Source organism: Helicoverpa armigera, chromosome 1 (assembly GCF_030705265.1).
Source record: "Helicoverpa armigera isolate CAAS_96S chromosome 1, ASM3070526v1, whole genome shotgun sequence".
NCBI classification, from domain to species: domain Eukaryota; kingdom Metazoa; phylum Arthropoda; class Insecta; order Lepidoptera; family Noctuidae; genus Helicoverpa; species Helicoverpa armigera.
The window spans coordinates 4083077-4355488 of NC_087120.1; the positions used below are offsets into that span (position 1 = coordinate 4083077).

Genomic DNA, 272412 nt, shown 5'->3' on the forward strand with positions numbered 1-272412 from the left:
TGCCCATAAAAACGCTTTATAAAATTTAATGAACTACTGATTAATAATGTACATAGTTATTGAGGTTAATTTTAATTTTGTTTACAAACTGACCATGTCCTGCAGATGAAGAGCACCGCATTCTGCAAATGACACTGTTTATAATTTTATTGCTGCTGAATCATCTACATCAAAAGTTTTAAGAACAACATTGTCATAGCCATTATATTCATAGAACAGAGAAAACGGTTTTTCTCTGTTCTTTGATTGTGCTAATGACAGCATCCGTAATTAAGATTTTTCAGCGAGTATTCAAATTGAATATTTTAACTAAAATCATAAACAGTTTGGTCGATAGTACAAATTAGATAAATAAGTAGAATTTACTCTAGTTAACTCTAGTGTCTAATGTAGTTTATTTATAATGTATAGATACTTGTCTACCTTAAATAAATCGTACGGTCCTTCCTGTAGATATTTAGAACTCCTGTAATATGATCGAAAAGTTTAAGTGTAAGATATAAATTGTTAGGGTAAGTATGCATTTTAGAGTGTATGGGCTATTTAAAGGTAACTATAACAAATGTAAGTTTCACTTTTATTCTTATTTTTATTCTAGTTTGTAGGTAAGTTGTAGGGAATAATTTACTTTGTAAATATAGTATTAGAAGTAAAATTCTGTAAAATAGTACGTTTGTACCTCTATATAAATGTATTGCAATAACGTATGTTCGTAAATAGAAACATAAATGTAAGTATAATAAAATATTCAAAGTTGAGAGTAAGTAAGGTGTAAATGTCAGTTTAATTATAAATGTGTATAATAAACGAATTAAAGTAAAAACTATGTTATTTTATTGCAATAATGAACCTGCTGCTATAGAGCGACTCTGATAAGCCGCTGTCCAGAATACCTATCACAAAACTCACAAAATTGAGGCAGTTGTATCTGTCTCTTCGTTCAATTTTATCTCAGAAAGAAAAGCAAATACAAGATTAAAAAAACTTTTCCTTCATACAAAATCTTTCATGTTTAACTCAGTTTTTACTCAGTTTCAGTTTTACTCAGTTTCAGTTCCACTGAAGTTTAGATGTACCTAAAGAAAGAAATATTCCAGGTCTTTTCATTTCACATTACCCCTGACTGGCAGTATTAACTGGCAGTTACTAAAGTAGCACCACTTAGAAACCTCAAGTAATTACATACCGGATACGGGGGCGAACATAGGAGAGCTCATTAGGGAGAACTAAGGAAAGTAATGATGATTTCCTTCTAGCCGATCATCAGCTACGGCGGCTATTCTCATGTAAGCAGATTAGCTAACTGCGACAAGCATTTGCGCAGACGCAGGTGCTCTCACTATTCCTTTACTCTCATAGCCCGATGGGACGACAATCCGACAAGACCGGAAAGAGATCAGGCGCAAGACCAAGATATATGTACGTGCTCTCAGACGAGCGAGTGTATCAATCACCAACTTCCAGGCTCCGGGCTGCTTTATTTACAAAGCTATTTCGGACCGACTCGGGAATCGAACCCGAAACCCTGTGCTCAGCAGCGGCTTGCGACAGCTAGACCAAAGACGCAGTTGGAAGTTTCAGGAAGCAAGTACGTAAGGAGTAACAAAAGGGTTGCATATAACGGAGTGCATGAAGGCGTTCGCAGGAGAGTAGGTATAAAACGGAGTAAATCAGGTAGAACATAAGTAAATACATAAGGAATTCTGTAACACTGCCTTATGAAAATTTCACTTGAACATTTCAATATCAATATCAGAATTCAAAAATTAAAGACACGAAGGCAGAATACTTCCTGAATCGAAAACCTAGCCATTTTACCGAGAAAAAGGTAACACCTAACTTTAGCTTGGACTGTGCGGCTACACACAAGTTCAGCCTCTACACTTAGTTCTAACCGTAGATAAGAAGATAAAGCATATCTTAATAAAGAACTGCTTGCAGTAACAATCTGCCTTACGGAATCGCACGAAGTCGGTTATACCGATTGAGATGAAAGGCATTGAGTTAGGAGTCAGGGTAGCAAACTGTAGACATAAACATAGGCATATATTTAAGAGAGACTCTCATTTGAAAAAATATTTTGTGTAAGTATATTACGCCACATTGAAAGTGAATCTGACGTATTGTATGTTAAAAACTGTCTGTCATCATCATCATCCCCCAAGCCTTTTCCCAACTATGTTGGATTCAGCTGAGTACCAGTGCTTTACAAGGAGCGACTGACTGCCTATCTGACCTCCCCAACCTTACCCGGGCAACCCAATACCCCTTGGTTAGACTGGTCTGTACCTACAGCATTTGATAAAAAATTACTAAAAAGCAATATAATGCAGTGTGATCATTGAATACAAACGGAATAAAATGTTGTCTGCAATGTACACAACATGGCGCAGTTCCCAAGCGACGCGCTGTAATTCTAACAATATTTGTTCAGAAAACAAAATAGCAACAAGTTGTTTTGCTTAAAACGCTCCGGGCGGAAACACGGCCCTGCCTGTAACTACAAGATTTACGTCTCGCTGAGCACCGAGAAACTACTGAACTTTTGTACGAGTGAGAGTTCTACGCTTGACTTAGATAAGTCGTGTCGAGAGCACCTTCTGCCTCAGAAAGTCGTACTAATTAAAATCAAAAGTAAATCGGATATGTGACTTCTACCACAGCTGAGCCATGACTAAGTGAACAATTGTCTTGCTCCCTCTCCAGGCAACGGGATATTGCTTATTCATGCTACATGTACTAGGGGAGATCAGACTATTTGGATCATTTGACTAGTTTGTTTTTAATTCACAATCTGATTTCTGCTGCACAATGAGCTTTGCTCTCGCGCTTGTCCTTTCTTATCTGCCAAATAGAAAACAAATGGAAAACATAAGTAACTCAACCTCATCTGGATCACAGGTTCCTTCTTGTTCTTAGCTTATCTAAACTAACTTCTGCCAGCCACTTCATCCGCATTCGGACTTTGTGTAAAGATAGAATTAATAAACAATAGCCATTATGTATCTATCCAATTATCTAAATCTATGCGTACCTGCTACTTCTTCACCTAAAAAGAAATAAAATGTAAACTAAGTTACTACCTATAAGAATAAGTGTAAGCACTAAGTATAATAAGTGTATCTAATAAGTGCATAGTTATTTACGACGTTATATTTTCCACCCGATATTAGCACACCTAAATCCAGAGGCTTAACTCAAAAAAATCACTTTTTCAGAAAAACTGATTCCGCCATCCTTGTGCATTGTAGAACTTCTCTGTTTAGCAAAATGCTCACAGCTCACGAAAAAATTTACCAATATTATTATATTCATAACCTATGGAGAGTATTCCTACATTTTTTATGATATATTTTCTAGCATTTACATGCAATCTCCGTAAGTGAAAATGGTACTTCAAATTGATAAGTTTGAATACTTAGTGGATCTTATTATCGGAATAATTTTCATCAGACGTTAATACCAGCCTGCGAGACTACCTCCACGTTTGGAGTCTCGCGGCAGACTGACAAGGTCAGAGCCCTCTGATCAAATCTCACGCTTCATAAAATTAAGGGTGTGAGAGACATGTCTGGCTGAGGTGAGGGGGTGGGGGTAGAATGTACCTGTGTTGCTGTCTCGGGGTTCATTCATTCGCTTCATTATTTTTGAACTCAATTAGCAGCTGTTGGAGTTAAATATAGGAACTGTTGTGGTGGACAAGTAAACAAAACAAGTCTGAAAAACTTTCCATTGGCGCGAGGTGCCTTTGCTCTTAGGCACATCGCGCACTAGACGACTACGACCACGAGCAGTGGCTGCAACGATCGGATTTACTAAAGATGGTCGGTTTTGGTCGTGGTAGTCTAGTCCGCGAGGTTCCTTGGCTATATACTCGTAACATAGGTACTAACAGGTCAATTAATCAAAGGTTTAGTAACACTCAGAGCGCTGGGTACGTGGATGGTGTCCAGTCCTTCGGTGTTTCGAAAGGCAGGTTAAATTGTGGATCCTATCCCACCATGAAGGTCAGATGCAGTCAGTGCTAGATTCAGAAGCATTTATTATTCTACCGATACCGATTATGTTTTAATAGTTGATTGGCGCTATCACATAGGTACTATTAACGATTATTTTTGTAAACAAAACTGCAATGTGAAAGCTGATTACTATTACCAGGTGAACTATAACCAGACAATTTCAATTATACATACCTACATATAAGTACAATATAACGCCTAGTAACACCGCAACGGGGATGAGATGAGAGGAGAGGACGCGACCGTGGCTGGCAGTGGAACGTCATCGAACACCCAATATTTAAAGTGACCACGGCGACTCTCTCTCTCTTTCCAGCTATTTATCCCACATGGTGGTGGGGTCAGCTTTCCTTATTTGTCTTCTCCACTTCGCTCTATCTACGACATCGTTCTCGGACACCTGGCATTCCTTCATATCTTTAGAAACCACGTTCCGCCATCTGGTCTTAGGGCGGCTTCGTGATCTTTGACCGGGGACGGAAATTGAACTCGGTTATTATTCTACTTATTCAGCCTTCTATATATAAATAGGCTGTGTCTTTAAACTATTTGTTCTATTTTCTTCTTGTCTGTGTTCTTTGAGTAACTGTGTACCTACATAAACTAGACAGGTGGTTTTACTTGTCTTACAAGTGTGAAGGGAAAATTGATCCTTTGAAGTCGGTTCTCGGACTACTTAAGTTTGTAAATATGATACAAACTTAAGTAGCAAGTGAATGTTTACATGCACTTCCAAACAAATATACTAAAAAGGAAACTTTTTTGTATGTTTGTATCCTAAAGGCTCTAGTGAAATTCAAAGCATTTGAAAAATTCTTTCCCTGCTGGAAAGTTACATTATCCCCGCTACCGTTACGAGTAATATACGCTATATTTCATCCAGGTACGAACAGTAGTTCCAAAGCCGCTGGTTGTTAATAAACATAGATATATAAAAAAGAGTTTGGCTATTTGATTGCTTTACAGTTGCAGATTTATTTACTGTGTGACAATTTGATACAATACGTATGTACCTATAGTTATAATTTTGAAGAACGTGCAACGTAGCATTCTTCAAGATACAGGATAGCACAGGATTGCTTAATTGTTATTATATCTACAGCGCGTGTTATTATGAATTAAATTACAACCCGGTTTACTTACTTATTAGTGTATAAAGAGAAAAAAAAACAAAACACCATAGACAGGTTTTACATTTCACCATGTTTTTATCTTCTAATTTGCTCTCATTTAATTAAATAACACAAAATACAGTTTCTGACATCACTGAAATTTGTCTAAACTTCTTGGCTTATGTTGAGCTTTGTATTGTAACTCTGCATCATGATACTCCTTAGTGCACAGAATTCCAGGACTCCTAATATTCAAGTCTTCGATGTTTTTCAATACAGTGCGTAGTTCCGCAAAACTCGGAATACTTCGTGCGAAGATTTGAACGGAATTAGCGTCCATTTTAGTATAGGTTGCGTTTAGTTGTAACTCGTAGAGGACGAAGTAGTCACTGCTGACAATTTTCGCGACCTTTCGGCTGCGGAACTCCAGGTCGCCACATCTGCAGGAGACATTAAGAGCGGAGCCCACGTCACCGTTATCTCCTATGTGCACAGGTAACAATTGTACTTCGTCCCGCAGCAGTGCGCCGGTGAACTCCAGCGCCGTTGTATTCTTCCCGTCGGCACACGTACATTGCACATCTTTAGAGTCTTTAGCGAATGACACTTGGAAGCACGCAGGAATGTACGTAGTTACAGGATAAAACGCGACCGGGAACCAGCGCCCGTACAAGTCCTCAACACTCCCACTATGAACAACAACTAGACATGACAACAAAACGAATATTCTCATGTTGAACATTTCTCGAGATCCGTCTTCTCGATAAAACTGATTTGCACAGATGTATTACAAGACTTTATGTAGACTACTATCAAATTATAAAGCTAACCTTTGGCTTTTTGGAGATAAGTCATTTTGCATTGTTATATTGTTACCGTTGCAGTAAAAACCCCGATGATTTTGATTTTCAGCGGTTAACATGCTGTTTTACGGACAAGCTGATACTTAGAAGTCAAAGGAGGCTTATATTTATGTGGAATTCCTGTTCCTGACGGATAAAACGGATGATACAAAATATTTTTATCTAATTAGGTAGGTAATTAAAATTTCTTAAGGACATCTTGATACAAAAAATGAAACGTGTATAAGTAAAGCGGTCATGGTAACATTTATCACCGTACACGTGCTGTGTCAGAAACTTATATCTCATCGTGCTCCAAATAAATAATTATGAAAATATTCTTTTTTTTAATCCGCGACCCCGTCGCTGTTGATGCAATCATTTAGGTAATCCCGAACCATTATGATTCATGAGGCAGCTACGTCATTTCACTTTGACATTATATCATAATACTTAATTAATATTAATCATTTCAAAACAACTGATAAAAAAACTTAGGCGTTTTATTTTAAACTAGCTTTTCACCGTGGTTTCACTTGCGTCCCGAGAGAACTACTTCCAGAACCCGGATCAAAAGCAGCCCATCTCATTGTAATGTAATGTGCTATGATATGCGCCGAAGCCTACGTATTTATGACTCCCACATTGCTGAAATCGTTGCCAATTGGAAGTAAGACAGTAATCTGTGGTAAGACAGCGAAAGAAGCTCGAGGTCTCGTGTTCGATGTCTGGAATAGATTGAAATCATTTTAAGGATTTTACTAGCTCTCTAAGCATAAAGGCTCATTTCCATTATAGCTGACGCCAGCTTTCCGACCTTATTATTTTTTTATGTTTTATTATAATCGTTACGGAGATTAAAACTCATCTAAGTATTCTATTTCGATATTATCGATATTTTTTTTCTCTACTTGTTAAAGAGACGAATTAATTAGGGTCATATCAGTTTACTTAGCTACATCATTAATTATAACCAGATAAATATTAACTTAATTATGTCAGTTTATAATAGCCTTCATTTATGAACGATTGATGACAAAGGTCTGTTGCTAAGTGTTATAGTTTCAAAGCCCGTATTCACTTACCCATTAAGTACATTTAAATTACAAAAATAATACTATTAAACGAGAAAACTAATCTGCTTACCTATAGGTACCTACTACTTAATTTTACCCCGTCTGACTTACCGCCCTAACAAATCAACTAAATATCAATTTGTACCTGTCTATCCCCTAGGTTTCAATCCGTCTCGATAGCATAACAGCCAAAATCGATTCAGCCACTTTATTGTGCAAGCGAAACAAACACAGGCGGGTCTATAGGTAGGCACCTGAGCTCAGTGTAGTCCTTAAATGTATTGGCATAGGATTCAAAATTTTGACCGACGGAAAGCTGTAACCTAGAGATTAAAAACTAAAATTTCATATTATTGGACCTTACAGAATCCTTTATGAACGGTTCAATGTAAGCGTTACTACGACAATTAAGTAGATACCTATATGTAATCACAAGGAGAAGGTATATCTAAACTGTATTTTTGATCAAACAAAAACCCCTTAGTCTGAAAACGTATCCGTATCTGTTTCAATTAAGAACTATAATAAAAATAAATTGGTTAAACGACTTTTTAATGGTAAATATCACATTTACCATTAAAAAGTCGGTTTACCTATCTTTCAATATCATCATCATCAGGACTAGGTCTGAACATGGAAAGCCTGAAAAATCAGGGACAAGTTTCGAAAATTGTAGACACACATCGGATAAAAACTTGAAACTCAGCGGTAAACGTCCTAGGACACTATAAAACAGAAAAGTCTTCGAGCAGACAGACAGCCTACAGGAAATTCTTCGACGCGACGGTTTGTACCAATTTCCTCGTGTTTCAGCTATTTTTAACCAACTTCCCAATAAGATTTCCCGATTCCCTGAATGTTTCGGTTCTGAATTCCGATGTCTGTAGGTGGTATTTATTTATGTTTATTCGCGCTTTTCTCCGCTTTACTAACCGATTGACACATTTTCTAAAGTGTATACCTACTTTCCAAATTGTCCCATCGCAATTAGATGGGACAATGATGATGAGGAATGACAGGATACAATGATCTAAAAATAAAAACTTCGCAAAAAAAAAAAGACTTCTAAAAAGTTAAATGTCGGTGGCGAAGTAAATATAGCTGCATCCATTAAACGCTGACTTCTAGACCGATGTACCTAAAACTGTACCATTTTAGATTTTTTTGAAGTCTTGAAGTGGGATTGACCGTCATTGCGGGCTATTTTATCGCCATATACCTATTATTACGAACAGAAATAAACCCTAAAGCCTTTGTCATGATAAGTACAAACGTAACGATAAGGTTGTAAGCGTGTTATATCGTAAGTACATCCCACAAGTATCTAATGCCTACAGAGCTCTTGAAAACCCTGCCTGTCTACATGTGTGAAAGAAAATGACAAGGTTTATAATAAAGAAATGCAGGCCTGATTTTATACAGTAGCGTCCCCTTTTGGTAGTTACTTAGAACTCGGTGGAATTGAGTGAAAGCAAAGGTGAGGCGTGGCGTTGTCGTTTTAGTTGATGAAGCAGCTAACAGATGGCGTTGTACCAAGCTAATGAAGAAAAAATTAGCCTAGACAAGTTATTGTTAGTCCATGGCGTAGGTAGCAGATGGCGCTGCACAAAAATTAACGAAGAAAACAAATAACATTCAGAAGTTGTTAAATATTATTCGTTTGAATGTGTTATTAATTAACAAAAAGGTATTGCTATATTTTAATCTATGCAGTCTAGAAAACTTGATGGCGCAAAAGCGTTTTATCACAGAGACAAGGAAAATTTACGTTGTGAAGTAATTCAAGCCAATCCATTAGAGATATTTCGAACATTCGCAAAAGCATGCCAGCCATCATTTCTTTAGCAGAGCCATTAGTAACGCTTAACAAGTAGGTATAAGGAAGGGGCAATAAAACATCGAACCAGAATGCACGTTTATTTATTCATTTCCAGAAAAAAAAACAATCACAAATTGTAAAAGCTGTCATAAAGTTCCAAATAATGTCTTTGGCGACTGTGGTACAAAAATTCGAAGGAACAGTAGAAAAAAACGGGTTATAAAGTTACCAAAAATTAGTTTCGAATTTTTGTGCGCAATAAAAGTTTTACAAAAATGTTAAATGGTAAGTATACAATGGGGACAATGCGTGTGCGGTTAGTGTGCCGCCCGCGGGCGTCAGTGCTTACGAGACTACTACCAGACTCACAAACATGCTTACACAATCAAGGATTATAATTAACAAACGTTTGTTCATAAAACTGAGTTTAATCTACTTGTATACTTATTTATTTAATGACTACATTTTTTTAAATCGTAAATTATAACTTCATAAATGTAACTAAAGGAATATTCTGAACTATTTTCTATACGTACATGAATTCATTGATCGAAACAATTTTTGATTCCTAATCAATTAATTATATGAATGAAATCTTCAATGCCTCATAAAATAACATTTATAAGCTAAATAAGGAAATCATTTAACGTAAAATTAAATAACAAAAATATATGTACAATTTAGCAATAAATAATTACAAAATAATAATAGTAAATAATGGAATCTAATAAAGACGAACATACTTTTTCTTTTATTATTTTATGTAATAATCGTTCTGAACGCATACTGGAATGGAATATAAGAGACAATAATTTTTATGAAATCTGTTGAAAGGTTTAACAACACGCCATTGATATCGTACATAGAATGTATTATTAATTATTACTATTTCTTATTCATTGAGATCTAACATTGAATAGACACGAAACAGATGTGTTGAGTAAGCATTATATTTGCTTTACACTGAGAATATACGAAGAATGAACAACGAAATTACTGTCCTATGTGACAAGCTTGCTAGACATCCATATTGATTGAAATATCTGAAAAATTCCAATAGACAACAAGATTTCAAAAACTTCCGTATTGGTTGACATTTACTTCAGTATTATAAAACGTTGCTCAAGCGTACATACGAGGGGGGATTGAAATCCACACTAACTTAAGGATCTGTTTAATTGATTCGAATCAAAGCGAGATCCATATGCTTGAGTATCGTCCTACAACACAGGTCTTAGTAAAACATTGATACTAGCAAAAATCACGGCTATTTCTATGATTAATCGTATAATTGAATACAGAAAACTATTACGAATAACTTAAATGTCCTAACTTCTAGGAGATTTTAAGTAAAACAAAAATATTGTTTCAACGTTTTAGAAATGTAAAAAAACCACTTCAACAGATCAAAATCGCCAGCGAGAACATTTAGCGCCAAATTATAGTCAACGATCAAAATAACTGAAAATCTAACGTTAACACTTTAAATGCAATACATTTTACTTGCAATAATCGCTAATACTAAGTATATTATCGTAATACATAATTTAACATACACACTAGCATTAGAAATCATCTGATTCACAATAAACACAACAATATAATTGTGTTTCGGAAAAGTCACGAGCGTATCGTCTGTCGTTTATTATTTCCTACTAACAAGTCTAAAATCCAACTAGATGAACTTGTGCCACTTTTTGATTCTACAAGACTTCCATCTCCACTCATACATTTTAGATAAGCAGTCATTATTGAAGTGGCCACGGTTTTGTCAGAAATGCCTGACAGGTTTGTAGCACACAGTTATGTTGCCGGTTTGTGTCGCTATAAAGATTATAGAAACATTCATTTAATTTTTTTGTGCGACGAGTACAATCATTGTCAATAATATACAATTTAATGGTACTTTAGAAATTGAGATATTAACCAAGATGTGGCCTTCGAGGGCCACTTTGCTTCTTCGTTTTACGATGTGTGCACACTGCTACGGTCTGTATGTTATCTATTCGAAATTCTTTTAGATTCCTTACTAAATATGGCAAAACAGGATACTATTTATCTAACTTAACTACCCTTTCGAAGGCCTGCTTTAAATCGAAGTACACAACAATAACAAAGTCTATGTACGACTTATCGAAATAACATAAATAATGTCAATTTAAGGATTCATTATAATTATTATTATCTAATATTGCAATTCATTAATAATATTTTAATTTATTAATTGTAGTTGAGAGTCATCACGCGGTTAGTTGTTGAAGCTTTATGTATGCAATATGAGTTGCAGTTTTCATGCACCGTTCGGGTGGCGCTGCTATGCGACGTTGTACTCTAGACTAGTGACGCCCAACATTCCCGGCAGATTGCGGGACTTGCATGTCTACAACTAAATAAAAGTTTGTAAACTATCCAAAAACTTTTGTAAACTCGTAAATTTGTGAAATATTTAAAGTCAAGTTATAAACTTAGGCCAGGCCTTACGATAACTATTCTAAACGCGAAAGTTTTGTAGAATCAAAACACGTGCATAAGCCCGCGACCGATAAGTCGCGTCGGCCGAACGAACAAAACGACCGTTTGCTGCAATCATTGTATTATGTCAAATTAGAGTCAGTTACGTGATGAGGACAAGGGACACAGGCAAAACAATCTAAGTTCAGACTTACATCAGTCTAGCTGCGACTTCGGATCGTCATGTCAAGTCGCAACAACTTACAAATAATTCGCGGTTGCAGTCTTTAGATCTTCCGTTATTACATAAACACGAAGGGAGACAAACTAAAGTCGAAGTTGGGTTCACTGACTCGTGGCTAAGTTCACATGAAACGCGAGTTAGCGCAGATTAACGATTACCATCACACAGCGTTTAGAAAACAAAACCATTGTGGTACTATAGTTCTACTAAGTCAGCAAAAAAATATTACTCCGGGTTCAAAAAAGTGCCACCACGTAAGATTCACGTTCAGATTAACAATAGCGTACTCAATTAAAGTAACGGTCATACGTAAACTCGCGCTTATGTGATGCAGTTGTAAGTAAAAACCGGGATTTGTATGTGAATAAGCTTAGCGCTGGCTCGAGGAGCGCGCTAGCTTGGACCGGCTGGCGGGCCGGCCTCGTCTCGCGGCCTACATATTGTACGCTATGTAGATGGCGTCGATCTGGTCGGACAGGAATCCGTCTCGCAGGTGCATGCGCTGCTTCTCTCCTCGCGAGTTGATGGGCACGACGCCGGGGTCGACTACTACGACGACGCCTACTATCAGGTGATGTTCTTCGAGCACGGTGTTGGTGACGAGAGGCACGAGGTTGAGAGCCTCGCTGTCGTTGCCGTCCAGCTCCACTACTACCACCAACAGGTTCGTCCATGTGAACACGGCGCTGGAAACGGTAAACAAAGTTATTAGTCATATACAATGTACAAAATACATTATGTATTTTAATGAATCTACAATTTATTAGAACTTCTATGATAAACCTACTCTTTAAAGCAAAACTCCTCATAGATTTTGATCTAACTTTAAAGTAGCCTGGTTATACAATATTCCAGATTCGGAAAGAAGTTTCCTCAAAATAACTCTCTACTAATGGGTAAAAGTAAAACTTACCATTCAGCGATCTTCTTGTGGCACCTCATAACGGAGTTCTCGATATCAATGGGATGATATCTCATGCCGCGCAGCATGATGGTCTCGTCGAGCGCGCCCACTACGAACACTGCGTCGTGCGTGTCGTGCGTGTCGGCGCTTATGTTCAGACTGCCGCACGCCGACGCCAGCGACTCCGTGTCACTGTCGCGCGTCACCATCGACGTGTCGTCCGACACGTGGCTAGTCGCACTGATCTCCGTGCGACGCAAGAAGCCCAAGTAGCCAGTACGCGCGTACACTTCGCCCGTATTACCCGTCACCAGCTGAGCACTGAAGTGATCGGCGTAGTCGCTTTCGTCGCCGTATATTGTGAAGTAACCACTCGCATTGTGCGGTGACTGTACCCATATTTCTCCCAGATGAGAGTCACCGCATTGGCCTTTAGTCTCCGGGTTAGCAGTGATAACTTTAACTCCAGGCAATAGTTTACCAGACTCCATGAGGCATAGTGAATGGGGGCTGCCTCGCTCGACGAGAGAAACACGGTCATTTCTGAGAGCACGTAGATCAACGTATACAGTAGATGGTTCAGGACTAGATGCGCCTTGAAGGCAAATGGCTATGTTAACGCGGCAGCCGAACGATGTAGATACAGCACGCGGACTGAGGCCGAGAGCAGAGAATAGTTTCGAGAACGAATTGGTCAAGTTAATGCGCGGACGCTCCTCAGCAACGACTACACATGTCCTGACGCACGCCAAGCTAATACCTTTGGCTTTGAGCGTATTGACTGAGCTGCCCAATCCTTTGGTGCATAGTTCCATGACGCCATACGAGCAGAATGTGTCTCGTACTTTGTACTGAGAGACAGCACTTAGCCACAGAGCAGGGTTAATCTCGACTTCGGAGGGAGGAATGAGTATGGAGTGATGTCCGGAGTAGATGCTGCTGAGGCACCATAGAGCGAATCCAAGGCCACAGTATGGGTCGAGGCAAAGAGCAATGTGGCGAGATGGGTACAATTCGCACGCGATTTTCATTGAACGGCACAGTGATGTCACCGCCGCGTGGGACATTTTGATACCAGCTAACATTCCCGTAGTGGAAACGCTGAAGTCCAAATACGCGAGCATTTCCGCGGTCGGGGCGCGGTACAGTATGGGGAGCTTTTTCTTGGGCATGTCATCCGTGTCCAGAGTGAGCGGCCAGGCCTTGCTATCGAGAACATTGCTGGCTTCTTTAGAGCGCAGCAGTTTTATCACAGATTGGTTGGAGAGGACGAGAGTGGCCTTGCTGACGTCGACGATCATCCTGACGGTGGGCAGCGTGGTGTGCAGGTTCTGCGGGTGCGGCGGGCGGATGGTGACCGGGACCGCGCCCACGTACAGACACCCGTAGAAGGCGCAAATGAGATCAAGTCCCGGTGGGAATATGAGTGCCACGTGGTCGCCCGTGTTCACGCGTCCCTTCTCCAGCAACAGATTGCCGATGCGCTCAGCTTTCTTGTGCAGTTCCGCGCATGTCAGTATCTTTGATACAGCTCCCTTCGAGTTGAGCAACGTGAATATCACATGGTCTGAAGTGCTCAATGCACGCCAGCGCAATATTTGAGATATGAACTGATACTGGAATTGAGAAAAAAACTCGATCAGTGATCCATTTTCATAAAACAGAAAATACATATTCCAAATGTTGATTATATACCTTTCTAGCAGCATCGGAATCATCGGTATATCCCATGTCGCGTCCCTGAGCAGATGCAAGCCGGTTTCCTTGCACCAAGTTGCCCACTATCACAGAAGCAGGGCCCACATCTAAACATATCACAAAACTTATTAATGAAATAAATTACTTTTTTACCGTTCACTTTCGAAATTCCGAATACAAATTATGTCATTGTTTAAAATATTCGCAATAATGAAATGTTAGGCAAACAAAAAAAAACACAATTGCTTAGGCAGAAACAACAGCTTCTATTTATAATATTGGCATAAACAAACGCATGAAAAAAAAAACACTTTTCGAAACTTTGCATGGCTACATCTAGTGTATCTTTTATTCAAAAATATTACTTATATCTCAGCGAGGCAAATCTAAGCGCAGCTGTAATGGAATCGCATTGATACCAAAATTTAACAACATTCACAAGATCGTACAAGATTCTCTCATAGACAAATCTCACACGAATATCGATAACATGTTAATAACAGCATTAATCGCTTTGCAGAGCGCTAGCAATCTCGTATTCAGAATAGGGCAACTTCTTTAAGACTACTCCTTTCGTCGACTCCAATTACCAGAAAATAAACGACAATCGCAAGTAGGCCTACTCAAAACACAACAAAGTATTTATTATGAAATCAGTTGATAAACTCCACTTACCAGAATGTATTTCCCTCGGCTTAGGCAGATTGGTGACGCAAGTATGTGGGCACATGAGCACATTGGCCGGGTGCAGAGTGCCTTCCAAGAAGCGGCGCTTGCATTCGCTCAAGTGAATGCCACCGAGAGGAGTCTTGGGCAAATAGTTCGGTTGAACGAGGGCCAAGCAGTAGATGCCGACTTGATGGATAGAGTCCACGGCTTGCAGAACCCGGGACATCCATTGGAATGACTGGAAGAATTACATTTGCTTGAATTGCTATGGTTTAGTTCTAAAACGTCAGTAAAGATATCTACAGGAAAAAGTGATGGTGTTATGAATTCAATTTTACGTTTTCCCGCTCTTGTTGCCTCCGAACAATATTGAGTGTTATGTTTACATTTGATTTACTGTACATTCTACTAATGATTTACTTAATAATCACGAGCTATGAATAGTTGTGTGAAACTAAACCAAAGAACCACAACAAAAACTCAGAACTTACTCCAGACCTGATATTTCCGGAGCAAAATAAATTGAAATAAGTTTTAAATTGCGCGCTACTTTAAACACTAGATTTCATATTGGTAGTACAGGCACCAACATTCACACTTCGTGCGGATCCGGAAGTGGCTATTGCGTTCTCTGTCTATCCTGTTATGAAATACGAGACTGTTCTTCCGGCGTTCAGTGCGACTGCGTCAGTAGCGATCTAGACTTCAGGCCGAGAGCACGCTGCCCAACAAAAAACTTTATAGACTTATTGCATTTACGAGATTTACATCGCAATTTGCACATTTATGTAAATAAAATTTTATGCTATTCGAAATATTGTATTATTTCTTTGCAGTTGGATCTAAATCGATATGAAAACTGAATATTGATGAAGGTTATCGTCATCAGGAGATCATCACGAAAAATTTTTTTCTTCAGTAAAACGAGTTTTTTGAGGAATCCGAAAATAATACGTAATGTTTCGAAAAATTTGAAAACCAATATCCTATCATGAGATGTTAAATAAAATATTAGGTATAGTGATGATTTGCAACACAGGACCAACTTTTCGAATATCGGTATTTTAGCTTCTATGACTAATTTTGTGTCATATGTTGGATTGAGTATTGAATGATATTGAATTGAGTATGGTGTACATAATAATTGCTACATTTTGAAACATCACTAGAATTGGTACTTCAAAACAATTATGCACTCATTATACTACTGAAAAAAAAAATCGAGGTGAAGTCCGAGCTGCCTAATAAAACTAGCCGTCTATATTAATTTAGCCGTAGTTTCATAATAGTATTATCGGATTTATTGAACTGTCGAACGAAGATTATTGCATCTCGAGATTGGAAAAGCATTATTGCTTTCCTCATCAGATATTCTCACCTCTTATTTAAAATCAACTCCTTTAAGCACTTTATCCGGATCAAGTTTTCCGTAATATCATGAATTTATTGAATGCTGCCATCGATATTTCATGTTATTCACTTTAATTTGAAATCAAGTGAAGAGGGAAATGCAGCTTTATTTTCAAGTGGAGCGCGATAATTTATGCTGCTGGTAAGCAAATAATAATATTTATTTTCTTGATTGCTGTTTACACTTCTTTTATTTAAAATGAGAGAGAACTTAATTAAATAAACTGGGAATTTAACGTTGCTTTTTAAAATGAAATTAGATTTATTTAGGTGCATTTTTAGAAAGGTTACGAGCTGGGATTATGTGGAATTCCATTGGAGTGGCCTGTGAGAGAATATGGCTTAAACAAACTGAGGATAAATTTTGCAAAGTTATGAACACATTCTAGCACACGTACGATAATATAACTTCACTAATAAAGTTTAACACGTACCTCTTCTTCACCGCAATCGGGTCGTTGTTCAGCCACAATGCAGATCCTCTCGTCACGCAACACCCTGACCGAGAACACTGCTATACGGCCTCTGTAGATGAACTTCATGGGTTCCACGGCCAGCACGGTGGCGATAATGTCATCCATGTTGTGTTTACGGCCAGTCACCGTCATTAGCCCGTCGCGGGATCCGCACACGAAGACTAGACCTGTAGGAAATTTCAAACTTGGAATTCGGGCTTGAGACTATTTTCGTATTTTTGGTGACGTCACTTTTCATCGGCGAAGATTTCGGTTATTGTCTCATTCATTTCTGGAATTCTTGATCTCAAAGCTAAACTAAGTTTTATGCAGACATTTTTTGTGTGTAGCATCTATGATAAAATTGGGTTCTTTAAACACGCTTTCATTAGGTTTACCAGTATGTATCTAACTTTGTAATTGAATCTAAGGTTACTAATTTAACCATCTTCCAAAGATCGTAGCGTCATAAAAATTGGCAATCGGTATGTAGTTTTGATGACAATACAATTGTTCTGATGATGGACCCGGAAAATGAGAACTGGAATGACATAGCTGTGTTCGGAATTGTTAGAAAAGCCTTGTAATGATTATTACGTACATTTATAAAATTGTGTTTTTTAGTTTTTGTTAAACTATTAATGTATTATTTACGTAATATAAACAACAATTAATACCGTCTTTACCTATCAATTATGACAGTCCATCAACCCAATCAGCAGTTCATTAGCTCGATGAACAATCGAAAGTTAATTAAGAGTAAAAGCTTTCAAGGTAATTAGCTTAATTACTCGCTATAATCAGGTGGAGATTCGGTCAAGATGACCTCTCGTGGCTCGATACGTAAGTGATATTAATTGCTTCATTGCTCGAGCGGAAAACTGTTTATTTTGCATTCGCTGTAGTTATTGCTTTGAAGGAAAAACTATGAGTTTTATTACCTCAAAAAACTCAAATATTTTTAGTTCTACTTCAGACACAAGTAAAGCTAATTCTTGAACGTTAAATTAGAATTAGAACGAAACTTTTTAGATAAATTGCGACTTCATGCCGGCTAAAAGATTGTGTGTAGACAAAATTAAAAACATAATGACTCATATATGTTCAATAGAGATAAAACTGTTCTCAGCCTAACTTCCTCGTGTGGCCTCCGTCTAACTGGGGCGTAGAATATCAGCTGCAGTTATTATTTATTTATAACAAACTTTCATACAACTCGTTCCGAACGTTAGTGGATTAATAACACAGATACAGAAGCGAACACAACTTGTTTAGATGTTGTGGCTTTGAAATTATATTCATATTCAAATGAATGTAGTATTTTGATGCGAATTTGTAATTTCGCGCGTCCTATATATCAGTGTTGGGATAATACTCAAATTAGTGAACAGAAATGCAATTAATTTTAGTTTGTGGTGCACATATTTAAAATTTTAGTTTAGAGGGAAACATAAAGAGTTAACTTAGATATAGAACATTCTCAATAGAATATGCCGTAAAAAATAGGTTTCGTCGTCATCCAAACAACTGAACAAATTACCCTCCTTAACTTGGAGGAATTTGCCTATGCTCATTGAGCTGGGAATGCGATGAGCGCAGTGTGTGGTACTTGTACTTTGTGGTGATTATATTGCTACTAGTAAAATAGGTTTATTCTGTGTTATTTTAAAGTAAAAAATGTATTAACTCACCGCCAGGCCCCAAGAATCCCAGCAGGCCGCTTCTCACATAATGTTCTTCTCCAATCGGTTCTCCGTCAGCATCGAGGGGTCGCACACGGAACACTGTATTAGTGAGCCCGGGAAGGCCCCAGTATCCAGACCCGGTGGCCCCGGACAATACGCAGATTTCGCCCACTTCATCCGTCTTGCAAAGATATGCGGGACCCTCCATTTTCACAACTACTATTACGCCTGTACGGAAAAATTAGAAGCTATAATTTATGTTCGAGAGCTAGATACTGTAATTACAAACTAAATACTAAAACCAATATCCAAATTGTGGTTTTATAGTTATAATTTGTAGACCAATAGATTGATAACACTAAACTAACCACACTGTCTATTTAATTGGTGAAACCGACACAGATCGATGTAAACTAACAGTAGAGGGCATTGTTTATAATATGTTTCACTGGTTATTTGCCGTGGGTTCACCTATGTTCCGGAGGAACTTCTTCCTGTCTTTGTTACTCGGTGGAATAGGTAATAGTTTCGCAGCCAACAGACAAAAAATCAAGTATAAATTAGTGGTAGTTGTGGTGTTAGTACTTACATGAGGGCATGACTTGTCCGCAGTCTTGCAGAGTGAGCGATGTGAGAGAGTTCTCGGCGTCGACGCGAACAACTCCGTAAGATAGGCCAGACATGGAGAGTACGCCTCGACCGGCGGAGGCGCCGCCGCGGCCCGCGCGACGAACGCAAACAGTCAAGGACTCGCTGCTGCATGCGCAAGGGCAGATGGCATCGCCTCGCACGCCTGACAGGAGCGACAGAAAAAAGAAGCTTTTAAAGACCTAAGCAAACACTGCGGCACTCCAGATAGGAGAGGACAGACAATGTAACTTTTACTAACCAAACACTGAAAGAAAGCACAAGGTGGGAAAAATTTGATTCTAAAGTAATAAGTATTTCATCCATGACGATCTTTGCTGAGATGGCATAATAGTTTAATATATAGCTTTATGAGAAATTAAGTTCACGATACCTAAGGGTTTTTATTAAAATGCAAGGTTAATATAATATATTCAGCTGGCGAGCTTAAAACCTCAGTTCCTAAGGTTAGATTCCTGAAAAATTTCAAAACATCCAAAATTGTTCGTACCTTTGCTCTGGAAAACTGACAAGAACTGGTCGCAAGAAGACAGCGACCATGGATTAGCTCCATCGGCAACTAACAGCATACGCAGTGAACTGAGTGAGATCTCCTTGTGGTCACGGGTAGCTAACAGACCCCAGTGCAAGTCACGGGACTTCACTATAGCGACCGATGCCCTATATTGGAGAAATAACGCAAATATATAAAAACTATCGAAACAAACTCTTAAGACTTAATAATATTGTCCAGGTGCCAGGCTGAGTACCAAGATCAGTTAGCAGTGCAAATCTTTACTTTATAAACGACAAACTGAGACAGCACACTTTATGTAAGCAAGCTACTACGGCGACTGAAAATATTTACTAATTTATAAAATGAAAATTCATTAGAAACTTTTCATGGCTCTTTTTCACTGCTTTTAAATATAATTTTGTTAATGAGCGTCATTACATGAATAACCCTTGTAGCTGTAGTTCAAGAGCTTACGAATATATGTTTTATTTAATATGTTACATTTCAGACTTTTTAAATGACAGTAGCCTTGACATAGTTCAACATAGTTGGGAAAAGGTGATGATATCCAACAACTTACCGGTACTTGGTGATCATGTGCATCCAGGAGGCGGGGCTGACCTTCATCAGCGCGTACGGTATGAATATGACGTGCATGCCATTGAGCACGCTCGCCAGTACCGCGTGCCACAGCCCGGTCTCGCGCTTGAAGTCCAGTACGCAGACCATGTGCTCACCCTCCGTGTAGTTGCAAGCCACTGAGAGCATGCGACTGTGGGCCAGCATTGAAGCCCTGTGGAATTATTTATCCTATAGTCTTCAGGTTCCCGACAGAATCTTCTAGTTGAAATGCTGCAAGATTCCTTCATGAATAGAATCTTAGAAAAACATATCATGTCTCATTATATTCATAAAGCTTTGATAACTGTTATTTCTGTTATCTAATAATCACCTAGGAATTTAATTTAGTAAATAACCATCAAATAATAATTGTTATCTTTAATTTGATGGCATTACATTCACAGAAAAGATAAAATTACAAACTGCTCCGTCCGAGAATGTTCATTTTGCAAAATGTCCCGACTTACAATGGAAACTTCTCAGAACATATCATACGCTGAAACTCTCTTTCATAAAATGCCCTTTGCGCACATACAGTTTCATAATCTCTCAGGCATTATTCCGGTCAAAGGAATTCAGTATTATATCACACGTGCGACCTTTCCCTTCAAAATGAAACAGCTAAATCGCATTGTCAACAACTTTGTACTGCAATTTCAAGCGAGCAACTTTGTTGAGTATTTAATTACTTTTAGAAGGACTTTCATGCATGAACTATTGTGTGTTCATTTTTGTGAAAATCTGTCGTCCATTTGAGTGTTATTTCTGTTTCGGGGAAAAACGGTGATAGAACATCGATTGTTTTTGTTGCATGGTGTGAACATTTCTGATACGCTTGACAAAAAGGGCAGTCGCAAAAGGCTTTGATTGTTGCATGTAAACATGACAGTTGTTAAAAAACATTGTTATTGCATTTTTAGTTGTTGTGCTGGTAGATATCGTATCGACACGTTGTTTTGAAACAACTAAACTTTGTAAACGGTATTTTATTGTTCTAGTTCAAAAGTAATTCTAGTTCAAAAGCGAATCGTCCGCGTATCTATTCATGCATGTTTTGCCGTGATTGACAATGCGAATGCACTATGCACTACATACGTGAGAGCATTAACTGAAAATTGTAAGAACACGAGTGCGACAACACATTTCAGCGATAAACATAAGTGGGGACTAAACGAATATTTTGTGCTTAAGTGTGGAGCACTGCGGAAACGAGTCACCGCAGTCGCATTTTCTGAGCTAGCTGCAATATTGTTCATTTTATATCCATTTGGAGAAAAGGAAAGTGCATATTTTAATGTAAAAGGTGGCGCAAATAACTTATTGTACTATTTATGCACAACTTGAAGAAACCTTTTTTCAGCTGGATAGAACCTATTTTGTTTTAAAGTTAATGCAACTTCGTTCTAAAATGTTTTAATCTATACCTTTAATTACACTCTCAAAAGTTTACAAGCCGTTCCTGGTAAAAGATAACAAATGAATTGCTTACAATCTGTGAATAAATACGAGATTTGATCTGTCTTACAATGAATTCTTGTTGTTGCATACCTCCCTTTAAGTTCAGAGAAAACATCACAACATCAGGTCATGTTGTCGTTATTAAATTTCTATAGAAACCAACGTTCAGTTAAAGAGGAATCGCGTGGAACTGCTCTACAATACATTTGTATTTGCTTCGTCTGTCAGCTCGCATCCTGAATGTTACGCTACAATAAATTGAATTTCAACACTGGGAGCTGCGTCTCGCCTATACGGGGATAAGGATTTAACACAAATAGATTCTAATGGAAAGCCATATTCAGGTTTAATCTTTATTACACGTTAACAGCATCAAAATGTTGTTTGTGTTTAGATTTATTACTTCGTGTAGGTACCTATCGGTAATTGAATAAGTTTTACCTAATGTATGTCTGTGTGGCTCGCTGAGGAGGCACGAGTCACGTATGCAAGACAATGTTTGTGATGACTAACACGCACTTTCGTAACTCAGCCATTCGTCACTCAGCAACTTATTTAAATGCTATGCAAATTAATGACCTCTAAAGAAAAGTGAAGACTAACTTAACATAAGAACTGACTATAGTTAATGAGGAACATAATTCAGAGTAATTTAGGTACCAATGTGACCTATATAATATGAAACCGGTAGCTTCAATTCAATCAAATGTTCGCAGCTGTTAATCCGCAGCAATGGATTTATGTAACCGTAAAAATGGTTTTACGTATTTTTAGTTTTATTTTTTTCACGTTCCATCGCTGAAAATGTAAATTATAATATACGCATGTATTGCTTCGTAGAAAAGGCTTAACAAGCACGTAAAATTTAAAAGGATTATGGCTGTGAAATAAATAGCGGTTCGTTGTAGCTATTCGATTGGTCTGATGGTATGAATTCTTGGTATTGGTGTGAAATGAATTTTTAAAATTTACCGGAGCACTTTAAAATTTTCAGAGTAACATTACAAAAGTATTTTATGCCATACAATGTGTATTTTCATAATAACTACTATAACAACTCGATGAGCAAAGACGATCTAAATCTCTTCGTAAGCCATTTCCCTCTGATGTTCAGCTAGGTGACAATAGCTTACATTGGCAATATCAAACGCACGCAATATTAGTCCGTTGCGTTGAGCATTATACTCTATAACAATGGACGCCCAACGGAGATTATTAACCACGCGTTATCTAGACGCCATTTATCGATTGCATGATGACTAAATGGCACAGCGGGAGTTATCGCTCCCGGAATTCCAGAGCGCATGGCGCACTCTACATTCCTTGGAGCCGACCGTCCCGGTGAATTTCAAAGCTTGCGCGTTTTTCCGCGGTTTAAGTTGTGTGAATTTTATTCCACCATTTTCAATGCGATATTTTTCATATTTAAAATGTATATTTTTATTAAAATATTGTACATTTTACGGGTTATGACACCTTGCGTTTTTACTAAGCTTTATGTTGTACAAAGATATTAAGTATTCAGTAGTAGTTTCCGAAGAATTATCTGTAAAACTAAGTCACTTACCTGGTGACTATAACGCCCATAGCGGATCCATCAGCTGCTGATGTATGCTCGATGTGAGCAGGACTATCTTCCGCAGGTCTCGGCGGAGGGATCCAGTCCCGCGGGGGGCGGGGTAGCTTCTCAGTCGACACCCATTGTAGGGACGGCCAACCGCGGAATGATACTACATCCCCTGATGACGTCTTTGGCAATCCTGATGAAGAAGGGTTCGTGTTACCACTAATCACGGCTTGTTATAGGTATAGTAGTAATTTCTTTACTGTAATATAAGCTCGTAAGCTCGACGAATCCAATTTGTGCATCACGCACATAAAAATAATCCTACTATTTATGTTGTAAATCAGATTGAAAAGCAATATCTTCATCTCCCTAGCCTTTTCTCAACTATGGGGTCAGCCTCTAAAGTACTAGTGTGCTATGAAAGGTATGTAGGCTTTCATTGCGGTCAATTAAGGCCCATTCATTTCTTAAACGCTGATGTTAATAATAATTAGTCAATAAAATTCATTATAAAGCGTTCTGGTCCATTGAATTATTCTCTGAATATCGTATTAAACAATTTATGATTTATTACTCAGCCATCGAATAAATTAAGTGTTATTGGATCCGATCCATTATTTTTAGGGTTCCTTTCCCAATGAGCAACACTGGTGTCCGTCCGTCTATTAACAACAAACATTTAAAACTACAATATACAATGGTGCGATAAACGTGATTTACTTTGCTCGCTTTCACTCGATAATAATAATGTCAACACGAAAACAAACGGTTGAAAAGCATTCACTTTAGAAATAAGTAACTTTATTAATATTTAAGGATACTACTGAACCATACGTGCCCGAGTCCGGTTCACACTTGGTCGGTTTTTGTGTATTTCTCGCGTGGAAATTAAAAATATTGCTGCAATATTCATGGAAGATTTTCGGGTAAATAATAAAACTGATGATGGCTGGCTCTCATAGTTAAAATTTTTATTACTCTATTTTATTAATGAATATAATTTTTATTTTCAACGAAAATATTCAGTAATATTTTTGTGTAAGGGTTTTGATTGTTTTACCATTACTGTGCAATTTTTAAATAACATTCATAAGCGCTGAACAATTAACTTTTTATTTTCAATAATATCATAAATTCACAATTTACTTCACACTTTTCAATTTAACGTAGCTTTGTCTTTAGTTTGCATTGTCAAATTAAGATAAAACGGAACACTGATGCAACTAAGTAAGCGAAGCTAGAGGCTTCACGATGCACAATGCAAATTATCACACCTACTTGAATACACAGCGTTCTGATTAAATTGGAGACGACCTCCCGAATTCACGCCAGACAAAAAAGGAACGGAGCATAGAGCAGGAATAGCCGACAGCTTTCCTATGCGGCTTTTTGGATTGCACGTGCTAAAGTACGCAGACTCTGTTTACTTATCGTTAACCTGTTTAAATGATATAGCATGTGAAGAGATTCTTTTTTTTTAAATACATTGTTAGTGTCAAGAGAAACGTTGAGATGTCTCGAAGGAGACTTTTATTTAATCTCCGTGGGAGAGATACCTCGTTGCAGGGATTACCTCTATCTTTTTATGAATACTGCAGTACTGCGGTGTTCGCGTACTGTGATTTAAACGGTTCTATACTAGCGTCTGGCCTAACAACGCCTTTGCCGGTTGAATTTATACGAAAGCGAGAATCGCCGAGTGGAAGTGGCGCTGATACTTTGTCAACAGCTTTTTTAAGCTTCTTATAAAGTCTACATTGAAAGCTGAAAATATTTTTAAACGGTTGTGAAGTTTTATCGTTGTGTCTGTTCTGTATAAATCTATGAAGATACGAAATGATTACATTTAGCATACAACTTATTTATTTATTAAATAAACTGTTGTTAATTTAGAAAAATATAATCGTGAAACGCTATTTCAAAAAGTTTATTTACTGCAGATAGTGTTAAGCAGACAACATCAAACACTCATAGCTAATATTTAAACTGTAAAGTTCGTAAATACCAAGTTTCAAACATAAAATACAAATTCATAGTACAAACAGAGCGCGTTAGTTATATTTTATTTATAAACGGAAAGTGTAAAAACTTCGGAAAGTTTTTAATGGACGGGTGTAGAGGCTAGGGAGTTTTATTGGAATATTTTTTGAGTGGCAGGCACCCAGGGCTAGCTCACGGTAGGAACAGCAATCCGTTCGCAGCACTGTTTTTGGACGATTCGTTTAGGCTTTAGGTAAGCGCTTCGCCGTGTTGAAATATTGAGTTACGTATTTTAAAAGCTCACTTGTTTTACTAATCCATTTAGCTTTTATTCAGTGTTTTTTTCAGTGGTGTGATTTATTGGAACATGGTTATAAAATAAATTGATATTCAGGTGTTACTGTAGTTTCAAAGAGTTTACAAATACTATTGCTAAAATATATTCATTTTGTTTTTTCCACAAAAGATTTTAAAATTGAATCGCGTTCTATTTATTTTTGTTATTAGACAATTAAGTAGGTAATCAATTAGGCAAATAGGCATAAGTACAGTTATGATAATAAGTCTTACCTTTTAAGCAATTATCGGAAGTGAGCGCGTACTGAATGCCGCAGGAGCCGAGAAGGAAGCCAACTTGCTGCAAGCCGGCGTCACGGCGCGTCAGCGGCACCTCAATCGGGACGGGCACAATGCCCGCCTGCAGGCACCCATAGAAGGCGCACATGAAGTTGATGGGATCGTTGTTCGGGTAAACCAGCGCCACGCGATCCCCCGGCTTTATCGAGTTGTCCCCAGTCAGGGGTCCACCACTACTAGTCTTCGAGGTGAACGTCTTGTTCAGTAAAGCGTGAGCTATTTTGAGCGATCGACTGAGCAGTTTACCTGTGAGGAAAAGGTTTATTTTCAATTCGGGAACATGTGAAAGACGTTTAATTTCATAAATGAAAAGGCTTTTGAAACCAGTAAAATAATAACACGCCGTTTAAATGACGGCGATAAATCAAGAACACAACAATGAAAACACTTCGGCCATTACACGCATATATACAGTACTTACCATAATTGAGCGAATTGCTAAGTTTGCCGTTGGGGTCCAACACCGTCGCCACGTTGGCTTTAAACGAGGCTGTTCCATATCTCTGTAGAGCCGCTTCAAGGTTGCGAGGCAGCCCTGAAGGGACAACAAGTTGTTCTCCTACGGCTGGTGTCATGGTCCCGCCTTCCGGCTTCGGAGCGTTGGGATCCTTAGGGTTGGCAGCCAGCTCGAGTTCAATATCGTCGTCTTCGTAAAATTCCGGCAGCGGCCGGCGTTTTGGACGCTTCAGCGTGTTAAGAAGTTGCTGTATCTTCGCTGACACCTGTTTGAAGCAACAAATAGTTGTATTCACTCGGAACTCACTTCTCTTCTGATGTCACTAGCCTAAGTATGCGTCATAATTTATCATAACAGGTTTTCTGATTTAATATTTAAATGGATCAATCAATACAAGGATATCTAAGCGACAGTCCAAACAGATGAACAATGGTACACTACTTTACTCTGTAATAATACCGATGCCAGCACTGTACGACAGTTTACAAACAAGTGTGCGTAAAAATGCACGACATTACAAACTAATCTAACAATACCTATTTACGTCTTATATATTGATGACTGCTTCATGATCGTCTTACGTGTAGCGTGTTGTCAAACTTCCGCGGTATGGACACAAAGCCATGTAAAGTTGTGTTCTATAAAGACGGCCGATTCCACAAAAGTGCTAGGTTTCAGCCGGCGCTGTTCAAGTCCACAATACATGGCTGTCGATAAGGAAATTGCTTGTCAAAAATATAGACAAGCTTTGATGTCTGTAGAGCTCGGATATTTTGTAACGAATTCTGTGACGGTGTGTAGATTGCACTCCGCACGGCTATAGTATTGAGAACATTTTGCTCAGTTCATACCAGGTACACGTGTTTCTGTTTAAGCTTTCTATGTATAGGTAAAAGTTGTTAGGCACTGAGTCGGGCTAAGTTCAAAAGGACTATTCAGGATTACATAATGACGCATTTGACCGAGCAAAGTTGACTCTTAAGCCGAAAATCCTATTAACCTTTCACTTTAAGACACCTGCCCTTTAAACCAATATTATGAAAAATAAAACAAGTATACGCAGTGGGTGTACAAAAATATTATAAAGGTTATTTTGGGCACTATTTCCATCGTTACAGCGAACTTATTTTTTACATTGCTTGAGATACATTAATGATACTCCTACATAAAGAATAAACAGAATATATTATCCGCTTATTTTTATAATTCATTTATTATTCATACACAAAAAAATAGAAAATAAAGTAAAATAAAAATACAGTCGAGTTACTTACGCTTACCTTCCATCGGCCGGTGCCGGTACCGGTGTCCTCTGGTTGCGCGTAGCACTGCACCCTGTCAGCAACCAGGGCTCCACCGCGGCGCGCGCCTGATGAAGCATGAGTCACATCAGGCTGGATGTCTGATAACAAACGCCGAGTTACTAACGCTCGCCTACCAAACCAGCCAGGAACACACTCTACCAATTTCGTCAATAGATGTTTGGTGATATGGATGATTGTGGCTAGTGTGTTCCTAGCTTAAGAGCTCGTACAGACAAAGCCAGTTCCCTCTATGTTTTTACACTCTGTGAAGTGTTGTAGTTTAAAGCTCAGCTTGTGTAATTCAATTAAGGTGTTCGCGGTAAAATGTCTTCAAAGCACCGTTTTGTTTTGAAAATTGATTTTAGTCAATTTGATTGAAACCGTTACGTTATCATCGGGACATTGTCCAATTCTTGTTTAAGGTCTATTCGTTCTGGTTATTGTCTGTAGGAGTTCGAGCTCTTAAACCTATCCAGTCTAGGCAAACCCCTGGTTGGCTAAAACAGTCGCAATTGCTGATGAAGGTGAATGATGTTTTTTTTTTGTATGGTCTTTTGTAGTTTACGAAAATGGTTCAAATAATAGCAAGCCCTTTTGTCGTACGATTCTAATAAGAAAGTAGCTTTTCTTTCAGATCCAATCCAGTAAGGTGATCTGTGTTCAATAAACAAAAACGAGGCGCAAATTGAATGGTCATTTGATTGGAGTTCTTTCATCGGCTGAAGCTGCGATGACAAACAGACCCAACTGAGCTTTTTCTCTGATTAAGGCGAATCAGGTTACAGGCTTGTGCAAACTAGCTCCGTTGTTATTTACTTTACTTGCAATCACTCCCGCGATAAAACTGATCGAGTCAACACGCGTACGGTGTATTGTTTTCCTGGTTGATTTAAAGCAACTTTTTAATTTTATGAACTTTCAGCATACCATCTCCATGATTTATTTCTGATAGGTTATTGTTGATATCATAATATGGCGTATTAGTCCCCTATTTGTTTGAAATAAATAGTAGAAATTGCTAACAAATCGTTGAGGAGATGGCACGTGAGTTGAATTAAGTAAATACCAATTAGAAACATGCAGCGATGCAGATGATAAAAAGTGAGAAAATATTAACAACATAATAAACCCAGCTTGTCTAATAATAATTAGCCCATAGAGAATTATAAAGCTGTATTTGTTATTCACACCTGGCTAATAAAAAGTAGCGAAACAAATTAGGTCTTAAGGGAATACACGATATTACTAAGTACATACTCGTGAATGGAAAAGAAGAAAGGATAAGCTATTATTTACTTGGATGAGAGACTTATTCCATGAGGACTCAATTAGTCTCATTATTTGCACACAATTATATTCACAATGTTTGCATGATTGGAACAAATTATGTTCTTTATAAAACAGTTGCAAAGAAATAAGTTAGGAGGAAAATAAACATATTTTACACATTATCCTTCATTTTATAAAACACCTACTGCGTATCTCACAGTACCTACTTACAATGGAAAAGGCGATTGTTAACAAGTTTATAGTAACACTTATAAACTGCACTTTGTATATCCTTTGACAATCACACGATCACAAAACAAGAAATAGATTACTATAAATTAATATAACCTATATCCATTAACTATGAACTTAAGCGCTCACGAAAAAGAGTACAGTTCCCGTTCGCCTCTTTTCCTGCAATGATTTATTAATGGTTTATAAACTAGTGACGTCAATCTGAGTATTTTCAATGAAAAATATACAAATGAACTCTATTGAGTGGATGAGCTTACCAATGAAACGTGATTCATTTGAAGCAATAAAAACAACTCGGCTAGCTTAGTCACTTATGTCATTTGGCGTATTTCTTAGTGCTGAAATTACGTGTCAATTTAAAAGAAGCCGGTCTTCCTCCTTTGCTATTAAAGTATACTTGGGATTCGTTAGAGCAATATTTACAATTAAAAATGAGAGAATGCCGCATAGCTTATTAAATTCTCATCAAGTAGACATGCCCAATTGATGTTCAACTTGATATATCACTAGCAGAAACTTCCCATGAAACACGCAAGTTTGTTTAGGAAGCAATGCCTCTAAGACCAAGATAAATTACAGTATAAGTAGTAATTAGAACACATTACTACTAGCACTCATGCAAGCCACAATATTAAAACAATGGAGGAAGCAGCGCGACCTACTTATATCACGTAATCTGAAGAGCTCATAATAATCAGATAATATCATGATTGGCGACCGCTGACAACAAGAGTTTATGTTGCTCCGATACACGCTATATTTATCATAAACAATACCGCTGAAGACAAAAGTATGGAAACTAATTTTCACTACCTTTATTTATACAGTCATCTTAATTGCTTTATCACATGCATTATATTGGTCAACTTGTCTTAGTAATGAGAAACCCGCGAAATGACATAGAGCCCTGTGTAGGTGTTGTGACACGTTCAATATTCAGTGTTCACGATGCACAAACAAAAGATAAACAATTTGCTGACCCATAAACGAGGGCTCCAACCGAACTAAAACGAGTTCAGGATGGCATTTAAAACACGTGGGATGATCTGCTATATGTAAAAGTTAAAGTTTACGTGGGGATTTTTTGTTTTATTTCCACAAATACATTTTAAGGATCGACTAAATCAATAATGTAATCCAGTCAAATAACCACTAAGTAAGAACGGTAACTAAAATACATGTAGAAATGTTCTTCTGTTGGACGGCATTATCAGGTAGATCTATTAATGGCGCGCTAGGTAGTGTTATAGGGTAATATTCTATTAGATCCAATGTAGCGAACACGGACGGTACCTTAATCATGGTCCAAAATTGGCTAGTTTGCTGCAGCCAATTAACATCAGGTGCAGAGGAGCTTCGAAGCCCGTATAGTAATCAAACATTATCAATCTCGGTAACAAACCATTGTCTATTTTAGGGTATAAATCTGTTTTGGACCAAAATAATGAAAATCAAAATATACAAAGAACATTCGCGAAGCTGTTACAGGAAAAATTCCAATGTTATCTATTCCTATCTACTAGAATAGCACTAAAATAAGGTTTGCTAAATATTGTGACATTATTTGGGAGATGTTAATATTAGTGTAAATTAGCCAAATTAAAACCGTAACTAAAACATACGTGTCAATTATCAAAATATTAATAAAGCCACCAGGGGTTAACACGGTGCTAGACTCCCTACAATCCTTAATAGCGTTTAGAGGTGTACTTACAAGCAGGCAGGTGGGTAATGTCGGATAAATCAATCTCAGTACGTTCTCGCAGTTCAGTGCGTTCGCGCATCTCGGTGCGTTCCCGGGGCGCGTGCTTCTTCTCGCGGAGGTGATGGGGCTGTTGCGGTAATGGATGAGGGTGTGCGCGGGGGTGAGGGGCGGCGGGGCGGCGAGCTGGTGGGGACCCCAGCTCCGGCGGCGGGGGGAGCTCCGTATCGCCGGCGCATGAGTCTTCGTCAGATGATGAGGCTAGGAGAGGATAAACATTTATTGTAGTGGTTTGTTTTGAAGTATTTCTAGGCATTACATACTGACTGCAACTGAACATAAACTGAACGCGTTTTACCTACGTTGGAGTGACACAAAGAGAGCTGCTCCAATTTTTACTTGGGCTTTTCGGCATTCGACTTTGATTCAATTACCTTACACGTCTATAAAGGATCGACAAAATGTCTAAGAGTAATCTAACACTACTGTACGTAAAACTAAAACCATTCACACTGTGTCCAGAACTATCCCAATCACACCTTCCGATATCCCGATTTGCAACATTGAAACAATCCAATCGTTTGAGAGTTACAATGCACTCACAGGTGTCAATTTAAAACCTTCCCTCGATTTACGAGGTGCAAAGGAAAAACAGTAAAAAAAATGCTGGCTCCATTCGAAAATAGCTTCGTTAACAGAAAAATCTTTGTAACACATGCAGAGGTAACGTCAGGATTTCATTAAAGTCGCCTGCTGGGTCTGTGCGAATCAGAGTGCAATTGACTACCCTTAGTATGAAAACCTTCAAGTATGTACTCACATCCATACAATGTGCATATGAAACTAAGAAACAATAATCACACTTGTGTAGGTTGGTAGAATATTTATAACTATATAAAGAATGTTCTGAGAATCAGCCTAGAATAAGCACCGTAGCTAAGATACATTTTTCAATTAGAAGAAAATGTAAGTAAGATACGACAAGTTATTTTTGGAAAGCGAAGTAACAATTAGAACGTCCTGTTTGTGATGGAAAAGCGCCATCATTTTCTTTGAATATGTTTTCTTGTTAATTGGCCATGTTTCTTCGCAAGCGGAGGGCGTTCGTTATTTTCCTTCAAAAATAATGTCTCCTTTATTCTAACTAAAAATATTTTAAGTATGTTTGAGAATGTTATTTTTCAGACGGAAAAGTTCTAGTTTGTAACGAGAGACTTCTTCAAAACAATTCGTAGACTACAACATTTGATGGTAGAGAAATGAATGCTCTGCTATCAAGCCCTGTAAACAGGAGTAAAAGAACGTGAAATATAATTACCGACAGACAAAAGGCTGACGGAGCTGCACTGGCTGTTTAATCGCTTTCGTTTATCAATTAAATGTTGTTTTTGCAATCACTGTACCGTTCTTCTTCATTCAATCGTTTTTATGACTAATTGCCTGTTTCCAATACGATATGTGTGTTGGATGTAGGTAATTGAATTCCTTTAGCTTTGGCTTCGTTTTAGATTTTAAGTTGCGACTTAATTATTAACAGGTCGATTCTACGTTTGATTGCAAATTATAGAATGTAGCAATATTGTTCCAATGTTGTACAATACCTAATACAAAATACAGTTTGAACAGTCACGCGCATTATATTTCAGTCCCAGCCATGTATACTCTTAAAAAGGAGTTGGAGCTAAGCCGTTTAGCTCCAGTGACCGTATTGAATGTTCCCTTGTAAATCGAAAAGCTGCGGTTTACAGCTGTGCCCTGTTGAACTTCTATGGTGTACTGACATGTACCGCAGGCATGCTTAGTGCTCACGCAGCCAGTGGTTGGCAGAATGCTAGTTATGCCTCGCTCGCACTTTATCCTGTGTTAGCAATCTCCCTCACTTTGAATACCTACAGCAGTTATGCACTTTGGGCTTATGTACGCTCGCATGAGTTTGTTTGGGTTTAGGAACCACTTTGGTTGCGAACTATTTGTACTGAAAATCCTTGGGATCCATCCTATGTAGAAAGTCGTCTTACATGGTAACGTTAACGGCTCATCAACCATGATGAACGGAACTATTTTAACGTACAGTAAAAGGAAAACATCAATATTATTGTTTTGATATGAAATTGTATAACAGCATGAATAACACACAACACGGTTCTTTCCGGAGTCAAGAACATGCAAAAATTGAATCAATTGGTACAGCCCTTTATCTTTTGGCTTCAGTATTCTATAAATACTTACGTCCGTATTGCCGTCCGTAATGTACTTAAATCTTCCCTTGGTATAGTGTTGACTATGGATTACCAGTGTAAATGTGGAGTTCTTTAAATATTACACCTCAAGAGTCTTACTTTGTTGTATAAAATAATGTTCAGTAACTTTAAGAAATGGTTTGATTTGAACTTACAGAGGTCATGTCTCTCCCTGTCAGGGCTCTTGGCCATCATGGAGGTCCTCTTGGAAGGCATCGGCAGTGAGGGCTTCGGTCTGTTCTGCATCTCAGCCAGAGCTTGTTGAACCGCCTCCTGTCTCACTTCTGGAAAACAAACTAACATTAAAAGATAGTCTTTAGAGATCCTTGTCCCTTTCAATCTGTTTGTAGCATGCAATTTGCAATGTCTAATACTTTCAATACACTATTGTTTTTTCTCTAGGCTTTAATAATTTATTTATCTTCATGATAATTAATCATGTGCTAAAGCGAATTCAATATATGATTTAACTAAGGCAAACACATTTCACAACTGAAGAGAATCAAAGGCGAAATAAGCCGCAGAATTCAATTTCCAACAACATCAATAATTAAATTCAATCCTAGTTGTACGGTGAAAACTATCGGCACGATAGTCGTTTAAAGGCTGTCTTTTCAATTACTGAAAGTATCCCCTTTACAGCTAGGGAAGCGCGGTTCTGTAAAACATTGCTTTTAATCAACCAATAGTGTTTCAGATTTTAACCACAATGTAACTGATGCCATTGGTGGATATTGTTTACTTCGCCTTCGATTTGTCATTGATGCCTGTGATTTATTTAACTTACCCATTTTTATCTTATTTCGTAAACAAACAAATTAAGCTCAGACACGAATCAAGCGTTGAGATAACTTCAATAAATAAGGTCAAATGTCAAAAGTTAAATCTGATTATTTATCAGATGATTCGAACTAAAATAGTTACGTTTAAGATAAACCAAAATATGCGAGAGGCTTTTGACATGAAACCTATTTATAAAAGTCAATCATGCAAATGAATGAATGAGCGAGAACTTCATGCAGATAATAAATTAGTGCAACATATTAGACCACAGATGGATGTAGTGGCGGCCAGTAACTCGCTGATGAAGCCAGATATACATTGTGAGCGATTGATCGCAAACCCTGAGGCAACCCCTCGAGTGTAACACAATCGTTACACGACCAGACAACTGACAATAAGCGATAATTTTCTACATGATTTAGTATCCCATAGAGTCCACAGTTATACATAAATACAATAACCTAAGAAAATGTTAACCAACAAGAGGAAGAAGTTTATAATTTTAGCGACAGGTACTTTACTAATATACAGAGAACTAAAGTTATCTACAAACTTACACAATTATATGGTTATATATACTTATAAAATAGTTTTACATTATTCTAATATTCAACGCATTTACACCAAATATCAGAAGTTGTCAGACGGAGTGTTTGCAACAGCGGGTACGAGCGTAATTTCTCGTAATTTGCGTAACCTCGATGTGCATAGAAACACTGTCAAATTAATAACACGCGTTTGCGTTTACAAGTCGTGCCAACATCACTGAAGGTTTTAAGTTAAAAACGACAGCGGGTTCACTAACCATGAACGAATTTTCTGGTCCAAAGAGGAATGACACTAAACTCTGACAGTTTCTAAATACAGAGCTGCAAGTTAGTCGCCCAATTATTTTAAAAGATACAATAGAAATATAACATTTACAATTCCCTAGCATTTTTCTTTGTACAAACATCGCCGTCCAAGTGCACAAATAAACCTGAAGTGGAATCTACCGGCAAGCGCGCTCGTGTGCCCCTCAATGAGGATTGACATGTCTGAGGAGTTTGCGCTTTTACCGCGTCTAGAAGTCAATTTATCTATCAACCCTCCTCGGAGCAACACTGCTACCAATTGCATTAAAGAACTAAAGTCTAAAATAATAGATAGCCAAGACTCTGTGTGCACGACATCTAAACGCAATTATCTGGAAATATAATCGAATTGCTGTCAATTGCACGAAGCTGACAGCAACAGAATGTCGTCTTGTCATCTTATATGTAATGTTAAGTGCTAATTGACTTGTGTCTTGGTAACCACAATAAAAATAGAGCTTTCTCTTAAATGTATTGTTAATTTAATTGTCGTTTTTTGGTCATTATAAATTCTTATGTAGCTCAAAATTAGAGCATTTTTTATAAGAAACATGGCAGATCTACGTTGCTTAAATTCCGCTATCTCATCATTCTATAACTTGGGATCAGTCATTACCCACGCTCAAGGTCGGCCGCGACTCAAACATGCTAGTTTTTGTTTGATGCACATCCTCTCTATTATTCGCTTTCGGATAACTATGTAACAATGAGGTATAATAATGAATATTCATGTGTATGTAACGTTTTTACGTATGACACGTAGTCACGCCACTGTGAAGGTTTTTTGTATGTTAGTAAATAATGTTCATTTTATTCAGGGTATCCTACTTAGTTCCTAATGATTTCGTGTCGCCAGTTTAAATAATCAAGGTCCTAAAGATGCTTAGTCTTAAACTGCAAATAAGCCGGTATTTTTTTATCGAGACTTATTATTCTCAAGTTTATAACGCGCATACCTATTAGGTTCCCTACTAACATAACTAGTATCACAAACGTGTTAACGTCACTCATCATAAAATTAATTAACATCTTCACACGTTGACACTGACAACCTTCTCATTGCAGATACACGTTAGTATAAATACGATATAACAGCGTTAGCTCATCTTATGTTTACGAATATCAAAATCTTACAAACATCTGTTTATTTTCGAAGCTAAAAGGTCACGTATAAATAACAGTTAATTTATTATTGTAATGAGTGGAGTATATTCATGAGTTGTATATTAGGGTGTATTCATGGTGCGGGTTCAAGTATCCTGTGTGACGAGATGGTGTGACGTCACAGACCGCCGTGCCCGTATTGTGAGGCAGGCTGTGCGGCGCATGTACTTACACGTTTATTGTGTTCATGTCGTAAGCACACGCACGAATCGTGACACTTTAAAAACTTCCCTCTTCAATTTTATCTTACAGGAATTTCAACAGTAACTATTACTTGAATAATGGCAAAGTATTTTTGCTATTAATGTAGCTCGCTTGGATGAAACTTATTATCCAAGTAGTTGTGACCGTAATAACTAATAACAGCCTTGAAAACATGCAACAATCCACCAATTATGATCATTACATAGTATTACAATTCACTATCGGTCAGGAAATGTGTATATGGTAGTGATTTTGCAGTTTCCGTGAATGAACAGGCTGTAAGACGATTAAGGCCAGTATTTATTTGTTTAAAAAGTAATTAATTCAGTCAATTGGACAGATACTTGCAAATAATTATTCTACTTCGTGAAGACCTTACAAAGACTGCTCTATACGCCAAGTTTAGGTTAAGCAAGTTAATAGACATTTTATAAGTTTCAAAAACATTATCACACGTTGAATACGATGAGAAACCCCAAATTGAATTGAAGACCTCCTAACTAGAAGTTTCGCAAAAAGTCGAAGGTTCATAACTTGCGTGTGTCACTCGCTCATTGCTGTAATGGACGGCACGTGGTACGTTGATCACTGTATGCTAACACCTGCCTCTCGCTTGGCAACCCACCGTGGTCACCATTAACCACTACTTGAAGTTTCATCCAGACATTATTTTCAACGTCTTCGCCAAAGGCTTTTTGGAAAAACTGTTTGCATAATTGTACGCTGCGGGATTTAAAAGCGTTTTATCCTTCAATTGCAAGTTTCAACATAAAATATTTGTGTAAATGTATTTCCACATTTTTTCAGCCATCGCCGTCGATGAGTGTACGAAAAGTATTTTGGCAAAACCGATTAAATAAATCCTGTTGAGTTGTACCAAAATCCATATTGCGATTTCGATTTATAAAAATATTGGAATGTTAAATCACAGGATTCATTAATGCAGTTTGTTTATAGAATCTGCAACGTGTTAGTGCTTACGAGAATGGCTGAGCTGTCATTAAAAATGTCTTGATATCTTGATGCGCTAGCCCGCCTGTCTATTGTTTGACTACGTTGCGTGCGTCTAAACATCACTATAAAACGTAAGAATAATATTTATTGTTTGATGTTCATTCATTCGTGGCTACTACTTTCGTTTGTCTGCTGATCATCGTGCCCATCAGTTAAATTCGCACATGTGTAAAACATTTGTCAGTTAAAAGTAATGCAAATGGAAAATCTACTCAATCATGACGCATTAAAGTCGGTTATTCAGACTACAGGTACTGCAGGAAATGGCATATTTCTTTGTTCGATTGTTTGTACCAGATGTTAAAGTCGTTAGTCGTGTCAGGGGTAGCCTGAGACCTTGATACCCTCTGGCTACTCACATCCAAGACACTAGAACCCTAATACTTATATATTATTTTAAAGTCTAAGCTCCAGCTTTTATGCCGTGGCAACTCTCAGTCAACAGATTTAAGTAAATCCGTTAGTGACTACGCTATTATTAAAAACAACAAACAGTAGTACATAGTACTCTATATAGGTACACGCCAATATTTCAGATGACATTCTACATTTCTTTCCGCATCACCTACTTTTAACATTGCAAAAGTGAATCGAACCGTAAACTCAGTCACAAGAAAAGCACATTCAATTATTTTCGAATGTAGTTCGTGGTTACACAGAAGTACGTCCTCGTATAATATGAAAAGGGGACTCAAAAGACGGAGCCCGCCATGGTTTCGCGTAAGAGACGATATATTCCGGACAGGTACGTGAAGGCTACCTTCGGGGAAACTGGAGCATGAATATATGTGTGCATCTGCAGAATTTTGTCATATTACACGAACCTGTAGTTCACGTACAGGCAACGATACGGATGCAGATTGCTATTTCACATTCGAACGTGCCCAGCATACCCGTTGTCAATTAGTCAAACGCGTCTTAAAACCTCGTGTGGAAACGAACGGTACAACTAAAATGTACTTGTGTTGTTACACGACCCAACGCAGAAGGCTGTAGGTGGTAACTAGATAGGTTAATTGCAGGCTATTCATTACGATAAATGGTTTGCACATTGATGTGCTCTTGTTGTATCAGTTAAGGCCATCACTATAATTGGTGTTTATCAATCAACAATTTCGGTGGCGTCTAATCCAGTCTCTATAGCTGGACGTTAGAGTATTTCTAACAGTGAGAAAAGTTTTAAATGCAAATACTTTTCCCGATACACCAAACTCTGCTTTGCAGTGCAGTCAGGACAAAAAAAAAAGAAATGGTGGGATACCGCTCTCACAGCTGAATGACGTTCAGTTCAGACAAGTTTGACACAAAAGGATACGACCAACTATAAAGGGTTGACAAGTATTTAAATTAGTAAGTTCGTTGACCGTGGCCTGGTTTGTTTATTTTTTTTTATTTTAATGAAATAAACTTGTATTTTTCCCCGGGGAGGTAAATATAAGTGAATATAGTATGTTCAAGTTTGTTTATCAGTATGGATCAAAAATATGCAAAAGCTCAATCATATTTTTTTCTCAAACACCGAAGCTAGAAAACAGATAGAGCATACTACTAATTTGCAATATTTTCCAACGTGTTCAGTGTACACATACCTACGGTGTGTGTTGCGTTCAAAGAGTAAAAAGTCAAATTGTCAATACAAAACTGCGAATGTTTGTAATGGAATATTGGGCTCAAGGGATCCCTGGTATCGCATTCAGTAAATAAATATTTGATGTGAAAATACACGGTTACTTTTCCACCGACCATTCCCGTACAACGAAAAAAATGGACGTATCAATCGAAATAGCGAGAGCTTCTGTGTTTTGCAATAACACGTCTGTTAATTGCAATCAACTGAAAACAGAACACGATGTTAAGTGCTCTTTTAATTAAATTATTCAACGTTTTAAAACTGTTCAGATTTACTTCACTATCAAGGCAGCCATTTAAAAGTTCACAAAAGGTGAAGAGGTAACGCTCTAAGATGAAACTAAGTTGGTGAAAATTTCACCTTACTATGTCAGATACGCAGAAGTTGGGAGAAGAAACTAGAACTTTACAAGAACTATATAACTTTTAAGAACTTGTTGCCAGCCAATATTTTCGCTTGGCAGCGTATTTAGGTTAAATGACGCCACAAACATGTTCAATCTATTCATAACATTGCAATAAAACAACAAATATCGAAAATTAGAATTGCACAAGCAGTCAAGAAGTAACAATAATATCTTCAGGATATGCAGACTGAATATGAATACAGAATATGCATGTGTGTAAGAAAACGTGTAATACAAACGGAATTGGTATAATTCGCATTAGTGTATTCCAAATAAACCCGACACGTAACAAACCTTATTTGCAAACGGCAAACATCAAATCTGTTTCATTGCTATCCGATATTAAACATCCTCTCCCACCTTAGTTTGATAAAACGGTTGATTACTCTGTTTAATCGCTCGATTAACTTTAATGAACATGAAATTCATGGTTAACAGCTGTTTTCAATTTATCGAACTTGTATCTTGTCGGTGAACTTCGGAGTGAGTTGTGCCTATTCTATCTGGGAATCCTTCGAGCGGAATACCTTCGAAGCTTGGCTATTCCCCGAACCGGAATCATTGCGGTCTTGTCGAAACATAGAAATATGCTAATATAATAATTTGTCTCGCTGTGAATAGTGACTATTGAATACTGGAGAACCTTCAAGTTTCCTTTGGTTAAATGATATTTGCGCAATCTAACAAAACTGACCGGTCCCAAATTCCAGGACATTTAGAGCTACATTTCGGCTAGAAGTATCTTATTTAGATTGCGAGATATTATCTGCGAAATCGTACAGGTAAGTTCTACGTTAAATTTTGAACTCCGTTTTGCTCAGTACACTACCTTAGCAGAAGGAAGCTTACATTATGTACCCGGAATATGCAGGGGAGCTTCGTTGATATCTTCATACAGTCACTAACATGCTTTACGTGAAGATCCAGCACACACCTGCTCGGTACTTACTCGTTATAATATTAGATGATCTGACCATCAACCGGTGAAGCTCCCGAAATACTACGATACTAACGATATATCAGTTTATTACAAAAAGTAACTTGTACTACATATTTTAAGTGATTAAAATAGGTGCTCCAGAAGAAGATTTTTTAAAGCAAATGACCAATCAAATCAATTAATCCAATTTAAGCATAGGTTACACTTCGTCGTGTGCAAACAAAAGCTTTTCAAACGTTGGGATAAACGCGTCCTACGTTCCTACCGGTATCAACGCCTCTGGCTACGAGCGTCGATTCGGAGCTCGAGGCATTATCAATATTTGAGTACCTCAGAGTATGAAACAAATAGCGTCTAACAGCGGCTGGCTTACGGCGAGGCGCGTACTGTAATGTAGACCATAACTAATCCCTAAACAAGTATTAATTCAAGACGTGAACTTCGTTTAATTCATACTCCGTGATGTACAAGGTTTCGGAAAATCGACACAGGAATTTAACGTTGGGCGATCGTGGCACGTCAAATTGTTGATTATTTCATTGGTGCACTAAATCCTGCACAGGTAAAGGCAATCACCGACACGTTACCGCCGGTGGCTCTTTAATTAGAACGGCTAATTTATGTTGATTTGTGATTAGCTAAAATATCAGAGGTATTTAGTTCGCAGCTCTTGTTTATTTTGTTGTTAATTTTTAATCTATCATAGCAGTGCATTATGTATGACTATCTGTATACCGAAGTTGGGAAAGCTTAAGAAGCTTACGTAAAAACTAATTTGCCCCTGGTTTCACCAGCTATAAGTTCCGGCAACATTGGTCTAGCCAAATTAGAAACAGACATAAGAAACCGATATACAGAAAAATTCAATCTAGAACTATCTAGAAAGACTCTCCAACGAATAAGCAAATTAATAAATTAAATTGTGTACCAACCTATAAACTCTACTTTGATAGTAGAATCTAAGCTTATCAGGATATCATTACATCAGAAATTAATGTTGCATGAAATAATATTTATGTCGATTGCAAAATACATGCGTGTTTGTATCAAAGTGACATAACCATTTCGCGTATAAGGTACTTAGTCGTCACGTCAATCAATGTAGGCTTAGCGTCCAGCCGACGACTTGAATATCAAAATTATTAATTTATCAGTTATCTTACGACACTGTGCTGCATCATTATAAAAGATTAACTTTGGCTGCTCTTTTGTAAAGGAAGAGTTCACTTGAATCAAAATCTCCTTTTAGTAGATAAGTACTAAAGTGAGTTCTATGAACGCTTGACTAAAGCAACACATTGCGCTATCCAATTAACCTCAGTTCAAGCACTAAGCTGCTGAAACAAACAAGCAAAGTTCTAACATAATACCAAAAGCAGCGTGGCTTAAAATTTACGAACGCACAAGTTCCCTCATCTTCCTTTAAGCAGAACAAATGAGAAAGCTGAACAACAGCAGCATGAATGCAGGGGTACCAATTATCTGGTAGGTGCATAAAAATACAGCGAAGTAGTGCATGTGTTCTGCAACTGCATTTCGTTAGCCGGGTGTTGTGGACTCCTGCATAATGGATGCAAGTTATGAGCACTGACAATGGAGAAAGATATAACTACGCGTTTACCGCATTGAACTGTGTTCTGTGCTGACTCAGTTTTGAAATGAAACTATCCCTGAATACCCTGAAAGTAGTACAACTATTGCTGGCATAAGTTTTTCTTGTATTGGTAGCCTAGTGAACGTTCGACAAATTACGTGCGTGCATGCACAAGCTAATTTGAATTCAAACTAGCTTTAGCTTTAAACTTTGTGAGCTTTACGTGTTTAACCACTAACTAATAGTGATTAGGAATCACTAATAGGATATGTGCGGCGGCGGCACTTTCATCAGTACCGTTGGGTTCGATTTTGCATTAGGCGTATGAGTTTGTCGTTATTTTAATTCTACTAATGAATCAGTATGTAGCGGTGTTTATTGAAGAAAACAATTAAACTTTGGTAACCCATCGTAAACATTTAAGTACGTTATGTAACAATTAAATTATGAAGCTGATAGAAAATTCAACGTTCATTTAAAACAGGACTAAATTCTACTTTAAATATAGTACCTGCTAATAAGCCAAAAGCTTCCACAGCATTCCATTACACTGGGAACGTTATACAAACGCTTAATAAGCTGTTAGCGAATATTCACCAAAATGGACGCTGTTGAACTAACGTTGGTAAATAATGTCTGGAGTGGGGAAATGATTATTTATTCAATTAAAGCTAATCAACTAGTCTGAACTCAAATTATGTAAATGTTACTTTCATTAACACCGTTTTGAGCAATACCAGGAATCCCTAGCAGACTTAATTTAAATTGTAGATCTATTTATATGGGACGGTACTTTAAATCGAAGCTCAACTCACAAGATAATATTAAGCTTGTTGATAAGAAAAAGAGGCCATTGTCTTATTATGCCGCGTTACATAATTCCTATAACTTGAGTACGTAAATAAACAATCTTATGAAAGCAGCTGACATCATCGATAAAAGTTTCACTGCTAGTTTTGTGAGACTAGCATAAAATATTTACTATAAATGTGTTTAAGAGCAGACGCAGAGCGAAAGCTATCTTATTCCTTGACAAAAGCCAGCAAATGAATCATTGTAGGCGTGACGGTTACGTCAGTACCGTTCCCCGAGCCTTGCGGAGCTGTTACATAGTTCAATGTTAATATTGTAACTAGGAACGTTACATACAACAGGTATATCCCGCTGTGGAACTTTAGAAAAATAACTAGATTTTTTTAAAAAGGCGTTGTCTATCCCCTTATTACTTAGTTGCTGTTTTCCGGTGATTTTACCCGCGTCCTGAGTGTATTTCTACCCGTACAGGGATAAAATATAGCTTATGTTACTCAGTTATAGAGTTGCTCACTAACAGTGAAATCATTTTTCAAATCTGTTCCGTACTCTAGGAGCCTTTTTGGCACAAACCACCAAAAAAAGCTTTCCTCTTTATTAGAGGTATATAGAATAGACAAACAAATTTTATATATACCTGGGTGACTTGTTAATGCCCTTATTACTTATTGTTTTTGATAAATTGTTGCTTTCATTCCGATTGGAGAATTCGTGTTACAGTATTCACTGGCTGTAATCGGATTTAAAACGCGGCGCCCGCAACACACCTTCCCATTCGCGGCTTTTGAAATTGCGATTTTATTTAATTATTGCCTTGGTTCGTGAAAATCGGAAGAATGCCACTGGATGCGTATTTCGGTATTTTAATTTAAACCCGGTTATCGCCAACAGTTAATGATAAATCACTCGTACAAGGAAAATGATTTTTATGATTCAAGGATCTTAATATATTGTTTATTTATGGACCATGTATATTGATATCTTACAGAATAACTTACTAAGTAGATATATAATCTTGAGTATTTGCTTTTAAGTTGCAGTTTTTTTTATTTCAATTTTCTGGTCTGGCTTTTATAGTAAATTTCGTGAAAGAGTGACCTTACAGCAAATAGTATTGCTCAGCACAGATCTACATTGTGTGAGTAAATAACAGACATTAGTCCATAAACAATAAAATGGCGTACAGGCCAATAATTACCATTAGTAGTGACTAATGGCCTTCCACGCATTTGCAAATATGCCTATTATTAAATGACCTCACCGTCTTAATATTTTCAAGTTATCGAATTAGGTCAAGCTAAAAAACTCGTGCCAAATACTGCAATTACTTTGTTCGTATTTTTATTTTTATAAAGTTGCGTAGGAAGAACAATAATAAAAATATAAATAGAGTAGTGAATCAATCGGAGGCGCTTATAAAAACACAATGATGTTTTTTCTCTAACACAAAGATATAAATTAAGTTGAAGTACGATGGAAGAATGCATAATGGTTCATTTATAAAGTTATAGTTGGAAGATGTCCCGTTTTATGTTAACTAGTATGGAAACAATATTAAATGTTACTTATACGTAAGACTTTAACGGAACAGTTTTATGATTTACACAGTTTTGTGTAGAGCTAGCCTTATTTGAATTTCGGCAAATCTCGAAAAGTTTCAGTACCAGCTTTTATGGACATACTGATTAATCATATTATTATATCAAGAAACTTTGTATTGACTTAAAAGTTAATCACTACTTTAAACATTTCTTCGATATTTTTGCATCCAAATCAATATATGTATGTAAATAGAAAGCCAGGCAGTGGACCAGTCCCACCGGTTATGAGACCACGAATTTGCAACACGATTTTATTAGTCGGTGCCGATTCCGGTACTCGGCACTGTAAAGTAGGTGGTAAATAAATAGCGTTTGTTACATAAAATATAGCCACAACGAAGTCAATTATACACTGGAGGCGATAAATACTCTCCTGTTTCAAAGCTGCCTTTAAAACGGCGAACCTCCTATAGTTACTTAAATAACATAATACTTATAAGTTAATACACATAAGAAGAGAAGAAAGTTAATGATACTGTTCATCTAACCAAACCAATACAATTAAAGATACTTCTAACAAGATTGAATGCAGTTGACGACAGAACCCTAAACCAGCCCAATAAAAAAATAAATCTAGAATGACATCACACCAGTAGGGTTACCAACTATGATTAACAAACAAGCCTCAGTGGTTATTTGAAAAAGAAATGGATTTTTCGATGAGACTCGAATAACCAAAACGGTTATCAGGATTTTCAATCAGAATCTGTCAGTTTTCGCTGAAAACCGAGGTTTATGCCGGTTATTTTCATTCGCTCATAAAATGTTTGTATATTGAGCAGTAATCGATTCCGTTAATCTCGTTATAACGTATTCATACTATAATCTATATCGGTTGAATAACGTGTAACCTACTCAAAAAAATAAGTTAAATAAAAAACTAAAATCCACATGAGTCATTTAAAAAATGTTGAAGGTTGGCAACCCTACACAATAGCAATGACCGACGCGTCTACGAACAGAGCGTAAGGTTCTTTATAATGTAGTGACTCACCCGAATGGTAGCGGCTCTCGTTCCGCGTAAGCCGCCTGTTGGTCCTTCCAGGCGGCGAACGCAGCGCCGCGGCCGACCTCACTGCGACCCGATAAAGAACCACACGTAGACGTAACAACACACACACAACGCCACACGCTAACTTACACAGACGCCACAGATAAGAGCCCCCGCAGACCACAGACTTTTTATCGGCCGATAGTTTAGTCGGGTTGGCCTGCTAGTGCGCACACCGAGCCAACTAAACAGTTTAGTCGGTGATGAGTGCGCAAACTATCCAACAGTCTGCCGACTATTTGCTAGTTTCTAACTAACTGGTAAAAAGAGTGGTCGCACCGCACAATGAAAATTAATAAAACATTGCATAGAAATGTTATTATTGCTCTCATCCACCGGAGGAGGAAAATTAAAAAGCTCATTCCAATCAGGAACAACAGCTTCACAAACTTCCTTCCACAGTTTTTTCTTCACATTTACGTCAGAGTACTCTTTTATGTTTTTCTTATAAAGTGCAGGGCGTTTTTCGACTTTCTCGATCAAAGTTACGATCGAAGATTCCGAAATAAGTGACTGAGAATTGGGCGACGCCATTTTACAAAACACGCGCGACCGACCATTCGCTGTCAAAGTTCGGAGCGAACTGAACTATCGGCTTAGTCGGCCGACTAAAAAATCGTCATGTGTGCGCGTGTGGTAGGGAGCCAATACTGATTATACGGTCGGCCGATAGTTTGCCGACAGTTTAGTTTGAATGGAATCGGGAAGCCCATCAAACTTTTTTATCGGCCGATACCAAATCGTCATAGTGTGCGCACTTGCTAACATCTGCGTACTGATTAAGAGCCCGACCAAACTATCGGCCGATAAAAAGTCTGTGGTCTGCGGGGGCTCTTATACTTCTTATTTTTTCGAATTCGGAATCGAAAGCGCGCCAATATTTGACAGTCAAAACTGTACCGCTTGTTGTCGAAAACAGATCTAAAGTGTTTTCGATTCCGAAATCGCAGTAAACAAGTTTAATCACCACGTTAATTAATGCAAACTATAACATTAGCAAATAGTCTAAACAGTTAAATGGTGTTTAAAATTGCTTCTATGTTACTTTCTGAGAATTATCCCCGGTAATTCTGAGTACATTTTATTTATATTACTGTTAATACTTAGATACATTAGGTTTTATTTACAATATCACGCGTCAACAACCACATTTTACTTTTGGTACTACTAAACGTTGGCTTTCCTATTATTAATATTATAAATGCTAATGAAACTCTGCCTGTCTGCTAAAACTTCTGATCCGATAATAGCGTAGAGCCTCAGAAAGGATAGCTTTCTATCCGCGTGCAGAACGTTAGTAGAAATCGAGACGCAGGGCAGCTGATAATCGAAAATATCAGAGAGCGCACTATAATTAAAAAAATATATATAATGTGCTATACGTGTATTTACCCTACCGCAAAATATAAAAGTAAAATCATATCTCTTCATTCATCTTATACTTATAACTTACGTTAAGACAAAGTAAACAAAAATACCTGTTACTCTGAGTGTCAGTATTGGAATTTATTTTCATGAAAAAGAATACTCTACAAAGGTCCGATCACTCATTTGCAAGTTCCATGCCGTCAACAAAAAAAAGAAACTTTTTTTAATCATTTTCTTTTTTTTTTTCACGAACTGTCATAAAAAAAATATCTTTGTCAAATAAAGTGACGTGAATGTAAAATCTAATATTATTTTAAAAGAATATGAGCGAAAATTATAATAAACCAGAAATTGCCGTGGATGTCGTGCGGCTTAGCTCTGATATTATTGACGAACATCTTTGTAACTCGACTGCTGTTTTGCATGACATTTTGAAAGATAAGGAAGACCCCCGTGATTGCGAGGGTGACGGTGAAGCGCCCTCTGACAGCGATGCTAGCGAAGAAGACGGCCACATGTGCCAACATTGTGGCAAGATCTACAAAAATGATAGTACGTTGCACGCTCATTACCTACTCATGCACCCTGAGAATGAGCTAGAGGGGCAATGTAAAGAGTGCGACAAGAAGTACCCGTCGCTGTTGAGTTTGCAGAAGCACATAAGATACATGCACCGTTACGTCCATCGTTGTAAAGCTTGTTACAGAACGTTTGCGACACCTGAATTATTGGCTGCACATGGCGAACGTTGTACTATAACTGACACGCCTTGTCCACAGTGTAGCAAGGTTTTCTATTCGCAACTAGCCCTACAAAATCACATGAAGTACAAACATCCGCAGAAGACAAATCATTGGTGCGAGCTCTGTCGTCGAACATTCACCACTCACCGTGGCCTGATGAACCACAACGCTAAAATACATCCTCCCGGAGCAACTGATTGCAGTTGGTGCGAGAAAACCTTCAACTCTGTGACAGGTCTTCAAAGTCACATACTTTACAAGCATACAGAAGGTGGATCTAGATGTGCACAGTGCCATAAAGTGTTTGCAAAGAAGATATGTCTACGAAAGCATTTAATTAAGAATCATCGGTATACTATGGGTAATTTTGTAGATATTTCTGAAGCATCGACTTCCAGCGAATTAAATATCAATGAATAATTATTTATTTCATCCATTTGTCAGATTAACATTGTATTTTCATTGAAAATGTTGTTTTAATTACACAGTTTTATTTTTAAACAATTATTTTTCTTTATAGAACATTTGACTTAAACAAATGTATTTTTCATAGATTGTTAGCCCAGTAATATAAGCACAAGCAAGCGAAATGCATTTAAAATTAAATTGCATTTTTTTCAATCAGTTTTAAGGCACTCTATTATTTATAGCACTGTCTGTTGTGATGGTATCTTTAGGGGCACGTGCCACGTCCACTGTTAACGGTAAAGTGCACGACACGGTCAACCCAACGAATGACGCGATAAAGGTTGCCTTAATAAAATATTAATAATCACCACTCTATACCTGCTGGGTATAAATAACCTGCGACATAACCAACCCATCCCGCTGTCACTCGGGCGTGGTATTCAACAAGTCTGCACAGGATATTACAGGGACATACGAAAATATGGAACGTACGTCTAATGAGTAATTCAACAGGAAAACCGGAGTTCCAAATAGCGAACTGATTATAAGTCGAGACGATTTTTTTAGATGGTATTGATTTTGAAACCTACTATTTGATTTTGGTTTGAAAAAGATAAAGCGCACACTATCAACTAAGTAAAAAAATAACAGATTAGTGAGTGAGTAGAACAATATGAAAGCGAGACCTAAAATACCCACCCTAACATAGGAGGATACCCAGGCTAAACTCAAACGACAACACGCCTATCTCAATTAGCGTTCAGTTGTAGTCTTTGAAACAAAAGCATTTGCACACCCTAATACCCAGCGACAGCCGTGAGGGATGCACGTGCATGGGACTCTGACTTTAAACCCCAGTCGCTACTAAAACAATTCGCGGTTTCAGTTTCAAATAGTATCGCAGCACAAGATTAAATTGACATTAGGCTGCACACAAACCATTGTGTGACAAAATGAATATGCAAGTCGGTTATACCAACTCTTCGCTTGGAAAGTTTCACGTACAAATTCTATTATTCCGAACAATGTAAGTTTTGTACAACATTGATATAAGCTGCATATAAGGACGTACGGGCTTGGACGCAGAAAGGGGAATTTGTGAAGAGCAGATTTCATTCTGTAGAAATACGGAAAATGTAACGTCGAGAGTATTTAATTAGTAGTCGTGTGTCTTTCAGCATTCTTCAGAGTTATTTGTTGAGTTGAAATTAAATGTTTGTAAAAGAATTATGAGAAAATGTGTAGGAGCGTGTGGGAATGGAAACCAGATGATGAGGTTATTACGGCTGTCGTTGTAGTACCTACTTTGAAATGTATGTTGTAATGGAAGAGTCTTGTTGTTTGTTGAAATTCATATCAACATTCTGTATGTCGACAGTAAGGAATTTAAATTAAAACCTTCGGGGGACTATCACAAGAATTTGCATCAACAGTTTCGTTCACAAAATATTATACAAAATATTTGCTATTTTCTGTGAAAAGCTCATGCTTCGATTTTGATCCAACAGATTGCAATCGTTGCCTATTTCGCGGTAATGTCCGGTGGGATGGGCTCTCACGACTGTTACGTAAGAGTAGTACATTTCAGATATCAGATATAAGCAAGTTACTGATTGAGAGGTTTAAACGGGGTTTAAAGCGGACTTTTTTAGAAGGTAAAATACTTTAAGGTACCCTGCAATCATGAAAAGTGGTCTTTAGTGAAGCGTGGTGGATTTTCATGCAACGGCGGGCCAAAGTGTGATAGTGGATTTTGGGACACATAAAGGGCTATTTTTCTTTCTGTTGTGGTAAAGATTTTTTACTTCCTACATAAAACAATACATAGCACAAATAGACCTAGTACTCCCAGCTTTCAGGATGCCCATGATATTACTTAGAATGATCAATTTGTATTTGAAAAGAGACTATTCAAATAGGGTGGGTGTGTTTACGTATAAATATTTAAGCGTTTCTTGTGAAGCGAACCGAAAAAAATAGGGCTACTAATTGGTATTGGTACCTATCGTTTAAAGAACTTTAATTGTCAAACGAAAATTGGATAAGTACGATCGAATTGGTCGTTAGTACGTATTTAAATCAGAGCTTTTATGAATTCAATAAGAAAACTGGACGTTTCACGCATGAAAGTAAAAAAATCCTTTTTGTTAGAAAATACAGATGAAATCAAAACAAGGAATTTATATGTGAAAGAATGTGTCCCGTTTTAGTGTATATAATCCAACATGGTAAAATAAATGTCAAGTTAACGTCTAAATGCCAGCCAGTCATCCAAAATTCGGGGAGATGTCGGCTTTTAACGCTACATGTGACCCCTGACAGGCTGGAAATTGTGATTGTGTTCAAAATACCAATTTGTAAGCCCGTTACATTCGAAGCGGGAACTTGCCGGTTAGTTTCATGATACATGATAATAAAAGCGTAATATGTTTAAGGTCTTAAATGTAGACTTTCTTTCCAAACTTAATTACTATCTGCAATAACATGGCAACAAAAATGTCCCCTGGTTGTTTGAGAAAATTAATTGTCGACGATAGAAGTTTGCTTCACAATAACGTGGTTACGCCACCGACACGGCACTGGCAGTAATTCTGTTAGTGCCAGCCAACCACGTGTCGAAATAGTATTACTGGCTACAGAGATCTTTTATTTGATTTATGTCAAGTCTTCCTCTTGAACAATAATATATGTTACAAAAATATACACAAATTCTGGGGTCTCAATAGATGGATCATATATTTAATTTACCTCTAATAAGCGATCCAATTTGACATACATAGAACTACATAGCATAAAATTCCGTCTGTGTCAATTTCAATACACCATCAACTTGCACCGTTTACACGCTTTCTTGCAAAGACGAAAACATTCACGTAGATAGTAGACGGTAAAATGGGTTGCTATCATAACGGATGAGTTAACAGCCTGCCTATTAATACTGTAACTACCGACACCAGTTACTATAGTTAACCATTTACGCACTGCTGCAATTGAATCCTACACGCAAATGCTACGATACGTGACTTTAAGTAATAAACGCTATGTCACTGCGCCGAGTCTGAGACTTGGTTTTGTCACTACGTAGTCTCCTAATTTGATTGCATAAAATATAAGAGTGTATTCCTTTGTAGTCTACGCGTCGGGCAGTGAACTCCCGTTAAATTTTATAATACCCCAATTGAAGATGCATACTTCACTGAATGTAAGCTACCGACCGGTGTGGTTCCCCCGAAAGGTTCATGAATTAATGATTACCAGGATAGTATATGTAGTTACCGCGTTTCTTGGTAACGTACATATTTTATGTTTTCGATTCGGTGTCTTCTGTGTCTGTATGTAGAAGTACAAGAAATGGAGAATAGAAAAGCTGATTTACCTATTTTTTGAGTCCGCGACAATTACGTTAAAAATATAAAACAATTTAATTGTACCTAGGTATTACTCCAATTATTTGATGCAGATATAAAAGTGCTATCCTTTTATTTGAATGAATGTTTTACAAAAATATCATCGATACGCGTCGATTTTGTAATTCATTTTCAGTTGACTCATTACAGTACTCCTTGACCGAGTTTTGGTAAGAGCAAGAATGCAGAGGAGGTTAAGGCTGAGCGTACACCTATCAACCATGATTCTTAATGATTTCACTTAACTATAATTGGCCCATCGCGTGATGGGGCCTTACGACGCTAACTAAAACGCAATTATAACTGTAATGCGACTAATTTCGTTAACATAAAGTTCTTTAGACATAACATTGTGTTGTTTTGCTTTCGTACACATACCATGTTGAACACGAATAACACAACTCAACAATGTGTTAGATTTATTGTGTCAAAAAGCTATGTGTAACTTTTGTAAAGCTGGTGAAGTTATAGCCTATCAATAGAACTGTCAACAGTGTTGAATAGTGAAGCGAAACTCGTGGTCAGTCGTGAGTGTTGGCCGTCACATCGAAGTGGACACCTGTCATAACGCCAATTTCATTCCAATTATTGCCAACACCTAGAGTTGCTTCAGCAAAATATCGACAGGTCAAGATGGAGTAACAATCGCTAAGTTTGTTTCAAATAGTTTTGGACTGGTTAGTGTTAGGCAGTTCCACAAATAATTTTACTCTAATACAAGTTTGAATAAATGATATATCTAACCTTCTTTTGTTTGTTTCAGCCCCAATATCGTAAAAGCTTTCTGTTATGAATTCAGTTTCAAACTATAAATAACTCTTCTTCGGCTGATACTGCAAAAACTAAACAAAACATTGAATACAAATGACAAAATTACCAACCTAATGTATGTATGAGGTACTTTGTCATTGAAAAAATGCAACCATCGGTTACAATTCAACGCATTGTCCCATAACATTATAAGTAGTGCCATTGAATTATAAATAGAAGCGTAAACAAATATCTTAGAAGCATAATCGCTGCATGAATCACGTTAGGCACACAAACCGCCAGTCTAATTGTGCTTGAATAAGGCTCTTCTCGTGTTTAAATTAAAATTTGTAATTCCCAGAAAGAGACACGTCATGCTTTTACAGCTTTTAATGAATTTTATTACGAAAACAAGAGGCTTATCTTGTTGACACAAAATACAAGTTTAAATAATTTACCGAAACTTATGGTTTTATCTGTGGAAAAATGAAATCATAGAGCGTGAGTATTCAGTTAACGCAAGTTAAGTTTGACGTTATTCAGTTAGAAAGGGATTATTCAGCACAGGGTTAGTAACGCGATTTGCTTCCATTTAAAAGCGTACCTAACAACTTTGCTCTCACACTTGACAGTTGTACCAATGTTTACCGCAAACCCTATAGTTAAATTTGCATTTATTATAATGTATAGCGATGAAATGCTGTGCATTGTTTAACCGACTTATGAGTGCAATAGTGGGTACGAGGTAACTTCACTTAGACAAAACATTGTTTCAGTGTGTTTAAAGGTTGCTTTTAGACATAAGGAAGGTTTACCTATTTATATAAGTAAAGCTAGAAAGCTTTTTTAATTAACCTCATAAATATCTGATATTATCAGGAAGATAAGTATTCTGAATACCTCACGACAATACTTAATAGAAACAAACTAAAATCAATACACTGAAACACTTCCACGCAACAAGTCCCAATGGCTAAAATAGATCGTATTTACTGGACCTCTTAGCAACAGTCAATAGGCCCTGCCATTTGTCTAGCGGAGACGGACAAGAAGACAGTTGGTCGATACGTATCCTTCCCAGTGAGCTTACGGATCAACTATTCGTAAAACAATGGCCAATTCTGCATTCAGATGCTCCACTGTTTCTGTTTGATTGTTTTATCCCGGAATACTGAAACGTTACTTAACTTTGAGTCTTACTAAAGTCTTTCTGCAGCAGCAATTAACGTGAGAGTGACTGTGATAGAATGACTTTTGAACAGCACTTAAAATTGACTGACGTTCCAGTATTCAGCCATTAATAAAGCAGTTTTTGTGTCTGTATCTTGTGGGAAATCTTAGCAGTGAAAAAAATATGTGCAGGCACCATTTAGGTACAGTTTAGAGTTCAGAATTAATTTAACTTAGGACATCACAAAAACAATTAAATTGTTCTTTTATGCAAAGCACCGAAGCCTTATATATACCAGACCAACTAATAAGCATTGTCTTTAGAAACCAATTCTTTGTTCATTCGTGGTCTCTAAAAAAAGCGAACAAAGTTGAGCGACCGCTATCGAATACCTACAGAAAGCGCAGACTGAAGTCAGACGAAATGGAATTGATAAAGACGAAGCCCTTTATAGTTAGACGTATGAATTAGCCTAACAGGATAAACTTTACATAGAGCTTTGAGCAATGTTTGAAACTTCATAAACCGTGTTGAATGCGAGTTGGCGATATAATGCATGCGAGCAAGCAGATGACATTTCACTTTCATAGCGTGTTCATCCGTTAAAATTTAATTAAACTTATCACACCACTGTAAAGTTTACCATGACAAAGGTAAATTAACTGCATGTGCTATCAAAACCACTCAAGGGGATCCTTTTATTAAGCCCGTATAAATAGATCTAATTAAGATGAAGTCCTATTTTCAGACGTAAAAATTCTCATCACTCATAAGAGATTTGGTTGACATCAATCCAAGCTTTCAAAGATCAATTACAGTAAGAGTACTCATAAGCATGAATCTAAAATAAAAAATCACTGAAATCTAAATGTAAAACATGGGCACCACCACTAAGTATGACACAATACGGCAAGGTCGAACCCCGCGTCGTTCTATTAGCGTGCGAATTGATCTGTGTGACGAGCTAATTGGGCAACACCGCGCCCAAACGTTCGCCAATCATCTGGACATAACACGTGGTGCTATCGATTCCTCTATCCCGAGAATTTAGGATACAAACGCGCTCTTTATTGACATAAAGCGTACAAATAGTAGACGTTCGAAACTTGCCAAACTGTGTGTTTTATAAAAGAGCGAACGCAGACTTTATTGACAAGCAACGACCAAAAAGTAGATTATCTAAAAGCATCACATGTATGTTTATAAAAGACGAAATGTATGAGATACCAACTTTGCCAGTTGCAGTCAGAGTTGCTACGTGAACACTATGGATCTTATTCATTCATGCGGCAAGGATCTTCCTGTATCTCTTAATAACAATGTATCGTGTGCAATTCGATAATTCTACATCTACAAAAATACCACGTCTTTTCAAAACATTCAGATTCAGTGTTCATTATAAACCTTTTTATAATCTTGTACGAAAGCAAACGCTGAATGAAAATGCCGGCGTAATCCGAGGTAGGAAGAAAATTTATCCAAATCAGGAAAGTGTGAACAGGAGACAAAATCTATTTACGGGAGGTACATATTCTGCAGCAGACGGAAATTGGCAGACTAGCCGCTGGCGCCCAGTTCTTCCAATGAATGCAACTGCGAGCTCTGGAGCGGGACGGAAACCATGGAAAAAATAACAGATGCCAATCGGCAAATGATAATGAGCCCGAAATGCTTCTAATAAATCGAAAGAATTCAGGCTTGCTCAATTTTTTACGGATTTTATCCGTAAAACGTCATTGTCAACATTTTTTACGCAACAACTCGTGTTAGGCTTGCTGAAGGACGCTTCTAAATGAACGAATTCAGTGTTTTGAGCAGTTTATAATAATTGTAGACGCCAATTTCGTCGACTAATTTACGCTGCCCTTCTAGGGAAAAGTGGAACGCGCACCAAAAACGCACACGTTCAGAAAAAAATGTACAGAAGCCAGCAGTTCCGATGTATCAAAAAGAAAAATTGATTCTGTTAAAATACCGTCTAAGAATGTGTTCACGACGTTAAAGTATTTCATTTCACGTTCAAAAAACTAACGTTACGCTTCTGAATTATCTGCTTTTAATTGTGTTTTGTGATATCAATCTCCAATACTCAATTACCATTAATCTCGTTGAGTGTTAATAAAATTATTTTTATTTCGCGCTAATTAAGCACTTGACATTTGTGACAACTTAAAATATAATTAATGCAGCGAGCCGACTATATTTATAACATTGCGATATGCTTTTACTTTATGCTAACATTCCTTAATCTATTACAAACATGTATTTCACAATTTAATGGATGTTGCTTCTTTCACAAGACTTTTTATTTTATTATCTAATAAGAAGCATAAGTTTCTGACATGCTCCTAGGTTTACATACTAAGAATTTTTCGAACTAACTGTGAAAACATGTCCAATATACGCGCAGGTTAAATGCAGTAACCTACGCGGTCTTAAAGCAATAAAAAAGTTATGCGAGGGCTTCCGTCTACCTGAGAACGTTATCACATTACCTTCGCCCTCGAGCCAGAAGCAAACAGTGTAGAAAAACGACGGCGGTTCTTAGTAAAATAAAGCAAAAAAGTGTTCATTAACACGCGATACGTCCTCAAACACTTTGAGCTTTTAAAGCATTGCTTATAGTATCAATCTGTTTTATTTAAGTATTTTATTCTTCTTATTCGTTTTTTATTGCGATATCGAGATCCTTTCAGCAGTTAATGCTTTCTTTAGTTCTATTTTACAAGAGCGAAAGAGGAACAGTTTTAAACTTATTTAATGTTTTGTGTGCCTGGAGCGGAGCAAGAATTTGTTCATTTGAAAGGTCCGTCCTAGAATCACTAATGGACTGTTGTAAACTTAATCGAGACGAACTTCCACAGTCCCAATTTTCTGCATCTTTAATACCTCAGTGACTCTTTAAAACAAACCTGTTTCTAACAAAAGTCTAATTGCATATTGTGCTTGTGTTTGCAGTTAGTTTCAAATAATTTAACTTTAATTTTATCACCTTGAGTAAAGGGCTTGTTAATGGCTCATTTATACAGTGTTCAAGAAGGACCTATCTATCTGCAGATACATGGACAAACAAGAAGAAGGCGCGTCCACCCTGTGAGGTAGTATCTATTTATAGTCTATTTGCTGAATTTGGGTTGCTGCCTATAGCGAACTATACGGGAGCAATACTTCTATCAATTTGAAAAGCCGAATCACAAAATGATATATCTCTAGGATAAAAAAAAAAAACAAAACATTCTGCTTGTTATTTTTCATTAGGTAACATAAGTATAAGCGTCAGGGAAAAACTTGAACTGTCACACAGCATCATATCGCCAAAGAAGTAGTGAACTTGACATATAAATACAATACATAGAGGTAAGATCAAGCCCTCCCAGACACGCAAATCACCGGTCGGCATAAGTAAACAAAGGTAGATTTGTAGCTAGTGCACTACACGTTTGATTAATCTAGCCAGATTATAATGCGGAGTTATTTTTAAAACTCTAATGGAATTTCCAGTTAATGTGCGAGTATAGCACGTACATTCTACGTTGAAAGTAGCGTATTTCGCGAGCCGTTGATCTTTCAACTGAACAAATATTTGACCGACTGTAACGATCGCAGACATTAACTTTCAGAGGTGAACATGTCTGCTAAAAGCTTATTTTGACATTGGTATTATTAGAATAAATTGAGATGAGTAGAAACCTCGATCATTGGCCTATTTAAGTGATATCAAGTTGACGTTTGTGAGACAGCAAGAAATGAACATCTCTTCGAAAAGAAGGCTATATTAGTCATTTCGATTTATGTGCCAATTGCGTTCGCGGAGTTCTGTTGACCGCTGTATTATTTTTAGGACATAACTGTCACAAATTATTGTGTGCAATGACCATATCAAAATACAGTCGGCAATGGCAGCCGACAGTGTATTAAGTGTTTAAGATAAAAATATCCTTAACGACTACCTGTACTACTGATAGTATCAAAACCAGGTTTCTATGAATAACATTAAACCTGTTCCGTAGATCAACATCTATAAACAAACGTACCGCGTCACTAATCAACATATATTTAACCAATTAATAGCTTAAATCCCGGATTAGACTCGTTGCGAACGGAATTTTGATTTATCCGTATAACAGAAGTTGGTAATTGCGTTCAGTGTAATAATGATCAGTTATTTTGTGCGTGCTGCAACAATGCGCCTTTTAACAATACTTTTAGAACGCGGATAAGTTGAGTTGAACGTGTTTAGTGTTTCAAGTAAGCACATCTTTGTCTACGCTACCATACTTAAACTGAACTGAATTTCAGCAGACTTGAGCCCCGACAACGCGGGTGAAGCCGCGAGAAATAGCTAGTGACTGAATGTCATGTCAGCCTAGAAAGTATTATTTTAAAACGATGTCATTAAATATCATACCTCGCATGCACAGAATATGCAATGGGAATCACAAAAATAAAATTAATGAATCGTTATTTTTTAATTCAATCCTTTGAGGCATAGTAAAATGAGTCGACTTTCATCGAATCTGGGATCGTCCTTTTAGCCTGTTAATTGGCCATTCAACTCCCTCGTTTAATTATTTTATTGATACCAAAACTGTGTGCTATAGACGTTGTTAAATGGCACTTTTATTACAGATATTTTTTACAATTGCGAGTACATTTATTTTTTTATTTCGTCCTACATTTCTGAACCAAAGGACAAGACAAAGGTGAAATTCAGAAAGGACATCTTAAGGAGCTCAGTATGACCTCAACCTTTGTATGCGTACACGGTCAATAAGCAATAATAGTTACGTAATTTTCGACTCAGACAGACGCTCCACATTGCTTAATGCAATTTTAATAAAACCCGCGACGGTGTAGGACCTTTGTAATGTACTTTCTGTAGTGAATATACTTTAGAATTTATGTAAATGAGATGTGTTACTCATACAACTGTTCTTTGTTTACTCCCTGAAGAATATTCAAGACTGTAAGATACTGCTTGCCTGTACAAGTCTCGTAGACGCAACAATGCTAATTACATTGCAACTTACGGCGAATCCTTGCAACAGCCGGATTAACAACAAAACTGGAGCACAAGCATTTGAGAATCAGCCAGTTGAAGAAACCTTAAAAGCTGGACTATGTAGTTAGGAATTAAATTCAGGACACTGCCAATCAGTAAGGAATGTAATTCATGGTACCCGATGTCGCCACAATAAATACCAGATTTTGCGATACTGTAAATACTAGTTGGTTGACTAAGCCGTAAGTACGACAACATTATGAGTCGCGGTCAACTTAGGAACTTGTCGTTAACATTAGATATTTGAATATCAGTTTAAATGTCCTAAATAATTTACGTTCCGATTGTATTCCACAAGGACCGTTTGCTTTCATTTAGGCAATTATTGGTTTTCTTGCAGACGGCCTAACAGCAAAAGTGATTTCTGCAGTCAATATTGAATTCAAACCGTGTCGAACTAGGGAATATTAAAGCGTTTTTTTGCGAAAGTACAGCTCTCTGACACTAAACCTTGGTGAGGTAAGTAAAGACATCACAAACAAAATATTACAGTAAAGAAAGTCCAGAAACCTCAAATTGCCATAATAAAACAGCATCAGCTGCATTTTCCTTAAATTAAAACGAAGACAAAGCATGGTCGGAAAAACAATACTGTTCAAGTTACGAAAAAACAATTAAAGGTTCGAGTGGTCTTGACGCAGATAAAAGCGTACCGGCTGTATAATAAGGCTCTCGAAAACCAAGAGACAGACGAACGTCGTTGACATTCGTACGAAGTGCAATTCTAGCGGCAGCAAGATGAGCTGATTTGACAAATATCTTCCAATAAATGCCAAGAGACCTTTAAAAATATTTTCAGTATTTCTGCAGCAGAAACGTTCTGAATAAATCAAAGATAAAACGATGAAAAGATTATGCAGGTCTGCAACCTTTGCTAGTTTACTTTGAGTAACACCGCAAATACTTTTTACATACTTCGTCGACTTGGTCACAGACTTGGTTTCATATTCACATCAAACATCTTATACCCGCATGATTTTCCTCGAAGTAGATAGGCTCGTCTGTTTCGGTGACATACCTTTGTATAGTAAGTTCAACTCAGTCGTGCGCGCGGCCTTATGTGTGGGTAACCCTTGTACATATACAGTGACTTTGTGTGCGTGACAAGAGGTACAGTCGGGTACAATACAGTTATTTAGGGGTTGTATACGGGTGTTTAAAGAAAAACAGTTATTACGTAATTTAATCTTTATTTATTTATAATGATTATGAAACGCTACTTGAAAAATCAAATGATGAATTTTCGGATTCGCTACTCTCCAAGGTGAATATTATAAATTCTGACTCCATGTCAAAATGTCTATAGTATTCTTCTTTTTTCTTTTGTACATGTCGACAAGTATTACCCCACATCCCTTCATCAATTTGACTTAAACGTTCATTTATGAGTTTCATTATTTCCGTCTTATTTTGGTCGAAATTATGCGAAGCAATATATTTTTTTTTAATTCCCCACACATTTTATTTATACCTTTTTTTACATTCTTAGTCCACACTTTTATTTATTGTCCGCGTACCCCGAGCTAGAAAATATGTAAGGAGTATTTAATTCATCTTAGATATTTCACCTTATTTATTTCTTACATGCTATCAATGTTAATAATAAAAAGCTTTGAATGTTGTTTCATGTTTTAAAACGCTTTACCTGACTCCCTAATAATTTCTCCGTGAATAACTAGTATTTTCGTAAACGACTGTACCCATAACAAAAAGCGATAAGAACACGTCATGCTTGGACGACGTCACTGTCACACGAATGAAAGTTGTATATCTATAAGCCGACGCACACATAGGGCCGCGCGCAAAGCTGAGTTGAACTATCTATACAAAGACGACTGCGAAACCAGATAGAGGATTGGCAATCAAGCCTTGGTCATTTGCAGGAATTCTATTGTCATCAAAATGCAGGTGTTCAATCTACTAGTCGGGTGTACTTACTTGAAAGACAATAAAATTCTATGAATCGTGTTTGAAGACAGCGATTTTAGAAGTAACGTTCATTTCACTGTCTACTGTTGTAATTCTTATTTACATTGCGTTTTCTCGTAACACTTTCCATTAACAGTTACCGCTGTCAATTAAATCTTCTTGAAAGTAAGTGTCAGTAATTAGTAGGTGTGTCGCATAAGGTCTGTCACGTGCAGACCCATTATATCATAATAAACATTGTTACAAGTGGGCGGATGTGGGTTTCCGTAGTGTAGTACTTACATGGCTACCTAAATACCTGTACGTAATTAGGCCCGGGCACCGCACGACCAATGGAATGGAAAGCGCGGTTTCACTAACTAAATCTACACTGACTGGACAGCGTTTATCAATACTATCCATTTAATCAGGTGAGTTGATATGTCGTGTTTGTAAACAGATTACTTTGATGGGTTTTATTGCAAGATGAATATGTGTCAATCGCAAAAGTAATATATCCTATTGCACAGGTTTTTTTTATGTTTGAGTAGACCTACCGCATCGGTTTTGTTGCAATTATTTTATATTCAACGCTTTTGAATCAGTATTCAAAAAGTATGAGCATTTTATTATAATTTGTAACGACTTCACAGAGCGGTCACAGTATAGAGGCTATCAATACACATGCATATTGGATTTATGTAAATTCTAGCATAAATCTGACGTGTTACAACTTGTTCTACCTCCTTATAAATGAAGCCCCGAACTAGTAAGACTAATAGATTACATTGTTCAATCAACTAGACTTCAAAGCTTTTAGTTATATCGAAACCACTAACAAATTATCGAAACGTTTTGCTGTCTACTACCATCAATAGCCTCATAAAATATGAGAGCTTTGAGACTTTCAGTTGACGTTTAGGAAACGTTTTGGGCGTCAACACAAAGGTATTTCTAAATTCCTAACTTATTACCATTCTCCGTTTTGGCAGTTTGTCAGGTTAAGTGGACAAGTTCTTCGAATTACACCAAACTACAAAGGTTGACATTCATTTACAGACAGACATACTACCTACAGGAGCGATCGATTTCGATACAAATCAAATATTACTGCCGTAATGACCGGGAATGAAACGAGGGGTATTCAACTTTAAATCACTTCCGAAGTTCCACCAAGCTAAGCTATTTTCAGTTTCATTCATATTTTAGTAGATGTCGCGAGATTGCCTTTGTAATGTCTTCTTTGGTTTCGAACTCACGGGAATGAAGTTAAAGATAGAAAAGAGGTTCTTGGATACAATGAGAATTTTGGCTTAATATTAAACAAGCCTATTTGCAAATATAAACGCCTGCCGTGTTTAAAGGTCACACAATATATTTTAAGTTATGTGTGGTATAAACAGTTGCTAGACTAAAACCAGTTTAGTGTAACGTACTCCGGATGTTCGCGAGGAGCCTCATTGATGCTCGACATATCGCAGCTAAGTTCAATAAATCTTAATGAAATAAAGCTTTGTTTTAGACGTTTCGCCTTTATCAAATAAGTAGATACAATAGATGTAACTGTAATCTGGAAACTGTGGGTTCTATAAAACTGTTCCTAAAATTGTCCGCATAAACCGTTTAGCAAGTTATAAGAAAATCTTAAGAGAATAGATAGCCTCTTAATGAAAAACTGTATCTACTTTAAAATGACACAAAGAAAAGTTAGCGCGCTCTAATTTAATTACTTTAGATTTATTGAAGCCATACTGCTTGAGAAAATGAGAGAGAGAACTAACAGCAAGAAGTAAAATATTTGACCTCAATGTGAAGCGAAGATTTAAAATTAATAAAACATGGGTAATGTTGTAACTAATGGGAATGCAGTCATTCTCTCACAAGCTAATTGTTCGTGATGCTGAATATTAGTTTTGTATTTACCTATTCATGATCAAATCAATACCTATGCATTTCGGCAGGTAATTAATGTGTATAGGCACGCACATATTTCCTATTATCAAATAGCCAATACCTATATTTCCACATAACAAATAATTCATGAGTTTCCATACAGAGAAATCAAATAATGCATATTCTCTTGTATTGTACGCATCCTCGCAAGTTGGAGTTTGCAGTCTATAACAAAATTTTCTTTGATTTTCTCTTTTCGCTCCCGAAGTCTAGGAACCTACATCTTATTAAATATCCGTCTGCATATGACAAGCAAGAGGAACTTCGAAACGTAACAACATTCTATGTCATTGATTCAAACATATACGCCCATTATTCCGACTTTACTGAATAACGTCAGTTTTCATTTTAAAAATAGTTTGAAATGGTTCTGAATTGTTTTCTTTGATACATAAGCGAGTTTACACACACATTTTAATAGACAGATAAAAAAATGAGTTAGACGAAAGTATTTCTGTTCGCTTACAATGAAATGTTTCACCGCGTAGTACTCGTCCCGCAGTAAGCAAGAATGTGCAATACAAATAAACCAGCATATTAACTGTTTGGCTAGTTGTTATACAAGTTTCCAATCAAGGCCGCGCCATTGTTCGCGGCGTAACCAGCTGGGCGTTTAGAACTTATGTTAAGCTTCAAGTGTTAATCGACGAGGAAGCTTGATCATTTATTTTTTACAAGTCTTTAAATAGAAAGTAGTACTAACCTGTGTTTCAAACTAAATATTTTGAGTTACACCTAGTAACATTCAAGTGATTGCGGTACGAAATTCGTCACAGTACTTTAATGCTTATCAGTGATTACGAAATGCGCGCTGAGCTCTGAGTATGATAGTCAGTTTTAGGTCACCACAGTTCTCCGCAACAATATGGAAGCTCTCTGCCTCTTGCAGTGTCACATAAAGAGAACAAATAGCAATTTGCTTACATAACATCACCTACTGACCTGAGTAATAAAAGGTCTTTGCGAAATTACCAAACGTCCTAAGCATACAGGATATTTTTAGATTCATCGTGAGTTCAAAATTGCGAAGGATTGATTAGCCGCAAGGAAAGCGATATTCAATGAGCAAGAGCGTTACAGCGGATTTTAATAATATACTGAGACACATTGTGAGAAGGCGAAACATTTTATAAGCTCTATATTATAAAACTATACGTATATTATTTCCCAGCGCCTTCTTCCGCGTGTATTTCTACTATTAAGACGTAGAAGTTTCTTACAAACTTGTGACTCCTTACTCCCTTTCAAACTAGCGAAAACCCGACTTAGCTAGCGCATATGTCATATATAGAACGCACCAGTAAATGACTGAACGACTCCAAACATGTGTAGGTATATTTGCCGATAAATTGTACGAAAAACTGTAGTTTGATTGTTCAATACCTACACGTAGTTTAAAATTGAAAATTCCCAGCGAATTTCGGATAAATATTAGGTCAGGCGATTGGCGGCTCTAGTTTTTCAGTGAATTGTATTCCATACAATATTGCTAGGAACCAGTTGGAGCTTCAACTTGTTGAATAATCGTTCGGCTAGCGAGAGGCATGAACGGAGGTTCGTCGACGGCGTAATTCGCAAAGCTTCGGAGCCTCGGCCTTAGATGTGTCGATAAATCAATTGACCGTGTGAAAACTGCTTTTTGTGTTACCATTTACGATGATAGCGTAAGTGAGGATAATTTGTTAGTATTTAGTTTGTTGAAGTAGGATTTGTAGGTATCTTACAAAAGCCATCATAAGTTATGGCTGAGTTTTTAAAGGTGTCATTCAGTACCATATTTTATGACGCAAGAATAACGACAATTATTCAAAATGGTTTTATTGAAGCATTTTCTAAATATTTTAAAGCACAGTTCAAAAATCTTGTATTTCAAGAAAATTTTATTTGGGCTTATTATGATTATTCAATAATTATATGATTCATAGTTTAATACATCCTCAGTTCTGTATACCCGAGATCGAATACAAGGAGCTATTCAAATCGTGACAATAGCGCGATCTTCCATCAAATGCATAGAATATGCATGCAATATCTGCTACTAAATTCTCAGAGCATCTCAAATGGAAGCGATATCATATGTAATAAGCACCAAACATAGACGAGGTATCTATGGTATAAAACCCATACTATATGTACCGAGGTATTATTGTGCTTCAAGACGCTAGTGAATGGAACCTGTAGCGTTTGAGGTACTTAAACGTTTAAACGCTTTATTAAATAGAACTCTACTTGGTATTATAATATCTGCTATTTGAATATACATTTTCCTGGAAAGATTATGATCGCATTACACTTCGCCGTACTTCAAAAGAAGTTTATTTATGTCGATATTCTCATACCAAAGAATCTCAGCATTTAAATTCTATGGTTTTAGTCTGTAGCAGATACAAAATGTTACACTGTTTCTGACAGCACCGTACGACTGTAGCACCTCCTATATTTGTTGGAACAGATGTACTTAGTACCCAGAACGTAACACGCTCATGTTAGAACGGTATAGTTTAACACTTAGATGGTAGGAACTTACACTCGGCCGCCATCTAACAACCACCCGACTGCAATAATCAAACCAAACCTTACAATCTGTCACTTACCTTGGTAGAAACCATCAACAAGATAAAACAAATACTACAAAACTACTCCAAAGTGCTCAGTGCATTGCATCAATTGAATGCCCATTTCTAACTACTTTGTACAAAGCCCAATACCACACGGCAAATAAACAAATTATTGTCGTTCATAAAGAGCCGAACGCGTTGTCTAACCAAAAAAAGAATCAAAAACAACTAGCACATCAATGCATTCGCCAGTCATGCCAGAGTGACTAACAGTAACAAGAATAAAAGAAAAAACCTTTGCCTAACTAAAAAACAAAAAAAAAGAAGCTGAAAAAACATCGGGCCCAGTGTATTACGTGACTCAATCATACTAAGTTAAAAGGGACCCGTATTGGTAACTGCCACGTGAGTGTATGTTTGTGTGTGTGTGTGTGTGTGTGTTTTATAAGATGCCATAAACTAGGCGTTAAAAAACAACAAGTGTCGCGGTCTTATAAAAAAATGAGAAAAAACATAATTCATTTTCGTGATTTGATAATTATATTTAACGACGAGTAGGTACGACCTTTTTACAGTCTAGCGAGGTTCATAAGTATCTTTTAGTTACACAATTTTTCTCAGTTCCGTTGTGGTATTGAATAAACGATTCGTTTAAAATGGAAGCACCCACGGTATGATACTGAAATGAAATATTGAATCTTGTAGGAAAACGTCTTCCGATTTATTTTTCTGACATCGAGTTCCGTAAATTGTGTGCAGCTGTAGAATGTCCAACAAATATCTCGTGGTGACAATAAATATGCACCGGCATTCAGAATATTTTAAACGTAAAATGAAACGTAATTATGCAGATTTCACTTTTAACTTTTATAGAATACGGGCTTCGTACTATATTTTAAGTAGGTATACAAACGCATTTTTTCAATGATGGAAATGTGTCTACGAATACTTTATGATTGCATAAATTTATCTCCAATAAATAATTCTTCATACAATAAGCTCTCCATCAAATGTTGTAATGCACTTGCGAACAATGTATAAGCAAGGAATACACCGACACCGATGGTACAAGTTTCCCATTGAAAGCATTCCGCTAGCTGCAGTTACTTGTATTTAGCGAACTAACAAGAGTTACCGACTGCACGGATTATGTAAACACTTTAACAAATGTTTGCTCAAGTTTAGACGCGGTCCTTCTGTTTCGAATGGTTTTAAATAATACAGCACAGGTTGTATTGAAACGGAACACTGAGGACAGAAAACTATTTGATATAATCCAACGTGCTCTGTAAAGTCGTTATGTATTTAGTTGCAGGAAAGTAGTTTGAGGAATTTTCCATTACCTCGTCAGTGCAAAATAAGACCGGAATGAAAACTATTTGCTCTGTAAATACAAAGGGGAAATGAATCTAGTTCTGCTGAAATGTCATAGGAAACTAAGCGATGTGAAAAGTCCCTTTGCGAAAATAACTGCGCTATTAAATATCCCTTTCAAAGGAAAATGACTGCAGTACAAAACAAATTGCCAGCACGGTTAATTAAAAACGCTAGATTGCTAGTAAAATGAGGCGTCATATACAGGCTACCTGTTACGAACGAAGCCAATTAATTACATTATTTTTTTCTAACAAACCCTTTAGATATGGCATAGTGGATTGAAAATGGAAACCTGGATTAATTAATTTTTTAATGGAAATGTCATCTAAGGTTTGTTTAGTTCAGATTCTATTGTGATGATAACTAATGCTTTGAAAAAGATAAAATCCCAGCAAACGCTCAGGGAAATACATTTAAGTAGTTGAATAAATAATAAGGATGGCCTTTTGAGTTTTCTTTTGTTTGTGTAGCTGTTTTCAGAACATTTATCTTAGACTGAACTGAGTCTTATTTATGCAAGCGACGCATTTTGCAGTGATGATGCAACGGTAGTTAGCGTAAGAAGTTGGAAGCTAAGAAAAAGGCGATAAACCTCAGAAATATGTTTGTAAATACAGTTTTCATCGTAACAGCTACAGCATTTATAAACACACCTATTTAACCAAAACCCGTACATTGTAGAATATCACAACAGTTAACATCGTTCAAAAACATTTAACTTACATTTTATACGGTGCCTATTTTCAGTTTCATATCAGAACACGGCAGCGTCAGTTTGCTAACCAAGCTTACATAAAATTAAGATATGAAAAGCTTTACTTGTGGTTGTCATACCGCTCGGAAAGTACCGGCTACAGTGGTGACAGTTTTATTTCTCTCAACAAATATTATGACTAGAGTGACGTTATTGCGTTTGGCCCTTTGAACTAAAGTTTTTCACTGTTTATGCTGTAACATCGTGTTATTAGTACGCGTAACGTTGCTTGTGGGCTAGGACAAAGTTGATGGTTTTAATACACTCGTATTTAATAACAGATACTGATGAAACTCTTTCATATTCGTTATTTTTAATATTATATCGAGGCGCTTAATGAAAAAGAAAACTGGCACCATTAATTCGTTATATAACTTTTTTCGAACTACCACCGCTATTCCGTACCCGGAACGTTGTGGAGACGTCTACAGAAGATAATATTTCATAAAGAGCAAAACGATGTAACCCGCATTTTCTAGATGAAAGTTTCCGTTTCCTTTCAGAAGTCCGTTGAAAAGACTACACATTTATTTTAAGTATTCTAAATGAAGACTACTTGATAGGTGTGTTGTTAATGACTCGTTTGGCTTGGGTGTACCAAATACGTGAGTTACTAAATACTTATTTTTATACTTCAATGTTCTAGTCTGTTGTTTTCTTCATTCTGTCGCTGCTATGTCGCCTATTGAATGGCCTTTTAATATGTTTTATAGACGGCCTCCTAAGAATTGCAGTAATGCCTTTTATTTGAAAATGGCTTCTTATTGGACTTGTCTCTTTGAAAAAGTAGGTCTCATAATCTTCTTGGCGTGCGACACAGATTGAAGGCTTTTCTTTTTTTAATTTAGTACAATTTGTTTCTATCACTACTTTATTTTTCATTTCATGCATTCGAATCGTTAGTATTAATTTATTTGAACACAATAGCAGCGCAAATATATCCCAGAATAATATTGGCGCCTGGGCCGAATTTCTATCACGGGCGGCTGGTCTCGAAGGAGATCAGCCAGCGACGCGGGGCATATTATCCCGAATAGTCAGCATATAATTAACGATTGGATTATAAATTTAAGCGCCGCTCTGGCGGCACTGCAATTTAAATGTCAATGCAATAGCATAAACATGAATCCATATTTCAAATCAAAATAACGAGACACACTCAATAGTTTGTGAGATCAATTTGAATTATTAGATAAATAAATATTTGGAAAAATTGGGAATGTTAAAATTTTGTAGCGGAAAAGTTCGTTGACTTGTAAATGAACGTGTTTCGCGTGTGACGTCAGGATCGCCAGCAGGTGCGCTCTACTGACACACTAAACACTACAAAACGAAGACACTCCGACATGAGAATAGAAGCCGCGTCACTTTTATTTGTCTTACCCAATCCATTAGTCACGACCAATTAAGTATTTGTACGGATACAGTTCCTTTTCTTTATTTTCAGTGCTCTGTTTTCCAATCCTGTCGATTTTATGCACCGTAATAGCCCTGGCACCATACCAAAAATTCGGAAAATATTTGGTCTGACCGACTTTATTCGGTTTAGGAGCTAATAGACCATTAATAACATTTTTGCATATTAGTACGCTGATTCATGTTGGTTTATGAACTTTTTGGCTGCGTTGGAATAACTGAATGCTTTTGAAAACGCCATCATTTTCCCAGTCGACTATCGTAAAAATCGATCGCTCGTTGAAAGCGCGCGTACACTTCCTTTTCCGCGATAAATACAGTGTGTATGTTTGCCGTTTCATCTGTAATGATTGATCGCTGCATGGATGCAGATAACCTTTTCCTTTTGCAATGTATAAAAGCAAAACATTTAAAACCAGACCGTACTACCGTCACAAAGACAATAAGTATTTTTTTATTATTTAGGGGATTAAACAAGCTTACGTAGCTTAAGTTTATAAAAACTATTTTGTATTGACGCGCATACGCATTCGTTTAGCTTTCATAGCAAACAAGTGTAAAATGAGGACAAATGTGTTTTTATGATGCCAGTGCTATAAAGCAGCGTAGGTACAGCGCTGAACATGGATGGTTCTTGACTCCTTATCCTATTCCACTTGGCGTCCTAATACCATAATATTTGTAGGTAGGTAACCATAAAACAGTAATCAAGACGAGAAAATCATTAGCAACTTGACCTCAGCCATTATATAGCTCTCCTTAATATGCTCCGAATATTCGGCATATTCAGCGGCGTACTGCGGAATAGAAGCGTTTCAGCTGAAATATTTTTACGGCGCCGTACGCTGTTGATAGAAACAGAACTTTGTGATCAAAACCGTTTGACGAAACGCGAATAGAAGTGTATAAGTGTACATAGTGCAGCTCTAAAGGGGAGTTAAAATGTTGATTCTTACATTCCCTTCAACATACATCAAGTAGACATATGATTTATCTCGAGATAAGTAGTTCATGGTACTTATGGGTTAACTTTTCTTCTTTACTTTTTATGAAAATGCTTGTTAAACACAGTAGTATTTGTCTTTAACTATTTCTCAACTGTTCATGTTTTGCTAACATGAGTATTGGAATGAGATCTTAAAGAACAAACGGAATTAGTGCAAAGCTTTATTTCAACAAAAATAATGTTCAGATTATGTTTCTAAACTAATTTACCTGACGAATGTTCAATTCAAAATAAATTATAAATAAATAAATAATATTCAAACCAAGTAAATAAACGTATTAGCTATAAATGTAAACATTTTATACATTTTTATTAGCTATAAAGGTAAATACAAACTGCAAGCGACAAACTCAATAGTTTGCGGACATTACGTTAAACGGTTTTCCCTTCGTCTGCTCTAATACTAAATTGAAAATGTCGATACTCTCATAAATACTTTAAGAGGGCTATCACAAATTTTCGCGAATTTAAACGTTTTATACGAGTTTTGATGCTTTGGATATAGTCACAATAAAAAAACAAAAATAAGATTCAGAAAGTTTGATCATTTATCTTGAAAGTGTATTAAATAAATATTTTAATTTGTCCACGTACATCAGTAAAATCTTTGTCTCTGCAAAGGATGTTTCATAAAATGTTGCTTTTGGGTATCTTTTGATGCTTCGGTACTCCGAGGATATAGCAATTTAACCATTTATAAAAATGTTCAAGATACAACTATATCTTGTACTTGGAAGTGCTTAAATCAATTTATTACAATTCATACAGTATTACACCAAAAATAATTCTATAAAACTGAGAGTTACTGACAATTTTCCGTACGAAACTATATTTTTTATCTATGAAAGTATAATCCAAATTCAAATAAAAAACATTTAATAATTAAGGTGGTATTGTTATAAAGCTTGAAAAAAAAAATTGGTCTATTTAAAAGTAAAACAATATTTTAAAATAATTTTTGTTTGCAATGCAAAAATCAATATAAATCTTGTGACGCGCGGTGTTCAACTTTAGTCAGCGCCAGGCGCTTACCGAGGAGGGACGTATCGCTCGCTGTTGCGCCGCGTAAACTCGCCGGAGTTCGAAAATATAGCGCAACCTACGCATCTAACACGTTTTGATACTAGTGAGTTTTATTTTATTTATTAGTTATAATGATCTGATTGAAATGTAATATACATAAGTATTAGGCCATGATATTCTAATTCGAAAATGTTATAGATTGGGTTCTCTTTTTTTGATGTTGGTTATAAAGAAATATGTACGTAAATGTCATCGTCGTTAGTTTCGCTGTTGCATAATAATGTAATTGGACTTCTTTGATTCTTGCAGGATAATGAAAGCATATTTAATTCAGACTATCAGACTCAATTGAATACCAGTACAAATAATATGGCAAGTATTTTTTGTCACCCGCAAAAGGTATACGTGACATATTTGTTTTAATAAACTATCTACATTCCTAGTTTTCATTGTTGCAGGAAAATGAAGATACAATACATGGAAGACGAATTATAGATTTTAGTTTTTTTATAAATCAATTACTTATAATTGATAAACATGGTGAAAAGTTTGGTTGTCGATTAAATAATTTAAAAATTGTAAACGATTACTTGTTTATTGTAACTCAATCGAGCTATTCTAGGTTATAAAATTCATCGGTACAAATAATATTTCATAAACTATAAAAACAATAAATTATTTCGGAAAAAAGTGGCAAAGTCTCAAGTTTGTTTGTGCCGCGTGGCGGTCCGCAGGTGTGCGTTGCGTATTTCACTAGACGCACACATGCGCAAGTGCTGCCGGCTATCGTCTAATTTACCTACAACTGAGCAATTCGATTTTGTAATAGCGCTCTTAAAGAGCTTGATTTTATATAAAATGCTATTTCAAGTTTTTATTTCATATTTTGCTATTTACGCGAACTAATCGAAATCAAAGTGCAGCCTTTTTATTTTGTTTATTTATTTATACTGGTTTATAATTTCGTTTTATACAATTTATAACCGAGAACATAAAGAGAACAGTAAATATGTCCAGATGATAAGAAAATAAAACCCATATCGATGGCAAAATAGAGATTCCAGAAGTTCTCGAACGAGAAGTTGAGATTAAAACAAAAAGAGAGCAACAATGGCCCGCATTTGTGGTTCTTTAGCAAGTGCTGTCTATCGCTTTGTGGGAGCGACAGGACCGATAAACTGTATCTAGTTTCAATGGACAATACAATTCGTATATAAAGCTGGTTTTTAACGTAGGCCTAGTTTAAACTAATGTAAGCTCAACAGTTATATCGATCTGTGAACATAAAGAACTATATCAAAAATCCTAGGAAAATTCAATTAAATGTTAATTCAATTAAAATGAATATTTTAAAGTTTATAAAATACCAAAAACTGCCTCTCAGAGTAACCGAGAATTTTACTTTATTCGTGCACTCTAGAGTTGGCTCAGCGTAGGTAAGCATATTTCTCTATTTAAATGTCACGCTAACCACATCTGAATATCAAATATTTATCATACATAACGAAAGCTTCAATGTAAATAAACTTCAATAACATTTTAAATTGCCACAAGAGAGCAAAAGGTTTTCTTTTATATTTTTATCGCCAAAGGAGCTTTGCACTGAAACTGTTCAGAAAAAAATAAAAACGTGCTGCAGCGCAAGTTTATTTTACTCATAACTTGGTAAAGACTTTCTTTGCGTGCCTTTGTGAGCTAATAGCAATAAAGGCTCCTTACTTTTTCTTGAGCACATAAAAGCCGATCAAGGAAACTTAGTTTTTCTGCGGGTGCAACATTTACATTCTGCAATGGAAGGTCTGAACTACAAGTGTATCTGATTTTAATTGCTTCTGTTTTAATTTTGTTTATCTTCTTTGTGTTGTTGCGATTGCAAACTAACCAAAACAGACATAAGTACGTCAAAGAAGCACGGACTATTAAAGCTACATCAGTTTTAGGCAAGCTAACTATAAATCATCTATATATTTCTTCAGTCCGTAAATCGTTCAGGAACGTTCAAAGAGCGTGAAGATAAGCTGGCGCCCTCATTACCCCAATCGCGACATCGGAGATGCAACAATTTCATCAGTGCAGCTTTCCTGTTACGAAACATCACTACACGAGTACCGTAATACTTTTTTAAACCATTGGCCTATATTTGACGAATGCGTAACGTATCGTTTGCTACCCGTTATTTGTTTTCCTCAGTTCCGTGAGATAACTGGGCGTAATTAAAAACACTTGTGATTTAGTATGTTTGTGTACAGCGAACCGATCAATTGCTATTTATTAGGAAAACTAATTTTCTGTATCGTAACGGTACGTAGAATTTGGACCTGTTTGTTTTTAGCACTCACTAAATTTTTCAATTTTCTGCCTAATATTAATAATGTATTATTATCAAATTAACTCACGCTCTAATACGTTTTTTACTACAGGAAAAAAAAATTAAAAATTTAGTGAGTGAAAGCACCAAGAACGCGGTTCTTTTGTTCATGAAAAATGTTATTCCTAATAAGCCTTATTAGCCAGAGAATACGTAGTTTTGAAAGGTACATGAGAGCTCTTCGGGGCGTTTTGTGTGTAAACTGTGCAGCAGTCTCATGTTTCATTTCAAACCGGATTAAATCCCAGACTAGACGTACATCGCAAGGAACTGTCGTCCTTAAAACAATGGGCTAATAGTATATTATTACTAGTTTACCGCTATGTTACAAGTCGTACGTTCGTGCAGTTACCACGCAATTAAACTTTTTGAACGCTACTGAAATTTACTGCACAATTAGTGTTCGTAATGAGTGAACGCTCGCAATGTATTATTGATAAATCTAATGTCGTATATGTTCGAGAAAATTGCTGCTTGATATATTTTTGTGTTTAACGCGAGTTTTAATGTTATAATTGCCTGAGTTACAGATCTAATTTCATCCTAAATTACATGTTGACATGAAGATTTTACGACGTTATCGTGCTCAGCATCAAATCGAACGACAAAGAACGCAATGTTAATTAAATATTATGAACAAATATCAAAGATAAGTATAAAATGATGTGTTTATGTTCTTTATTCACGGAGGGGCGCGAGATCCCTTCTAGTGGATTTTTCTACTCGAGAGTATCATTAAAATGTATCCTGTCTACATCCTGTTAGTGTCGGGTGCGTGTGTATGTGTGTGTGTGTGTGTGTGGCAACTACCAATCGGCGGGCTGCGTTTCGGATACCTGAATGGTATCTCTTCTCATTGTGCGTGACGCGGCGATGTGTGCGTCGATTCCTCGTGTGCTGTCGGCTGCTGCCGCCATCGCCTCGCGGGCCCCGAGGCGGCTGACTACCAACTGTGTCCAGAACAAGCCATGGCCAATGTTGGCAACCAATGTTCAACCTCACTGCCTAGACGGCTCAATAAATATTCGTCGAGTAAATCGATAAAGTAAGCATCAGTAAAAGTCTCGATTAGCTTTCTCTATTACTTAATAGGTAAAGAGAGACGCAATTCTTCGACGAATATCTATCTAACAATAAACATATATCACATAAAGGTAATGGCAACGATGAGTAACACAACATCGCTTTGACAGAAAAAAGCGCTTTTCAGCATATCTTCAGCTTATAAGTAATGATGCTCTTTGATGTCGACATTGGGTCAAATGTCAGTTCAGTACTAAATAAAATATAAACAAAATAAAATAAAATTCAACGATACGGTAAAAGTAATTCGTAAGGAGTAAATTTTCTTTATGCTTGAATAAATTGCACGAGCTTTGTTGGCATTATTACCTATTAAAATAGCCTCCACGTGTGTCGATAGTTAAATGTGTACGTCCGGCTCACCCTAGGCAGTTAGCCCCGATAACACCTCGCCGTCTGGCTAAATACCTTTATATAATAAAGGGCGTAGCACGACCTTTATTGAATCAGAGTATGAAAAAATAGAAGTGATATCTAATGCAACCATTTATGAAATCATCTTCAACCGAGTATAGTAAAACTACTGAAAATATTCCAACACGTTGCTACCAATTAAAAACAAAAATAAAATCGAATATATTGAAAATCAAAGAGACATTAATTGCTATAGATAAAACTAAAACAAACTAAATGCCCGATGGGTAAGCATAAAAGGATCGTTATTAAAATGGGTCATAGTGTATTGTAATGAAAAACAAACTGAAAACAGAATGTTGGAAGTGTTTCAACCATTTATTGGAAAAACATCGCTTTGAAAAAATTCTGACATCAAAGTGTTTTAATTTACCTACACTTCACACCTAAAAAACAAATATAGTTAATATTTATCTCCAATTAATATCAATTTTGTTTTAATCCTACAAAGGTTTAAAGCTGTATTTTGCAATGTACAATTTTAACAGTAAGTTAAATGAAATTGGAGAATAAGCCGCTTAATAACTGCTGTACCTACATTGAAATATACAGATTTCCATTCATTATATAAATCATAATCAAATATAGCCCTGTAAAACGCATGACTGGTTCCGATATTGAAATCGATTCAGCAGGAATTCAGGTATTCATGTACTTATACAATGAATGTATTTTAAATTGAGTAGGATTCGTTAATTCGTTGTAAATTAAATTACCAACACTAATATAATTGCGGTGAAACAAAACCATATTCCGGATTTTACTGTTAAGTAATTATTGATTAATTAACGAAATATTTCAAATTAATTCGCATCGAGTACTATTTTCCACAATCGGACTTTAAACAGAACAAATCTAGAAGACACAAAAGCCCATTTAACTTCGTTCACAATGGTCGTGAGCAACAACAGTTAGCCGGTGTGGGGTGACAAGGTTTTAACGCGTACGTTCGGCTCGGGTTATCACGCGAGTTCAATGACCTGGCCGGCTGATAAGCGTCGTTAACGTTATCAGAAACCGCAATGCAGGCCCAAAAACTATGCCTAAGGTAAACCAATCGATACGTGCGGTCCTGCTATGCCGTAGCACGTAGGTTTGTTAACCGCAGTTTGTGATCCCTGCCAGAATAACTTCATTGCTATATCAAGTTGTACGTATAGAGATGATATGATACTAGATACTCTACATAACAATACGTTATCGTATACTATACAATTTTGGTAGCGAAATCGGAATATCATGTATGTCCGTATCTTGCGGCGCCTCTACTGTTACAGTTATAGAATTCTAGGGATTTGGGAATATACTATCTCCAGTCTATATTAAATTACTTTTAAAGAGCACTATTTATAATTTGCACTTCATTATACTGTAACATAAGTATACGCAGAACAAAAAGCTCGCAGATTCAAATATTAAAGAGTACTATTGTACTGCGGAAGCTAAAACAATAACGGGCGTGCACATCTTAAAATCTATAAATGGTGGTCTCCCCACGGACTGACAAGGATGTCAGCAGTGAGAAAGAGATGGAGTTAGGTTTGTAGAATAAAGGGGTTGGAGCGATTGCACGCACTTAATTGCAGAGTACTTTGATCTTAGCGCGTCAAGAGTTATAAACTCCAAACAGTCAGACTCTGTCTTAAGATGTATTGCTTGTTCCGGAATAGGGATGTATCCGATACGATATGCCTAAATAATACGGAAACTGGTCTGAACAGATAAATCCAGATATTATTCCGAATGGTCTGTTTATTATTTCGCTATAGGCTCGAAAAAGATCTAAAAGTTTATTGAGCATGAAAGGCCAATTAAATCATTGCAACTGGTATCTTTATTTCCTCCACTATTGCGCTTTATCTAGGAATCTGCAACGGTCCGCTTTTATTGACTTAGTCCAATTCGTGTTTTTACCTTTTCCGTTATTTCGAATCGGCGACTTTGACTTCAAAAACTTGATTGTTTAACTTCTCGCGTAGTATTGGACAGTTAATTGAAAAAGCTATGAGACTGTATGATCTAGAAAGCACATAATTTATAATCATTATATAATTATGATACGTAGTACATGCCCGCAGTTTCATGCTGGAATTACATATTATACAAGGTTTGTATATAATGGTAATACTATCATCTATCTATTAGATCTTCCCTTGTAGGCCATTACATTTCACTCGTTAAATAACTATAATGAATTTACACGCAATTCGCTCCGGACATAATAAAAAATTGTAATATGTACTTGCTTGAATGTGCTTGACAAATTATTCTTTTGTATTGTTCATTAAATATTTTATACCAATTAGGAGCGTGTGTGCCTTTAAGTCAGCGTTTCTTTGTTTGATTTAGAGCCAGCTCGCAGGCATTTTTGTACTTAATAGAACCAGTTACTAATACCAGCAATCCAGTGCAAATTAACCGGTACACTTGCCACCGACACCGTTTGGCCGACACTGCGTCTACTCAAAACGATTTCACCTCATATTAATAGCTAATTTATGTACATTCCAACACTACGCCAATTACTACATCCATTAGGAACCTGATAGGGAAAGGTTTGTCACTGCGTTGTGCATACACGGCAGACAAACGACGCCTACACTTACCTACGCTCCTTTTAATATATTCAGTACATTACTCATATTGTTCCACAACAATATGCAACGATGCGACTGTTACTCTGTTACCGAGACAATGAAAACAACGGTACGCACGCACCGATTCGAGCCGCGCCACACAATTACATTATAGGACAAATCCTGAATTTAAGCAACACGTACAACCGATTTATATCGGTAAAAATATGGTGATTTTTTTTACAATCAATGGGCTTTTGTAGTGGAGTGGTTGTCAAAAACCGATGAATAGTGAATATTCAATAGCATGGTGGCAGACGAGATCTAGTCTTGTTTATCGTAAGAAACGGACGTGCACGTGGAAACCAACAGAAACGTCTCAGTTAAGTAGCTGCAAACTTGTTTACCAGTTAATTTCTCTTGATAGAAGTTTCGAATAGTCGAGTTAGTTTTAAATAATGAACCCCTCACGTTTCACCTCGGGCCAAGGTTTAGTGAGCATTTTTTGTAGGCGAAACTGCACCGCAAGCGTTTAAAGCTGGTACATTTCGACAGTGTCATTATATGGTGTTATAATAAGTGCCATTTACGAAATAGTACCATAGTGATAAAGTGTGGTTGTGTGCGTGTGGATAACCGACTAACTAAACCATAACAACTAAAAGGGGAAAAAAGAAAAATAAAATAAAACTAACAATTTCGTTATCGATGGCAGCTGGACAATGCTCGGTGACTGCTTAGTTTATTTTTTGTGTCAGCGGAGAATGAAGGTCGACCCCATTATTTTAATAATTTCGACCGTTGAACCGATGCAAAATTATTTGATGACGGTTTTATAAATACACCGTCTGGCAAAAAGAAATTTGACCTTGACAACAAGTGTTGTAGCGATTAAGCTAGAAATTAAACAGCATTGTTTACGTACGCGTCATTTGTGTTTGTACGGAAATAGAGACTTGTAGTCATATCTGTAAAGCCGTCAAAATAAAGTTGCCAAGTGTATCAAAGGTTCATCGTACTGTCGTTCTAAATAAGACAAGTCGGGGGTCCAGATTCAAGATGGCCTCACCGTTTGACCCTCGTTGCGGAATCGGGCCGGGCCGTCTCGATAATTTCGCGATTGTCCAACATCCATCGACGGCGATCAATTGACACTTGACCCCCGGCGACGCTTCCGTCGCGGCCTTGGACGCCTCAGTACTGTTATTATGGAACAAGTGACGTCACTGACTTGAACCTTGCAGTACTGATGGGTCGTGTAAGGTACCTTTATTAGTTCAGGCATCGGTGTTAGCAGCGATATTGCGTTTAAATATTTATGTGAATAAGTTGAACTTACCTTGTGGCTGCTGCTGTGGAATGTATGGAGCAAGGAGGCGCGTCCGTTTCTTCTCATAGCCCTTTTGTGTGATGTCACCTGGAAGAAAGGAATAATTCATTATACGGGACGTTGTATTTAGCTACCGAAGAAAGTTTATACCCTTATTTACGCTGCAATTTATATCAAATGAATTGTACAACTTCTACTTCAACATGAAATATTAATTATTATAAATAATTCGTATTCCTGTACGTGTAGGTTCATTAACATGTATTTCGCTTAAAACTCGCGTGACCATAGGAATATGTACAGTAAGCCTTAATTCCTAGTAAAGCGAGCTTTATGGATATTGTATTTGTGCGGACCCGTGAAGGTTCATGAAACCTGACCCGCAGTTCAGTGCACTATAGTCAGGAACAAAGTACATACATAAAACTGTTAACCCCGCGAGAGGTATAAAATGGTCAAAGCATAAGCCTTAGTTTACGAAAAGCACTGAATGTTCAATTAACTGCACAGGTATGGTCATAAAACTCGAGAGGGAATACTGTTACCGTAGTAGGTACCAGGAGATAAACAATGGCTAAGATGTCACCATGAAACCTTGCAATAAATGGCCTTATTTCGAATGCATAATTTCACTACATAATTAAACGTAATCTGTTAAGAATACTAATATTATAAAGAGCTTTCGACTTGTTACAATCCGTAACGACCTTCATGCATATAACCTATTCGAGTGAACGAACTTTAGTAACTAAAACTTAACGGGGCACTATGGTTATATCAACTAAACTTTGCAGATCAATCAAAACCACCGTTGCCGCGAATGCCCACATTGATTACAGATACGCAAACATTTATTTATTTAAACATTTATGCTCAAAATAAATACAAATATTTTATCTCCGTTATTTTTAATTAAAGGAGTTCAACGTAATTTTCATGTATCATTTACAATACGAAACAATGAATTCAAAATTTGAAACCCAACATTTTATACAAACCGCATTCGGTATTTCGATTTTGTTAAATTATTTGTGGTTGGGTATCAATTATTTAAATAATTCTGCTATGATACACTATATGCAAATACATGTCTGAATCTCTTCAACTATGGCGTCGAAATACATAGGCAATTTCGAGTGGCATGAATAATTTTAAATATCATGTTTGTTCAGTTATATAAATTCATTTTCAAGAAATCGTTTGCAATAAATTCGTAAGTAGAGCACTGAACGCAGTGAGATCCACACAATTGATATCTACGGCTTTATTGCTTTTAATATGCAGCAATATAATATATTTTCAGCGGTACGATCGGCTTCACAAACAGTATTACAGAGAAAAATAAACAATCTACATACTTAAAAATATTATTTTCCTTTTAATTCACAGAAATATTTAATTGGCATCGTATTTATTCAGTTTTTCAATTTCATTTCTGCGAGCTATTTGTTTCGGTATTTGTTTGTGGATACTTACATGGTTTTAAGTGCAATTAAGCTCATGAAATAAACGATGACCTATTATTATTAATTCTTCATTAAAAAGTGAAAAATAAAATGTATTACTCTATTTATTTAATACAATGTGGGTGTAAGGTTAAAAATTGGCAGCGACTAATAATCATACGTACATTATTTACAAAATCTTCCAGACGTAACTTTATGATCATCATAACATTAGGAAGAGTTCGCGCGCAATATAAAAGTCACAATAAGCTTTAACGGAACATATACAATTTCAGTATGTAGGTCATAATCTCAAGTCGATAGTGATTATTCGAATACTGGCTGTTGTGCGACTAAGTGAGGCGAAAGGAAACTCATTAAAATGAGGTGTGGGTTCAGATTGACTTCCTATCTATCTATCGCGATTGAATGCTCCCGGGCCTTTAACTAAGTTATTAGCGTTGAACTAGTATTATATTAAGGGCGTGATTACAAAATTAAATGACGTTGCGTTAATGTTATGGCGTTGCACTCTGTCTAAATTATTGGTCTAACCTTTAAGTTTGATGTATGGCCACAATTTTTTTATGAAATATATAAAAAAAAGTTTTATGAAAGTTGAGTGTTAACGGACACCATTGGAATTGTTAAGTTATCTTATTGTCCAGCTGGTTCAAAATTTAAATCTTTTATAATAAAATGTATAGTGAGTTACGTCTTACGCCATCTGTATCATACACATTCATTTATTAATATTTTTCATACCAATTTATCAGAAACACGTTCTTATTTTTACGCACGGTTGTATTTAAAGCATGAATAGCAAAAACTTTAAGCAAAAACCATGAGGAAGCATAACCTTGATGGAACACATATTTAATTGAATAGCTACGAATCAGTATAAAAACTCATTTTATAAACTACAATAGAATAAGTGTAGTTCGGGATATAAGGGCCACCGGTTACAATTACCGGTACAAATTATCAGTTTTCTGGTTAATTAAAGGAAATTATACTACTCCAATAATCACCGACAAATAATTATAACCAGTTCAGGTTTAACGGAAACAAATAGCTTCTACTTACAAAGTCATGTTTCCGATTTTATATGAAAACATCAGGTAATGTGTAGTCAGCAAAAGATATTGCGGTGTGTAAGGGAAGAGATTGCGTTCCGTAAGCAATATTCAAGTTATTTGCTAGCGTAATAACATTATAAGGCGCTCTTAAATCTTTAGTTCAGTACTCAACGCACGCATATCGTGGTTTGTAAAGTAGTTGGATGCCAACATTATTTTTCTTGTTCACTTTTGTAGAGTCAGCTTCTTAAACTCGAAGAACTAATTATATTGCAAATCTCATCATCTAACTTGATTTTTCCTGTTTTATTGGCTCCAGTCTAGCGTAATGCAAGTGATTAGTAGCCAGTGATTGACAAGCAACCTCTGCATATCTGACCCGATACTCCTTGGTAAGACTAGTTGTCAGACTTTCTGGTATTGGACTACCGGAAACCTTCTTCTCTCAACATAACAACAATTTATGAACAGTACGTAATTCAGTAGTTCGGTTTGAATGCGTTCATTCTTTTTTTTTTGCCAGACTGTACCTGTTAAAGCATTGTCTCGCAATTTTCATTAAATAGTTATTTTCATGAAACCTTTTTGTTCCTTACACTGACGGCTCTTCAAAGTGTTCGTATCAAGATCCCGTTTAATTAAAGTTCGTTGAAGGTTCTGCTTTTTCACTAGACTAGAAATATTTTGTAGTAGAAAAAAATGTACAACGATATTGTTATAAAGTGACTCGACTGGCTGCAGTTATGGAATGTTTTATAGAGTAAGGGTGTTAGTTAAAATTAATAATGAGAAACTTGCTTCAGAGGTATTTCAACATTGTAAGCAGTTTATTTAATAAACAATATAGTTTAATTGCTGAAACTCTGAAGCGAAATTCTTTCCAGAAAATCTACATATACTTATAGGTTTGATAGATTCAAGTTTTATGATAGCCCCTCGATGCAGCGTAACCAAAATAAACCTGATTGTTTCTCTGGTAACCTGTGGGAACTTCTACGCACACCAGGATAAAAAGCACACAAAGGAAAGCAGCTTGACTTTTCTGTGAGCCCTATATTTAACTTTTATACCAATTTCTGACAATAAATCCTTCATACAAATCAAGCAACAAAACGCGTAAACTCTGAGCTTCCAATATTGCGATACGAGAAAAGCGCTATTCAACAAAACGAACAACTCATTTCGTCCATCATCCGTCCCACCTTGTGTCAATAAAGTGAAACGGTAGTGCAGTTTACTGGCAGGCGACGAGTTAAACGTGGCGTGACCGCGCAGTGGGGGCGGCACGCCGCTGCCGTCGCCAATGTTCCACCACCTACCGCCTCGTGATTGACAACTCCAACTTGATAAGCTTCGCGTAAATATTATGTCGGGAACTGACATTTCGGTTATTGGTGAATCGCACGGCGATCCAGCTTGATGATCATGTCACATGGCTTTATCGCGGTTGGCAGCTGCGGTAGTTAGCGAAACTAATTAATATGGAGAGTAAATTGAATGGTTTTCTCCATACCTTAAAAATCGATTACTGAAAGTGTTGTTCACAGAGCATAATTTTATCAAGACCAGTGAGGTGAAAATGATTGTATTCCATCGAACTTTGGCTCAGATTGACTCTTGACTAGCACATTAAATGGGTTTGATAAAAAAAAAAAGAATAGCTCACGTTTTTCGACACACCAGTATTGGTAAAAGTAAGAGTTCCTGCTGTGCAGTTACAATCAACAACTTCAAAAGGCAATGAAAGGAATTAGCAAAAAATGGGTCACTGTAACTTCGAATATTGCCGACTGTACCGTGATTTTTGAATCGTCTGACTATATCCTGAGGCCCAAAATAGAGTTCGAACATTTTTCAATAGGGACCTGCATAGTCAGTCGCTGTTGTATTTTTATTTCATCGTAGCGTCGGTCTGTGACGCTTGTGCATAGACAGAGGGCATTCAAACAAAGGAAAAATATCCAGGAATTGTGGAGATAAACTGCGCTATATGTAAACAATGAACTAAAAACAAAAAGTTCGATCCATTCCTTTCTACCCTAAATTCGCAAACATCAATTACGTCTCTAAAGCTCGGACGAATTTCATTTAGGTAACAGTGAAAAATATTTTATGAAACTGCACATTCTTAAATAACAGCAACGTCGTTATAGACAAATTATCTAGACCACAATAATCTCATTTCATCGAGACAGTAATTTGGAAATAAATCTAGGTATCGGTTTAATAATATTACTAAGGTGTCTCAAGACTGGAGCTAAGAGCTATTAGTATCCAAGTACACTGCAAGCTATTATTGTATCATGTAATCGTATTATTGGTCGCCCGGTTTCAGGGAACGATCATAATCACTATAACTAGATCGGATTTGTAGTCCCACTCAAGTTGCTGCTAATATCGTTCAGGTGGATGCCACAGGAACATATTAATCAATTCACAAGTGGCCTATTAATCGACACGACTATGGATACAGTAGCGCTGTTACACGATACTATCTATAAGGGTGATTCGTATCAAAGCTTTAGTGGATAATCTTTAAATCCAGACTACGTAATACAGCTACAAAACGTACAAGTTAAAATTAGGAAAATGGTAGTTGTAGTTCCTTTATCAACTTGACATGAATTGAGATCGATCGATTGGTCCTGATAACGTGACACGACGACTGCATAACAGCTACTTTCGACATCTATATCGTGTATGTACTTTGATAAGCGTCACTTATTTACCGACACTTACAGCTGTTCTTCATTGCAGTTCTAGAAGGAAAACGTACACGAATGTATTTTTACTGCGCAAACAATGCGAAAACATTTCCCCAAATAAATATAACTTTTCTCGCGCATTCAACTCGTGCGCAGATGTGCGCTTGTGTTAATATTATTGTTAGTCATCGTTACACGCAACTAAATAACGAAGATAAAAGATCATTGTGTCACCTAAGATGCTATTAATATACGAGCAATGCTCTATTGTAAGTAAACAATCACAATTGTAATTATTGCAGCATAGTTATTGTGATTTGATCAAATAAATAAATAGATTTGGTCTCCTATAATGAGACAAGATTTAATTAAAAAAAAAAAAACAATCAAATAAGAAGAAATAAAAATTAATTAAAGACCAAAATGATATAGGTCGTAGGTAGAATATTCAAAGCACTAAGTTTTAGTTGTTTGGCTTTAAAGGAACATAAATAAAATTATCAAATTACTTACACAATTATAAAAACAATACTATGAAGAACGAACGTGTCCTAACAGAGTACTCATTAATCATACTCAGAATTATTAGCATTGAATGTTTTGCAAGTGATATCAAGTGTCTGTCTTATTTCCAATGACAACGCATCTTGACACAGGACCAGACTTCCTGGTAACAACCGTACATATAAAATACTACATTTATATGCACAAGTCATCTTATCAAGCACCCGAGTTGAGCTAAACAAAATGCAATAAAAAGCAGCCTTCAGAAACACGATAAAATGTTCGAAGCTGATTGGTCTCCACTCTCGATACAGTTGTTGGACCTTTTTATCTGCGTACTAATATTTGTCTTGTGAGGACTAAAGACGTCCTTCTTGCGAGTACTGAGTGATAGCTAGCCATGCGATAAAAGCAGTACTATTAGAGTGAGCAGCGCTGTATCATCGGTCTGTGAGTCAAAGGTTAAAATAGGTATTACAACACTACTCTAAGCGTATCATTACGTTCGCCATTGTTGTGTTGTGATGACAAACAGGTGATTACTCTTTGTTATAATCATTCTTATCAAGAATGCCGAACGTATGCAAAAATATATCTTCAGTAAATAGGTAACATTTATTTCTTGTGTTAAGGTTACTTTACATATAATAAAAAAAAATGATGTCACTGTTTATGTGATTACGCAATCACATTTGCAAATACTGCAAATGTTGAGTTAACATGATCGCACATACAATACAGAGGTTTTAACTACCTTTAAAGGTAACTGTATTCGAATATTATTGGAATTGGAATTTTATGGCATGGTGGTGGTCCTAACAAACCTTCGCAGAATTGAGCTTCGATGAAAATGATACCAAACAATAATTTAACAGGAATCCTTGTAATCCGAGTATGAAATAACGGAATGGCAACAGCAGTGGCCATTTTGTCAATACTCACGACAGGGCAGATAATGCTGCGCTCTCGATAAGCTATCGTTCAGATATACTTTTTCCGAATTAGTATGGTATCGTTATCGGAATGATACTGATAGGACAAATGCACTCATTTGTTTTCCTAGTAAAGTTCCGCGCATGAATGTTTTTGTAAATGGGATTCTTATATTTCTTTTTAAATATTGTACTAAGCGTATAAGTAAATAGCAGATAGCTCATAGAGTGCTTATAAAACGATACAATAAAATTAATAGAGAGGGACTTAAATACTAAAACCTACTAAAACAAAGAAACTAGGCCTTATTGCAATGTTATTCGACTTGTGATGACTCAGGTAAAGGGCAAAGACTTTTCACTTTCATCCTTCAGTATTGTATTTATAAACACTGACACAGAGAGAGAACAACCGTTTCGGTTGTAAGCTGAGCGTTTTACACCACTTCGACCATGTCAACAGCAAGTTACTTGAACTATCTCGAACTGTAACATTTGCATTGGCTCGAACACCATTGAACATAAACGCGGTATCGGCACTGCAGCGCTAACTGACAATTTAAGAACGGAACGTGACGATACACTCGTACAATCATATTGTTCCACATACTTATATTGCGCCATTAAACTACTACGCCCAAAACAGACATGACGTCACAACACATTTCACTGCTATCTATTTTGAGTACAGATAAAGAGATTAGCGGCAGGAATCCCGGCCGGAAAGAGGAACGTTTCAACAGTTTAAAAAGTTATTTACTAAAATTATCTGAACGTCATCCGTATCCCGGGTACAGATATTCGATAATATGGACGACTCATTGCGATTAGATTGGTTCGTATCTATTATTCACGCTTTTGTGAAAACATATGCATTATTCAATAAAGATATTTGTGTTAATACATCATGATACAAAGTTTCGAATGTATTAAGTGATTAGCACGCGATAAAACCGGTGTAAAAAAGGTGTGCGGTCCCGGGGCAAACACGAGTCATCTGTTTACTTTCATGGACACTGCACATATTTATAATAAAGTATGCATGTATGATAGTTTATTTTCGTACTGATAATGATTGTTATTTATAAATAGTTAGGTTCATATTGAGACCCCCTTTGTGCCAGAGATAAGACGGTCCACAAATGGTCTTGTGTCTAAGTGTCTTCGAGCCGTAGGGTTGGCAAAATTGCCCTGAAATGTTAGTCACTCGTGCATACGGATTACGTAAACTTGAAAAACATATAATTTCCTGATCTTACCAAAAATGTGATGCCCTCACATAATAATGATCTCAAGAGAAAAGACAAAGGTGACGGGTCATCTAATAACTGTCACATGTTGATAAGTACAAATGGTCCTTGCACAAGTTACTATGATTGGACTTTGGAATCTATCCTCACAATGAATCGTATATCTTCTGCTAGTCTGCAAGTGTAATTAGTAAGATAAGGCGACCTTTTATTTTACGAGCTTTTAAATCTTACGATCTGCAAGAAGTTGCAATGCTCTAAGGATTTCCTTTGTTAAAGTATGTATAATCTAAAATTATTTTTATCCTTTCTTGTTTTTTTATTTTATAATCGTATTGGTACCATTTGGGAATAATGTTCAAAACAAAAAAATGACGATAGCCAGATGATGATCAAGCAAATGATGTCATACTGATAAAGAGCATTGAACCGATAACGATAATCATATTCAATTCGAATGAATTTGAAATAGATAACCTAATGTTTTTGTACGTTATAAATATGGGATTAATGTCGGCTATTAATAAATACTGCTCTTGAATGAATGGAGTGCAGATGGGGTAGTGCAGGCCAGACGTTATAGGAATACCTTGCGACTGGCCAGATGTATTGTCATCATCGTAAATGAAGAAAGATAATTTCTATAAGACTTAGCAGGAGAAAGGCACACACTGGGCTTTCTCCCAGTCGTAAGTCGACAATTCAAGTAGGTACGTACACCTCGTGTATTTTTCCGCAATAATTGGTATTTTGAACGAGCTATAGGTACGTGAATTCGACAACAAGCAGTTCGATGATAACTAGCATTGCATACTTACACGTTAGTTAAGACTTCTCTTCGAGACTCGCAAACTTTGCAACTTATAAAGAGGTGCACCCCTTTGCAGCGCAACATGTTACTGTGCAAGCATCAAAGAGATTCAAACTTACGATATGTTAACTTTTTCGCCATAACGTAAAATTTAGAAACTTCAGACTTTAAAGTGACTCGAATTTACCTTTGCAGCAGGCATGCGGGCGCTTATGGGTTATTTTTCAGACGCAGACACCGCGCAAGTTGGCGCATTGACGCAATTTAAACAAGTCTAGCGATAGAACTTACTTTACATACTGTTGATATACAATTATTGAGTATGGATTAGCTAGACGACAAAGGTTTTTATTATTGTTCTTCATTCGATCGAGAAGTATATGCATGAAAATATTGAATCTAAGTCATCTCGCCTCTACTCCAGAAGTGAATAAAACAAAGTTCGTAAAACGCGCGTATAAATACGCAGCCCGTATATGCCTTTAGAGACTTATTTCGGGCTTTGTCCTGTGCGTTTCATAGGTATTGCGCCCAACCATGCAATTCCCGTTCATCCCCCACCCCGCACCACGCCGCTTTTGTTTTGGTAGAGTGAAGCGCAGCTTTCGATTAAACGTTAGATCTATCGTCACGATGCCATCCTTTGTGCGGCTACCTTATATAATTAATTTGGTTACGAATTTCTCGCTACAGCTGTTATCATAACCGTCAGTGTAGACTGTCCTGTCTATAATCCGGCTTAAGTCGTTTTGAGCAGTTGCAAAGCACATTCCACATCGACAGCAAATTATTTTGTTATGTTTGTTATGTTTTTAAATAAACAACTAGCTTCCGTACGCAGCTTCGCCCGCGTGGTGTGTCGATAAAAAGTAGCCTATGTGTTAATCCAGGGTATCACCTATCTACTTACCACGATCAAATCGGTCCTGCCGTTTTTGCGAGAAAGAATAACAAACATATATCCATACATTCACATTTTAGTAGTAATGTAGATGTTTTGCAGATATATATTTTTTTGATAATTGTATGGAATTTAAATATATAATTTGGTATTCATATAGATAATAACTAAATGCGGTAACTCCGGTTGATGCAAAGGAGACGATCTTAGCTGAATAGTTTTGTTCTTGATGGCAATAAGTTGAAATGTTTTAAGTAGATACAAGGACCAATACTGCACGACATGGCTCAAGCAAATAATTGAAATGGATGCAACGTATTTTTTTCCATGAGACGCAGCTAACGAACGATATAAAAAATGAAGACCCTACACCGTGGGAGAACGGCGTATAGTGCAGGGGTAACCCCGCACCGCGAGTCGGTGCATCAATTGTGTTTCCGCTGCAGAGTTAATAAGCACTCTATTTGCATAGCAATACGTTTCAAAGTAACATCAACACCACATCTCGCAAATTCGACGGGCGAAAACGAACGTGCGTCTCGTTTGTCGGTAAAGGTTTCATGCTATACATAGATATGAAGAATTATGAATGGACGATAGTTGTCTTCGTGGTATATCCTCGCTTTCATCATTACCTAGATCTGCTACACCTTTTCATTTATTCAATTAAAGTTTAAATCAAATCCACGAATCCCTGTTCAAAATCTAACATTTGTATTCCTCTAGCAGCTGGATAACTAACACAAAGTGCCTGCAGTTTCGACGGTATTACATATTAACAGTACTAACAGTGCACAAGCAGATTGCAGACAGATACAGTCAATACGACAAGTTTCAGTATCGTAATTAAGCCCCGACTTAATTAACTTATCGATCAATGCGTTAGACTGGTGATAGGAAGTAGACGACTCGATACGCCCCTATTAAACTATTAGATGTATGTGGGAAGACTGCAGTCTTGCGAGGAAGTTGTTCGAACAGCGAGAAATAGCTCGGCTGCGGTTTGGATTGTTGGCATTACGTTCAATTAGAACTACTGGAGAGTTATTACAGCAATGTTACTGTACTATGCTGGATGTTCCCCGTAATTTGTGGAGTTATTCAAACTTACTAAACTGACAAGCTCTTCTGAAATTTTCTCAAATGAAAAGCATGACACATTTTCACAAAAAAATGCTTATCATTGTAGTCGTTAGCACAACATAAAAACAAAGAGCTGAGAAATCTCTATCAGTGCCGAAAAAACACAGAAGCATTATTCCCACTATTTTTAAGACTCGACCTCGATTTCTTTAGGTTTCCATGATAAGATCCTGGACCTGATAACCATTGGGAAGTATACTCTGCCAAGCGAAAAACATTTGTTAAACTCTTATTAAATGTTGGGGTTAAGAGCGAACAATAAAAGATACAAACATTCACATACAGAACCTCTTCCTTTTTGGGATGCCTGTTAAAAGGCAAATTTCGAATATGAGGTGCACAAAATCCTATACAAAGTTAGTCGTTTTGAATAATGTCAGCAACTTAGTGCCTGGAACAAAGCTTTACAACTCGCCGGCGCAGTTAAACGCGAGTGAGGGGTCAAAATACGGGTTAGTACTTAGCACTGAGCTTGTCACCAGTGGGTCGGATTCTTGTCATTGAGAACGTTAAATTGAGACGGTGCTACTCAATAATATTGAAGCTTGATACTGTTGTATTGTGGATGTAAAGGAAATTCTGTTGCAGGTTTTGGCTATTGTAACTTGTGTATACTGTTATGCTGTCATCACCAAATTAAAAACATTAGTCGATTGGGGTTTAGACGATCTGTCATGTTTCGTGCTGTTAAACAATCTTGCGGTGACTACATAAGTCTAGCTACTGATATGACAAAATACCGAGGCGTTGGGATAAAAATAAAAAGGTCTGTTCTGTTGTGATAAGTTGCATAAATACAAAGATAAGCGTTATCTGCTCTTTTCTTGAACATCAGAATGGCGTAACGAACAGTACTGCCGGAAACTTATATAGGGCACTAGATACTTAATACCGACTAGGAAGGGTGACTGCTATCGTTCAATCTGGATGCGAAATTGCTACGCTTAACACCAATATATCCAGCGACAAATAAATTGATTTATTACACAGTGAATCAGCCGAGTAAGAGTAGTGCTTAGTTAAATACAATCAACTTATCTAGGAGTGTCTACTACGAAATGTTGAAAATTGTCGCAAGAATGTGGCCGCCAGACACTGGGAAACGTCCAACTGAATATTATTGTTAATAATAGTTGTTTCATATATTTTTTAATTAATAAAGTACATATCTCACTAATTGATATCTCATAAATAAACCTGAATATATTTCAACTGCTTACATGAGTTTGCATTTTTACGTTTTCGTTAACGTAGGTATCCGCTTGAATATAATTGATTAATATTGCAAAATAAATGGAATTTAAAAATTCCCTTTGTCAACACAAACAAAGGGATAGGGTAAACAAACACGCCTAATTCCCATTACTGGCAACGATTAACCAAACAGAAAACAATTTTTAATTCATTTCTCTGTGTGAAAAACAGTTCTTCCTGCTCGCCGCTAAGGATCGTGGGAACCTCAACAGATGTTATTTATTTAATATTCTTAATTCAGCGCATCACTACCTTCTTTGTAATTGTAGTCTTCAGACAGTTGCCTCGAGACGTTAAGCCAATAGCAGCAAGACGTCTGGACTGGATCACGATTTTCATTGAATTACTTCGCAGCGACTAAGACGGTTGTTGACAAACGTCTGCTGCATTTTAAGCTAAAAGTTTTTCAAACATCGTCTGCGCGTTTTACAAAAGCTTCGAGGAAACAGTTTTATAATAAAGTAGTTGTTCCTCGCAGTTCCACCCGCGTCCGGGAGCTAACGAGGAAAAGTAGTATTTGTCTTTTCTGAGGCTCTAGCAGTCTAGCTAGACCATCTGTGGTGTACCAGATTTCATTTGAATCGGTTCAGTAGATTTAGAGAATAAATATAACTAAAAGATACTTTCGCATCAATAAAGATCACATTTCATATGTGAATTTTACATTTCAGTAATATTTCATAAATCTAAAAATTATTAATGTATTTCTGCTCCGAAGATGAAACTAACATAGTAACGTGCGGTACGGCCAGCAACTGAAGGCTTCGCGTTTGAATCCGATGTAACATACGTAACCACACACGTGATTTCCCTGAGGCGATCTGTACAACACGACGGGGAAAGCAATCAGCCGTATTCCTAACTTATACATTTTAACTAGCTAGTGCACAAGGATTCATACATATTCTAGGATACATGCTTTCTTTGTAACCACATGTATATTTTCCAAAGCTTTAATCCAGAGTAATAGTTTAACCTAAGGAAAAGATGTCTAAAAGTAGGTAGAAAATAAAGAAATCCAACGAATAATTTTCATGAAAATGCAATAAAATACAGGTAACGTCGGGATGTGGGTGCAGCAAGGGGAGGGGGAGGTGATTGTACACCATAGAGGGATCAATCGATCATACAGTGAGTGAATAATTTCAATAATGTGATAGGGTATCGCATCAATTGTTTATTGTGCAGCAATTTAGCAAATTAGGGAATACCAATAATTTGGAAGTACTTGTGGGAAAAGCCTGTTTTATGCTTTGAATGTGTTCGAATAACTGAACAATTATACTGTACATAAATGACTGTATAAAAAAGTCATATTGTAAATAAGAAGACCAGTGTCTTCTATTCATGGACGACAAGTTATTCTGAATAAAGTATTATGTAACTTCAATTACTTTGTTCACAATGCCATGCTGTTAACACCGAATGGGCACAATACAAAAGTGTATTCAGATTACCAGTTATCCTGAGAATCTTTTGAAACTCGAACTCTTTAATATTTAATATTTTATATTCAGATCTCCCCATCGAACACCGACAACCGCGCGATGCTGTGACGGTCGTTCGTCACCCATCCTAATTGAGCATTAACCCATTGACATCAAAACTGAGCAGGGGACCGCTTCATAGGCAAAAACCTGCTTGTCTGCAGGGGGACGCGATACTTTGTACTCACTATTACATATTATCCTTTAGTTCTCAACAACAGGTTACGAGAATATGAAGTACTGTTAATATGCAAAAAGATAACTTTCTTATTTCTTTGGGATTTTACGTTAACCTTTGCTTGAATCCTTGCTTTTGCTGTTTGATGGTGTTTAAATAAATTTTTTTTAGGTATTACAAAATAACAATTCTTTAAAAGTACTTCATAGTCAACGATTTATCCCGTCACAGGATGTAATTTGGTCGCATTGTGTACGAGATAATTGCTAATACACTAAACACCGCTTTGCCTCGCTTTGTTGCGTTTCCAGCGTGTTTCATACATAGCTTGATGCATGATGTATCATTTCTGAATCGAGATATTTTATGAAATATTTCGAAATGTGGACAAAGTGCCAGTGTGCAGATAAAATTGGTATTGATGTTAACACGGAATTCGATGAGTGTGATTGTTGATAAAATGCCACGGTTGATCAATCAAAACATTTCAGTGAAATAATAAATAAATATCGAAATAACTCAAAACCAATGTGTTTTCGGACCTGCGAGTATTACTTGCTTTACATAGAATTAAAAATACAAATTGTGCTTTATATAATATTTTTACAGAATAATTTTTTTCTGAATTTCAAATACATAGCATAAAAGCGAGAACCTATGCAAGAGAGCCAGTGTCGATCGCTACTTTAGTTTAATAACAATATTGCTTGAATATAACACAGATTTAAAAGTCCCGCAGTAGACTGTTATTCGACTTACTACAGGCGGATAAAAGCGGATTACGGTCCATTTTCTATTCCTTCAATATCAATGGAAGCTCTTGTCGGTGCAAGCGCTATTATTTATTAAAACTTATCTTTTGAGAGTGCTTTTATACTTATCTGATATCTTTACTTTTATCCGATAGACAGGGCAATTTACAAAGCTGAGGTTTTGTTTAAGGAGAGTTTAATAAGTTTGCCCGTAAATATCTGTTTGTGGTACTTATTTTACTTTGTAAGGAGAGAGCTCTAAATTCATTATTATCTGAATTTTAAGAGGGACACTCAAATAGATTTTCACAAGTTTACGCAACGCAATTGACACGGACCTGCGAAACGGTTGTGAAACGGAACGTGTTCAAATAACAATTATTTATTGGAGAGAGTGTACACTGCACGTAGGCCGGCTAAATCTAAGGGCAAACATTTTCTTCGTAAACATATTCGTTGCGGTGCGAGCTTTTACATTGTGCATCACAAGGCCGATAATAATAATACCTACGATACGTGCAAAGTTAGTTCAAACAAGCATTTAATGCATTCAGTTTTCAGACACTGGTTTATTTGAACGTAGTGTAGGCACCTGTGTGAATATTTATTTCAATGAACCAGACAGATGCATTTTAACGTAATGTTTTATCCGTGTGAAAGGGTTGCTATCGCTGCATCAGAAATGAGGAGCCCTATTACCTTTGATTTTTGGATTGAATACGTCGAGCCGGCCGGTCAGACAATCTGTCAATACTTGATCAATTATGTTATTAAGCAGTGTTATTCAAATGAATCCGTTAAATTGGAAGTCAACCCGTGTAGCCGTGTAGCGACGGCTTAAGAATACATATGTCGCTACCCCTTCTTCCAGTGGGTGTCGTAGAAGTCGACTAATGGAGACAATTGCACCGAACACCAGTGCGAGAGAAGGAAAACTCGAAAAAAACCCTCTATCAACCCGTCTGGCCAGCGTGATAGCAGTAGGCTAAATACCTCCATGAGCAGCACAAAAAAGCCACGGCCCCTAGTTCCCGGCAGTCCCGCTATTCCCGGTCACGGTGGCGACCGTGGTTACGGCGGGGCAGGGGGTGCGAAGAATCTCCGGGTTACGGGAGGCCACCAAACAAAACTGACTCTGGCGACGTACAACGGCCGCACGCTACGGCTTGACTCGCATCTGGCGCAACTCGAGGTGGAACTTGGGAAGATTAGGTGGCACATATTAGGGTTATGTGAAGTTCGAAGAGAGGGGGAGGACACCATAACCCTCGAATCAGGTCCCCTAATGTACTTCCGAGAGGGAGACCAACAATCCCAAGGTGGCGTTGGGTTTCTGGTTAATAAGTCCCTAGCTGATAACGTTGTGGAGGTGTCTAGTGTGTCGAACAGGGTAGCGTACCTTATCATAAAGCTCACCGACAGGTATAGCCTCAAGGTAGTGCAAGTGTACGCACCGACCTCGACACATTCAGACGATGAAGTGGAGGATATGTTTGATGATATATCAAGGGCCCTCCACTTCACTACAAAGACCCATTACACCGTTGTCATGGGGGACTTTAACGCTAAAGTGGGAGTACAGACTTGCGGCGAATCGGCAGTAGGATCCCATGGATTTGGAAGCAGGAATCATAGGGGGCAAATGCTCGTCAACTTCCTCGAACGCGAGGGGCTCTTTTGATGAACTCCTTTTCAAAAGCAGCCCCAAAGGAAGTGGACGTGGCAAAGCCCCGACACTATGACTAAAAATGAGATTGACTTCATCATGACGAACAAGAAGCACATATTCAGAGACGTTTCCGTGATCAATAGGTTTAATACCGGTAGCGATCACCGACTTGTCCGAGGCTCTCTGAATATCAACTTCAAGGCCGAACGTTTCCGTCTGATGAAGGCCAGGCTCCGACCAACACTGCTCCAAACCATGACAGGATCCGAAACGTTCCAGTCAAATTTGGAGAACCGATTTGCCGCCGTGGAAACCACAACAGACGTTAACCAGAACCACGAATATGTGGTTCGGATCCTCAGGAGGAAGGTTCGAGATTCTGTAACATGCAGCGTAAGGGCAAGAAATCAAAGCTTTCGGAAGAGACATTAGGGCTTATGAAGAAACGACGTGAAAACCCGCCTGTCACTTCGTCAGCTAAGCGGGCTCTAAACCAAGAGATCAACAAGCACGTACGACGCGACCTCCGGTACTCCAATACTCTTGCCATTGAAAGAGCAATTGAGCTGAATCGGGGGTCAAAGGTGTTCGTACAATCTCTTGGAAGAAGCCACTTGACGAAGCTGACCACAACAAGTGGAGAAGTCGTTTCTTCGGTGCCGGCAGTCCTTTCGGAAGTGGAAAATTTCTATGGCCGGTTATACGCATCGCATGCATCTCGACCTGATCCCGGAAATGAGGATTCTAGAGCCACATTAACACGCCATTTCACCGAAGACCTGCCAGAAGTCAGCAGTGGCGAGATTGAGATCGCTCTGAGACAGCTCAAAAATGGAAAAGCCCTGGCGAGGATGGCATTACAACAGAGCTTTTAAAAGCAGGAGGTAAGCCCGTACTGGGGGAGCTCCAGAAGCTTTTTAATGCCGTCCTGTTTGAAGGGAGAACTCCAGAGGCGTGGAGTAGGAGTATTGTCGTCCTGTTCTTCAAAAAGGGAGACAAAACCCAGTTGAAGAACTATCGACCCATTTCCCTCCTAAGCCACGTCTATAAGCTGTTCTCAAGAGTGATCACGAACCGACTTGCGCGAAGACTCGACGAATTCCAACCACCGGAGCAGGCTGGGTTTCGAGCGGATACGGCACCATAGACCACATCCACACAGTGCGGCAGATTATACAGAAGACCGAAGAGTATAATCAGCCCCTGTGTCTAGCATTTGTGGACTATGAGAAGGCCTTTGACTCGGTTGAAATCTGGTCTGTTCTGGAGTCCCTGCAGCGTTGTCAAGTAGATTGGCGATACATCCAAGTGATGAGATGTCTCTACGAAGCCGCTACAATGTCCGTCCAAGTACAGAATCAGCAAACAAGGCCCATACCGTTGCATCGAGGAGTGAGACAAGGGGATGTTATTTCCCGAAACTGTTCACTAATGCAATGGAGGATATGTTCAAGACGCTGAACTGGAAAGGACGCGGCATCAACATCAATGGCGAACACATCTCTCACTTGAGATTTGCTGACGATATCGTCATCGTGGCGGAAACGCTGCAGGACCTACAACAGATGCTTAACGACCTGGCTGAATCTTCTCTACGCATCGGCCTACGGATGAACTTGGACAAAACCAAGGTCATGTTCAATGAACATGTTCTACCGGAACCGATTGCGATACACGGCGCCGTTCTCGAAGTTGTTCGGAAATATGTATACCTCGGGCAGACATTGCAGTTAGGTAGAAACAACTTTGAGGACGAGGTGAATAGGAGAATTCAGTTGGGTTGGGCTGCATTTGGGAAGCTACGTCGAGTCCTAACATCGTCGATTCCACAGTGCCTAAAGACAAAAGTCTTCAATCAGTGCGTCCTACCTGTCATGACTTACGGAGCCGAAACGTGGACACTGACGGTACGGCTGGTCCACAAGTTTAAAGTCGCTCAGCGGGCTATGGAAAGAGCTATGCTCGGCGTTTCTCTGAGGGATCGCATCAGAAATGAGGTAATCCGTCAGAGAACCAAGGTCATCGACATAGCCTACCGAATCAGCAAGCTGAAGTGGCAGTGGGCTGGCCATATTAGCCGAAGAACCGATAACCGTTGGGGTAAACGAGTTCTAGAGTGGAGACCGCGCCTCGGCAAACGTAGTGTAGGACGTCCTCAGGCACGGTGGAGTGATGACTTGCGCAAGACGGCTGGCAGGAGCTGGATGCGAGAAGCCGAAAATCGATCTCAGTGGCGTGCACTTGGAGAGGCCTATGTCCAGCAGTGGACTGCGATAGGCTGATGATGTGATGTGGAAGTCAACCCAAACATAGATGGGAAAACGCTAAGCAGATAACGTTGGTGCTGATGACTCCCAATGCATGTTATAATTCAAGGGATATTACTACACGTATTCACAATGTAAGGCTGTTAATTAAGTCTGGCAGTCACAATTATTAAGGCAACGAGGAACTCGTTTAATTAACCGAACTCGACCATTGCACAAATAATAGCGTTTCACACTTCAGTATGATTCACAGAACGGTCTGATATCTTTCAATGTGTGACAGCTTCCATTCGGACTGAATGGTAATATGCGAGCAGTGTGAATTAACTGGCACCTACATTGTCAGGGCAGAATGTGCAATAATGTGCATGATTATTGCTCAGACCTGACTGGCTTTCATATCGAGACAGTCGAAAACTTTGTCCTCTGAATTAGACATAGAGTCATACTTGTTGCTACAACTTTGTGTTATATCCTTCTTCTATTGTATGGTCGCAAATATAACTAAACCGCAAAGCCAATTTCCTGGAATACTGGGTTATTTGTAATATTTTTATGGCTATGTGGTATACTTTGTAGTTTCAGCCTCATTTGTGTTGTTTATCCCTTCAATCCCCGAAACATTTTATCCGATCGATAAAATGTGTTTATAAACTTACCACATATTTTGTAACACGTAACTACTGTTCACTCAACGGTCATAAAACTCGCGTCTCGCAACTCGACTTGCGCATACGCTGCCAACAATTTTATGGCTATCTCGCTGTATGTACTAAGCGTTTGTTGTATGCGTAATCACATTGAATGGTAAGTGTTTGCTTAGGCTGTTATGATATTGTGTACGTGTATTGACTCTGAGCGCGCCTGGCCTGTATGTCCGCTGATTGACTCTTATTACAATGTCTGTATTGAGAAGATAAGACACAGATTGAAATGAATTCTTCAAAAAAATAAAGCATCAACTTAATAGCTCCCTCACTAAGTAGCCTGATTCGGTTAAGTTTGGCTTAGGTAGTTATTAATAAACTTCCATCAATTATCCTGAAAAATTTGGTCAATCATTTTTACACAATTCATAATTTTATGCTTTATTTAGAGATAGTTTGATTGCTGATTCATTTTAGTGCCACATTTATACACTAATCTAAATATTGTACTCAATATCGTCGGTTAAATAGAAAAATGACGTTATTCAGAAAGTACAAATTTTACAGTACAAGCGTTTGAAGTTTTTAATTTCTTTAAAATTCGTTTTTCTATAAAAGTGTTATAATTACATAGAAGTATCATATATCATTTAAAAGGTATTTACATGGGGATTTAGGTGGTGTGTTGTTTAATAATTTATTTTTCGAAATTGAATCATTTCTAGCAAGAAATGACTTTTTTCTACATAAAAAAAATATTTAACAAGGACAGATTTTCTAAAAAAAATTACTTCATAATGGAAAATTGTTTTATTAAGTAAGTTTATTTTTCAATTTGAGATTTTTATAGGATGGTACATCCACTTTAAATTACTTATCATCATCATCTCAGCCATAGGACGTCCACTGCTGAACATAGGCCTCCCCTTAGATCCTAAATAAAATTCCTTAACAAACCCCTATCTTAAAACTAAATTAAATTAAAACTGTCTTATTAGATAAATCAATGGCTAGAATATTATTGAGATCTTTTAATTAAAAGTTGCATCTAAGTTGTATCTTCTATTAATTAAAAGATCTCAATCAACAAATCAGATCAAAGTTTCTCTATGTGATCAAATCCGAAACAAGGAGATCCGTAGATGAACAAAAGACAGCGATATAGCCCACCGGATTAGCAAGTTGATGTGGCAATGGGCAGGCCATATTGCTCGCAGAGCAGATGGCAGATGGGGCCGAAAAGTGCTGGAGTGGAGACCACGGACTAGCAAACGCAGCGTAGGACGTCCACCAACAAGGTGGACAGACCTTATAAAGGTCGCCGTCGACGCTGGATGCAGGTCGCCTCCAACAGGTATCTGTGGAGATCTAAGGGGGAGGCCTATGTTCAGCAGTGGATGTCCTAAGGCTGAAATGATGATGATGATGTATCTAAGAATCAAATAGAGGTACCTACCATTATTTTTATTTTTAGTAACAATTAAAAATCCAAAAACAAAATACTACCAATAATATAGAATAAAAAGCATTAACTTAAAACTTCAATCTTTTCTTAATTAAAAGTAGTCTAAAAATCAAAACTCGTCTAGAAAAATAACAATGGTGGTAAAATAGAAAAAATCAAAAAACAATGAAGTGACAGATTTTCATAGAAGTTTTTATAAAATCTAGGTACTAAATGTGCAAAAACTATATAGAAAAATGCAATTTGTCGAAATATGTCATGCTACTATAACTCCATTTCACAAAACGTAGTCACATTTTTCAAAATGTCCTTTTTCTATTAAATATATTGTCATAGTTGTAGTTAAATTTCAAAGTAACAAGGTAATTTCTCAAAGAAATACATTTTTCTATAATATTTCTTGCTTTTTATAGTCTTATCCAAACGCATTTTTTATATAAGTAGACTCGTTTTAGGTGATAAACTCATTTTCCAAAAAATTTGAAAAATGACATTTTTCCATTTAATCGACGATATGTAAATTGAAAGTACTATAGATGTAACAAAAAAAATATGTTATAATTATTTGCAAGGCTGGTCTTTTGACCAGACCAAAGAATTGCCTATAGTCAGAATAAATTAGTATGTAAGATTTATGATAAATATGTATAATAACACTATAGACACAGGTTTTTTACCTAGTTCAGGCAAATCAAACATAGGCACTTATTTAGAATTAAGCAAAATATTGTAAAATTATGTACAAAGTGAAGTAATAAACGATTTATTTATTTATTTATGTAAATAGTTTTATCAGAGTTTTTATTTTCGGTATTTAAAACGAAGTTACTATAATTTCGTATAAATCGACGTTTATACCCAACAGAACATGATATCAGATATTATACCTGCGACGGCTTTCTTTTCCTACTTAACTAAGATTTTATGTTATTTTGGTAGAGTTCCATTTACAGTATTTTGAGAAGAATTATTCAATGGAAGAAACTATCCAGTCGGAAAAATAAAAGTAACGAGATGCTGACATTAAGCTGAAACTTCGACGACTGGTATATTTCCTATTCAACATGTAAACAAGGTAATTTTTCCATTCTCTGAGATCTTGGAGAGCCCTTATCTGAAAGGGATAACTGAAGTGCTCAAATGAGCTTGGAATTTTGATACGCCAGAAAAAATCCATACTATATTCCCAATATTATTCATCTTATGCTTTCACAGTTTAACAATGATATGATTATAGCTTAAGTTGGGAAGAAGGCCTCAACTGGTCACGGCTGCGACATCGATCTTGATGCTCAAGAACAAAGGGAGTTTAACAGCTTTCTGCAAGCCCTACACCCCTGATTAATACCGGTATGTCGTCAAAAATAATCTAGGTGCAAAATCAAATCGCCCTGTTCGAGTAATGCACGTGAATAACCTAGTTTCAGAATAATCGCTGGATTCAATTACGGTTTCTATTGAACGTGACCATCCATAAGACTATGTCCGAAGTTCGGCCGTTTTATATTATGGTGCCGTGTTCCGGAAGCCTGCGGCAGTTACTGCGTGTCATGTCTTGTCATTGACTTCCAACGACAGGTCGCCGGAGCGATGCCCCTATGCTGACCTCTCTATTTAGGGATTAAATTTTGCATAATATATTAAGCTTTTATTGCTAGCAACTGTGATAAGAAATGTGAATATTTTTGGAAGTTTTTTTTTTGCAAATAAAACTCTACAATACTGTACCTGTATTGTAAAGTTTTATTTTTATCATTATTTCGGTAGCTGGCCACGAGTGAGTAGTACTAGTAACTTCGGAAAAAAATGTTTATAAAAAAGATATAGATCCATGGAAAAAAGGTTCTTTTGCAGAATTTTAATATTAGTGTATAATTTTGAAGTCGGCTTCAATAAAAGCGCCAGTGTTTCAGACGGGAACGCACGGCACTCGACTCGCAAGCCTTGGAGCCACTCGTGTCCACATATCTATACACGTTACACGTAGATTCATACAATTCGTTGTGTTCGACAGCGTGGAATGTTCTAGCTTCTTTTTTTGTCTTTCGCTTTATTTCTATTTTATATCAAGTCAGTATTTCCTAATGTCGACTTATGGATCGATAATTTGCTGAACAACTGTTTGGTTATACTTATTCCTTCTCCAGCCGACAGCATATTATACATTTCATAAACTAGACTTGATTTCTCAGTAAAAAACAATACCTACATCGTGGTTAACTATCAGTATTTTGTAAACAACAACTCCACAGAGAATATCAACTTGTTTTATATTATATGTGAGAAGCGTAATACTGACCACAACCCGGCTTAGTCAGAACGAGTCATGACGACAAAACGGGTTAGGTGATGCGTCATTTTAGCAAAAAGAAAGAGGTCGTATATGCCTGCGCACGAGTTGACTAGCAGAACAGTACAGTAAAATAATAAGGATAAATTGTCTGCTAGATTTCGTATAACAAAATAATGTTTAGTTTATTTTAAGACCCAATACCTTCTATGAAACTAACAGAGACACAAAGTCTACCTTATTAATAACAAATATGCCAGGTTCCTGTAAGACCAATCTTTCTAGAGAATATATCATCAATTTTGCAAAAAGGATATCTTAAGTCTCAAAGGTCAATCCTTTTGCGAGACAGAGGCAGTCGGAACGTCGAGTCTTTTGAGCATACAATCTTGTTTGATATAGCATGTGTTTGAATCGGATTGCCATGTTTCTGAGGTGTAAATACGTACCGGTACCTACTCGTTTATTTTGAGTTGCAACTTTTATTGGGTATTACCTTCTGTCATAGGACGACAATAAAATATTTCTTTTGACGATTCGAAATCCTTTACGAAAAGGGTAGCGTTAAGTCGCAGCCTATCAATAATGAGAAGAACTAATACTTATTATTAATCTCATACTCCATTTACTAAACGAGTAGATCCTAAAACGTGAATACAATTTTCCAGCCTATGTAAAGTCTAAATAGTAAATACATTCCTCGTTAGTTAGGTACAACATCAGCAAACTAGTAGACTGACCACAAAACGCTGCCATGGCTTTCAAAATCCAGTGGAAACACGAATGCCTCTAATTCAACCTAATTGGTTCGTTGAGTTGAATTAAAATAGTTTTATTTGTTATACAAAATTATTTGTCATTGATGGTCTATGTTTTGGTAGAGTTTCATATAAATTGCAAGTTGAAATATCATCATCATCATCTGCCTAGCCTTTTCCAAGCTAAGTTGGGCAGCGTTTTACAAGGAGAGGACCAAATCCCTCAATATTAAAATTAAACCAGATTCTCTTGCAGATATCGACAATTCATATTGACGAATTCATTACTATGAGAGAATTTATAAATTATAAATAAACATAATCAACAGTCGTGCGTATGCGCACGTTTATTGATTTAATCGTGAAAACGTCGGCAGTTACATTTGAAACATAACTTGTAAAGCATATTTAGCGGAGTCCGTATGGAGTTAAATATAAAATATTCAGTTTACTGGGTAATTAAATAAAAACAATGCAATAATAAATAAAGTAGAAGTAAAGAGGTTGTTGATGTCTTAGCTTGCAATATATCGAATATTGCAAGCTAAGACATCATATGAGTAACAAACATATTATTGTAATATGATATAGAGAAAATAAGTGTTTCGCATTATACGCTCGCGTTCCCAATTGAATTATTGAACAGGTGTCACCGGTAACCACACCTGTCACAGTATAATATTACCGTTTATCGCTTGATAATGCATTAAGTAAGATATTGTTAAGCAACTCTATGCAATCACATGCGATTTGCTTTTCACTTTGATTGCATATTTTCAGGGTTGTCTCCAATTTTGTAAGCTGTTATTTGTTTACTTTTAAAATAAATTAATTAAGAATTACGTCCAATTCAGATGTATAACTCAATCATTTTACCTGTAACATGGTACATCCAGTACGTAAATGAAGTAAAGCTCCTTTGTTTGTAATTAATACTGTTGATAAACACGAGAGCCGAGAGGATGAATGCAATATGATTTTAATCCGAATATGTTTTTAATCAAAATAGTGGATTAATATTTTTCCAGCAGAATAAATCGCACTCGAACTCAAAATAAAATAAATGTAAGCTTGTTAACATCGTTGTTTCTGGTTTATATTTAATAGAATCAGTGAATTATCCAATAAAAAAATATTCGTAGAGAAATAAATAGTCGATCGGATGAATGGTAAATGAATCAAGCACAATTTATTTTCATAGTCGTATCGCATAAGAATTCGCAACTGCATGCGCAATTAATGGCTGTCAAACACAAATGTTTTTATTATGTGGCAGTAAAACAAAACAAATAAACAAACATAAAAATGCAACATTCGCATCGCGGCGCAGCTTTTCACACTATCATTTATTGCATAATTAATATTCCACTTGTTTTAGTGAAATAATAATACCGCAATAAATAACATGTGACGGATAAAGAAAAAGCATGCTCTCCTCAGTCAACGTTCATCGTTGGATTCTGATAATTTCGAAACAAATGGAGTCTTAACTATCATTAGTCAAATGTAAGGCAAAGAGCACGCCTTTTCCTTATATAAATAAAAAAATATGATGAGGTCGTAAAAAAATGATATTTCAATTGATGTTATGTACACGGTTTCATGAAAGACAGCTTTACACGGAATCTTTTATTAGAAACCTTTTACCGGCGGTTAATTTAGTTTGTTGAATATGGAGCTAAACGAGCACTCCTATTGGCCTCATAGTCCAAAAATATCGGTTACTGAACCCAATTTCGCAAGCGCGAAATATTATTTTAAATGAGTTCCCAATTTACACAGTGCAAATGAGAAGCGCATGGAATTTCTGCAAACTCGCAGACCAACAAGTCCCGAAGTTGGTCTACGAAATTATTGCATCAAATTTTATCTTAAACGTTTTAACGTTTACCAAAACACTATGTTCAGCGTCGACTCGATTTCACGGCCGGAAAACCAGAACTATTTAGTGGGATAAATTTTAATACTTTTACATACGTGTTTTAGGATTTATATATTTTTTAAGCAGCTCCAGGAAATAATAGCAATAAATTTTCTAAAAGAGCTTGTTGGGGGCATACCATGTTAAGGATAACTTAAAAAAAAATATGAATATATAGAATTTTTTATTCCACTAATTTAACAATGAAGTGATAGTGCTACCAAATAGAATATAATTTTTTTTTTTCTTATTCCTAATCTATTTTCTATTCCTTTGTATTTTTTATAAGCTCTACAACTCAGGCCTATTTCATAATTCTTCATAATTTAAGAGGGCCACCCTATCCAGCTCTTACCATTATCCCTTATTTTTTTCAGTGATCAATTAGTACATCATATGAAGACTCTTTAAACTACGTTTGTTCAGATATTTTGTACTTAATGTTGAAATGGGAAACTTAGTATTTATCTTCTATGAAAAGGACTAGCATGTTTAACTCTTTGAAAGTTCACTTCATTCAAAGGCTAGCTTGAATAGCCACTCAAATAATCATATTAACATAACAAACCAAATTGACCACCCGACGGTAACATGAAAACATAATCTTTCTATAAAAAGATTCAAATAATTAAGATCCGTCTAGGGGTGGTACCATTTATAACATTAAATTCTTTGTGAAATATTCAAAGGACTAAAATTTTTATATGTATAAGGGGATGGGCATACAGAATAAATAGGTACATCCTAATAAGAATCCCGGTCACCTTATTTCAGAAGTCATCACATTGCTATTTTTATTACTAATACACTGATAATGAAAATATAATCTCTGTTTTTGCAAACATACTATCTACCTAAGTACTTGTATGTAAGACAGTTATAATCAATTCAAGGAACATCTAATGAAGGAAGCCTAAAACCAGCACAATCTTGATGCCTCTAACTTCCTGCAGTTGTAAAGGATAGCACTAAATTGAGTGTATAAACTTGCAAAGGATATGAGTAATTTATTCTTACCAACTTGACCACAGTTGGGATGATTTGTACACAAAGAACCAACAATGAGTAGGTTGTATTGGCTCATAATACGAGCACTGATAATCAGAGAAGTAACACTAAATATTCTCATAAGAAACCATGGTAAATCCTGTTATGATTTGCGTCGAAAGTTTTGAGTTATACTTTTAAACAAGTTCCAAGAGTATTATGGGACCAGAGACGAGTCGTCCGAAGGGTTAAAACGCTCGGTAAGTGCCCGACAGACTTGTTCTGGTTACAACAAAAGTAAGAACGATACAAAGTTGCGAGTAAGTAAAGCGTATTCTAAGAAGCGTCGTCGTCTCGTGCAGTGTGTTGCATTCCTTAGTACGCCATGTGTGACAACGTAACTATTCGAGCGTGAACACCTAACATACATAACTTTATCACAACATATCAAAATCAACCACTGTAAACTCAAACCCATACTTTATTTACCGAAGACATCAGCTGGAGAACTGCGTGATTTAAACTTATTTCCAACAGAAAACTATCATAAAAATATTGTAATAAATTCCAGAAAGTTCTAATAAATAATAAAAAATAAACTAATTTACAAAAAAAAATAATCTAAATTAACAAATTATCGATCTACAAGCTACGAGTAACGCAGACATACTGCATTCTTACCTTCGGATAACTCCAAGTCTAGTTCTGCTAACTTGTCCCTTACTTCCTCCGGCAACTTTAATATATCAACACTTAAGTCAGCCATCATGGCAAAGCACTTTTCTCACACAAAACAAATAAAGTTAACTATTACAATTCAAGACACCATCGTGACACATGGCCATCTTGAATTTTGAATAATTTCTGACTCCGACTCGCAAACTACTGATACTGTTCGTGAACGCCAGAGACCGCTAGCGAAGGGCAAGTTGGTAGGTTTGTTCTCATTGAACAAAAAACTTACTCCAACTTTGTAAGGAGCCTAAAATAATTATTTATTTTTAAGCTAGATAGTGGTATTAATTAACTTGATTTATTTATATAAAATTGAAGCGAATTGGATTTAAAATTTTGTAAACCAAATGTTTTTTATTTTTAAAGCTTAATGTTGCCATGTCTAAATCAACAATACTGGTATTCTCGACAGGGTTAATTATTTTAAGTGGCATCTAAACTACAGCAATACTGGTCAATGTTACAATAAAAAAAATACAATTTTATTCGATAAAAGATAATTTGCAATGATTAATTTAGTTCATAAATTAGAACAATGTCGTAATCAAGCGCAATTTAACTGACTGTCTAGTCTAGGGCGTCAGAAAAGTTTTAAAAAGTATTGTTTCAATGTATGTAGATATAACAGGCCAGTTTTTAAGTTTGTTGTACCGATTTTTTCACCCCATTCTCAGAAAACTTTACAACAAATCTATATTTCTTGAAAACATTACTATTGAGATAAAACACTAAATTAATTAACAAAGTCACGATAAAAATAGTAGATATGCCAAAACGTTGTATCACACAGTTATCATCCTTGACTGTCCTTGAGCCACTACTAAGCGTGGCCTATACGTTGTGGGTAATAATCATTCATAAAAAATAACACAAGGTGTTTAAACTAAATGAGTTAAAAACACTTGTGAAACACTCTTAATGAAAATATAAATATAAGCTAAAGCTGTGTGCGTTGGTATGTGTGGCACTATCTTTTTTCGCAACAAGTTTGTAGAGTTTCTTATATCTCAGAATTTGGTGACTTTAGTTGTAAGCTGTTATAAGTTGCTACGAGGATTACAGTTATGCTTATTGAGAAATTCTTAGTAATGTGTTTATTTTTTTAAAAACTCGTGAGCAGAAAGTGCAATTTTAATGCGAAGTGTTATCGTACTCGTAATACTAACTTTTAAATCAGTAGATAATAAAAAAATCTTTGCCTTGTGGAACCCTGTATGTAAAGGTAGTACTTAGTTACTAACCCAGTAGTTTGCTTTGATGGCTGCCTACTTTAGCTGAAGAAAACGACTTGCATTGTTGTGATGGGATAGTTGGACAGAAGCGATACTGCGTCTTAACTAGCTCTACCACGACGAAATCCAAATAACCTGTCTGTGATTTAATTACGTTTTTTATTAAGTTATTAGTCTCTTGTTTTTATTAGTGTCTTGTTTTCTCAAATAGTTTGGAAGCTACATTCAAGAGTGCAATGGGTCCATCGTTTTTTGCATATCTTTATTCCCATTTTAAATAAAACAAAAAAGCTATTTCCCAAGATAGGGATCGGGAAAAAGAGATAAGATTAATTTACTGACGACCTCGATGGCGCAATGGTCATCATGCCGGACTGCCGAACCTGGGGTCCCGGGTTCGATTCCCGGTTCGGTCGACATGTGTGTGTAGAGCATGCTTGTTGGCCGTGGTCTGGGTGCTACAATATGTATTTACAAATATGTATATATGTAGCTATATGTAGTTTATCAGTTGTGTTAGCTCCCATAACACAAGTTAATAAATAACTTACCATGGGGCTAACCGACCGTGTGTGAAAAGGTGTCCCGACATATTATATTATATTATATATATATATATTATATATACGTGAGTGAGTGGTGAAATTAAACTATCCAGGACTCTACCTGTGAGTAGGTAAGGTCCTAGTGCGCTGTCTATTTTTAGGTTGTGCATAATGATTTCTTTTTCATCTGTAGGGAAAAGAAAGAAAAAAAAATGATTTGGAAGTTTGGGGTTTGTACTTAATTATTAGTGAGGTGCGACTGCTTGATAGCTTGTTTCGTATTTTTGAACCATTATTTTCTCCCACATTAGCAAAATGGTAGTTTCAATCGGTTAAACTTCTTTTAAGTCGGTACTTAGCTATTCGTAAACCATTTTATACGACTTTACTAAGTTATAAGTATAAAAAAAAGTTTTATAGTTATATTTTATTCAAATTCCCCGCCAAGTGTAGGAGGTGTAATTTTGGCACAAATCTCAATCAATTTGTCGAGAATATCAGCTTGAATACGAAGTACGTTTTCTGTTACTATTTCATTATAAGGTTAATTTTTGTGTTATGGCAATGTAGTAACATTGTTGTGCTAGGTGGCGCTAGGCGTTTTCTTCTTCCGTCAGTCTCATTCGCTGCCTAGTTTTTCTTTTTGCATTCGGTGTACTTTATTAGTCTGTTTAAATTTATTCTTGTAATGGCTGCCACGCTAAATGTCTAGCTTATTGGTTATGTCATGTACATAGAATCGGAGTCCGGATGTGCAATTCGTATAATTCAACAAGTGTGTGGAACAATGGTCGCGTGAATGCTTCTTAGTATCATTCTCCCTGGAACGTTTCCTCTTTCATGTTTCCTTTTTTGGCAATTAAGTTATGGACTCGGCGTTTGTGTTCTGTATGCAGTAAAAACACAATCTATGCCCCGTGAAAAGTGCTCACATGGACCATATTGAGTGTTAAGTGGTTTGTCGAGAGTCAAAATGACGGATAATAGGTCTTCGTCAGCGTTGTTCAAGAGAGCGGAGCAGTTGAAGAGATGGGAAGAATCGGACACGAACAAGCAGTCCCCAACGCCGCGGCGGGCTTCAAGAATTCAGTTCTCATCGGGGATCGTGTTTTTGGCTGCCTGTACGGCTGGCGACAAAGATGAAGTGCAACGACTGTTGAAAAGAGGCGCCGACATTAACACCGCCAATGTGGATGGCCTCACCGCTCTTCATCAGGTAAGAATCCTATCATATGATACTATTAAGTTTTTATAAAGTTTTTCCATGTCCACACTTTGACATTTGACACACTTCCCACCTATATTTTTGAAAAATATTTTGCTAAAATCTAATGAACTGACAGTACAATGACATATACTGTGGTCAAAAGTTTGGTCAGTGGGCCACCATAGGGGTGGATTTCCTATGTATTATAACAACTAGGCTTGTTAATGAGAAAGATGTGGTTATTTGGAACATGTGAAAACATTTAACAAGTTGTTTGGATATGTTGTCTTGTGGGAACTCCATGTACTCTAGTTTAATACACTCTTTTTGTTCAAATTCTGGTATCAATCCATTTTGAACGGTGTCTATTGGACTTTAAAAACTTCTATAATACTTAAAATAATGTAATCTTAGTACAACAACATTGTTTAGATAACTTTTTGATTAGCATCTTTCATTAAAAAAATTATAAGAAGAAGTAAACCAATTAGAACCTCTAAATTTGTCTATAAACAAGGGTTTTGTAACTTTTTCATGAACTCACTGACATAAACTAGAAAGTGACCAAGACCCGAGTTCACCGGCAACTTTAACAGTTGTTTTATAAAATGGGCGGTTATGTCATTGGTAAATTGGGGCCTAAATATATTCTAAGTGTTAAGGAAAGACCATGGGTCACCCTTGGCTTGTAATTTTCTATGGCATGTAATGTAAGATCATACAGATTTACATGTCAGAAAGACCAGGTAGGTAATTGGGATGAGGTCAGATGGGCTGCCATTACTTGTAAAACACTGGTACTCAGTACTGCATCTGGTAAGACTGGAAGCCAACCGCAATATAGTTGGGAAACAGCTAGAGATGAAAGATTGGATGAACAGTCAAAACTGAGGATAACAAGAAAAGTCCATGTTCTCGGTTATGCTCATCCATGAATCGTATGGATGCAATACTTGAAATGTCAAATATATATTTTCTCGTTAAAAGAATACTGTTCACTTAAACTATGAAAAAATGGGTTGTTTTATGAAAAGGACAGAATTAATAGCGAGCAATGTATTTTGAAAAAATATAAAAGTAAGTGGGAAATAATGAAAATGTTCATAGAAAAAAAATAAACGTTGGGGATAGTTACAAAATAGGCATTAATTACATATCGGATTGCTGATCGTACTCAGCAATCAGGTGACTTAGATACAGGGGAATATGACAACCAAAATATGAAATAATTACCATTTCCCAAATATTTTTAATTGTTGTTAACAGCATAATAAACATGACTTTTTATTTATGTCTTGAACAATACATATTGTGTTTGATACATAACATAGGTAGATACAAGATAGTTAATGTTAAGCATGAGTAGTCACAATATCAATAGAAATTTACAACTAGGAAATATGTTCCAAATTATGCTTTTTTTCAATTTATTTACATAAGTATGTAAGTACGCTATGATCTATACTAATATTATAACAGGAAAACTTTGTTTGTTTGGTTGTAATGGACAAACTCAAAAACTACTGGACCGTTTTTAAATATTCTTTCACCATTAGAAAGCTATATTATATTGCGAGTAACATAAGCTATATTTTATGCCGGTGCGGGCAGTAGCTCCCATGGGACGCGGGTGAAACCGTGGGAAAAAGGCTAGTTTGCAGTACAATGATATCCCTAACAGTTCAAAAATTTTTACTGCCAAATATACTACTTTTCCCTAAAATGTTATAAACAGGCAGGAAACTAAAAATATATTTATTAAAACCACATTGTATCACCATAATGGCATCACTGTATCAGATTGTTTTTGCAAAATGTTTACAATTTAACCATTTAAAGGAACAACAAATATAGCCTTTCCAAAGATGTTTTTAAATATTTTTAACCAACTACCTAAAAATGAAAAAGTTTTCAATGTAGCAGAAATGATTCAGTTTCTTGACTCTTACACCTTTACAAAACTGCAAGCACATACACTTTGTTCTACTGAAATGACATGCATTGAAGGTTTAAGATTGTGTACTTATTTAATTACTTTATTTATTAATATCTTTAAGTATTGATGATGATAGTATGGTAATGTATGATTTCTCTCACTAATCTTAATATTAAGTTGACATCAATAAGCATTTCGTACATCATGTTTTTCATTTCTTTCACTTGTTAAGTTGCAAATCGAATATGGAAAAATTCAGTTCTTCTGACCATCCCCATATTAACAAAACAAATATTGAAGGAATTCCATATCGGTAATAATGCATCACATCTAATTCGATTCAAATTTGGGTGTAGATCTTCAGCCAGGCTTCAGTTCTGTACATACCATTTTTTTATACACTAGCTTTTTCCTGTGATTCTTCCTTTTGGATTTAGGGTACAGCCCGTTCCGGGACCATGCTATGATCATATGAGATTATAGACGTTGGATTCAGGTCACCTCCAACAGGTATCTGTAGAGATCTGAGGGGGAGGCCTATGCTCAGCAGTGGACGTCCTATGGCTGAGATGAATATTTCGAAATTACACTTTTAATACTGTAGATGTGACATTCATGACTGCCTCGTTGGTCTATTAGTCGCAAGCGCGGCTGCTGTGCTCGAGGTCTAGGGTTCGATTCCCGGATCGGGCCGAAATCGCTTTGTGGGTTTTTTTTAACTTTCACAAAGCAGCCCATAGTCTGGAAGTTGGTGATTGATTCACCCGTGCATCGGAGAGCACGTAAATGTCGGTCCTGCGCCTGATCTCTTTCCGGTCGTGTCGGATTACCGTCCCATCGAGTTATGAGAGTGAAGGAATAGGGAGTGCACCTGTGTCTGCGCAAATGGTCGTGCACTATAATATGTCCTGCGCAGCTGGCTGATCTCCTTAAGTGAGAACAGCCGTCGTGGCCGAAATCGGCCGTGGACGCCATTATATTATGTGTCATACAATCCTGTTCACATCTTTTCGTTTGTGTAAAATTTCGCAAAGTATGTTCGCGGAACCCCCATGGAAAATTTAAATGTACACCTGCGATTTCGTAATTATAGAGTCAGCCAAACGGTAACCCTTCCGCCTTTGTTTATTATGAAGGTATTATTTCAAAGAAATATTACCATACACATGCTTGCAGGCGGCAGTGTCCAGTTACATAAAGATCATGCTTAATGATGCGATCTTGCAGTAAATATGAATTAATGTTTTACATCAACCAGGTATTACTGAGTAGGTTAGGGATCATAAATAATTAGTAAATAACAATCTGATTTCAATGCGACAGATACCTTCAAAGAACAATAAGAAATAAACTAGGACTAAAGTTTTACATCATAGATAATGTTACTGCAGTCACTTTTTACCCTACTTCCAAGAAGGATAACGTTTTTCGCGCATATTTTTCATATTTAAATGCATGTAATATTCTTATTGTACATTAAAACAAGCTATTAAACTATTCAATCATTCACATCATTCTGTAGTAATTTTTGGCATTCAATAAAATTAATAAATAACTAAACTACTTCGCACATCAGGATAAAAAATAGCTAGGTTGCGCTTTCCTTGATAAATGGGCTAGAACTTTCTCAAATCGGACCAGAAGTTCCTGATATTAGCGCGTTCAAGCGAATAAACAAACTCTTCATGCTTCAGTTTTATGATAGTGTAGCATCGATGTTATAGTATTTGTTGTTGGTGATATAAAAGTAAGAAAATTAATTGAGCTTATTTTTGTAGCTCAAACAAGACTTTAATCGATATAGTTCTAATGGACTTCCGCAAATCGGTGTTTCGAATAGAACGCGGCATACCAAGTCACGTGTGTCGGTTTAGCACTCGGAATAACTTTCGATTGTTTCGACCGAACACAACGTCACCGGTACAGAATTAGAATCTGACTGTCTACAGCACTATCTCATACGTCAGCGCGTACATTGCCGGCTCATATCGAAGCGACGCGTCCGCTGTCATCTGCTGCAGCGGCGTTGTACAAGTACCGAGTTGAGATTACCGATGTCGTAATGTATTTAGTTTTAATGAATTTAAGAAGTCTGCTCGTGTAATTAAAAGTCGTTGAGCTATTCTTATCCAAGTGAATTTATCGCACGAAGGTACTCGCACGTATTGCACTCTGTGTTAGCTATGTCAATAAATCCCATAAAGAAAGTTGTGGGTGGTAATGGCCCTTTGACCAGAGTTAAAAGTGCTATTAAAACAATCTAAGGTCGTAGGGTAGACCCGCCCACTCACAAGATTTGTCTAATAAGCCAGTCAGTGACCGCAGGAAGGTATTAATAAGTTTTAATAGGGACAATTAATGTTCTCCCGTAGTTCGCGTCTTAGCGTTTAACCGTATGACTATATTGACTTAAAAGGTCATCCTTCTAAACAAATAAATTAGTTGTTTTGCGTTGCAAAATAGTTTGATAATTATAAGTTCACATAATTCGTGAAAGGGTAAGATGCAACGATATTTTTCCTAAAAGAAAAATGCTTCGACGGTAGCCAACAAATCCAAAGTGAAAATTGTTGAACAGCTTTGAATTGCTGGTTACAGGAAACATTGATGTGGAAGTCATTATGGAGTATATTTAGCAGAACTCGCCATCGCCAGAAGTTACTTTACTTAGCAACGTTTTAACAACTTTGCAATATTTTTATGGTAGGCTTGCATCTTTGTCGTAGAACTCAAAACTTCCAAGATCTCTCACTGAAACTGTAACAGGTTCTTTAATAAATTCTTAGCGATGATCAGCTAGATGGACGGGATTTATTTTTCACACAGATGTATCCTATATGGTTTTGACCTTATGTAGTTCATCCCTCAGATTACTGATCTGCGTCAGTAGCACGTACTAACGCGTTTCTGTTAGCTGATCACATGCGAGCTGTCAATTGCAACTTAATACAAACGCCTCATTTGTCGACATAACTCCAAAACAGACAATCTGGCAACATTCCGTACATTTCGCGAATTCCTTACGTAAATAGACTATTGAGATCATAACCCTAGTGTTGGGTGTTACAGTGGGCATGGTTCGTCGTAGGTATTCTTGAAATTGCAACGCCGCATGGTTTCAGCTGCGAATAGATCGTACATTACTTCTAATGCGATACTCTATTGTTAGTGTTTAATTGTAACCAACTCTTCTTAACGTGCAACTTTCTACCTCAAGATTTACTGAGAGTAAATTGAGTTTTACGAAAGTTCGCCATTCATACGTAGCACATGACAGTATAAGATGCAGTATAGCAAAATTGTGTATCGCAACTGGCTCGCTACGAGCTGCGAGTTTCGTTATGTAGTTAGCAGGGGTTTGCATTGCACTGCATCGTCCGTCTGCAAACTTTTTATCAATAACCCGTCCACGAGGGTTATTTTATGTAGATTAAGTAGATCCTTAATACAGTATTTTCGAATCCATTGATAGTTTTTTGTGACTTAAGGTACAAAATATAGTCTACTAATATAGTATAATAATAGTGCTATTACATTTATGAATATGCCGATATAATTATTGTTTTATAAGATTAAATCAGAATATAATTTGTAAAGGTGAAGGTGTGTACAATGATAGAATATGCTCTCCCATATTAGATCACCCGCATGTCGTAGATATCTGAATAAGCCTTTATACTAACGACTGAATCGCGACAACCTGCTTGCAACACGACATAAATGTAGCACACAGACTTATGTACCTATCCTCATATTTACCGTTGAGTTCTTGATCAAAATATTTTGATATTAGATTACCACTTAAACAGCGCTACTTTATTCGTTTAGGGTTTAGGTTGATGGTTCGAAGAATTACAAGATTTGTCCCGCGTTTTCCAAAATAGGAGGAGTCCTTCGATAATTTCAAGGACTATACGTTTGCCCCTGTGAAACTTTAAATGCATACTCCACTAAGAACTGCAGTTAGGTGCACGATGACAAAATTAAGAAGGAAGTGTGCAGAACTCTATCGCTGAGCAAGCGCCAATACTTTTAAAACGCACGTTATTTTTGAAGTTGATTCAAGGAAGGCACGGTCAATCGTTCCAAAGAAAATATTGACAATGGATCGATCGTTAGTTGCAACCACGATTGTTGGTTGTCCGAATCAATAACACACATTGTTTTACTTGAGCCTCTGATAGCGCCATGGTTCCAGGGATACATTATCATCATCATATCATATGTTACTAATTAATGAATATTAATGGTAATTTTAATTTATTACTTCACGGAAATAATTTTTAATTTAAAATAATGATAAGTGTATTACTCCTAGAATATTATGTTAGGACCCAGTTTGCGCGGTTTCTGGATCAATCTACCAGCAATGTTCTAAAGTCAAATCTGCGCTTCGTCCAGGAGCAATTTCGATTTCGGCAAACAACGAATATAGGTTGATGATGGCATCAAAATGAGATAAAGCAGTAAAAAGTATCATTCCTGTTTAAAACAAGTCGTAAACCACCCAAAACTTTACTACAACTTTTAACGACATTTTAAAAACTTTCATGTGTCCGCGTCTGCCTACTGCTCTGTTATAGTACAGCCATTGTTCCATTTCAAGAAAGATATGCTTTGATTAATCTTGTGTTCATGTTGCCTTTGCGAAGACATATTTAATTTCATTCGTTTATCTTCATTTCTTAACTTGCGTCAGTTGCCTATCACCAGGACTTCGAACGAAGGCACTCGTTGTTCCCAATAGTTAGTAAGGCTGTTATATATTTTTTGTTAGTGTTCAGGCCGATCCCAAGATGTGTTTTCACGGAATTGGTTTCAGATAAACACGTCAAAACTAAGCTAAAATATGCGGACTTTGATTCCGATCGACATTTCCCCAAAACACCTACGCTATCTATTGTTAGTATGAAATGTATTACAATGTATGTATTTGATGATTGAATTCCTATCCATTCTATGAAATGTGGAAAATCCAACAAATTCATTAAAAAAAAAAACACGATACAAGAAAATGTTTATCTTCTCGTGGGGTGTGTCACCTATAACTTTGAGTATTGTGTGGTATCAAATACTATGGTTTGCGTGTAAAATCAATATAAATTAAAACCATACTCAATTTGCCACTATTTCATTACAACAGGATATCCAGGAATTTCAATTTAGTACACTGAATGGATGGATGTTAATGCAATCCATCATCAGAGCCCCAAAATGCATTTGGATTAACAAGCAACATATAAGCGGATTATAATATCCAATTTGCGGACTCCATCAAAGCGCTCTCCTATATACCGATGAAATTAATGCTTTGTGGAAAATTGTAATCTAGGTTTGAATCCCGCAATTTCGGTTCATTCCGCACTTGGCATTTGTGTTACCACTTTGAAGACCAGCCTAATTTGCAAATAACCGTTCATAATCCAGAATGTTACTGTTTATTCCTTTGTTTCATTGGGTGGTTTTATGTTACTAGGCCCATCAAATACTCTATCGCAATATTTACCCTAATTTCAAAACATGCACTCTGCCTAATAGATAGTATCCATAGACATATGGAAATTATTTCACGTAGGCTCGAGTACATCAGCGGAACATGGAAACGGTCTGCATATACTATTCTTAACCCGATTTTCTGGTACATGTGTTGCATCAGAGCTTGCCGTTGACGCATGTGAATACGATACTAACTGAACACGGTGGCGTATGTGCACGTTATAATATAGTCAAGTGTAGTTTAAAGGTCGCTGTAAACGTGCACTACGATACTCAGGATATGATGTGACTATGTATTCCCTGAAGGGCTACAAGCGTGAACCCCTCATTTAGTTCGCGTGAATAAAGTACATAGATTAGCAGCTTACTTGTACCTATCAACTCTAGGTTTGGAACATGTTCAAAATCCCTTGAGACAATTACTACGTTTACGTTAGAAGCGATATTTGCACAACATTCATTGATAGATTACCACTAAAATTCGAATGTAGTGCCAGGAATTGAATAGTGGCCAAAGTGGGCCATTGTGTGCAGGAACCATTAATTATAGATAAGTAATGACATATCTTGCACTTCGCTATAAGTACAACGATAAAATACTTGCCAGCTACGAGCTGCAGAGATGCAGCTGAAATATAGTTTGTATATTCCAAGTTTAACAGTATCGTCTGGAATTGATTTAGAGACCTACTTCTTTAGGTACATAAAATAACCTGCCAAGATTAGGAGTATCGTTTTAATAATAGGTTTCGCAAATATAGCTTAGCTTCTTTAACTTTAAATTAATGCCAGAGACCACGATTCGGCTTAGTGCGTGTATGCCACTGAAGACGGTTTATTTTGATTACTGGATAGTTTTTTGCAAATTGGGATCATGAGACTCCTCGGACTTCATAAAAGCGACATTTCATTTGCAAAATAGACCATGCAATGCATGTACGCTTTTACAGAACTGATTCTGATTTATTTTGTTTGGAAACTGCATTGAAACTGAATGCTCGTAGTGCATTGTTGTAGTTGTAGGACAGCAAAGTTATTGTTTATCTGCACGTGTCAACCGGAAAACTGGCTGCATAGCCGTTAATAGTTCCTCTACTGTGAGCGCTGCCGGTGTTTTATCAACTTTTAATACATCGCGATATCCTATTGTTTGTATTGCATAATAAATATGTATTCGTCGTAGGGATAAACATTTTTAACGTACATAATGTGTAATTTATTACGTTCTTCATTGTCATAGATTATGTTCGGGCGTGTGTGCATCACGTATTTTTCGCGCTTCAATAACTGGGTCAACAGCGCTACTTCCATCTGCGACATCTTGGCACTTGATGGTTGACTGAGTAAATATGTCAGCCTTTTCAGCCTATCAGGATGGATAGATAATTACGATCTATCATGCATGTGTCTAGCTAGAGCAATTATCCCCTGAGAATATTCGCAATTTAGATTCTGATGTTTCATCAAAACATTCGATTCTGAATACGTATTTGTTGGTTGGCATGGACTAAATAACGGCCAAAGAAATTTAAAATCTTACTCTTGAAAAAACATTTGAAAATATTAAGCCCACGCTCCTTCATCATCTTTAAAACAGAAAAATGCGAACAAACTTGCTGCATTGACTGATTTCCAACTTTTCCAAGGCTGACTTTGAGATCACTGAAACCATAATATTTTCACTGTTTACTTCAAAACAATTTTACGAACGTATGCTTTTTAATTAGGTCACGAATAGACAGTTCGTTGTTCGAATCTATTTTCCTCGTTTCCATCATAGCGTTCGCGTACATATACCTACATTCATCACAGACCATGATATGGAATAGCTATGCAAACTTTTGCTAGCGGTACCGATAAAGTTTTCATCGGGCTCCGCAGACCCTTTCATGATACGACTATTGAATTACTGTTGTCAATCTAAGTCTAGTTTCGCTCTAACTGCGAAGCTGAGGACGGGTCCTTTGAAAATACGAGTACCAACCTCTTAAATGAATTATTTATTCAATGTTTTTGCTGCTCCAATAGTACAGTTTTCAAGGATAGGCGAAATGGGTGGTGACTCGATGCTCTTACTATTTTTACTGCTGCTAATATTTTGTACGTTTTCAACGCCTCCGATGTAGTGAGTAGCGCATGTGTTAATAGATGCTTCCGCTTTTTTACTCTCTTGTTAGAGTTTACATTTCATAATTATAGTAGCAAGTACTTCTAAAAAACTTGGCCTATTTAAGCAAATAGTGGAAGTGTTGCTGGGTCCACCAGGCAAACACTAATTGACACAACATCGTTTTATATCTATGGGCCAGGCCACAACAGTGCGTTGCGGCGTCGCATCGCAAAAACAACATTGCACAGCTATGCGATTAATATGATATGCGTCGTTGATTTTTGCGATGCGACGCCGCAACGCACTGTTGTGGCCTGGCCCTATAACCAATGCATTACATTTTTCATCTAATGATTCATCATTCTTAGCATTTTTAATTTGCATCAAACTTTTCCCGTAATTTCCCTCTAGAAATATAAATGTTCGATTAACTTTGCCTGATTCAACTTCAATATAAACGAGAAATAAACGGGTAGAAATTATGGGATGAGCCTGCGTTCAGTGGTCTATTGAAAAACTTGTAAGCTCCTGTGAATGGACTCTATCGTATTATGCGCCGCTCGGTCTAGTTTCCAATGTTCTATAAATTCTTCCATTCATTGGCGATTACTCCTGTACTTTACCTATGCGTATTAAGTATGAGAGCTTTTCAATAATATTTCTATGCAGGAATGAAAATCAGAATTTCATAAATTATGGTCATTTCTATGCAATTAGGTATACAGGGCTAATGAGCCAAGATGGGTGGCACAAAAATCAAATCAACATTCAAATCTTGCAGTGATAAGATTCGGTCTAAAATGAGGTTACTACACGTAGAACATAATTCGCAACTGTGTTATGTGACAGTCAAGATTTATTATTTAGTATCGGTTGCCGGGTTGGCAGTCGCCTCGGCCGTCAGTCGGACGCCCTATCGGCGCACCGGTGGCTAAATATGACAGCTCAACTATTGTGGAGCTTACATATGAACTATTTGTTCAAATTGTATCAACGAATTTTCATTTTAAAAAATCTGTGTAACTGGTTCTTCTTTTCCAGATAGATTCTATTGTTACTATCTTTGAACTCTATATGGGCAAATAAATCATGTATCCTACAACCCTATGGTGGGAAAGTGATCCATACTTAACCGGTAAACTTTTACAAAATAGAAATTAGACATGTCTATTTTTTTATGACTGATTTATGTAAGTAATTTTTGTAGGTTTAGGTTACGTAGCAAAAGTCCTTTCATGCTTCCCCTTTTCCACTTTCACAATACTTCTAGTTATTACTCTTTTTTGAAATTCACAACAATTGGGCTACAAGTACTAACTAAAGTTTTATACAACTTCAGTCCTGAATGTAAAACAAATGTTTGAAAACTTCTTTACCGAGTTCTAAAAACTTTAGCAACAGTTAGGCAAGCTGACTATTGTTTTGATTTCCAGGTAAAAGCTGGGCAAGTATTTTTAAAAACGAATGGCATCAGTTATTATTTTGATTTAAATATTTGCTAGGTATAGTTGTTTGTATTCAGACTTAGAGGTAATACTCCATCAGTCTGCGTTAAGACCCATAGAGACAAGCTTTACTGTATAGGAAGATCACCTATCTGGATTGGCTATCTTAAGAACGTCAACGTAAACAATAGCGTTACATGAACTGCAAGTGACGCTTGTCGGTAACGTACCGTGAATTGAAATTGGATAGATGACGGCCGCCTCAATGTATCGAACAGGCATTAATTAATACACGTGTACACTTCACTTACAGTGATTAATCTAGTTAGTTAGCAATCCCAAGCCGATCTAGTTTCATACCCACACAATAGCTCGGATCCCCAATGACGTTAGCGTAGCATTTCAGAATACAGCTCCTTATCCGAGATTGGAATAGACTTCTTGAAAGCGGATTTACTCTATAGCTTCCCATATGTGCTCGAATATAAGCCTGTAGAGAGTGGTATTAGCTGAGTACCTAGCTACTGAACTCGGGATCGGCTTTAGCTTTCGGCATAGTCACGGATTAGTTAATGGGTAGATTTGAGTACCGAAGCACTCTATGTGCTTTAGAACATATTATGTAACAATACATATGGAGTACCTACTTAGTAACTACTAAACTTTAATGAAAGCTTGAAAAGCTTGGATTTTCAGATATGTATGTTAAAATTTTGGCAAGTGTGCATGCCCAAAGTTTTTCTTTTGGACATGAATTGCTGCCAGCAGCCAGCGCAGAGCGCCAAGCATTACAATAACCTGTGAATTGCACGTTCACTGTATCGTAACATAGCACAGATATTGTGAAATATCGCTGGCCATAAACATCTTCGACTTCTCGCCTTTTGAACATGATTTTAAATCAATTCAGACGCTAAGTTTGTTTAAATTCGCACGCTTAGGTCGATCAGGATATTTCATATCGTCATCAAGTTTGTAGTTGCAATTTTTTTTGACAACAATTAGACTATAGAACTATTCAAAAATGTAAAATCTTTTAATGGTGTTTGAAAATAAGAACGAATTCGCAAAACTTTATTGGTAGCGAGTGATCTCATTACATTAATTCAAATCCCTGAATTGGGTATCTTGACAACATGGACCAAAAGGTATTGACAAATTCACAATTTTTTTTCAAAAGAAATAAATATGTACCCAAATAATATGAGCAATAGTTTAGTCAAATTAATAGTTACACAATTTGCCCATGTCAAGATCAATCGTTTCGCAGCTATGCAACCTTGTTATAAAAATAAGAGCCATTCAAATATCGTGACACGTAGATATATCAATGAAAATCTTTGTATGGGCCAGTTAATTTACGATATCGCGGAGAATATTAATTAAAGTGCAAAATTAAGAAATCTGCACTCTTGAAAAATATGTATATTCTTTGCAATATATATTATTGGCGTATACCACCCGATCCAACTCGAGCTGTTATGGTTGTGTTAGGGTTGGCTTTCAGTGTCATTAGTAGGTAGGCTAGTAAGTAGTACTTGCACAAAAGGTTAATTATGCTGACATGTTACATCCTAATCAAGTAAAATTGTATGTGGTATAGTTCAATTACAGTCAGTTTTTAATATCGATCTGGAATCACTCTTGTTGAAAAGATAAGAGAACTATTGAAATGAGCAAAGTTTAATTACCACACACGCACAATCTGGAACTTTAATCAATTTTACGTCGATACTAGAAACTGTTGCTATCCGTCGTAAGCCCTGCACGCATTCATCTCTGTTTACATCATCGCTCCCAGCAGCACTGATCATTTTATCGATTGCTATATATTTTTATATTTATGTTCCGTGTGCGTACCGCATCTGGACTGGCGTGTGTGCCTGCCCTATTTATAAAGTGCGGTTAGTTACCTCAGAGCAGATATAAACTACAGACGTGCCAATGACGAAAACTATGATACCTGTAAAGCTTCGATCAATTACGCGTGTGCCAATGATCTTGCTATCTCCGATCGATGTGACCAAGTGTTATGAATGAACATGATCTCATTTTGTCTTTTGACACTGTTATTGGATTCATGGAAATAAGTATGTCATATGTCTGATTCCACTCTCTTGATTGTGAATTTTGCGGGATTTGGGGATTATTATGCGGTCATTCTAAATTCTAAAATGTAGATAGTCCTCATTGTAAGGCTACTTTTATTCAGCATTTTCTTCAGATCGGCGCACGAGCTCGAACTGACCACTCACAAAGACCAGCGTCTGGTGGTAGTGTCTGTAGATAAATATTCATCAATCTCTCACCGTTTGGAGTAGCTTGTGTAGTAGTGTGTCGATTACCTATTGCGTCACTTTTGTAATTATTGTCTGCAAGTCGCTCATTGCATTTAAACATAATTTTATTAAGATGCTGATGGGCGAGTCTGCTGCCAGTCTAGGTCGGAACAGATTTTGGCACGTTTAGAGAACCTAGAGTCGATATTTTTCATTCATTAAAAATAGTTTACATTTATCGAATTTATTTCTGTAATGGTCAACCGATACCATGGCAACAGTAATTTAGCTAATATTGTTCTCAAATATGAGTTCGTGTCAATTTGTATGGCTTCACTTTTTAATTACCAAATCGACCCATTTCATGTAACATAAAATGGAAAACTATCGAAATTAGACACACCATGACCACGTGCAGTGTGTGACTTAAATTATTACCGACAAGCATGATGTCCATGATAATTTGATATTATTGTAATAGTAAACATTCTGCTATCTGTATTGCCATCAGACTTAATGAGTTATGATTTTGGCAGCGTTTGATCGCGGATGCGTTCTGTCTTCTCTATACGTCTAATAATTATAACACTTGATATTTATAGCGAGCGATAGTCATCTCGTTAGATAGTCCAGGAAATTGGGTCGATGACTCGTGGCTGCCGATTTTGCATTCGTTATCTTGCGCTTTTCTTTATCATTTTATAGTTATATTGACATTGAATTTATTGATTCAGAGCTTTACGTGTTCCCATAAAAGCTTCTTCAGAAGTTGGAATCGCGAGTTCATAAAAATTCCGCCACTCCTATTATTGTCCCAGATTCTAGATAGGATAGGCAGCAGTCTAGATACAATATGCGCGCTGTCATTGACCGACCCAAATTTTCAGGGGGTATGACGTTGGTAACTGAATGACATAGCGCCGCGTTATTTTAGAATTGGACGAGAAAATTTGATTTCGAGGTCACGTCACAGACAGATATTCGTTGATATTGGAGTTCTATTACGTCATAGGTTGCGCATGCGATTCTATTTTTTTCCATCGACTTTGCCAATATGGAATGGGAGATGACTTTTTGGCAAAGAATTCAAGCTTGCTGGCCGTAATCGAAGTCATTGCCGCCTGTGAACTGTCAACCATCCGATACCTAATGATGTTGGTTTATTACTCTTATCTCGAACGAGGAATTTAATCTCGACTGCGTTTTGTACGTAAAATCAAACTCTATGGACGGCTACAAAAGGGCGACTGTCGAGATTTTTAAGGCGGATTATTTCTATTTTAATTCATATTTAATGGGTCCTGTCATGTGATGAATCATGACTATATTTATAATTATATCTACTAAGAAAGATGAATGACTGAAAACATGAATATATTTTGATGATGTCAGTAATAGCCAGTATTATTCAATACATGTATTTTGTTAACCTCGGTTACACAATTATGTATTTTTTTGGCGAATTACATTTCATAGATGATGCTATAAAATTATTTTTAATCTAAGTACTTAATCTTTTATGATCAGAGACTTATTTGATTCTCATCATCATAAATAAAAATTATAATTACCAATATTTAACCTTTGCGGTTTTTATAAAGATAGCAGGACTGTTGTAATAAACTCATTGTCATATACAATACTGCAGCGGATATGTTGGTATTTGTAACAATTGCCCAAAACGCTGTTTAAACCGAGCTGTCAACAAGAATGCCCTAAATTGGTAATGAGAGCATAATTGGCTCTTATAAATTACTTCTACGGGTCTTTACACTTAAGGTTTCTGTGTGAACTTATGTTGCATGCCAAGGAGAATTTGTCTTAGTCACTTTCAATACAATTAATTGTTGTATTTCTGGTTAAAGGCTCAAAAAACAAAATTAGCATTTTAATCATATACAGTTTGGTGTCAGATCCGTTTTACTAGAAATCGCTATTTTATTTTAACAAATATTATAGAAGTTTGTAACGAATACCCAATAGGAAACCTGCTTTCTTGTGATACGAGTCTATGACCTCAAATAGCTATCAGGTATTTTGTATCATGCAGCTAGGTGGTAGGTACATCAATAGCGCCACTATGATTAATTTATTTATTTGATAGTTATAGGCTTGGTGACATCTGATTATTTGCAAATCGACTCCTGTGTTGCCTTATCTAATTTTATATTCCTATAAATGTAATTTTTAGTTAAAATGACTAGGATCTCCCAGCTTACGTCCCGGTTACCTTAAAATAATGAAATCCTGTTATATTCCTAATTGTTAGTAGTATTTTCATTTCAAAGCCTAGTGTTCTAATACATACATTTTTCATCATCGTTCGTATCATGTCAGTCCTTCCATTGTGCGACCGATACAAAAGTGTTCATTAAAACAATTACATAATGAAAAGCTAATTGCTCGGTACGGTACGAGTCCACAACTTGAATATCGGTCACATCCGGACAGCCCAGATAATGAGATACTCGATATCCTTTATCAATTCACTTTTGTACCTACAAATAGCGACGATTCATAAAATTGTCTTTAAGTACTTGATTGATATGCCTTTCCTAGGTTATTTGCCACTTAGTAGGAGGACCGATATTGAATTGTATCTCATATGTTAAGGTCAATATCAAACATTCTGTTGTCTAGGCTTGAAACTTTGTGCAAAGCTATGCGATTTGATTCATGTATTTGTGATTGCTCACTAGCGAAAGTATAAGCTCGTAAATATTTGAGTAGTTTCTTGCGGATTGTGAAGAAACTAATGCCCTTGCATGTGACATATTCGATATTGATCGGAGAAAAAATAAGTTTCTTTCCACTGCTTGTTATCGACTTTTATTGGAAGGGTCAATTGGTGGAAAAATGTCCGCTCATGGATATTTACTGCCGGTCAATTGATACAATTTATATTTACAATGTTATTTTAAATTGAGACATGGTAAACTTCTCGATTCGCCGGCTGGCGAATAGAATGTCATGTCACTGAAGTATATTTACTGCCGGTCAATTGATACAATTTATATTTACAATGTTATTTTAAATTGAGACATGGTAAACTTCTCGATTCGCCGGCTGGCGAATAGAATGTCATGTCACTGAAGTATATTCTTAGAAATTATTAAAAGAAATGTAGAATTTAATTACAGCACCGATATTTCAGTGGGTGTACTAGCCCTCACGCTTTAATAACTGAAAACGGTTTGCCAAATATTTTTTTATATATAGGTTTTACTGTATTATAAATGTCAAAAATGAGAAGCGGTTTCTTAATATCACGAGTTATCAAGCTGAGCGAATTTATGATAGTTGCTTTGCGTAATAGTGAAAATATTGGCTGCCAGTTCACAGTGAAGCTGTTGAACCAATTTAAAACACATTAGTTGATATTTGGCATCAGGCGCGTGAAACGGTTTTCCTAGGAAGCCGGTGAATCTGCGGAAAACATCTAGTTTGTTCATAAAAGCCAGTCCATCATAGGCGGCGAGCTCGCCGGTCCGGCACTGAATGCGCCAGTGACCACGGCACTGACCCTGCACTGGTTCCGAACTGATGCACATGCAACTTCACTTACAGCTAATATAACGTGTTTTTATTACGTTGTTATTCCGAGTTATGCTATTAAACTTCCACGTTGATTGATGTAAAAAGAAACGGGTCTGTAATTGTTATTGGTTACACTGGACGCCTTCGACTGATAAAAGTAGTAATGAAATAATGATAGTAATGAGATAAACTGTTAATCATCAGTGATTGAATCAAATTACTTTTATTTATTGTTTGCCTTAACTGTAAGCTTCGCCATTGCAGATCAATTACCGCGATCTCTTATCTTTAAAGCTTAGTCTGCTATTACCGCCCAGCGAACATATTTTCACGCTGATGCTTCCTACTATGCGATATTTTATCTTTCTCACTAGCTGTAGCGCATAGGATTTAAACATCCCTAAGGGAAATGTTGATGTCCTATGAGAACAACACATACATACATAGTGGCTCATACTCTCAAGCAAGTTTCATCAACAGGCAGAATTATTTTACTGAGTTTAATTAGCTTTTCCCATAGATGGATTGAGAGTTATTAATTTACTTTCGTGTATTGAGCGTTACTTATCGCCGCGTCCTCCTTTATTTGTAAGTCTCAGCGTATGGGTGGTATAATTCTTTGAATCACAAGACATGATGGTAACATCTCATGGGGTGGTCGTACACAATACAGTTATGAGAAATACTCTATTGAATTAATCGTACGTGAAATCTGAACTCGTTCCGTATCCGATATGATTTCGATTACCACAAATGTATGCGTTCATGCAACTGTTACCTGTTTAAAATTCATGCAAATGCATTGAAATGGCTCCAACAGTATTGTGCTCTGCGTATCATTGTTTATTCATCAAGTAAGTTACTTCCCGACCGACGATAATGATTTTAGTTGAACCCCAAGACCCGCAAGGCTATGCGAATTATGAATCAACGTGTCTGTCTATGCGACATTCAATTATGCTTGCTGGCTTAATATAGAATAATTTCTAAAATGTTCCTTCTTTTTTCTTAATTATAGGATCATGAGGTTGTTTATTATTTTTATTTTTTTCAAATGCTCTGCGATTTTTTGTCATTTAATACGAAAAATATTCTGGGTTCCTGTAAATATAAATTGTTTTAATGATCATTTTTAGTATCGTTCTTTTGATATAACAGCTCGTTAGCTATACAACAGGAAATCCATCGCCTCATAAAAAGAATCTTCAAATAATATAAATATACTTTCATTGAAAAAAAATATTCTTGTTCCCACATTATGATGCAGACTTAAGGTTCCATATTTATTTCACATTTTAGCAAAAATTCTCACTGTGACTAATGCTGACCACTTGTTACCCCCTATGAATAACAATTGATATCAACAGGCCTATTGAAATCAGAATTTGTACTCATCTCTATGAAAGTAAATTAAGTTAACTAAATTGTTTTCATAAAACCTCTTTACACATTACCTTAACGTGTTGTTTCCAGGCCTGCATTGACGATAACCTGGATATGGTGGAGTTCCTGGTGACGCACGGTGCTGACGTCAACCGCGGAGACAACGAAGGCTGGACCCCGCTGCACGCCACCGCTTCGTGTGGCTTCGTCAGCATAGCTAGGTAAATAAGGAGCCATCTACACGGTGCAAGTAGCTTTCGCATGTTGAGGCATATACGCAGGTTACATGCATTTTAAAAACGTGCTCTTCCAGCGGCTCGCGCATGTACCAAAGCAACCACTCACTTGTCACCTGCGCATGTTTACTTGCTCCAGATACATGCACCGTGTAGAAGCACCCTTAGATTAACAAAACATATACAAAGATAGGATTTTGAACAAGGCTTGTTGCAATAAATACCAAAATCCTGTCTTTAGATAATCAACTTGATTGAGATCTTGTGAATAACAGTATTGTTTGTATATGCTGACGATATTCACGCGTAAAGACACCATAACGGGAAAGTATCAGCTTATATTTTAATGACGTCAGCGAAGTCTTCTGATCACAGGGTCTTAGTCTGTAATAATAAACATATAGTTTAGAAGCATCAGTTCATTTACGCAGGCACAGGAGCCCATAAGATCTTGAACAAGAAGAGACATTATTACATTACTGCACAATTCATTCATGCTGTTGCTTACGTCACTATTTTCAGACTTCAGCGATTTTAGAACATAATATTCTTTGAAACTAGCGGGCATGCGATTTGATTTATCTACTGGTGATGCGTTATATTTGCGAATGTTTTCGCTTTAGAACGGATATTACGGAAAGTTTTAATGTTTCTGAAACTGTTGAAATTACAGTGTATTGAAGTTAACAATATTTCGGAGATTCAGTTGGAATTTACCCGACTAGAGTAGGCCTATATCAAGGGATTCTCATCCCAAATGAAAATTGCTAATTAATGATTTAATTGTGTAGACGAAGTAATAAGTATTCTTATTTGTGTCACAATATGATGAATAACGCGATGTTGACGCAGCATGCGAGTGATACTCGGCTGTAAACAAAGGTTGAGTCACACTGACCCAATACTCAATAGCGGGGTTTTCTGTCAACGACGCCTCATTGTATTTAGCTATGAATGATAGCATATCGGACTTCGTTGTGGCTTATTTATTTATTATGGGTTTTTGGGATTTCCATGATATCCGTAGCACTTAAGTTTTATATTGATCAATTATAAAAATACACAAGTCGAAAAGCAGGCCTTGTAAAGGAATCGTGAACTTCTTCACTTACTGACACTCTGAAAATTCAAGCTTTGATAAAAGCACGTGCCAATGTTTAGATTTATAGATGTCGATTGGCTAACATGAAAAACGCACATCAATAATAATAAACAATTAACCCCAACAAATAGTGATCAATTGGAAGAATCAATTGATAGTGCATACAATTCTGCTCTATCTTGAAATATACATTGAAGGTATACAATATTACATTCAGTAATATCGCAATTTTACCTAGCATTTGTCGAAAACTAGACTCATTATCTTCTGAGCTGTCGTTCTGTCTTGTCATGGTAGGCACGTTGAGGGTAAACTAAATCTGAAACAGATTAATTTACTTTGTTCCACAATTTTGGTCTTGATAGTAATTATAGTAAATATGATCTAAAATGATTAGGGAATTTAGAAACTAGTAGGATAGAGTGTACCTTGTCGCCAACTACTAAATCAGGAAAACAAAAACATTGAGAGTTATACGTCAAAATTCAAAACGTAACAGGAAAATTGGTAAGGTTCTGAAGTTTGTACGTATGCTATTACGTAATTTAAGATTATGATGGTTTCCTCTGTTCCAATTACCAAATTAGGTCCCATAAAGTTAGTATATTATTCAGCAGTTAGAAGACATTTCAATAGACCAACATACATTATGACAAAGCTTGCTGAAATTTTAACCCACACCATTGAATGAGGCAAAGACACAGTCATTCATTTTATAGTATTTCAAAAGCTTAATTTAATGTTCGCGAAACATCAATTTTGACGTCACAACAGAATGTTACTACACATTTAAATATAGGCGCCACCTACGTCTTTATCTGCGTAGTATTTATTTTTATACTTATCTAAGGGCCAATCTCGAACTCCTTGAATATTTTCATGATGTAAATGTATTATTCTTGGCTCCCAATAGGTGTGTTAATTCCGACAACGGTAGAGCTGACTTGAATTGTGCATGTGTATAATACCTACCTACTGCGTACCTACATCAGATTTGTATTACTTGCCAGTTATACTCCTACCGCCCAATGATGATTTCCCTGAGAATTCAAATTTTTCTGTGCCACATATATTGATTTAGAAAAAAATATATTCAGTTTGATAAGTTTCCCAAGTTTTCCTGTTTGAGCTAGTATAAAACGAAGTTTGTTTCTTCTTTTCCAGATACCTGTTAGAGAACGGCGCAGATGTTGCAGCTGTCAACTACGATGGTGAACTGCCCGTGGACATCGCCGAGAGCGATGCCATGGGCGATATGCTGCAGAAAATCATTGATGAAAAGGGTGAGTACTATGAACAAAACCCTGTTGTAAGGGAAGCTGTCTTATGACTCAGGGAACTCGATTACGTTGAACAAAACCTGGTGATATGGAAGTAGCTGTCTTATATCTTGTGGTCCTATGTTTTGTCAAATTCTAAATGCCAATCTATCAAATATCACTATCCGATCAGATCACAATTGCTATGTAGGTATAAGTTCAGGATGATGATATAGGTGCGTTTATTATTGTGACGGATACTTGAGCCGGACAAACAAAAAAAACATTCCACAATTTCCTGTATAGCACTGCCATTACCTAAACAAACACAACAACTAAAGCAGCTTCCTAGTTCTTCAGTCTAGAACTATTATACTAGACTACTATTCTTAAATTCCTGCTGCTTATTAGTACCATACTTAAATTGCTTTGCTCTAGCAGGGTCCAAAATTGTACCTAGCTTTAAGCCTCTTCTACATCTATTGTAACATTATGGAATGCAAATAAATATATGAATATTCTTTCTTTTTCACAGGTGTGGACTGCGAGAAGTCCCGCAACGCCGAAGTGGACACGCTACTGAGCGATGCTCGCAACTGGGCAGCTAATGGGTACGTGGAGGTGCGGGACATGAACGGAGGCACCCCGCTCCACGTCGCGGCAGCTAAGGGATATATTGACGTTAGTATTTTATCACATTTACTAATAGTTGGAGGAAGAGAAAATTATTCCTGGTCTTTCCCGAAGATCAATCTCCCCTCGAAATTTCGTTCAAATCGATTGGTAAAAAGTTACTACGAAAGAGTAACAGTGGCAGATAAATATAATGCAGACACACTATGCGACTATTGTCTGGTTATTATGAAATACTGCTAATAATACAAACGCGATAACACCAATTCAGCTGCATCCTAAAGACTAGAAGCCCAACCCAACGTTATTGGGGAAAGGCTAGAAAACAGACATTGAGAGAAAAGATTTAAAAACAAAAATACATTTTATACTAATTAAACATCGGAAGCAGTGGAAAAGCCTTCTGCCAACCCTATGTCCCTGTCCTGTCCCTTGTTGAGGATTTTCCCCCTGTTCAGGCCCTATGTCCCTGATCATGGATATCATCATCATCGTCTAATAAACTTTTATCTACCACCAGGTGGCCAAGACCCTACTTGAAGAATGCAGTGCCGACCCAGACTGCGTGGACTACGAGGGCTGGACGCCCCTCCACGCGGCCGCGCTCTGGGGACAGAAGGAAGCCGCCGCTTTGCTGCTCAAGTTTGGCGCCGACCCACATATCAAGAACTATTCTGTAAGAAATAAAGAAACAAACATTTATTTGCATGATGTCCTAGCCTAGCCAATTATCGGCTACGGCGGATGTTCTCATGTAAGGAGATCACCCAGGTCATATTAGAGGTATAGTGCACAAGCATTTGCAGACACAGATGCACTCACTATTCCTTCACACTCATAGCCCGATGGGACGGCAATCCGACACGACCGGAGAGAGATCAGGTTTAGGGCTGACATTTACGTGCTCTCCTATGCACGGGGGTGTATAAATCACCAACTTCAAGGGTCCGGGATGCTTTGTAAAAGCTTCTGCAACCCACAAAGCGATTTCGGCCAAACTCGGGAATCGAACCCGAGGCCTCCTGGTCAGCAGCCGCGCTCGCGACAGCTAGACCAGAATATAGGTGATACCAGTTTTTACAGAGGTTAAAAGTTCTAGCTATAGCCTGCCTGACTTGGTATGCAAATATTATTATAAGTATTGCTGAACGAGTATAGAAGCAGTGGGTGAGTTGCACCGTAAACTATAACCAGCCGTGTACTTGCCGATTGGTCAAATCAGCGATTCGACAAATGTTCGATTACAGTTTTAATACAATACTGCAACCCACGTAAGGCTACGGTAACTCTTTCGAAATACATGCTCTTTGTCATTAGAAGCGCTACAATGTATATCGATTTTCTCCTTCCTACATTCTCTCACATCTTTTTTCAAACAAATTTCCAGGGCCAAACCTGCTTGGATCTCGTCGACCCCGGCATGTCCTCATGGCTGACCGAAGCTATGAATGCGCAACGCCGTATGAACAACAACAATAACAAACGCAAGCGCAGCCCGCCGCAGCACGACTCCAAGCGGGTCGACATCGAGATCACACCGCAACAACCAGAGAAAGTTGTCAACGGTAAGACAGGTGGCCTATCTTCTTCATACTTTTTTACACCCAGTGATCAGTTTTACAAGCAAAAATGAGCTTTATTTGAGTGGTATAAAGTCTAAATTGCTAGGTAAAACTGGTCACTGATTTTTGTGGTAGTGTTAGTTGGGTTCTTGTGCCAGTAGTGACGCCTATAACGGTAAGGCTTTGATTGTTGTGATAGTTGCAGTACAATATGCAGTGTATTCCTGTCTTAGACATTAGTAGAGCAGTTATAAATAGGGATGCAGCTTAGTGGTAGCTTAGATTGTGTGCCAACGGTGAATTTCAAGGTAAATTCTTGAGATCTTTAGTTGTTGTATTTGAGGCCAAAGGCTTTTACTACCAAAATGCAGCTACAGTGAATACTGCGGTAAGCATGCATGTTTTAGTTTAGATGGTCACAAGCAAGTGGGTTCATTTTACGATGCAAACTAGTTTAAATGGGTTTAAACTAAATGAAGTTTTAGCGACGATTTATCGACTGCAACACCATTTTTAAATACATAATACAATTACATACCTGTGTCACTACCAAAAATGAGATAAAGTATGATTCTTAAGTCAACCACGGGTCAAAAATAAAATCATCGTAAAGTGACTCTTTATTTAAATAAATCACACTTCTTAATTGTATGGATATTTGTTGTGCTAACAGCCACTCGCCCTCTAATCCGGTCGAGGTCGCATTTAACTTCATAATGGTTTGGACAACATAGACAACCCAAAAAACAGCCATATATTAAGGCTCCGTTTCATTGGATATCGATGAAATGTTCATTAGTTATCCGATAGATATGCTTACTGCCAGATAAAGGCTGCTTATAATTTCTGCCAGATATTGCTATTATAGACCAGTCAAACCGAGCAGTCCTGGTAAAACTGGCCATAAACATTCAAATTCAAATTTGGAATACGAAAAAGGAATGTTGTTCAAACCCATCATTCATTCATCGATCACAGACAAGCCGCCGGCTTCCCCGGAGATCATAAAGACCGAGGGCAAACCGCCGCGCGGTAGGCCGCCGTCGCCCGATACAACTGAGACGGAATCGTCGCCTGAAGACGCGCCTTCTTGGCGCCGGTCCGCCTCCTTCCGTAACCGGCAACCAGACCCGCCCAGTAAGTATAGAGTAGCTTACGGCCGTTTCCAATATTCTATTTATATGCAGTCTTTCTTAAAAAGAGTGCCCATAGAGTTTCTTGCCGCGTCTTCTCCTTGAGACCAACTTTTTCGAACTGTGCAGCTAACTATGACGTTTCATAAGTGGTTGATTTTCTTACTAGAGATACAATAATGATATGCAAAACAGCACATAGATAAAATATTGGGCCCGGCTATTAGTGTAATTGATGTTGCCTTATAAGGCCTTGTCTTAGGTGAGACAAATGCGGCGTCACGACGCGATGCGATGTGAAAATGTCAAGTGGTGGTTGTAATTTGTAATAGTTTGTGGCTTATGATGTCGCGTGAAACATTGGTTGCTTTAAGTCGCATCGCCTCGCGTCGCTTCATGTCGTTTACTTAGAAAGAATAAGTGTTGTCTAGTCAAATCGTAATCTAGATTATTCTAGTAAGTAGTTTTATATGTACAGTGTATATTTGGAGCGTTTTCTTCCTCGCCTAGGTTTTCATCATCGACTGGTTACGTCTTTTTTTTGTTTGAACTGGGAGTTCTTGTGGCCATTTCCGATTAGTTAATTTTATATCAGACACAAGTTATTTTACTAGAAAGACTTTTCTTAATTTGGCAGAACGTGTACATCATTTACATTTTTGGGTTATGTTATTGAAATCTAATGAATACATCGCGATACAATAATAGTCAGGCATACTTTAATGCTTGACAGCGTCTTGTGATATTTATTGACAGCAATTGAAACTCTATTTTGTACATTTTCAGGGGACAACAACAAGGCAGCGAACAACGCAGTTGACAACGACACCATACTCAGGAGGACACACAGCTTTGAAAACGACAAGAGGTACCGATTCGAGGCAACATGTTACCCACTGTCTCGTACTTTGATATTACACTGTAGTTCTTGTAGGCGTTCTATAAAATATGGACCAAGGGATGCCATATTCTATTCAAATCTGCTCGGTTGTTGATACATAGAACAGAGTAAATATACTTTATGTTATCATTACTTGTGAAAGTTTGCATTCCAAAACGAACTGTACTGTCTTGCTTTCGCAAATAGTGTAGAAGAAGCATTAGGTCTTTGAATCCCTTTATCGATTCAAGGCTGAAATTAACATGGATTAACATTCAAATAAATATAAATGACATACGTTAATCCAGACATATTACCTTAATTAAATACAATTTTAAAAATACAAAACTGAATACTATTTATAATTATACGCAAGATTACGCAAATGGCAGACGGCCAGGTTTTATTTTTATTGAACGTCTACAGAAACTGAACTGTTGTGTAATGTTGAAGTATCGCTGTATATACAAAATTTATTGTATGTCTAAAAATTTTGGCATGACGACTAAAATATTAACGTTTTTAGAGAATTGTGAGTTCGGATTACTCGATATTGAAAGTTTGTTTTAACTAGATGGGCAGACGACCTGGTGAAGGTCGCAAGCTGCCATTGGATGCTGTCAGCCCAAAACAGTTTGTTAAGGATATTTCTGAGAGGCCTATGTCCAATACTGTATATGGGTTAGATGGATTGTCATCTAAATATCTGTACACTACATAGTTGTCACCAATGTGAAATAAGTAAAAGTTGAGAATCGTGAGATAATCAAAACTCTTTGTTCAACTTTACATTGCACTTTTCATTATTGCATTTAAAACTTCCCTCTTTCGTTTTGCTCACAATTCTTTAGAAACGTAAGAGCTTTTATAAAGTCATGATTAAGTGTTTAGTGTTGGCATACAAATTGGCGTGTTTCGATGTTGTTAGTAGTGTCAAGTGTTTAATTTTTTTTTTTCTGTTTTCATTATTCAAATGATTTTCCGAATGCAGTCAAGTTTACTAGTATTTAGTTTCAATGTCTAGTCAATGTGTTGTATAGTGGTACTCGTGATCGCTTTTGTGCTGTGGCGTCTCGTCTAAACTGCGCTTTAGACTAGACTTCAAATTATTGTCAAAAGTTAGCTGTCATACAGAACATAAACGTCATATAAAAGCAACGCCACTCTGTTAGGCTAGCACTAACCAGAGAATAATTTAAAAAATATACAAAAAATAACGTTTAACAATGTGCTAACGTACAAATAACTGCTCTAAAAGTAAAACTCTTGAAAACACGACGTCATAATATTTTGGTGGCACATTTGACAACACAACAAAAGGGCATGTTGTTAATGATTGATTTTATTCCATACAGATGAATAAAAATATTCATCTACTTCACAAAAGAAGTCGATTTTGAATTGATATCATCAACACAGTTTAACTATCCATTAATTTATTTTATCATCGATAAGCAATATCGTTATAAAATTCATCACAACACTAATTTACAAAAGTCTTAACAAATTCACCATACACTTTTGTAACATACCCAAAAAAATGACAGTCCAAAACTTGGCAGTGCCAGCCAAGTCCAACAAGAACTTCTGTATAACATTTAACATCGCATACGCATACATGTCGCATGCTTGTGTGCATTGTAGCTTCTACCAACGGTATCGTGACGTCACCGCTCGTATTAAGGCGTCGTCCTGTCCGTCGATTCCCCCGGCGCAGCCAGCAGCGGAGAGGAAAAAACCTCAAGAGCACACTAACAATGCGACAGAGAGTACTAACGACGATATAGAAACAAGGTGCTCATTTATTATCAGCTACCGAACTTGGCGGATTGTTTTCAATCAGAGTTTTTTTACATTTATCGAGTAGGTTTATCATCGAGTTCTGATCTGATTTAAAAACTTGTTTTGGAATATTTTTCAAAATTAAAGTTGCCATATTGATTTGAATACATATTACATTTTTGAAATTATGATATGTCTGGTAAACAATTCGCAAAGTTTACAATTAATACCAACAAGATTTTTTAATATTCATTACAATAACTGTTCTATATGTCTCGCTGTTTATGCTTGTAACTGTTGTCTTTTATATGTATGTATATGTATATATTTTTCTATGTATTTGTCTTTTTCGTCTAATATGTAAATATTTAATGTTGCTACTCTCATTAATATTAACGACATTTCTAATGTCAATTGAAGCCTTCATAATTTAAACATAACTTGGATCCTTTGAAGGTTTATGAAAAGCAACAAAAAATATTATTCCCAAAAAAAAAAATGCATGAAAGTAGTTTGTATACATGTTTCTGTGGTGAATGTATGTTCTGGAGGTGATAGCGTTTACTTACGTACTTAGAATAAACCCAACGGACAGACGGGAGCGGGAAGTCAATACTTGGAGCGGAGCCACCACCACCACGCCGAGTGCCAGTCCCACTAACACGACGACTACGACCACAGTTCGAAGGTACCGTATTGTTGTGTGTGTTTTGTAATTTTGTGCATGTGTGGGTGTACAGATTCTATAGACTATAGACTCCAGGTCATGTAGACAATAGATTAGAAAGAGAAAGCAGACTGATTGGTGAGTAAAAATTATGAATTGACAGTTTTTCAAAGATGTCTCTATTTAGGTGTGAACTGGAGTTTTTTAATCGAGATTGATTTTTTAACATCATGAGGTAAAAACCTTATTTTATGATTGGGTTATTTAATATGTTTACAAGGATGAAACAGTCTTTACAGTAAGTTCCGGCCCACATGTTAGTAATGTAATTTTAATAGTTAATTATATTCTCATAGTTTATATTTTTATATCAGTAGACAGTGTGAATGTGGTTGGGAAATGTGTTTTGTCCTAGAATTATTTAGAGAACTTATAATTTATAAGTTTAAAAATAAGAGTTAATTTTACTGAAGCGAATATAAAACGTACTGCAGTATTACAGTATTGTATTATGTGCACAGTTCGTCGGAGAGCGTAGAGTCAAACAGTAGCAATTCAACACCAAGCTCTGCCACGCCGACCAAACTGTCGCCCGGGAACATTTTCAAGAACTTCTTCAAGTAATCGTGATGTTCATTAGAAAGCTTGAATACGGGACTTGTCGTTGATCGAGTATTACAATTTGAGCCTTATTTCTAGTAACCCAAGGTTGATATTACTTTATTGCTAAAGACATTCCATTTGGAAAAGCATTTTTTAATATTACACTGATTCATAATGGGTTCAATCGTCAATTAAACGATATTGATGGATAAATGGATGATGATTTAAAAAGGACTGTTGTTCTTTTTCAGTTGATTAGCATAGAAAAAATGGAATATTCGACAGTTCTCGTGTTCAAGCAAGCTAGGTTTTTCTGTGTGTTAGTTATCATTTGCGCTTCGTCTGTTTGTGCTCGGACGATTTTATTTGCGTTTTATTGAGACCGTATTTTTATTTAATAATATCAAGCATGAAGTTTGATATTTTTATTAGACGTGTTGCATGTCTAACAAGACTTGAAATTTTGTAATAATTATGTTTATTTCGCTTGGTTTTTAAAACGCAATCTGTATTGGAAATGGTCTATAATACTGGGTACGATTGCAGGTCGTTTGTGCCCCCCGTTCGGGATGAGGAGAGTGAAACTCAAAGGAAAGCTCACGCGAAACGCGTGCGTGAAACGCGACGCTCTACGCAGGGCGTCACTCTTGACGAGATCAAGTCAGCTGAGCAGCTCGTCAAGAAGAAGGCTGGTAATGGTACCACGGAGAGCCCTCCGCCTGTCACCATCAAGAAGGAGGAACCCTCCCCTGTCGCCTCGCCCGCACCTGACAACGGCTCGGTACGTGTGCATGCAATATTTAGAAATTACTCCAGTACGCAGTAGAGGGTTAAGAGGGCACTAATTCTAATTTTACAAGTGACTAATTGGTAAAAGGGTATTAACTTACCAATCGAACATGTGTTGTTGGTTTCACAAATAATACACTATGTAGACTTGTGTAATTTGAAACAACAAAATTGATAATTTGGGTTTTAGTGTAAGATTTGGAGCCGTGTTTGGTTCTCTGTGTTTAATTTTTTTAACTCTAAACTATGTGTTCACCTGTTATTTGGTATTGTAGATCAGGCCAAATGTAAATGATTTAGTAGATTAGAACATTCAATTACACTGGTCCTTTAATTCTTGTACATACGTTGAGTTTGTATTTGAGTTTTTTTTATAACTTTTTTATTCCGACACTCATTGGTCCAATGTGTGCTTTATTTTAAGTTTCATGTCGATGTCGCCTCGTGTTAATATGGCTATTTGGAACATTGTCACCATATTCACATACCATTTCGTGATCGGAGAACATTAATCGAGACAATGTTACATTAAAACGTATGTTTTCCTTATTTAAAGGTTTGAATGTTTGTGGAAAACTTCACCTTTATATTTCAAAGTAAAAAAGTACCCATTCTACAGCACTGGGCACCAAATATTCCCGAGAAAAAAAAACCAAACACAGAAAAGTTCCTTCTCTAATGAACGAAAGTTCTAGAACATTTTCAAAACTTGTAAAGTGAATGTGATTTCACTTGTGACGTATAGGCGCGCGCGTCTGTTCCGGGCGGCGACGTGGCCGTGTCGCTCGCGCTGGCGTGCGCGTCCGCGACGGCCACCGCCACCATAGCCGCCAACAGCGAGCGCCGTCCCTCGTGGCGGCTCAGGCTCGACCCCACTAATAAGGTGGCTATAGCACCGCGGCCAGCCAATCAGATTGTCGATACTTTTCCTCACTTCGAAATACTAAATTTGAATAACATTCGGCATTCGATGTTCCAAGAAGCGTTCGAATTATAAATGCCTTTTCTGAGATTTTATTTGCGTTTTGAATGTTTTATTTGAATATATTACGTTTTATTTTTAATTATTTTGGACCGTAGTTATTCTCGATCAAACACCATTTCTATTAGCAATAGCTTTTAAGGTAAGTTATCCTCTCTTAAAATTTTTGTAGACACTAGTGTAGCCACTTCATTTTTAATTTAAAGTTTCGACAATCTCGTTTGACTCAGTCGCTGGGCGGGACGCGCATGGTGTGAAATAAAATCTTTTTTGCAATCGGTGATAAAATTCTGATTTTGGGACTTGAGTCACTATTAGTAGATAATAAAGTATATTCTGCTGTATGGCTTTTTACGGTAAACTTCAAGCATCACCGTATCGGTAAAGCTTGTTGTTCCGTTCATTGAGAGGGGATAAGCCAGAAAATGAACAGTATTTCAAAAATATAACTTTTTAACCCTCTGACCGCCACGCTCGTACCACGTTGCCACCTTTCACCAATCTAGTATTCAGTAACGAAATAAATTGTTATAAAAATACTGAAGCTCCCTAATGTTCACATGCAGTAATTTCATAACATTATGCATATTGACTTTGACTTCTAAGCTAACGCGCTATCTCCACGAAGAAGAGAACCGCGACGTGTCTTCGCTCCTACCGTCGGAAAATCTCCCAAAAGGGTGTCCGCAACGACTCGTAATGGGATTGCCGGATTCTCTTGACTGCGCGTTATAATATTTGTAGAAAGAGTTAGGTGAAATGACGCGACTCTCGCTCGTGTAGACGGCGCCTAACGGTACTTGATTGGTGATGAATGCATTTTTATTTTTTACCCTTCTACGTCCTCCTTAAATCGTACCCACCTTCGTGGCGGTGAAAAGGTTAAACCTCACAAAGCATATGACATCACTGTCATCTTTTTGTGTCAAGTGTCACATTCTCCCAACATCAGAATTCGTGTATTCTTAGCATTTCTGTCCCTTATGTCTTGCACCACATCTTTCGAGTGCCATGTGTGAACTGCCTGCACCAATTATTTCCTATACAGATACTCGACTTGCGCTCTGAACATCACTCGACATCCATCTGTGCAAATATTCTTTATAAAGCAAAAATTCACTAACTTTAGACCTTTAAAAGAACACACAATGCATCTCCAATGTCATATTAGTATGAAGCATCTGAGTGGTTGATAGGGGAAAGGTATCTTAATCCGAAAATTTCGAAAGGTATCCTATAGAACTTTTACTTGAGATTGGAGCTCATAACCTTTTGCCAGAATGGTCTCGGTCGATAATTAAGTTTAGCGAATACAAGAAGTCGAGTATCTGTAAATCACATTTATTTAAGAAGTTCCTGTCTGTCCTGTCTCACGTTTTGTTTCTACACAGTTTGTCTTTATGTTTGCATGTATGTCCTTCTCTTCGGTGGTGAAACATTTTCAGCAATTAGTCTTCTTTAACACGAAAGTAAGATGACGATCCATTCAATTGTAGGTTTTTAGAATTAATTAATTATGTAAAGAACTAAGAATATATTAGATTAGTAGGTATAGGTCTAATCGAGGTATTTTTGTTTAGTTGAGTATTTGTTAAGTATATTTTGTGTTTATTTAAAACTGCTTATTGCATGCTTTATTAATTGAACGCAATAATCATTTCCAAATAGGAAAAAAATGCTATTTTAACATAAGTAACAATATTGCAGTATGGTTGTAAATAGATATTAACACACCTAACGCTATGACAATAACAGTTGCTTATTTCATAGATCTGTGGGTAGATTAACCCCTTGAGTAATAATTCTGAGATCGCTGTTTTTATTTTTATCGATATCGGTAACATCACTAGCAAATATCCATAGGTTACTTACAAGCCCAATGAAACTTTCTTTGCAATGAAAACAGGTGTACTGGATTTTGCGTAGGACACAGGAGTACATAATGGGATGCACGAAACTAAATTTCAGAACTGCTAAAAATCTGCAAGACCGCTTTTATGTTGTTCGTCTTTTGTATTGGAACAAGCTTTATAAAATGTGCTCCCAAACTAAGGCTGGAAATAGTGCTCGACCGACGAGAAGGACATACCTGACCAGAACAGATGGCAACCAGAGACCGTCAGAGTGTGCGCATTCATAGACTTGCATCGATTTAGATACGTCGACCTATGGTCAGCACTGTTTCCAGCCTTATCCGCAGTTGCAGAAAGACTCATTAAACTTAAATCTTTTTTAAATCTATTGCCGACTCTTTTTTTGTCAACAGGATTAAAAGTGTTCGCAATAGATTTAATGAAGCTTTAATTTTAATTTATCTTTCTTCAACTGACGGTAAGTTTGTTTAACTATCTACATTTGTATTAACTAATATATTGTCCCAATATTGCAACAGTTTGAGCTAGAAGACGCTGGTCGGTCGTCGCCGCGGTCGACCGCCGCAGCCGAGGCGACCGTCACGCTCCCCTTCCGCCGTCCCCCTACAGGCTCCACGGCCAATACCACCGCCAATACCACCACCGTAATAAAAGATGAAAATAGAACATCAACAGGTAATTACACTTTCATTATTTATGAGAATTAACATTACTGATCCTACTACAAAAAAGTTAAACAGACGTTCGACACGTGTTTTAAAAGATTTTGTGTAGAAAATGTTCGTGAAACACGTGACTAACGTCTGTTTAACTTTTTTGTAGTAAAATTGTACATGTTCCAAACAATTCTGTGCAAAGACATGAATAGAACGGTTACTGCCTCGTTGTTCTAGTAGTCGCACGCGCGATTGCCGTGCTCGAGGTCTCGTGTTCGATTCCCGGATTGGGCCGAAATTGTATTGAGAGTTGTAGAAACTTTCACAAAGTACCTCGTAGTATGGACGTTGGTGATAGAAACGCCCGTGCATTGGAATGCAAATGTCGGTCCTGCGCCTGATATATCTCCGGATGTGTCGGATTTTTCGTCCCGTCAGGTTTGAGAGTGAAGGAATAGAGAGTGCATCTGTGTCTGCGCAAATGCTCCTGCGCAACTGGCTAAACTCCTTATATAAGAGCAGCCGCCGTGGCTGAAATCGGCCTTAAAATGTGTTGGTTGGTGACTGAATTGAATTGGTGAACTTCACCATAAAATATATTTTTTTTTGTCCAGTAAGCACTTAAGCTATGCTTTAACAATCTGTTAAACAATTTTTATACTAGAACTAACAATAAGTGTCCTTTTGCTCCAGATACGGCCGGCGAAGAGGAGAAAGAGCGCGAAAGCAGTACGGAGAGCAAGTCATCGAGCAATGCCTCTCCGGCGAGCACGCAGGCCGCGCTCAACGTCATCCAGCGCCGACGCCGGCCCAAGCGACGCTCCACCGGCGTCGGACACGTCGATATGGACGTATGTCTCATATACAACACTATCGTTCATTTCGTCTCTGTTCTGTAGATATGCCATGCAAATCTTGTTATATACTCACACATTTTAACTGTAACTCACACACATTATACCATTAACACATACACACTTATACTTACGGATTTTACGTATAATTTTATATATGATATAACGCAATTTATTATAGCCTTTTAGGCATAGCTTATAACAAAACTAGTATAGAAGTCGAAAGTAGCTTGATATTAATAATAATTTAATCGCCAGTGTAAATAATGTAATTTATATATTTGCTAATCGCCAACGTGCTTGGCAAGCGCGCTCGTATTTTATGATAGTGATGTGTAATTAAAGACGTATATCGATATATTGATCGAATTAGTATTAGGTATACCTATTATGTATTTAGGAAGACTCGTGTATATAATAAGCTTTAGCGCGTAGCTGACGATCGTTTCACACCTGACGGAGCGCGAAACAGCGCAACAACATAGCGTCGATATAAAGGGAGAAAACCACCACTTCGCTATTCGATAACTTTACTTTTATACGAGTACGAGTTGTTTGGGAAAGGTTTTCCGATTATGAAGCTTCAGCCGAATATAACACGATTTTAACGGACTTCAACCTGCGAGAAGGAATTGATTCAAGTGGTCACAAACGTAATTTCTTAGCATAGAATTGTAGATGTCTATTGTGGGTTTTCTTTTGCTTAGGCAGTGTCCAGTACATTTGAGATTATCGTTAGCAGTTTGATTATGTCATGATCAGTAAAAAGGCATGCTTTCTGTCGAGCACTTGCCTACGAACAACGCCTGCGTTCTTGACGTGATGTTATGAACGTAGCATACAAATCTTTTATTCAAAGTGTCCAATAAAAGCAAGTCACGGCTACAATACAACCTTATGGAAAACGTTACATGCCATTGCTAATTTCTGTTACTGGCAAACCATACCATTCTGCCTTCTTCACATATTTCTAACAGAGGACACTAACTAGTACCTAATGAATATGATGGTGCATATTTATGTGTGTTTGTGATCGTGTAAAGCGGCGATCGAATGCCATGGACCGCGCGTGCATGCCGGCCGACCGGCTGCCGAGAAGGTCGCGAGGACGCGCCAGGCGCCGTCGAAACCCGGTCTGCAACTGGAAGCCCACGTTACTGCCCGCGCTCCTCGCTGCGTACTACGCCCCACAGGGAGGGAGGCCACGCCCCCCAATGATATCCGACGCGCTGCGTCAGGTGTGACATGTGCTTAATACATGAGTATGAACGGACTTGCGACGCTTTGCTCATCTCTATGTTAGTAGCGTTATATTACTGTTATATTGCCCACGCCAATGACAGATGCTCGTTGTAAGATGCTTCGTTTCTAGTTTCCGATGCGGGTGAACCTTAAGCAATTGTTTCTTCACATGCGCAAAAATATCTAATTTTAGTGTTCGTGGAGACTCAACGACTCGGCTTGGTGCTCTCAGTTTCACTCGCATGACAGGGCAACAATTTGATGTAATAAAATGTTTACCATCTATTCTTCAGGGTGTAAACTGTTACTCATAGTTCTTCCGCACGTCATCTGTTAGTAAGGACTTATCGAACTATATGCTAGTTAGATCTCCTTGAAGATTGACAACTTTCTATGTACAGCGATTTTTAATAATATCGATGTGGAATGTTAAATACAAGTACTCTTCTCTCTTTTATTCATAGTTGTTTTAAGATCTTAATTATTTCAACTCATGTTTGTATATTGCGCCTGTTATTTTTGATCATGTTAAATCTTTATGTTTTGATTAGTTTGTATACATTTGCGCACCTGCCAGTGGTCAGACCAGCATGTTATCATGTCGTTGTAGGAATAGAAACACTTCATTCTACGCAGCGTGACTGATGACCGTTGATCACCATAGTCGCTCAAACCTAAGTCCAGGATTCTAAATTTCGTCTTTCTAAATTTTGCGTTACGTATAAACCGGCTTTATTATAATTGGTATTAATACACGGGCTATTTATTTTATCGGTGTCATCTAAATGCTTGTTTAAACTATTATGTTAATCGTCGATGCAGTTATTACAGACGTTAACAACACGTAGACCGTACCTTAAGAAATATTTGTGCCGATATAGTCCTGCACAAATATCTTCTATGAAATTGATGATATCGGCAGTAATTCGCGTTTACGACTTATTGCTTTGTGAAATGTCGCGCGCACAACGTCCTATTTGTTGAATGACTCACCGAACAAACTGTATTGTGTAAACTGTAATATTTCGATGTACAATATCTGAATAAGATACGCTAATCGGATTGGCGCCAAAATTGTTCTAACCAGCATGACATTTACGGCATGTTCTGTCCGCTTTCTTTGTTTTAAGATCACATCGTTCTATGTGACTTTAAGTCAAGAACATTGTAGTACTATCGATAGATGAACTCTTGAATATTTTCAATCAGAACACGCAAGTGAGTGTAGCATGATGATGTTGCTGCACAGATCGCTTTCCTCCCGTGTTACTTGTTCAAGCGATGTTGTGTAGGAAGTTCGAAGACCTTACACTGGTGTATCAGATATGTGAAGTTCTATGTATGTTGGCAGGACATCGTGAATGACCGCGGCGGAGGCGGCGAGGGCTGTGAAGCCGACAACGAAGCGCCAGCGGTGAGTTTGTTGCAATGAGACTTACTTTATCATTGCTCACTGAATAAAATTATCGCTTAATATTCAGATTTGCTTGAGTTTCGGATGGCACTTTAAACTGTAGGTCCCGGCTGTCATAGGATATTTTTGGCAGTCGTTACGGGTATTCAGAAGCCTGTAAGTCCGATAACCAGTCTTACCCAGAGATACTGGGTTGCCCGGGAAACTGGGTTTAGGAGGTCTGATAGGCTTGTAAAACCCTGGTACTCAGTCTCAGTCTGTTAGACTGGAAGCCGACCCCAACATAGCTGGGAAACGGCTAGGCATATGCTTCAAGCCTATGTGTTTGCCTGAATTGGCCTATAATCAACCTATACACAATAAGTGTGTTGGATTCTATTCTTCTTAGATTCGCTAGATGTCTTAACTTCCAACATGATTAGAATGATGATGATTTGATAATTTTATTCAGTGAGTCTAAAACTCATTAAATACTGTTAATCCTGTTTAACGATCTGCCTGACCATACGTGTTGCCATAAAGATTTTCCCCGTTTCTTTGAATACTCCGAATAGTACTGTGCCATATAGAATTACTAGCTTTTGCCCGCAACTTCGTTCGCGTGGAATAGTGACTTCCGGCAGATTTTTGGTTTGACTATTGGTCAAACCAAAGATGGCGCTAAGAGTCCGAAATATGTTTTTTTTGTAATAAAAACTATTCTATGTCCTTTCTCAAGTTCCGAACTATGTCTGTACCAAATTTCACACAAATCGGTTCAGTAGTTTAGGCGTGAAGAAAAGACAGACAGACAGACAGACAGAGTTACTTTCGCATTTATAATATTAGTTAGGATTAGTTAGGATTTAAGTAAACTCAATCACTCAATTTTGATATAGTTTTTATTTAACCGTTGTTTACTGAGTATGTTAACGGCTTATATTTGTGAATGTTGCTGAAGTGTGGGAGGGATTCGCTCGAAATATTTTATTTATAGTGAAGTGACGATAGCGCCATAGTAGGTGGATGTTAATGGGTTAGTTGGATCAAGTTCGGCTTGCAACTCTTGATAACAGACATATGGACACGATAAAGTAATATGTCGTATTGTGCCATCACAACATTCAGTACGTACCTATACCTATAACTGGACTCCAACCGTCGTACCACAAAAACTTAAACTTCTGTTAAATACTTGTCTAAAAAATGGCAGATTATGACGTCGAAATAAGGTCCATTTTGCAGCCACAACTTTTTTAGACAAGTGTTCAACAGATGTTGAAGTTTTTGTATTAAGGCTGCAAGTAGTTAATTAGTGTTTAGGTCATATTTGTAATCTTACAATCTCAAATAACAGCAGGGTTCGCCATAAATACAGCCCACATGACGTACCTAAAATAGTGATCTTGATAAGAAAACACTCATCATTATGCGTCATGAGAAACTTGAAAATAGCTCCGTTTGGATGCGAACGGCCATTTAATTTAATGAATCCTGTTAGTCATCCGTTATTAATTTTACTATCCTTGGTTTGTTCTGTTATGATGTCTAATTAAACATCATTTGTGCGATTTTCAGATATTATACCGTTTCCTCTATAGGACCCGTTACAATTAGCTATTCATCAAAACACTTTGTTTTATTTTTTTTGAAAGGATTGTTTGATGGCTATTCAGTCGCAATATAATCTGATCTGACATCACTATTGTTCCTGGAAAGAGACTGTTCTTCCTCTTTTGCGTAAACACATCCGTGACAGCTAACCATGAATGACTTCATTATTTTGTAATAACTGTGTTTTGACAAAGCAACTGAAAACAAAATATTCATGTTTTGTTCGACGGTCGTTGACCGGTGACAGGCTGTCATCGTGAAAAACGGAGACACATTTAACTTTTTAGCACTTTGCCACTTTCAAACAATATTTATAGTATTTATGTCGGCTATTTATCAATCAGTTTGATCATGTGTGCACTTCCGAACTCTCTTTACACTCGTTGGCAGATGAAGGCCAATGTATGTTGTACATTGACGCGTTTACTCTCATGGACAATCAACACAAGATGTGAAACCGGCAATGCATGTAGCTTCTTGCAATGGTTGATTCTGGCAAGCAGTACGTGTAGACTTATGATTTTGTTGTTTCCACCATGTCATTTTTTTAGTATGAAAAATAAAGCAGAATAATCTGCTATTTTTTCGTAACTGTAAAAAATATTGCGTTGAAATATTGGATGTCAAAAGTCCCATTACGACAGTGCCGCAGACTCCACCTATCATTGCTAAGATTTAGTGTATAAAGAAAGATGCGGAATAAAAAAACTACATGTTTACGTCACCGAAATCTAAATGATGAGCATTTATTTCAAGACAAGACCAAATTATGACGTCAAGATATTTTAGAATAAATCACGAAGATATCAAAATATTTCTTCTATTCTGAAGGATTACAAGAGATTTGGCGTCCAACGTCCGATTTCGTAGTACAGTAATCTTTACTAATTACTTGAGAGTACGCAATATCGTGTATTGTTTATTGGTTCATGTGACCAAGTGACAGTTCGGACACCTGCTAGTGACGTCTTTAGACAACACTGGTTAAAATGCAGCTGAAAATATTGTGGCTACTATTATTCAATAGACTAAGGACACGAATCATTGACCAATCACCATCTTTTCCATTGAGAAATTAACCATATCTGAAGCTACGTGCCCATGAGCTTCCCGAAAACTTAATAGCCAGGCGTTATTCAAATGACTAAGGCCAACAAAACAATTAGCGCGCATTAGCTGCACTAATTATTTTCTTGCCTGCAATTATCACATCATTGTGTCATTAGGCCGCAAGCCGTCCCGTGACACCCATTACAGTTTGCTGACACCTGTTAGCATCGTATTTAGCTGAACGAGTCCTAAAATGCTGCGATGAGTGAGGACCTGTTGAGAACTTTATACATAGAATAGTCGAACTCAATGGGACTTAAAATATCGCCGTTGTTTCGTGAATTACAACGGAAACAATACGACAGAAATAAATCTTGAGTCAAGCGTGCGAGTTGTGACTAACTGATTCACTTTAAAAAAAAGCACGTTAAATATAACAACAGAGTTTCAATAATTTATTCTGCAGTATGCGGTACCAAGGATTAGTGACTCTGGAATGTCTTAAATTAAGCGCGGAAAATATATTACGATCGTAATGTAAATAATTAAATAGACAGGAATATTGACAGTTATTTACTGTAATTACTTCTATAATTCGTAAAAAGTGCACGAAATTCGTGAGTTTCACATATATTTAAATATTCTTTGGGAAATAGTGGTTGGTGGTCATTTTAGCGGCGTTCACCTCGCTGGTTGACGTCACTCAACAATAGGTGCGGGATATTTCTGGCTGTTATATCGTAACTCGTATTCGTCAAATGCTATGAACTCAGCTGGTTCATATGATTTATATCGATCGTTTCACTATGAGCAAAACTATTTTTATAGGCCTTCATGTTCTGGAAATCGATTTCTAAAAGGTTTAAGGGGCCATTTTCCTCATTTCACATACTTGCGTATTCGGTGTATTTAAACGAAGACTGGTACTTGCAAAGCGATTCGATATATTCATTTTAACCATCCTTTTTGATCCACAGCGCCAATTACCTTGAAAATATTTTTCCTTGAAGATGCACAAGCTATTTGATTAAAAAAAGCTAAAAAGCTTTTCTCTGAAAGATCACCTCGCTTTTGATCTTGAAGCGATATGAAATAGAGTGGAACGTAAATTAACACTGACGTATTACTCAGATTTCTGAAATGTATTCTAATAGATCTTTCTTCTAAAAAAACACTCAGTTTTTCACCACCTGAAAAAAAAAAACAGCTGTTCTGATGATTTAAAATTTAAAACAATATTTTGAAGCAGGTACCTGTTTTGTTGTTTAAAACAGTATTTAGTCCATTACGCTTTGGCACTTTATTCTGAAATCCATCTCCATAGACAGACTCCCACTCTGTTTAGATAATCCTGTCAAATGATAACTCTATAAGTAGTGTAGTGCATAATGCATTAGTCATTTAGTTGCATCCACGTTCCCACTGTGCGTGGGTGGCACATGGAATGAACAGATATTTCTAATGCAGATGCGGAATAAGATTTAAAAAGGGGTCCTTACAGGGACTGCTATAATTCGCAGCACGTATACGGAGGGTTTCGATATTTATTTTCAGTTTTCAGTATTTGTCGTTGCAGCTTCATCAAAAATTTTAATCATCATCGATGAATGTTTTAGCTGTTTAACTATCACAGTTCATGAAATACAGCCTGGTGATAGAAAGACAGTGAAATCTAAGTTATAGGGTCCAGTTTTGCGCTTTGTTCACAAAACCCTAAAAAGCCTGGTATTTCCGACAACATTGTGAAAACATAGGGTGTTTTAACGGGAAATTAATGCATTGGCAGTATATAAATACACACATTGAACACAGACCTAAATATGTTTTCGGTTGTAAACAAAGTTCCCCGCAGTGATCTCGATTCCTTCGTTCTCAATACCAAGTTTTTTCTTTTAACACAATTCGTAATTCACCCAAAACTATTATTAGATTTTTCGATTACGAAAAAATGTAAGGTATTGTCTTGTCACATAAAATCTATTCACCCAATCATCCAAAAAGCAAGTACATTTTTGGCACCCTTCCTACGAATTCGTTTAATGAGGTATGAAGTCTTTATGTAGTAAAGCTTTACACTGTAGAAAATATGAACAACAAATGTGTGTCCAATAATATTGTAAAATTAGTACTAAACTAATTATAGAAACTGTCAAAGGCGAGCCAGAACCAGGTAGACTTGGGAGGAAGAGCGGACAGTGACACAGCAAACTTCGTCAGACTTCCAAATATTGTTCACTAATAAAATGTGAATTTGATGTGTTTACGTATGCGAGCATCCAAAGTTGGAGACAAGAAAATACAAAAACAAACCTTTTCCGTACCCATGTTGATTGCAAAAATCATTTTTCGATGCATATCGCTTCATTTTCAATAATAATACTTCTAAGCACAAAAATGCCTATAAAATATGAACAAGAAATGCCAATTTCCGTCAGCAATGATCGACACTGCGACTTGTTCCAACGCCAGATCTGATAGTTCGGGCTCGTATTGATGATATATCTGTTAGAAATGTCCGTTCGTCGCCGCTGTGCGTTGCCCCACTATGATTCACCTGTTAATGTTATGAGTGACATAGCGTTATTTACGTGCTCATGTGCAAGGTCGGTGAAATACGACCATCTCAAAAGGGACTCGATTTTGGCAACTCATTTCTAACGTCACGGACTCCAAACGCGTGTTTTCAGCAAAATGAATTTGCTCTGGTGAAAGGTTAGTGCGTCAAGGGAAGTTAATAGTCTGTTTCTCCTTGGTGAATTTATGGCTCGGGGAATTTCCATGTCAGACAAAGTAGTTTCACATATGCATTAGCTGTCGTTCAGCCAGTTTCCTGGTTGTAAATGTGCGTCAAAGATTTAGTTTTGCAACTATTCTACATTACTTCGTTAGGTTTGTCAATCATCTTTCTTGGCAATACAATGCACTTTTATGTCTTTCAGAACTTCAATAGGTAACGATCACATTAAACAATGTATTTCTTCTACACCAGATTTGGTAGTTCCCGTAAACACTCAGCACCTATTAAATTGTCGTAGCAAGAGCAGTAAACGTCCTATTAACAATGTGTGAGCTCGTAAAATGTCTCTCAGTTAATTCACATTTCAATCGGCACAAGATACGTACATAAACAAAGGAAAAGGTCTTACGTTTGAGTTCTAAATCGAGAGTACGTGATAAAAAAATCGTGTTGATAGTATCTAGACAGGTCGTCGCTACATCTCTGTCATGCTGTCTTCAGAGTGACAGATTGCGATGCCGATTTCGTAAAATAAGCGCTTTCTCATTGATATCTTCAAGTAGTCTGTGATAACCGTTGCTTGTTTTGCCATTACGTAGGTACTCTTTTCTGTTCAGTATCGACGGAAACATGGCCCTGTACATATAGTTAGTAGTAAATACGTTTATAAAGTTAACAATGTGATAATCCACTCGCGGGTGATTAGTGAAGGGTGAAATAAAAAGCGTGACGTCATTCTTAGTCAAGTCTAGGTGATAGGCAGAATAATAATGTTCAGGAAGTCATTTTGTTTGTTGATTTCAAAACAAGCTTCTGTCATAAAATAATCAAAACATCTGTTCGTCCTAATGAGAAGTTTCATAAAATTGACCGTATTTTTTTTTTACCTGGATCTGCCTAAATGGTTTCCTGAAATAAATAATTCCGTTATTTAACACTACACCTACGTCGCCTACATTTTTGAGGAAATTAGGACGAAACCTACATTCACACCTTTAGTATGTAATTTGGCTAGCACATATGTAAGCACTTTTACCAACTTTTTGTCAATGAAATATTTTGTAAATATTTCAATGGTGTAAGTTAATTTCAAGTGGAAAAAATAAGGAATCAACAAATGTCTTGTTTTTTTGATCAGCGTGTCAAACATTGGCCTTACTCCAAAGAGTTGTGAACGTCCATAGATCGCCATTGCGTGTACTACGCAACTGTGTTTAGCAATTTTGGAAACGACATTTATTTAACCATGACTCGTTTTCAATATTTTTGAACAAATTGAATTTTGCGAAATAAATATCGAAAGCGTGACTTCTGAAATTAGCTTAGAAGGAATGTGATTAGTTTTGCACGTATTTTTATTTTTACGGTGCAATATGTGTAATATCTGCGTCGTTTATCTTATACTGCGATTATAGTGTCTTATCAACTTTCGTATTTATTCGAAAAAAAAAAACAAGCATGAAAATGCTACGAATATGAATGAAATATGCCTTGCAACTGATTCGTTCTGCAAAACTGAATTTTATGCTCCGTGCGAAAGATATTTTAAGCTTAGCAGAAACCATACGTGAGCAGTTAACACAAACGCGACCACATTCAGGACGAAGGAAGTAAACAATGAACTGAAGTAGAATACCTTGAAACACAAAGAAATAAAACATTTCGCTGAACTAATCTAAAAACGACTTGAAATGTTAGTGTAACAATTTCACTCGCTGCCTAGGTTTTTCGTATTCAATGAGCGGATTTGTGTAAGAGGATTAGCGACAATTGATTTCTTGGCAGAAAATACTCACAGCAAGAATTTATTCAAGAGATTCTTCTCTTTCTAAATAATCAGGGCTGCCATATATCCAGTGTATATCATCTGCTACTACTAAATGCTGATATTACAGCCTTATTATTTTTAGCGTATCCGTGCGTGACGCCGATCTCCTCACACATGGCCAATGACGTTGCTATCCGTCCACAAAGTTACCTCCTCCAACATTATTATAATACGTAATAACAATTTTTACTCGTGGGCGGTCCTTCCTATCACATCACAGCAAGATGTCGCCGTATATTATCGTGTTAATTCAACGGAAAAGATAAATCATAATCATAACATCATAGTGAAACTTTTTCCTGCAAGTTGGGCTTAAAATAATGTTGATTTTTTCTGTAAAGAAAACAGGAAGTGGGCCAAAAACAGATGCTCGTAAAACAAATAATAAAAACGAAATTGTGTGAGATATGAAACACACCCTTGACCCGCTACTTCTCATCAAGTACTTCGAGGATGTTTTCATTAGACAAGTGCTAAAACGCTAATTTTATGGTTCACGAACAATTTATAACTACTTTGTCAATGTCCACAATATAGGACAGACATCGCGTCGGACGTGTAGCGTCTATCGCCCACGTGGGACAGAGAGTGAACGGCCGACTTTCCCGAGACAATTTTCAAATAATTTTGGCGTAAATGACGAAATTTTGAAAAACGATTTGGCCCCGTTGTCTAGTCGTGTGTTCTTCATGGAAAATAGAATTAGGCCACAAATTCAATGAATTTATCACACATACAGATTATTTTCTGAACATTTTGCGGTTGATGATGATATCGTTAAATACGAGAGGATAAGATTTTCAGTCAAATGGTAGATAGTTCCCAACAAGATAGTATTTGGGTCATCGCTTTCGGAATCCGAGACGCGTAAACTTGAAAATAGAATTTATATATAGCATATACTACGAAGACAAGAAACTGAAGCGAGTTAGATAAATTAGCACTTCGATTGCACGTAACCGTTTGCAGAAGCTTTTAGAAGCGCTTATGTATTCAGTTAACGATGCACTTCCAACTTCTGTAAATCTGCAGGGCCTATTTAGGTTTGATGTAGCAAACATACATTATGTTGATAGAAGCTTCGGTATTTTTAGCATGCGGTGTGTACCTGTGCGATCAGGGCGCGGTTCAGCGTCGGCCTTCGATCAGCGCACTCATTATGAAGTAAACCGTCGACTGATTGATGAGGCGTCGCCGATAATAATAGAGGGCTGTAATCTCTATTTGCGTAGCGACGTCCTTGCGTTGCGGCTTGTTCGGGCCACGCGCCACCGGCCGGCGCTCCCTGCGCTACTCCGTTATATTTACAGGTGATGGTCTGTCTCACGTGGTGCGTGGATATCGCCCTCTCGTCTGAACATGTCAGTGCGTCACTAGCGTCACACACGCGCGATCCTGCCGCCCGCGATGCGGCCGCACACAATATTTTCACGTCGAGTAGAATAAAACTCGAGAAACGGTCAGTGTGTTTACGTAGCGCGCGGCGTTCGCCCGCCGACTGTTTAGATATTCGCTTTTGTTGAAATGTGCAAAAATGAGTCGTAAACAAGATAGGTACACTTCCAGGCCGCGGAGCCTTACTTCGCACTACAGCTCGTCTCCTAGCATGCTGGGAACGATGCTCGGTAGTCAGTACAGTAGTCCTTACTCAAACAATTATTCCAACTACAGTTCTAGCGCGTACAGGAACTATAATCCATATAGTGCGGGTTTAGGGCGACCGTCGTCCAATCTTGGTATATATGGGGGAACAAGTTCCGGGTATGGGGGAGTGTATTTGAGTGGTTCTTCTTTGGGATCGCTGAATTTGATGACGCCAGTGTTAAAAAAGTTGGACAAAAGATTGCTGGCGAGTAAAAAGGACTTTAAGCCAAAGCCTGTGCCGCTCGCGAAGGTTCAAGAGCCGACGGAGGTGCCGGCAGATGCCCCGGCGCCGGTGCCGGAGGTGGCGGATGTGCCGCCCGTGAGGCCCGAGCGCAAGAACCGCGCGAACAAAGCAGGCAACTTGGACAAGGAGCGGTCCCGCTCACTCAGTGCCTTAGAGACACTGGGCGGGATTGGCTCCCGCTCCCTCAGCTTAAATTCCCTCGCTTCAGATGGATACTGTGTACGTAATACCCTCCAGAATATCTTGACCCTTGACCACATACGAAGCTTTTTGACAACATCACTTCTAATATTCTGGGATTTAAGAGCTTTGTTTACCTATCAATCGGGTATAAATATTTTGAAGATGATGAGCGAATCAATGTTGCAGCCTTACATGCTCGTTACTCATATTTACATTTGCTTCTGACACACACAAAGTCCGCCCTTGGAGAGATGACGTACTTACAACCAGTTTACTAGTCGCTTAAGAATACGTTTAACAGTCCATTAAAATTTACAGTCTTGAATTTCACTGTTGTTTAAAACTTTTGACACAGAGTTGAAAAACAACAAACATTGGGTTACCTACTTAGACGGCGGGCCAATGACATGACACAATATTAGAGAGCGAAATAGATATCTCCTCTTTTATTTTCGAACCTATATAACATAACATTCTGAGAACTATTTCTCTTTTAATAAAAAGCTTAGCTTCACATGTAACACACGTTTTTTGGGAAGATATAAATTACCTTATTGTTATCTCAGAGCGTGTTGTGAAAGTATCTGGATTCGTGTGAACGCGATCTACAATAATAGCATGCTTTTACCGCTTTGGTGTTAGTTCATCATTTCTATTTATAACTGGTTCGATTTAGTAACCATTTGTTAACAATAAACTGGGACTTCTGTTTATATTTTTTTGGAAGCAGTATGTTGTAATCTGTTTTCTTTTATGCATTGTTTTGTTGCTTACAATTACATTTCGAGCTGTGTTTTTTTTTCAGTTCAGGTTTTTTGTACCTAGGTTTGCCTAAAACATACTCAGTAAACAAAAAAATATCTTCATTTGATATAAATTATATACGTTGCACTAATATTCTGGGACGAAGAACTCGTTCTTATAAAGAAATTTTAATTCTAAATGAACTTTTGGTAGTAGAAATTATAGGCTATCTAACACCACGTTATGGTCCTTAGGAAACCAGCGAAAATACAAAAAGTACGAACGAGACTTGCGACGCGGTGAGTCGCGTTCCCCTCCCATACCAAAGCAAACCTAGTCATACTAAAACTTGTGTACTAAAATTCAATGTTTTGACATTCCAGTCTGGTAGCGAACGCACAGAAGAAGGCGAGGAGAAAGATTACAAGGCGCTCTATGAGGCGTCCCAGAGCGAAGTGCGTCGCCTGCGCGCGCTACTCGCCACCTCCGAGCAACAGTTGCGCGAGGCTCGCGCCACTATCACAAGGCTCACTCAAGTGGTACGAACTCATTTCGCTTACCTGCGTGTGTTGCACTATTTTTTTTAAATATGGAACAAAAAGAAAAATGTTACTGGCCAGTTTCACTGGTTACTGGATAAAGTCTCTGGTTCAGTTATCTGACAGATACATTATAACTTTTGGTTTCACGATATTTATGACAGTGTAACAGCATTTGGGCAGAAAATATAAGAACCCTTTAGATAACTAACTGATACTTTATCGGTAGCCAGTGAAACTGGTGGAACGAGTGAAAACGCATAGAGGTTGACAACAGATGCACTAGCGACGCAGCTGTCAGTTTCATTCAATGTGATGTAAAAAGTTACGTGGGAAATCAAACGTACTATTCTAAGAACGTTGCTATGCGTTGGATTAATAAGTTTGTACGCTTCGCGGTCGTAATTGTAATGCAAAAATTATTTATTTTTGTTGAAGAAAGCTTTCCTTTGTAACATGTAGTCTTAACACACCTTAAGTCACGTTCTTTATATTATTAATTAACAATTTATTATATTTTCAATTAGGTAATATGTACGCCCTACACAAGCCAAAGTCGATATTTAGAACTCGCATAAGATGTTTAGAATTGCACGTAGAACATGCAACTCCTACTTACTTTAATGTTCCAAATGTAGCGAACTGTATATTTGTGCCTCAGCAAATGTTTAACAGGTTTGTTCCGTATGTGTATTATTGCAAACTATTTTTAGCTTCTTTTCAAGCACTTGCATCACATAGATGTTTTTTATAGATTGGAATTTCATACAAACGCGATACGATTCTTTTGATGCAATAGCATTAGACAGTTTTTAAATTATACGTTACAATATTTGTTTGCGATGAACTTCGTCAAATATAGTAACGCACAAACAATTGACAAATGGATCTATTAATATTAATTTACATCGTGCGTCTCACCTTCACCGTGACTACGTGTTTTTCTAACGTAATTAGCACGCGAGTATTTTCGATAGTTTGACTAATTCCCGCCTACGGCACAACACTAATTATTCGCGTACAGCTGACAGATTGGCGCGACTTCCCAACCTTACCATTTATATTTACGAATGCACATGTCATGCTGTTTGACAACATTTGCATAGCGAAAGTACATTATTACTGCTTTTTATGTATCTGTGCGTCTCGTGCTCCTTATGATTTGTTTATTGCCAATTAATTCCAGTTTATAGCGACTTGTTTATTTTTGTTGCGAATATGCGATAAATATTTGAATTAAAACCATGTCATGTTGACGTGTGTTTCAAACATATTTCTCTCTTTACTTGCAGAACCAAAATTCGTTGTCTGAGATCGAGAAACGAGAAAAGAGGGCAATGGAGAGGAAACTATCAGAAATGGAAGAGGAATTAAAGGTAATTATCAATATTGTGTACAAATATCTTATACCTGTGGCGGACACTTACACAACACATGAGGAATATCTAAAAACATAAAAATAGTAATACCGATAGTTTGTCAAGTTTGAATATAAACGAATGAGGTGGCTGTCAAGATAGCAAGATACCCGCTACCGCCGATAAAGAAAAGAGATAATGAAATTGACATGTTGATGTTCGTTTTATAGCAATTGCAAAAACTAAAAGCCGAGAACGAAAGGCTGAGGGCTGAGAACCGTGCTCTTACGCGGGTCGTGAGCAAATTGACCAACTCTGCCGCCAAATAGGTAAATGTGTATGATACGAGCGTTTGGCTCAGTGGTGACACCGTGCGGCTTGCGCCGGAACTAAAGCAATCAAGTCGCTCTCGCTTACACGTTGATTCACAATTTTCTCTCACACAAACACTATTGATATTTACGCTAGGCAATCTCACACGTACTCTTTGGACCACGGTAAATTAACTTTTATTGGCATCGCATGAACTTTTGAAGTATAGTGACATAGCGATTGTTTATATACCTACGCTTTATCACGCTTTTTAACTGTTTTACCGCGGTAATTGAGAACGTGTGTGATCTAACATGCATATTACGAGTGACTTTTACAATTTACTCACTGTTCATAATTTGAAGTTTTTATTTTATTTTCAACTCACACGAAGTTTTGCTTTTTAACTTTTAACTTTGACATTATTGTTATGGCACGTCACAGTTTAAAAGAAGAAAAAAAAACGAATGAAAGTGTTACGTGCGTTCTTTTCAACGAATTCAAATCTTAGAGAAGAATCCGGTAAATTTTGTTCTCTAAAGAAGCACTCTGAGAGGCCATCGAAATGTCTCTCTATCTCTCTCTGTTTCTACAAACCCCACTCATGACATGAAGGCGTGTGAGCGAGACGACACGATAGCCAGAGCACAGTCGCGCAGCGTCGCGGTATTGTCGCGCCCCGCCCCATTGATTAACAGTGTGTTATGGCGAGCATGCTTTGGTACATGTCTAACTTGCGTGCCGGAATGATACACGAACGAGTCGAAACTCATGACGCGTCTCCATCCATTGTGTTTTATCAGAAGATTTTACTCAGTCATGTTCGAATAGAAATAATTTTCACGGATATGACATAAAATGAAAATAATGGTGAAAGCACATCATTGGAACTCTCACCGGTAGACGTCTTCACTTGGAAACCCTCGCTTTTATACTCGCGCCGAAGAAATAGTTTATATTTCCTTTACGCCTGTCATACGCAGCTGTCAGCTGCATCGATTCTAAAGATTTTATCCGAATTAATCATCATTTGCGAGGTCAGATATTGACTCCTTTAGATGTGCGTCCACCATAATCATGCATTTCTACTGCTCGTACAATGCACTAGTCCGTTACCCATTTGAGTATGTTGAGGTATTTAAAATTCATAATTCCAATTATATGTAAGTACAAAAAATAGTAGGTCAAAATTAATAGGTATCTATACACATTTTATAAAAGTTTTTGAGATCTGGTTAAAACACAATGTCGTAAACCGTCGGCTAGCGTGTGTTGCATGTCCTGTAATGCAAAATATATACACAATTTCCATTATATTACCATGAAAATATAGGTACTTTCTTGAATATGGCCAAAATATGCCATCGTGTAGATTACTTTAATCGCATCAATCGGAAACTTAAAAAATAGGCATATCAGTTAAGGCAATTTTGACAGTTTAATTCTTCAAAATTGTACTGGGGTATCATAAGTAGGTGGAACCAAAATACGTCAAGAATTAACCTAACATATCATATACGGCGTGACGCACTTGTAAATATTGTGATCTATATAGCTTTTAGTACTAATGTTACAAAGTTATTGCACGTTTCAAGTCCCATGCTTGGAAGTTCCCAAGATATCTAGTGGAAATTATATTTTAAAGGATACTGCTGAAAATCAAGTAAGGCCAGTATAAAAAGTACGGTATGTGGATATGACAGTGAGAAGATATTATACGTGATTGTTATGTATTTAAATGTTCAAATATCCAATTATTGAAAACAACGAGCATGGTGCTTGGGATGATTTAATACTATGAACATTATTACATGCGATGCGTAAAACATATTCCATTCTTTGCAAAAAAACCATTTCACATACGCATCGTGTGTTTATTACAATAAGAATATTGTAATGGTACCCCACCTTCAAGAAAGTTATTGTATGGTTTTGTTTTACCCAAATTGTAACTAAGTGAATGTTCAGATACAGGCTGTTTCGCTCCCATTGTTATGCTCCGCTAAGTCATTGTATTATACGATTTGTTGTGACTCCTTGTGTCCTCCTGTTGTACCATGAACGTTGTGTTTATCAGTTGACGACTGCGTACCCAACTTATTTTATAAAGACAATATTTAAATAAACAAATACATTCTAAACAGTATTTGCGAAGTTCCAATTCATATATGAGTACTTAGCCGTCACTGTACCACCAACCTGTAAGCTACAAATATGCTAACGACAAATTTATGAAATTTTCAGTATCAACAAACGCTCCAAGCTGAAAACCAGCGGCTGAAGGACGAGAACGGAGCCCTAATCCGGGTGATCAGCAAACTGTCCAAGTAAAGTGGGCGCCGCCTCGCGTTCACTACAAACTCCTGAACGCCAACATTGGTCGGCGCCGCGCCTGCAAACGATATGCTCTTTAGTCTGTTATTTCAAAGGTTTATTCATATATTTCGTGTTATTTATTCAATGTTGATAGGCAGTTTCTATACAAATACTTACTAGTTATATTATTCGTTTGGGTTTATGTACAGTAAAGCCGCCTGTATTCTGCCACTTTCGAAATTGACGTTTCATTAATGAAGTTATTTACTTTGTTTCACGGACAGTTACTTTTACATGAATTATGACATTCACATGAATTCTTTTATGACTGTCTCAATTTAATTATAAGTTTGGTATTCTTTAGGCCGACGGCCTTACCAATAACGGATTATCGAGTTATAGCATCACATATTGAAGAAAATGACTGCAGTACAAAATCTGTATATTATGCTTTTATATTTTTATAGCAGTCCTTCATCATTATTCTTTTGTGATTGAATTGTGTTTTCCAAGACCACAACCCGCATTGTTCCTTTCGTTGACATTTGACACATGTTCTACACATCTCTTACTTCAACTCCAGGTTGCTTTGCAACATACGACGATAAGTCTCAGGTTTAAATATTAATTTATTTTTTTTGGAATTGAAACTAAAAGTGACAGTAATATTTTTCATGACTTTGGGAAATAGAGTCAGGTGACTTATGAAATTTAATGAAATTTATTTATCTGAAGAATATATGTAGGTACATTATAACATGGCCTACTACTAGATGGTTTTCAATCAATTTTGTATCGATGCACTTTCGTGACAGTAATGATTTTTAATGTAATAACTGTGTTACGTCAAATTATTCATCGTCATTGATTAATTGTGCATTATCTTTGGTTCAACAGTATTTGGATCACCTATCTGCCTGAATCGTATCTATGAATAATAGATTCTTACGATGTCTCCTAAGATCATGCAGGAGGGGAAATGGGCCAATCAAACGCAGTGACCAAAACATGATAAATATTTGACCTACTTTTAGTAGAAAATTCCTAATTAAACTAGCTCACCCACATTGCACAACTATTGCGTAATTATGTAAAATGTATTTATTTGCTTCCATAAGATTAGAGGTGAAGAAATGTTAATATATTAAAAAAAAAATGTCAACGATCACTACGGCAACTTTGCGCTACTAAGGCTGTATTGATCTACTAGCATCACAATATTGAAGCTGCTCTGCAATCTGGTTTACCTGGTTTTCTCCTGATATTTAACTAAATTCAGATTGGCTTAGTTAAAATTGTCTTTATTTGTGTTTTGTATTGAGTTTGTGTGTTTTATAACACATCTCTCTTTTTTTCATAAAGTATTATGTACTTATTGAACGTCATTCGTACTTAGTGACGTCGGAGTCATCACTATGAACTTGGGCGCATAGTGTGTACGTGTAATGTTTCCTTTTAATAGTTAAATGGTTCATTATTCTGATTTACCGTACAATTATTTGCGTGCGAGAAATCACCCATTTCTTGTACCGCGGTGTTGATTACGAGGTACTTATAATAGTTTGTGTGCACCTGCACGTCGTCGTTAGAATTTTGTTTTTTTTTTCGTTCTATGTTTAAGCTTGTAAACTGACCACCTACTATTAAAATGGGATGTTACATTAAGTTCCAAATTACTAGAGGTGTATCTCTTGTCGATAACTTTTGACATATTCCTAAATAAGTGTAAAGAGTAGATTAGGTTTACTATGATTTTTTTTTGTAGAGGGCTTGATTCACCCGCCATAATTGTTATATATGTATAGCTATGTATGTCGTCAAGATATTATATTTCATCATACATCTATCTGATTAAAATGTACCTCAAAATTGTTAATAAGGAAATTAGTATCTTCGCGACATGTGTATCTTGAATTACTAATATATTAATGTATAGTTTTTTTTTCTAGCCGTTAGTCTATAACAGATTGGATTGATTTGTGATATATCGATTTTGTACGACAATCATTCATAGAAACTTTTGTATTATCGAAATAGACTGTTGATTACCTATTTAATATGAATTTATCGGGGCCATAAGTGAATGTTTAAATGTTTTGCCTATACTAAATAAGGCCTAGCTCCTCTACGGGCAAATTACTATATCGTACGATCATGTAACGAACACCTTATCACGATTGATTTATTGATTGATTGAGATTAACTCAAATATCTGATCTGTCTGATGATTTAACTTAAGGCTCTGGCCACAGACTCGAAACTTAAAATATATGAATTCGGCCTATGAAATGTGTATATTCACATGTCCTTAACTTATTTAGTCACAAGTGTTGCATAAATAAAGTTGTCGAGTCTATTGGCGACGGAGCACTAAAATGCTAGTCTAAATTAGCGGTGAAATATTTTCCGCGTAAGATGCGGTCCAAACGGCGTCGTACATACGAACTAAACACGTTTGTCTGCATAAATCTTTGCCATGTTCCCAGCAGTTGTTTGTAATGATGTAGTTCTGTTAACAGTTATTGATAATATTATTTGAGGCTTTCATATCTATTCAGTCAGGTGGATGGTGTGCCGTTTTCGGCCGGAATGAATTGGCACCACCACAGTTTTGTTGACATAAATACGTAACTAGGGTTGAAAGACCTCGTATGTTTATGTAGCTGTTTATTATCTCAGTTTTTTTGCCGAGCTGTAATAAAATTAACGTTAATTATTATTAAAAAGAACGTTTATATAAGCTTGTTAAAAGTATGTCGTGAACATTGAAAAATATTAAAAGGGATTTTTATAAGTTTGTTAAAATGGTATACTTAATGATATTCGTAAAACTATATTCTGTATAAAATTTTGTATACCAACATTTTCTTACCTTAGTGATCCTGAAATTTTTGTTCATTAAAGTTTATTTATTTGAAGAGAAAGTTAAAATAAACAGTTCTTCATTATATTTTTGTTTTGTTTTCGTTTTATCCTTTCTTATCATTATTTCCGTTTCCTTTATTTGTTTTGGTTAATTAATACAATTCTCGCTTAGTTTTTTGAACGAATTTCAAAAGAAAAGTTATGAAAAATTTGCTGCAGGTCGAGAGAACGTTTACACTTAACACACATTTCTGAAAAAATGTGTTTGTTTCTTACAAGTGCCCAATGCTTCAAATTCTTTTGATATTTAATATTTCTCTAAAAACCTGATTTATAAACCGACGCGTGCCTTTATAGATTGAGTTCATTATATTAGGTTTGATATTAAGTCATTCCTGGCGGACATGCTTGAGGAATTGCGGTATTATTATTGTGAACCTGCAATATTTCCTGTGAATTCAGGACAATATGTCAAACATCATTATGAACAATAGCTATATTTTAATAGATACAAGACAAATAGCGTCTTAGGTCTGTTTCGCTATAACATTCATAAAAAAAACAACCTGTATTGGTATGTAACACAGAATTACCGTTGGCCTCTCCTATTAATTTACCTTTTAAAAGCTTATTTTTCGAAAATTTAGAATAAATCCTTGATATTGGATAAACTGCCTTAACACGGGTGGCTTACGAAATTAATGTATTTTGTCTAGATAAGGCACTAAATGAAGAGCTGAAGTACTTGACAATATTCGAGATTGCCGTCCCAGCGGTATATAGATAAATTGTGATTCTTTGAGAAATGTCTGAATCTTATTGGTATTGTAAAATTAAAATATTGATGACTTGCTTATAACGACATTTAACCATGTTCCCTATACCTGCATGCAGCGATTGTTACCTATACTTAATGTACTAGGTTTTGTGTAACCCTACCTTAGATGAACACAATCACAGTTACTCCATACAATAGGAATAAAAAGAATAATATGACACTACATAACTTAAAAGGACTTAAACATCAGTCGATTATTTCCCGTTGGCCTTTTGGCGTTCATTAACCAATATTGGTATATTGTATATTGAATAAGCTCTACGTAAATATGCATTGGATAAAGTTCGGGTGATACGTACTTAAAATTATCATATTTAGAATAATATTTAAAAATAATTATTATTTGTTAGATTTTATGCATCATAATTATCTGGATCTCTCCCCTGTCGAAACTGTGGGCTCTAAATCTTTTTGAAACTGTCTAAATGTTAAATGTTTAAGAATAATTAGTAGATAACTGTTTGCCAAATACCGACCAGTCGTCGCTTCTGTAATACCTATAGTAAGTTCTCACATATACGTACAAGTACATACCTACATAATATATAAAACATAAAAATATTGATGAAAAAAAATATTCATAAAAATAAGTAGATAATAGTTCAAACTTGACTAACGTTACATAAAATATTACATAGAATTAAGGCCATCTACGACTACATTTTTGATGTCATTGATTGAATGTTAATAAAGTGTCTACCTACTCATATTTACATTAAAGTTATATACTTAGAAAAATATAGGCTTAAGACTGTCCGATTACAGCTATCCGGGTCATACCTACCGATCCATATTGTTTCTTTTCAAGCGATTACTTGTACAACATGCCTATTTATTGTACAACCTACCTGTAGGCTAGAAACTTTCTGATATTTTTTATATCTACTATACCAAACGATCTTTAGACATTTTTGGAGCCCTTTCCTTACCAACTTTTCTATTTTTCTGAGTCCGCAGTTTGTGAATATCAAATAAATTATTAAAACTATTTGTCCATAGAAGTTAAGCAAGTTCAATATTACGAACGAATTATTATCCTACTAAATGTATTTGTGTCTACATATACCGATATACCTACTGATTGTTCAAATATTATCTAAATGTTACCAATAAATACAATACATTATAGATGTTCCTCCTTATATTATAATCATTGACAGGACGACAATTTACTCTAAGCGAATTTATGTTTTACTTGGTGCAAATTGTTCTTGCAGTATATCTATGCAGCAAAGGATCTTTGCATTTACTATTTACGTACTATAATCACTACTTCTAAAAAATATCATTAAAACATAAAAAGTAAAACCTATTTTTAATTGATGGATATATCTTATGGTATTTTTGTCGAATCACTGAATCTATCGATTGTTTTCTTATATATTTATGTATGTATTTGTAAATAATCAACCTATGAGGATTTAATAGGTATATAGTAATTATATATTATAAACATCTACTTATACTGTGTTATTAAGCTATCGTTGTCTTCTCGATGTCTTGTCAATTTTATACAAATAAAGGAGATAGTAAAATACTTACATTGTTTTGTATTTTTAATATTTTTTATTCCTACGTACCCACCAATTCTGTCTTACCTAGGCTCTGATTGTCAAGGTATGTCAATAGTCAAACTAATAGGATATTTTAGAAAGGTGTATAAAAAGAAAATACACAAAACCACATTCAGAACATTTATTTAACGAATCTGTCTTAAGTTGAAATTATTGTACATAGTATAAAATATAACAAAAATATTACGGTTTATTCTGATGAACACTTAATAAAATTATTAGTTTATTTATAATATTCCTGTCTGTGACGTAGGTACCACTCGAAAATATATTTTATATAGGAAATGGCAGTTTTACTCGTGGTAAGCGGTAGAAATGGCCATAATTTTCATCGAGATCATTATAATATAGGGATAGTCAAAGTAATAAAATGTTTGATAGATTATAATAATTATACAGGCATGCTCAGATCAGGGTTTTATCCAAATCTTTCCAGACAGCATAATATTGAGCAGTTATCCTAATTACAAATATTGTGATACCTCGTGGAAAATAACAATTGTGGAAATAAAAAAGTTCAGTACCTATCTATTCGTTTACAAAGCGTAATGAAATATAATTTAAATACTTATTCAATTCAATCGTGCCCTCTACGCATTTTATTTTAGGCAGGTAGATATACCTACGTATCTAGGTAAGTATTATAATTTACAATGGTTGACGTAGTAAGTAATGTATAGATTTTTACAGGCAATTGATAACTACGAATTACTTAAGATTAAAACTAACCTAAGTACTATTTACAAAACAATAAGTGAAACATAAGTAAAGCAACACGGAATAAGCACGTGAAAGTTAGTACCTCACCGTCTAACACCACGATTATACCATAAGTAATAATTCTGAAAACAAAAATAATCTACTAGAATATCCCAATTAATTAAGAGTCTATATAATTCAAAAGGAACAATAAGAATATAAACTAATATTCCTTAATTTACCGCGTGTACAAAAGCATTTCATTATTAGCAGAATTATTTTGGCATCAAATTCTAATCGTTCGTTAAATAATAATAAATACATTTTTAACTAAATATATATTTGTATTTAAACCTAAATATAATTAAACTCTTTGTTCGTATCGTAAAGATTTTGTTTAAAAACATAAAAACAAACAAAAAGTACACAATATTTAAGACTGCAATTCAAAGCGGTTCAAAGAATCTGGTTTTAGACAGACTAGATAAGTATTTTCTGAAAGAAATTGATTAAATAAATACAACCTATATTTTCGTGAATGCACGCGTTCGCAGTCGTTATGCAATAAAAGTAAAAGTAGAAAAGCGATAGATACCTGATAAGTATAGGAATACGGTGAGGGTTTATCGTTAAAATTAGTTTAATGATAAAGCCTCATTATTTTGTCTTAAATGAAATCGTGATTTACAAAAAAATACAATTTAATATATTAGAATTGCAGTCTTAAATTATCACACGAATCCAACACATTTACATCTTTGGTACAATACCTAGTAAGGGTTGGTGATCAACTAGCAATGGGATTCTAATCTAACCCTAAAACTAAAGTATCGTTTGAACACTCGAGTCAATGGTAACCACTTTAAAGGGGAAATTTACAGGTAACATTTACACTGAGGAACACCAATTAAGCGTCGGATTTGGTTACCTAAAAAGTTTTTCGAGCCACAAGGTGTCTGTCGCCGGTCAGCGTACGGCGACTCCGTTGATGGTGACGACGGCGCTCGGGCCCGTGGGTTCAGGCTCATAGGCCGAGTCTGTGTCGCTTCGTCTGCCGTACGCGACGTTGTCGGCGATCCTCTCACTGTACGGAGAGTCGTATACATTGTCGGAGACATGGTCATAGATATGTCTGCCGTTCGTGTCGTGGAGCGTTGCGTAGCTCATGACCGCGGCGTTTTGGTCTTCCTTGCGCTCCGCACCTTCTATATTCTCCGTGTTCTTTACTGGCGTGGCTTTTCGTCTGAGGAATAATAAGATCGAACCATTATGTATACCATTTTAAAAACCTAGTATTAAATATGTAGTTTAATTAGTTACTTACAGCCTCAAATAAATAACTCCAAGCAGCATCAGTAAGAACAGGACCACACCGCATCCAACGCCAACACTGAGGGGAAGAGTTCCGTTCTCAGCCGCTTCATTGGTGATGATGACACAGCTGGGCTCTTCTCCGGACCACTTGCCATCGTCCATGCACTTGCGGAGGAATGGCCCAACGCGCTGGAACTGTGGTAAGCAGTGGTACTCGATGGAACTGCCGAACAGTGTGGAGCTATTCGAGATGATGATGCGACCGTTCTCGATCGTGCCGGGAGTTTTGCAGTCGATGGCTGTGGATAAAAGAAGAAATTGGTTATGATTGTGAATTACCTTAAGAGGTACTAAGAAGACATGTGAGCATCTACTGTACATACTTTTTTCTTTCAATTGTTTAATATTTGGCGTCGGTGCTTTTATACTATTTCTGTAATTATTTATTTGAATATTCACAAAATACTTACGTATACAAACTGGTGGAGCCCCACTCCACTGTCCCTTCGGCTTGCATGTCCTCGTCTGGTTTCCTTGCAAGCCGTACCCTCGCTCACATCGGTAGTGGGCCTCTCCTCCGATGCTCAACGTCGATGTCGCGACTAACAGACCGATGCTACCCTTGATCTGAATCGAGGGGTCTGTGCACGTTATTTCTGTTGGACAAAATAAGAAATCCTTTAGATTTGAATTACGTAACATTATTTACGAATAATTTAAAAAAGCAGTAGGAAATAGGCTAGATTGCTATGCCAACATGAATCAAAACTACTCGTCTATACTAATATTATAAAGAGGAAAACTTTGTTTGTTTGGTTGTAATAGATGAACTCAAAAACTAGTGGACCGATTTTAAATTTCACCATTAGCCAATTTTACCAAGCTATATTATCAGCGAGTAATATAGGCCATATTTTCTCTCGGTGCAGGCAGTAGCTCCCACGAGACGCGAGTGAAACCGCGGGAAAACGGCTACCTAATACTATCATAAATTGACAACTGAAAGTGCTTTTCTAGAAGTGAATATTGAAAGACCACATGCTCTCTGCAGCTTACCTTTACAAACTGGTGCTTCAGAGCTCCAAGTGCCATTATCCTGGCACAGCCTCCTGGACACGCCATCGAGCTGCCAATGTTCATGGCACTCGTATAACGCGGCCGCGCCATAGTAAGTCGCGTTGGTCGCGAGCGTCACCTTGCCATTCTGAATGAGACCTGGGTCGCCGCAGTCCACGTCTGTGAACCAAGAAAGAAGGCTCAATTAGAAAATGTAGTCCAGTTTTCACTGGTTACCGATAAAGGTAGTTTGTTATCTGATAATTCATGCTATCTGCCCTGTAAAGGCTGCTAGTTTCTGCCAGTTATTGCGAGCTGAGACCTGTGAAATTAAAAGTTATAATTTGTCTGTCAGATCGATTCGATTTTCCAAAAGGCTACCAGCGACTTCATCAGTTATTGGTGAAACTGGCCAGTAATCACTGTAGGATATAAACAAGTTCAGTTAGAAATTAGAACAGCATTTATAAATCACTAGCTGGTGCCCGCGACTTCGTCTGCGCAGGTTTAGTATTTCGAACAATATGTTTACAAATTGTAGCCTATGTGTTATTCTGATGTATAAGCTATATTATTGTAAAGTTTCATTAAAATCCATTCAGTAGTTTTTGCGTGAAAGAGTAACAAACATCCATACATCCATACATCCATACATACAAACTTTCGCGTTTATAATATTATAATATAGTAGGATATCAACTCTTACATTGACAACGCGGAGTAACACCACTCCATTGACCATTATCCTCGCAGGTCGACAGACTCTCGCCGACCACCTTGTATCCTCTCTCACAGCGGTACTTGACGTGCGCTCCTATTCTGTAACTGTTGCCAACGCTGGTGGTAGCTGCGGTCCTGATGAGCGTGCGACCGTGGTTGCGGTCGTTGTTCGACACTGATACAATACTGTTCTCTGGTACTAAGGGGTCTGAGCAGCGGATTTCTGTAAATAAGAGAGTATGGTTAATTTTTTACATCAGACATTTGCCTTAAAGTATCAGCTAAAGTTTGAAAAGGAACAGAGTCTAAAGACGTTTATTACATTACCAGTTTTTCAGGGACAGGATCCCCAAACAGCTAACGTTTTGCACCACATTCGACTCGATGTGTAAGGAAAATGTGTAAGAAAATATTAGGATATTTACCTTCGCATCTAGGCGAGGAGTCACTCCATTGGAAGTCTTCTGTGCAGACCCTCCTGACTGGACCGACCAGTCTGAAGTTAGTGGTGCATGAGTATTGAATGACGCTGCCCAAATGAGTGGTACCGTTGAGCAGGTCGGCTGAACCGTATGGCAGGGATGGTAGCTTGCCACAGTCCACATCTAGAAGAGATAAAATAATACTTAGATGTAAATTGATTCTAATAATGTGTGATATATGTTGGATAATTTTAACTTTTTTCCTTGCTTCCCTTGAACTGCTTATTTTCTCCCAAATCTGGTTCCTAAACTGCCAATGTACTCTTTCCCAAAATCAATGTCCCAGTTCCTTCATCGCTGGTAAGAAAAATCAATCACACAGGTACATTCTCCCATTAATCTATTCACGATAACAGTTTCATTGCTTTTTTATCCTAACACTAATTATGATTTTAAAATACTCACATTCACATTTAGGCCAGTCCCCGGACCACTCGCCGTCTTGTTGGCACGTAAGGCTCTGTTCTCCAACAAGTTTGTGCCCCTTGTCGCAATGGAAGTCTATGGTCGAGTGGACATTATAGTCGTAAGCCTCCATGTAACCGCCGGCAGGAACTTTGGGGTTCGGGCAGTATATCACTGTAAAATTGATCGTTTATATCAATAGTATGTGGTAGAAACTTTCACAAAGCAGCCCGTAGTCTGGAAGTTGGTGATTGATTCACCCGTCGTCGGAGCATCGGAGAGTACGTTAATGTCGGTCCTACGCCTGATCTCTCTCCGGTCGTGTCGGATTGCCGTCCGATCGGGCTATGAGAGTGAGGAAATAGTGAGTGCCAGGTGCACTAATGTTTGTGCACTATAATATGTCCTGCGCAGCTGGCTGATCTCCTAATATAAGAACAGCCGCCGTGGCCGAAATCGGCCTTGGACGCCATTATGCCCAAAACACCTCTTTCTTTCAGTGATATCGCTTAAAACTGATGATAAGACACGTCTACACGGTGCATGTAGTTGGAGCAAGCTAACATGCGCAAGTGACAAGTGACAAGAGCACGCGGGTGGGTATTTTGCTTTGGTACATGCGCGAGTCGCTGGAGCTTGTGACTCAATATGCGCGAGCTACTTGCACCGTGTAGAAACGCACCCTAAGTATTTTTACCGATATTTAAATACTCGTATTTTGTAAACCAAAAAGGGCATCCTTCATTAGTGTTGTGTGGTTGCGTCATAGTGGCTGAAATCCTAATTGATACTGATGCTTTTCCCAGTGGCGGCGTAGCATCGGGTGGCACCCGGGGCGGACTAACTATTAAGCACCCCCTCCCCCCCCCTCCAAAAAAAACGACAACGTATAATCACGGAATAAAATTGTAAATTAAAGTACTTAAAAATCGTGTAGAAAACCAAACATGTTTTATAAAAACCAGCGGCAAGTGAAAAAGCCGCGAGCGCAGCGAGCGCGAAATTTTAGATTTTTGGAACAGCAAAGTACCAAAACGAGTTTAGAGGAAACCGCGGTATTTTTTTAGTTTTGAAACACAAAAGTACCCAAACAAGTGTGAAAAAAGTACTGCAAAGAGAAGAAGCCGCGAGCGTAGCGAGCGCGAAATTTTTTTAGTTTTGAAACACAAAAGTACCCAAACAAGTGTGAAAAAACTACTGCAAAGAGGAGAAGCCGCGAGCGCAGCGAGCGCGAAATTTTTTATTTTTGGGACGCAATGATGTGTAAAGAAATTAGAAAAAAGTCACAGGTAAGTGAAAGGCGCGAGCGCAGCGAAAAATTTGAGTCTTAAAACACAAAAATACTCAAACAAGTTTGAAAAAAACCAGTGTCCGGTGAAAAAGCTGCGAGCGCGAAATTTTTTGAGTTTTGGGACACAAAAGTCCTCCACCTCCTAAACAGCTTAGAAATCGACAGCGTAGAGCGTCAGTTGTTTTTGCTACTTCGGTGCTTTAACTTTTTGTTCGATTGAGGACTCAAAGAGCGCAGATTTAATCAGAAATGATGAAAAAAACGCGAGCGAAGGAGCGGATTTTTTTTTATAACTTTGAGGAATTAATTTAAATAATCAGGTAAAAACAAATAAACAAGAAAGAGAGGGGTGACCGCCAGACTGGCACCCCTCTCAGTGTCGCCTCTACGTCTTGCGCATGGACTGTTGTAATTTTGTTTAGAATTTGAATAGCGTGCAGTCAGTGACTACTAGTGAACCTAGGCTTTGTAGATTAGAATGGCACCCTCAGTGACTTGTCCCTTCTGCCCGTGCCATACTGGTCATGCAGTTATGTGCCGACCGAGATGGCACCCCCCCAGACGTGGCACCCGGGGCGGACCGCCCCCTCCGCCCCCCCCTTACGCCGCTACTGGCTTTTCCACTGACACCATAATCATCTAACGGGTAGCCATTCAACGTATTCAAACTAATGATCTGTGTTCAATCACAAATTCATCTCTCAATGATTCAGCCAATATGCAGTACGTACCTACAGCTTGTCATTTATAATAATTTCAAAAGTCATAAAAGATAAACATTTTATTGGCAAATCACGTTTTGAAGAAAATAAATACCTATTACTAGCTTCTGCCAGCGGGTTCACCCACATTCCGTGGGAACCTCTACACGAACCCGCATAAAAAGTAGCCTTCCCCGATAAATAGGGCTATCTAACATTGAAAGAATTTTTCAAATCGGACCAGTACTTCCTGAGATCCTGAGATAAACAAACTCTTCAGTTTTATAATATTAAGCATAAATAAAAATAAAATTTTACTTACGTTCACAAGAAGGTATATCATGTGACCATTTTCCATCTCTGTTGCATTCAAGGACTTCAGCGCCATCCAGCCAGTAATCAGGTTCGCAGTTGAACTGAGCGATAGAGCCATACGTCGTGGTCCCGTTCAGCAGAGAGAAGGAGCCCTTGTGGACCTGCGCGGGAGTGCCGCAGTCTACGTACTTGCAGGACGGCGGAGTGCCAGCCCAAGAGCCTCCCAGAGTACAGGTCACGCTCTGAAATGGAATGAAGTTCATTAGTTAAGAGGAAGGCTATAGTAAATTGAAGAAAACTCTTTCTTTTTTTTTAAGAATGTCATCTTCTTATTTATAGTCGATCCATGCCTAATTTTGAAATCTACATATGTAGCCGCTAGTCTGAAAATTCTAATTCATGACATAAAAATAACGTCCTATCGATATACGTATGTAAAAGCTATGACCTATTTTCCACATACACATTCAGTTTACTATATTTACTGCTTACCTACTACAATTCCACTTGAGTGCCTTATTTTACTCGTTCCTACTACAGACTACAGATCATTAAAAACTTACGCATAAGAAGATTGTCGTACGTTACTTGTATCAGTTTGCGATAGTTCCTACTAGTACCGTGATATTTCTCAAGCGAGTTCTGTTTACTTCTAACTAAGCTGCACGAACTCACAGGAGCGTTAAGACGAAATGCATTTTACAGGGAAATGTATTTATTAATTCATTGAGTCGTTCAGATCGTGCCGATGTTACAACTTGTTTGTCGTCAAAGCACTGGAAGTAATATGCTCTGTAAATGTTTTCAAGAAAATATTTATCGCAATTTTCAATGTCGAGTTTTCATTGCCACGCTGCCGGGCAAAGGCTCTTTATTTACATAAAACTTGTTCAAAGCGACTACAGATTATATAGTCCACGTTTCCGATATTTTTGTATAAATAAACATAAGATATGCTTTGATGAAGAATACATTAACACATTCACATGATACTAACGTAACAAAATTATCGACTGCCCTAGATGTTTATTCGACTATATACCTAAAGGTAAATGTAATGTTGCAGAAGCTATTAACAGCATACACATTTCAATATATTATATAGGTCATGCATTGACCCTTAATATGTTCCCATAGAACTGGGACAGCCTATTGGTTCTGCCCGGATTAATTACATTTCTGACAGTTTGCGTATTGCATTAAATTTACACTAGTATTTTTGGAAGAAAATTTGTTTTTAAATTGAGTAGGATCTATATAGTTCATGTGAGTACCACAGACTGTCGGCTTTCATTCAGGTGCCGGTTTTAATTATATCCATTTCATTTATTTTATTTTGGCATATTGAGTTTGTCAATTTCGAAATAAATAAATATAATAGAGCGGTAATTCAAAACTGCATCAATTTTGGAAACAAGTTAACCACACCGGATTCGTTAACGAACTTTTTTAACCACTACCAAATAGGATCAGATTCTCAATCGGTATAAGTGTGATGTATTTTATGAATAAAAAAATGTTTATAGCAATATTGGAATTCGAAAAAGTTACTTTATAGATTGCTATAAACTAATAGTGCGTCATTTGTTCAGTTATTTCGTTAATTAATCGCACGTAGCCAAACTGTAAATTACATTCACGCAATAGTATTGCATTGGTCAAAATTTTAATTTAGTCTTACCGGTGACCCAAATAGTATGAAGCCATTCTGGCAGCTGTAAGTAGCGAGGGATCCAGCCTTCTGACTTTCAACGCTGACAACGGCACCAGTAACTGGCGGCGGGTCTGGGCACCAGTCGAAGAGGCACTTGGGAGCTTCCCCACTCCAAATGCCTTCGTCACCACAAGTCCGCTCTTCTTCTCCAACCAGAGTATAATTCTCTCGGCAAGAGTATACAGCCTTAGCTCCGTGAGTGGTCTTCCCGTCAACCAATGTCACCTCACCATCTTGAATTGGCGTCAACCCACCGCAGTTCACATCTGTAAAATATACGTAATATTAGTTTACAACTTCAGTACTCATCTGCCTAGCTTTTTCCCAACTATGTTGGGGTCAGCTTTTAATAAAACCAGATGCAGCCAGTGTTTTACATGGAGCGACTGCCTATCTGAACTGCTCAACCCACTTACCCGGGCAACCCTATACCCTTCGTAAGACTGGCTGCCAGATTTTCTGGCTACTGACTACCCGTAATGAGATGTTCAAATGACAGCCGGGACCCGTCATGTCAAAATGGCCACCCATCCACGGGCCGACCGCGCTAAGTATTGCTTAACGTCATGATCGACTGAACAGCGCGGCTTTGACATGGCCAAGTTAATATACATACTCGTAAAAGTACGTACTGCACGAGTAAGAAGAGATCACGAGAGTTTAAGGTTGACCAATCGATAATCAATTGAACTAACTACAGATGCAGCGAGAATATTTGCTTTGCTGAGTCGGACTTTCACTTTGCGACCCAGTTTTTCAATGTTAATGTCGTGGTTCAAGGTTGTAAGTATGTTCTTAGGTAGCTTATAGGTAATATAACACAAAATTAAAGACATAATTATTTACTGTGTTTGAGTGTCTGATATGTGCGTGCTAAACAGTTTAAGGCTCATTTTAAATGATAAGCCTCATCGCCTGTTTTTCCTAAAACATTAAAACTTGTAAATTCATAGTAAGTAGCTGTCTACAGAAAACTGATGTTTATGTCGTCGGTTAACTAGTGCCTTAAAAGACAAGAGAGATTAGGAAAAAACGTCAACCTATTTCCAAATACCTCGAGTAGCATACCCTAGCATAGGTAAGAATGTAAAAAAATCCAATGTACTTACATTTACAGCTCGGAGCAGTTCCAGACCAGAAGCCATCCTTCTTGCACTCTCGAGTCTTGTCTCCAAGAAGCATGTGACCTTCAGGGCACCGGTATGCAATGGAAGCTCCCACTTGGTAGTTGTTCCCTTCGATCGTCGTGTTCAGCAGCTTATCCGGACTTCCACAAGAGGGAGGCACTGGAGGAGTAATTGGCAGATTAAGATTTTGAACTTTAATACTATTCACTTGGTTATACAATTCTTATAGAATCTAAGAACGCAAAACACAGGTAGGTATAGCAATCGCAAACGCCGTATATGAAAAAAATATTTCAAACACAAGCACTGATTGTCTCAAATTTAGGTTTGGTTAAAACATCAGAAACTCATCATTTCATAATTCCTCCAAAAAAAAACAATCATTAGTGTTTATAATGAAGTTCATAGTACTACGCACTAACATAGAGTACCATACAGTACAATAACAAAACACTATCAATACTGGTGGTTGGAACTAGCCACGACGCAATCTTGGTTAGAACTCATAACTATAACCATATACAATGCTCCCTAGTGGCAATTGTGCAGTCTGATTGAACTCATGCGGTATTGGTAAACGGACTTTACTTAAGAATAAGTCAATTGTCTGATTTTGTTTCTCAGACAATGGTCAGTAGTGTCTACCTCCAAAATTCGTTTGTCCCGTGTATGGGTTTCGCGGTACCGGGTCCAACCAAAATTATTTTCACCTATTCCTACTTAATCTTAACTTACTCATACTTCACTTCACAATTCACACATTCACCCGATTATTTACATACTAAAATAAAAATCTGTATAAAAGAATATGTATGCTCTAACGCGTACTCCTAAACATCACTGTCCTCCAGAAATGTGCCAAAAAGACTTGCAGCATTGATCAAGTGAAGAGTCGACAAGTCTTTTCGCTATGTCCTCGAAGAGGAGTCGTGAACTCGGTGAACGTTTCGACCTCAAACGGCTCAAAAGTATAGTCTCTAACAACGGTTTCATTTCTCGTAAACTTTTTTCTACGTATGTATTAAAATCTCAAATTCTCACATCTATATTCCATTTTCTAACCAAACAAAATTCCCGGGTTTTGCCCAAATTGAGGCTCTAGGATTTCCAGTATCACACGCTATGGTTATTTTTTCCTGACATTGCAATCATGTTTTCACAATCATAGACTTCTATGTGCCGGTGTAGAATACTGCAGAATGTTTCATCGAACGTTCGAATTGTTTCCATGTTTTGAACAACGCTGTTTGCTTCGTCCATATTTGATTTTTCAGGTTCAAATACCAGGTACAAATAGAATGTGCATTTCAAAAACACCTTTCAAAGTATATTTTCACCCCCGACGCAAAAGAGGTAGAAAAAAAATACTGCTGTTTGTATCCATGTTTTTGCGATGGGGCGAAGTAATTAATGACCTTATTTATTTTGTATAGAATTCTCAAGTTCATGTATGTAAACATACCTACTATTTTCAATTTCATCTAATCTGACCTTAACGTCTCGTAACAAGAAACCAACGACAGACGAACTTTTTAATTCTCCTAATGCATTCAACATGTAACTTTCACCGCAAACATCAGTTCTTGGAATATTGGTTACTCAATAGATGCAAAGATTCCCGGTATCGGACCACTCGAGTATATCATACCATTCAACAACATATTTCAAGGGTAAAATACGGCACAGCGTTATTAAAACCTCTTTGACAAAACCGAAATATGGAATTTATTTTGCTTTATATCTTCATCATTTTGTTCGGCACGTGTGTTGACTTTACAACCCGTGCTTGCACCAAAACGAATGAAACCCTTGTATGCGAGTATGTACCTTGTATTGTATGACGAAAATTGTGTCCTAGCGAAATGTCATAACGAGTCAAGGCAATCAGTTTTTACTCCCGCGATGAGATTTTCGTGGTTGACGAAAGCCGCGCGTGTTTTTTCCGCTCGTGCGGGATGCTGGTATTCAAACTCGGATGCACTTGAATTAAAATTATTTTCATGTTCGTCCCTAGCGACGACGTGATTTTGAACTTGAAAAGTGGGGAAATAGGTACAGCTGCACGCGGTTGTCTTAGTTGGTATTTCTAGTAATACTCTGAGAGTGGATTGGATATGAAAAAAATATCTTATAGGACATTAACAACTAGTTAACGAGCAAGAAAGTAGGTACTATTTACCTACTTTCAGATTAAAGTTCACAGGTACATTTTCACCACCCCTGTTGTTTTAATTGGCGAGCTCTCGTTTTAAGCAGACGGAAAACCAAGTGATATAAAAATATTTTTTTTTGCCACAATTACTCCTTCACAATTGACAATAGTATCCGTATGGCATAACTACAGGATAAGTAGGCAATTTGAATAATAATTGCAATAACGCATTGTGTATGTAAATTACGTGTAATAACATTGCGCGCAGCAAGAATATTTTAAAGGCATTCGCTTTATGAATGTTAATTTTTCCTATCACACCTAATGTGTAGTAAGTACGAAAGCCATATTTTTCAGTAGGCGTATAAAAATAAGAGCACTTCTAATCACGTTATGCATTTTTTTAATTATTTAGATTTTTCTTTTTCATGCCCGAGGCAACTGTGATTAAAACCATATTCCTTTTTAAGGTCGTTTGATTGCAGATGCTTACGTGATGTACACAACGTCCAATTATAAAACAAATGACAAGCAAAACGTAGGACGTCCAAGCCCCCATATCTTTGTCCGAAAACTATTTGCTTTACTGGCACGAGTTTAAAAATATATCAAAGACTTATCTACTACAAAGTCTACAATGACCAAATCAATCGCAACATACCTTCGCGGAGCACAGTTCGCAGCTTGCAACCATTAGAAAACGATATGTACCTATGTATGACACTCACGGTACTGGCAGATCCAGTGCAGATAGTCCAGATTACAGCCTACATCGTTCCATAGCCAGGCTCTTCCGCCGTCCAGGACCACGCAGTTCTGTTCACCGTTGTAATTGTTCGGCTGGTCTTTGCCCCATGTCGGTTTTGATACTAATTCGCCTAGAAAGAGAGTGAAATATAAGTTGATATGAGTATAGTGTAGTAATCTAGGTAGTATAAACTGCTTCGTTGATCGAGTCGTCGCATAGATACACGACGTCTCGGGTACGATTCGTGGTCGGGCCAAAATCACTTTGTGAGTTTTAAAAACTTGCCGTCGTACTACAAAAACTTTTAAACTTCTGTTGAACACTTATCTAAAAAACGACATATTATGACGTTGAAATAAGGAACGTTTTGGCACATTTTTTTAAGCAAGTGTTCAACAGATGTTTAAAACACGTTGATGTTTTTGTAGTAAGGCCATTGGTTTCTAAAATAAGAGTGGTAGAGAAATAGTATGAATCAATTTAATCAATGCCAAATTGTTATCAGTATGAAATATTATTCTGATGCTTACCGTCAACCCATTTCCATGTCCTGGAAGTGAGTCCCGGTTCCTTCTGGGCGCCGATCCAGACCAACTGTGTCTTCAGCTGTGGTTTCCTTCGCTCCAACTCTTGGATCAGGAAACTCGCTGTGGCACCCTGTCAAAAAAATTTATACCAATTAGTTTGAAGTGACTCGTAACATTCAAATTCAAAAATAAAGTGAATTGTACGTTCTTTTCATGTCGTTGCAAGTTTAGGTAAGAGTGGGTTTGCGCAACTCTTAAAACAAGCATGACTAAAATAATTCCTTTATGTTTTATCAAATAAAGGGCAACCGTTTATTTTTATGTCTTTTCTTTTGTGGCGATATAACAACAGACATAACAGTTCTATTAATAATATACAGGTCTTTTAAAACATCGAATAGAACTTTTCACTGCCTTGCAATAGGTAACTATTGGTAAGTTCCGTCTTATAAGACCAATGAAAAGCGAAAAACGGTTTTTAGCCAAACGACATACGTAACACATATTCCATACAAGCTTAATGCGATGCGTGAAAAACGACAAAACCGTTGAATTATCTCTTTGTGATTGATGCTTTTGTGTAAGCTACATTAATGGACAGTAATTTTCTTTATAATCATGGCTAGGGCTGCCATTCGTCCGGGTTTCCCCGGATTTGTCCTCGTTTGGAGGCCGTCCGGGGGCCGTCCGGGCGGGGTTTCAAGAAGTGTCCGGGGAAAACCCGGACACTTTTCATGTAAGGAAGCACATCATTGAATTTAAGTAAATTTTAATAGTTAATAGATTACAAATTAGGTATTATTTTGTTTAAAAAAAATCGTACTCGTTCGGGGAAAAAATGCAATTTACGCCAAATGTCCGGGTTTTTCTAATGTTTGTACGGGTTTGGCGAAATTCGAGATGGCAGCCCTAATCATGGCTAAAGTAACTGTAATTTAATAATAACTTAAGTGGTTTTCTTTTGACGATGGTTTTCATCTTTCTTGTTATAACTGTCACTGAGGAAGTTAGATGGGACATACTTGAACATTACTTCGTTATTGTTAAGAAACTTTAAGTACAGTCAAGTTAAACTTATGGAAATAAAATGTTTATGAATGCAGTACTGAATTCTATGGATACTCAGGTACAATAAAAAATCGAACGTGGCAATATTGCCTATAACCGGCAAACTTTGCTATTAATCGCAATAAACTTCAAATTAAAGCGTTCACCAACTCGCTATTGTTATGTAGAGTTATTTGCGTCAGACTAGAAAAAACACATGATTTTATATGACCACTCGTCACTCTTTATATATAAATCTACATTTTATTACTACCTAATAAAAATATGTAATGTAACATGGTGCTGATCTCAAATGCACTGCAGATTAAAAGGTCGGCCGACAGTTAATCCAATGGTCGGCTTTTAAAGAGAATCTTGATTCCAATCAAAGTTTTCCAGTCACGGCCAGTTTCTTCATCAAAAGTTAAAGTTAAAGTAATGTCTAAAGTAAAAGTAACGGTTAAATTAAATTTTTCTATTAGTTTTGCTGTCACTTTAGCCTTGAAAAAACGAATTTGACCGTTACTTTTACTTTAGACATTAACTTTAACTTTTGATGAAGAAACTGGCCGTCAGTCTGATACCGGCTAAATACTTGATCTTTGTAATGTGTGCGTAACATTCATCTTCATACTGATTTATGATCCCAAACAAAGTATCGGCCGACTAAAAGTTTGCATTGTACTCAATGTCTGGTACTCTTACAAGTAGCTCTATCGACTAAAAAAACAATCAACAATTGAGTTATTTCTAACCATAGGTGTGAACGAGGTTTTTGCCCACCATACAGTCACAGTACTACAAACATCTAGCAGTCGGCATTGTTATCCATTGTCATGCAAATCACTTTCTGATTAGAGATTTACAATGAAGGAAAAGCATCCATATTGATGACAGTTGAATATACTTTGTAGTGTTCTACTTGAATATATGTCACAGATTTCCCTTGGGACGAGAATATATTGACGCGAGGGCATTGGACCCGATTGCAGGTTGATAATGCGGTAATGTGGTATTGCGATGTAAGTGCACTATGTAACAGGGATAAGTGTACTTTGTAGCAATATTGTTAATGAATAAAAATGTCCCACTTTTTGTGATATCAGCTACTTTTATTTTTGCTGCCGGATTGTCGGAAAATTGACGATACTCTGAAAGACTTTTCTAAGGGGCGCTGGTGGGTTTTGAAACTCTGTTATTCTCTGACATTCTTTTGCTGGCCTCAAAGTGGCAGGATGTCAACTAGATAACGTCTCATAATAATTTCCGTTGTATAATATTTTTTTCTTACTACATAATTACATCTGAATATGTTTAATTGGAGCTCGGTTCTTACCTGAAATCCATGGATGAGGTCTCCGCCATGCGTCTGGCATTGCTTCCTGGCGTCATCGAAGGACATCCCCTTGGCCACGTTGAACTCGTAACAGTTCCTTGAGAAGGCGGCCAGTTCGATGTCCGCAGGAGCGCTGGTCGGAGCACAGCGATCGTTCGAGAATTCGACAAATTAAGAGAATAGAATCGAGATAGAGAGAGTCAATAGGTCGGAGGTAGAGTCGGAGGTAGAGTCGGAGGTAGAGTCGGAGGTAGAGTCGGAGGTAGAGTCGGAGGTAGAGTCGGAGGTAGAGTCGGAGGTAGAGTCGGAGGTAGCAGAGGAGTCGTCAGAGAGAGTCAGAGGAAATCAGAGGTAGAGTCGGAGGTAGTCGGAGGTCGGAAATAAATCGGAGGTCGGAGGAAATCAGAGTCGGAGGTAGAGTCGAGGTAGAGTCGGAGGTAGATCAGGTAGAGTCGGAGGTAGAGTCGGAGGTAGAGTCGGAGGTAGAGTCGGAGGTAGAGTCGGAGGTAGAGTCGGAGGTAGAGTCGGAGGTAGAGTCGGAGGTAGAGTCGGAGGTAGAGTCGGAGGTAGAGTCGGTGGTAGTGTCACAGATAGAGTCGGAGGTAGAGCATTAGATAGACATACCTTCAGTAGTGAACACTTCGACTTCGCACAGTGACAGAGAGCCCTCAACTCCTACAAGCTGCAGGAATACATGTTGTCCCACCAGCGGCCGAGCGCACGTGAACGTCTTCGTTATACCCTCGTCTGAAACAATAGGTATTTATTACTGTCTTGTGAGAATATTAATAGGTGTAGAGCAGATCAAAGTCTCCCTGCGGCATCTTCGAAGCTAAAAATTTTCTTACTCTGCGGTCACCTACACGCATATATAGCGCGGTGAGTATGGGCAAATTCCCCGATCTTTAGGGAGGTTTTGCCCAGCAGTGGACTGTTTTAGGCTGTGGGGATGAGGATATTTTCCAGAGTAATGTTTTTTGTATGAAAACTGGTTCTGTGTTACCCTAGCTTCTACGAAGTTTATGTTTGTCTGATTTCATCGTAATTTATGATATCAAATTATAGAAAAAAAAAACAAAGCTTCAATTAGACAGACTTGTGTGTTTTTGTTTATTAACTTCTGTTTATTGTTTATTGTTTGTTTGAATCTTATAGGCTCCGGAATTTCTGAACCGATTTAAATCGTTATTTCACCGTTGGGAACTCTCTTCCCGAGTAACATAGGCGTATATACCTGTACGAGCAGTAGATCTAACAACTTGTATTACATAAATAATTATGAATATTCAGAAAGATTGGATAGTGTTGGACTTTAACCAACTTCAGCAGAAAAGTTTAAGAGTAATTCAAAGAGCCTTTAATACAAGTTTATAAATAGAGGCATTTGATGTACTTGACAATTGTCCGTGATTACTATTCGCGTTGCTCGCATGTCGGCTGTGCATCTTACGACAACAGGAATGCACTACGGCTGACTATCACACTGTGATGCAACTATGCAAATATAATATATAAAAAGTTAGGTACTGTTTTCACAAAAGGGCTGTTTACCTATTGTAGTATAATATTTTTTTGGTATGAAATAAAAAGAAATACCTGTACTCTTTATTCGGAACATAATAGCGCTTTTTGCCTAGGATTAAGTAGTTACCTAATGATGATCTTCGGGTGATTTTATTGTTTCATTATAAACTTGGTACTCTAACCTCCATACTCATTAGACATTTAATGGCTACTTAAGTCATTTCTTAGTGAAGGATTCCTTTGACAAATCTGTCACTAAGGAGTAATCATTAAATGTCTCTGAGTGCGGATTTAAGTTTCAACTTTCGATCAAAAATTCATTAGTTATATTTGTCGTCTCAATTTTGCCAATACCTAGTTTATAATTTATTCTAAGTACTTTTATCATATTAAATACAATAAGAACAAATTGAAACTAACATAGCATTCATGGTTTCTATTTTGAGACGCACGTGTATCATTTGGCAAATTGTAGCTCTACAGAATAGTTGTCTAGCCATATCGCTGTGTGATTTCAGTTTCATCAATATTTGGATTAGGTACCTATTTTATTTCACTTAATTGAAGTACTTAGTTACCATGTTATCAGCCAAAAATATTTTTTTAGAAGAATTATTGCGTCAGCACTACTAATATCAAAACTCACTTTTTAACCAATAAATTGTTAAAATAAAGAAATGACAAATATTTAGAATTGAATCGACATTACGACACTTCAAAGAGAAATACAGAAGTAACAAAAGAACGTCTTCATTAACACCGTCGTCACCGCTTCTCACAATGATTCAATTACAAAATTCAAGTATCATTTCGCGAGCCGTTCTTAATTACCCAATAAAGACGCTACGGTGTGACAACCGCGCATAACTAACTCTTCATAAACTCTTATTGGCTGTGGGAATCTTCATTGTCGTTAATAGAAACCGCACCACAGTTTAGAAAGCGTAAGTCACTTTCGCGTTTATTCCGCTGGGAGTTTTACATCGCTCGTCCGCGACGCTCGAGTGACACAATGGCTCGCCGCAATAAGGCAATGGATTGCGTATTAGAAGTTTGATCGTGCGAACACAACGACAATGAGAGGGCTTATCTCGTATGTAATTAAAACTGCTTGATTTAAGATTTGCACTTTCTATTGATGCTTTGAAAGGGAGTGTGTTTTCCTAATTAAGTAACTGTTAGAAAAATAACTTCGTTTTATCTCATAAGCGGAATCGCGGTTATTAGGACTTCCTCGTAAAGGTTAATCATAAATAGATATTGTGTTGACAACACAGTTTTTTCTTGATAATGATCGATATCGTGTTTAGTTGTTATTGTCTGTAGACTATTCTTGACATGACGTCTATGGTAAGACCAAAAGTAGTTTGTTGAAAGGCAAACAAAATATTTATCTGCGATGTAATGATCATTACATTACAGAAATACATGTAATAGAGAAGGGACGTTGTTTAGTCATAACATAAATTCGCAGAAAACTATATAAGTGACCTTTTTACTGTTATTCTCGTCTCATAATTGGCCAGTATTAATATCATATTGCGATTTTAATCACGAAGCTAATAAATTGTTTACGTAGGTTTGTTAACAGCGCATTTTACCTTCACTAACGACAAAACAATAGGACGATGATGAAAGCACCGCAATCAGTCTAGGCGTTCTAGCGTTAAGTCGTAAAAACGAACTGACAGATACACTTTCCTGACGTTATGCAACTTATCCACGACTTGTGGCATTTGCAGTGCATTCAGTTAACTGCATACTTTGTAACAATAGCCCTAGGTTTTATGATATTTTTTATTACGAATTTTGTAAATGCAACAGTATGCTTTCTGATTAAGCCAAGTTTCATATAAACAGTTAAACCAATTTGGATGAAGTTTGACACAGATATTTAAAGGTTTCTTAGTTTTTTGTCCGGTGTGAGAACTTACCCAGGGACGCGGGAAAAACCGCAGAAAATAACTAGTCTTTTATAATCATACAATACATGTGGCGATGTTAAAAACAATACGCAGTGAAGTGAAAACTATAGGTTATGTAATAAAAAAACAATGTTGATAGTTTTACATAATTATTTTAATGTTGGCAGTACATAGACGGGGAAGGTGTGAGCGGAAGCGGACGAGGTTGAGAGAAACATTTTATATGGACACATTAAAATAGCAATTATAAAACTTAGTAGGCAGTTTTTACCCGCGGTTTCACTGTAAATTAAGCATTATAGACGTTAACCCACATATTATTGTACATAAAGGAAACTACGTAAGGCCCCCATAACTAAACAAGGAAAGAACAAGGAAACCTACATAGCCGTGCGAATTTTAATCTTCTCGTCCATATCTTATAATATGCATGGCTCGTTGTTGACACTCGCACAATCCCGGGGACCGTTTCGCAAGGGACGGTGACTGTTGACAAGACTCCCGCTCGCAAATGTAATCACCCCCGCTACATCCACACCCTGCGTGGACCATGTAGTATCACTATCGTTAGTGACACTTCCATGGTCCAGATCCCATCTCCAGTCATCCATTCTGGCCATGGACAGATCGTGCCGGCTAAACTTAAGTTTAAATTTAGAATAGCATGCACCGTACCGCCCGCTATATCATCTTTCATAAAACCTCTACCTCGCGTCACACACGCTGGTCAATTAGTCCAAGTACTATTGCAAACGTACATTATATCGCTCAACGAATCAACTGTCCATTCAAGAATGCAGCCACTAAAGTATTACGAAACCAAACGCACCTTTGATTTCCGAAAATCGTAAAATTAATTATTTTTGACCTTCAATTTTATTTTTATTTTACTAAAATGCTAATACCGCAATGAAAGTTATGTCTGGAATTTGTATATGAATGTATTTGTATCTATCCGCATTTTTTTGAATTTGTAGGTTTTACAGTTCCTTCCTTTTCCTTGTCCTTGAGTGGGGGCAAATATTTCAAGTATTTTTCAGTTGTTTCGGATTTCCCTAAATAAATAGCACGCAGTCACGGCAATCATCAGCTCTCGAAAAATACTGAGTAAATTAATAGGTACTTTTTGTTCGAAAAAAATCCTGTCTAACCAACAAATGTTTTGATCTTTGTAACACCAAACACCAACAGTAGTTTTGGGCTAAAATAAACACGCAGGTACAAAGGCCACAGACAAACATTCGACACAAAGCTCAGTAGGTTTTGTTTCAAATGCCTGTTCCATGGTGGCCAGTGCATATTTGCTCGACACAGATTCCTAACCAATACATGCTGGTTCGTGATTCTACGGGAACACACATGAAATAAAAATGTGTAAAAGTTTATTCGTACAACAATAACGGATTATTTTTTATTGCTGGCAAGCGAAAGCCTCTTCTCAGGCTAAGAAGATACGATCATTGATTGACCATGCTTGAGAATCAGATTGTAAGTGAACAGCACAATTTTATCAAGTGATCACTTGAACATAAACTTTATTCAATTAAAGCCATATTAGCTATACAAAGCATATCACACTTGACCTTTGGAAGAAATTAATGACTTAGATGGACAGAATGTACCCACGCAACGAGTAGAAGAAGAAGAAGAACAAAAGTTATTTTTTATTTTTGAATTTGTTCCTTTGAACTGGTTAATGATAATATCTATATGATATCAATTTGTGTATTAGAAGCTTCTCCAACGCAGCTGGGAGCAGCCTAGGCTGATAATGCTAAAACCGATTCAGATAAGTACTGACGATATTCATCATCTCCCGAGAATTTTCCCATCTATGTTGGGGTCAGTTTCCATTTTAACCGGAATCTGCTGAGTGCCAATGTTTTACAAGGAGCGACTGCCTATCTGACCTCCTCAACCTCCAGTTATTCGGGTAACCCAATACTCCTAAGTAAGATTGGTTGTCAGACTGACTTGCTTCTGCCACCCGGTAACGACTGCCACGTAATGGCGTCGTCGACAAAGATATTCAATGACAACCGGGACCTACAGTTTATTGTGCCCTCCGAAACACGGTAAAACCAGATTTGAATGTTGACAATATTAAAGGGAATAACGACGTACAAAGTGCAACAGATCCCGACAAAGCGCTTTAAGTCGCGTCAAGCGGCTTCAATGACATGCTTGCGCTGACCCGCTTACACACCGGTTTCCAACACTTCGTAGAGAGCATGTGAACTAACCGACATCATTCCAACTTTCTTATGATTGATGTCTGCCTGAGACACGTACTGTCTTGCTTGTGTCAATTATTGACTATGAAGCTGGTATTTAGAAAGATGGTTTTAACTAACAAATTAACTTTGGAGCTAAGGAAATAGAAGAAATTAAAGTAGCTTCAAGCTTGGTTTCATATTTATGTGAAATGTAAGCTGAAAGAAATATTTCAACCTTAAAGACGGCATTGGACATTTGATGTGCAGGAATGAGGATCATTTTGTATATTAGCCCTTGAGCACGAATTTAATATTGATGGTAATAGAGGGAAAAGGACGACCAAAGAAATGATTGATGAATCATGTGTAAGACGATATGACTGGAAATAGTGTTACTTGTAATGTAACATCAAACAAAGAACTATGGAAGATGAAGACATGCTGCGCCGACCCCAAAATGAAATAATAAACGAATAACACATGAGATTTACCAATATGTATATTCATAAATGTCTAAATCATAGACCATTTTTGAGCAATATTTTTCTTTCGAGCTTTTGATTGAGTATTGCGTGAAGAATAATTGTTTCTTCACCAGTCATAGAAATTTTAAATAATTGGAAAAATTCCCAAATCTATGAGAATATTGAAGATCAAACGACATGCTTCCATACAACACGCTTCAGTAATGTCACTTTTTACAAACCACGAAGAAAAATCTTTCATAATTTTTGCAACACCTAGTCAATTGGCTGACTCATTAATTAAAATTATGAACATCCATTCCCATTCAAATATCCATTAACAACATTTATCCATCACCAACGCGGTTTAAAATCATAATCAACATTTTGAACAATTAAATTACGACCTACAACCATGATTTGCACTCCAATAAAATCACACCAAGAAAACATCCAAATATTTTGCTGTCAATTTTAATAAACACCAAACGCTATTAACAAAGCTCTCAAAAAATAACCAAGAAAAACTAACAACCTCCTTATATTTAAGAGAATTTAATATTATACAGGGAGTTTTGGTTACGGGGTAGATTTATCTTTAGCCACCTCCGTTCGGGGCTAAAGATAAACCTACTCTGACGGAGTAATGCTCCGCTCGGCGAGGAAGCTCTCGGGGGACGCAATTGCCATGCGCAGAACCCCAGCCAATCAGGTGCGACCAGACTGAACCGTATATTTTATTTATTTCAAAATTGCTTGTACTTAATATGTCCACTTTTATTATTGTTCCTAATATTATAGTCTCCTTTATAATCAAATTGGTTTAGACAATTTTCATGTAAATTTTCAATGAGCCTTACTCATGTCGCGTGAGGGTGCAATCTGAGCATGCGTAGTGCGAGTTTTTACCTTATCTACAGTCTGTGAATGTCGGTGCACTTTCAACTGACAGCCGGCAAGTCTGGCATTTCGAAAATCAGATAAATGCTGCTTTTCGATTTCCAGTCATGAGAATTTTAAGCCTTACGTCACTTTGATATTATTTTTGAGAAAAAAATGGTCCAAAGTATTTTGTCGTTAAAAAATATTGTCATTACACCAGCTTGTTGACGTTCGTATACAAACACGGCTGAGGTGAATGACCCCAATCAATTCCAGACAGGAATCCCCCTATAGGTAGCTATAGGATAGTATTGCATAGCTCACCCTAGTCTGATCGCTAATTACTTATTTGGTTGCTTTGGGTCTTTGTGCTTTGTCGGATGTTGTTTTACAGGCAGACGCTTGCACTTCCTTATTCGAAGCTGTGTTTATAATGTTGTCGTATTGATTGATTTTAGTTTCTAAGGTTTTTGTTTTAAAATGAGACGTATTAAAAATCTTTACGTTACTATGGGGGCAGGAGGGAGTACCCTGATAAAACCTTTTTATATCTGCTTTTTTTATTACTTTGTTGGCGTGATTAATATACATATTGGCGCCTTCACCTTTCTAGTGCTAACGGTCACTGAGATTATCCGCGGACGGACGGACGAAAACTAATAAGGGATCCTAGATTACTACGACGAAAAATGTTTGTGCAATAAATTCAGATAGAAATCAACCAAAAATGTTGTACTAACAATTTAGGTTACAAAACAAAAGAAAAGCGTTATTCTATTTAAAATAAGAGCATGTCAAGACCGAATGAGTCACAAGTGGCTTTTGTAAACGAGATCAAAAAATGTAATGATCCCGGCTTTATAAATCTCTCACATCGTAAACAGTTCACCATGACCGATTTGTAAGAGTAGCCGCACACTGACGACTAAACAGTCGGCCCACAGTTGACCCGACGATAGGCAAAAAACAATTTATATGAAAATCTTGAGCCCAATCAAAGTTCTTAGACAGCTTGATACCGGCTAAATACCTGATCTTTGTAATGTGCGTACTAACATTCATCTTCATACTGATTAAATGAGCCCAAACAAACTATCAGCCGACTAAAAGTTTGTAGTGTGCCCTCTAAGTCTTGTAAGATCATAAGTACAAAATGAACTATGGATTCTGTAAACAGTGCACTATATGTAAGTGTACTTGTAATCTATTTTTATTGAGGAAATAAGGCCGATGGGGCAACACCGTGGAACCCTTACCTAACCACATTTGTTTTTGTATTTCCTTTCAATTTTGTAATGGCAGATAAATAAATGCTTGTACAAAGTTCTTATGAAGTGTGCTCCGATTTATTTGGTTTAAATAAAGGTGTATATTACATAAATTCTTTTTACTCGATACGCCAATTTTATATTTTTAACAATATATTTTAAAACAATAATTGATTTGACCCATTTTTTCGGGCTGGTATAGTAGAGTTATGAAGTGAACTCAATCAATTGAGTTATTTTTGAACTGATCCGTCGACATGAAATATTTTTATATTTTGAAATATTTCCATATAGTTTTCAGGGCAATAGAACAAAATAAGCCATCGTAACGATTTCTTTAGGTATTAAAGGGCTTACAACAATTAATGTTGCTTTGTTCTTCGAGAAAAATTTATAAGATTTTATATTTTTCAATGTCAAGAATGGATTCGAAGAAACTGCCTTATTTCTATCATAATAAAAATTTTAACTGTATTTTCCTACTTGTTTCGTAGAAAAAATGCTATCTTATAAAATGACAATGTAACTAGAAATTATGATTGAACACTATTATTTAATTTTTAAAGGTATTTCTATGTTTTGTGATGTGTTTAAGACATCCTTGCTTTCGTCATTTATGCATTGAATATCTAAATCTAAATTAATGGACTAAATCTACTCACGTTACGTATATTTGTATACGATATGTTTGCTTAAACCTTAATACAGAGAAGGTGGCCCGGTTACAGTCTGTAACCGGGCTATGTGTGTCTGTAACTTACAGACTCACAGTATCAATAAACAAACATTACATAAATCAAGACGAGATGCAACAAGTTGCATCTGTTAAGTGCCTTATGGTAACTATTTCAATTGACAACATTGATGCCTCATAAATTGCAACAACAAAGAATTCAAAGCTTTACATTTTCTTTTTTAATACCAATCTATTGGAATTGCACTACAAACGATACCTTTTGAAAATTTATCTTTTCTCTTTGTAACAACATAGTATTCGTGTACTATTTTTGGATCCAATGATATTTACTCACCGATTGTTCCGGGAAACCAGGCACAAAGCGGGTTCCTTTGTAAATCCGTGCTGCTGTTGCCAACTCTGATTTCCAGGTCTTGCAGGGGTTGATGACCTGGCAAACAAGAATGTAGGTCAATGAAAATGCCCTTTACATAATGAATATCAGATTACAACTGTTTTATTCAATTAATCAGTAATAGCGAATAAATGCACGATATCGTGTATGTTGTGAAGACAATATAATTATTTCCAGGTATTAATCATACAAGAAGAATATAATTTTATGAAATGTGAAGATGTATTTTGTAATTATAGGCACAGGTACGTATGAAATATCGTGCATGTAAATATTCGAAACTTATTTACAACATAATACGCATAGGTACATAAAACACGGCGATTAGTTCGCTAGATATTATTTGTGTGTCATAACGGCAACTTTCACGCAAATTATCTATTAATTACCGATACCTGCAGCGTTGGGTAAGTTTTACAAAACGTTCGGCTCCGTTACTTTGTACCGAGACTGGCCATTGACCGCTGGCAATTGTTTATTTAATTGAAATGTCATTACTGTGCAATCCCCTATGGTACCTACCTGCGCAATTTTATACATCACCAATGTTTTTCCCAGAAAAAACTCGTAAATAGGAACGTTATATAGTAGCCTTGACTTTCAATGAACTGATTTTAAGCTCATCTATTATGTCATGAAAAATTCAGGCGCAAATACTTTATTCTCTTTGAGGTGTGTTCGATGCTAAATAGCATGATAATCAGATTGGCTTTCCAGGAAATATTGTAAAACTGCCAGTTAGCTCCCTGTAAATTCCGAGAAGGCCTGAGATGGATATGCTCGTATGATGCGCTCATAAAACCGTTTTGAAAGTTCCTAATATCCATGTTGATTCATATCATTTTCTAACCTTTACTACGTTCTAAATATACTGAAACTTTAAAGCTGCGATACGGTTTAGTTTAGATCTCCGGGATATTCTAGAGTTATTCTGTAAATGCACTGAATATGTTTAGTTCTACAATATAAAGTATTTATAGAAGACAAATTTTGAAACTTCGTGATACTATTATAATATGGACAGGAGTGAAATAATGAACGTAGTTTGATATTCACAAATGATTTGTGCATAATTATAGAATTCTGTTTGTTGGGTTTAAATGTGATTTCTATTTTAGTGGCCGACCTAGACTAGTTAGAATTTGTAGCTTACGTAAGTTTTGGTAACTTTAATAACTTAGTTGAGACTGGATATGTTTGACAAGATATCTGTCTTTATGGATAATGCTACGCAAACTATTGTGTAGCAATTTTTTTTATTAATGTGTAGTTTACATACTGGGTACCTATATTTCACTCGTGTCGACAGATTCTGGATTCAAGTTAGATGAAGTATTGTCGGAATTGCGCGATTATTTTTTGATTGATTTAACATAATGCAATGATTACACTTTCACTTTAACCTTTGGTAATAACTAAAGACTGTATTTTGTCTTACTTTTTTTCTTACTTACGAATTTTGCTGTTGATTTTAACTGTTACATACTTATTTGTATAATATCGGGACTTAATCGCAATATATTGCAGGTGGAATACCTTTTTCTGTGCCTACTCGACGTTTCGGTTGATGTGTGTGTGTTTGTGTGTGGCCAAAATCGCGAAAGTTTATCAACCTCAATTTGTAACTTACCACAACATCCTCTAGTGGTGACCCTGACGACTTTGACAGCATAATGTCTGAGCAGATCAACTTGCCACCAAGGGGAGGCTTCCCTCTGCGTCTCGGTGCATCTCTTGCCATCGTGTTCTGTGGTCTTCTCTCCGTCGTTACCGTTCGCTGCGGCGCCTCCACGAACCGTGGTCGATTGGTTGGCTGGCTTTCTGAACGCCACGTTCGTTCCTGGTGGAGGAAATTAAGTTTTAGAGTCTTGAAGATTTGTTTAGAAATTGGTATTTTCAGGAAAATAATATAGTATATAATCCTGCCTATAAAATACCTATGATGATAAAGCGATACTAAGATGTATTTTACAACTCTAACCTCATTATTTTACGTGTTTTAATAGAACTACATCCTTACTCAAATGAACCAAAAATAGACTAGGTATTACAACTGTGACCTACTTTTGAGTAGTTTTCCTACTAAATAGCGTTATCATTTTACGTACTAGTACGTTCGTGTTACGTTGAATTAACGTATCCTTTGACCAGAAAATGTAGTATTCGGAGTTTTAGCTCACTAAACTGACCGCGGACGACCGCGCACAATTTGTAAGTGAATTCTGTGTGTTTGTATATTTGCTTGCGTTTTGATGATAATGTTTGAGTTTAGTGGTAGTATTTAGTAAATAATAGAGTAACTGGGCTTTGTAGAAACATTGCTGACTATAGCGATGAAGAAACTGTTTTAGCGTTTGAAGCTAGTGGTAGCAAAACTGTAACTTCAGTCTAATTGGTAGAAGAGATTATAAGGGTAAATATGTGAGCTATAAAGACTACAGTAAAACTTGGACAGTTATGGATATATTTTCGAGACTTATTATTAAATAGGTCAATGACCGACAGCTTACTTCCTAAGGATATAGAGCTTTTATTGGCGTCACCTCTACCGCTGTGGGTGCAGGGGTAAGGGAGTGTCAGACTCTTACTGAGTAAAACCCACGGTGTTCCTTCTGGAGCCCTCATGTACGTAATTCTTTCAAACAATCCCACAGCCCAAGAATACTCACAGGGCTTAAAGTAATTAAGAAGTTATCACTATAGCAAAATCGTTTGTATGTCAAAGCCACGATTCAGGCTCTGCCTAGTGTGGTTTCACGGTAATTTTTGTAACTTGTAGTTTGAGCTACCAATAAAGTTATTATTTAATTGATATCTTACCACAAAACGGCACGTCAGCGGTCCAGTCCCCTCTCAGCGTGCACTCCCGTTGATGAGCCCCGAATAACTCATATCCATCATCGCACTCGTATGTCGCGATGGTACCAGGCTCTATGTCTCCTGAAGGTAATGAGACCCTGGCGTTTGGAGGCACGGCAGGGTGCCCGCAGCGGCGATCAGCTGGAAAGAAGAAATAGGTTATTGAAAATCGTATTATGGGAACATTTTTTTACACGTACAACAACAGTTCTCGAGACTTAAAGAACAAAAAAAAAATTCACTTCAGTTTAATATAGTTGAAGGTTTAATGACGTTTATGGTAAAACAAAACGCTCAAAACGTTCAAAGACGTCGATGATCACGAGAATAAGGCTTCTATCATAAAATCACTGGTGGACGAACCGGTCTTTGACACACGGGGCTCATACATCGTGAGTAAAATATTCAAAAATGTATCGTACGTTGATAAATTGAATCCGCCGCGGAGAGCGGTGGCTGCGAGGCGGTCGGCCGCGCGGTGTCCGCCTAACCACGCGGAAAACCACCACGGAATCGACTTACTTGCGGCGGAAAATTCATGCAGTATTTTACTCCCGGATACTACTCTAAAAACATTTTTATTGGCCCAGTATCGAATATGGGTCACACTCCGAGTATTAAAAAAAAAACAAAAAACTATGCTATGGTGCTGCTGCTTTTTCCACGAATTTATTAAAATACGTATGTATGTTTGAGTTTATTTTTGAGTAACATAGTCATAACATATGATGCATATATCCAACATGTAATAGTGTACGAAATCATTTCAAGTTACATAAGTGTTACATTGAGTTATGCCTCTGAAACAACTAAATAAAATGTTATACATTCACGAAACCAGTCCATAATGCAACACCAAATATCATATTAATTTATTAAGTTTAGACTTCTAAGGTTATTAACCATACGCGGTTCTGACGACCTATAAGAAGGTCTTCACCGCTCCGTTATTAACTCGAGGCCACATGAACAAAATAATAGACATTATTTAAATACTTAATTATAATACAAAACAATGAGACATTCCATTTTAAACTCTAACTCCTATTCCTAGAGTTTAGATTCGATCGCATGCATTACTCTCTTTACGGAACCTCAGAATATCGAACAAAACGCTCGTTTATGTACTAATGTCATGCGAAAAGAAACGCGGAAACCACAATCACGTACTCCATAGATTTTTACAATTCAGACTAGCAGAATCATATCGTAACACGAGTGATACATTGCTGGCAATGTTACAGTTAATTGGAATGGATGGCTTCATAGTGGCGCAATGTAAAGCGATCTTATCGTAACGTCTTCACGGATGCGTTAGGTAATAATATGAACTGAATGCAATACTGATACGGGAGTCTAGAAAAACTGATAGAGCGATGTAATCAAGTGATCCGCTTATGGACGATGTAACAACTAATTGACAGCGGGATGGTTTATGTACCACGACTTTGGAAGTCGAAGTCTCTTAAAAAGTCGTCAAGAAACTTCTTTGGTCTGAAAGTGGGACAATGACATGGTGACCACATTTCCCGTGGTCGGGAAATGAGGCGAGACTCGGCCCTAGTAATGAACTGTAGTGAGTCTATGGACATAGCTGTCGCCGTAACTTAGTGTCTGAGAATTTTGTTACAAGGTTGATGAGATCAGCACTAAAAATCACTACACATTATATTTTAAAAGCTTGGCGAAATAAATTATATAAAATTTATTAAAAAAAAATAATAAAAACAGTGGCAGAATATATAAAATATTTCTTTCATTGATAATTGAGAAAATAGCAATATTTCCTAGATTCCACTTGATACAGAAATCTGCAGTATCGCAGCTTAACAACAAGGGTGCTTTAAAACAATTATTATTTTTAATTGTTTGATTCAATAAATAAATTTGATGCAATTTTTTAAATATTTTTATTTATAGTAAGTGTATATATTAGGTAATAAGTTAGTTGTATCTTAGTCTTAATATTTATTATTAAGTTATTGTGAAAAGTTATTTGTAAATAAATCAGTAAGAATTTAAAAAAAAAAAATATTCTCAGAATTGTGTACCAGATAACTCTACACAAATATAAAATTAATACTAGCAGTTGTAAAATATGAAATGAAAATATTATCCGGATATATTGAAGGGCTTTCTGTGAATTTATTTCGCTTTATTTTTTACTATTAATAGAGTTTTCGTTACTATGCAGTATTTTTAAAATAAAATATCATAAAGCTTTAGTTACATAAAGTATTACTATTACTGGATTACAACTTAAACGAGCATTCTATGTTTGTAACTTCTCAACAAATTCCACCCCGTTTGGAATTTCATTAAATTCATATTTATTTCGAGTTGGGTTTTCATAAGTAGCCTCAGACTCGGATTTGTATAAATAGCCCAGGTACACAATTGCATTTCTTGCACTGTTCATTCACGCAAAATTAACCTAAAAATAAGTTTTATATAATTAAAACCAACGGTTCTCCTGAAATAGCGTAACTCTAAGCTTTTTTTAAAATATCTCTTTTTCATGAATAGCTTGTTTTGGTGTAAACTTGTACAGTCAGCTTCAAAAGTAGACAGCTAAACAAATCTACATTTTCTAAACTGTTAACACAAGCGCAACTTTTAGTGCTTTGCCAATTTTGATCATGTAAAATGTCAGCCACTTTTGAAAATTTCGACAGGCTCAGTTACTTTTGCCGCTGACCGTTCTTGCGTCGTTCGGTCTGTCTGACCATAGATCTCTCGTTTGATTCAAGGGACGTCATTCAATATGCTGACCTGAGCCTACCATGAATACCTGTGTGTGCCTAATGGAAGTGGTCCATTACTAATATTACTATAAACCAAATGTTCACCTAACTCCTCTCACTAGACTAACAAATTGACTAAGATGTTGCTATGTGCAGTTTTAACCTTTTAAATAAGTAATAAAAGATACAACGTAATGCCTTGTTATAACCGAGGTCATTCGACTTAATAATGTGTTAGAAATACCTGTTGTTCATCAACAATATCCATTACAACATAGCTATGCAGCGAAGGTAGTTAGGTGATATTTTGGTAAATCGATTAGGCTTGAGACAAAACAAAGACCAGCCAGTTTCTTGCACGTGTTTCTGAAATGCTTTGAATATCGAATACAATTCCGACAACCATCAGATAGTTGGAGATTCAATCACCGTCTGACCTTTAGAACAACAATACAAAAATGAAAACTGCATTGCCATTTCAAGTTCAGATTTTTTAATTAATGTTACGGCGCATCTTCGGTTAGAACATTTAAATTGAATATTATTTTCCATTTCCCGTGTATTGGTTTGGCTTCCCAGACTTCTGGTTGCATAAACTAAATTGTATTGTTGTGCCTGAGTAAAGTTGAAGGTCATCTTCAGGAAACCTGGAATTTTGTGTCTGAAATTGTTAACCTGCCCTTGGCAAGTTTGATGGATACCGCTCATTCCTTCTCTATGTATGAAAAGGCCTGAAGCGATACCGGGAAATATCAAGTGCAGACTTTCATACGCAGAACTCCCGCCGCAAGAGCACTAAGAACAAGTTACCCATCTTCTAATGCTAATAATGCATGATTACATATTCTAGGAATATATCTATGAACGCTTAGCTTCTAGTATCAATAATGAAGATATTAATCAGAATAATAAATTAATCAAATGATTCATAGAACTTGCACTAATAAGCATTCAAACGAAGAGAGGTCTACGATAAGCACCCATAAGAAAAACCGTTCAAGGCTTTTTTATGTCGATCAGGAAATCCGCCCATGAGAAAAAGGCTGCAATGTAAAGGTGTGACAGAGACCAAGTAAGTCGGTATAGTCTGGATAAAGTTGTAAGTACTTGTGTGTACACTGCAGACTGTTTAGTCGGCCCTAGGTAGGTTTTTTTTTGAAAATCTTAAATTCAATCAGTACCTAATGGTTGTTACGTGTGTACTTCCATTCATCTTCATACTGATTTATGGGCAAAAATCAACTATCACCCGACTAAATCTTTGTAGTGTGCGCGCGCTCGTACGAATACCAAAGGTTTTCTCTAATATCGATATCCTTTTATAGGCACTTTTAATTAATATTACAAAGAGTACTACAATCAGAGTACTAGAACGTAGCTCGAAGCATTGCGACAGAAATAGGTGTAGCAGTACTAATTCCTAGGGCTTCCACGGGAAACTTTTTTCTGAGCTTTTTTGTCCTGACTTGGTTTATTTTCATAACCCTAGAAGGAAAACTTAAAATGCCTGAATATATTTTTGAAATCATTTTTTGTTCACTGTTTGTGTAACTGAACTTTAGGAGACTGCCATTACTTGTAGGCTCCTCAATCGTTTCATTATTTGGGAATCTTGCAATACAAACAGTCAATTATAAATAGAACTCTATCTTTCAGACAATAAGGTGCTATTTTGGGTGTAATCAATATCGCTTATATACAAGATAATTCCGCAATCTGCAGCCTGATGTAAGGACACGTTTCGATTCCCTCTATTGTCGTGAATGACGATGTCTCGGCATACTAAGTGATTGAAAGCTTATCGTGTCGGACAATCGCGTGACAATTAACCAGATTTCATTATGACGCAGTTAATTTGTATTCGATGCAGCTTATGTTATTGGTTAATCAATCTTAATTAAGTATTTACATTTAGCAATTATTTTTGTAATAAATAAAATGGTAATAATATTATTATGTAAGGGAAATCTCTGTAAATAGCTCGTGCGCACGATACTGGCCACTATAATTTATTTACCCACACGAAACATAGAGGTTAGGTACCACAGATTTTTTTCGTGACTAATATAGATTTTTCGTCAATTTTCATTCAAGCTGAGTTCGGGAACTTTAATCCAATTTGGCTTCGTTCTACACAGAGAATATCTTGTGTACGAAGATGTTTACAAACAAAGTCGGATACACCACAACTATCTGTTTGTAGCGTATACGAGTGAATGTTAGGTCCGAGTGAGTAACTAACTTGGTTAACGGGTGCAGCGATCATGCGCATAGTTAGTTCGACTAAACCACTGTCAAATATTCGTGTGTTTACTACCTATGTGTTTTTGAAATTCGAACTTAGAGAATTTTGTTTTTGAGTGATGAGGTATCAATAATGTATCAAACCGTCTTACCACAAAAACTTTTAAACTTCTGTTGAACACACGTCTAAAAAAAAACAGGTTATGACGTTGAAATATGGGCCATTTTGCAGCCACACTTTTTTTAGACTAGTGTTCAATAGATTTTAAAGTTTTTGTAGTAAGGCTGACAGAGTCTTATAATTAAGAGTGAACCAAGCTTATATCTTGATGCACAATAATTGCATTAGTGTCACGCCCCATTAAATGCAGGTTCCATTAAATTATTAATGACGAAGTTCATCGTGTTATACTGTTTTTCTACTTCTACTACTAAGTTCATTAAACTTAATGAAATTGATCTTGTAAGTCTGAAAGATGCAAGCCCTTGAAAATACTTGCACATCTTTGTTACGTGAAATAATGAGCAAACGTATTGTAAATTGTTAATAATTACTCTCTATCGTATCTTTCATGTATTTGAAAGTATTACGTTGATCTGTACGAAGTTTTAGAACAAATAACAAATGAAGTTACTGGGGAGCTGACCCATATTTGGCTATTAGGGTTTTCACATGCATTTTGATTCCAATACGCGCCAACTACTCAGCAACATTGTAAATTCGTATTAGGTATCTTAAAACTTAAAAAGTATTTAAAATGAGATTGATTTTACCCATGGAGGGAAGAAAGTGACATGAAGGATCTGTTATATCTTTAGATTATTATTATTATCTTTAGATTTTTATTTTTTTCTTGATTCTCATTATGACAAGACCGAAAACTTTTATACATAATTTGTTTGGATTGTTGTGTAAATTCTGTGTATACCTTTTGTGACCTTTCGTGTAAAATACTGTGTTTCATGTAAAATTAATATCTACAACTGTGACAACCAAACAAATCAAAATGATTCGTAATTCACGTTTTAACTTCTCATTAATGGAGCGGTCAGTAACGTCATTTCGTCAATCCCTCTGATAGGTTTAATCAATTCAGAGAGTATTGGGATTTGCAGGCTGTACAATACACTACATATGATTGTCAGGTGCCTTTCACCACCGTATCAATGGTTTTAGCCAGGGCAGTCGTTACCGGTAGTTAGAAGCCAGTAAGTCTGACAATAGTCTCACCAAGGGGTATTGGGTTGCCCGGGTAACTGGATTGAATAGGTCGGATAAGCAGTCGCTTCTTGTAAAACACTGGTACTCAGCTCAGCTTCAAGTTAGGCTGGAAGCCGACCCTAGCACAGTTGGAAAAAGGCTCGGGAGATGAAGATGAATGGTTTCATTCGAGCTACACAGTAGCCCGACGTCACTTCACACGCCTTTTACGAAGCGAAAGTCAAAGTTTATGTTCTATGAATAATGGATATATTATGCAACTCTTGTTGTTCTTTATAGTGATGTCAACGGCTTATAAAAATAGTAATGCTATCTTTTGTCGCGGCTAGACATGAATGATGAAAGGCTAGGAAAGTATACCTATGACATGAAAATGTGACTGGGAGATGCGCGTGTGAAAGTTGATACATTGCAGATTAATCTACTCATTTTCTTGTAATTATGTATGACAAGTATTATTGCGATCATAACATATTTGTAAATAAGTCGGATTTTTTTAATAGTACGGTTAGGTCATCGCAAAAATATCGAGTGATGTACTAACCCAGTTTTGTGAGTATTTTGGAAGATTGTAAAATTGTTCTATTTCCGTAACTAACAATGATTTGATATGTGAAGATGCTTGGTTATATAAACAAGTGAGGTCTTGTTATTTCCATCATCTCTATAAATAATAAAAAAATACACGTTGACGTTGTTGGGTTACTACGTCGGCCCGATTGTCGATAGTTTCGAAAAAAGGTCATATACCTCTGGACGACGCCGGTGCGAGTTTCTAGATTGCAATAAAAGTTCTCAACTTTAATCACATTATAAACAATTAATCCAAGATTTTTTCCTAACACTTCACTACACTTATTACATGACAGCCAGCCATAATTACACAACAATTATCACATCACTATTGTTAGATAAAACTGAAGATCCATTCAAGATGGCGGCTTGCGTGCGCGCAGTCATCATTTAGAAACGGCGACTGTACACGAATGTACTAGGAAACACACTTTAATATTTTCTAACGGCCATCAGGCAATTTAAAACATAAATTTCTAATGGGCTTTATGTAAGACGTAGTTTTCTCTTAATTGAACAAAATCGAAAGAGCTTTAGACTTGTAAGAGTAGTAGGTACAGTCAACTTCAGGTCAGTGGTAACAGTTTTATAGGAAAATCGTACTTATTACTATTGAGTTAAGGTGCATGACAGTTACCACTGATGTGCAGTCTACTGTACCTACTTTGAAATGAACGCCTGTGTCTACTATTTCTAAAGAAGTAGAAGTCGGCATCCGGATTATCCGTCGTCGTGGAGAGGTAAACTGCGCTAATAAGCCAGCGAGGAAGTGATAAACTCAGGGATAACGTTAATAAGGACAACGGAGGATATCGTATTGTTGAAACTATAATGTGAATCTTACAAGCGATGACAAAGACTTAAAAAATTACATAAACAATTAGTAACTTGGTGCAATAAAACTTGGTGAAATTAAAGAGATTATAAAAAATATGCCTGTCATGCAAAATAATACATAATTATAAAATACCTAAGTAAAGTTTTTTGTAAATATACAATTCATTAATTTCTTTATGTAAAAGTCAGGTATTTGTAGTTTCATATAAAAACTTTTTTGCTTTAAGTTAAGTAGAGTACATAATTTCACGATGATCTACATTTCGCAAAACGTTAGTAACTGTGAAATTGATTACAGCTATTATGACCGGAAGTTTTTACGGTAGCATTTTAGTTCATAATAAACTAGATGTTTCCCGCGGATCTACTTCTTACACTCGTACAAAATATAGCCTATAAGTACTGCTTGCCATAGCAGTTTAGAAGCCTTTAGGGTGCAAACAAACAAAACTTTAGTTTCATGTTATATTAGGCTCCGAAGCTACTGAACCGATTTGAAAGAATCTTTCACTGTTGAAAAACCTAACTCTTTCCGAGTAACAGGCTATATTTTAACCTAGTAAAGGTACCGTTGGCTAGTAATATGTAGTATATAATTATAGATTATAACGATGTTTGAGTTCTGTTGACCTAAGGGTGCGTCCACATCTGGCGAATGTGCCGCGAATGTGCAGCACGCGAGCCGAGTGCGAGCTGCCTGCGAGCTGCGCGCGTGCAGTCACTGCAACAGTTCGGTGCGCCTCTTTAGCGCAACTCATGCAAGGCTCGTATAGAGCGCGCGAGCGGCGCGCGATCTGCGCGCACTCAGTTCTCGCCCGCACAGTTCCGTAAACTGACTCAGTACTATCGAAGATTGCAGACGTCGCGCGCCGCCTGCGCGCTGATCGCGTGCGGCGCTTAGGTCGCGCGCGAGCTGCGCGCGTGCTGCGCAGAAGCGCCGCACGAACAAAAATGCACGCGCGCAGCTCGCGGGCAGGTCGCAAACGGCTCGCGAGCTGCACATTCGCGGCACATTCGCCAGATGTGGACGCACCCTAATAGGTGCAATTGCTAGGTGCACGAGATGAGATAGATGCACCTTTTACATTCTCCATCATTATTTATTAGCCAATATTTTATCTGAAGTATATTGAGTTTCATAACGTGTTAATATTAAGTAAGCACATATTGCAAACTTAGATTAAACATCTTCAATAACTAATGAGATGAACTAAATACACGACGTAATATTACTTAGCAAAAAATATAAGTATGATGAAAGTCAGTTTACATCAATATACTGTGATTTAGGTAATTTATTATTAGATAGATAAGATAAATAAGTGCAGCAATACTATTACAGTATAAAACTAGAACTTCCATTAATTACATGGGAACTTTTTCCTGGGGAATATAATTATACAGAACACTAGATATCTTAGCTCTACTAAAGTATGATTATTTAAAAAAACTTCTGAAATTACATATATTACGTTCAAAATGATTACCTACAAAAATACTTATAATAGCTGTACTAATGACCTCTAAAAGCCATCTTCAAAAGTGTTTAGCGATTTAGTGCGAATGTCAACAAACATCAAATTGATGCAGTGTAGGAGATTGGTACACTGGTGGCGTGAGGCTTCCTCAATCTCCCATTTAATTATATGCTGGAATTCGATCCTGTCTGTGATCTGACTTAGCGGATATCAAAACAAACATAGTATTTCTCTATATACAAATTAACAGAAATTATGAATCTGACAGGATCGAATCAGGTACTAAATTAACTCTTAATCACATACATACGCCTATCAATTTATTAAATGAACTATTTTACCTAAATCGACGAGAATTATTAAATTTAACTACAACTATTTCGAGCGTTACTAATTAGCAAACAAACTGGATTCAACTATTAATCTTGGGCACAACATAATATTATAACAGTCAATTAACTTTGCAATTAATATAAAAAATACGACCGGATCTTAGTTTAGCGTCCTCGGTGCGAAGGCTTCTAAATTCTTTGTGCTTATAGGTATGTAGGTCACTTTAACATAATACGTTAGGTTTAGATGACAGGCTGTCTTTCAAACTACAGTATAACCTTGTAAAATCTGGAGTGTTCAGAGGACCTCTGATGATGGTTGTGGTTGGTGGACGATCTGGCCAAGGTTGCCGGGAAGCAGTGGATGCGGGTTGTTGAAGATCGAACGAATTGGCGAATCCTGGGGAAGCGTAAGTTCAGCAGTGGACGTCTTTCTCTTTTGGTTTTATAGTCACTGACCGATAGTGCCAATACCGGAAAAACTAAATTCCTACGAACCATTTTTAAAGTACGCGATGTCCAGGAAAACTAGCTTGAGGATGTGACAACATGTCTAGTAGGTACTCCTGTTTATATCATTCGTCAACTGTTGACCAGCTCACTATTACATAAACGCGCCTTGATACGATTTATGTAATGTTACGCGAGGAAAATAATAAAATCGGCCAAATTTGGATGCGCATGCAAACCTGCGTTATGCAACAACTGTTGCATATTGAGACTGTTTCCTTGTTTTTGTCAATGGTTCGCTTTGTCGACTTCAATCGTACCGCTAGTGCATAACAAGTTTCTATCTTTGCAGTTTTTGTTGAGATATTAGATAATTTGATACGCAGGGCTAGGGCTGCCATCTCGAATTTCGCCAAACCCGGACAAACATTTAAGAAACCCGGACATTTGGCGTAAATCGCATTTTTTCCCCGAACGAGTACAATTTTTTTTAAACTAAATAATACCTAATTTGTAATCCATTTACTATTAACATATACTTTAATTCAATGAGGTGCTCCTTACAAAGGAACCCGGACACTTCTTGAAACCCCGCCCGGACGGCCCCCGGACGGCCTCCAAATGAGGACAAATCCGGGGAAACCCGGACGGATGGCAGCCCTACGCAGGGCTAACCCAAAATGGACGCGGAAGAAGTCGTGGGGGACCAGCTAGTCATAGATACTTTTGGTTTGGAAAGATGGTTAGAATGTTTTTTAGGTTCGGTTATTTAGTGAAAATGTTTTGCTCTCTAATTACTTCAGTTTTTAATTTCAGTTTACCTACTCATAACTTATGTATGCATGTAGGTCAAATAATGCCCTCGCATGATCTTCATGACAAATAACAAGAATGCGTAAAATTAAGATTTGGCGGTCACTCAGTGTAGGTACAAGTAACTTAAGTTTAACATTACAGCTACGTGCAATCATCACAAAAAATATAGTCCAACAGTAAGCAACTGGCTATGACATTCATAACTTGTGTCCAATTTTCAATCATAGAGGAATGCAGTAAAAACTTTATGGTGGTTCAAGTAATAGATGTCAGCGTGGATAGGAACGTTGGCCGTGAATGGTTAGATTCACGCACCTCACGTATTGAGGTGAGGGGGCCACAAAACTATGTGATTGCGATTCGTGTTGTTTCTTCAAGAAGTAACACAGATCGAGGTAATGCTTGACCTCTAGGTTTATTGACAATTACGATTTGCTTATTTTAAGTTTACTTATTTAGATTGCTTAGTTATCAATTTGAACTTAGTAGACTGACAGGTGGGTCAAAATTATTCTTGTTATCATTCAATTTCCGATAGGTAATGGCTCTTATTATATAAACGACTAATGCTAAGCATCACAGTACACTTGCCTGCTTGCAAATGGATAGCCAACGTACCGACTCGAGCCGTTCGGTATCATTTGTATGAATTTATCTAATGCAATACATACTAGTCAGAATCGTAAAATAATCGCTTCGCCTCGGGACAGTAGTTTGATACAGCTACGATCAGCTTCTTACTAACTAATGCTCATTGTTATCGCTACGTCTACTCTCAATCGCCGGTATCTTATGAGATGTTGTCTCCCTAACCGTATTCCCTCCGTCACGTAGTCGGCGTGTCGGATCGGACGGCTCAAAAGGCGGTCGGCACTAGCTCCCCATTTTTACTATCACATTGTTTGATTGCCGATTGCTTTGTGTGGTTCCTTTGTCATGTCCAGTTTTTGTGCAATATTTATTTTATATATCTCCATTCTTGTCGTTCACTGTCATATCAGTTTTTTAGTGCCTCGTGCCTTGGCAGTGTGTAAAGAAACTTTAACATGCAGAATAAATGAGACAGTATTGAGTCTTTCAAAGAACTTACTTAGACATGTTCCAAGTTCTACGCTCAAGGGACTGCCATCGCAAAATCCTTGTGCTAGTAAATATTTTGTTGTTATCATTTTTCATCAAATACACAACCAAATCGTACTTTAACAAACGCACGTAACCTACTTAAGCTACTCAGTAATTGGTGTGATCCAGGTGGATGAGCATTGCAATAATCGATAACAAGATCCTGTCAACCGCATGGTCCTAATGCTAACTGTATCTAATCCTGATTGCAGTAATGAGAATGTCTAATTGAGGTCAATCGGCTGGGATATTAGGTGATGTTTGACGTGAATCAAAGTCAAAGCTTGTGGAGATCATAAAGGCTTGTGAGCGTTTGGCCTGAAAATGGAATTGGTATTTTGGACTCTATCTGATGGTTGAGAATGTTAGATCTTTTGAGTCATTAGTAATGAGTGGATAGATGTTGGTTATTGGTTGTGTGATTTAAATTATTTTACACTAAGTACATAATAATCGATCTCAGTGGCGTGCACTTGGAGAGGCCTATGTCCAGCAGTGGACTGCGATAGGCTGATAATGATGATGATGATGACATAAGAATTATTCCATCGTTCTTCTGTCTAGTTTCTGATGCTTTTTTGTTATCATATTTTTACTCTACTCAGTAATCATTATTTGCATATTGCTTACTTACGTATACGACTGTTCTAAGCAAATTAAATTAGCAGTCAGATTTATGGAAAAGTTTTGCAGAAGACTAATGAGATAATCTACCAATTACAGGATTTTCTTTAAGTAGTATCATCGTTATCCTGTCATTACATCTATAAGATTTGTAGACAGGATATTTGTGATTTTAATAGTCAAGTCAGTTGGACAAGGCGCGTGGGTAGCTCTTCTTTGTTGACATTTAGACTTAATGTCAAAGTATCCGGTGTTGTAAGAGTTTAACTACCGGACATGTTAATAAGTACTTAAATGGTAACTAGTATTTTGTTAAATAGCGGCCTCTTCTAAAAGTAACGTGGTTAGACATAGGTTTAATGAATGTTGTAATTTTTAAGGAATTATAATAATTTTGGTTATTTCAATAATTTATTTTATTATGTGGAATAGATTTCTTTAGAAATAAGCATTCATCATCATCATCATCATCATCAGCCTATCGCAGTCCGCTGGACATAGGCCTCTCCAAGTGCACGCCACTGAGATCGATTTTCAGAAATAAGCATTACCTTTTGTAAATTCTTTCTTACCTGTCCTATTACTTATGATGTGTGTGTACATAAGTTTGTAAATAAATAAATAAAAAAATATATTTTAAGGAAATGCATTTGGAGGCATTGTAATACGTCCAGTTTTTTATGGTCGGAAGGTCGTAGGTATACCATATAGCAAAAAAAACTCTTCTTAAAACAATTGAACTACTAACAATTTCGACAAAGAATACACATCACCACTTACACTTAAGTAGAACAAACATATTTGCCTCCTTCGACACTAGAATCACGTATTGCATACATTGCGACAACAGTAAAGGAACCACAAACCTAGCTATCAGTGGTCGACTAGCATTACAGTATCCGCACATTGCAGACTAAACAGTTGACCCAGTGGGCTGGCAATTTTTTTTTAAACAAAGTCTTGATGTCATATAAAGTTATCGGCTAAATTCCCGATCTTTGTAATGTGCATATTACCATTCATCTTCATACTGATCTTCATTATGAGCTGAAACAATCGGCCGACTAAAAGTTTGTTGCTGTGTACAGGTAGGTACAGTAAGCATCAAAACTTCAAAACTGCAGCCTTTACTTTGTTCCATTTTGGTGTGTTTAGCTACTTTTCATGTAAACCGTACTTTTAGCATTGCAACAACAGTAGAACCCAGCTATCAATGGACGTCTAGCATTAGGTAACATACATACGCCTCGCTTCTAGAGGTATGTTACGACATGTGATGCGGACGGTATCGGATTTTAGCTCCATTTTGGAATTAAGGCTCATAGCTATTCCGCAATGGATGTTCAAACGTCATTATTGGACTTGCATCGGGTCAGTGACGGTGCAACTTGTTGGGAGGGAGCTGTCCTTATGTTACCTGTGGGATTTTTTTTCTTATTGAAATTATATTATTTCTTCAGGCTCTTTTATCTTATAATGTGTTAACGTAAATAGAGATTGGGTCTGAATCTGCGCATATGCATGTGCTTTTTATTTTATTGAACAAATAATATTTTGGCAATTGTGAAATTGTTAATGTGTTGTCAATTTAATGATTTACCCGCCGATATTAACTAGGCCACTATTTCAGAGAAAATTTAAGATTTATCATTACAAAATTATAATAGCATTTATTTAAACTATTTATTATGTACGGTAATGTGATTCGAGTAATTAATTCAACCACCATGGATGATAGAACTGTTAAATTAATTATAACCTGATTATTAATAGATTGTTGTAATAACTAGGTACGCGCCAACAATGAAATATAGGTCAACTATGCATAAAAGCAATCCATTCATTGGGAATATTAATGTTCTATTTTAGACTCATCAAAAGACTGCTCGACTAGGAAATTTTGATTTAGATTTAGGTTTATTTTGAATTGATTAGAATTACCTCCACGCTAAGGTATTTAGTACCACTTTAGAATAAACTGTAGGCGCTAAAATACATAGTTATAGGTAGTCAAAATATCAAAACAAAAAAGGATCGTTGAAAATAAAACTGATCACTTCGGCATTTTTTTAACAAGTGAGCATCAACATTATTCGAACACAAATTCAAAAGTCTAGTAGCCCAAAAGGCTGTGTTGGCTCGTTGACACTTGTACCATCATCTCCCGAGCCTTTCTCCAGCTAAGTTGGTATCGGCTTCCAGTTTAACCGGATTCAGCTGAGTACCAGTGTTTTACAAGAAGCGACTGCCTAGCTGACCTCCTCAACCAAGTCTATCAGGCCCGGGTAGGGCCACCCGATAACCCTTGGTTAGGCTGGCGTCAGACTTACTGGCTTCTGACTACCCGTAACGACTGCAAAGGAAGTTCAGTGACAGCCGGGACCTACAGTTTAACGTGCCTTCCAAAACAGTCATTGGTGTGCAAGATCGTTGACTCGTTGGCACATGTAGTGTCAATTTTTATTCACGATGCGCAAGGGCCGCTGGCCGACATACTGACGGATAACGGTGTGATTGTTCTAGCCGCAAATACCTATATGCGGAGACGTGTGTGTCCTACTTACGATTGTGGCTTCGACTATAAGCGGGAGCGGTTAAAAACAATAAGTCTGTGGCAAGTACCTACGTATAAGTGGTTAGGAAAACGATAGGTGGAAAACTGTGTTGATATTATATTTTTTATTGAAACTTTTTGTACAAAATAAAACTATGTATATTTAAGTACATAAAATAGACAAAACATTAAACTAATAAATGGCGGCGAAATTACTTGGTAAAACACCTGGCAGGTAAGACTAGTAAATTGCTATTTTAGTTTAGTACAACTTAGTTGCATGTTCGATGAACATACGAGTGCTATATATAAGAGAGCATCGGAGATTATATCTTATTGGCAAGATAAACGTTCTAGACTTTCTAAGGTAATGCATTAAAACGAAACTGTCTCTCATTTGCTTTTCAAATCCTAAAACGTGTAAATTTCTCTTATTTACTATTGCAACCATTTGCCTTTATCTCGTTGGCAGCAGAATGTAGTTACATACATATGAATATCAATTGTACATAAGCAATTCAATTTATTTAACACTGACCGCTCTGTGTCTGTCCCATTTCATAATACAATCTTTTTCAAAAAAATCCTTGCCCTACACTCTACCACCATTATTGGCCTCCTAATAAGGACTAAAATAACTTTTCACACATCTACTTCACTATTCATAAAATCACTCTCACTTATGCCCGATACCGCATCAAAGTGGTCAAGTATGTGTGCAGTAGCCGGCGCAAGCGCTGGGCCAGTAAGCCACGACACTATTATAATACTGTCATACTACACTATCCAGGAACTAAAGTGTTCTACGAAACTAAAGCCGCGAATACACGGACCGCTTGGAGCAGGCAGCTGCAAGCTGTCGACTGCACAGTGAACTGCAGAGAACTATGGACGCTCATACACGAACTTTACCGCTCGACCAGTTGCAACTGATTCTTGAAGCTGTCGCCCCTGACTGCTTCAAGCGGTCTGTGTATCGCCAGCCTAACCCAGTAAAGAGGTGAATTCGGGCCACTACAGATATAAACTTCGCGTTTCCTAATTACGGAGCCATTAAAATAGGAATAGGTTTGAATGTGGATTAGGTTGGGTTAGTTTCATGTTTTTGTAATGGCCGTTAAGAGGTGGATGTTGAAGTCTGAAATAACTGTTTTGTCTTATTATCTAATGTTTTATGATGCTATCGCTAGTTGGCCATATATCTGTAGGTACCACCAGGCTGAGATAACATTTATATTTTTCGATTCGGTGAAAAGTGATGGCGATAAGTAGTATTTTGTATTGCATGCTTTGATTTGAAAATTTTACATCTCGCATCGTAGCTTGCAGCGAACTTCATAAAGTTTGTGGAACGTGTCATGCAGGTGTCCGCTAGTCGTCATGTTTAACATTACGCTGGGCTATAAGCCCAGTGAGTCAGGCATCTAAGCACCGTTCGAAACTAATAAAATTTTCGACGAACTGTCTAGGTACTAAACCTTTATGCTCGATCACTCGAGAATCAAATTGACATAGATTTCATAAATGCATCATGCTATATTTTAGTTCATTTATAAGCTGAGAGCCGTATTAAAATTATCGGTAAGTACTGAATATTGGAGAGCTATATTTATAGGACTTCGCACACTGATGAAATGGAAGCGATTGCTCCAAGAATACTCGGTATTGCAATCAATGGACTAGGGGCACATAAATAAATATGAAGTCTACCGGCCGCAGGTGGCACAACGACCTATTTAAGAGTGGTTAACTAGGTGAGGACTGGTGCTGAATCCCAATTAGGTGCGATGCAATGTAATGTATCTAAATTCAATTCGAGAGCATCAAGTTCTATTCATGATAAATCTAAAATTTGGCGAACTCTTGACTTATTATAGCCTGGTTTATTACTTTTGTGAATTCTAATTAGCTATTCAAATTCACAAAGCTAGAAATTAATATTGGTATTTCCTTTTATTTAGGGCTGATTTTTCAATCGCCAGATAACTTCTATCTGAGGAATATTTTTAACGTTTTGACAGCTTTAGTATGGAAAATATGTCAAACCGCCATATTTATTCCTCAGATAGAAGTTAACTGATGATTGAAAAATCAGCCCTTAGTCAGATTTCGAGTAATACCCAAATTGTACCTAGATGTCTACGTAAATTCCAATTTTGAGGACACGTGTAACCTGTCATAAACCAAATCATAATCAACCGGTATTTGAGCTGTCCACGTGTCAATGTAAGCGGCTTAATTACAAACCAAATCACATATATCCCAAGAAAACGGGTGCAAAATCTATTCGAAGCTGAAATAGGCAAACCGCTTCCCAGAACTTAGTAATAACCGCTGCTTCTAGTTGTTGTTTCAAACTACGATAGTACTAGCTTACTAGTATCGTACTACTAAACTAGTGTCATAGTATTTTGTTGCGATATGGGCACGCACACTTCGACATGGGTGCTTTTACACCCCGCGCTTAACTAGGATGCATACTTCAAGCTCTAAAGTATGTTTCACCCGCTAGATGGCGCGGCGCGTTCGGAATCCAGTTAAAAGTTATGAATGCGTGCTTTTAGCTTGTTCAGAACTTTAATTTGCCTGTAATTTTGAACTTATTTCGGCTCTAATTTTAACATTTTAAGTTCAGTTATTTATAGAATGTGGTTAAAAATGTGTTGGGAAAACTGTAGACTTGTACAGATGAAGTAATTAAACTTTTTGCTGTTTAGGTTTGTAGTTATGAAGTAAGCTGATAATGAAGTGTGAAAATTACAGTTTAGACGTCGGAAATGTTTCGTTTAAAAATTACTCTTTATTAGCGTGGTTAACAGTTTCAATGCTCTCGAACGTAGCTATACTTGAGATATCATACAGAGTACATATTTAGTCTTGCGATGTGTGATGACACGCATTTTCATCTTGTTGATTCACCAGGGGTCGTCCACCTTTCAGTAACGGTTACAATTAACAATGGTATAATGGGACTATCTAATTAACTTGCAAAATATCCCACCTCCGCATTTTTAGCAAAAAATGGCGTGCCATGGAAAAATGTTCACACCTCCTCATTCTGTGACGACGCTTAGCGGTGACGTCACAGTCTGTGGAATTTTGATGTCACAAAAACGATTTGCTGCTATGGAATAATTATATATAAGCACCTAGGTATATATTTACTTTGGGAAACCTAAATATTCGAAATAAGGGTTTAAAATTTACAAGATTACAAATTTTAGCAACTGTAAACTTTAGAGTACCTACCTGCAGACTGCAAACTTTAAGTCGGTCAATAGTTTGTTTGTGCTTATAAATCAGGATGAAGATGAATGGTAGTATGCACATTACAAAGATCTGTTACTTATTTGGCCGATATCAGAGCAACTGTTTAATCTGCAGTGTGCAGAAACTCTTACAACCATCACACTACAACACCCATTAGTTATCTAAAACGTACCTAAAACAAATAGTATGTTCACTGCCACAACAATAATGCATAACAACTCAGCTTTATATAGTCGAAAACATCATAAGTGTACATATCCGTCGTTACATGCACAAACTGTACAATTTCTTTTGTAATTGAAAACCCAAACAGTGTTTGCAAACTATACCAACTAATATCGAGTTCGCAGAATCATCGACAATATCTGAAAGCTCCGCCATGATGGAAAGTACCTACGTCTACTACCCCGATGGTCTAGCCTACCGTTCGTCAAACAATCAATTCGAAAATTGAACCCTACTTTTGGAGCATTCGAAAAAACACAGCTATTGTGAAAACCAGCCTTTTTTGTAACAAGTGCTTGCACTGTAGCCGTGTTTTGTTTTTCAAGCATGCGGACTTTTGATTGACTCCCGGAGTACCAAAATTAATTGAATTTCGGTTTCAAGGAAGCCGTATTATATACTGGGTATGTACTATTCTTTCTCACGTGTACCAAGTTATATGCAAGGTGATACACGCTCGTTACTATCATTAACACATGCATGTTATTAAGTTACTAAGTTCTTGCTTAAGTCAAGGATAAATACAAAATGGCGGCCCATTGTAATGTTTTCCCACAAGATAAATTATGTTGTTATAATTAACAGGATATCGTATTATTTTTATTTATTTTCGCTTAGTGAAATATAATAGTTATTGTTGTTGGTTAAATGGTAAAAAAAGAAATAAGTTGCTATGGTTAGATAGACTAAACAAGAGGTGTTTTTTGGGCTTATTGTATTGATAATTATCATGTTATATAAAACAACTTGACATTAGATACATCTACTTTATACTTACGACAAGTTTGTTACTACGACAGTATTGGATATCTATTTTGCCGCCGAATTGTTAAGAAAAAGATCTGTTTTTTTATCCTAACCAACAAAAATCGAAAGGTAAAGTGGACGTGTCTGGCTTGTTTAAAAACATGCTCAAGGAGATAACAAATTATAGAAAAACATCCACACTTACTCTTCAGTGAATCTAAAAGTTTTTATTTTTGTTAACTTTAACCAGAACTCTATATTGTCGTGAAACGAATACTTATAATAAAATCAATAAATTAACCTCCTCGTTTTTCCATCAAATTAATATCGACCACTAAACCAAAACGGCAAATAGATATTCAATTTCTGTGAAATCACTTTTCAACTTTCAATTTGTTCATTAGTATCTGAACCGTGACATTCCGAACACCATAACTACCAATTTTGTTGTTCTATTGTTTTAAAACAATACCGGGTTTTGTTAAGAATTCGGTCATCGGTCATAAATTAATCCGTCAAGTAATTTATTTTTAACTAAAGCAACATTATTTGTCATTGACACGGATGACGTCAACAGCCAGTTTAGACAAAGCCCTATTTCCCGAATCCTGCGCATGTAGGGTGGCCATGATTTTTGCGTCCGGAATATTCCAGAAGTTAATAATTATTTTCTAAATGAAACATTATTATGTAATGTGAACAGATTGTAAGCTTTCTGATCATATTGCAATGCAGTACTGAAATACACTAATTAAAAATGTAGCTTTATAACTAAACCGATAGGTACATCAAAGATTTTAGTACAGCTTTAAAGTACGTACAACGTTGTACGTGCTAAGTTAGAACGCAAAAGCGGCGGATGCTCTCGTACGCTGAAATATTGTGTTTTAAGGTTCTCTGCGAGTTATAAATAAACATCAACTCATCACAAATCAATGAACAATATTTTTAAAGCTGTTAATAATTGTTTTCCACTAAAATAAAAGAAGAATAGATCGTACAAAGTAAGTTCTCCCCCACCTCCATAGCGCGTCTGGGTCAGTTTCATCGCTAGATGGCGTTGGCAGTACATTTAGATTCAGTTATAAGTTCTCCGGTATTGTACCTAATACTACGAAGGTCACTGAACTTCACGTGAGAACTTTTATAGTAAAACTGTTTCATTCATGCCTTAGCTTTCTGGCGTACGGCCAATATTTCCCTAATTGCTTTCCGTAGATAGTTTGTTCGTAAAAGTTTTTTTTTGAGGTCGGTTTGTAAACATTCTACAAATGTTGAGCTTTAATAACTGCTTGCGATATGTTGAATTTTAATACCGAAGCCCATGGAATATAAATAAAAAAAACACGGATGTATTTTTTCACTGTAAACTTTTAGCCGCGTTCTTGATTGAAAAACATAGTTTTTCGTATTTTTAATTGATATCTGTATCGTTATCATTATTTTCCAATACAAAACTAACGAGCAAAATGAAAAAAAAAAACCATTGTCTGTAAAGTCGTTTTACTGACGATAGTTGAACGTGACAACGTGAGTAGCTGCCGATTGTGCCTCTTTGTCGCTCGCTGCGTGCTCTCGCTTGCACTTCAAGCTTTAAACGGAACGCCTCAGAGCGAGGTAACGCCTCAGAGCGAGGTAACCCCTCAGAGCGAGGTAACGCCGCATGAGTCATGTTTTTTCGTGCGTGCAGCCGGCTCCATCGATTTATAAGACGTTGTCACGTCAAAAACAAAAAATTACAAATAAAAAAAATAAAAAAAAATGTATAAAGAAAATAAAGACAGTCTCTGATAATTCGAACTCATGCGGCGCCAACATTGAACGTTGTCTGTTAACCAGATGTCGTCAAAGATGTCTCGTCGACTGATTTATAGGCCCTTGGGTCGCGGGCGCAGGTTTTTGTACGCGTCGGCTATTGGTTCACGAAGGGAGATGACCCTTACTGAACAAATAGTGGCCTTGTGTGGTCTAGTTTATGTTTTTCAGTAAGAAGTGATTGAGGGTGAGTCAGGGTAAGCAGCGCAGTAATTAAGATCGGGAATTTTGATACTGTTTGATTTCTTGGATTTTTTTATTAGAATTCTATGATTTACAAAAAATACGATTGTGGAAGGTAATTTCTTACCTAAACATTTTTGCAAAATATATGTCCGGTTATGGTCCGGGTTAAAATTCTCGCGGTATAAACTATTTTGTATTTTTTTTTCGGAGCAATGTTCTAAGACTTTCATAGAGACGAAATGTAGAGTTTATACCCACTTATTTAGTGTCCATAATGCTTTCAAAAATACATATTTTTCGCACTAAGTTACTTCTCATTTATATTTTCCGCAGCTACTGAAATTCAGCGTCACATAACACAATGTGCAACAGTTTGCGTACGATACGGTTTAATTTTCATCATAATTATGGCGCGTGCAGAACTAGTCATTGTTCTCCTCAACTTTAAGCTCCTATAGGAACTATGGTGTATTGAAGAGTTAATTAACATGGGATTAAAACACTATTGTTATCTAAGCCCTAAATCCCATATTCTGTTATTTATCGAGTTGCCGTAAACGAGGTTGGACTAATAAACGCTATGTTCGGATGTGCGGAGCGATGCATCTTTATACACGGACGTCTAATCAGTGTATTAACACTATGCATGTCTTATATGAATAAGTTAGCAGGGCGTCCTACGTGGGCGAAATTATGCGAACGCGAAGCGAAGCGATTTGAAGCGAATTGACGGATAAGTATAAGCTGCGCTGCGCCGTACTTTTTAACGTGACATGATGATTTGATAGGAAATCAAATTGACCGTCAGCTGTTTTCGCAGCGCCGCTTCGCTTCGCAGATATAGTTCACGTAGGACGCACAGCAATATTGCAAACGCAGCGGCGCACCGGAGCGTGGAGTGTTAGTATCTGATCAGCTGAAGCCTGCGTTTTTCCTTAAGTACTGCTTTAATTAGCTTCATGAGAGGTAGAGCTTGCAGAAAATCCTTCGCCGCTCCTTTACAGATTACCTAATACTTAATAAGTACGTAACCTCCGTTAAAAGCATGGCTTATTTCTTGGCAACCCTAAATGTGAACCGCTTCTATACATATTTTTCTAAAGCCGATATTATATGATTTTAATCCAAAAATGAACGATATATTCTCTGTATTTGGCTGTTACATCACTTAATAAACAATTGAACAATACCCCGTATGGGGCGGCTTTGATTTGTCATTTGAACTTTTCGACGAATGCAATTATATTTGTCATTTTGAATTCCGAATATACTTATCATCTGTTGACAGTTGCAACGCCCATCCACGTGTAAAATATCAATCTGAATATATGAAGGTCTAGCATTTATATTTTCATTTATATTTTCCTTTGACGGTCTTATCGTTTGAGCTATTTTCATAAATATTGTAACCGATATTTATTACCTATTTATCATTCGTTGCGTTATAAATGCATGGTATAAAAATTATTTTAATTTTATATTAAGATAGGTAAGACTCTCATGGAAAACTACAATGATTGCACGGCTGAAACAAAGTTGTAAAAAACTCTGCTAAAATAATTATTAAATTAGAAACACGTTGAGCTACAAGCATAGTTTTTCAAAGTATTTTTTTTCCGATATGGGAAATCGTATGATGCTGTGGGTGCAACAAGAGGGTGTGTAAGACTTACTGACAAAACCCACCTTAGAACCTTTTGCAAAATTTTTGTATTCTATCATATACAACCTTTGTATACCATCTCTAAAACTCTCAAATATAGATAGTAATAAAGTTATACTTTAAATTTCATAATCCACAAGAAGTCGACCTTAACTTAAAATACTACATACATACATATTTCCAAAAAAGCTGCACTACAATTTCAACAGATGTTTACACTGTTAGAACAAAGCTTTATTGCCTATTCGTTACGTATATCGGGTCGACGGGTGTCGACATACATTTTCGACAGACTAAAAACATAATGACCGCAGAACAATGGTAGTACGCGATTTGTGAAGAATGCTAAACGAAGACAGTACCCGTATACTGCCGACTAAACAGTCTGCCGACAGTTGCGTGACTATTATTTTATCAAGAAGTTCTTAACTCCAATCAAAATGTTCACAGTCAGTTGCACAAAGATCCATTAAAATAAAAGCTTCATAGATATACATAATAGATTTACTGTTACTATCACTTATTATCTTGTTGACAAAAAAGATTCAGCAATAGATTTTAAGAAGCTTTAATGGAGCAAATGAATGCAACTGACGGTAAGTCGGTCATTAACGGCTAAAATCTTCATACTGATTTACGAGCACAAACCAACTATCGGCCGACTAAAAGTTTGTAGTGTGCAAACTTTTACTTACTTGACTGGTATTCGTTGAATACTTTGACTCGATTATTCGAAGAACACGTATTTGGTACGAAGATGTAACGAGTGTCAACATTGATGTGGTCAGTCATTCAAATGATTTAATTAAATATTGTATGAGGTCATACGTGAATGATTTTTGTAGTAGGTTATGGCTCTATACTCAAAAATCGCACTTTATTTGTTTGAAGTATTTAGATACCTCATTTTCCCACGACTTTCGAATGTATTGAATTGGGCAGATTTTATAGAACCTCAATTACTTTTCCCGGAAACAATAGGCATCGAGTTTGAGCTAGAATTTTATATTCGGTCCATTGAAACAAACAAACGCCGACACAAAGGATAACATACCAATCCGGGAATTTGAATCAAAAATGTATAGTTGACCACTACACACGCATGCAGGACAATAGCAAATATCAATATCAAATGCCTACAAAACAATAAAAATGTGCGCAATATTCTGTAACAATTCAGCCTATTTATTTCAGCCTACAAGGTCAATTAAATATTAACCAAATAACTATTTGTTCTGTTATACCAACCAACAAACAATTATTTTGAATGATTTTTGGTGCCATCCTTAACACGAGCTTATCTTTCTAGAATGTTTTGTTGACGGACTCTCGAACGAGCACATGTGCTTAAGGGGCAGTTGATGGTCGATCATTGATGCGTAGACAGCCGCAGGCGCAGCTTGAATCAACAACAACAACAAAAAAACTATTTAATAATAAGGAAATAAGTGCCTATTCTAGATACAACTACTATAAAATATGTTTTTTTTAAGATGAAAGGGTTGCCTTAGGGTCTTTAAATAGGTATAATTTTCGATAAAAATACACAATAAAAAGTGAAAGGTTTTATTTCATACAGTTTTCAAGTGATTGCGCAAATTCCTCTCAAAGTCTCAACTTAAGATACTTTCATAAAGTTAAAAATAAGAGCAAGGTTAATTAGCTCGCTTTGAAAACTTTTAGGCATGCTGTGTTCAAATCGAGAATATTTTATGATTATGAAGTATTACTTGATTGAGCGATATTTTCGAAGTTAGTGATTATAAGTTAGTGATTGTTTTATTGTCTTGCATTTGTTTTTTATTAATACCGTCAATGCAATAAACTTTGGAAAAAGTAAAATGGCACATATGTATAAACGGCACGGCACGACGCAACTCTAACCCAACGATTAATTTGGGTCGGTACATATCTGACGGAAAATGCGTCGAGCGCTTCTCAAATGTATGATCAATGCACTGACGGATCGTCGGTTAGGTATGAATGATTGGATGTTTTATCGTGGGTATATTAGTATGTTCTGTAATTGGCGACACATGTTCCGTCACATATGAACCTTCCTTTGAAGTGCATCTCGTATGAATTCTTTTATAACATCAATATAAAAAAAAGCCAATAGTGACAGCGAACTTGCAGCTACCAACAACTGCTTTGTGCCGTGCCGTTCAAATGTTCCGTGACCTTTATCCATTCAGAAACCCCGAAATTGTATATACATTTCTGAATCCACGTGAAGTCTGCGTTTCATATCTATATTCTACGTACCTATGTTATATTCGTCGTACAGGTTCAAGTTCAAATTTCAATTTCTATATATTCCAGTATAAACAAACGGCGAATATCAATTCTGTTACATGAAATTGATTCAAGACCAAAGGCCTTGTTCAAGACTATCTCCATCTATTTTTGGCCAGTTTGAAGTAAACTGTATGAAGGTTTATATGTAGCTAGCTAAACTTTTTGTTGTCACAGAAAAATAAGAAAATAATTTTCGGTCTGTGAAAGAGGTATTTGAAGTAATAAAGTGCTTCGTAGTTCCAAACTGATCTTTTTTTTTAAATTGCTAATAATAGGATTTGAAAAACAAAACCTTAGCACTTAAGAATATCGTATGCAACAAGAGCAAAAACAATATAGGAACAGTCCATTAAGAAATCGATATTGCGCTGAATAGAGATGCAAAAATAAAACAGGCTTAACATTACTTAAGATTCGCTCATATAATCAGGTCTTCTTTGTTAGAAAAGTTCTATATCTCTATGTCATCTTTCAATATATCGGGTGTGTCGTTCCTAATCACATTAAATCCTATCACATATACTTCATGATATTCTATGGCGAATAGTAAAAAAAATAACCTAATCCATTCAGTGGTTTGGCCACAGGAGTCATTTTTCGTTTTCATAATTTACAACATCATGTGTAAAGCAGAGATAAAGTTAGGAGTATCGAATGTTTTGATCAGTTGACAGCTGTCAGTTTTCAAGGGAGAATTTCAGTTGTTTGTAATGACTGACTTTTATATGCTGTTCTAATTTTTGTACATTTTTATTCTATTTATTTTATTTTATTTATTTTATTTTATTTTATTATAATCGGAAAACATACAGTATTAACAACTAGGTAACAAAAATAACAAATTATGCATCTATTAACCAATAACATGTTTTCGCATTTAGGTTTTTATGAAGAGCATGCTTGAGAGAGAAAAGGAAACAAAATTAGGAATAATATAAAAAAAAAGGAAAAAACTTAACTTAAACAAAACTACATTACTACACTGTAACAATAACAATAATACGTGTTGCTACTAGATAGAACAGCTATCGAACCAATGTTTAGTCAGTAATTTATTCAATACATGTGGTTTAGTAACGAATAAGTCAAGTTCAGAAAAGTCGACCAGACCGTTGTAGAACTTTGCGCATCTTATAAAGAACGAATTCTGTCTGTAATTAGTATAACAACGGGGAACGTTAAGAAGAAGGAAGGGTGTTCTAGAAGATCTAGTGGGAACGCGTAAGTTAATCTTGGAAAGAAGTTGCGGGGCATCGATATAGGATTGTGTTAACTTAACGAGAAAAGAGATATCCGATATATTCCTTCGCGCCTTGAGTGGTAGTAGATGGTATCTTTTGCATCTCAATTCATAATTATGGTCGCGTGTTTTACACTTATACTGCAGGAATCGCGTAAAGTTTCGCTGAACAGATTCCAGTCTTGAGATATAGATGTCATACATGGGATTCCAGACCTGCGAACAGTACTCAAGTGAACTACGGACGAAGGAACAGTATAAGATTTTAATTATTTTGAGATCCGTAAACTGGGAACAAGACCTTTTTAAGAATCCCATGGCTTTGTTAGCTTTACTTACTATATGATCTACGTGCCTCTCATAGGTAAGTTTGGAATCATGTATCACACCTAAATCCCGTATGGAATCTACTCGCTTTAGCTGGTCGTTCTTTAGCGTATATGTGTAGGATATGAAGTTGGGCTTACGAGTAAATGTCATTGAGTAACATTTTGACACGTTGAGTTCTAAATTATTGGACCGACAATAATTTTCAAGCCTATCGAGATCTTGCTGCAAGCAGTAGCAGTCCCCGAGGTTGTTTATGCATTTAAAGATCTTCATATCGTCTGCGTAAAGTAGAAATAACGAATTTCGAAAGCACGTATGAATGTCGTTTATGAAGATATTAAATAACAAGGGCCCAAGAAGTGATCCCTGGGGAACTCCCGAGGGGACTACATACCGCTTAGACACAACTCCATTGACTACAACCGCTTGGGTACGATTCTTTATGTAGGATGTTATCCACCGGTATAAGTTACCATGAATGCCTGCATGAAAAATCTTTTGCAAAAGGATAGTATGATCAATACGATCGAAACATTTACTATAATCAGTAAAAATACAATCCACCTGCCCCCCATCGTCCATACTTGTAGTAACGAAGTCGACAAAGGACAGAAGGTTAGTAGTTGTCGAGCGATTTTTAAGAAAGCCGTGTTGTTGGGGAATAAATGTCGTAGAAAAAGTGCTATAAACTTGCTTGTAGATGATTCTTTCAAGAATTTTACCAAACAGGCATAATTTGGAAATGGGTCTATAATTATCGATGGCACTCTTAATTCCACTTTTGTGAACCGGTGTTATGTAGGAGTACTTCCATATACTGGGAAAAATTCCCTCCGTAACAGAACGCGTGAAAATAATCTTTAGAGGCTTAACTAAACCTTTGGCACACTTGACAATAAATAGCGGTGGTATGTTGTCGGGACCCGCGCCTTTAGTGAGATCCAAAGATTCTAAAAGAGTAAGCAGATGGTCAGAATTTATTTCAATCTCGCCTATGTTTAGTGCTGAGTCGGTAGGAGAAAAGGAACTTTGGGGAGCAGAATTTTGGGTTGAAGTAGGAAGGAAATTGGACTGAAAGTACGCAGCGAAAGCATCACTAATTTCATCATTTGTTTTATAGCAATAACCTTCAAATGACATACTGGACGGGAGAGTATTAGTGCCCTTTTTGTTCGCTTTTATAAAAGACCAGAACATTTTTGGATTTTTTATGATGGAAGCTTCAGTTCTAGTGATGTAAGATTTGTAACATTCTTCCTCAATTGCTTTGGCTCTGGTGCGAAGTAATATATAAGAATCGTAATCTGACGTGTTGCCGTAAATACGGTATTTACGAAGGTATTTATATTTCTCCTTGAGTATCTTTTTTAAACTTGAGTTATACCATGGGGGGTAGTTTGAAGGATAAATAGTTTTGTGAGGTATGTACTCAGTAATTAAACTCTGAAGGTAGTTATAAAAAATATCAACTGCGTCGTCTAACGAACTACAATGCAAGTTATCTTCCCAGGCGTACTCATTCAATAACCGATTGATATTATCGTAGTCCCCTGACTCATAATAAAGTTTCGTTCGGGGATTAGATTTTAATGGCACATCAAAAAGGCGACCAAGTTCAATATCGAGAGATTTATGGTGGTCATCTTCAGGAACAAAAGGATTGAGACAGGCGTTAACAGTCAAATCTACGTTTGATAATACTAAATCTAAAATTCGTCCCTTGGACTTGTTACAACAGTTATTGTACTGAATTAAGCTACACTCGGAAAGAATATCAAAAAAGTATGTTTGGGACTCTCCAGTTATACCTGAAGGTTTTAAACAGTTGCCTACACTTGACCATTCTACATTGGGCATGTTAAAATCTCCCAGTATTATAAAAGAGTCGTCGGGGTTTGAGTTTATAATAAGTGATAGACTGGAAGAAAAATTTCGTAACTGCGTCTCATAGGAGTTCCCCAAATTCTGCTTGCACAGGTAAATAACACAAATGTTGAGTTTATGTAAAGTGCGGTCCTTTTTTTTGAGGGTAATTGTAACCCAAAGATCTTCGGCTGATGATGACCAGTCGGAACGAACTTCAGCTGATAGTTCACGTCGCACTGCCAACATCACACCACCGCCCAAGGTTTGTTTAGTTTTACTATAATCTCTGTCCCTACGCCAAACTAAATACTCACTACCAAATAGTTCACTGTCGCTAATACTATCCAACAACCAGGTTTCTGTAATCGCAATAACGTTATAAGAATTTAAGAATACATTACGTTTGAACGTATGCGTCTTTGTTCGCAAACCCCGCGTATTTTGATAGTATAACTCAAATGAAGCCATATTTATAGATAAGAAAATAAAGATATGATAAAAATTCTAATAATATAATTATAAATAGAATAATAACATACGCCCCTAGACCGAAGTAGTAAATAGTTAACTTAGACAAACAATACGAATTATAGTATTTAAGTGCAACACCACAACCACAGTATAAAGTGAGTACAAAAAATACCATGCGCAAATTAAGCAAAAATGAATAAATACGAACTATATTATAGCTTTTTAAAAGGACGGTAAACAGTAAAAAGTGTTCGACAGATAAGCGCCTCGAGTCCGCAGTGACGCGGGCGCTTGCAATAAAGGCGCAAGCAATAATGGCACATATGCCGCGGTATATTACTCGCGAGCAAATAGAAAACTGCATGCGCTGCAGTAGATAACTATACTCAATTAGTTGGTCGACTAATCCGTTGTGACTCATTCGAACCGTAAAATGAAGGTGAGTATTAGAAGGTAAGTTTGGTTTACATATGGTTCTCAAACTGTATACAAATATTATTAGAACATGTGAAATGACTATCGCTGATGTTTTGTAATTTTTAAAAGGTCTTTTTCGCATTTTATAAAAAACGTAGGTGCAGTGTCCGAACCTTTTGCCATGATCTTGCAGTGTTTCACCCAAATATACTTAAAATTATTATCTTTCGCAAGGGCTTTTGCCTTACTTAGAAGTGACTTATTGGTCGGTGTTAAGTGGTCATTGACGTAAAAATTGGCAGTTTTGGAAAAGCCTAAGTTGGTAATGTTGAGCAATTTACTTTTGCGCGCCAAAGCCACAAATTCCTCCTTGATATAGCGACTGTTAAAAGCAACTACAATCGGTTTATCTACATTAGGGATGCGAGTTGGTACACGTGCAATGTAATTTATATCTTCTTTTCGTACAGAGATGTTGCAAAGATTTCCGATTTTCTGTGCTATATCGTACAGATTCTCATCTTTCTTCTGCGGTATACCTATGATCTCGGCATTATTAGCTCTTGCCCATTGGTCTCTATCCCGCGATTCCCGGTTTAATTTCTCAATATTGTCCTGGAGAATTGGTATTTGATCCACCATCTTTTCCATCGTGATGATCTTTGATTCAAGAGAATTTACCTTTGCGGAGAAGCCGTTTATGATGTCGTGTGCCATTTCAATCGAGTCCTTGAGTCCGGACAGCTCCAGTTTGATGGATTTCACGTCAGCAACTAACGCTGCCAATGGGGCTAAATCGAGGGCAATCTTGTTGAGCTGTTCCTGCATTTTGTCGAGCTGGCTGGGCTGGGGTGATACGGCCAGAGGAGAAGGACATGTGCTGGACTTACATTTTGGGCAGCGCCAAGCAGTCTTCCTAATGTCGCCGAGTCTTCGGTAACCAACTTCCGTGACTCCTGCACACTGATAGTCGTAGTGTTGATTGCAACCACCACAAATCGGGCCGTCGGTATGCTCAGAACCACAACTAGCGCAGGTGAACATTTTTGGAAAAAGATTGAGTAACACTGGATTTTCTCTTTAAGCAAACAAGCGTGCACTTAAGGCGAGGGCCTGACGGCGAGTGATTTTGTTTGAAAAATTATTATTTTTATTTTAACGTATTTTTCTTTTTTCATTGTGTTAATCGACATATATTAACCAGTATATTAACGCATTTCATTTAATGTGATTATGAACGACACACCCGATATAAAAAAAACTACAAAGGATCGCCTATCAATATGAAACGTCTCAACTTATACTAGTCACACAAACATTTTGAACGGATAATCACTCTTGATAAACAATGAACCAGCTTACCAGGACCTCTCAAAGCGAATATTTGTATCATACTAGGAAATCACAAATATTTCAGCCAGTTATGTTTGCTGAGTGTCATTATATTCAAGTTCGTTTGTGATTTTACGAGTTGATCCACTATAGAGGTCCTCTTTGAAACAGGACTAAATAAATTGCAATCTAAAAAATGTTTGTCATGCAAGCTAGCTTTAACAATTTTTTTTAATGTAATGGGGAATCCTTATTGATGAATATTGAGTGTTTTTACCGGTCCTTTTTGTTTTGTTATGTGCATTCAATAGTTTGTCAAATACTAGAAAGAATTGAAATTTTAGAAAAAAAAAGTTCCGAAATGTTCGTGCCTGACGCACATATGGATGCAAATATTTTTTTTTTACCGAAAGCCGGACTCCTTCAGACCTCAAAGGACTGTCCCACACCACATGTCCGTCAAAAAAATGCTCAAGACGTGGTTAATCATTGACCATCTGCATTTAAGATGGACGTAAGTTTCTTTCTCTACGGTACATAAGTAGGTATTTTGCTAATACTACATTAAAACTACATTAAAAAATTAAATTTATATATATATATAAATATATATGTATGTATATATATTTAGTTTATAGTTTAAGTATTTATGGTAATAATATTTAGGTGCGCAAATTGCAGGAGCAAGTGTACAGTTTGCCTAACTGCCTACCGTATAATCTTTTCCTTCTCGTCTCAATCCATCCTAAGGTTGTCTGGAAGAGATCGCTCTTAGCGATAAGACCGCCCACTATGTCACCTACCGTAACTAGATTAAGATCAAAAATGCAAAATTGGTGTACCTAATAAAGTATATCTATATATCTATCTAAAACCTATAGAACAGGCTATTCTTACAAAACACAGTATTTCACAAAATTGCAGTAAAACAATAGTTTTCCCTTGCGTCTAATGCTCTTAGGTTTCCTATAGAAAACAAAGTAAGAATTTCATAGGATTTCAGCTTCTACGAACATTGGACTGAATAATAGAAATTCACTTAGGTTTAGTGGGGTACCGTTTCCCTTTTGTTCTTATTTACGTTTGTGTTTGTAATTTTTATTGTATTTTTATAGGTTAGTCGTTTTAGAAACGGAAATATTGTTCTATCAAATGTGCAATATATGTAGTTAGGGTGACAAACATTTTAACTTTTGTTCTCAACTAGTTTGATTTGATTTGATTTAATTTTTAATAAAAAAGACAAAATGTAGTAAGACTCAAAAGCCCATTATTTCAGTGCCCTTGAAAACGTTCGATGCATTTAACTTAATAAGCTTATTAATTACCCGTTTGAGTGTTGTTAGAAAATGAGTTGCGCTACTTCAGATATACTAGATGTTACAGTTTTAGAAAATAATCTTTTTGAAGTATTTTCTGAAAATATTTAAGCTATGGCACGTGTAAGAATTGTTCAATGCTGTAGGTACAGCTAAAGTTTCCATTTCTATGGAAACACTTGTTTGCCTACTGCACATGTGGCTACTACGTAAATTGATTCGTGAGGAATCTCAACTGGAGTCTGAGACATACCATCTGTTAGAGAGTCCTGAAGCACGGTCCGGCATTACCATCAGTAATCAAGAGTGGGAGTAAGATGCAACTGCAAACGACATAATGTATACACGAGCTTTTAATCTCATCCACGCCTTTATCTGTTCATAGGAAAAACTAATGCAAATAATTAACCCGCCGTAGGTGGTACGTCTTTCCTGTAAAATGTAATATTAGCTAAGAACAGACGTTCGCTTACGGTAATTTCCTCTATCTTAGGATCGTGAGATGCGATTATAAGGATAATTTAACACGTGCATTTCATTACTATCGACTAGATAGCAGTCTCATTACCCTTGGCCTCTAAGCCGCCCTAGGTAAGGATCTAATTAGGCCGGGAAAGGATGAACTTGAACTCTTAAAGCCTTTAATGAATTTAAAAGTGAGGTATCTCGTTTGTCATTATTTTGTTCTGTTGAGTATCACTATCGGTTTCTAGGTGCGTTAGAAAACAATGGAAGTATGTCTAGAGCTCTCGGGATCCTAGTACACGTGATTAAGTTACTTCTGTTTTTCATTTTGATTTTATATTCTAACGAGAAAGGTAAAAATTGTAAGTGTGAAAGTTTTCTTGTGGTAACATATGCCTACTTAATTTTACTTATTATATGTAAAAGTCGCGGGCTTATTACCTTATTTAGTTGCACGTGTTGACACATTAGTGGTACTTGGAAAGCATTTGCTCCTAATGAGCTTGAACGAATAACTGTACAGACATCCGAGTTTGCGATATTATTGCAGATAATGAATTCACGGGAAAACTGCTCAAAGACATATTTTCAGGTAAACTGGTGAACTGAACTTCATGGAAGGAAGTACAGGGTCTCGATTGCCCTCGTTTCTGTACCAATGAGGTAAAGTTTCAACCTTTGGATGTGTGCGGTGCATCGTAACTATGGTTCAGTAGAATGACAAGTTAGAATCGAAGTTTCGAACATCTGGTTTATAACTTTAGTTGGTTCTTGTGTCGAAAAACAATGGAGAAAGATGAATGGTGTTTTGTTTTTTTTTGTCTCAGCGTAGACTTAGGGTTGCAAAGAAGGAAGCATCTGTGTGGTAAGAAAACAATACATTGAATGTTCCGGAAGTTTCTAGTACTTAGCCATATTGAAATGGGTAAATAAATTATTTAATTATTTAAATCCTTGTTACACGTCTAGATAATTTTAAAGACATTATGCTTAGTTTTATGCTGATTTTAAATAAATTGGTGTTGATTTTCGTAGTCAATTATGACCAACTTTTTTTACGTCATCGAAATTCATAAGAGGCTTAATTCTTAAATAGAATATAAATACATTTGATTTATCTCATCTGTGTTTTGATACAGTACAAAAATATTAACGCACATTTCATTAAGGAAATAACTTGTTTGCTATATAAGCACTACCTACATACGTTATAAATATGGACTCGTCCAACAGATCTCATTTTGAGTGAGAAGTCAAGGTTTTTCATGACTCGAGTGCAACGCACTCAACTACCTACGTGAATTGTTCCCTAGATATCCGTGGGCTGTTAAGCCTACGTGCAGACTATACACTAAATGGTCGCTCAACTGTTGGCCGACTGGTGGTTGGAAAAATATATTTTTTTAATCGTGATATCACTCAAAGTTTTTAGACGTACTGCGTTGTTACGTGTGTACTTCCATTCATCTTCATACTGATTTATAATCCCAAGCAACTATAGGCCGACTAAAAGTTTTTAGTGTGTAAACTTTTAATGTGGGTGTCGATATTATTTAGCGGTATAATGTTAGGAAAATCATTTCAGTTGCACTAAACTAATTGGCCCTAATGAACGTATGAAATGTCGAAAACAATACTATAATTGTACTTGGAAATTTCAGTACTGTTTTCAAGTGATTACACGTGTTAGTGATTATTTTGTATTAGCGTTTCAGTTGCAAGGTCCTTCTCTTTTATTATGGGTGGCATACACTAGGACAATGAGTCCTGTGTAATATGATATAATATTATTTAATATATGTTGTTTTTGGGGGTGATAGAGCTATACATGCCAAATAGCACCGTCCTTTCTTCTTACTGGTTACCATGGTTTTGTAGTTACCTGAAACAAAAATATAAAAAATAATAAATAAATTATTCCTTATAAAAGTCACTATCGTAGGTATAATACTCCTATAGATACATAAAGCCTATCAATATAAAGACAGCATTTTTATTATCTCTATAATTATGGTTTCACGCTGATGCATCTGAACGAATTTGTTCAGAAGTAACTTTCAACTTTTCTGAAGACTGAAAACTTTGTTTAAATGTTCGCTCAAAAAGGTTGCAGTTTCGCGGGCATTTTTAAAATGTTCGCTCCCCATTTGTTTCTGTTTCCACGAGCGAGTAGACCATTCGTGTTCCGTGTTCGTCACAGCCATCACACACATCAATGGAATCTTGCCTTTAGAATTTCGGTGCATATTATAGAATAGCCAATACACAATGATGTTATTCCAGGATACATTTGAGAGGTACCAAATACTACTCAGTAAAGTTAATATGTTCCACGTGTAACGTTTTGTGAAACAATACTAATTGTTTTAGGGCTTACAGTAAACAACTCGTGCAAGGATTTTGGTATAACGCGGCCAATGGAAATGCATTCACAATGCTATGATTATACAGAGTTAGGTGAAGAGCAAATTGGTGACAACTCGTGTATGGGTTTACGAACTAATCTCCAAGTTTCGTGTAATGTTGAATATTGTTTGGTTACATTGAGTTTCGTACTTAGTTATAGTTTTTGTTTTACAACTACTACTTCTATATATATAGTAAGTTACACATTTTATAATTCAAGAATGGCTAAATAGTTTAAGTTGAAAAATAAGGGGAGATATTTTAGACCCGAGAGAAGGACATAGGATAGTTTTTGTCACCATCTGGGGCGCGGATGAAACCGCGTGCAGAAGATAGTACTTTTTAAACTTATTTCGTTCAGTAAGAGCTTTTAGTATTTTTATATACATATATAGTAAAATACAATATGGTTATTTCCAAACATTTTTTCTGGAATTTTTGATCATAATGGAGTAGCGAAAAAATAGTTTGGACTGTGAAACTTTTAAGCTTTTGAAGGTAAAAGTTGTATCAAAGTTGGTTCAAAAGTTTAGCGATGCTTAACAGGTTACTAGTGTAAAGTATAGATAGAATAGTAGGTACATTAAAATAGTTATGCAGAAAATTTCTGCATAACTATTTTATAATAACTATATATTTAATATAAGCTTCATAATCAGGTGCAAAACCAGTGGTCATTTACAAACATGCAAGGAAGTCTGTCATTAACATTGTCTTTCCGTATCACACATTCCTTGCATAGGTACCTACTGAGATCTCAGATATATCTACATGAGCTTCCCTTGCATTGCATTGTAATTGCAAACAAGTTTTCATAATTTTAAAATAAGTTTTCATAGTTATCGAAAAGTTTCATACTTAAAAAAACGTTTGAATTTAATGTTCTTTTTTTAAAATGTAGAATTTTTGAGTTATCATTGTTTTTTTCCACGTTCTAATTTCAAACAGGTGACTGACAGATTTCTGCTTTGCTTCTAAATTCAAACTGTTCCATATTTACTTATCGTACATCGGATAGTCCTTTGGAGCGAATGCTTCCATTTGCACGAGAATTTGACCCTATAGTTGCAATCTAGATTACCTACATATGTATTAATAGGAATAGAATTCTGTTTTTGGTTTCCATATTCATGGTTCAAAATAGCCTCGTGTTTTGAAAATAGTGTACCAACATCAAAGTTTGTATGCAGAACGATAAATTAAATCCTTGCGAGATTCTGCTCGGCAATTATGATAGTTTGACATTTGCGCTCGTGATCGCCATTTTTTTACGGTATTTTAAGGCACACGTTTTGACGTGTTTCTTACTGGAACTTTCAAGTATTGCTCAGCTTTATCTGGTTAACAATTTTTTTGATTTTTTGTGTAATATGTGGCCTTAAAAATAGACTGTCGAAAAATGTCTAGAGGCTCTAAGTTCTTAAAGTGACGTCATCACGTGTATACGACAATAAAGATTGTCTATGATATAAGTGTCATATACCATTGTCTAGTCACGGCTCCCCGATTCCCTGATAAAGCAAGTTTACACAATGCTTTATTCCTCCGTACTGTTCGCATAGTTTCAAACTTTAACTACCTACATACAAGAGTACTTAGTTCCTAAGTACTTAAGTGCTTATAAAACTGCCTTCAGTTTATATATAAACTGTGAAGTCATATTTACTCGTTGAATTCATTTGGAGTTTCTTGCGTATTCTGTAGTACGCTCGTTTCTAGTTACGGAGATCGTAGTAGTACGAGCGTAATAAGTTTCTGAGACTACGTTGAAAAGAAGATTTAAATACGATCCGTAGTACTCCAGATATTTTTAACTCGCTCTTTGTTTTCTTGTGAAAAGACTTAAGTATTTTTAATTTCCGCGTTCATTGAAATAAAGAAATCGATCACCGTTGCAAGATTTGTGACGTAATCTAAAATTGGCATTGAATAGTTTTCTTAATCTCGCGAAAGAATTCCTATTACCAATTTTATTGCCTAGATTCGTAGCTTATTAGACTAAAAGAAATCTTGAATACTGAATAATTTTCATAGATTATTATGGTAATCATATCAACATTTTTTTTAAATACTTTAGCATTTGTTTTTAAGGTCTTATTCTCCAAGCTCTGAGTCAATTAATGAGTTTATCACAGTCCTGAATTAAGGTCTAGGCTGTATGTAGACCAGACATAATGCTCGTATAAACGGTTAAATAAGCACAGGCTTAATTGTTACAATTGGTCTGTACTTCTCATTTGAAATACTTCGTAGGCATGAGAATATAGAAATTGGGTCGCTAACCAAAAATATGTACTCTCTCTTCAATAATGTTCTAGTATGGGAGTCACCCTTCTATACGTACGTGTGTTTGACCAAAGAGATTGCTACATACGTTTCAGGTTTGAGACGAATATTTGGCTCACATATAAGGCTTGAAGTACCTTCCTTAAAACAAGGAAAAAGGTTCCAGTGAGCCTGGTAAAAGTACCTAGGTACAGAAATGCACATAAAATGCTTCTTGACTTAAGGAAAAAGGGTTCGCAAAGACCTGTACTGTACTTCAAAATACTTCTATGGCTGCACCTTTTTGAGGTTTAAAATTGTCGATCCACGTGTAAATGAAGTGTCTACAGTGGAAAATACATGGTTGGGAAAAGGCTATGCATATGTTGACAGGACTTAGGAAGTGCCTGACTTTGTTTTGTTTTTTGTATTATGTAAAGTTTACGACTGTGATAAGCAAAAGAGCTATTGATGAAAGTTTTTGAATTTTTTAGAGTTTCGTACCCTACAGGATATTTAGTACCCAATTACCTACGAAAACTTATCAAATGATTTTTGCAGTGCTGTATCATGAAAAGAATTGTTGCATATTATAATCCATATTGCAATACCTTAAGCTGTGTATAACCGGATTGTTCGCGGAATTATGGCCAAAATCACTTGACCCCTACCACTGGCGAAAACTCATAGAGTTCAAAGACCAGTGGTTATGGTTAATTTGCTATCTGCTAAATTAATCAGCATGTCTGCTGTGGTACATGCGCTGTATCCATTATTGAGTCATGGTGTGGGACCATAGTTTAAATTCCTTTGTTCTTAATTGATTGAAAAAATAGCGAAGTAGGTTTTTGCTGGCTTCTGGTTTGGCGTTGCGAAATGAATTAAGTTGTTATATTTGTTTAAAGAGATTTTACCACACAGTGTTTTAAATGACGAAGTTGCTGAGTATTTTATTTGATAAGAGCAAAAATGAACTTTTCTTTCAAATGTCATGACAATATCTATAATAGGAAGGTGTTCCATTGAATTTTTAAGAAGTTTCTGTACCCCTATTCATTTGACAGAACCTAATGTACCTGCAAATTAACCTGACTGAAAACAAGTTTACAAGTTTCAGACGTAATTGAATTAAAACTAGGTCTCTTCGACACGAAAGGTGGAGCCTCTTAACGTCCATATTAAACGAACTTTTAACTAGGTACTGACAAATCGATAGTAGATAACTTAAAAAGTATAAAATTTAGTTCAAGTACAATCGAGTAACAAGTGCCACCGAGTCTTTTGTGCTGTTGACAGCTGCCAGTTTTCAAGGGATGATAGCATTTTTCTGTAGTGACTTACAGCCACTGTCAACTGCTCCAAAAACACACTGCACTAAAGTATTATCTAGTACTATAAAACATAAGAAAAAAAATACTTTTGCATTAGCCTTAAAACTTTTTTAAGGTTCTTTCTAACTTATGAATGTTGTAACTGCAGCCGTGTATGAACAAGTACCAATTTCTTGTTAACGCGTCTAACCTTGACGTATTCTCCCACGGCCTAACTCTGTTGAATGGACATTCTGTTTTGGCGGCACTTATTTAAAAATAGAAGGACGTTTATGACCTCCTTTATAATTGTTTTGTTGTTATGTAACCTTTTTTTATTAAAACCTTCTTAGTCGCAGTAAGATAGGACCTCAAACAGAAAAAAATGTATTAAAATATGTATATATCAATAAAAATGAAAATTATTTTCAACATGAAAAATTTACAAATTAAATAACGTAACATTTAGAAACAGATGTTTTTGCAACAACTTAATTTGCTGCATAAAAACGATTATTATGCTGTAATTTGAACTTTTCATTTTATAAAAAAATCTAAGTTGATTTGAGTTGTTCAGTGAGTTAATTTTAAGAAAGTTAGGTTTGGTTGTTAATGTATTACTATTCCTAAAACATGGTAAAGATAGTCATTGGTCAATACAATATGATTGAAAAGTTGTATATCAATTTAGTCGTAGCATGTTTGACCACTTGGAGATTCCTATGTCCAGCAGTAGACTGCGATAGGCTGATGATGACGATGATGATGTTTGACCTGTTTATTTTATGTGTACACTAAGTAACACTGCACTTATGAAATTCCAAAGAAGCCTATTCTAGAATCATAAAATATCTGATAACTCTTTTCTTTTCTCTTTAATATTTCTTTAAACAAAAAAAAAATGTTAACCAGAGTTGTAAGCCTATACGTAGCACCGGCATGCATTCTCGCTACTGTTTCCTTGTCCTACCTAAGCCGACCTCAGTCGTGACGTATCATATATACCACACTAATGTCTTCAATCAAAGCACAATTAACATACTGGAAGCTCACACAACATCGCCTACCCAAATGACAAGCCAGCACATTATTTATAACTTTACACAACTATTTATTTCAAGTTCAAGTTGAAGTTACACTTTTGCCAAGCGAAACACAACCTTAGCGCTCATGAATTGAGGTCTACTGCATTTGATGATGGGTGCGGAATTTTCGTGTTGGCGGCAGATGCGCTTCGTATAATCAATCTTTTAATTGTTAAGAAAACATGTGTTGTTTCAACCTGTTATGTCCGGGTTTTGTAAAATGCGGAACGACGACGATTCTTTATAATTTTGACCTGATTTTGGCGCGTTTCCAGTTTGTAGTTTTTATACAGCTTCCATTATGGCAAAAGAAATAAAACTGTGAATAGCAATAACTACCTCGATATAGGATTTGATGCACTCTCAAAATGCCAAAAAACACATTAATTTAATTCAGTAGCTTTATGTCTTGTTTAATATATATCGGTTGTAGTTCGTGGAAATGTATTTCCCTTTTTAAAAGCTCATAATTTTGTATCGATTTTCAATTAACCCATTGCCCATGTCTGTATTTCACAATGTAAACCATCTGACCTTATTGACCTTACGATAATATTGCAAAATAAACAGGAGTTTCATATTTAACTCCTGAAATAATGCAAAATATGCAATAGCGCACAAATACACAATAATCCGATATTTACTAATAACTGAACCCTTGGCTAGACAGTAATAACGGGTAATTAAATTCACCCGCATTTAATTAGGGATCAAAATACAAGTTCAAAAGCAGAGCGGAATGAGATATTATATTAAATCGGACGCTAGAGGGCGCTCGCCATTCAAACTCGCGGCGAGTCAATGTTAAGCGAAATAACATGACATAAGTTTTTAAAATACAATTTCTAACTTAGGACTTTAGTTCCTATTTATTATTATACGTTGAGATTCAAATATCACTGTTTACTTAGTACTCTTGGAAACAAAAATGTAGGTCAGTAAAATATTGACAACGCCAAGCCTTCATATTATGTGAACTAGGTCCTCACTCAAAGCCACTTCATGGATATTATGATTCCAGGAACCAACTCTTCATTAGTGCCGACTGAAGAGCGTCACTAAATAGTGGCATTGCATAATATTATCAGGACAAGTGGTTCACTCAGCTTTCAGTCAGTTTGTTTATATGCTGTTTAAAGCTAATTAAGGTGTCTAACAAAACAACGCACGTTGGTCGTGAACTCGTGACCAGCATCATTAGAATTGCGCTAGCACCGATGATTCTTTCGCAATGTGACTCTGTCGCAATCGCCTCAGACTTAATAAAATTAATCGCACTTTTTGTCGCACTTTTTTTCGTCAAGTGAAACTCACATAAATGTTAAGGTTGCCGTTGAAACGAAACCGGTTTAGTGATTTTTAGGAACCTGTCCAATAATGTGGCCGGTACTAAAATAGGTATCAGCTTTTTATGTTAACGCCTTTTTTATTTTAATTTAGGTATTATTTTTAATTAATGATTCTTTGTATTCAAATACTAAAAGTCCCATCCTATTAGGTAAGTAGAATTTTAACATTTGTATGTCCTCGTTTGCGTTCTTTGAACAAGAAAAAAAATATGAATTTATAATGTAGAGCGCCACAGAAGAACTAGGAAAACTCACTCCGAGAATCAACAGGTAGCTACGGAACAATTTCTAACTCGGTTTACAAGTTGCAATTTCCGCGTTGTGTAAACTGAGATTAACAATTAAATCCTATCACACTCGGCCTACTTACCCATTCCAAATGACACTAACTTTAAACATTTATTGCTGTTAAGAAAAAGATACAAGAAACCTGCCTATTCGCGACGGACTGTAATTGATGCTACATAGCGGTCCATTCTCAATATTAACACCTGCAGAATGAAAAAAAAAATGATTAGAAAACGTTCTACGAAATGGTTATGGTGGCCTCGCGGTCACTCACAATTGAGGTTACTACGCGACCGATAGTTTTAGTACACTCGCAGACAATGTGTAGCCGAATAATTGGGGATCGCATAGCTATTGTGGCTGGGAACACACAATTTATGTCCGTGGAAATATGTGGTTAAAGTACGTATCATAGCACTAGTTGCGTGGCTGCATTACATGTTATTGGAAAAGTTAATTTACTAATGTAACGTCGCGGTTAGATTTCATATGAAAATTAATTCGTAGTTAAGTTCTCTCGCTAGCTGATCGGATTACTGGGGCTTAGTACGCTGATGGCACCTTTCGTTTGTTTGTTTTGACGGAGCGTGCCGGTCTGTTTGGGTAATATTATTATTCGGTTTGTGACACGTTTAAGCTATATATATTATCTTGTATTGCATAGCTGTTATTGATTGCTGTGTTGCAATATGGTTGCATTACTGATGTGGTCTGGGTTACATTTCCGTATACTCAGATAAATGTGGTAAAAGCAAGAAGTCTGAAGTCGGCCTGAATAAAATAACCTGGGTTGTTCTTAATGACATTTTAAAGTGTGAAATTGTAAATTAGCGCGTATGTGTCCAGGGAAAGTTTACACGTGACGATTGATCTCGCCAATACAAACTACGTCTGCTCATTTACGAAGGCTAATAGGCTCGGTCTCTCATATCTGCATCCAACACAATAATCTTATGTTCCGCGGTCGCTATTATTTCGCAAGTGGGCGCAGCCACGGCGCCCTATAACGATTTGTTTGGAAACGGACCTTTAGCTACGAACAATGGACACCGACTGCTCTTTATATGGACCTTAAAAACCTTGGATAGCTTAATCTCGGGCAGTATTTAAATGATTTTTGTGTAGGTTGGTAAAGAAATGTCAATATTGCATTCTAATTTAGTTTAGTAGGTAGAACAAAGTGAATTATGTCACCAAGTAAAAACTATTTAAAGTCTCCGATATTTAAGAAGAATAAATAATAGTAGAGATTTTTATGGTAATAAAACTATAAGTCACATTTTAAACAGGACACATTAGAAAAATTATTCCTCTATAATTTAAAATTCACATAAGCTTCTTTACTTTTGAAGCTGCATGTCCACAATACATGGCAATTTTCTTACAATGCAGGCCATTCTATCCACAACCCATTCAATAATAATGAGAAATGGGGAACCCATTAATAATTAGATTGAAAAGTAAGTATATTCTAAAAAGATTGGCTTATAATGTAAAATGCTCTTTCTACTATGTAAGCTGTATGTGGTTGAATGGAGCGCACCATTCATAGGACTTAAGTCGGTCTTACTCGGAACTAGTTGAGTCTTATGTTCCTGTATTTTCAACTTTTAACTTAACGTTTACATTATATTTTTAAACTCCCTTTTGCTTTTTATTTCGTCGCTTACAATATTGTGAAACAATAAAAATGTGGCTGCATTTCCTTATGCTGATACCAGGTATTTTGTTTCAAAGTCAAAGTCAAGTTCAAAGTCCTATTGTCTTGGTTTCTGCCCACAAGGAAGCTTTTCAGACAACTTTGTTCTAGACCTCTGTTCAATGGAAAGAAAGTTATTTTACATTTTCTAGATATTTTTAAAACTTTTTCAAGGTCAGAAAAAACTTATTTACGTAGAAATTTGCAGCACGTTAAAGTAGTTCTTTACAATGAAACTTAAGACAATACCGGGAAAGGAAAATATAAAACTAAAAAGCATAGAAAAATATTTCTTGAAACTGTTAGAAATATCTAGTTAGATTTATTAAGTTTTGTCCGCACCTTTGCTTAAGTAAGTAGCATGTTTATAAAAACGGATCTATCTAATCTGGAGTACAAGCTGTACCAAATAAGTTCAGTAGTTTTCACGTGAAAGTTTAACTAGCATCAATCCAATCATCTAAACTTCACATTCATAGAAGTAATAGGATAAAACAAGGATATCGATATTGTAACGTACAATTAGTGATAGTGGAGCATAAGCTTAATTGCAACCGCCAATCGATGCGTTTGCTGCGGTTTGCCCTTGTATTGCGAACTCACGTGGTACTAAAACAGGTTTTCATAACTATGGCACTCTGACATTTTATCCTAACTTAATGACAGCATAAATGTACATAACTTCAAATTAAATATTGATATGTGTCCGTATTTAGGAGTCAGACATGTAACCTCCACCTAATTGAAAAAAGGCGAGTCGGATGATGCCCATATCGGTGATTTAAAATGCAATAATTGCTTGATACGAACTCAAAAGAACGAGGTTTATTTTTAAAGACAAAATATAGAAACTGAAACCATTTAAACCAATTTAGGAATACCTCCTCAAAAATTAATATAAGGATATTGGAGGCAGATTAATTGTAAGTCACTTTCTACTAAACACTCATAATGATAGCGGTTTTTACCCATTAGGTCCCGTCAGGTGGTCTGTAGTTCAAGTGATAGTACTCGAAAAGTAGATAAATAAATCAATAGTCTTTGATAAAAACAGTCCACAATATTTAGATACTGTTAAAAAATAACCTGTTACATTATTAAAGTACAATAAAGTTTTGAATCAAGTGAGCAGCCTCTCGCAAGGGTCACCGGTCTTGGCAAAGCAGTTGACCTCGGCGCGCGAACGTGGCTGCTTCTGTCATATCAAATAACTATAAATATCATTTGTTGTTGCTATAGTCAAGAAAACAAAACTAGGCAATTAGAATTGGTGAAAAGTACAGTACCAAAGTTTGATGTATTTTTTTTGTAACCTTGGTCGAGATTCGTCAACATTTTCGGCTGTGACGTATCAAAGCTAATTTAAATAAAGAACTTTTAAAAGAAATAAACCTGTTATTTTAATGAAGCTGCTCAAAGTCTTTAGAGTGTGAACTCAATGTCCTGTTAAGCAAATAATAAGTTCTGTAATGCTTTTTCCTTGAGTTATCAGGGGCATTCCCTTACATGATAATATTATTATTTCAAGACATCCTTTCTTTCCACCATTCTTTAACGTTACATTTATTTTTTGCAGTTTGATTCAAAGCATGGAGGTCAAGTATGCATTGTTCTGACTTAAAACTTGTTTGCACCTTTAAACTAAAGTCATGCACTAATTACGAAGCAGCCAGTTGCATTTTCATTAAAAAGAAGATGTCGACTTTGAGTATTTTAGTAAAACTCCTAAAAGTTAAGGAGTTGAAGGATAGGGCTACAAGCAGAAATGAGATGCTTCAATCTGGAGTCTGAGATACGACTTTAGAGGACTTCCTATCTCCAGAAGTGGATCGCTAAACAGGCTAAAAAGTACCTTCAGAAGAGTGAATCTTCTTTCTTCTTATCAAGTAAGCTGCAGGTTTAATCACCTTACAAGCCCTAGTGTCAGAGTTTTCCCAAGACCGGCTGACGGCTTCTGACTGTACATATACGGCAATAGTATAAACATACATATGTAGTTCAGGACACGATAGACAGTGAGAGCGTTTTGGACTAATAGACCTTGGCAATTCGACAGGTAGAAGGCAGTATAGGTGTATAAAATAACTTCCCATTTATGTCATAGTAGGAAGAGCAATTTTTGTATATCTTTGTTACCATTTATTGGAACTTAAGAAAGTGAGTTACAGCTTACTCACTTCGAAGTTTAGTTCTTACCAATAAAAACAGGATCATAGCAGTATATTTAGTTGTAGGAGAAACACTAAACAGGTATGTTTTAATGTTTTAAATATTTATCGTTCATCGAAAAAATACCGAATTTAGTCATTACATTTTTTTTCTATTAAACAATCAACAAATGGAATATCAGACTAATGGATTCTAAAAAGCTAGCACTCTGTTTAAGCCTATCTTATAAAATTGAATGCAGTGTGGTTTTAAACCGGTTCGACAAAATGACGTCAGCGTGTGGGTCGAAATCGGTCAGTCCGTTTTCCAACAATGACACTGTGTTGATCTGTCACTTACAATTTCAGTTCTCACTCGACACCGTGTCGATACTAACGTGATTGAAACATTTAAGTGGCAGTATGATATTAATATTTATCGTATTTAACCTAGTACGGCTGATCGGCCGTGTTAGGTTTCTAGTCTTAAGAATTATATTACGGCAAAAATGTTGCTTTGAAGTGGGACATGTTTGAGATCTTTAAGACTTATATTGTGAGTGAGACTTAGAATGCGTGGGCATGGCATTTGTCATAATATTATGAAACTTGATTATTTTTTTGATGAAGATGTATGTAAGAGATTTTCTGTTGTTTAGTCTTATTATTGGTTGTTTTGTCTGGCAATTTAATTAATGTTCTTATAAACGATCACAATACAACTTTTTTTTCCTCTCCCTATTCGCTTCATTTATTCATATTTAGTTTCAAATTATCCAGTTTCAGGTGGTTTGCTATAGCTCACTTAAAATGACCGAAGAAGACACTTAAGTATTCTTATCCAACTATGTCTGGCAAAAATCCGCAGGCATTTATTTCCGTAACCGTTGCTACTGGGCAATTATTAATACACATCGATTTCTCCTGACCACGTTCTAGTTTTTGAAATTTTATTCATAGCTTACCTTTTCATAGTCCTGCTATTTCTACTTTGGACACTCCTATTTAGGATATGAGGAACTGATAATAAAACAGATGACTATCGTCAACGGGTAGGTGATGAATGGTCAATTTATGGAAATCTTAACGTAAAGGATATAAGTTGATGACGTCAATAATATAGATAAAGCCGTTGATTTTAAAAGGCGACCTTCACTTGTTTTAACTCTTTCGTTTTATTTGTAAAGCTTGGTAAAGCTCAACTGCATTGTTAATTAAATAAGGTAAAAGTACCAATACTCGTCGGATTTCGGAAATCACTGACTTTGAAGCGCTACTGTGTGTTAAATATTCAATAGAAAATGAAAATTTTTGCATGACGTGATAGAATATTTATTCGTTGTTCTAAAGTAACTAATGTTTTTTTAATTATTTTGATGGGTTTATGTACTTATTAAGGCAAAAGTAAAAAAAGGGCGATTTGTACCAATAGTCGTCTGATTTGTACGGATACTCGTCAAATATTCCCAGTACTCGTCAACTTTTAATGCTAATGTAAACTCTCTGCTCTTGAACATAAAGTTCAAGTTATGTACATTTTTTTGTGGTTGAATTTGTTAAGCATACTTGTGCCTTTGAAACATTAGGTAGATAGATAGAAAATCAAATCCCTATTTAGAATAGCAGGTCATAATCTGTTAGAAGAGCCGGTATTCAATAAAACAGATACATAGTTGTATTTTAATTTATATTCCTAACTATCAAACGCTTGGAATCATTAAATTAGTCTATAAAATATGTATATGTTATATTTCTTAATCATAATAACCGTGCAGTCATATGCATAGTCATATGCATATGTGGCACGAGTAAAATTATTCCTATTAAAATATTTAAATCTTATATATAAAAATGAATTGATGTTCGTTAGTCTCACTAAAACTCGACAATGGCTGGACGGATTTGGGTTATTTTGGTTTTAAAATGTTCGTAGAGGTCCAGGGAAGGTTTAAACGATACGAAGTTTGTTGGGTCAGCTAGTCTTATATATAAAAATGAATTGCTGTTCGTTAGTCTCACTAAAACTCGAGACTGATTTGGCTTTTTTTGGGTTTAAAATGTTTGTAGAGGTCCAAGGAAGGTTTAAACGGTGAACAAATAGAAAGAAAATAAAATTTTGTAATGATGATGATGTCCTCCTAGCCGATTATCGGCTACAGCGGCTGTTCTCATGTAAGGAGATTAACCAACTACGCAGGACATATTATAGTGCACGAGCATTTGCGCAGACACAGGTGCACTCACTATTCCTTAACTCTCATAGCCCGATGGGACGGTAATCCGACACGACCGGAGAGAGATCAGGCGCAGGACCGACATTTACGTGCTCTCCGATGCACGGGTGTATCAATCACCAGCTTCCAGGCTCCGGGCTGCTTTGTGAAAGTCTTCTAAAACCCACAAAGCGATTTCGGCCCGACTCGGGAATCGAACCCGAGACCTCGTGCTCAGCAGCCGCACTTGCGACAGCTAGACCAACGAGGCCATACCAATACCAATAATTAGGCGGTACGAAGTTCGCCGGGTCAGCTAGTTGTAAAATAAAATAATCTCAGCCATAGGACGTCCACTGCTGAACATAGGCCTCCCCCTTGGCTCTCCACAGATACCTGTTGGAGGCGACCTGAATCCAGCGTCTTCCGGCGACCTTTATAAGGTCGTCTGTCCACCTTTGGTGGACGTCCTACACTGCGTGCGCTTACTAGTCCGTGGTCGCCACTCCAGCACTCTTCGGCCCCATCGGCCATCTGCTCTGCGAGCAATATGGCATGCCCATTGCCACTTCAACTTGCTAATCCGGTGGGCTATATCGGTGACTTTAGTTCGTCTATCTTCTCATTTCGGATTCGATCACGTAGAGAAACCCCGAGCATAGCCCTCTCCATAGCTCGTTCTCTCCGTAGCTTTGAGATGAGGCCGATAGTGAGAGACCACGTTTCGGTGTCGTAAGTCATCACTGGTAACACACATTGATTGAAGACTTTCGTCTTGAGGCAGTGAGGTATGTCGGACGAAAAGATATTGCGTAGTTTTCCGAACGCTGCCCAGCCGAGTTGGATTCGGCGGTTGACCTCTGTCTCGAAGTTGGACCTACCTAATTGGACTACTTGTCCTAGGTAGATATTTGAGTCAACAATTTCGAGTACCGAGATTCCAGCAGAGACCGGGGTGGGCTCAACATGGACATTTGACATAATTTTCGCCTTGTCCATGTCCATTTTCAGCTCCACCCGTTGTGAAACTCGGTCGAGGCCATCGAGCATCATACTGAGTTCCTCCATCGACTTTGCCATGACTATAATGTCATCGGCAAACCGAAGTTGAGTGATGTATTCGCCGTTGATGTTGATGCTAAGTCCTTCCCATTCCAGAAGCTTGAAGGCGTCGAGCCTTGGTTTCCCTGTGTGGTCTCTTTAACACGATTTGTATTAAAGAGACGCAGCTATTGAACTTCCTATATGACTTCGCGTCGCTGGAAGACTGTAACTGTAGCTAGCGTCGTTCAGCCATAAGGTTTAAGGTTTGGTTGGTCAGTTTTTTAAGGTCTATCTTTACGGCAGGGTCTAAAAAACTTGGACCCTACCGTAAGGACAGTTTCTACTAGCCCGTCGTTGATCTCGTCCACTGATACTAGGTTCTCAAGGCAAACAAAGCGATTAGAGAGCTCGAGTTGAAAGCTTTCTGGGTTTTGAATATGGGACCGAGTAGGTCGGAGCGTAGACTTCATCAGACCAGACCTTTCAAGTTTAACATTAATATTCAGCGAGGCTCTTACGATTCGGTGGTCGCTACCGATTTTTACCCTATTGATCACAGAGACGTCGCTGAATACTCGTTTCTTGTCGGTCATGAAGAAGTCTATCTCGTTTGTCGTGAAACCATCAGGACTTAACAAGGTCCATTTCCTGTGAGGCGGCTTCTGGAAGAAAGAGTTCATCATGAAGAGACTCTCTTTCTCCAGAAAGTCGGCCAACCTCTGTCTAGGGGGTTCCGTTGCCCATACATACCCAAATTGCCCCACTCTCAACTCATCACCGCTTTTCTTTCCCAACTTAGCATTAAAGTCCCCCATAACAACAGTGAAGTGGGTTTTGGAACTATGTATGGGTCTACTTACGTTCTCATACATAGTCTCCACCTCATGATCGGAGTGTGACAAGTTCGGTGCGTACACCTGAATGACCTTCAGCGAATATCTTTCGGATATTCTCAGTATTAGGTATACCACCCTCTTCGACACACTGTCGATGGTTGTTATGTTGCTCACGAGGGACTTGTGAACGAGAAACCCGACACCACCTTGAGACTATTGGTCGCCCTCCCGGCAGTAGAGCAAGTTACCAGACTTCAGGGTTACGGTGTCCTCTCCCTCTCTACGGATTTCGCATAACCCTATAATGTCCCTATAAATAACCCTATAATGTAACTTGCTCAACTCCTCTTCCAGCTCGCAGATCCTTCCGTCATTCCTCAATGTGCGTATGTTGTGTGTTACCAGGGCCAGTCGTCGTGGGGGTGGGTAGCCCGATCTCTTCCGGGGATTCTTAGCACCCCCTGCACCGCCGTTACCTTGACCGCTACCCGTGGATAGAGGGATAGCGGAGCTGCCGGGGACTGGGGGCCTGGTTTCTGTGCCTATCATAATCATAATTTTCCGTTAATAGCCACGCTTGGCAGGCGGGTTTGCGATCGCAGTGAGGGTATGCAGTACACGGAGGACGCTACCGACCTCCAGTTTGTCCCTTAGTCGCCCCTTACGACATCAACGGGATGATTTGGGGAAACGCAATTCTAAGCCGGCGTTCCACGGCGGTTCAGAATTTCATTATTCTATTCTAAACAGCTTCTATGACTTTTAAAAGGCTCTCTGGCTTGTAGTTTCTTACAGTCATGATCTGCTATTAAAATTATGATCATGCAATCACTAGGTACACACAATTTTAAATAAAAAATCTTACTTAAGATTACTCTTTACCCATCAATGAAATATAAATCAAAGAAGTGACAGCGCTGGAAGCTATGTCATCTTAGTTTTAAAATTGATTTCAATTTCAATATTTTTTGCATCAAAACAGTTAGCTAGTTGAATTACATATTTTTTATACAGGCGCTATTAAGACACGTTAGGGAGACGCGGTACAATACGCATGACGACATGCAGTTATTTCGAACAAAAAGCATAGTGTAAGAGCAGTCAAGTCAAACAACGTATTATCAACAAATGTAGTCTAAACCTTAAATATGTTTGTCCTAGAGAGTTATCAATTTTGTAAAAGTCCCGATATTAGCTATTTATTCGCATTTTGTACTGTAAAACACAAAATATCCTCATTATGACGAGTTTAGGTGCAACTTTTGAGCATGTCCCAATAGTCGTCATAATAATTCTAAAATTGACGAGTTTTGGGTCAAATGGGAGTTTTAAAGTACCAATAGATGTCACATTAAAAAAATATATCTTCTATTATTAAAAGTATTCCAAATTGCATATTACATCGTTAGCAAATATACTTAACTATCCAATTAAACAAACAAACATACCACAGACACCACTGGAGTTATGTAAATCAAAACACAAAACCACGTGCTGAGCTTCACTTTTGACAGCTGAACTTCACGAAAAAACGATTTTGTTAGGGCACACACGTTTCGACTAACATATCTCCGATGTCATGACTGTTAAAACCCCGTATTGTCATTTCAATTGTGCAATATGTTATCAACAATATGTTGACATATAAATCGGCCCATTTTAAGTTCAATAGAAAAAATAAATACAAGTTTTTAGATTAATTGACGACTATTGGGGCATGACGACTTCACCCGCGTTTACCTTATGGCTTATATTTAACTAATCACCAGATATAGTAACAAATAGCAGACAAAAATAGTAAATGATCACCAAAATGAAACTCGCATTTTAATGTAAAACTATAACCAAAGTTTTAACACTTTGCTATCCTATTTAAGTGAAATTACTCCAAAATAAATCATGCGTAAGCCAAAAATAGTAAATGATCACCAAAATTAAACCACCATTTTAAAGTAAGATTATAACCAAAGTTTTTAAATTCTGCTATCCTATTTAAGCAAAATGAGTCCAAATAAAGCATTGTTATCCCAAAAGTAGTAAATGATCACCAAAAGTAGTAAATGATCATCAAAATTATACCAGCGTTTTAATAGAAAATGATAATCAAAGTTTTTACATCTTGCTATCCTGTTTAAGTAAACTGACTCCAAAAAAATTAGTTCGGACTGATACAATAAATGTAATAACTTTATGGGGACCCTTTTCCTGCACTAGGGTGGAAAATTGTCTATTGCATGCCTCTAAACAGTGCGATAAGAGTGTGTTTTCGAGGGAGTGTATTGAGAAACACATTCTTCTTCTTCTTTCTCCTGCCCTGTTCCCAATTTTACTTGGGGTCGGCGCAATATGTCATTTTCTTCCATTTTCCCCTGTCACTCGTCATACTGACAGTCACGCATGCATTGCAAGCCGGACACATAACTTAATATGGCATCATAATACTTTATTTGGTAATAAGCCTACATTTTATGGCAATCACAGTGACTTATTTAGGCAAAAATAATACATTAATTTGGTCGTCAAGAGTTGGTGATCATTTACTAAATTTGGTGGTCGAATACAATTTAAAGTGAAGTCGTGACTAAAATAGCTGGTACTATTACATTTTTAGACTTTATTTTTCTGGTGTTCAGTAGATATTTCTGGTTACAAAACTAAGGGTATCAAAGCATTTTATGGTGATCATTATATTTGTTCCCATTAAATATGCGGCTTTCTGGTTTTGAGTTTGTGTTTGATTTTATTGTCTCCCAATAAATAGTAAACTGAACGGGAATCTCCCAAATACGATTTCAATTGTAACTCCTTTTTTGCAGTATATTAAAGTAGAGGCAAAAAGTGAAGTTTGAAAGTGGCATTCTGCTGAGGAATACCATTGAATCATGTTATAAGGTGTATGAGTAGACTTTTAAATAAATCTATTTTTAACAGGACCAACAAGGACACATCATCATCTTTAAGGAACTTTCAAGGAAATCAAGAAAGTATTTTGTGCTGACACCTCAACTCTGACATCATCAGATAATCAAGTAATACCTTTTTGGTCTTACACCTTACAAGGACGTTACTTTTCTTGTGGACTACCGATTTTATTAAGTATCAACAGGTGAACAACTTTACTGCATCATTTCGTTACAGGAAAAGCAAAATAAAGTTCCTAGATATTTAGATATTGTACTCAGATCTGAGCAAAATCCCAGATAAAAATCGTCACAAAGCTTGGCAAGTTCAATATTATTGTAAAACAATATACATTGACAAAGAAAAGCAGGCTTTCGTTACACGTGTCCATTACTAAGCCCACAGCAAACCAAGAATCAATTCTGTTTGAATAAAATGTTCTTTAAACAATTGTCAGTTTATTTTCTGTAAGTATAAACTTGACAATGTTGTGAAGAAATTGTAAGTTGTATGCAAAATGTGCATTGTACCTAGTAATCATACCTAGGGGTATTGGGTTGCCCAGGTAACCGGGTTAGGAAGATAGACAGTTGCTCCTTGTAACACACTGGTACTCAGCTGCATATGTTCAGACTGGAAGCCGAACTCAACATAGTTGGTAAAGGCTAGGTAGATTATGTGTAAAATGTATATTTGGTCTGAAATCCTCTTTGACAACATCGAAGTTTTATTAGCACTTAGTAATTAATCTGTACGATTTACATAAAGGTTATACTTCAGACAGATCCCGATATCGACCAGTAGGCATGTGTAAATACCAATATCGGGGACTCCAATAAAAAAGAAACTATATGATTTTAAAAACATCCTTTATTTTATTGCATAAGGGACATGCATGCATATTCAATGATATGTATGTGTAGAGGTAAAATAAATAAATGTGTAAGTTAGTGGTATTCACAGGACATCCTCTTATTGACATATACATAAGCACGTGATACATACATGTATGTGTAAATACTACCTGCTTTACGAATTAGGTGTGTCGACCGGGTAATGAACTCGAAACGTGTCTTTTTCTTTTTGATATTTTTGCTTTATACTTAAATGCAGACGACGAGAATGGAGTAAGGACATTGGGGGTATGGAATATCAAATAACCAGTGAATATTATTTGTCATATTGTTAAAGTAGGTATATAGTTGTTTATAGTTACAGTAGGTATCGGCTTGTTTGCAACTTAATATTAATATAGGTCTAGATTAAGACGCGAGCATAATAAAAACTAGAGACATTTAAACTTTTTGGTCAAGGATGGACCCAATGCATTAATATTAAAAAAATTTGCTACCTACCAAAACAACATCGTAAGTTTTAATCTGTAGGTGTAGACTAGATCCTTTTGGGTTTAACCAATTACGAATGTATTGATGCTCTTTTATTTCATTTAAGTTTATTAATATGATTATAAATATCCATATCTATTACTAATATAGATTAATTTTTGAGGCCCGTGCCCAGCACTGCAGGATTGTTTGAAGAGTTGGTAGTACCATGGGTCTGGCACATAAAAAGCTTAAGAAGGAAGAAGGTGGGTCTTAGTCAGTAAGAGTCTGACACTCCCTCACGCTGCACCCACAGTGGGCTGTGGTGGTGTTAAAGGCCAATGACCCCTCATTGGCCTTTAACAAGGATGACGATGACTGTGTTGACGATATATGTATTACGTACATTTTAATTATTCTAGTAATTTTTTAACGATTAATGATGATAATGAAATATATGTAGAGGTATACGGCCTAAAAAATTGTAAGAGGGGTTCTAATTTCTAAGTCGGTAAGAACCGGTAGCCGGTACCAGTATGGAGTACGTACACCGGCGAGAGACTTTCTCTCGCTCAGCTGATTGGAAGTTTGTGACGGTGACACGCGAAAGCGGTAAGCGGAAATAACTTACGAAGTTTGATATTTTCTATAATGAGAACTGCTACAAGGTAAGATAGCTTTTGGACTCATTTTTTTGGAGTTGGTGGGACTTAAATAAAGTTTTGAATTAAACGACTAGCGAAACAGTTGAAGACCTTTTTGGTCAAAGTTCCTATGATACAATGTACTAAGTTAGGCCAAACGGTTCGATCCATGTTCGGTCGATCAAAAGGTTAAGCTACGTTTGGAGCGGTCGGTCCACATAAAACACTGGTACTCGAATGCATCGGTTTAACTGGAAGCCAACTTCAACAAATTTGTCAAAAGGCTCGAAAATGATTTATTTTCAAATAAAATGTCATCGATTTAAAAGCCTTGCGTAAATGCTTTTGAATAATTTATTTCAATAATTTCGAGCTGTGATCTGCGCAGTATGTAACCACAGTTTTGCGTGCCGATATTTGTACTCAACGCTTTATACCGGGTAAAGCAAACATTGATACACGTGTAATTTATGAAATTCACATTTTTTGACCTTTGTGGTCTATTTGACCTTAACCTGAGTCCCGGCAAATGTAGTATTTATTATTGCAATTTGCCCGCAATTTTGCCTGATTGAAGTGGCGCTAGGTTTAATGATATCCTGTTTTAATTCATCAAACAGGTTGTAAATGTGTGCGTAAGTGTTGTACGAAAAATATATATGTTGCAGTTAACAAGATCAATATTTGCAACTTTTAAACCTTGAAACTTCATACATTTGTATCATTAGTCGTGAGGAAAATAACACTCAAAATGTTGTGAATTTTCGAAGGAGTGTTTGACAATTTTATAATTTTCTAGTGCAATCTCCGTAAACATTTGCAGGACGAAACTGCCAATACAGCTGCAAGCGAGTCAAGCAACTGATAAAATTGTGAAGTGCACGGAAATTAAGTGAGAGAGACACTTACGAGCTGTGTTCGTTCAAGCAGTGCATTCAGACATTCCACGGAAATAGTTCCTTAGTTGTAGTGTGAAAAACTTGTGAATGGGGAAACAGAATATTACTGAGCAATAGTTTAGGTAACGTTCCTTGAGGCCTCTTGTGAATGGGGGAAAAATATTCAGCAATAGTTCAGCAGTGGAATGTAATTGGCTGATACGATGATGATGGCGATGAATAGATTAGGTAATAAGTTTCGATAACAACTGGGTATGAATGAATATTATGTTCTTAGTTATTATACTAAGTTCAAATATGTGTCACATGAAATCGTATCGTTACTCTTAAGGGTCGAGTAGCTAGATCAAGTCCCTTGAGGGTGTTGGGTTTCTGGTTTACAGGCTCCGAAGGGAACCCTTTATCTCGTATTTTTCAAATCAATTAATCTTGGGCTGAATCGATGAAAATGTTTTGTTTATTTTGCATCTGTATTTCAAGTACCTATATTGAAAGTGATTATTGATTAATAAAGTAATAAAATTTTAATGAGTCTATAATTTTAAAATATTATATGTAAGTTACTTCTTAAGATTAATCTTTTCATTCATACATTGACCTAATTTCGTCACTGCTCGGCAATACCGGTGCTTTCAAATTTCTTTACATAAACGTTAACCAATTTGCCGATTACAGTCACTTCAAATGTCAACAAAAGTGAACTGAGTAACAATATTTTGCAATGGGTCGAAAATATGATTTGTTTTGTCTGTTAAATGGTGTATTATGTAAGTTTATTAGAATCTGTGCCGTGTAGTTACCTTGTAGTTCATCGATCGTAATATAAAATTAAACTGTGAATAGATCACTGGTTAACTTACATACAAAAATCTTTCTTGTATAAAGGGACTACTAAATAATTAAAAGGATTGAGAATCAAAAGTAGCTTAAGTTTGTTGGGTGATATATGGTATGTCACGTCATTTATCTACGATGATAACCAAATGGTCGATGGTTCTGTTAGTCTGAAATAGCCAATCCGTACGAAGCAAATGAGGTGATATAACACCCATTCCTTTCTTCTATTATAAATTTTTCTCTATTCAAATGTAGGAACATAGGTGAAAAATGTTAGAAGACGCGACCTTAGATGTCTACTTACACCCTAAAGAATTACGTGTAGTTTTCTGTGTCAGTGCTTCTTGACCTTGGTCATCAAAATTACTGGAGAAAGCCGGTCATAGTGACCGGCATCGTATTATATCTGCATAAAAATACCACTAATGTTAGAAGTTATTTTAAGAGCGGTCTTATTTGAAGCAAATTGTTGGCTAGGTTAGTTACTGGATGGGAAGTGGTTGGTATTCGGTGAGCTTTGTGATATTTGAACAATATTTAATTTTGGCGTCCACGGCCGATTTCGGCCACGGCGGCAGTTTTCACTTAAGGAGATCAGCCAGCTGCGCAGGACATATTATTGTGCACGAGCTTTTGCGCAGATACAGGTGCACTCCCTATTCCTTCACTCTCATAACCCGATGGGATGGCAATCCGACACGACCGGAGAGAGATCAGGCGCAGGACCGACATTTACGTGCTCTCCGATGAACAGGATTTAGGTAGTATTTAATATGTCCTTAGTTACTTACTAAGTACATCGATTTTAGTGGGGATTTCTTGATTAGTTACCTACTTATGTGTTAGTTATAAAATAATATTATATTTAATCTTCAGTAAATATCACTGATGAAAAAAAACTCTTACCTAACTTGATACTTATTTTTAATTTAGCGAGTTGAATAACAACTGTTTACCCTTTCATTACAATATAATTTAAATCACTTAATCTTTCACTGATTGAATAATCAGTTTGATTGATTAATTAATAATTGAAGTTACCAAGCCACAATAAGTTACAATACTTTTTTTTCAGCTGTCTATCGACAATTCCATTTTTACTTTCACTCAATGCCAATTTAATTAAGTACCATCTAACAACTTTACAAGTTAGTTTTATGCACCCTTGAATGAAATCTATAAGCCCTGACCTGATTTTAATAATAATCAATGCGACAAATATGTCTTTGTGTCAACTTCCAAGAAATCGTGAAGGAAATGTATGGTTTACATTGTTAACTAGACATCGGATTATAGTTGTAACTACTTTTATTGGTACTTTATTTTTATGTATTTTTTTACCAATCCTATATGTATCAGGGGTTAAATTATTAGGGATAGACTAACTGGGGATGCCATTGTCGTTCCTCCCCTTTGCCAAAAGTATAAGATTATGCTCGTGTGCGAAATAATGCAGAAATGTTCTGAAGTTTCAGGAGTAAAGTACGCAGTCAGCCTTCCGTTACTCGATGTAGGGTTTATCGAAAAATGAAAGATTCCTGATGCTCCTGAGTGGACTAATAGCATAATTTTGCGTGTATAAAATATAATTTATGTCAAAAATATTTGGAGAGAAAAGTTAAGAAAACTTTTTTCATTAATTTAAAACTAAACTAACTTCTACAAATGATGATGCAAACTTCTTTTCTTAACCCACTTATAGAACCATTGCGAACAATTCAAGGTATAAACGAACAACATAATTCCTCGATCAAAGAGCCCAGTTAATACCGCGACGAGTAGTCATTTATCGCGCGACAAACAAGACATGTTATATTCCTGTGTATTGTGAACTGATTAAATATAGTAAATCAATGCTGCTCAATAATGCAGATGTCCAACGGTGTAATTACTACTAAAGAGACTGTTATCTAGTGCGACAGTTTGACACAAATTATTACCTTGTTGCGATATGCATTATGTGGTCTATAATTGGCTTTAGATAAACCAACATAGTCTTGACCCAATTGGTAATTTCACCTGCCCTTGTTGCACTATGCTGATAAAAAAACGATTCTCTGGTGATCGACTGGTGTAACCACCACACAGCACCACGCAGGATATTAAATGCTTTACTCGGATATAGGACGCAGCATCTCTGTAGCTGAAAAATATCTCACCCTACGCAATGCCTTATTCTGAAATGGGAAGCAGCATCTCTGAAGATAAAAAATATCTCACCCTATCAACCTCACCAACAGGCATGCCCAGCGCAGTGAGTATGTTCAAGTCCATCCGTGAGTTTGCGGGTGACCTTGAATTGCAGTTTTTAAGGCCTTAACAGCGACAGCCTGCAATCTTCTTTTTAGTATGGAGGTAGAAAACGTAGTTGAAAAAGTAAAAAAAAAATCTTATTCTTTTTGGATATATTGAGAAGTTGATCTTAGAAGAAATGACATCCAATTAGATGACTTATCAATTAGAGGGACTTTTGATCAATTTTTTAGTTTTTCAGTTAGTTTAAAACATACCTTATTTAAAAAAATATTGATTTTCTATTCATGAATTCTGTTTGGCAGAAGCTCCTTCGTATAAAGTTACACTGGTTACGATTCCCCGTATTTTGTTCTGATACACAGAACATACTGAAAAAATCACTTTGATTCCACGAAATACTAATTAACTTACATCGGAATATCGAGAGAGGAAACGTACATTATTACACGTTGACAAATAATTTTGAGAAAAACGGATTTTGAGAAAGCTATTGAGTACTAGCTGTTTCAAAGTTCTCTTAGAGTCTGATTATTAATTGAATCGGTTTAATTATTCATAGAACTGTTTTAATACGAGTTTCTTAAACATGCCCATTTATGTATAACCAAGTACCTAATGTATTAAAGATATATAGGCTGACGTGTCCATACTTCTTAGTCATGAATGAAGAATTTGACGCAAAATTTGGTATAACACTGAGCTAATTGTTAGGATTCAGTTACACGATAATTTTGATTGACTTTATTACTTTTGTGACCGAAAACCTTTCTGTTGCGTTTCCGCGAATGAGGTACATTTTTTTCTCATGCGACTGCCACTTTGGTCTAGTGGTCGCACGCGCGACTGCCATGCACGCGGTCTCGGGTTGGATTCTCGAGTTGGGCCGAAATATACATCATTGTAATTTGGTATTATTGTAACGGCTTTATATGTTGATGCAATAATAGTAATAAGATTAAAAGGGATCTATGTAGTTGATTCATGAATAGTTACTCTGATATAGGTACCTGCATTATGCCTTGATTGAAGGTGTGTATCTAAGCCTACCAAAGTCACGTACACACACAAGGGACAATAAACAAGGAAGGTAAAAGCGAACCCATAATCCTGATATCACGATTCAATAATCGCATATATTGTCTCTATAGATCGAAAGCTCAAGATACTCGGTCAGCTTCATCACGACTTCACACCGTGATTGTGTCCTAGCCTTAAGACCGGTACAACGCACGAGTATGCACTCACACATTCAAACAGTATATGCGAGCACACACACACATAGGTACTAAGGATAAGTGAAAGCAATCTGAGTCGCACGCGATTCTGAACTGTGCGAGTCGATCGAACTTTTTGTGATACCATTGTGTTTAGTTTGAAAACGAAATTAAGTTTATTATGTATTGTTGGTTTTACTTTTAATGTGTGTCTTATGAGTCTAGAAAAGTCTTGGTATTTATACTGAAGTAAAAATGATAATGAATATTGAAGTAAAAAAAATAATTTCAATTTGTGTTCCCCTAGGCAATCCAGTGCCAGTCTGTGCCAGTCAAGGCTAAGGTGAATTTATGTAATATATGTATTTAAATATACTTTTATTTATAAGGAAAATACGAAGATGGAATTGAAAGAGCAAACATAAAAACTATGGAAAGAACATATCTGAAAAATAAAATAAAGAGAAAAATTAGGTACTTAGTTTAGAATAATAAGATATCATAGTATATTACTCATTGTCCGTGAACAGCGAAAACCGTACCGGACCGTATCGCGCTTAAGACCGCACCAGACTGACCAGTTAAATAAATATTAGCGTTAATAAACGAATCTAAATATTACTGGGTATTCAGTGATCAAGCGTATGACCTTTGACCATAGTTCATGGCAGATGCTTGAAGCAAACGCGACTGCATCTCACGTCATTGATAAAACGTCTATATGTGCAAGCGCAGATTTAAACTTCGCTCAAATACCTGAGTTACGCTCCACAGAGCACGGTATAATCGCTTCATAACTATGCAAATAAACTAAATTGTATGCGAAAATAAGGTTTTTTTGTACAAATGCATATAAATTATGAATATTTAACCAGCATATAATTAACAGGAATTCATATTTTTTGTTCGGTTCTTTGCTGTGGAATCGCTGACTTCAAATGAACATGCGAGTTCATTTGTCTTTTTAGAGACAAATCAATCAGAATAAAACAATAAAGGTACGTTTTAATGTCAACTGCCCACCGTAACTGCTCCTAGATATCATGAAGTCGCGCCATGTGTGGTCCGCAGTTGCAGTCTTCACCTAACATTCAAAAGATACCTTTAGGTACACTACTAACACGCCCTTGAAGCAACGCAGGCATCGTCGCGAAACTCCGCTAGTTTATTCTAAGTCACGTTCAACAAGGTTATACAAGAGTAAAAGTGACCAACAACTACCAGTTGCTATTCAAAACCCACGAGTACAGTTGGACCTATTTACATGTTTATTTTTGTAATTTACGTAGTTTAAGTGCGACGCACACTGCAGAGTTAACTGTCGACCGATAGTACACCCAATGCGATGTAACAGACAATTTATTCATATTAATTTTGTTTTTTTTTTTTATCAAATAATTCCGCCTTAACAATTATTATTATTCGTTTTTAAAAGTAATCATGCGGATTTACAATAACTTAAAAACTATGAAACTTTTAAGTCTGTTTCATATAGTCAGATACCCGATCGTTGTAATGTGCGTACGCCATACGCTATCGACCGACTAAAAGTTCGTAGTGTGAGGGGACTCTTACATGTTCTTAAAGAGCACACATTTCTTTCTGTGTCAGCCTTGAGTGTTTGTATGACCTTAAAGTGACAAATAATAAGCATTTTCAACTGTCTAAAATTCTACTAAAATATGCAGCTTCATAGATCAGTCCTGCGATTCTATAAAATTCGATCAACAACTCGCATTTCACTTCGATTCGTAATGTCATTTCATACTTTAGGGGAGGTAGGGGAGGGATGGGCACTTTTTCACATGTATTGCATAAAAAATCTGATTTTACAGATAATCAACTTTTATTGCCATTTCTTATGTTTGGCTAGATAAAATCAAAGAGCTATCCTAAAAATTACAATCAGTTTCAACATTACGAGATATTTAAACGGTTTAAATAAAACCGTCGACACGTCAAAATTTTGTTTAGTCTGACATGCTTTAGTTGGTACTCACGTAGTGTTTAAAGTTACTTTTTGCTTTTTATAGGGTTTATCGTTTATAACATTTTGTCATAATAATTGCGTACTTTTTTGGGTCGGGGGTTTTTTTAAATTTATAATTTTATTTTATTTAAGGGTTTTTTAAAGGAGCTCCTTAATTTTTCCTTCTTTTTATGATGGGTTCGCTATATGCGATCTCAGCCAAAGGAAGCTGTTTAACAATCCTCATGACAAACTGGCTCTGGGAGAATTGCACAGATTGAGAAACAATAAAGATGGACCTTTGTTGATCCAGGGTTATATATCATTCTAGGGTTTCATCCGCCACATCCCATTTCCAGCATTAGGTTCTCGTCAATTAGAAACATGAAGAAAACTAGTCAAGACATATTAAACGAGCCCAAACTCGATGGGTTTACTAAAAGGCAGTTCAGGGTTACGTCTCCTATCTTCGTGTCCTAACAGCAGACCAGCTCAGTGGTTCCAGAAGACATTAGTATTTCAAATTTTAGATCCCACATATGCTTGCAAGTAAACTGAGCGTGTAACATTCCTATCACACCTAACAAACGAGCTGATGACCTTGAAGACCTGAACCGATTTCCACCAAACATAGCTAAGAACACTCCCGAATGACATTCCTTTTAAACAAAAAAAACCGCATTACAATCGGATCATCCGTTTGGGAGCTACGATGCCACATACACACACACACACACACAGACACGTCAAACTTATAACACAACGTCGTTTTTGCGTCGGGGGTTAAAAAGAATGGTTTGCGACGGGAAATTCCTAAAGATTTAATATAACGAGCAATACAAGAGGTATCAAAAGGTTAAAAAATAAAATTAACAGCTGATAAATATGGAGTCCATAGATCAAGTTGGCAACGGTACCTGAAACAAGATTCTATAAAGGATTTTTAGCGTAGATTTATAACCTCACAAATTTTCACTGAAGAAGAAGAACAAAAATTTACAAATTATACATTACATGGTATGTCCAAGCCTCCCTACCATAGGAAGCATTGGACACTTTTGACTTAGTTTATAAAAAAAAATCGGTAAAAAAACTTAAGTAAAACGGTTTTATCTTATGTGCACTGAAAACTAGAAAATAAAAAATAGTTACTTACCTGTCAACCTACGTAGGTGGTCCCGGTCATATTAGACTAAAATAAAAACGTGGGGCCCATAAACTATTGCTGTAGTACCTCTTCTAGAGGTATAATAGGTGTGGATTGCATCGACTTACTATAATCGTAACTGGAGATTTTGACAATCAATCATTAATAATAGAAAATACACATACCTTTCATTAGTTTTCTTTATAACGATCCGAAACCGCAACAAAATATTTAAGTACTTTTACGAGTGTTTGTTCTTGACAACTCACAGAAATGACAGATAGTCTATGGATGAACACCGTTACCAGTCGGTAACGTAAACTACCCAATAAAACTATGATCAAATCAGAATAAAAGGACCCCCCTTTTATTCTGATTTGATCATGTCTCCCAACTGCCCATCTCTCCCCTACCTCCCCTATAGATAGACATATTTTGGCAGATCTGTCAAAATCTCGAGTTTAATTTAGTTCAACTTGTCAACACGCTCGATAGTGTAGCGCTAGTGTAGTTTGACAATGTCAATCACGAAACTTTAAGGTAGAATTCCGTGGGTCGCGATTGTCGCAGCCGCGCGCGACAAAAGTCAACCTATGAAAATGTATGGCACCGCTGCCGAGGGCCGCGACAGTCGCGCGCGGACGACGAATTTCGTGAGCCGCTCGCGGCCGTACGCTTCTCAACATGGTCTAGCGCTTAATAACATCTATAGAATTTTAGTAAAACCAGAATTAAATTGTTGACAATGCCGCGAGCAGCTTACGAAATTCGTCGGCCGCGCGCGACTGTCACGGGCCTCGGCAACGGTGCCATACATTTTCATAGGTTGACTATTGTCGCGTCCACGGAATTCTACCTTTAGATCGAAGTCGAAGTGAGAGTGATGTCGAAGTGAGTTGTGATATTTTATAGAATCGACATGCAGGTGTTCAAATTAACATATTTATTTATAAATGATGATTCATAAATATTATTGATAAAAGTTCTTAGAATATAAATCTTCTAATAAAACAACCCGTGACCTATTGTCATCGATATTTTTAAGAATATACATTAAGTAAAATATCGTTTCATTGTTATACACAAATGACATATGGGGACAATTTTTCTCAATCATATTTTTTTTATTCGTACCTACCTACAAAGTTGACATTAGATTATGCTTTAAAAAATTGACAAACTAACATTTTTCTTATTATTATATTAGCATAAAGTATATATAACGTGTAAGTATACGAAAATAAGCCCTTATAAAACATGAGAATTTTCCTTAACTCCCTTAAGGAGATGAAGAAGTAGGTTAGTATGTACAGCGGCAGTTTTTACGCTTTACCCTCACAGTCAGCAGGACATTTGTCTTGGTTAAATCTATATCTATAGGTTTTGCTTTAAGGGAAAGTTTTCTAGGCCACTGAGCATGCGAAAGAGCCTTTTTAATTTTAATATTTCAAAAACAGAAACACAGAAGTTTAAAGTTAAAACTGAAACTAAAATTAATTAAAAAATACGAATGAATCGAATAAAAAGTAACTATTCTTTGTTCCAGTGTTGGTAATAATCTCAAACTCCTTTTCCTTTTGTTAATCATCGGGGGAAATAGTGTTAACTGTTCAGTAATATGCGTCATGCAAAAAGAACAAATGCAGGAAAATTTAACGATCCATATAAAATAATCGGAATATCATATTTGACTTTTCCTCCAAAATCCATTTTTAACTTGAAGTTGACCTTGCACGCAGTATAGGTAAAACCAAATTGATTCTAATAACCCCGAATCGATAACTTCTAAAAGTACTATGTTTTATCGAGATTGTCTTAAAACTACATAATAATCTGTTAAGTAAGGAATGAGGTTCAATTACATTATCCGTCGCTACCAGGGCGGCAGAAGTAAATAGAGCAAACTTTATCGATAGATCACAAGGTCATTAGGTTTGAGATGCAACTTCGACCGGACTTCGTACGTCTCGCAGTCAAAGCTAAAGTTTCATATTTCTCCTTCATGGTTAGAACTGAAGTGTTCTATGAAAGTCTGTCTTCCTAGTAATTGCATTAGAAAGCTGTGTCTATATTTAACATTTTACACATTAATGTAGAGTAGTTTTATAAGAGGCTTAGTGCAAACTACTTGATGCATGTAACGTTAATTTAGAATATTGTAAACTTGAAACTTTTAGTCGGCCGATAGTTTGATCGGGCTCTTAATCAGAGCGGAAAATGGTAGTGCACGTAACAACTATTTCGTATCGACCCACTAATAAGTTCGATGGGAACTTTTATCCAAATATCGACTGATTTCTTTATATGTACATTTAAAAAAAGCCAGAAATAATATTGAAGTTAGTACAAATATTAGTTGTTCAGAGAACTTGTCCTAAATACAGTCACATACTTACTCGGTTGTGTCAACCACGAAATTCATCTTCAATTGAGCGCAGAGAAGGCATTAATTATCCCAGCACATGAATGTACTTAGGCCATTTGGACAGCCTGCATCATAGAAAAGATAATAAATCGTGAGAAAGTAAAAGTGTATGATATAACGAAGTCTGTTCGTTCATAACAAACATAGCAATTATTGCTAATTGCGCATCTGGCTTATTAATCTCGAAACACTCGCATGTTTATTCAAACGAATATTTATCCTAGTTAATGCTAGAAAAAAGCTTTAATTTAAAAGCTGTTAACTTTTAAATTTCAAAATAAATAAAGTCATAAAGTGAATATTTTTAAATGCCAATAAATCATTCAATGACTTTGGAAGAATAAAGTGTAATTGCTTTGAGTCTTTTCACTTTTTATGTTGCAGCTTATTCTATTATTCATAATATCGTATAAGCTAAATACTATTACAAATATTACATCAACAATACGGTATTTATGCCGAAACTGTAACAGTAATGCATTTTTCGTGACAACACAGAAAACATTACGGTTACCTTTAAAAAACCATCATTATGGAAAACCTTTTTTTATCAACATATAAATTATATAGAGAATTTGGTTTCGAAAAAAGCAAACTTGACTTTTTGTGTGAAATGACCGCTGTTGTACTTACTTACTTTTCTAATAAATGGTTCCATATAACGTCATTTTTTTAGAGCTGATTATGAAACCCTAATCCCGTCATAGTGCCTGTAAAAGATCTTTTGATTTTACATTCAGTTTTTTCTTCAGATATCCAAGGTTATGAGTATTCCAAAAAGAACCCGTGACCTTTAAGGAAGTTTGAACTTTATAGAGATAAAAAACAAAACACGGTGTCACTAGTTCTATACATTGACTGCACTCAAACCCGTCACCGTCAAAGAGAAAAAGCGTTTCGACTGATTGTGATTGATCAACGCTTTTTGTGTATTGCAATCTGCGATCGATATTAAAGTACTGGCTTACACGTGTCGTTTATTAGTTGCAAATGTAAAGTTTATTCAACAGTGTGCTTACATTGTTAACGCACGTCTGTGACAGACCACATCAATACACGTTACATCTGTAGATGCTCTTGTAACTGGTCTACTGTACTCCAGCGACCAAATATACAGAATACAACCCGCTTCCACGTGGGCGATACGAAGGAAACTGACCTTTATTTAATTAATTCATATAATTTATTCTCAAGCGATAGTTAAACAAACGTTCTGTGTACGCTTTGCAATGTACGTCGATACCAGTTGCAGGAAACTAATTCAACTTTCACATTGAACTTTTTCACGGACGAAGTCCCTTTTCAGGGTTAGAGAAAAAAGCGTTACCTAATTGTTTACGTAGACGTTTACGTGGAAAATGAATACAGAGTGCGGAAAAATGAAGTTAGTGGCTTAGCTAACTAGGGGGATGAAGGGTGGAAAGTCAGTGAAGAGAGAAAATATAGCTTAAGGGGGTTTGCACATGACGCTGCAAGCGCAGCGGTACTTCCGACGTCGCAACGCAGAGCGGCAATTTTCCATGGAGTACGTAGTGACAAATGTTGAACGAAGTCGTTACCTCGTGATGTGTAAATGCCCTAAAAGATGACTTCCTAGTCACAATACGAAGTTTTGGTCTTGCAAATGTAACATATGCACTATACTGATGTTGATTTTTCCCCAGCACTTTCACCTTTAACTTTTATTTCATTCAATTACTTCAGATTCCCGTATTCAATTAATCAATCAATCCACATATTTATTGCCAATCATATTTGTTTCATATGGACGGATTAATAAAACACTGCTTGCAGAAACAATATTTTATTCAAGACTATTAAGACTGAACTTTTTTCAAGTTCAACCAAAGTTTTCCTTATAAAACAGAAGATTTCAATTTTCAAATCATAGTTTCCAATCCAGTCTTGCGCACTAGATGATACCATAATGATTTCAATGTCCTAAGCTTTGTGACAGATATTCTGAGAAGTCAAGAGACCTTTCAAGTTCAAGCGCTAAGCTCAGATGTGATAACCTTGAACTAAGGGAAATTCAATAGGAATATAATTGAATAGTAATAGGGTTCAATGGCGACATGGTGAGAAGGAGGTAAAGTTTGGACTCTGAGCAGATGTCTCATTCTGAATTCAAACGTGAAGAATTTTACTTCTTTTTTTAATTCGATAACCCTGTGTACTACATATTTAAACGGGCTTTTCAAGTGTGTTAATATTTCGTAAGTAAGTAAGTTTTCCTTTATGAACTGATTTTCTTTGTAGCTTTTCAATATTATATTTTATTTTTAATTCGGCACAGGTTGATTCAGAACAACTGTATGGTCAATATAAATATTTATATCGGGTGTGTCGTTCACAATCACATTTAATCATATCGCATATACTTTATGATATTCTATGGCGAATTGTAAAAAAAATAACCTAATCCATTCAGTGGTTTAACCACAGGAGTCATTTTTCGTTTTTATAATTTACAACATCATGTGTAAAGCATAGATAAAGTTAGGAGTATCGTATGTTTTAATTAGTTGACAGCTGTCAGTTTTCAAGGGAGAATTTCAGTTGTTTGTAATGACTGACTTTTATATGGTGTTCTAATTTTTGCACATTTTTATTCCATTTACTTTGTTTGAAAAAATCATTTTTTTATTTTTACGTATTTTTCTTTTATCTTTGTGTTAATCGACATATATTAACCAGTATATTAACGCATTTAATTTAATGTGATTATGAACGACACACCCGATATACGAAAGTTTATCAATAACATAACAGTACATTTTCGGATATTTTATATTCAACATTTTCATTTGTTTTGCCTTAGTTGGTTTACTATGTGCAACACATTCCTATATTGTCCTTCATTTACTTTCAATGTCACCCCATATTCTAGGACCCTCAGTTTCTAGGAAAAAGAGGCATTAGCGCGTCCAGCTTTTTACTTTTTAATTCTCTATCTTCCAAGTAACAGTTGATAACTTAGTTAGAGCATATAAGTTATACTGATGTGAGATTTTCCTAGGAGAAAATGTTAATGGAATTTCCCACAATTCTTGTAGATTGTGAAACAGTAAACATTGAGGAAGTAAATAAGCTTCGGATCAGTTGACTGATTAACTCGTACAATCGGAGCTAGAATCTAATCTGCGAACAAACGACTGTCTGACGGAAGATTTACTTGTGAACAACTGGTTCATCTCATTACACGTGTTTCTAACTACATTTTGTACATATTGCATTTTATGTGATCCTCACTAATATTATAAATGGGAAAGTAGGTAACTCCGTCTGTCCGTCTGTCTGTCGCGCTAATACTCCAGCACTGATCCGGCTTCTTCTTATCCGGCTGTGGGAGGTAGTTTCCTCGGGAAGCTAGTAGAAAGGCAGGTAGGTAACGTATAGTTACGATAGCAATGAGGTGCCAAACTGATCATCTACACTTTGACACAAAAATCTTTTTATATTTTTCAAGAGCCACATTAAATAGTCAATGATTGAACACAAATGCAATAAAAGACGACAATTACATTCTTAAAAAAAACTAATTGCATTGTACACGTAAGAAATATTACTCGAGCCCACCATTATATCTCAGTACAACATATTGATAATTAGTTAATTGAACGGTTCTATAGGCAAGCAGAATCGATTGTTACGTATCGAATCGAATCAACGCTTTGAAAAGTTCAACTAACTTTTACTACGCATTCGATACATTCCATCAATCGCATCGGATATGCCTCTATGACATTTTTGAAAATGTCACCAGTGTCCGATACTTTTTCCTGACTTTCTATTGATCACAAAGACGCTGAAAGCTCTGCCACACTGGTGGATTTTCAGCGCGTAGCATAACTGAGAATAGCATAGAACATACATATTCCCAGTGGCAATACAACGCCCGTACGGAACCAGCGTAGTCGGAAAAAACCAAGCAGAAAATCCGCCAGTGTGAAAAAATAGTGTAAATACATGCTAACTCGTGCCAGCAAAAAGGTAAAGCCATTTCAAACTTACGTAACTATGGATCAATTTTTTTTTCATTAGTTACACGAAGCGAAAGCTTCAAACTTTTTCTTCCGTATCGATATGAACTTCAGAAAGCTCATGATGTATAAACATTAACAGCTCTGCTATCCCTGCAATTTACATCTTTATTTCATCTACGTTAAAGTCCATATTCGAATGTACAGGATGTTGTTTGATTGAGATTCCGCATCGTTACTCGTGGATTGCATCTCAATAAAACATCAAAGCATAGGTAATGTTACGTGAAAAATAATATGTCGCGACATTTTAAATAAAACGTCTATGGTCCCGTATGAAAAAAAAGTTCATTGTCAGTTTTGACTGAAGGATCAAACACTGCTGAGATACCCAAAAAGTTATAACCATAGTGCAGAAGCTGTTTAGACTAATCCTGTGAGAAGGACCTCCGCAAACATAATTTTTTTTAAATGTCATGCGTTGTAATTAGGAGCTTCGAGTAAACTTGTCCGTAAGTCGAAAGGTCGCCATCCACGTGCCTCAAAGCGTGTTAACTTAGAACTTAATTTCTCGAGGTGTTTTCGCGATATTCCCTCGATAGTTCGATTTATTAATTTCGCAATCGCTTTGTTTAGTTCCGTGTTCCTCGAAATATGTTCGCTCGTGTAAGCGCATTCTAATATTTGTTGAATGTCGTCAGTGATTCTCTATTTACCTATTTAATTAAAAGAAATATCTAGATAAATATTGGCGTATTTGAAAAACACGCAAATATGCTTTCTTTGTACCTACTATCACAACGGTTTTAATGAATACAGGGAAATATATCGAGCGGAACGTATTGAATGTGAGTTTCCCGATAAATTGAAGGCTTTAAAATGAATTCAACAATATGATATTTCGGCATACATGTTTTTAAGTGACTTTGAGAATTTTTCAATATCTATGGAAAATAGATAATGAAGGATTCATTGTCGATTAGGGGTTCCTTGCAGTTCAACCCGTATCTTGAGGAAACTGCTTTCCTCCTACTCCAGATAATACTTAGTTTTGGACAGACAGAATCACTTTCACATTTATGATCTTAGTAATAATTATTAATTACTAAAGATAAAGACAGGTGACATGCAAGGCAATCGTGTCCCAATTACAACTTTCAGCATTAAAAAAAACAAGACACAAACGCCAGCAACCATATTACAACACCCACTCATAAAGTGTTTGTGAAAAAACTGTTTATAAACCAGTTATAAGCACATTATTAAGTATTACAGACCATGGCACGTGGCAAAAGAACTATCTCGAACCATTCGCGTTCCGATAGAGGTAAACAGAGTAATTGCATTTCTGCAAAAGAGTTTTATTTTTTCCCTAGCTTTCCCAGTTTCGAACTTGAAGCTCGGCCGGTCGGTGTTTTGAGGCTTTCTACTCAAATGGAGGGGGAGAATAAGAATGAAGTAGTTTTATGATCTTCTTTTGGCCTTTGTTTTTTTTTTTATCAATAAAATTACGCATACAACGCTGTTTGGTGGGAACATTCGAAACATCAAGAGATGTGGACACAGAATGGGGATGCCTGTGCCCAGAAGTGGGACAATTCGGTCTAGGAAAAAAAAAATGTCTTGGCAAATTTTGGTTGCTGTGAAATGGTTTATATGTAAAGTGGTATGTGATGAAGACTGATTTAACATTAATGATCGTTTTAGAATATCAGGTTGAGGTAATTCACTTCACACTTTATTAGGAAACCTAGGCTGATACAAAAAGATAAAAAAGACTTGCACACTTTTAGTCGGCCGGTAGTTTGATCGAGCTTATAAAATCAGTATGGAGATAAATGGTAGTGCGCGTTTGGTATTGGACAATTGAAAAGTTTTGTTTGGATTCATGATTACCTTTCTAATAATAATAAAGTATCAACCAACTACACATAGGGCCAATGTTGACCGACAGTTAAGTGTGCGGTAGCTTATATTCGTATGATAGTGGACTAGCTGTTTCACTCGCGTCCGGAATATCCTTCATGTATTTTATGCTATCCTGGTACATAGTAAGCAGTATTGTTTATAGTAGAATACTTATGTCACCTATAGTATGACCGAACGCACATGCCTTTTACTGTGAGTCAACTCATTCAAGCACCATGTAAGTAGGCTTCGGTTATTTCGGTCGATGACCAATTTGCATACATACTCACTATCTATGTCAATATGTTTTTGAAAAGTTAAGAAACTTAAACACAGTTTGTAGATTGTTAGTATTATTAACTGTTACTCTGACGTCATATTTTTTATTTGCTTATCTAAAATCTATTCTTTGAAATTGAACTTACTTTTAATGATGGCAAAATTATTTTACTCATCAATATCCCTCAACAAATACTCACAAGGAAATACCACGTTTTAATCATACGACATTAAAAAATAATAATATTGACCATGTTCGTCCCTGCAGGACCATGCCATGCACAAAATTCGCTAAACAAGCAAAGCATACATCGTTACTGGCCTTGAGCGCTCAGGCGTAATGAAAGTTTGGAAAGGGGATATCGAGGACAACAGGTGGACGTAAACATATCGCCGCGTGGATACTGCGAGCGTTTTACACGTTACTATAGGGTTATTGGCGAAATAATTTAAAGTTGTTCCGTATTGGATTACAATGTAATAGAAAATTAAACCTTAAAGTTTACATCAACTATTTCAGTATCCGTATACTGCACACTTTTAGTCGGCTGAGAGTTTGCTCGCGCTTATAAATCGGCATGGAAATGAATGGTAGTACTTAATATCGATCAGGTATTTAGCAAGTATGAGACTGACTAAAACCTGATAGAATACGTTATTTTCTTGAGCCAACAGTCAGTCCACTGTTTATTCTGCAATGTACGCGTAAGATAAAGTACAATAACCACTATATTAGCAAAATAGATAAATAGAAAGGTATTCATAATATTGTTTCTAGACACTAAATAAACACATAAAAAACGAGTCTCCATAGAAAAACAGTTAACTTTTATTGTAAAATTCCGTTACTACAAGTTTTGTTTTAGACCCAAAGTTTGATTCAAATTAGTTTACTGTATTGCAGAAGTTGGGGCCATCGCCTTTATTGGGAGCAAGAGATGATCTGATTTCTTAGCTAATAGTGATGTGGCCAAGATTATGAAGCTAAGGGGGTAATTGTAATGTTTATTTGGTAGGATTCGTTGTTTCTTGTTAACTCATAGGAAACATCAGTATCATTTTCCGAGCCTTTTCCCAGATGTGTTGGGGTCGGCTCACTCTTAGGATACTTTACAGTGTAATGAACCCAAAAGAGGCTCGGAAGATGATGAATGAACCCAAAATTTTCAGTCCAAAAGTAAAGTGAGTAGTTAAAATAACTGTTGTTTCCAATAGTTCGAAACTAAAGTTTCTGCGTCTCAGTTTCCTAGAGGTGAGTACCAAACATTTGAGGACAAGTTTTTAGTCGAGATAATTCCAATAAACAAAACAAGTTGAAATTCGTTTTGCAATCAGGTTTTTGCCCATTAATAGCAAGAATCGTGAGACAGTTTTTTGGTGTTTTAAATTGAGGACAACTTTATAGCCATAGGTATTATTAACTAGTTCATTTCTTGAAATAGTTTTGATTAGAATTTTAGTAAGAGATTTTCCTTACACACTGCAGGCTAAACAGTGGGCCCGATGATTGGGAAAAAATATTTTAGTTAACAAACTGTCCTCCGACATTAAGTTTGCAGTAGTGTGCTCTTTTTGACTTTTTTATACATTAAGTAATACAACTGTAACATTTAAGAACAATCGCTCTAACAGGTCGGTAACACTAGCGGATTTTCAATTTTAGCGTAATCTTTTACCCTAAAAATAGAAAATGACATTCAATGATTCCATTGATATTTAATCAGCTTTATATGAATATGACATAATGATATTAAATAATTAACAGTGCATTTTAGTTCATAATACAAGTTAATGAGTAGGTAGATATCGATTCGGATTGTCTATTTATTGGTTAATCTATTAAAATATTAACGTAAAAATAATAAGATTATAAATATTGTTGAAGCTGGATTTGCAAGTTTCCTGGAATGGCCATTTTTTAGCCAGAGACGTTGTGTTCGAATAGCAAATGTTTTAGTGATAAAATGATTCGAATAAAAAGTGCTATTTGAGTGATTTTTCTTTTTCGAAGATTTACGTAGTAACCTAGGAAAATGCTAATGAAAATCTCTTCTTAAGTTATTTTCGAGTATGTATAATATTTTAGCATGATAGGACATCAGGCCTTTATATGTGTGTTATACAAGTTTAATTACAAGAACGAAAGGAGTGTTTTAACCGATATACTGCACTCAATCGACCTCAATGCCGATTGCCATATAAAAAGTAAAAGCGGATAGGTATTTATGGTGCAAAAAGGCTTCATCATGCAGAACCATAGACTGGCCACGGTTGACGGCCCACGCGTAATTCGCGACAAAATTATCATACTTAATTGTTACTGGACAATAGCATTAGAAGTAATTATGTGTATTTATTTATATGCCTTACGTAATTCCAGATTTGAAATCACACCATTATTGTGGGTACTTTATTTTTAATTATTGTTAATGGTTTCTTTTTTTAATTTTAAAATAAGAACTAGTTTTTGTTTTATTTGCAGCTGGGTTTTTTGGGCTTTTGGCATTCGTCTTTGTTATTCGCAAGGAGGTCACGTGTTTCTCGTTTTGCTTTATTTTTTAATTATTAATATAACGCTTCTTATATTATGTGCCAATTTAGGAAACATTAAACATTTATTTCTATATATTAAGGGACAAAAGAAGAATGAACTTACATTAAGAAAGTGCAACAATGTAAGTGAATCTTATTGTAAGCTTGAAATAAGGCTTTCGTGCATGCGCCGCATAAAAATGGTTTTCACAGACTGAGTCATAAGTTGACGAAATACCTATCTGACCACTGAGCAGGCTACAACTGTATAACTAGCTATATTCAAATATTTCATTATAACGCTTCTAACATAAATCAAAAGCTTCGCTTCGGAGGCAAATAACTTGAAGCGCGTATTTGCCCGCAAAGTTTAGTAATGCGCTCCATTACATATCATAGCAATGTAAATGGAGGCTAAACCTATCTTGTGCCAGTATCTCAGTACAGCCGCGGTTTTTCGCTTTAATAATCGGATTGTGCATTGTTCCACTCACCTTGGGCCTGAGCCGGCGAAAGAGCGCTCCAAATAACGAGACAAAAACACAGAAACATTTTGCAATCGTCTTTAGGATCGACAAGCATCACTTGTTCATGACGTCACTCACACATGCACAGACAAAAATATCGAAATTCGGAATTTAAATGTTGGCGCGAAAGTTTAGCACTTGGTTCGCGACGTTCGGGGCGGCGCGGGCAATACGGCGCAGACGAGTATTCGCGACGGACTGAATCGGCGCCAGCGCAGCCGACTGCCCCCACCACGAGACGCCTTTCACCGTTACAATTCGTAACTCGAAAGACTGAGTTGAGCAAGGCTATATGACGATTGACATTCAACAAAAACGGCCCATTTGCTACACGGAAATAGTGTGGTGTTTACTTCTAGTGTAACAACACCATACATGGGCTGCTTGTTAAATCCTAATACGGCCTTCAATCAGGAGATTGAATGAAAATAATGTAGGTAATTGTTTGCTAAGTTTGTGACTGTTTTGCAATTTTGAGTTTTGATGTTACAATTTGACTTTCACAGACTGAAATCACACATGAACGTGCCATTTCAGCGAGATAATCCAATAAAGAGATTAGGCAATTATTCCTTTACAGTAGCATCTTAGCGTAAGGCTATTATCACACTGTACACAGACTGTACCTATCTACCTCAGTTCCCGTCACCCTAATAATATTTTTGAAGGGGGACGTAAGTCTGCCCTATCATGTTACTTTAATCGAACCCAGTATTATTCATCGTCGTACATATTTATACTTAACTATACCTACTTTCGTGTGTCGTATTCTATGCAGTATAGGTACCATTTTCTCTTAGATATTAAACACATTTTATTGTATAAAATATATTATTATGTCTATCGACAAAAGGCAAGCATCAATGCAAAATTCATTTTCAGTCACTATCCTTTATGTACATTGTACATATTGGACATCAAATAGTGAACGCACATGTTTTTTGTCTATACCGTGTCAAATTTTTCCTACGCCCCCACAATTTCCCCCATTTCACCCACACGTGAAAACTAAACTCCATACAATATATGGGGAATATTTTAATATGCACCAGTCTTTGTTAGCTGATACCAAAACAATGGAATACAAAAATATATGAAGCTTTTGAAATTGTTTTTCAGCATGTTATCACATTAAAGGTAATAACATTTTCTAGTTGGTCGTTTATAAAATAAAAAACTATTGAGAATGTGAATTCCAAAAATTAATGAAACAAAGTATGTTGTATTTATAATATACATACACAGGATATCAAAAATGTTGCCCTCTAAAAAACGCGATCTATACGAACGAATGGCCCAACCTCCAACATCACCGGGAACATAGTTCGCTGTCGCTCCCGTATAGGCCTTGTAGCCATCAGTGCAAGAACCAAAGACAAACAACTTGACAAGGATGCAACTTTAATCATCTTTTATAGATGAGGCCACAGCAATGGTATGAAAAAGGATTAAATAAATTAAAAAAAAAAAACAAAAGATACTGTATACCCAATTGTATGATATACCCAATTGAACGATTAATAACTGCCACTAACACACACAAAAACTCGTGTTTTCACATCCGTCCAATTAGAGAATGTTCGAACTCAAATACTATACAACGATTCACAAAAGCACTCGAATACATTTTTTTTATCAATTTTTATGTCGCGTATGATATTTGTTTTTGAGCTGTGTGCGTGTTTTGTCCTTTTATTGAAAAAAAAACCTGGTGTTGCAGTGAAGGATTGCTATTCAAAAAATGACTATGAAATATACAGCTGCGATGTATTTTATATGATATGCAAAATCTTTATCATTTTTCCCGTTTACTCTCAAACTCTGATGGAAGAGTTCAAACGCAAGTGACACAAAAGCTGGCTCGATATGACCCTATTTATCGACCCTCTTGTCTCTACTAATTACAGTTAGAGCACCCGCACACTACAAACTTTTTGTCCGGCAAACTTTGTTTGGGTAAAAATCAATATAAAAATCAATGATAGTACGCACATGACCGACTGAAAAATGTAATAGAAATCAAAAATTTCTTTAAAAAATTCCTAATCGTCGGGTCGCCCGACTGTTTAATCTGCAGAGTTCTAGTTCCCTTTCTTTAACTTTAGGCAATCCATTCAATTCGCAGTTAGTTCTTAAAAAACTTCAAAAAACATGCCTAGCATTCCTAGAATCCTAGTTGTCCATTTATCAATAAAATACATAAACATCATAAAATATACTAAAAGTCATCTAATATTTATTCGTACTCGTGCAGCCCGTGAATTAGTTAATAGCATGACCGTGAAATTGGCACATCGGATATTGGATATTCGAGAGAAAACAACGAGAACTAAAATACAAAACAATTAAAAGTACTCAGAGAGTTGGATTGCATTGTATTAGGGATCCGCAAATTTATAAGAAATTAATTTATGGAGATTACAATATTATGTGATTCAAATGTATTGTTGACATTGAAATAAAGGGAAATATTGGTTCTAATTTTGTTCATAAAATTACTACTAAACAAACTACCTTTATTATTTAGTATGACAAATAATTCATAGAACCTTATTTTTTTATGTTTGATTCTATTTATTCTATTTATTATAACCTAATATTTACACTTACTATATATATATAAAAAAATAGAACCTTATTGTTTTCTATAACTATATACTCAACCCTATTGTTTTCTATATTTATTTATTACTCGTTAACAATATCTATCGATGAATATACGTTTTGATTTCACGCCAATGACATTATATTTACGTGCTCATGCAAATAAAATAATATTTCACATTAAAGTATCATAAAACACAGGAGCCAAGTCACAGGACCCACAATGCAAAATCAGTATCACACTTTCCAGTTTCGTTAATTACTCTCAATATGACGCGTATGCAATACCTTTACTCGTGTCTCACATAACACCTAGGTATAGCACATTTTACACGTTTACAGGTATTGAATTCAGCAGTGACCTTCCTGAAATGCCGAGTCGTAAACTTTTCTAGGAAATTAAGGCTAATTTCGCTCGCTTTTTTCTTTTCATTTGGCTGTTTTTCGCGACTCATGAAAAACTTGAGTGAAATGTAAAACGCACTCGGAAATTCTACTGCTTTCATGAATTTAATTCTAATGGAATTAAAATGATGATATCTTTTCAGGGGTATAATCGTATGTCTGTTGGTTCATTTAGAATAACGAAAGCTTACATGTTATTCTTTGGCTTTAAATGGATACTTTGATACATTTTATAATGCATTACACTGAAAAATCAATACCTAAGTTTCTCTAGAGACCTTATTTTTGCACACCTAAAATAGCTTCTTATTGAATAGGTGCTCTGTGCATTGGTCCAAAATGCTTGCTCTGTGTCTTAGTAGAAAAAAATTTATAAGTACCTAAAATAAATAGGTATATACAAATTATATATGCAATACATACAATATTTACGACTTTTATGAGGCTTCGGTTAGCGGTACTGATTGACGAATGTAATATAATCTTGTAGATAATATACGAGTATATATAGTAAAAATGCACGTGTAACTCAAACAGTTAGCTATCACCCATCACTGAATTTTATTTCAGTTATCCAAACACAAAATTCCAATAAAAAAAATATCGAACAAAGCCTGCACGGTTCACAAAAAAATCTTCAAATAAAAAACTCAATGTAAACTTACAGAGACGTAGTTTGGACAAAAAAGGGTACTACATAGGGGACGAAGATTGTTCGGGATAGTTCCGGCGACACGTGTTCGAAACTGCATCGGCAGCCCATGTAAGATATTTTAGGAAATTCACGAGTCTATTATTTGTTCTTTGCGTTCATCAGTACTGAGAGAAGAGTGCCTAGAGAAAAGTTTATAATAATTACCTAACTTATGTACGTTTTTCGTTTCATGTTCTTATTTTTGCGTAATAGGTAATATAGACATATTTGCTTAATATATATGGTCAAATAAAATGTATTTTAATGTATGTCCTTTTTTATACAATATGTAATTTTATGGTAAGATTATTTTATTGTTTTCAGAAGCTTCTGCAGTGACTGTTAGATACCCACTTAACGCCAGGAGAATTTTTATACAAAAAAAATCTTTGATTTAATTTTAATCGATTTTTTTATATAGGCAGTCTCGCTATGGTTGCAGGAGGATCTTGAAGTTTCTAGCTTGTATACTTACCTACAAATCAACTCACAATCGGAAAAATCTTTCGCACTTATCTATTACATCTACACTTATATGTAGATGTAATAGATAAGTGAATGTTCCTCCAGACTTATTTTCCTGTTGAATATAGGTAATAAATTAGTTCCCTTTATATGTAAGTAATCGGAGCGATCCTTTGTCGACTGCAGGTCATTGCACCCAACTATACCTCGATCATAGCATATTGAAGACTTTACAGACTGATAAGGTATGGTTGTAGAATACTTACCCAGTACCTATTTTGTTAAATTACCTTTTGCAATTTTCATGTATGTCAGCTTTCATAACAGACCCGGGTACCAAATTATTTATAGCTTGTTTTAGCCTGTTGTTTCACTCGCGTCGTATAGTCACTTAGCGATCTTATATAAAAAGTATCTTATGACCTTTCTCGATAAATGGGTTATGTAACTCGGAAATATTTTGTGTATCAGACGGTAAGTTCTTGACATTAGTGCTTTTAAGCAATTATTTAATTGCTATATGGAGTCATTATTAGAATATAATAGAGTATTGTGTAGTAGTGCTGAAGTTCGCCAAGTTTATGATGACATTATTATTGATTTTTGTTTATTAAGAGCGGTATGTAAGTGTACCTGAGTCTGTGCGTAAGCTTGCGCTCTATAACAAATACATCTGCGCAGCTAGATAATTTTCTTCGAAAATAACAGTCTTCTTAATAATTCGGTCTGGATACCTTTTTTACTGTCTGGTTAAACCGATGGTAAACCGATGAAACTTATCATTACTGTTTTTTTATATAATTATACCTAGTTACTCCTCTAAACGGTCTCTGTACCTCTGCAACTTTAGACTAGACCAGGGTACTACGATGTGTGTTTTGTCTTTTGCTATTTTTCCCCCAATTTCTAATGTTCTATGCATACTGCATGATATGAGAAGTTGTTTTTTGTGTGATTTTTCTAGGTATCCATACTTACGAAAATCGGTGTGTTATGTGTGTGTTTGCTAATGTAATGCAGGATCAAGAAAAAAACGACTTTGTTACACCCAGTATAATATTATATTTATTGTATCATTAATATTATTATGTAAACACATAGAAATTTAACAGTAGATTTAAGATACACATTCAGAAGTCAGGTAAACATTAAAATTCAAAACTTACTATTCTAATTAACATTTAATATATTTGATTATCTATATTAACTGGGGTACTTAACTCCTGCATAATTTCTTAACTTAATTACTTTACTAGTACCCCTAACAAACACGGGCTACGTCAATAGTGTAGAGGCTGTTGATCAAAGATGTTAATTATATTATTGATTAATTAATTGTCTCAAGCCAGTAAACTATTGCCGCTTTATGGCTTATACTGAGTATGTTTTAGTTATATTTTTTGTTTTTTTTTTTTGCTGAATACAGAAAACTAGCAATGTGTTATTGACACATTACTAATATTCCTTCTTCTCCCCACCTGATCAGTGTGGTGGGACGGCAATAGAACGACGCACACGCATCAAAGTGAGCAACTCAATGAGCGTTTCCCTATTACCGCTTTAATATTCAGTGTTTTTTTGATTTTATATTTTTTTTTTGGGTCCTTAAAACTAATTACATTTAAACATTCAGATATATTTTCAAATTCTATAAACTACTTACTACATCTATTGTAATAAATATAACAGTTCAGAAAATATGAAGAAAAATAACGGGGAATGAAAATTAGATACAGTAAAAGGTATCCAAAGAGGTTTAACAGAATTGTAGAACAGTAACAAAATAAGAATCCATCATTTTCCTTACGTCCGTACTTTGTATAGTATATATGTATATAAATATCAATATTTATATCATAATATATATTGTCGTACAAGCCACATATTTTCCTAATTTAATACTTTATAATGGCGATTTCTCCCCATGGCACACGAACATAGTTGGAAGTTTCGAACAAAGAGCAGTCTAAATAGTTACAGATTGAAGATCAAAGATCATTCGAAAATCAGCTGTTAGAAAGGACAAGATATTGAAGTATGAAAATTTAAGAATTGAAATAGACGTGTCATGCTATTTTGTTCGAAAACATCAACTATTCAGGAAGACCTGTTCCTCGATAATACTATCTCCTTTTTACTCAATGGCCGGCCAAATGTTCACACACCCATCGTCCCGCCCATACAGTCGTATATATATCAATCAGTCCGAAATGGAACGAGGGATGCTCTGGCCGAACATTCGGTAAACTAGGGTCACCCATTACGCTACTTTTGACAATACGCCAATATATAAAGCATGCTTCGCAGACTATAATTTCCTACAATTTTTTTATATATAATTTGTCAAAGTTGTAACTTTGATAAAAATTACGCTGATATTCGGATACCTACTTGATAAATTCTCAATTTAATTCGTAGTTGGGTATTTTTTAAATTTACTAATTTATGCTACTATCTACTAATATCACATGTTTGTGTTCCGTCCGAAAGATTCAAAGATATCTCAACATGGATATTCGCATTTTATAAAGTTAATTTCCAAAACCAGTCTTCGATAAGATATAAACTTTATAGTAAGTATATAGTTGTGTATAAGTATGTAAATCCAAATAAATTCGAATTTTAAATTTCGTTTTTTTAATGAGTATATACTTCGTAGCATTG

The 272412-nt window shown here is 36.6% G+C and overlaps 4 protein-coding genes across 29 annotated transcripts in view; 2 read left to right on the forward strand and 2 right to left on the reverse strand.

Moving 5' to 3' along the window:
• LOC110373005 (mediator of DNA damage checkpoint protein 1) overlaps window positions 1–365 on the forward strand; it is a 14375-nt gene extending 14010 nt beyond the window's left edge. For all 7 annotated transcript variants that reach the window (XR_007510837.2, XR_007510838.2, XR_007510835.2 and 4 more), the window contains one exon: window positions 1–365. This exon is cut by the window's left edge. The gene's annotated coding sequence lies outside the window, so the exon portion shown is untranslated.
• An 8588-nt stretch (window positions 366–8953) lies between these two features.
• LOC110373039 (disco-interacting protein 2) lies at window positions 8954–105111 on the reverse strand. 10 transcript variants are annotated; one of them, XM_021330148.3, is made up of 18 exons: window positions 104873–105111; window positions 77756–77833; window positions 45015–45095; window positions 33173–33301; window positions 30790–31038; window positions 27522–27649; window positions 26212–26512; window positions 25725–26036; window positions 23175–23367; window positions 20109–20321; window positions 19523–19692; window positions 18974–19177; window positions 18391–18612; window positions 16679–16887; window positions 14841–15072; window positions 14163–14272; window positions 12477–14083; window positions 8954–12249 (listed from the first exon to the last, which is right to left on the reverse strand). In XM_021330148.3, exons 1-18 carry the CDS (start codon window positions 104958–104960, stop codon window positions 11997–11999), a joined length of 4779 nt encoding a protein of 1592 aa, XP_021185823.1. In that variant the 5' UTR covers window positions 104961–105111; the 3' UTR covers window positions 8954–11996. The 10 variants fall into 10 exon arrangements, with proteins under 10 accessions (XP_021185823.1, XP_021185822.1, XP_021185821.1 ...); XM_021330147.3 differs by having other exon boundaries at window positions 33173–33313; XM_021330146.3 differs by lacking the exon at window positions 45015–45095 and adding an exon at window positions 73180–73293 and having other exon boundaries at window positions 27528–27649.
• A 2165-nt stretch (window positions 105112–107276) lies between these two features.
• Window positions 107277–161262, forward strand: LOC110373036 (protein phosphatase 1 regulatory subunit 12B). Of its 11 annotated transcripts, none has more exons than XM_021330132.3 (20): window positions 107278–107919; window positions 126187–126317; window positions 128599–128717; window positions 129229–129374; window positions 129847–130002; window positions 130714–130900; window positions 131867–132025; window positions 132808–132889; window positions 134546–134695; window positions 135261–135371; window positions 135872–135970; window positions 136500–136734; window positions 137488–137625; window positions 140117–140273; window positions 140948–141105; window positions 143702–143764; window positions 154171–154326; window positions 155619–155702; window positions 155915–156013; window positions 158241–161262. In XM_021330132.3, the coding sequence occupies exons 1-19, from the start codon at window positions 107677–107679 to the stop codon at window positions 156011–156013; spliced, it is 2673 nt and encodes an 890-aa protein (XP_021185807.1). In that variant the 5' UTR covers window positions 107278–107676; the 3' UTR covers window positions 158241–161262. The 11 variants fall into 11 exon arrangements, with proteins under 11 accessions (XP_049695357.1, XP_021185807.1, XP_021185817.1 ...); XM_021330142.3 differs by having other exon boundaries at window positions 130714–130891; XM_049839400.2 differs by lacking the exon at window positions 134546–134695 and having other exon boundaries at window positions 107277–107919.
• Window positions 161263–163694: 2432 nt separating this feature from the next.
• On the reverse strand, window positions 163695–265803 carry LOC110373013 (sushi, von Willebrand factor type A, EGF and pentraxin domain-containing protein 1). Its single transcript, XM_021330097.3, has 18 exons — window positions 265548–265803; window positions 191414–191593; window positions 190224–190433; window positions 188534–188629; window positions 179848–179970; window positions 179224–179387; window positions 176844–176970; window positions 176294–176443; window positions 173396–173572; window positions 172254–172552; window positions 170580–170814; window positions 168266–168439; window positions 167804–167983; window positions 167365–167601; window positions 166659–166838; window positions 166073–166258; window positions 165613–165901; window positions 163695–165531 (listed from the first exon to the last, which is right to left on the reverse strand). Exons 1-18 carry the CDS (start codon window positions 265633–265635, stop codon window positions 165255–165257), a joined length of 3372 nt encoding a protein of 1123 aa, XP_021185772.2. The 5' UTR covers window positions 265636–265803; the 3' UTR covers window positions 163695–165254.
• Between the last annotated feature and the right edge of the window lie 6609 nt (window positions 265804–272412).

What these genes read in the sequence shown, in the direction of transcription:
- LOC110373039 (XM_049839302.2), bottom strand. Translation starts at nt 104,960, where the DNA reads ATGATGGCTGACTTAAGTGTTGATATATTAAAGTTGCCGGAGGAAGTA. An exon ending in CCGGCCGATGGAAGGTAAGC is followed by an intron (nt 26,513 to 27,521) that starts GTAAGTAACTCG and finishes TGCTTCAAACAG; the next exon opens with GTGTCAGCGAAGATACAGCA. An exon ending in TTCCGATAATTGCTTAAAAG is followed by an intron (nt 23,368 to 25,724) that starts GTAAGACTTATT and finishes CTTCTTCATCAG; the next exon opens with GATTGCCAAAGACGTCATCA.
- LOC110373036 (XM_021330132.3), top strand. Translation starts at nt 107,677, where the DNA reads ATGACGGATAATAGGTCTTCGTCAGCGTTGTTCAAGAGAGCGGAGCAG. An exon ending in AACGACGATATAGAAACAAG is followed by an intron (nt 134,696 to 135,260) that starts GTGCTCATTTAT and finishes TTACGTACTTAG; the next exon opens with AATAAACCCAACGGACAGAC. An exon ending in CCGACAACGAAGCGCCAGCG is followed by an intron (nt 143,765 to 154,170) that starts GTGAGTTTGTTG and finishes TTGACATTCCAG; the next exon opens with TCTGGTAGCGAACGCACAGA.
- LOC110373013 (XM_021330097.3), bottom strand. Translation starts at nt 265,635, where the DNA reads ATGCTTGTCGATCCTAAAGACGATTGCAAAATGTTTCTGTGTTTTTGT. An exon ending in CGCTGACGTGCCGTTTTGTG is followed by an intron (nt 190,434 to 191,413) that starts GTAAGATATCAA and finishes TTCCTCCACCAG; the next exon opens with GAACGAACGTGGCGTTCAGA. An exon ending in CTCCTCGCCTAGATGCGAAG is followed by an intron (nt 167,602 to 167,803) that starts GTAAATATCCTA and finishes TCTTATTTACAG; the next exon opens with AAATCCGCTGCTCAGACCCC.